The sequence below is a fragment of the Engystomops pustulosus genome, chromosome 2 (genome assembly GCF_040894005.1).
Source record: "Engystomops pustulosus chromosome 2, aEngPut4.maternal, whole genome shotgun sequence".
Lineage (NCBI taxonomy): Eukaryota > Metazoa > Chordata > Amphibia > Anura > Leptodactylidae > Engystomops > Engystomops pustulosus.
In genome coordinates this window covers 220,302,613-220,590,970 of record NC_092412.1, presented here as the reverse complement: position 1 = coordinate 220,590,970, position 288,358 = coordinate 220,302,613, and the positions used below count along the sequence as shown (strand labels likewise).

At 40.4% G+C, this 288,358-nt stretch overlaps 1 protein-coding gene across 1 annotated transcript; it reads right to left on the bottom strand.

Annotated features, from left to right (window-relative positions):
* Nucleotides 1-88,279: 88,279 nt before the first annotated feature.
* On the bottom strand, nucleotides 88,280-244,651 carry WSCD1 (WSC domain containing 1). Its single transcript, XM_072138212.1, has 9 exons — nucleotides 244,424-244,651; nucleotides 185,224-185,916; nucleotides 170,044-170,158; nucleotides 161,121-161,299; nucleotides 137,804-137,919; nucleotides 100,483-100,660; nucleotides 89,900-90,064; nucleotides 89,616-89,816; nucleotides 88,280-89,025 (listed from the first exon to the last, which is right to left on the bottom strand). Exons 2-9 carry the CDS (start codon nucleotides 185,651-185,653, stop codon nucleotides 88,673-88,675), a joined length of 1,737 nt encoding a protein of 578 aa, XP_071994313.1. The 5' UTR covers nucleotides 185,654-185,916; nucleotides 244,424-244,651; the 3' UTR covers nucleotides 88,280-88,672.
* Between the last annotated feature and the right edge of the window lie 43,707 nt (nucleotides 244,652-288,358).

Genomic DNA, 288,358 nt, shown 5'->3' with positions numbered 1-288,358 from the left:
GATGAGCGAGCACTAAAATGCTCGGGTGCTCGTTACTCGAGCCGAACATTTCCAGATGCTCGAGTGCTCGTTTCGAGTAACGAGCCCCATTGAAGTCAATGGGAGACCCGAGCATTTTTCAAAGGGACCATGGTTCGGGAATAAAATGTGTTATTTAATTGAAAAAGAATGTCTTCTGATAATTTGCAAACATCTGCGATCTATTCTTCACTGTTCCGCGCGTATATTATCTCCCGACAAGTTAGCAGATGTAAAGAACAGTGAAGAATAGAATAAAAACAGTGAACACAGTGAACACAGTGAACACAGGATCATTTAAGATAAAAACACAGTGCAGAACACAGTGCAGAATAGATTACAGATGTTCGGCACATCTGCTTACTTGTCGGGAGATACGCGCGGAACGGCGCGTACAAAATAGCATGTGAAGAACAATATATATGTGTGAAGAAGACATTGCAGATGTATGGAAACATCTGCAATGTGTTCTTTACACACATATATATTGTTCTTCACATGCTATTTTGTTCGCGCCGTTCCGCGCGTATCTCCCGACAAGTAAGCAGATGTGCCGAACATCTGTAATCTATTCTGCACTGTGTTCTGCACTGTGTTTTTATCTTAAATGATCCTGTGTTCACTGTTTTTATTCTATTCTTCATTGTTCTTCACTGTGTTTTTTTAATTAAATGCTCGATCTCGAGCAGGGGAAATACTCGTCCGAGCAACGAGCCGTCTCGAGTACCCTAATGCTCGACCGAGCATCAAGCTCGGACGAGCATGTTCGCTCATCTCTAATGATAATCTTAAAGGAAATCTACCAGTCTGCTAAAGGAATCTGCACAGACACATTTACGATGAAAAAAATGCGTGTTGGGTTTCTCAGGAGGTCTACTGAGATGGCCCTAAAATCACCTAAATGTCAATAAAGGAAAGTACAACTCCTTGGGAAGTAGTGTCAAGGATAATACTACCCCAGAGTCAGTGAGGATATAGTTAATGGTCACAGTGGGCACAGTGGTCACATGCTATATGTGTGTAGATCTGTGATGTATATATAGTGTGTATATACTGTATTTGTGTTTATAGGCTGTACATCTGTATATGGCACTGCATGTATATATATATATATATATATATATATATATATATATATATATATATCTATATCAGTGGTGGCGAACCTATGGCACTGGTGCCAGAGATGGCACTTGGAGGCCTCTCTGTGGGCACACGGGCTGTCTCCCAGGCACAGAGTTTGCCAGACATGGCATCTTCCTGCAGTCTCAGGCAGTCCAAGTAGTGGCCTGCTATTTTAAATTGACCCATCCTGTGCTGATTGGTCCTGTCCAAAGAGTGAAAAGGTGTGTACAGGGTCGGATTGGAGCTCCAAAATTCTGGTAGCAATAAGTTTGTTACTGCCTAAATTGCCGTGTTGGCACTTTGGGAAAAGCTATGTTTTTTGGGTCTCATTTTGGGCACTCGATCTCTAAAAGGTTCTCCATCACTGCTCTATATGTATGCCTATGTGTGTTTGAATGTATAAATGTGTTTGTATGAGTGAAGAACTTTATGTTTATGTATATATGTATATAAATGTGTGTGTATGTAAGAGTGCAATATGTAGATTTTAAAGTGGGAAGGGGGGCCCCATTCAGAAGTTTGCTGACAGCTTTATTAACCTCCCCCATTCATATTCAAAGCATATTATTTTAAACTAATAGATGATGAATGGAAACATTTGCCTCTATTGTAATTATGGTCTTTTAGATAATATAGCAGTGATGGCTAACCTATGGCACTGGTGCCAGAGGTGGCACTCAGAGCCCTTTCTGTGGGCACTCAGGCCATCACCAGAGATGACTCCAGGTATCTTCCTGCAGTCCCAGACAGCCCAGGACTTGCTGTGCACAGAGCTATTTTAAAGTGAGAGCTTGACCTGGGACTATGTTCTGCTTTATTGGTGTCCTCAGGGGCTGGTATCAATGAAAACTGTGACAGAGAAGGGAGTATAAATCACAAATTAAATTTCTGTGTTGGCACTTTGCGATAAATAAGTGGGTCTTTGTTGTAGTTTGGGAACTCAGCCTCTAAAAGGTTCGCCATCACTGTAATATAGTATGGTCCTCCAAGTATGTGGTGATGAGATGCTCTCTAGCTGCCTGTGTGATGATAGGCTGAGGAATCATTAGGTTGATAATAGGAAGTGTAGATAGAAGTGTAAGTGTAATAGACGTGTCTCTCTACACTTTTACTTACATTGAAATCAGGAATGGGATGCAGAGGAGGGGTACTTATTTAACATGTTTTACTTAAGGAACTGTCTTAAAGCAAATAAGGAGCAACAAAATACACAGGAGATGGTCGCCCATTAATAATGTAAATAACCAGATAAATATCTACCTTTACCTATCTTTAGTTCATCAGAATGTTACTAGACACCACTGTGCACCTGCAGACACAGATGCACTAAATCCAATACCCTCTATGATGATTATTTACTGTTCATATTTTTTTTAGTTTTTTTTAAATGAATTTATTAGCTTCTTGCTATTCTTTTCTGTAATATCCGTATAAATACAACATAGTTGCCCTTTAAAATAAGGGGAACATTCTTTATTTTAAAAATTGCAAAAAAGTAACCGTGCATATTTGGATGAGTAATAATTGTATCTATATTGCAATATATTCTTTAAATTATTCATCTCTGTGGCAAAGTGTGACTGCAGCAGGCAAGTAAATCTAACAGTTCCAGAATAACGTCCCTCCCTTATGGGAAAAACTGAAGCCTTAGTTACCAAGTCACATTGTAAATCTTATTCTTTCTATTCTACAATATGTGGGGCAGCCGGGCTGGAAATGATGAATTCAAGCCTGCGAAACATTTTGGCTCAATATGATTAATTAATGATAGATACTTCAATGAAAATGAATGTGCTGGTAGAAAACCTGCTGTAGAGCTACTGTAATTCAGTTTATTGCAGGGTTTTCCATTTGCTTCTCAATTTCTGTCCAGTTTTAGGATTTATAAAATGGATTTTTTTCAATTATTTTCTATTTTTTTCCAAATGATCAAAACTGATAGAATAAGTCATTAGCCAAATTTGTATTTTTATGGCTTATTCACACGGCAATGGAGAACGACCATTTCTATTTTTTTTTTTTTTATAATGCACCGAACAAGGCAACAATAAATGTTATAGTTTTTAATGAAAGATGCCCATTCCTTTAACCCCTTAACAACTTGTCCATTTTTCACCTTAATGACGTGGCCCCTTTTCTCGAACATTTTATGTGCTTATAACTTTAGAATAGCAAGCTGATTTTTAGATTTTTTGGATTGACACATTGGCACAGAGTTACGAAAGCTTCATGCACTAATTTTCTGTTGGACTTTGCACGTTCTTTCATGTGCAAATTGGTTGCACAGGTATTTAATATTTTGTGGTGCACGCTGCAATATACCCAATGCAACACAAAATTCTGCACTGAAGGGGGCGTTCCGGTGCTCAGGTGGACCAGATTTAACCTTCAGAATTGTGTCTTGCACATCCCATGTTAAAAGTGCAAAAAAAAAAGTGGTGCACTCTATCAAAGCAGTGCCGAGGGCACCAGATTCATGAAGAACGTGCCCCACAAATCATGAATCTGATGCCCTCTTCACCATACACATGCAAACTGCACTGTTTTTAGTAAACATGGAAAATATACTATAAGTCACTCAAAAAATTGAAAAAAACAATGTTTTGTTTTTATTCATGGAAAAAATGAAAATTTGCTTTTGTGAAAAATGTGTTTTTTACATTTTCATGAAAATCCCTAAATTTGACATTTTGAGGGAACCGCTCAGTATTCAAGTGAATTTGAGAGGACTAAATAGCAAAACCCCCCAAATTAGCCCATAATAGAATCTGCACCCCTCAACATATGTAAAAGCACCTTTAAGACATTTATGTAACCTGTAGGTGTTTCACAGATGTTAAAAGGGAGGTGCGAATAAAAAATTAAATATTTCTTCGGAAAATACATTAGTTTGGGCTCATAAATGACACATTCATAATGAATTAAATGTTGAAAAGTATGATATCTTATATCTATATGTGGTCGTAGGCTGCTGTATGAGAACACGGTTGGGTATTGAAGTGAATATTTTCAGCGTCATAACTTCTTTATTTTTTCTATTGACAGAGCTGGTTGAGAGCTTATTTTTTAGTAATCTTATTTGGGGGCAAATAATGTTTTTGATCACTTTTTAGAACATTTTTCGAGAAGGGATTTTATGAAAAATCATCTTTTTATGCAAATGTTTAGGGTATTTTTTGCAGCGTTCACCATACAGGTCCAGTAATGCTTCAGATTTATTTTACAGGTGCTGCAATACCAAATATGTGGAGTTTTTTGTATTCTTGTTTTTTTTTTCCACATTTTTCAGACTTGGGCATGAGCAAGTATGCATCTGCTCACTTGTGCATGCCACTGCACTGCAATACTATTACTACATGCTCTGGCAGTTATAGTCCTGAGAGAAGGAGCATCTGACATCTCTGGGTTGCCAAGGGAAGGATTGGATCTCCCCTGTAAGTGGCCGATCCAGGGGGTGCAGGTATATTCCACAAAAATGCCATGATCTTACATTACCACAGTGTGTGAGGGGTTAACACCCACAATCAGAGATATCTCTAGTTGTTGGTGTTAAAGGAGAGTGGCTGTTGTACTAAACAACTGACACAGAGTACTTCTGGCACCGATTCCACTCGAGAACTGATGCAAGAGGTGGCAGTGCAGTACTATTAAGTCTAGCGCTGTATACTGCGCTGTCCATTTGTGGAAAATCTAAACTTTTTTGCCTGAAAATAAACTGGATGAATATTGCTCTTATTTGTTTCTACTGTATTTACTTACAAAAACAGTAACTATACAGAAAAAAATGCACCGAAATTATGAAAATCTAAAAAGGAATATTTGCTCACTTCCTTACTACATATTCCCCTTTCCTTTGGTCCAATTTAGTCTAAAGGAATTAATAAAACTTGGGTCTCTCTCCAGTTTATTTTAATAGGAACAATTCATTATTTTTTCGGATTCAGTGCTGGTCTATGTGCAGCCATAGCCATTTAAAAGACACTAGCGACTTTGCCAGTGGCTTTTAAACAGTTAACACCCACAAGTGTTACTGGTTGGGTGTCCATGTTTGGGTACCAAACTGAAGATGGTTTTTGAATTGGGGTTCTGGAAACCTCAGCCGAACCGTAATCTAAGGGTTTTGTTAATCACCAGCATAAAACAACAATGTAATTGAGAGTAGACCTCAAAGGGAAAAACTCTTTTGGGAGCAAAATGATCAGGATGGTAAAAGTTTTAATCCAACTACTGATCCTCTTATTCAATCCCTAGATGGATTAAATAAGAATTAACCTATATGTATGACTAGACTGTGTGCTTTCCTCTTTATATACTTGGATAGTAATACTAAATATAAGTTCATTATAGTAATTGATTTCCCTATAGACATTTCTTTACCTACTCCCTTTGTAGTTTCATTTGATTAATTTTCAGTTTTTGCTACACTTCCTACTATTCAAGAGTAAGTCCCCAATTTAAAGGACTTCTACCACCAGCATGAAAGACTGTATGCAAATGAGCCTGTGGGGTCACCTATGGAGCCTGGAGCCCCTCAGATTCATTTGCATACAGTCCTTCATCTTGTGGTAGATGCCCTTTAAGGAAATGAGAATTAGAGACAACCTCTAGTTACAGACAGACCTCTCTGCTCCCTTTGACCTCTGGTGAAGCTCTCTAGTTGATTTACTGCAATGAAGCTTTATTGGTCATCCCTGTTCACATTACAGCACAAAATTTTGAACATTTAATTTTCACAGGGCCAAAAATTTTTTTTTCTGAAGTTACAATCATAAAATATATCACTTCCGAATAACATACAAATTCAACTTAAAAACGAACCTAAACTTTGGGGGATATTTATCAGCAGTATCTGAGAGCAGAACTGTTCTAGTTTTCCAACGCAGTCAATCAGAGCTCAGCTTTCATTATTCACTTTTTTTTTTAATGAACGCTGAGCTCTGATTGGTTTCCCTAGGAAACAGAACAATTTTACCTCCGGCATTTCTGATAAATCTCCCACAAAGATTTTATCTTGTATGTTACCCGACAAACATATCCAATATTCAGATGCTACTACATGGATGATGAGTAAAATATCACAAAAAGAATTTAGCATGCATTTGATAAGAATAGGTAGTATACTGAATGAAATATTTAAGTACTGCTCCAGGCAGGACAGGGAAATGTGTTATGGAATGAAACTGAGATGCTGGGCTGTTATATTGCATTATCCACAGAGGACTGCTTGTACACTACCAATCATATGATGAACTGCCAGCAAATGCAATGATTGTTCGGTAAGGAAAAGCATAATTTCCGTAGTCATCACAGCTAAACTAACTTATTGGACATTAATACAGATCTATGGCCAAGTGGCAGAACAGCAAATACCAGAACAGACTTCTAATGTGCCAATTTCTAGGCAGCAGAATAGATGTGTTTGGTGGGAATTGTGACCAAACAGAATCATGTCCTGTCTATTCATCACCTCTACATCTTATGGCATTGCTGCAGGATTTAACATAAGATTATTCACATCTTAAATGCTATTTCATATTCCCAGGAAAACTCCTTTTATGGCCCTCGATGGTCGTGTTACCCACTGTAATATTTACATGCTTTACAGCAGCAATAGAAACGTACACAGCTTTCATTTATTTCACATAGAAAGTTTAGGGGATGAAGTTTTACTGGAAGCCATTTGGTTTGTGTTCTTAGGCTGGGGAGAAATATACAGTTTTTCTTTACACATCTAAAATACAACCTTATTTGGAGACTATTTTATTCATTTTTTATCTCACTGTTTCCTTCTGCTTCCCTCTAGTCCTTCACACGAAAATATGAATTTAAAGTTAAAAATTTTCCTAGTTTGGGAATGTTTTACTTAAAGGGAACCTGTCATCAGCAATTGACCTAAAAAAAAGCCACTACCTGAATATTGTCAAGGAGCGTAACACCTTCTAGTTTTTGTTTCTTTCCTTGCCCTGTATGATGGCATCAACCTGAAAATCATCTTTGAAGGGAGATGTAAATTGGTTGAGTGATACATGTGACCAGGGGGAGGGGGCCTTATCCTACTCAAGTTCCCCACTTTCCTCCAGCTTCAGCTTAATTGCCCTAATTGAGCTAGGTTATTTATGATCACTACAGGAGGGGTAGCTTCAAAGGATCTCTGCAGCCGAATCATCTCCATGCACCCCCCCCCCCTTCATTTTCAAACAGGAGACAAAGAGCCATACAGACTTAAACCAATAGATTGAATAGGGACAGTTATTGTTCATCTCACCCCAAAGGCAGCTACATTTTTGGATTTGCTATTTTCAGGAGTTCCCAGTGGTCCAATTCCTGGGGCTCTAGCAAACTTGGGTCCAAAGATATCAATATCTCTGGATAGGACCATAGCATAATAATAATAATTCTTTATTTATATAGCGCACACAGATTACGCAGCGCTGCACAAGCATGTCAAATTGGTCCCTGTCCCCATGGGGCTCACAATCTAAACAGCCTAACAGTATGTTTTGGAGTGTGGGAGGAAACCGGAGGACCCGGAGGAAACCCACTCAGATGTTGAGCTGAGTGGGATTCGAACCCAGGACTCCAGTGTTGCAAGGCAGAAGTGCTACTCACTGAGCCACCTTGCCGCCCATGGGTCAGGTTTGGTATGAATGCGATCCAGGGATTCACCCGGATCCAATGATACCAGAACCATGACCCTTCGATTTTTCCTTGATAAGTTATGGCTTCTCCAGAGTTTTGTATATAATACAAGGTAGGAGGGACCCATGACCCCTCCTGTTGGGTGGGCAGAGATGTGTCTGCACCTGATATAATCAGGCACATTGTCATTTGTCTGGTAACCATTTTAACATCAAGAACAGAGAAGGATCTTAAGTTGTGAACTATCTGGTTCCATTAGGCCCACACATAAGGTAACTAACTTACTGAGCTGCTGATTCGTGTAGTGCTACCTTGTATTTTGCTCTCTGTGTAACTGTATATATCTCTATTGTATTTATTGTTTTGTCTAGTGTGCCCTTAAGGCAATTAAACATAAAATTTAACCTGTGTTGTTCTTTTATATCGATTCATGAATCTCACATCCAGGTTTCTCGCTTATATACATGCTACTGGGTTGGTTCCTCACCCTATGTAATCCCGTTATGGACCGGGCTCATATTAAAGGAGAACTGGTGGCAGCTCATGGGGTTCATGGTTGTGATTTATTGTTGTGCCATATCCGGAAGTTGTGTGGACAACTTTAAATCACTTCCTGCGCCTCTCAGAACCTGTGTTTTCTGAGAGTGTCTAAAAAGGATAAATAAGTGACTTTCCATACCCTTTAGCGGTCCGAAACATCACAGTTTCCTTCACTGCTTGTATAAAGAAGAAGGATAGTTTAACACTGAAGTCAAGGTGGGGAGCTCTGAATGCCTCCGTCTCTGTGATTGACATCAGTTATTGGACCTCAGGAGATCTAAATATTGATGTCTCTGGATGTAGGACCATCAGTTACAATGAAGAGGCCTTCTGAGGAAGAGTGAGCTTGATTTCAGTGTTAAAATATCCGCCTCCTTGACTTTGTACAAACAACTTACATCTCACTTTAAATTCGATTTTCTAGATTATGCCACCACACTGGGTCATAATAGAAACATGATCTGGAAGTTGTTCAACTGCTTGACAACATACTAGTAGTGGTTAATTAGGTAAATTTCTGCTGACAGGTTCCTTTCAATTTATAATTAAACTCTGAAAAAAAGAAACATTTACACTGCTGCTGCAATAAACTGATGGTGGAGCGGACAGATAATAGGAATTTGAATATAGACACAAGTCTGAGACAGGGAAAGTGGGGTCACACTGGGACACACACAGAACTGAGGGACAAATGGATATAGACAGAAAAGCAGAGTTGGACAAAAAAGGGTCAAAATCAAGATGGCGGCAAAGGTACAGAATCGTATAGCAAATAGATTGGTCATTAAGCATAGCAGAGGTCAAACACACAGAATAGAAAACAAAACAGCAATAGCACTAGATAGCAAAGAAGACTGGATAACCAGCAAGGTATTTTGGGAGTAGGCAGATATATAAGGTAGTTCCTGGACATGCCTCTAGCAGCAGCTGTCCGTCAGGGCAGTAACCCTTGCTGGACAGGACTGAACTGCAAACTGTTCAAACACAGAAACCTAAGCAACAGCTCACACACAGATAAACAGTAACAAATTAACACCACCTATTTTGCCAACTGCAGGTAGAGGAACTTTTAGGCACGGACATTACATTAGCTTTATTTTTGTTAAAAACTCCAATTTCTCAGGCATATTTTGTAAGTGTAACTGTAGACCAAAATGTTTATCTTTAATACAATTGCATTTAGAAAATTTTGGATTGTCATGGAAACAAAGATTTCCAAGACCTATATTGTAAAACCCTTACAGTTGATCATTGCAGCATATGTTAAAATTGTGGGGAAAAAAAATTAGAGGGTGGAATTTACTTAGTGAAAACTATTGAAATTGTAGCATAATTTGCACCAAAAACTAACATGCCTTGTGCAACTTCTTGAGGAAATTATAAATTAATAAATCAGCCCCAGTGAATGCAAAATCGGCTAATTATTAGAAAAACTAGAAAAAGATAGAAATAAAAGTGGTCCTAATTTGTAATGGAAAAAAAATAGAAAAAATGTTGGTGGGAGGTTATGGACATTATCGTTAATATTGTAATATCAACCTATATTTTATAAAAAATCTTTCTTCTATTAGCAAAATCCCAGCAAGCCTAGTTATAGGTTAACAAGATAAAACATTGCAGTCATACAGTATGAAGATGTTACTAGAAATTCAGCTGTTGCCCTGTAGATGCTAAGTCTACAACCCCCACACACAGTGTCTCTTAAATAATACATAATTCTCCCGAACTATTCTTCAAGGTAAATAAATAATCCTGAAAAATACAGCAGGTCAACCATCTGCATAATTATGGCTCTGTTCAGGTCTAGTTTTAATTGTCATAGTATTTCATCTGCTGGCAAAGGGAGAGAAGTATTGCATAAATCAGCGGCAGGTAGTCATCCATATATAACGACATTTACAGCACATCACAGCCGGGCAGAGCTGAAAGAGGAAAAATATCTAACGCGTAGGGGGATGTTGTACTTGATACTTGGAAGTGAAATTGTTTCAGGAACTGGATCAGGAGAGTAGATTTCATATGCTGATTGTTCTCTCCTGCTGGTGTCACTTTCCACTTTTCATTTAAATTGGTCATTATCTTTCACTGACTTTTTAAAGGTGATATTCATGTGTACGGTGTAGTCAGGATTATTTTGGATGTGTCTGAGATACACTTCTTTGATTCATGATGCACAGAGAGATAATTTGTGTTGCTGAAGGTCACAGAGAAAGTGTTCATAGGAACCCGGAGCAATGTCTTGTGACACAGAGAAATACACAGTTGTGAATGGATATGGAACCATGGACACATCTTTAAAAGCCACATTTAATCTTCACAGGTTATTGCTCGGAGAAGGTGCTATCATGTGAACGTAAGCATATTTTTCCTTTTGCATCTGTAAAATTACAAGATCAGACATGGCGTGCGTTCATCGTCTGTGTCTGATACTGTGAAACACACAAATGGTACACACTGGTAATGTGGGGTATAAATTCTCATATCCAAAGTCAACGCATCGTAAATTATAATGGTATAATGCACCACTGTACCGACTGGACTGGATTGCTGGGGTGACTTTTTTCATTTTTTGTTACTGCTTTATCATGTTTATACACCCTATAGTATTTTGCTCCCATGCTTGAGACGGGAATTGTTACCTAGGGCAGTCTTACACCTAGGTGTTGTGGGAACAGGTTTGGTGGGGCCACCTTACGCCTTTCAGCAATTGTTTGTGAACAACTTTATGGTACTTCTAAGTGTGTTTATTATGGTTTTGAGTTTATTGTGATTTATATATTTTGCATAATTCATAAAGATTAGTTATTTATATTTGGCTGTTTTTTACACTACATTCTTCTCCTTTCTGTGTATCTGTGTGAGAGTCAGTGTGAGATGGTCATGAGGTTTGTGCAATAGTTTTCCACCAAATGCTTGCAGTGATTTTTCCATGTTGCAGTATGATTTAATGGTATAAACTGTAAAGACTATAGTAACACACTTTAATACGTGTACTTTAACACATGTGTTGTCATATTCATACTTTGCAAATTCCATTCTTACGAGTTCCTAAGTATTCACTATTCATAAATATCCAAATAGGAAAGCTGGATAATAAGAACCATACAGCAACGCACATTACTCATACAGTAGGCAAATATTTATTGGTACAACTGGGTCTTCTGTAATAACTTGAACAGGAATTCAAATAAATATGTTGGGTTGCTCCCAGTTATTGGCCTACTTTTAATAATGGCCCATCTTGGGGCTATGTACACCAGAGGGCAATGGCCCTATTTCAGCTAAGTGCAAAGGAATGCAGGGATTCAGGTTTTGACTTGGAGTGGTCCCAACTACTTAGATGAATAGCTGAGTTAGGGTTAAATAAATGGCTCTTGCATTGATAAGGGGTGCAATGTAGGCAGAAAAATATTGCACCAAAATTGAGACTGTTTGACAAAGCAAGTGTTACATCTGAAATTGGTTGAATAAAGAAAATACACAAGGGTTTGAATTAATAGGAATCTTTTAACAGTGGCAGGATCTAGAAAAATGGGACTTATTTTTTCTGAGACCAGTGATTCCCACATTCAAATCTACCTGCAGCACTTTCTGATGTTCCAATCTAGGTAACATATGAATGACAACAGACCCTAGTAATTGGGACTTGATGATTAGCTCTCTTATAGATCTAAAATGAGTTGTTTTCCACTGGACCTCCGAGGATTTTTAGAGCAAAAGATGAATGTATTGAAGGATGTTGAGGTACACGTGTATCTACACTTGAATGGTTTGTCTATTAATAAAAATAAATATGTATGGTTAGGGAGCTTTAAAAACAATATACCTAATATACTCCCCTCTCTCTGACCTCCTGTTCTGCCGTGAAGCTACCATACACTGAGGCTTGTGGTTCTGTCTCAACCACAGCCATGATCCTCCTGCTGCGGGACATTCAGGCTGTAGCAGCGCACTGATGTGGTTGGTGCAGGATCGCTGAGCCAAGGGAGCAACTACAGGGGTAGCAGCCATAGGAGCTACTGAGGGGCCCGCAGTATCAGGGGGCCCCTTCATCTGGTGTATTGTCTGTGTAATAGATGTGAATATGCTTTATATATGTGTGTGTGTGTGGGGAGGGGTGTATATACTGCATTTGTATGTGTATATACTTTATATGGAATTGTATGCATGTGTGTATATGTCATGTGTATATGCTCTATATTTGTGTGCATATGTCTAGTTTATATGCTGTATGTCCATATTTTATGCATGGGTGTATATAGTACTTTATGTACGTGTATATATGTTGTATGTATGTATTTATGATGTGTGATTGTAACTCATGTATGAATATTTTTAAAGGTCAAGGGGGATCCTATTCAGAAGTCTGCCACTACTGTTTCTTTAGTGTTAAATACTAATATACAAAATCCAACAACATATATACAGACAAAGCATTTCAGGTTCTGAACCGAAGACTTTATCAGGTGTCAATGTTTCTATTACAGATAAATTCTTTTATCTCATTACTGATGTAAACTCTGTATGACATAAACCAGGGCCATTGCCAGCACTGGGCATACCTGGGCCCACATAAGGCTGTACACAGGGAAACCATGGGGGCGAGGGGGGTTGTATCTAATGAATCCATATGGTGTGAGGGGGGCTGTATATAAAATAACCATGGGGGGCTGTTTGCTATTATAAACAAGGGAATATTTTAGGGTACAAGAGACTAATTCAGTTTCCAAATTTTTAATGCTGCCATGTGAGTTCACTGCAAAGGGGCCTACAGAGCCTCTGTCGCCCAGGGGTCACTTAAACCTGGAGCCGCCCCTGACATAAACAATTTATAAAAGACTGGTAGATATACAAAAGGCATACAATTGTAAACGCCTTACATTAGTATGTGAGAAATAAATGAAAAATCCTAAGTTTATATAGTTTGTTTAATCTTATTAGACTGTTAAAAGTTGACAAGAATCTTTGATTTCATCTTCTCTGCGTGTTATCTCAAATTTATACTGCAAACTGTGAGGGGTGAACACAGCCCAGGGGGTAATGAAGATTTGTTGATGTCATGCAATCCATTTAAAGCGTATGTCCTCAGCTGTTGGTAAACATATTATATAATTGTGAAATGATATTATATCTATCATCAGATATTGTCATTTTATACAAGAATTAACACAGGAAACTCTAGAATTTACCAGAGGTTCCTTTTAATGAAGGTTAAGATCATTAAATGTCAGGGCTCAGCAGAGGACTCCAATAAGGGTAACCTTGATTTAATCACTAAGATTTTACTGGAACTAAGACCCGTATTGAAACAAGGTTACTACAAATTGTATCAGTTGGTTATAATTCATCATATATGACAAAAAAATAAGGAAAATTCCAGGATTTTACTTCTATGGTGCATTTACTGGCCTAATATATAGATCAAATTGATTTTAAATACTACAACACTAAGTAAAAAATCTAAGCATGGCGCAGAAGTATGTATAATATAGTAATTCTGTGCTCCCCATGGATTTTTTTCATAATATTTTTGCATGAATAAAAAAATAGGATTTTGAATTAGCGGTAAGAAGATTGTTTTTTCTATACATGGATATAAGTACCACGTGGTCATTTTCAATGGACTTCCTGTGTTTTACTAACTTAGGCTACATTCACGCGACGTGTGCCTGCTGTACCATAGCACGGCGGGCACACTTCGGTGCCTGGGAGAGGAGGAGGGGGTGAGTGCTGCTCACCTCCGCCCCTCTCTATAGAGATGTATGGTGCATGGCGCCATATTATGGGGAAAGATAAGACATGTCCTATCTTTCTCCCGGCTACGAACGGTATGGTGCCGTACGTGTGCTGCACCGTACCACTCCCGTATGGTGCCTTGAGCCATTGCCGTCTATGGGGGTCGTATGTACGGCATATATATGTTGGCCATATATACGCCCACATACCGCCATGTGAATGTAACCTTATGATGTAGTCTACTTGGTGAGCTCACAGTTTACAGTTCAAATAGATTGGTATCATCTTGAAAGCAGCAGCTCCCATGACCTCTGTGATAATATTACCACTCTACAATGTGTTTGTTCTATTTTTTCTTTCTTCTGTGCTGTTTCAGTATGTCCTGTTATGAGTCATAAGGATACATTTGGCCAGAACAAAAGGCTGAAGGGAAACTTTGCTTTACAACCAGCCAGGAAGAGGGTCTGGGGCAAAGAGTCTCCGAACCGCAGGGAGTTTCTTTTTGATCCGATAAACATGCTCTTCACTAAGTGGGGAAGAGTGTGGTTTAGGAAGGTGGATGACTCTGCATTTTTTTACTCCAAAACTCAGACAATGGGAAATATAATAGCTGTCCATAACTGGGGCACAATTCATAATTACGGTTCCCCAGTTAAACGGGACAGTTATGGGGTCTAGATACTCCTGGAATGAGACTCGGAAGCTGCAGAGGAAGTCAGACAATAGCAGATCACCCCTGATGGGGTGAATGGTAATAAGGTACCAGGTTGATTGGTAGCAATTGCACAATTGTGCCATCTTCCAATCAAAAGTTATGGGGTATTAATAAAACCCGAGACCCAGAAACTACCTCACTGAGGAGGATAAAAAAACTCCCCCCTCACGGTGACATCACAGCCAGGGGCGGGGGTCAAAAATCCCCTAGGTTTAAAGTAGTGAAGCAGCCACATGGCTTTGGGTTCAGTTTGGGGGCTCTATTCACTAGAAGCCTGGATCACTCTTTATGCCTTGTCCTCGGGCCAAATTTAACACATGTTTTGGACAGTTTATAGATAGTTTAAGAACTTAAGAACAAAAAGGATGACTGACCTCACAGAAACTTGGATGAACCGTAATGTAGTACACACTGGGAGTAATTTATCTTTTCACTTTTTTTCTCTTATTTTTGTGACTTTTTTTGCCACATTTGATATATTTGCGCAGAAATTTGCAACTTTTCCACTTACCTAGCAAAGTTAGCCATGCAAGAATTTTTCAGCATTTTGCCTGATGCATCTTTAAAATCCAGATTTGTAAGTAGGTAAAAGTAGTATTTTTGGCACAAATCATGGTTACAAAGTCACACATAAACTCGCCCTGACCAGGCTTAGGAAAAACTCAAAGGAAAAGCAAAGGAATCCAGCTTCAAACTAAGCCCATGTGGATATAAAACGTACAAATTTATTGGAAAAACGTCATAAAACGTCAAATCGACATGCAGAAAACCGCACGAAAAGTTTGTGTGAAGGGTAGTGAGGAGACCGTCCGTCGTCTATGCGTTTCAGAGAAACATCTCCCTTAATCATGGCTCATAGGAAAAACTCTAGAAGAAGTTGCAGAAGAGTTTAAGACTTATGTACAACTTTTTTTTATAAAAAGTCACAAAAACCCCAGAGACTCAGTTTCCTGATATATCAAACGCTATGATAAATCAAACACGTCCAAAACCCAGAAAAGACCAAACAAATGTCCTGACTAAAGATAAATGTGGCAATTTTTTATTTTTTTTTTCATTCAGCAAAAGTCTGGCACATTGTTGTGGTATGAATTACACTAACAAATAGAAGGTACAAAGAAGACCGGACGGTCTCAAACCATCACAGGATTTATTATTCAGCATCAGACACTGATACATCTGGAGCAACATCTGGCTGTCTTACTCTGCACTGTCCAATGTAAGTAAATCTGCCCCTTGATATCCATAGAACTTCATACACAAGTGGGGAAAGCAGAAAAATCTGTAAAATATACATTATTCATATACAATATAAACGTAGGGCTAAATGACAGTGTAACAAGATTTCACAACATTACTGTACAGATATGCCTGAAAGAAGAAGATGATCAAAAATAATCCAAAATTGCCTAGAGATCCAAATGGTGATTTATAAATAAGTATATTTTTTTCTCAAAATATAGACAAACCCCACCCACAGAATCTACAGAATGTCGGGGCTTTGATAACACCTCCTAGAGCCCTTCTGGCTCTTTAGCAGGATTTTAAAAGTTGATAAAATAGAAAATGTAATTCATATCAATGCAATATAATGTATGGGTTGGATTGATGGACTGATGTCTTTGTTGAATCTCTTTACTATGATACTATGAGCTAGTCGTTTCACTGTATAAGGAAGTTCTGATGCTGTACAGAGGCCACAACGCAAATGCACCATAAACCAATGTTGAGATCTTCCAGCTCTACAAGCTGGATTCCTTCCAATAGTTATATTTTATTCCAAATTTGGTCAAAACATGGACATGACCAAACACCACAGACGGCGATCAACATGTTCTGGCTCACCAGACAGGAACAAATCCAAATCCCAAGCAGCTTAAGAGATGCTGCTCTTAGCACTATTTTAAAGCCACCCTTCATTGGCTCTTTGGAATTGCAGGAGAAGTGAGAAGGTGCTGACAGAACTGCATTATCTTTGGAGGACCTTCTGCTGCACCCAACATTTTTCCTCTTCAGAGAGACCCTGCAGAGAAGCTACAATGATGTCTGAATTTTCCCTCTTTCTTTCAACTGTAATGGTGGCCTCATGGGGCCGATAGGATTTAAAGATGTGAAAGAACAGGTAGCAATAAGTTGCTGCTTGAAATGCCATGTTGGCACTTCACAGTAAATAAGTGGGTTTTGGTTGTCGCTTGGGCACTCGATCTCTAAAAGGTTCGCGATCACTGTGTTAGGGCTTTCACTCCGTTTATCCGGGGAAATAGGGCCCTTGTGTTCCAATAGAGTCCCAGTAGTTAGACCAAGTGGCCAAGATACTTTAACTTGTCATTTAACCCTCATTTAAAGAAGAAATGTGCTCTGGTCCTCAAAATGTATAAGAAGGAAACTGGAGATAACTGAGGAGCCTGAACTTCACGAAAAGTAACTTACTTCATTGTGCCTCAGCTACACGGCATCTGGCTAAGATATTAATTTAATTTATTATTCCTGACAATTGGAAATGGAAATGACACTACAAACATTCCCCATTAATGGGGAATATTAATGACATCAAATAAGACGAGTGCTCAGCTTTCTATCAAATCTATACATAGAGATTTATAAACAGCTGTGCAAAAATGAAACTTGAGCTTTGATTGGTTGCCATGGCCAAGTAGAGTAGTTCTGCTCTCAGACACTTCTGATAAATCTCCCCAGACAAAGTGACAGTCACTGAAAGAGATAGTCAGAGGCAGTCACTGAAAGAGATGGTCAGAGGCAGTCACTGAAAGAGATGGTCAGAGACAGTCACTGAAAGAGACGGTGAGAGACAGAGAAGGTCAGAGACGGTCAGAGACAGAGATGCTCAATCAAGTCTTATCTTGCTTTTTCCTATAGAGGGACATCCTGCACTGCTACCCCAGAGATAGCTAGATCTGCATTACTGTGACTGGGTTTCCAAGTTTGTCCCTGCTGCCAATCCATGCTTGTTTATATATTCAGATCTGGATCTGGATTTGATATTACTACTAGAGATGAGCGAACATGCTCGTCCGAGCTTGATGCTCGGTCGAGCATTAGGGTACTCGAAACTGCTCGTTACTCGGACGAATACTTCGCCCGCTCGAGAAAATGGCAGCTCCCGCCGTTTTGCTTTTTGGCGGCCAGAAACAGAGCCAATCACAAGCCAGGAGACTCTGCACTCCACCCAGCATGACGTGGTACCCTTACACGTCGATAGCAGTGGTTGGCTGGCCAGATCAGGTGACCCTGGGATAGACTAGCCGCTGGCCGCGCTGCTCGGATCATTCTGTCTCTGGATGCCGCTAGGGAGAGAGCTGCTGCTGGTCAGGGAAAGCGTTAGGGTGTTCTATTAGCTTACTGTTAGGCAGGAGTGATTCTCAAAGAACCCAACAGCCCTTCTTAGGGCTACAATAACGTTCTACTTTTTTTATTTTAATTTGCATCTTTTACCATTTTGTGAGGAATTAGCAGGGGGACTTGCTACCGTTGTGTTTAGCTCTTAGTGGCACACATATCCATAGCAAAGGCCGAAGTGGCAAAATTCAGTAGGGGTTGGATTTCTATTAGGCAATAACTCAGTGTCATCTCATCTGGCATAGTAGTGTGCTTCCTTTGATACTTGGCTAGAAAATAGCCATAGGAGAATACAAACAGCTTCTTGAAGCCTACAGTAGCGTTCTATATATTTGATTTCTGGTTGATCTGCTGGTGGCTGTAGTTTCTGCAGTGCATGTACTTGCCAATTCTGAGCAATTTGTAGTGAGACTTGCGACCGCTGTGTTCTGCGCTTAGTGGCGCACATATCCATAGCAAAGGCCGAAGTGGCAAAATTCAGTAGGGGTTGGATTTCTATTAGGCAATAACTCAGTGTCATCTCATCTGGCATAGTAGTGTGCTTCCTTTGATACTTGGCTAGAAAATAGCCATAGGAGAATACAAACAGCTTCTTGAAGCCTACAGTAGCGTTCTATATATTTGATTTCTGGTTGATCTGCTGGTGGCTGTAGTTTCTGCAGTGCATGTACTTGCCAATTCTGAGCAATTTGTAGTGAGACTTGCGACCGCTGTGTTCTGCGCTTAGTGGCGCACATATCCATAGCAAAGGCCGAAGTGGCAAAATTCAGTAGGGGTTGGATTTCTATTAGGCAATAACTCAGTGTCATCTCATCTGGCATAGTAGTGTGCTTCCTTTGATACTTGGCTAGAAAATAGCCATAGGAGAATACAAACAGCTTCTTGAAGCCTACAGTAGCGTTCTATATATTTGATTTCTGGTTGATCTGCTGGTGGCTGTAGTTTCTGCAGTGCATGTACTTGCCAATTCTGAGCAATTTGTAGTGAGACTTGCGACCGCTGTGTTCTGCGCTTAGTGGCGCACATATCCATAGCAAAGGCCGAAGTGGCAAAATTCAGTAGGGGTTGGATTTCTATTAGGCAATAACTCAGTGTCATCTCATCTGGCATAGTAGTGTGCTTCCTTTGATACTTGGCTAGAAAATAGCCATAGGAGAATACAAACAGCTTCTTGAAGCCTACAGTAGCGTTCTATATATTTGATTTCTGGTTGATCTGCTGGTGGCTGTAGTTTCTGCAGTGCATGTACTTGCCAATTCTGAGCAATTTGTAGTGAGACTTGCGACCGCTGTGTTCTGCGCTTAGTGGCGCACATATCCATAGCAAAGGCCGAAGTGGCAAAATTCAGTAGGGGTTGGATTTCTATTAGGCAATAACTCAGTGTCATCTCATCTGGCATAGTAGTGTGCTTCCTTTGATACTTGGCTAGAAAATAGCCATAGGAGAATACAAACAGCTTCTTGAAGCCTACAGTAGCGTTCTATATATTTGATTTCTGGTTGATCTGCTGGTGGCTGTAGTTTCTGCAGTGCATGTACTTGCCAATTCTGAGCAATTTGTAGTGAGACTTGCGACCGCTGTGTTCTGCGCTTAGTGGCGCACATATCCATAGCAAAGGCCGAAGTGGCAAAATTCAGTAGGGGTTGGATTTCTATTAGGCAATAACTCAGTGTCATCTCATCTGGCATAGTAGTGTGCTTCCTTTGATACTTGGCTAGAAAATAGCCATAGGAGAATACAAACAGCTTCTTGAAGCCTACAGTAGCGTTCTATATATTTGATTTCTGGTTGATCTGCTGGTGGCTGTAGTTTCTGCAGTGCATGTACTTGCCAATTCTGAGCAATTTGTAGTGAGACTTGCGACCGCTGTGTTCTGCGCTTAGTGGCGCACATATCCATAGCAAAGGCCGAAGTGGCAAAATTCAGTAGGGGTTGGATTTCTATTAGGCAATAACTCAGTGTCATCTCATCTGGCATAGTAGTGTGCTTCCTTTGATACTTGGCTAGAAAATAGCCATAGGAGAATACAAACAGCTTCTTGAAGCCTACAGTAGCGTTCTATATATTTGATTTCTGGTTGATCTGCTGGTGGCTGTAGTTTCTGCAGTGCATGTACTTGCCAATTATGAGCAATTTGTAGTGAGACTTGCGACCGCTGTGTTCTGCGCTTAGTGGCGCACATATCCATAGCAAAGGCCGAAGTGGCAAAATTCAGTAGGGGTTGGATTTCTATTAGGCAATAACTCAGTGTCATCTCATCTGGCATAGTAGTGTGCTTCCTTTGATACTTGGCTAGAAAATAGCCATAGGAGAATACAAACAGCTTCTTGAAGCCTACAGTAGCGTTCTATATATTTGATTTCTGGTTGATCTGCTGGTGGCTGTAGTTTCTGCAGTGCATGTACTTGCCAATTCTGAGCAATTTGTAGTGAGACTTGCGACCGCTGTGTTCTGCGCTTAGTGGCGCACATATCCATAGCAAAGGCCGAAGTGGCAAAATTCAGTAGGGGTTGGATTTCTATTAGGCAATAACTCAGTGTCATCTCATCTGGCATAGTAGTGTGCTTCCTTTGATACTTGGCTAGAAAATAGCCATAGGAGAATACAAACAGCTTCTTGAAGCCTACAGTAGCGTTCTATATATTTGATTTCTGGTTGATCTGCTGGTGGCTGTAGTTTCTGCAGTGCATGTACTTGCCAATTCTGAGCAATTTGTAGTGAGACTTGCGACCGCTGTGTTCTGCGCTTAGTGGCGCACATATCCATAGCAAAGGCCGAAGTGGCAAAATTCAGTAGGGGTTGGATTTCTATTAGGCAATAACTCAGTGTCATCTCATCTGGCATAGTAGTGTGCTTCCTTTGATACTTGGCTAGAAAATAGCCATAGGAGAATACAAACAGCTTCTTGAAGCCTACAGTAGCGTTCTATATATTTGATTTCTGGTTGATCTGCTGGTGGCTGTAGTTTCTGCAGTGCATGTACTTGCCAATTCTGAGCAATTTGTAGTGAGACTTGCGACCGCTGTGTTCTGCGCTTAGTGGCGCACATATCCATAGCAAAGGCCGAAGTGGCAAAATTCAGTAGGGGTTGGATTTCTATTAGGCAATAACTCAGTGTCATCTCATCTGGCATAGTAGTGTGCTTCCTTTGATACTTGGCTAGAAAATAGCCATAGGAGAATACAAACAGCTTCTTGAAGCCTACAGTAGCGTTCTATATATTTGATTTCTGGTTGATCTGCTGGTGGCTGTAGTTTCTGCAGTGCATGTACTTGCCAATTCTGAGCAATTTGTAGTGAGACTTGCGACCGCTGTGTTCTGCGCTTAGTGGCGCACATATCCATAGCAAAGGCCGAAGTGGCAAAATTCAGTAGGGGTTGGATTTCTATTAGGCAATAACTCAGTGTCATCTCATCTGGCATAGTAGTGTGCTTCCTTTGATACTTGGCTAGAAAATAGCCATAGCAATAGGATAGGATTGTTTGGTTTTAAAAACTCAAAAAAAAAACAAAAAACACAAAAAAAAAAAAACACAAAAAAACACCAAAAAAAACAAAAAGAAGTAAAAAAAAAAAAAAAGTTATAACTCTCATTTTAAAAATGTTTAACCCGAGGGCTAGGGGTAGAGGACGAGGGCGGGGACGTGGGCGTCCAACTACTGCAGGGGTCAGAGGCCGTGGTCCTGGGCGGGGTGAGACACCACCTGCTGATGAGGGAGCAGGGGAACGCCGCAGAGCTACACTCCCTAGGTTCATGTCTGAAGTTACTGGGACTCGTGGTAGAGCACTGTTGAGGCCAGAACAGTGCGAACAGGTGATGTCGTGGATTGCTGACAATGCTTCGAGCAATTTGTCCACCACCAGTCAGTCTTCCACGCAGTCCACCCATGTCACCGAAATCCCCACTCCTCCAGCTCCTGCACCTCAGCCTCCTCCCCCCCAGTCTGCCCCCTCCCAGGAAAATTTGGCATTTGAACCGGCATACTCTGAGGAACTGTTTTCTGGACCCTTCCCACAGTCACAAACCACTTGTCCGGTTGCTGCTGAGCAATTTTCCGATGCCCAGGTTTTCCACCAGTCACAGTCTGTGGGTGATGATGACCTTCTTGACGTAGTGGAAGTGTGTAAAGAGGTGTCCGACGATGAGGAGACACGGTTGTCAGACAGTGGGGAAGTTGTTGTCAGGGCAGGAAGTCCGAGGGGGGAGCAGACTGAGGGATCGGAGGATGATGAGGTGACAGACCCAAGCTGGGTTGAGAGGCCGGGTGAACACAGTGCTTCTGAGACGGAGGAGAGTCCTCGACCTGAACAGGTTGGAAGAGGCAGTGGTGGGGCCAGACGGAGAGGCAGGGCCAGAGCTGGTGCATCAGCGCCACTGTCAACTAGTGAAGCTCCCGTGGTGAGGGCTCTTGCGGCGAGGGCTAGATCTTCAGAAGTGTGGAGGTTCTTTAAGGAAACACCGGATGACCGACGGACTGTGGTGTGCAACATTTGCCAAACCAGGCTCAGCAGGGGTTCCACCACTACTAGCTTAACTACCACCAGTATGCGCAGGCATATGAATGCTAAGCACCCCACTCAGTGGCAACAAGCCCGTTCACCTCCGGCCGTGCACACCACTGCTCCTTCCCCTGTGTCAGCTGCTAGTCAGCCCCCTGCCCAGGACCCTGGCACAAAAACCCCATCGTCGCCTCCACGATCCTCCACAGCATCCACCAGCGTTCAGCTCTCCATACCCCAGACGCTGGAGCGGAAACGCAAATATAGTGCAACCCACCCGCACGCCCAAGCCCTTAATGTGCACATCTCCAGATTGCTTAGCCTGGAGATGCTGCCCTATAGGCTAGTAGAGACCGAGGCCTTTCGCAACCTCATGGCGGCGGCCGCCCCTCGGTATTCGGTCCCCAGCCGCCACTACTTTTCCCGATGTGCCGTCCCAGCCCTGCACCAGCACGTGTCAGACAACATCATCCGTGCCCTGACCAACGCCGTTTCTGACAAGGTCCACCTGACCACGGACACGTGGACGAGTGCTGCCGGGCAGGGCCACTATATATCGCTGACGGCACATTGGGTTAACTTGGTGGAGGCTGGGACCGAGTCTGACCCTGGGGCTGCTCATATACTGCCGACGCCGAGGATTGCGGGGCCTACCTCGGTCCAGGTGTTTCAGGCCTACTATGCCTCCTCCTCCTCCCACCCCTCCTCCACCTCCTCCTCCGAACTACCATCCGTGGGCACGGCGCCATCAGTCGGTAGCTCTAGGCACAGCAGCAGTGCCGTCGCTAAGCGACAGCAGGCGGTGCTCAAACTGCTGAGCCTAGGCGACAAAAGGCACACCGCCCAAGAGCTATTACAGGGCATCACGGCGCAGACTGATCTGTGGCTGGCACCGCTGAACCTCAAGCCGGGAATGGTTGTGTGTGACAACGGCCGTAACCTGGTGGCGGCTCTGCAACTCGGCAGACTGACACATGTGCCATGCCTGGCCCATGTGTTAAATCTGATAGTGCAGCGTTTCCTCAAGACATACCCCAATCTGTCTGATTTGCTCACGAAGGTGCGCCGCATCTGTGCGCATTTCAGGAAGTCCAGCCCAGATGCTGCCACTCTCAGGGCAGCGCAGCGCCGCCTCCAACTGCCCGCTCACCGACTGTTGTGCGACGTGCCCACGAGGTGGAATTCAACACTGACCATGTTATCCAGAGTTTACCAGCAGCGCAGAGCGATTGTAGACTGCCAGATGTCAACTTCCACCAGAACTGGTAGTCAGGTCAGTCAGCTTCCTCAAGTCTACAATGAGGAGTGGACGTGGATGTCTGATATCTGTCAGGTGCTGAGTAACTTTGAGGAGTCAACACAGATGGTCAGTGGCGATGCCGCCATCATCAGCCTCACCATCCCGCTGCTTGGCCTGTTGAAAAACTCTCTGGTCAGCATGAAGTCGGAAGCTTTGCGCTCGTCACAAGAGACGGGGGAAGAATATTCCCTTGTTGATAGCCAAAGCACCCTGAGGTCTGTTTCTCAGCGCATATCGGAGGAGGTGGAGGTGGAGGAGGATGAGGAGGAAGAGGAGGAGAATGTTGGCGAGACACAAGAGGGGACCATTGTTGAGTCCTTCACTGTTCAGCGTGTATGGGCAGAAGAAGAGGAGTTGGAGGAGTTGGAGGAGGAGGAAATGGACAGTCAGGCCAGTGAGGGGAGTGAATTCTTACGCGTTGGTACTCTGGCGCATATGGCAGATTTCATGCTAGGCTGCCTATCCCGTGACCCTCGCGTTCAAAGAATTTATTCCAGCACCGATTACTGGGTGTTCACTCTCCTGGACCCACGGTACAAGCAAAATCTTCCCACTCTCATCCCTGGAGAGGAAAGGAGTGTGAGAATGCATGAATACCAGCAGGCCCTGGTGCACAAGCTGAAACAGTATTTCCCTTCTGACAGCGCTAGCGGCAGAGTGCGTAGTTCTGCGGGACAAGTAGCGAGGGAGAGTAGGCGAGCAGGCAGCTTGTCCAGCACTGGCAAGGGTACGCTTTACAAGGCTTTTGCCAGCTTTATGTCACCCCAGCAAGACACTGTCACCTGTCCCCAGTCTCGGCAGAGTAGGGCTGATCTTTACAGAAAGATGGTGAGGGAGTACGTAGCTGACCATACCATCGTCCTAAATGATCACACAGCTCCCTACAACTACTGGGTTTCAAAGCTGGACATGTGGCACGAACTGGCGCTGTACGCCTTGGAGGTTCTTGCCTGCCCTGCCGCTAGCGTCTTGTCCGAGCGGGTTTTCAGTGCAGCTGGTGGCATCATCACCGATAAGCGTACACGCCTGTCGACTGACAGCGCTGACAGGCTGACGCTTATTAAAATGAATAAAGGCTGGATTTCTCAGAATTTCCAATCTCCACCAGGTGAAGGAAGCTCAACCTGAATAATTGATCCACTCCTCCTCCTCCTCCTCATTTTCCTCCTTCTCCTCCTCTTTGTACAGTAAAGCAGAGGAAAATGGCTATTTTTTGACAGGGCCCACTGGCTCTTGCTATAGTACTTCATGCATTTAATTTTTCTGGAGGGCCACCTACCCGGTCCTCTGTTTGAAACAATTTTTGTGAGTGCCACATACAGGCACTCAATCTATTCCATTTTTCTGGAGGGCCACCTACCCGGTCCTCTGTTTTAAAAAATTTTTGGGACTGCCACATACAGGCACTCAATCTATTCCATTTTACTGCAGGGCCACCTACCTGCTCCTCTGGTTTGAACAATTTTTGGGACTGCCACATACAGGCACTCAATCTATTCCATTTTACTGGAGGGCCACCTACCTGCTCCTCTGGTTTGAAACATTTTTGGGACTGCCACATACAGGCACTCAATCTATTCCATTTTACTGCAGGGCCACCTACCTGCTCCTCTGGTTTGAACAATTTTTGGGACTGCCACATACAGGCACTCAATCTATTCCATTTTACTGCAGGGCCACCTACCTGCTCCTCTGGTTTGAACAATTTTTGGGACTGCCACATACAGGCACTCAATCTATTCCATTTTACTGGAGGGCCACCTACCTGCTCCTCTGGTTTGAAACATTTTTGGGACTGCCACATACAGGCACTCAATCTATCCCATTTTACTGGAGGGCCACCTACCTGCTCCTCTGGTTTGAAAAATGTTTGGGACTGCCACATACAGGCACTATCCAAATTAAATTGTCTCCATAGCAGCCTCCACACGTTGTCTCCATTGCTACCTCCAAAAGTCGTTCATATAGCTGCCTCCATACATCGTCCCTTTATCAAACGAGGTGTGTCAGGCAGAAATTTGGGTTGTTTTCATGGATTCCACATCAAAGTTGTTAACTTTGTCGCCACCCTGCTGTGTTATCCACAAAATATACTGGCAAACTTTTACCATTTAGGGATATTATTTCAGCGCTTCTTGCGCATCTGTTTACATTCCCCTCACCCGCCATATCCTAAACTTATAAGAACGCTACTACACTTGATCTTATACAAAAGGTTCTTAGAAGTGCTGTTTGGGGAGTAGCCTATAGACAGGGGCTTGGATTGGCGAAAGCTCGCCTGGCAGCGGAGCGCCAGCTCCATGCCAAGATCCAACTAACATAGTTTTAACTGCAGCACCTTTAATCTACTACTAGTTCACTGCCTCCATACATGGTCCCCTTATCAAACGAGCTGTGTCAGGCAGAATTTTGGGTTGTTTTCATGGCTTCCATGTTAACTTTGTCGCCACCCTGCTGTGTAATCCACAAAATATACTGGCAAACTTTTATCATGTACCGATATTATTTGAGCGCTTCTTGCTCACCTCCTTTGGTTCCTCTCTGCCACCCATTGGTTTGAAGCCTGAGTCCATTTAGGGTATGTCGCCATGACACTCTCTAGCCTGCTGCCGCTGCCTCTGCATGCCGTCCCCTATAGTGTCAGGGTCAATTATTGGATGTTTTAGATGCTATCTAGCTTCATTCTGTCACTCTGTCATGGCCATGCTGTTGCCCATAATTTTGGCATAATGGTGCGATTATGCAGCCTCAGAGGCATCCATGCATGCTGCCCCTGCTGTTTCCTGTCCATTTCCGTGGTGTTTCCATCCTTTTCTGAGGTTCCCAGGTGTTTGGCCAAGCTTCCCTGTGCAGAGCCTTGGTCCCCTTGAAAAATGCTCGAGTCTCCCATTGACTTCAATGGGGTTCGTTATTCGAGACGAGCACTCGAGCATCGGGAAAAGTTCGTCTCGAATAACGAGTACCCGAGCATTTTAGTGTTCGCTCATCTCTAATTACTACCATAAAGAAAGTAAACCAATTGATACAAAGTTCATTAAACAATTTCTTTGTATCCACTTTTTTTCTTGCAAAGTAGGATTACCAAGGAGTAACAGAGGAGTAGTGAGACCTTTAATTTCGGCGGACATTATTAAAAGTATTTTACATTATATCATAGTTAAAATGGGATTATCTTCTAAGTGTCATTGAAGTCTACACAAAAAAACCACTTCACTGCTTTCATCTTGTATTTACTTACAGCATCTGCTCTCATCTTTGAGTATGCACCTGTGTTGTTCACATTTTGTACTACAGTAATTATATGATCTATTTGCTTATCTAATATAATTATTAGAAAGAATAATAGAACTAAATAGAACTAAAACTTCCTCTTTTATTACTTAGTTTAAAAACATTTTACAGTTACTATTGTACAGTAGCTGACGCGTTTTGGGCTAGATACAAATCAAGCGCCCTCATATAGCATATAGAACACAAAATGGGACTATATATATATATATATATATATATATATATATATATACTTATACTTATAGACTATATTTATACTGGTGGACCAGAGTAACATAAATAAATAAAAGATGTAGTTTTAGTCATGGTGCTGGATACACTTTTTACATTTTTTTTCTAACAGTGAATGATATGCTAATGTAGATGACATTGGGTTTAGCGCTTCCATTTCTGTGGAACCCAATTTAATACCAGGTTGCATAAAATATTCCCAGCCACTTAATGAGCATGTGAATGGTCAACAAAGTAATTTTTGAATAAACTTTATTGAAGCCAACGCGATACATACCATTGTAATCATACAGTTTACATATTGCATATTACAAATTAAATAGTACATGCTTTGATCTAACAAAGTAATTTTAGCAACCGTTTTATTCAGGTAAAGTGTAGGTCAGGCAAATAGGGTTTTTTTATTCCATGGGCCCTATCATTGGCAAATAGAGGGGTAACCCTTCTGAATGGGATCAGAATTCTGAGAGGTAGATATATATATGGAGCCTATACGGTTGGTTTATAATTATAGATAACTAATTGCACATGTTGTTGTTGTTTTTATGTCAAGTATTTTGTAATGTTCTGTTTATATGTGAGTGATGTGATTCTCAAATTTTCTATTTTAGGATTAATAAATTATTTTTTAAATCTTCCTAATACAATGTCAGAGAACACTAACAAAAAGGGCAGATTCCCACTTGCTGAGTTTAGTTCCTGGGCCATGGAGCCTACAGGTTACTGCTTCATGTACCAAACCCACTCTTTGGGATGCAAATAACTAATATCCTAGAAAACCTGAATTTAAGAAAGGGGCAATGATCATAAATGATCATATGAAAAAAATGAATTTACCTAAAAAAGAGATAAAATGACAAATATATACTGGGTTGGAACTTTGCGCTCCGCATGTGATCTAAGCACTTCCTCTTAGAAACGAATAGTTATGCCCCAATATATATTTGCTATTTTAAGCCCTCTGTAGTGTCCAATGTTTTGAAAGACTCGTTTGGAGTAGGATTCACCTAGTAGTTTGTTTTATTGGACCTTGTATCTATTCAAGACACCACTGTATCTATTCAAGGACCACTGCTGGTCCTAGCCACTCACACAATCAACAGTGTTGTGTCTGAGTAACTAATGAATTTAAATAATATTTTTTGTTCTATTACACCACTTACTATATAACATCCATTATGTTATTTGCTTTTTATTAAAAAAATACAATAATTTGTGACTCTTGTAACACTTGAAATAATTATTCATCTATTAACTTTGCCAGTTTCCGGTCCTTTTATTAGTGAGGTTAAAAAATAATGTATTAATATGTTCTACTTAGCAAAATGCTGAAATTAATATGAGAATCTACAATTTTAAATCAACCCTGTTAGATAATATCTCGTTTTTGCTTAATGTGCTTTGCAGATGTCTCTCCGAGGCTGTATTTCATGATAAGTGACCTAATTAGTGACCTGCACTAATTGTTAAGCTTTTGATTTATTCTTAGCCAGAAACTCTACAAGATTTTTTGAGAACCTTCATTACTAATTCTATTTTAAGGTTAAAATATTATAAACAGTATAAGGTATATATTTTGTATAGTAGTGTAACAAAATAAAAAAAAATGTGGAAAGCATTTAATAGAGTAGTAGTCACTCACCTACTGTATTTTTCAGATCGGACTATAAGACGCTTCTTACTATAGGACGCACCCCAGATGTAGGCTTCCAAAAAAAGAATACATATATTTTACACAAATTAAAACATCCCTGTTGGTCACACTAAAGCACAGCACACACAGACATACATTTACACAGACAGCTCTACATCATCCATAGTTACACACTCAGCTCTGCATCATCCATCCACATACACACACAGCTCTGCATCATCCATCCACATACACACACACAGCTCTGCATCATCCATCCACATACACACACACAGCTCTGCATCATCCATCCACATACACACACACAGCTCTGCATCATCCATCCACATACACACACAGCTTTGCATCATCCATCCACATACACACTTAGCTCTGCATCATCCATCCACATACACACTCAGCACTGCATCATCCATCCACATACACACTTATCTCTGCATCATTCATCCACATACACACTCACCACTGCATCATCCATCCACATACACACTCATCACTGCATCATCCATCCACATACACACTCAGCACTGCATCATCCATCCACATCCACATACAGCTCAGCTATACACATTCAGCTCAGCTATACACACATACACACAGAACCACACACACACAGAACCACACACACACATACTTCCCCCATTCCCCTTCTTCTTACCCTGTCCCAAGGCAGCATGGCAGTATGAGACCTGTGATGATGAAAGAAGCATGTGATCAGTCACATGATTCTGACATAACCGCAGGTCCTGTACCTGTAGGAAGAGAGCAGTACGGAGGCTCCTCTCTGGGAGACCGGGTACAGCTCCATATCAGGGCATCACCCGATCTCCCTTAACCGGTTAAGGACTGGGCCCTTTCCCGTTTTTTCATTTCCATTTTTCACTTTTATTTGAACTTTTATTTTTTTTTATTATAATTTCTTTTTTTTAACTTTTTTTTTATTTTTATTTTTACTATTTTTCAGACTCCCTAGGGTACTTTAACCCGAGGTTGTCTGATCGATCCTACCATATACTGCCATACTACAGTATGGCAGTATATGGGGATTTTACTCCTCATACATTACAATGTGCTGATAGCACATTGTAATGAATGGGTTAACCCGAAGTAGATGCGGGTCTTCGTGAGACCCGAAGCTACCATGGCGAAGGATCGCCGTTCCCCGATGACGTTACGAGGAGCGGCGATCCTCGGAAAGATGGCGGCGCCCATGCGCTTTGCCGGCGGCGGTCAGCAAGAAAACACCCGCAATCGGTGCCGGCACCGATCGCCGGTGTTACCGGTAAGCCTTTGCTGCAATATGCAGCAGAGACTTACCGGCTATGGAGAGGGCTCGGCCCGCGAGCCCTCTCCATGCATCGGAACGCGACCGCCGCCGTGAATACACGGCGGGCGGTCGCGAACCGGTTAAAGCGGTCAGGAGGGTCTGGCAGTGCTGGATCCTCCTCACCTCCGGTCTATAAGATTTTTTCTTGCTAAAAAGTGCGTCTTATAGTCCAGAAATTATTTCATCAGGAGTATAATTTGGAAAGGCTGAGGGTGAACTTCTTTATAGGCCCCATGACATATAAAAAAAAAATAAAGTGAGAAATATAAAAGGAGAGAAGGGGTGTACAGGCGGTCCCCTACTTAAGAACACTCTACTTACATACGACCCCTAGTTACAAACGGACCTCTGGATATTGGTAATTTATTGTACTTTAGCCCCAATCTACAATAATCAGCTGTAACAGTTATCAAATGTATCTGTAATGAAGCTTTAGTGATAATATTGATTCTTATGACAACCCAACATTTTTAAAATCCAATTGTCACAGAGACCAAAAAAGTTCTGGCTGGGATTACAATGATAAAATATACAGTTCCGACTTACATACAAACTCATCTTAAGAACAAACCTACAGACCCTATCTTGTATGTAACCCGGGGACTGCCTGTTATCCCCTCAGTAGGAATTGATAACCCCTTGGGGGTCATTTATCTTACCTCTGTTTTGGCTAGTTTTTACAAATGTCACAAAAATATCACGCAAATGCCTTTAGTCATTTCTTTCCATTTTCTAAGTTTTCCTTAAGTGTCGTTTAGTCTGGAGTTTTTTGCACCAAAAAATGTTTAAAATGATAGATGTCATTTGCGACATTTAGCACATCTGGAATAGAAGATAAATGTGTCTTACTGACGATAAACAAATGCACGGCGGACATTTCAAAATGTCCCCAAAAAGGCGTAAAAATTGCCATGCGCCAAAAAATTCCTCGAAAAGACAGAAAAATCTGGAAGAAAAATAAAGATAAATGACCCCCATGGAGTTGTGAGGCTTGGCACCACACCAATTCTTCATTTTTATGTGCTGTATATATTCCTTTGCAGCAACGAACAGTCCCTGGTCCTTTTCCACAGGAAGTAGGGCATCATGTATAGGAGGTTTATAGGAAGAATGGACATTCACTAAGGGCATTGGAATAATCCTCTCTTTTCTTTGTAAATACTATTTTTCTTTAATAAAACCCCATATTACTTAAAGATGGATGCATGCAAATAAAAATTGATCCGAAACAACACGTTTTGCACTTGTGCCAAGAAAAATGACTTGTACTGCAGTTACAGAATTTTACTTATTACCTGAGTAGCTGTGTTACACAGTAAAAATTATTACATTTTGCATAGCCACGTGAAATAGCATAGGAAAACACAAATTTCATACACATTTTCATTTTTGAAATGGGAAGTTAAAAGATATGGTATGTTCAGCATGTTTTAATATACATTTTGGCAAATGTTTTCCCAAAAATCTACATGGATTCTAACCCCATAAGGCTTGTAGGTGTGTGACCACTTCTGGGTTCATGTCCAATAAAGGTCAACATCTGCAAAGAGTTTGTATGTTCTCTCCGTGTTTGCGTAGGTTTTCTTCCGGGTCCTCCTGTTTCCTCCCACACTACAAAACGTACTGGTAGGTTGATTAGATTGTGAGCCCCATTCGGGGCAGGGACTGATCTGGCAAGTGCTGTGCAGCGCTGCACAATCTGTAGGCGCTATATAAATAAAGGAATTATTAGTAGTAGTTGATTCAGAACTGTTTTTGATGTTTAACTGCAAAAGGTAAATTGTTTATGTCCCTGGCTTTTAAACAATGGGACTATATGTGAGCATGTTTGTATAAGAAAGACAACTTCTGATTGGGATCACAATTCCTATTGGACACCGCAGAACCAGACTGGCTCCTGTGACATCTTAAGGGAGTGACGATCCTAGGTAAAAATGCTGGTGGCATTTCAACGCCCAGCATGTGTTACTGGCAGGGGGTTGAACCTAAACACCTGACCTAAATCTTATGGGTTGGGTCCGCTATTACTGTTGTTAATTGCAGCAATAAATCCAGAGTTTTAACTCTTACATTGACTTTCTGAACATATTATTGTTTTTTTTAGTTGCAAGGAAGCAGTGTGAGGTTACATCTCCTGACCTGTTGCTGTACTTAACAAAGACTGATAAGGAGATAGCAAACCCCCCGGCTGGAGCTGTGCTGTTTCTGAGAATGTTAACAATAAAGAGAAAGTACACAGCCCTCAACTGTGAGTTCTACTTCTTTTGTGTGTCGTGCTGTTTGGAAGATCATGTTAATTTTCCTCTAGGATTAGGTTTGTTGAGGATGCGCTGCATACACTCTGAGTAATTCTGTGCATTTCTCCAATTCTCTGCTTTCAGGCCACCCTGGCCATGTGGGCCCTGTAGCAGCCATTATGCCTGCCACAGTGGTAGGCATGCCACAATGCACCGTGTTACAGCCACTGGATACTTTGGCTCAGAGAAGCTGGAAACATAGTGATCAATTCATGAAATAAGTCTTTTTAAAAAGTTATATGGGATAAAAAACATGGCCAGTTTCTTCTAGAAACAGCATCATGACAATATGTTGTGTGGGACAATATAGTTATTGTATCTCTGGTAATGGGGGTAGAGTAAATGCTGAACTGGTTGACCAGCAGATACAATGCTCGTTGAGCTATTTCCAGTATCTATCCTCCATCCTTGAAATCAATTCCATATACTGTATTTCTCATATTTGATCTTTCCTGAAATTAAAGGCTTACAGGTTCTTTTCATCCATAAGCTGAATTCTTTTTCAACATAGCAATATAAAATTGGTGAAGTAATCCCAAGCCTTTCTAGGAGTAACACCAGCAAAGCATAGGTTTAAGTATAATTTCAGCATCTATTTCTGTTGCAGAAAAGAGCCAAGTCTGTCTTACGTTCAAGGTATATCCCAAAAAAGTAAGTCTTCTTTCCTGTTTCCTTTAATAGTGAAGAGAATCAATTTAGTATTGTAAGAAAATTACAAAATTAGAAAAAAAAGCTTAAAAAAAGCTCTAGTTGTATTTTTTTTCTATCAAAGACAACTTTAATATTTCTTTTTTTTTTTTTACAGGTGGCTATTAGAATGGCATGCCCCCAATTTGCGCCGCGTGGTAGCCAGCGCAGCTGTGCCAAAAATCAATTGCATGCACCAATATCCCGCTGCAGACACTTGCTAAATACATGTTCAAGCCATGAAATCCCGGAAAATGGTGCACAGTCCGACGAAAGTATGCTCTGCGACCCTTAGTAAATGAGCCCCTATATGATCTAATTTCCTTTTTCAAATCTCCAACAATTAATTTGCATTAACTTGCTGTGAAATAATGAAACTGCTACCCTGAGAAACATCTCCTTAATTCACTACACGGGGACCAGACAATGTCTTATCCCTAAACATCTGTAAGAATTAAGGAGAATCTATTATCTAGCACCAATATAATATCAGTAAAAGCTGAGGAGTGCCAACAACCATTAGTATTTCCAGGTCCTACAGGAGCAGGTTTGGCTTCTATTATATCTGCCTTTCTGTCTCTGAATATTAATGCAGTCCCAAACTTTACACTGAATAACTTTCTATGCTCATTGTGGTGACATTCTCCATGGACTGGTTAAGGAAACAGGAAAATTAGAAGAATAAAACGGAGAAGAGGAGTTTTCTTCCTTTATTTTGTGTGACAAAAATATCTTTACTCCATACATTTAACTTATCAGTCTTTTCTGAAATATTCCAGCAATACAGAATTCACCAGCATCAATCTATTAGACGCTAGTAACATAGCTGCTACATTCAGCCCACTCATCCACTATGTATCAATCTTACTTCTATTGTTTATTTTCTTTAAAATTTATGGTTCTCTTTTCATGTGTCATTCTCAGCTTGCTCGTCGTTTCGCTCATTTTTCATTTCTTCTTTCCTTTGTTCCATTTGTCTTTCCTCGCTGCAGGTAACAATTTTAGATTTTTACATTTATTTTCTTAGTTTAAAAACTCATGTTTAAAGGAAAATGCTGGAGAAAAACGTTGCAGAAGAGCGTGACCTTTCACAATCTGCTCATGTGATGTGTTAAATAATTTTATGTTGCTTTTAACTACAGGACACTTTGGGTGTTATTTATCATTTTGGTTTTGCATTTTGGTGTAAAAAAAAAGTCGCAAAAAGTCGCAAAGGCTTTTTGGGACTTTTCACTGCTAAAAAGTTGGACAGAACTATTTCCACCACTTCATTAATCTGAGGTAAACCTAGAAATACTGCTAGTGCAACAATGTGCAACACCATACAAAGCTAGATTTAGCACAATTGCAAAAAGTTGCATAAAAAATCCCTTCAGTCCCTTGCTGGTGTACAGTATGTGCTTAAACTTTTTATTTTGTTACTTTTTTGGGAAAAAAATCCCAGACAGCAATTAGAGCAGGAACATTTATTATGGGCCAAAGCCACTGTAATGAATCTGATGGGCAAAGAAAGATCTAGAACAGTCGCAAGGAGCTGGCCAAAAGCAAAATAACCCCTTTTGACTTGACTTATTTCAAACGAAATGAATATTGGTCTGGGAGTTTCATATTGTTTCATTAAGCTTTCTAAGACCTCCTGCATGCATATTATTTATAAATATTTATAAACATAAAATAAAGAAAGAAAATTTGTCAGTAAAAATTAAATATATTGTTCAACCAAGTTTTTTTATTTGAATAATATTAATCCTTTTTGTTACTTTTGATGTTTTGCATTAGTTTTTCTTCAGTTTTTAATAATAATAATTTTATATTAATAATAATACTTGTGTACCTTCATGTCTGACATCTAGGGTCCTGTGGTCCAGCGCGCACCCTCCCGCCTACTAAGAGGTATGTGCGCCGATTTAAAGTGGCAGCGACCGCTAATTGGCGGGGGGGATCGGGGGGCAGTGTGGCTACTGGAGGGCGGCCCACAAAGGGGCACACCAAGGCTCTGTCGCCCAGGGGGCCCACTAAAACCTAGAGCCAGCTCTGCTTCTGTTTCTGCCATCGATTCTCTGATGCCTGTTTCGACCTTCTGCTCTGTCCTCAACTCCGATACTGTGCCGCCTGTCCTGACCACCTGCCTGACCAAGACTCTGTTTCTGCCACAACACTTACCATCATTACATCACTACTGACAATAGATGATCTCACAGCTTATCTCCTCCTCCTTCCTTTACAATGACCTCTATATAGATAACACTGACCCATCATTACATCACTGCTGAAAATTGATGATGTCACAGCTTATTCCCCCCCCTACCTGCACAATGACCTCTATATAGATAACACTGATACATCATTACATCACTACTGACAATAAATGGTGTCTCAGCTTATCTCCTCCTCCCTGTACAATGACCTCTATATAGATAACACTGACCCATCATTACATCACTACTGACAATAGATGATGTCACATCTTATCTTCTCTTCCTCCCTATACAATGACCTCTATATAGATAACACTGACCCATCATTACATCACTACTGACTATAGATGATGTCACAGCTTATCTCCTCCTCCCTCTACAATGACCTCTATATAGATAACACTAACCTATCATTACATCCCTTCTGACATAGATGATGTCACAGTCCCTGTAGTATATAGCCAGACAGCCCCTCCGCTTATCCTGGAGTCGAGAAAAAATAAATAAAAAGTGTACTCACGTTCCGACCCCCCCTGGCAGGTCCTCTGTCGGAGGGGCGTCGGAAGGTGAGTACACTTTTAGTTTTTTTTCTTGACTCAAGGAAAAGCTGAGGTTAGTGTCTTTCAGCAGATTTTTTGTGCTAAAATACTTGGCTTATACTCGAGTATATACTCTATATTAAAATTACAAGTTGTACAATTCAAGTTTTGAGTGTACAAGGATGAACATGTAAATGTAGTCATTTTTCTTTAAGACGATTAGATGAAAACTTTAATTATTAAATGTCACCACAAGCATTCATGAATATGTTAGATAGCTCCACTGAAGGATTAATCTTCCCACTGCAATGTTTGCATTTGGATAATACGCGATTCTGGTCATTTTTTGTTATATACGTGCTTTAAAAAATCAATACAGCTGATAATGGCTCTAATTTGTATTACTGCTCAGTTGGACTGAATTGCAATATTTATGACCCTAGAAAAAAAAAGACCACGAGAGCAACATAACCAACCAGATATGTCATTGATAGGGAGTTGTATCGGGCTTTGTGTATCTTAGCAACTCTATAATATAATGGAAAACTGCACAGCACAGTACAATTACAATAATCGCCCACCCAGCTTCAATCTATGTCAGTCTAAGAAAAAAGGAATCTCGTCGGGAAAAAATATTATTGAATAGACACTTTCTGAACTCATTATTGGATATGATAGAACAGGTTTTTAATAGCAATTTATCTCACAGGAAGCTTTAAAGTCTCAATTTGTCTCTGTCATTGGCAATGTTTGGATTAATCTGTTGCTTTGTGGCTCCTTCACTGCAGTCATTCCCTGTGGGATAAAAGGGAATTGATATACACAGAGAACTGGATTTCAATTAATGCAAACTCTTACTAATTTCTCTCCTAGTGCATAACAGAGAAACATTTTAATTCAATACTGTTTTATCATGGTTGAGTCCTCGGGGGGATTTGTTGCTGAATATTTATTAAAACTGCTGTTACTGTTCATCTCGGCGGTAACAGGGGCTTGAAAGTGCTGTCTGATTTTTCTCACTTTCCTAAAGATAAATATTTTAATTAAGGTAACAGAGTGGATGGAATGGAAATCACCGATCTTTCCATACAGCTTCTCATCGCTTGTTTCAAATTATGGATGAAATACTATGAAAGTGTCAATGGAAGAGTACGGGGAAAGATGATTTAAGATGTAATATTTTTTTAAATTCCCTGCAGATAATAAGAAATAGGGGACAATGCTTCTCATGTATCAGCCTACTGCAATATATTAAGATATATATCAGTAAAAAAAAAGTCAAAGTCCAAAGATTCCAGAACTTCAACAAGTCATCAAGAAGTGAAGTCAAGACCAAACAGATTTTTTTTTTATGAAGATAAGGAAAATTTGTTCCCTGGGTTTCTTTTTCTGACCTTCTGACATATGCATTAAAAAATATTCACAAAGCTCTGTACAATGTTGCACCTCCCTACCTCTTCTCTCTCCCCTCAGTTTACCATTCTTCTGGTGATCTTTGATCTGCCAGTAATGTTAGATTATCCTCTTCCTTAATTCAAACCTCTCATGTCTCCAGGACTTCTCCCGAGCTTCACCAATTTTCTGGAATGCCCTACCCCAGGCTTATAATCAAGTAAACCAAAACTTCAAACGTGCTCTTAAAACCCATTTCTTTAGGCAGCCTATCAAGCTCGCTAACTGCATAAAACTTCAACACTCTCTTTACTAATCCATCCAATGCCCTCCTTCCGCCTGTAATGCGGTAAAAACAAATATAAAGATACAGGTATCCATGCAGTCTCATTGACCTTGGACACTATATTAGATAATGGCCGATGACTGGTTAAACTAGCAGCATTTTTTATTAAATTATTTTGTACTGTTCCCTTATAAAGAATGGCTGGACCATTTTACAAGCTCTTATACTACTTGTGTCACCCCCTCATCCTCATAGACTGTAAGCTCTTGTGTCACCCCTCATGCTCATAGACTGTAAGCTCTTGTGTCACCCCCTCATCCTCATAGACTGTAAGCTTTGGTGTCACCCCCACATCCTCATTGACTGCAAGCTGTGACACGGGATCAGAAAAACTCTGATCGGGGTGTTTAACCCCTTACACCACCAGGATTAAGGATTGTAAACTAAGCACACTGACATACTGGTGTGGGCCCCTTTGGCAGGATCTGCTCTTCTTTTATCTTCTTATTCCCTGGATTTAAAAAAAAAAAGCTTTTAAAATTATGCAAACAAGGCTTAGGTGCTTCATTACTTGCATTACAGTTTTTTTTCTCAAAAACCATGGAATAAGAAGATAAAAGATGAGCAGATCCTCCCGGAGAGAGAGCACACACCAGTATGTCAGTGTGCTTAGTCTGCAATCCTTCATCCTGTTGGTGGATGTCCTTTAATACCTCGGTGCAAGCCAAAGACCTCAACACTGTCCATCCAATTTTTTGTAGAAGAAATGCATCAGCCCTCTAAGGGTTTAAATGGAAAAGCAAATTAAGGTTCTTAAGTTACCATGTGTCCACAGTAATATTTCAGCTCTCAGTGGCTGGAGCCTTTTCCACACTTGATTTAAGAATCCGTTTTTTTTACAGAAAATAGAAATTGATGATAATAAAGTGGTTTTATTATAATCTTGAAACTTCTACATGAAACATATTTTTCTTATTTCAATACCCATATTTCATAGCATGGTCCAGTGGTAGAAGAGACTATATAGCTATAGTGTAGTATACTTTGCCGATATGACTGAATATGTTGGATCACATATTTATTGTGCTTTATTTTTCTTCTTACGTTTTCTTGTATCAGTACTAGTCCTTTTGGACAGATTGCCGCTTGGATGAGCAGAAGGTCTTCAGTGTTGATGTTAATACCCAGTTGATAAAATAATTGGTCCTTTGGGATCTACTTGTCGAACAAACTATTGATTTTTAAAGAATGTTTAGTATATTAAACCAATAAGTGAAGCCCATAACCAGAACATTAGACGGATGGATCTAGTAGCTGCAGCCTTCTGTGAAAACCAATAGTAGACATGGAAACATAACACTTATTAGGTGAGGACACATCAACTGAAGCGTTCATAAGATATGGTCAGAATTAGAGAAGTTACCACTGATACAGTCTGGTGACGATCACCAAGACTGAACTTCAACTTATGTTGTTAAATCCATCCTTGTTTTATGAAAGGGGCAGCGTAGCGGAAACGCAGGACCCGGCGCATATTCTGTTTGGGTCCAGGATGTTACAGTAATAAATGACCATATGTCAACAACATTCATGATCTCAAAGTAAAAATGCCATGGACAGAATCTCGAGTGTTAATTGAACAATTTTGCACTTGAGTGGGCTCAGCAAAAGCAATGTGAGATGATAAATAGGAAAGTTGGCGAAATATCTCATTTGTAATTTGGTGAATCTGGACTGAAGTGCTTTATTTTCAATGAGCATTGAATGCCTATTGCCTGCTCCTAAATGACTGCAGCTGCACATCAGAAGAGAATGGAAATCCCTCTCTGTGCTTCCAAAGGCAAGAAAATACAAGTTGGAGATTTGACGATTTAGGTTAAAAGCAAAAGGCTGCAAGACTCCACTGTAAGTTACTGCCAGAATATCACGATTGTGATCTCCAGCAGCATATGAGTATTAAATTGGGCAGTAAATCACCTGTAAAACCTCTTTAAGGGAGCTGCAGTTACTCATAGAACAAAGCAACTATGACCATGGCAATCTTCTTACATTTGTTTCCTTAATTTTAAAATCAACTTTCATAATTATTCTAATGAGCTTGAAGGGCTCTGGGGGGTGTTTCCAGAGTTCCTCAGAGCTGTAGCTTCATAGGCTATTACAATGAGCAGACCGTGGGCAATAAATTACCTGTCAGTCTAAATAATACCACCCTCTTCCCAACCTTCTCATCCCTGATGCTGTAGAACCTCTTTAAGGGAGTCATAGTTACTTATAGAACAAGGCCCATGACTGTGGATATTTTCTTATATTTGTTTCCTTACTCCTAAAATCAATTTTTAAAATTACTCTTATGACCCTGAGGGGCTCTGGGGGTGTTTCCACCCCTAATTAAGATGTGTTTTAATTTTGTAAGTTTTAGAAGTAGCTGAAGAGGTAATGGAGGTCACTTTCTGAAAAAAGGTCAGATTTAGAACTGCCCATGTAACATAGCCACGAGGTATCAGTAAGCTGTGACACAGATAGATTGAGTGACAAAATGTTCTCAAGGAATGGGAGCATTTCTGGAAATGAAATGTCCACCATACTTGAGAATTTCAGAAAGGATTTTATCCTGATACAGGATTGGGATACATTCTTTGATCCTGAAGGGTATAAATCGGTCTGATCGTGATCATTTTGATAAATTGAGAAAGAAAATTAAGGTGATGGTAGGAATTGTGAGAAAATAACTTTGTTAGATAGTAAATCCCCTGAAGCACAAGTGGTATCAGCAGTATCGACAGTTTGTAATGTATCACATGTCATATACTGTAAGTACATATCACAAATGCAACCATTCAAAGTGATGTCTCCATTTATGGTACCAGCCTTTCGAGGTCAATGATTGATATCAGAGGCCACATGCACCTATATCACTGCACAAACCAATGAAACCAATAGGAACCACACCATAGGTAGCATGGAGAAGCAGGGGATTTACCAAGTGAAGAATGTCATGCTGTATGTCATCAGACTTTCTTCTACCAACCATTTTGCTTTTGTATTCATAAAAAAATTTTTTTGTATAAAGTAAGAAAAAAAATACATTTTTTTAAGGCCAATCTTCTTTACTCATTATTACTGTTAGAATAAAATCCATTGAGATACCTAATCCTACCTAATGTACATCCAAGTTTCCAAGTCTATCTAAAATTATTGATCCTATCCAATTAGGAACTCAAGGAGGGCGTGTTAAATGTCAAGACACCAGTGTAGATCACAAATTCCCTCCTGAGGCTATTCAGCCATGGACCAGCTTGGCTCGGGACCAGCATATAATTGTAAGAGCGGCACAGAAGCCTTACCAGAAAAGATTGGAAATGAAATGGAAAGATTTTCTGCAGCACAAAACTCTTTCATTATAAGAGCGTGACCAAAACTGCGAACAGAGCTATAAATTAGAGCAACCATGACACATTTAAAGCAAAATTGTTAACAGTTTTGACCATACAAAGCTGTGAATAGTTAGATAGCACTCCTAGAGATATATGTTACCATACCAACTTGCTAGTAGCAGCAGAAGGACTTTAAAATGCATATATATTCCAGGATTGTAGCTGCACTAGGAGCACACTGCTGCATTGATTCGGGAGATCTTTCTTCAATGTACTGCTGCAAAGCCCATACTTCTAGAGTAACTGTGGTAGTATCCAAGCAAAATTCTGTCACAGCTGAGAGCTCAGTTAAGAGGTCTCACACAGCAGTGATAGTATTCCAAGTCCAGCTACAATCCTGGTATATAAATTGAATTTTTTTTCCAGTCCTACTGCTACTAAGAACACACACAAAGATATGGTTACGGATCACTCCGGAGTCTTTCTTTAACATTGTCTGCAGCTTTGTTTGGTCAAAACTGTGAGTGGATTCCTTTTAAAAGAAACAGAACACCCCAGCTCAGCACAGCAGATATTATATTTCACTAGGCAGGACATGTCATAGAAATAATATGGAAACATGCCACACCAAGGCCACAAAGTGCCTAGAAAACAGTGCAGGACAAAAATAAATATAAATTTGATAAATTAGGGGAAAAAAGTTGCACAAAAGGCAAAAAAACAAGAACGTGTAGAACTTGTAGGTTTCAATAACATGAAATCAATTTAATAATCAAAGTAAAAACTATAATCTGTGTTTTTTTAACCTTATATTTAGATTGTTAAACACATATTTCACCAACTAAGACTTAGTTGTCTAGAAAAAAACAGCATCCTGGCTGTCACCTTCTCGTTCTTCCTAGAATGGGGGAAATTCATGGGCAGCTGTTGTGTGTGCTCATTAGAGGAGCATCCAGGTGTAGCTCGCTGCTTATTGTTAATTTAACAGCTGATCAAACACTATTGTCTATGCAGTCAGCACAATGCAGGGGCGCAGGGTCTACTTCTACACAGAAATTCATTAATGCATCATTCTGGGCAAAGAAGTCAACTTTATTGTCTATTAAAATGGCAAAAAGTCTCACTTCTTTTTAGAATAATATTGACCACATGTTCAGTATTATACTCCCACATGTTCTTTATTTATCCCCTACACATCATTGTGAGCAGATACATAAGACATTCATTGTGTGTATAGCATCTATTATGGATGTTCATACGATCAGTTTTTATACAGATTGTGGACCTTATTCAGTTAGGTCCATACATAGTTGGACACAAATTTAGCATTTCTTTTACATATTCAAAATATACTTTTCTTACTTCTCTTCCTTAATTATCCGCTGCTCTAGCCTTGTCTTTCCCAGCATAAGCCGAGAATATGTAATCATTGTGTTGTCTCTGCTAGGCAGAAGAAATCAATCGCTGCATCATCCCCCAGCTGCTGTGTATGAGTCACCCAGCTCAGGTTGATTAGTCCTGTCAGTTCATACAGCTCCTATGTATGTGGAAGTAATGTGTTTATGTACGACAGCCTGCCTCAACCCAGCTTTCCCAAGGTCCTGAATTTTATAATTGTTTTTTGAGCAAAACCACTCAGTTCAGGGATTACACAAGACATGTTTCTGCAACAGTGTAGCTACAGCATTTTCAAGGTGTGTTTTGTTCACAATGTATGAAAACAGGATTTTAACAGGTTCCACTCATCATTACTTAAAGGCTGTTTCAGGGGCAGGTGTGGGTGCTTCCTTCATTGTGTCATTCTCAAGTAAAAATCTCGAGTTGATTTGAGGCGTGGTGCTTGAATTTAGAAGATTTTGCTGTTAAGAAAACTTGCAGTCAAGGAAGCACTCCATACACGTGAAACAAGCCTTCCTTAAGCTGCAAAAACAGAAGAAAAAAAACAATCGAGAAATTGATATAATATTAGGAGTGGCAAAATCTACAGTTTGGTACATCCTGAGAAAGCAAAGGTGAACTCATCAATGCAAAAATACTGTGACGCCTCCAGGTTTCAGTAGGTCCTTGGACAACAGAGCCTTAGTGGGCCCCTTTGAAGTAAACTCACATGGTGGCATCAAAAATTAAAGAATGAAAACAGTCATTAGTTTATTATACTGAACAGCCCCCTCATAGTTATTTTATATACTACCCCTCGTGGTTATTTTATATAAAGCCCCCATCTTCCCCTATGGATTCTTCATGTACAGCCTTATGTGGGCCCCACCAGAAGCCCTGGGCCCCTGCCCTTGCCTGGGTATGGCCAGTGCTGGCGCCAGCCCTGTGCCCATGAAAGACAGCAGTAGTTGATGATTGCAGAATAATTTCCAAGGTGAAGAGAAACACTTTACAACAGCAAACCAACTGAACAACTCTCTCTATAATGTAGGTGTATTAATATCCAAATCTACCATAAAGAGAAGACTGCATGAAAGTAAATACAAAGGGTTCTCTGTAAGGTGCAAGCCACTCACAACCCTGAAAAATAAAGAGGATAGAATGGACTTTCTTAAACACTTTGTTGACTCTGGTCAAATGCAACCAAACAGATTGGTCTGCATTTCATAATAGAAATGGACAATGACGGAAAAATAACGCCAAGGCAACTCAAGAGTTTTTTCAAGCAAAGATGTGGAATAATGGAGGTCATTTACTAAGGGCCCGATTCGTGTTTTCCGGAAGTGTTACCCGATAATCGGGGGCGTGGCTGAAAGAAAACCTGACGGATTTGGAAAAACCACCGCATTTAAAAAACAAAAAGTGTTGCGGAGCTTGCACTTACCTTAACCAGGAATAGGCCGGTGTACTTGAGTGCATTTCAGCGGATTTCAGCGCAGCCACCTGGTGGACGTCGGAGGAACTGCCTTAGTGAATCTTGGCCGGACCCGAATCCACCGCAGAGAACGCTCCGCTGGATCGCAAATGGACTGGGTAAGTAAATATGCCCCACTGTGTTTAAAATACTTTGTTTCCTCACATTTTTATGCAATCATTTTGGAACCACCCAGAGAATTAAAGCTGAATTTTGTAAAATTTTTAAAAATGTTGTATTTGCCAAAATATTTATGGATCTGACTGCATATTGTGCTTTGTATTTGGAAGTGAATATAGGGGATATAATCTGTTTGCTAGCTTGTAGATTCAGTACAAACTGACATTTTTCAAGCACCAAATTACATCCAAAATTTTCTTTGAAAAAGTCCTTAACCCCTTGCTGCACCATGTCTTTCCCCAACAACATGGTGCGGCAGCCGATGCATGAAGAGTGCCCATCGGCTTAGTCCTCTTCATACATCCTGAGCTTTTGCTGCATAATGCAGCAAACGCTCATCGCTAATAACTCTTGCGAGCAGGACCGCCACTCAAATGTAGTATTTTATATGTATATGTGCTCTATGATTTGTAAAGCACTATGGAATAAGATGGCGCTATATAAATAAAGATTATTATAATTGTTATTATTGGAGGTGTCAACAATTTAAATGCCTCCGGCTAAGCTGCTGAGAGCACTTAAGTGCTGGTGGCATATGGGCACCATCATCTTGGTCAGGATTGGTCGGGGGTGGTTATCCATTGCTGTTACAAACCGGGAGTCTACTTAAAGGGAACCTGTCAGCAGAAATTAACATAACTGACACCTTCCAGATCATGTTTCTTTCATAACACAGTGTGGTAGCATCATCCACAAAATCAAATTTTGGAATATTTTTACTTCATTGCCAGTGAGGATTCCTTTGGAATACAGTGTTTTTCTCTTAGGCTTACCTTGGACCTAGACCAAGCGGTGTCTCCTACATTTGTAATCCGGCACGGCTTTGTGAATAGAAACATGCAACTACACACAACAGCTCTTTTTTTTCTTTATGGACATACAGTACATACTAAAAGTCTGGACACACCTCATTCAAAAACTTTTCTGTATCTTCATGACAATAAAAATTGTAGATTCACACTGAAGGCAGTAAAACTATGAATTAACACATGTGGAATTATATACTCAGAAGACCTGGCCTCCAAAGTCATCAGACCTAAACCCAATTGAGATGGTTTAGGAAAACTGGATTGCAGAGTGAAGGCAAAAGGGCCAACACGTGGTAAGCATCTCTGGGAACTCCTTCAAGACTGTTCGAAGACCAATTCAGCTGACTACCTCCAAAGAATGCTAAGAGTGTGCAATGTAGTAATCAAAGCAAAAGATGGCTACTTTGAAGGACCTAGAATATAAGACATATTTTCAGTTGTTTCACACTTTTTTGTTATGTATATAATTCCATATGTGTTAATTCATAGTTTTGATACCTTCAGTGTGAATCTATATATTTATAGTCAAGAAAATATAGAAAAGGTGTGTCCAAACTTTGGTGTGTCCAAACTTTTGGTCTGTACTGTATGCCAAATTTATCACCCTCTAAGAAAAATCGCACGAGCGCACAAAAAAAAAAAAAAACTACCACAAATTTCTGGACTAAAGATAAATGACCCCCATTAGTTAATTTATTTTAGAAAAAAATGAAACTTTTATCTTTATCCTTATCTGTGCCCAGCTTGGAATGGCTCTACTTCCTGGTGTACCCAATTAATTTTTTTAGATGCATCTGTACGATGCACCATCCACAATTTTTTTCCCCACAAAGAAAATAGACTTGTACAAAAGAAAACATCTTCACCATCAACATGACCACACCCACTGTGCACTGAGAAGCTCATTTGCCTAAACATAGAAATTAAATGTGCTCCAAAATAAGTGATCACAGCGAAACAGTAAAGCAATATCTGTAAAGCTTATAAGATGCAAAAAAACATTGATATTTTTATAGTGGAGTGATTTGGGGGGATGGTGGACCTATAAAATGGATCTGTAGCCTGTACATTGAGAAAATAAACTTTTATACTAAAAATGGATATGTATATAGTAGATATAGTAGTGTATAGGGAGCACGGCAACAATATACAAATACTAAGTTTGCATAGAATGAAAATGCCAGGGTATCACTGGTATTAAAATGGAAATAAATAAATAAATAAATAGATAGATATTCAGCACAATCAAGGGAAGATTTTAATATATCAACAGTTTACCACTAATCATTACATACAGAATAAAAATATATATTGTGGGTTAATCATTTTTATTCTTTTTGTAATGATTAGTGATTAATTGTTGATATATTAAACGTTTTTTAATGAATCCTCCTTTGAAGTTGTGCTGAAAATCTATTTATTTATAAACTTTTATACTTACCTAGATGTGAGTCCGTTGAGTCATATGGAACTCACATAGGAAGATCCCGCTCCAGCGTCTACTCAATGCGGAAAGTGAAGCCTAAATAAAGCCCAGGCTTCATTATTCATGCACAGAACCTACATGCCAGAACGCGCATAGGCTGAGGGAATGAGGGACAAGGTAAGTATAATTTTTTTTTTTAAACCACAGCTCAAAAATACTACAGGGCGATTTGGGACACTAAACCACCGCTCCATAAGGTCGCCATATCAGGTTCCCTTTAACATTTTTCTGTATTTCTTTTCTATTATAAACATTTCAATATTGTAAGAATCATTGTGCTATAGCACAGTTTAATAGGAGGGATCTGTCCAAAAGTAGATATGTCCAAACCAACAATTTACTCCAAATCATTTCAGATTTTACAATAATTGAGAAGTTCCTGGACCCATCTCCATGTTGTTCAATTATAGAACATGGTGTTAGTATTGAAAGCTTTTATTCTTAGTTTGAAGGCTGCCATTTATATTGCACATATTCAAGTAATGAACAATTACAGACATGTAAGGTTTTATAACAGCTCAATTGCATTGCCTTTATGCTTCACTGACCTTGCTATGAAAATGCCACAGTAACTTAATCTCAGTTTTGCTGAAGTCCAATTTCATTCTAGTGTAAGCGTAATCAACAACCCTTGGTTTCCTCGGCAGGGCTTGGAAGATTCCCACTTGAACATTTCTGTTTTTATACAATAAAATTCAATGCACTGCCTATTGTCCTTCAAGGGACACCATGAAGAGGCAATGTAAAGAGGAATTCTCATCTTTATTTATTACGAGTAGCTTTGTTCTTAATGAAACAAAAATATGAAGTGTAGTTGTCTATTTCACTGCCTGCAAAGCAAAAGTGCCTCACATCAAACCATCTTCACAAAACATAATGGAAGCTGCCATTGTATCATAATGACTGGGTTGTAAATCAAAGCCCTGCAAGTATTGTATTCATAATATAAAATTACTTAACACTGAATATAGGATGAAAAAATATTGTAAAACTGGTCAAACTACAGGTCAACAACGCTATAATACGTCCAAAGTAGTACAAGTAGAAGAGTGGAGTGCAGTACAATAAGAATACTACAGGTAGATGTGTGTACAGTACATGTAATGGGTGAAGCCGTGAAGTACATGCAGAATACACAACAGTACATTAGACATATAAGAGTTACTCAGCAGTGCTCTATATATAATATACGGAGATGCTAGTAGAGTATATGTAGTACAAGTTGATAGCAGGTAAGTTCATGAAGGGTAAGCAACAGTACAGTAGACATGGTAGAGTTACTTCACAGTATATTTAGTACAAGCAGATGCTAGCACATTGCATGTAGTACATGTAGACAGTAGTGATGAGTGAACTCAAACCGCCGAAATGTAATGGGTCCACACATCCTATGTAGTGAGTCGTACAGAGGGGCATACCTAGGAGAGGCAGGACCCCATAGCAGCCTTCTGAATTGGGCCCCTCTTCCTCATTAAATAATGTACATTATAATATACATCCTCAATTCTTTAGTGTGTCAGTCTGGATGGCGGGGCCCCTGACACTGCAGGCCCCATAGCAGCTGTTATAGCTGCTACCAATGTAGTGACGCCCTTGGTCATACAGTATAATGCATGCATACTAGACAACAGTACAGTACCCATGGAAGAATTACTGAGCTCTATAGTATGTATAATAAAGTTAGATAGTGTAAATGTAGGACAGGTAAATAGCAGTACATATGAAAGAGTTATATAGAAGTATGTGTAGTACAGATGCTAGTACAGTACAGGAAATGCATGTAGACAGTCGTACCGTGTACAGTACTCATAGAGATTTGCAGTAGAACTATAGTATATAGAAGAAAAAACGTTTTTAGAGAAGATCTGAGCTAGCCAACCGTATGTACAGAAAATAATTTGTTTGGAAGAAAAACTATTGGGGGAAATCATCCGGTCCTGGGATAGGATACATCCTAATGGAAGGTATGTAGACAAATAGGTCAAAAATGGGAAGCAAGATAGACATCCTACACAACAGGTCAATACAGGATATACAACAGGATGTTGTATATCTGGACTTTTCAAAGGCATTTGATACCGTGCCACATAAAAGGTTGGTATATAAAATGAGACTGCTGGGAATCGGGGAAAATCTGTGTATTTGGGTAAGTAATTGGCTTGGTGATAGAAAACAGAGGGTGCTCATTAATGGCACATTCTCAGATTGGGTTGATGTTACCAGTGGAGTGCCATAGGGGTCAGTATTTGGGCCACTTCTTTTTAATATTTTTATTAATGACCTTGTAGTGGGTTCACACAGTCAAGTTTCAATATTTGCAGATGATACTAAGCTGTGTAAAGTAATAAATACTGAGGTCGATAGTTTAGCATTACAGAGGGATTTGTGGAAGCTTGAGGGATGGGCAGAGAAATGGTTGATGAGGTTTAATGTAGATGTAAAGTTATGCAGTTGGGCCATGGAAACAAAATGTATAATTATGTTCTAAACAGTCAATTACTTAGTAAAACTGAAGCTTAAAAGGACTTGGGGGTATTGGTGGATGGTAAACTTGATTTTAGTGACCAGAGCCAGGCGGCTGCTGCTAAAGCAAATAAAATAATGGGATGTATCAAGAGAGGAATAGATTCTCATGATAAAGACATAGTTTTGCCCTTATACAAATCCCTGGTCAGACCACACATGGAATATTGTGTACAGTTTTGGGCACCAGTGTATAAAAAGGATATAGTAGAGCTGGAACGGGTGCAGAGGAGAGCAACCAGGATTATTAGGGGAATGGGGGAACTAGAATACACTGACAGATTACAAAATTTGGGATTATTCAGTTTAGAAAAAAGACGACTGAGGGGAGACCTCATTACAATGTACAAATACCTGAACGGACAGTACAAGGATCTCTCCAAAGATCTTTTTATACCTCGGCCTGTGACCAGGACAAGGGGGCATCCTCTACGCCTAGAGGAGAGGCGATTTTACCATCACCATAGACAAAGGTTCTTTACTGTAAGAGCAGTGAGACTGTGGAACTCTCTGCCGCAGGAGGTTGTTATGGCGGACTCTATGTACATGTTCAAGAGAGGCCTGGATGACTTTCTGGAGAGAAAAAATATCACGGGTTATGGGGATAAAACATTTATTTAATTCTTAAAGGTTGGACTTGATGGACTTGCGTCTTTTTCCAGCCTTATATACTATGATACTATGATACTATGAACAAGTTGGTAAAGATAACAAAAGCGTATTATTGTTAGGGCTACACATTTCAGAGTCGAGTCGACGCTGCTGGCGGGCTTCCTTTCCCCTTTGCAGTTTCTTTTGCCTGATGAAGACGCCAATTCTGCATTGAAACACGTAACCCTAACAATAAAAAGCTTTTGTTACCTTTACCAACTTGTTGCTTAGTGTGTCTTTTTTGCTGCCCCATTTTTGACTTCTTTGGCAGAAAAACAAGTGGTTAATAGATCAGCACATATAGTACAGGTGGGCAGCATTACAGTATATGTAAGTAGACAGAAATACAGTAGTAGTATTACAGGTAGAGTTTAGTACAGTACACAAAGCATACAGTAGAGAGCATTATAAAAGCTATAGTATAGGTACATACAGCTTTAAATGTGGAAAATAGCACACTAAGCTACTATAGTATTTAGCATGTTGTTCTAATGATATACACTCACTTAAACAAGTTAAAAATACTACATTGAAAAAAAAGCTACTGTATCATGTCATGTTGGCCAAAAACACTCTTATTGAAAGGGTTTACGGTTCTTGTGCGGCACTTCTGCGAAAATGATTTAAAAAATATATTTTTATGACCTCATGGAGGACCTAGTTTGTTAATAAGTATATGGAAAGACATTGAAAGACAAAAAACGAAGAAAAAAGAAAAGTGCCCTGTCGGCATTGCCATGCGTAATCAAAGACTACGGGGCACATTTACATACCCGTCCCGTTGACGCCGCCAATCTGGAATGTCCGATGAGGATTCGAAGCTGCCGTGATTCACAAAGATCGTGCGTCCAATTTTCTGCATGTGTCTCTTCCGCGCTGAGGCCCGCCGGAGTTCACCTTCTTCTTTCTGGTGTATGTAATTGCTAATCTTGCGACACAATTTGATTTTTAAATTCCGCGGTTTGTCCGAATCAGTCGGGTTGTCCGACAGCCACGCCCCCGCCTTGTGTCGCATGAAAGCCGGCGCTGATGCGCCACAATCCGATCGCGTGCGCCAAAAACCCGGGGCAATTCATGGAAAAATGGAAAAATTGGAAAAATTTGGGAAAAATGACGGAAATGTCTCCGACGGACCCTTAGTGAATGTGCCCCTATATGTAGTGAAAAGTAAATTAGCCAATTCAAAAAAGAAGTTTTACACTTTACACTTATAATACAACTTCTAAAATATTTTTTTTGTAGAAAAACTTTAAAATATACAGACATTTCCATTATGAAACAGCACATTTTTTGGAAGCCCAAGAAATAAAGTATTCTAGGGCGATTAAACCCACAAAACACTCATATTTAGAGGGTTCATTATGTCTCATCTTTCTACGTTGGTAACCCAAAGATTATTATAGACAGTAGTGTGTAAAGATGAGTCTTAGTAGCTGTGGTAACTGATACTGTCAAGCTGACAAGTGATGACAACCCGCAAGAAATAGAGAAAACGTTTGCAATTTAAAAAATAAAATGTTACTTTTATTATACAGCTTCAACAGGCAGAATCAACAATTTGTTCAGATTATGCCTGGAGGTGCGGAGCCGAGCAAGCCTGGTGTTCTATTAACACGGCCAGCTTTTTTTTTTTCATTCAACAAAGAGAATGTTGAGACATAAAATTGAATCATCAATATCATCTGTGTAGCACTGCAGATCTCCTTTTCCTAAATTTACTAAAGAAAAATATAGAATATGGAAGGTTTATTGATAAACTCTGAAATACATTGAATAGAATACAAAGTTATTTAATGCTTTCATTTCTCATTGTATACAAAATATTTAACATATCAATTCCTAATCTTATTAGACTCTATCTGTGAATGTCTCATATGTGTCAGATGTACTAACGGTAGATGTACCTCAATATTAAAATATGTAAATGAGCCAGATGCACTATGGTTGACGTCACCAAAATGCGTTTTGGCGCCGCCGGTTCATTATGTCTGCACATCCACATTCATTACAGGCAGTCCCCGGGTTACATACAAGATAGGGTCTGGAGGTTTGTTCTTAAGTTGAATTTGTATGTAAGTCGAAACTGTATATTTTATAATGGAAGTTCTAGACATTTTTTTTTCTTTTGCCCCATTGACAATTGGAGTTTCAAAATTTTTGGTGTAATTGGACCAAGAATTATCAATAAAGCTTCATTACAGACATCTTACAGCTGATCATTGCAGTCTGGGACTATAGTAAAGCATCAAGAGAGCTTCACCAGAGGTCACAGTGGGCAGAGGGGTCTGTCTGTAACTATGGGTTGTCTGTAAGTCGGGTGTCCTTAAGTAGGGGACCGCCTGTATTCACCTCCCTTGTCCTTCCCACTAATGCTCAGACAGCCACTGATGTCACTTGGTTGTCTGCAAATCACATCATCCACCGCAACCTGGTTATGCTTACCTAGATCAGAGGAGAAGTTTGGAGGTGTGCCATCATCTCTTGGCGGGCGACCAACAGTCCCAGCTGTGGGTAACCTCGCAGTACTGGAAGTTCAGCAACAAGCCTGGAGGGACTGAGTTGGCAGTACATCATGTGCCAAAAGATCCTGAAGCTGGGGGTTATCCAAGTGCAAACAATGCTTGGCCTCACTTGTAGTATTTGCCCCAAAGAAAGACTGGGCAACCTTGTTCTGCATAGACTTCATGGGGCTCAATGCTGTCCTGGTCACCAATGTGTACAATTTGCTATGCACATTAATGCTCCTCTGCCAGACAGGTTTTACTATCAAACTGGAAATTGCCAGCTGAATAAAATCCACTACTTGGGGAAGTGGGTAGGCGGTGGGTTCTGAATGCAGAACCTGGTAAAATGTATGTTCTAGCCCACCCCCAGAACCAAAAAAGCAACTGCGAGGTGACCTTCCGAGCGCTAAAGATGGTCCTTTCCAGCTTCCTCTTGGTACAAGCAGCCAACTTTGCATGGCTGTTTATAGTACAGAGTGACCCTAGAGAGTTTGACATTTGTGCCGTGCATGGATCTATGAGTACATTCAGGGCCAATTCTAGCCTTTTTTCTGCCTGAGGTGAAAATTGAAAATGCTGCTGCCTCCTCACACACTAGAAGTCAATGACAAAGCCATTAATGACATCCAGTATTTAATACCTTACAGATGACAATCTAAACCATAAGCAGGATGACTTCTTTATGATTTCTCCAGGCCATGGATTATCTCTGCTGAATTCGCAGTGAAATGTCTTCAGCTCAATGAAACACATCTCCACACTGTGCCCATAAAAAAAACAAAGTCACTTACAGTATAATAGAGCATGTTACTAAATATATATTATCCTCACAACATGACTAAATACACCATTCCCCAGGTAGAACATCATTTATAGCATTTACGGCACAACTTATTATATATTCCAGACACCCTGAACTACAGAACTCTGCTTATTTATATATACACCTGTTTTATCTGTATATAGTTTCCCTTATTTATTTATAACAGCACCCATATACATACTCCCAAATTAAATTATATACAGTACTCCACTTCAGGCAACCCATATATACAGTTCCCCCATAAACAGTATATACAGCCACACCGCCCCCAGGTGTCAGTATATATAGCCACTCCCCCAGTAGATGAAGTAAAGTCCAAGTCAGCAAATCTTATAGACTCTTAATAAGGAGGGGTGCAGCGCCCCCAAAGGTTCTGGCTTGATCCTCTTGTAGATAAAAAAAAGTAAAAAGAGAGCAGCACTTCATGGTTCCAATTTTAAAATCAAAATGTCGCCACTTGTTCAACAAAGTTCACCTTTTATTTTGAAATTGGAAACACGGAGTGCTGCCCGCTTTTTACTTTATTTTTCACATTCTCCCCAGTAGATAGTATTAACAGCCCAAAGTGGATAGATTACACATCCCCCTCCCCAACAGTATACACAGGTCCTCTCCCCCAGTAGTATTATACATATCCCCACTCCTTCAGTAGTATTATTTACAGCTCCATTCCCCCATTATTATTATATACAGGTCTCCCCTTACCTACAAGTATTATACACAGCTCCCCCACCCTTATTCAACATTTTATACAGCCCTCCATCTGTAGTATTTTATGCAGGTCCTCCCTTATCCAGCTAGATGCCGCATCAACTGTGATGGTAGGCAGTCTAACGTACTACTGGCAATATGCCGCCCACTTCAGGGGTCCGCAATTTGGCGCCTAAGTCAGGAACTTCATCCCGCCTCATGGCAGTGAGTACAATTCCCTGGTTTATCATACTTGATTTTATTGGGAAATTTCCTTTAAGAGTGCAGTGGGTACAGAGAATGCGCTGGTATTAAATATAGCTTGTATTTGGGAGAGTGCAGAGGGTGCGGTACGGAAAACAATAGATTTTCTTGGCCCAACAGCTTCAAGTTACGCTTCTGGCTGAAAGTTAGGCTTTGGATGTTGTGTGCTAATTCTTTATAGTTAATTATTCCTAGTGCTCAAAATCAATATTTCATTCCAAAAGAAGAAAGCGGTTACAGAAGCCATCATTCTGTATTTTCTGCTCTATTTGATGCCTATGACAAGTAACAAATTAACCTGTGTATTTAACATCATGGCACTGTGTTTGTCTTCAGACTGTATTCCACATTAATAGGGCAAGATGATAATATAAGGAAACATTTTAATTAGTGTACAGTTTTTTTTTCTTCAGAATAATTATGAAACAGTAGACTTCTAAATGTCTTTTCTCAGACTCAGTATCACAATGAAAGAATTTTTAAACACTACTTAAAGGGTTTGATTTCATGTTAATCCCTATTCACAAGATAAGGGATAATAATTGAATGTCTGACTGTGGGGGCCCCACTGATCACAAAATGGGATCCCCAGCAATCTGGACAATGGGGATACAATATTTTTCTCATTGATGGAGTGGAATGCTTTATTCAACATTATGGAAGTGTCAGACATTGTCAAGTTTATTGCTTGGATTTTTTAGGCACTCCCAACCTCTGTAAGTGTCATAAACAGCATTCTGCAATCTCCGACAATCCCATAATAATAGAGTGAATAGAGTGGCATGATGCAGATTCGACTTGCCACTCCACCTATTAGTAAAAACGAGTCCCACATTCTCCAGATTGCTGAGTATCCATTTGCGCGATAGGGGAAGGTCAGCAGTCAGGCCCTTGTTGAACAGCTTGTTATCCACTACCCTGTGGACAGGCGATAACATGAAAACTTGGTACCACCCCTTTAAATATTTTAAGTAACACTGTAGTAAAAAGGTGGCAACCAAACACACACGTTGCATATCTTATCTTATTTAACTAGCTGCCTAACTTTCCAGTTTTCACTGAATGCAAAAATGATTGTTGGGAAGAATGCAAATAAGTTTTCTAAGGTGTTAAATGGAAAACAATACCTCCTTTTGCTAAATTGAAAGGCAGTCCCCTTAACATCAAGTCTGACCTACAAGAAGTCTAAAAACATGATGTTGGACTAAGCCAAACCAGTATATCTATTCCATAAGGAACAGACTCCCAAATGTAGACAGCACTGTTTCGACCTGGTTTGGCCTCCGCAGTACAGCGTAGGGAACTGATTTGGCTATTTGAGAGGCTATTTACTAGGGTCAGACAGTAGGTGTTCTCCTTAAGGAGACATTGCCAATTAAGGCCACCTTAAAGGCATGTGGAGACTTAAAGCCATAGATGCTCCACTAGGGAATTCTGGGAAGAATGCAAATAAGTTTTCCAAGGTGTTAAATGGAAAACAATACCTCCTTTTGCTGCCTTGAAAGGCAGCCCCCTTAACATCAAGTATGACCTACAAGAAGTCTAAAAACATGATGTGGGATTAAGCCAAACCAGTATATCTATTCCATAAGGAACAGACTCCCAACAGGACTGTTTCAACCTGGTAGGTCTCCTCAGTACAGCGTAGGGAACTGATATGGCTATTTGAGTGGCTATTGACTTGTCAGACAGTAGGTGTTCTCCTTAAGGAGACATTGCCAATTAAGGCCACATTAAAATGATTGTTGCAAAGTCTCATTCCAAAGTGACTGAAACCCTCCGGCAGCAGGTTGTCCAGATAAAGACCAAAGGCGGCAAGAGAAGGTCATTCCAAGTCTGTGATTTCTAGAATATTGGATCTTTGCAACAACACAAACTTATTAAAGTACCCCAAGAAGGCAGGTCGCCCTCTAAAGATAAATGCAAGGGGTGGACACAATAATGCAAAGAATCTGCATGAGTAATTGTTTCAACACTGCAGCTGGAACTGCTCCCTAGTTCAGCACTGAAAAGGGAAAAGATCTCATCATACAGTCTTATGATAATGAGCATTTTGACTGAAATCCCACTCTGTAGTGAACAAACCTTTTATTAGTAGAAAGAATCAAAAGGCTAGACTCACCTTTGCTAATGAGCATACTGTATGGATAGAGAAGAAGTGATCCACAGTTAATTTTAGTGATGAATGCAAGTTTAAGTTATTTGGATCTGATGGGAAACATTGGCCCTGATTTACTATTAGTGAGGCAAACTTCACTATGTGCAGAGTGTGCCAAATTAATGACGACCAGCGCAAGGTGTTCATGAAACTGGCGCTCCCAGAATGCACTGATAGTGCATAAACTGAGTGCAACAGTTTTTTTCTGGTGCACTCAGTTTAATGGGCGTGCGCCAAAATTATGTTAGACTTCCAAACATAAAGGTGGTGGCCAAAGCCAATGCACACCTGAACGCCCCAATAAGTGCACGGTATTATGTTGCAACCCCCACAGTGCAGCCGTGACACAATACTGGTGGAAACACTACATAAATACATGTGCAAGCAGTTTGCACATGTATTTATGTGCAAACTACACCAGAATTCTGGCTCAAGAAGAATAATAAATCTGCGTCATTATGCTTGTCAAGTGACAGAGTGAATGCAAGTGTGTATCAGAACCTTTCTCAGTAACACTTGGTTCCTCCCAGGCATTCATCACTCATTCAACCAGAAAATTTCACGCAGGACAATGCCCCTTGTCACACAACAGGTAAAGAAGTTCCTTGAAACAGAATACATTGAAACACTGAAATGACCAGCACCCTGATCTAAACCTGATAGAAAATCTCCGGAAAAATCTCGGTGACAAAGTTATGGACAAAAAACCCACATCGTTGTGACCTCTGAAAATTTTATTATAATTAGGCATGAGCGGACCTAATGGCATTTGCTTTTTACTAATCTGATAAAGCTGACTTTGCGTAATTTGAGATATGGATTTGTGCTTCTTATTCCTGGCTTATTCTTTGTAGATTCATGGGCGAGGGGGATTTATCAGCACTGGCCAGGAATTGTGACTATACTCCTCCTGACAACATGTTTACGTCAAGAGATCATGGAGGGACATAAGAGGGCCTGTGGCCAGAAGTGGAGTGGACCAGTACATAACTTTCTCCAGGCCCCGGCACGTGCTGGGTGCATGTTCTATGCCAGATGGAGATTCTAAATATTTCCGGAGGATTAACATTACGTACTGGCACACAACGTAATGTTGCAACTGGACAATGAGCGCCTGTGCATATCCTTCACAATGGTCCTTCTTGATCAGCTTCTTTTACACCACACTCTCCTATGTTGGAACATTTGCATACTCCACTTTTCCCTGGCCCATAGTCACATGGAAAAAGACTCCAAACCAAGATATTTACATAGGATGTGCTCACATGAGGGAGAAATTTCAGGCTTATTCACATTTATGAAATCATGCATAGCAGAATTCTGGAACCAAAAAGTCTCAAAATAGAATGTTGTTTCTTTTCTATCTTAGTTTCTGATACTTTATGTTTCTTCTAAAAAATGTCTCACCTGTTAGTGACTTAGCAAAAACTTCCTCAGGCTATAAGTATACAGGCGGTCCCCTACTTAAGAACACCTGACTTAGAGACGACCCCTAGTTACAAACGGACCTCTGGATATTGGTAATTTACTGTACTTTAGCCCTGGGCTACACTAAACAGCTTTAACAGTTATCAATGGTGTCTGCAATGAAGCTTTATTGTTACTCCTGGTTCTTATGAGAATCCAACATTTTTAAAATCCAATTGTCACAGAGGCCAAATAAGTTTTGACTGGGGTTACAATAATAAAGTATATGGTTCCAACTTACATACAAACTCAACTTAAGAACAAACCTACAGAACCTATCTTGTATGTAACCCGGGGACTGCCTGTAATGAATAAAAAACATGGAGTAAAATCTTAGGACATAAGTGAGTGAACATATCCCTTCTTTACCCCAATACTATACACCAATTTTGTCCAATTTTTTTTTTATCAGAAATAACCTTGCTGGGTGATGTCTCAGCCCCATTACTGTCAAACGCCACTTTCATAAACTAGTTCCTGATCTTTCTCTACCAGTAGTTTACATAGAACAAAGTTTTAATGAGAATGTCACGCACGGCAGCCTGGGGGTTGTCTGCTACTTTCTATCACATCATGCACAGCTATTTTAGATCTTTGCTCACAATCCTACTCCTATAGAAATCTGTGCATCCAGATGACATTTGAAGCTAACAAACATTGATAGAAAAGAAAATGTCTGCAAAAATCTGAAACCAATTATCTTCCATTCCATTGTCTTCCTAATTTTTAGTTTTTGGGTGTTAAATATTCTCTGTAATCATACAAATCTCATATCACAATATATAGCTAAGGTCACTGATATGAAAGAAAATCTCTTACCTTTCTAAATATACTGTACATATGGAGAGTAGAGAGGGCTTAGAAATTGAATTTTGTTTTCATTACAAAAACATCTTTTCATTTTCTCTAATCTTAATAGAATAATTTTGCTGATAGATATGGTCATAAAACACTTGGAATGGTTGTATGTTGCTCATGCATTTTGAACATATTTATAATGTTTTTAGTGTTTTCACATGGTGTTATACAGTTCTGTGTTGAAATGTCGGTGCCTAAAAGCATTTGTAACACCTTAATGCTGTACTGCTAGAGCCTAGGAATATCTATAATGAGGGATCTGTACTTTTACACAAATGTATGGGGGATGTATATACGGGTTCAAATTTGCAACTGGATATACGTCTCCCATAGTCATCTAAGGCGTCCGGGCTCGTTACGGTGAGCACAACATGTGCTCACCTTACCGTGCCGTGGCTGCAAAAAATATCTTTGGCCGTAAGAACAGCCGTACACCTCTATGTTCTATGGAGAGGTGAGAGGTGAGGGGTGAGTAACGTTCACCTCTCCTCCGCTCCAATGTGCCTGATGTGTGCCTGATGTAGTACACCTGCAAGAGAGACATATAGCAAAGGAACCCCATATTATCTGTGTGCAGATTACAAGAATTTAGAGAAAAAAATCCCAATGGAGCTATGGCCAAACATTGCCACCTTCATTGGTTTGGAACTTTGGCTAGTTCCCTCTTAAAAGCAATCTTAACAGGGTTATAATATAGCATAGAAAAATATAGAGGGGACAGACAAATGAATCTCTGAGTAATAGAGTGTCTGTGTTAGACAACTCAAAGCTGTCAGGTACAGCACCTGAAAAGAATGGTGCTGTACCTGACTTTAAGATAAAGGTTTGACGCGTTGAAACGTGGATTCTGTGTCAGCTAGGCAACTGAATTATTGGGTTGTTTCTCTTCTCTTCTTGGGTTGGTTCTGACAAAATCCATTTAATCCATAATAATTATTCAACATGATTGTGAGCTGTAAACTCATATGTACTATACAAAACTTGTTGTATACACTATCAAAAATTATTTGCGATAAGCTACACACAAATTCCTAATTAGTGCTGGATGACAAACTGTAATAATAATAATAATTCCTATAGTTATATAGCACACATAGATTATGCAGCGCTTCGCAGATCTTGTCAAATCAAACCCTGTCCCCATGGGGCTCACAATCTAATCAACCTACAGTATGTTTTGGGAGTGTGAGGAAACTGGAAGACCCCCACGGAGAACATGCAAACTCATTGTAGATGTTGACCTGGATGGGACTTGAACCACTGAATGGCTGTGTTGCCAACCACTGAGCCATCGTGCTGAAGTGCATCTTGGCAATATAATCATAATGGAAGCGGTTGCTATAGAGAAGGTACACAAACCAAATTTTACATGGGTTAGATAATGAACTCATTTTACTACAGGTTTTTATAATTTGATATTGGCTGAGAGCTGAAAATTGACACGTTGACTATAGTAACATTACAAAATATTGCCATATGTTATTGTTTGTAGTTCACCGCTCTTTCCCAAATTCCATTCCTAATTTGCAAATCCTAAATTACATTTTTAGGTAAAGGCTGCCATAAAATCTCTTAAGGTTTTTTGCAACCAACCTCAGTTCAAAAAAGTCATGTTACATCCTGTAAAGAGATGGCTTGGCTCTCATTCTGGACAAATGGAGAAGGCTCCTTAGTATGCAAGGTACTCAGTTGATTGAAGGCAATTACATTTTCCTGTCAAAATGTATGAAGTTTTGTAAACAATACTTACAAAAAGGCACTTCTCCGAGAGGAGGGATCAGCAACTCAGCAACGTTAACATACAAACAGCCCCTGTCAGTGACATCACACGCCAGGGGGTGGAAGTGAAAACCACTGGGAATAAATAAGTGGGCAGAACACACCACTCTAGCTTGTCTTTGGGGGAATTCATTATCAAATGTAAAGGCTGTTGTGATCATTTTTCATCAGTACTTTTATTCATTTTTACCCTATGTGTAATAATTGTTTTTTATCTTCTTATTTCACAACTGTGTTTTTTATGTCTGCACTGCACATATGTGTATTGAATTTCTACCTTTTACCTTAAAGAACTTAACTTTCCAAAGATATAACATTACTACTTATTATTGTTTTCAAAGAATCTTATAACTAATTGTATTAAAGGTTATTTGGGTTATCAAATTGTTTAGGAATATATGTAGATAGCCCCTTATTGCCTTCTTAGTAAACAGGTTAAGTATAGGTAGAGACAGTGCTATTTTTATATGTATAATAGGTGGCCGGGATTTTATGTGATGAATTGTGAGGCTCCCTAATGTAAGTGCAATCTGAGTGTGGGGGTTCATCACATTCACTATATTCTGAGAATATTCTTCCAATAATGCACTTCAGAGTTTTATTTCCTATCACTAAACAGACCCAGGAAAGATACATTATGGGGCCCTGTGGATTGCATTTTCGTCCTGATGATTTCCATTTTGCGCCGCTGGGACAGGGATTTAAAAGAGGTTTTTGCGCACGTGATCGGATTTTGGTGCAATCGCAATGGCTTTCATGCATCACAAATCAGGGCGGGCCATCAGACGATCCAACAGATTCAGACATACCGCGGGATTTAACTTAAAAATTGTGTCGGAAGCCATTACTTACATACACCAAGAAGAAGAAGGTGAACTTCTGCGGACCTGATCGGGGAAGCGACACATGCAGGATATCGGGCGCAGGATATTCATGAATCATGACAGAGTTCATCCTCGTCGGAAAGTCCTGATCGTGGATCATGCTTGGACCAGGGAAGTAAATGTGCCACTATGTCTATTTAGTAAAGGGTACCATTTGAATAAGGTCTACTTGACCTGACAGATGGACTATCAACAACACTTCATTATTAATATATGCACTATATTTAATCAAACTAAGTCTGTACATGTTAATATTCTCTAACAGTAAACATTTTTGAAAATCTTGGGGAACTGAAGACAGGGTGTAGACACAATTGGGGGGGCGTATCATTGTAACTATGCCAGATTCCTGAAGTTTGATTGTTATACAATTGGCCCTTTATTACCATAGTGCCTAGATCTGCAAAAATTCAGAAACAGCATTGACATTAAATATAATATGTATAATTTTTTAAATTAAAAGCTAACAAAGAGGAATTTTGCAGCACGCTATGCTATGCTGTAAACAGACCCTAATGAAGACTGATGCAATAATAAACTTTGGCATTAATTCAAGTCTTTCAGAAATTAATATCTGCCTTCCAATCCATCATGATCATTGTTTAAGAGTAAAAAATATAGCAAAAAGTTGAAAGTTATAAATATTACATTTATATGTATTTTTTTACAAAAAAAAATCATGTATAGTAATTGTGTCATTTTTAGTTGTTTATGAAATATTTATGACCATTTTCCATTAAATTAATACTATGAAAAAATAAGTAGCATTTCATCGGAAATTTGATACTTTGTTATTAACGACCTTGAGCTTGTCCGGCCGCATCCTTATTAAAACGGGATCACTTTGTGGATTCTGCCAGTACTTACCATAAATGTGTCTTATTTTTGAGGCTTCATTATTACGCTGAATTATGAATGGAATAATTTCCTCTCGCTCTTACATTCCTTCCTGAAAATTAAATTGTAATACACCATCTTGTTAACTTTTGCAAAAGCATTTTCCACTACATGTATTTCACACATTCAACTGTCTGCAGAGTCAAAAAGGCTTTCTATATGCAACCAGAAATGTGACTCTTGATACAAAAAAACAGAAAATGGTATTTCCAGAATCTCTGAATTAAAACAAAGGGATTTTTATCAAAAATGTGTCTGTATCAGTCAGTAAGTATAATCATATTCCATCGGGTGGAAGAAAGGGAAAGAATAATGTATAGGTTCTGAATATACGGATATCTAAAAGATAGATATTTATGATAATTTTTATAATTTTAATAGAGAAATCTTATTTGACCAGATGTGAAATAACAAATTATTTCTCCGTTGATTGAATTGTAAATTTATTCATAAATTTTCCACTTGCTTCACAATTTTGTAGACTTTTATAATTCCTGCTTTCTGTCTTTTAAAATATTCAGAGAACATTTCAAACAACAATTTCCTATGCCCTTCATAGAGGGGCCACTAACCCTTGGGAATTATTTGTCTCTCCTTGAAGCTTATTCCACAGGGGTTTCATTTGATGTATGAAATGACCTTCACTTCCCAAAGCAACAATGGACTGACCTGTTTTCAAGATGCCTTTTTTATAAAGAATAATTTAACAATTAATTAGCATTTTGTAATGTTTTCTCAAATAAGCTGAATAAAAATATTTGTTTTTCTCAAAGATGGTGACTCAATTACCGGTTGTGCAGCTCCAACACAAGACCTACTGTTTGTTAAAAAACAATCTGTTAAAATCTTATTTTTTAACTTTTCTAAGTTTTTAAAATGTGCTGGCAATTGGAAGGATAGACGTGTTCTGAAGCAGTTCCCTGTTCTCCATTCATTCTAACTCCACTCAACTTGATTTCCTGATCTCTTCTTTTCCAAAAACAGCACAAATTTATCAATCAGGCCCTGATCGCAGTGTAGGTGTTGTTACCAAATCTCTAGAAACTATCCAAGAAACATAGCGATGTGGGAGTAACATCTTAACCATAGCTGGTGAAGGATCTTATCTGAGCCCTAGTGGATTTTTCATCTAGAATGCAGAAGAGCTATAGAGGGCTATTTTAGGGAAGCAGGTAGGGACACAGAGGATCTTGGAGGGTCCACAATCTGTGGGAGTATAGAAAGCAGAATTGCTGGGATGACAAGTTTAGGTCAAGAGATGCAGGTCTAGAATTCTAGCACATAGGGGGTCATTTATCACAGCTTCATCACAAGTTTCATACAAGATTAAAAAACCCCCAATGCTCAAAATTTAGATTATTTCCCCCTTTGCTTGCCAAACGAAGAAGCAGCCTCTAAGCACCAATATCTCAACTATTATTTGTTTTATCACATGATCACCTGGTCCAATAGAGGTAGTGGACCTTAAGCACTGCTTGTGAGAAAAGTGAGAAGACAGAAGTGGTTAATACAACTCCTGTCTTCTCTACAGGATTCCCTACAACTGCTAACAGTAGAGGGCCTGACATTCGGCTAAATGATCCGTAAGGCTCCTATAGCCAACACCAAAAATGTGCCATGGTGCAGGCTTTAGGGACCCGGATCACATGCAGTAATTCTTGTCTTTAACAATTATGTCTTTAACAATTTTTACTTCTCTTTATGGTCACGCTAACCAACCCAATTAAATGGAAGGTCAGAATTGGGTGTGATAGGAAGCTGATTGGTGGATTATTCATCAGTGGTCTACAATTTGTGTGTTAGATATTGCATACATGTTTGGTAGCTTTTGATTATATGCTCACACGTGTTTTCAATGCAGTTTTGTTTCTAATGTCAAAGGAAAAGAATGAAGATTTCCACTTGCACATTTGAAAAACAGTCATTCTACTACTTCAACTCCGTTCTGGTGTGTGTTAGCCTGTGCACAACTTTTATGGAAATTTTTCTTTCATTTGCGAGAATTAATTAATTAATTCACAATATTTTGTCACACACTGTAGCTGGGCCTTCAGCAGCTAAGGTTCAGACAAGGCCCTCATCACCATTTTTATCTGCTTGTGTTGTTGTTGCAAAATTTATACAGATTATTTTTAGAATGTCTAAGAGAAAAACAGTTATTAGTATTAGTTATTAGTAAATTGTATGGGGGACACTTACCAGTGCTTCACCAGAAAACTGACATAGAAGTCCTGAAATAATCGCAAGACTAGCTAAACACCAGTAATTGTGATTATTTTCCCCTTCAGGCTATTTCTATGGGTGTAGAGAGGGCGCCAAGGGTCACGGGCGAACTTTGAATGTTTGCATGTTTTTTGTGCAAAACTACGTGATCTAGTAGCTTCCTGTGCAGGAACATCGGCGTTATAACTCATCCCCAATTATTTTTTGTAATTCAAGTTTAAAATAAATTAATAGATTACATGAATACATAACATTCTGTAATATTGTTGTAATGTAATAATCAGAGCAGAATGGCTTCTTCTCTTTGTACATTGGCTCTAATCATTCTCCTGCCTTTCTTATTTCACCCTGAATTTTATGTGGAATTTTATCTTCCTAGATACCATGACAGACAAAAGCCCATTGAGGTGTTAGATTACATAGAAAATCTTTGAAGGAAGGAGTCCGGTCTACAAAAACCAGCTGAAAGTGGACTAGAAAATAAAGATTACACAATGTCCAGATATTGTACTATTTGTGCCGGCATCATTCTTAGTTAACAAGGAGTGACTAGACTGTGGTCTGCTGTCTAGTTTATACTTGACAAAGCTTGCATTAATTATGTTTACTTATGTGTGGTATCTTCTGACCCCTTGGCTTGACTTCCTTGTTATCCAAATTGTCTATTGATTTAGTACTTTGTTATCCTCTATGTCACTGACTCAGTTTTGGTGACTTTTCTTATTTGTTTGGTTGTCTTGTCCTTGTCTGTTGTCATCACTCATATGCAAATATAGTTTCCAGAATGGGATAAGGAAAACCACACCTCTTTAAGCTACCTTGTAAGGAAGCTCCCTTGACATCAACCATGACCATCAGCAAGCCATGATGCGGGATTAAAACCAAAGGAGTATATCTATTCAGATTCCCAGCTGTAAACAGCACTGTTTCAACCTAGTTGGTTCTCTCCAGTACAGTGCAGGGAACTGGTTTGGCTGTGTGAGAGGCTTTTGACTAGGGTCGGGAAGTAAGAGTTCTCCTTCTGAAGACTGCCAATTGAGGCTGCCTTGTAGGCGTGTGGAGACTTATAGCCATTGGCGCTCCAATAGAGGATTCTGAGAAAATATGTCTCTTTTAGCTACCTTGTAAGGCAGCTCCCTTGACATCAATCATGATCTTCAGCAAGTCTAGTGACATGAAGCAGGAATATCAGTTATAGTAAAGCAGGCACTGTCGCCCAGTTACTGGCCACTGCCTAGCATGGTTATGAGTAAGTAGGTAGGGACAAGCTGGTGGGTTCTGTTTTAGGACTCACAGTTTGTGTCCATCTTTCTTTTTCTGTCTGCCCCATTACAGAAATTGTATTATTTCTCATGTAGATGTGCTGGACTACTGATTCATGAAATGTTTATAACAGTGATGGAAGAGGTCAATGCTTCTCATGCTGTCACCGTTTGGCAGAAGGGTGTGGCCAGCAACTTGAATCAATGAGGACTGCTGGTTATGATCAGAGTTCTAGGCCTTTTTTATCTCACACAAATTTCTCACCAGAAACTTTTTCCTCTTAAAAAATGTTCTGTTCTAGGGATGTGCTTCCATATTGTATGGCTTATCAATAGAACTCATTCCATCAACTAGCAAGAGCGGGCTGTACCCCATAATACAACCTACTTGTTCATGGAAGACTATACCGTGTAAACAATAAAATCTCAGGAATTTTCATAAATTATACTCAAATGCAATATCTCTATTTGTGGCACAGCATCTCTTAGGGTCACTTTATATACAGGACATGAATTCCCCTGTCTTCCATATCGATCAATAGATAAGCAAATTTTTACTAAATGCTACTGATCTACTTCCGTAAGGAAAGCCATTAAGAAATTAGATTTGTAGAAAATCAATATATGTAAGTATATAAAATTCTTAACTTACACACAGACACATATTGTTTGAAACATGGCTGAATTAAATGCATTCTTCATAACTGTTTAGAGTCATATTCTAAATACTTTCATCATTTAGAGTGGATATGATTATAGTATGTATTATAATATACAGGGTATACTGATTTACAATTCCACACATTATACACAGAGTAGAGCTATGCTTTTATCATTTTACTAAACTCATCCTAGTACAAGATAGTACACCTACTTCTGAAGAAACATTGTGGAGTCTCATGCTGTACATGTGTCCTACAGGACCATAGTATCTAACAGGTATATTTCTAAATACAGAATGGTATGCTTGTTAAGGTTTCCCCCCAAAAAACAACATATTCTGAAAACTAATCCCGAATCTATGTGCAGGAATCACATCGACTCCCAATGTCTCCATGCCTCTGCTGCCTCCATACTTTCCAGTATTAGAGACAAAAACTTTTTTCAAGTAAATGTGGGTCTTAATCATAGGCATTTCTGAATGGAAAGAGATACCTTATGAGCTCAATAAGACTTCTAGGCCTGGTGCATCTTCTGCACCTTCTCCAGTTACATATGTGGTGTCTGTTTCGCCCAGAAATAGTTTGTTTGATTTAACATGCTATAATTTTCTTCCACATATTGTACCTTAAAGGGAACCTGTCAGCAGAAATTGACCTAATAAACCCATACCAGTATGTTACCAAGTAGCTGAACACCTTCCAGATCTTGTTTTATTCATGTGGTGGCATCATCTAGGAAATCCACTTTGAAGTGAGATGTAAATTGGTTGTATAAAGTCAAGGAGGTGGAAATTTTAACACTGAAGTGAAGCACTTTCTCTTCCTCAGAAAGCTCCCTTTACTGTAATTGATGGGCCTGCATCCACAGACATCACTAACTAGATCTCCTGAAGTCTGATGCATGAAGTCAATCACAGAGGAGGAGACATTCAGAGCGCCTTATGACTTCAGTGTCAAAGTCTCCACCTTCTTGACACTCTATACTAGCTATTACACTCTATACTAGTAGTGGATTCTTAGGATAATTAGTGATGGCAGGTTCCCTTTAAAGGAAAACTCCAGCCAAAGCTGATTCATTGAATTATAGCTTGTGCTGGATTATTCAATGAACTAGCTTTGACTTGAGTGTTCCTTTAACAGAAAACCATAATATGTGAGAAAGCGCTGAAGCTCTTTCATAAACTTCCAGCAATCTCTATGATAACACTACACCTGATTGCTTAGCCACCAACATCCGTGAACCCCATCCGAGGGGTGTCCTCATCTCTTTTGAGGACTTGTGATGGTAATAGTTGATTCCTCCCATATTTTTAAATCTTTCACATAAAAAGTGTATGCTAATCCATATTTCCTAAAAGAGAGGGGGGATGATGTAGGAGAGCCAAGTTGACTAGTCTGAAGAGAAAGCAGACCATCATCAATCAGGAAGCTGGAGGTAGAAGAACCTGTATATGTATAGATAGTCAGTCAACTTTACAATCTTTTCAGGCATGGGGAGAAAAAATATAGGGATAGTTGTACTATTGTATAATACCAGTTTTCAAAGAAATGTCAACAGACATAGGTGGGACCCACACAGCTATTTCAAGAAAGGGGACATGTTGACCCTCCCGTCCCATGGCCTGTTGCATTTGCGGTTAGTCTCTATTCAGATCTATGGAAACAAAGAAAAAAGCGAGTGTATAAACTCCCATAGAACTAAAAGGCGGGTGGTCATGCAAGTGGGTAGGTGGGAGCCTCAACTATCATGTATTTATGACCCATCTTGTGCACATAATAACAAGTCGGGAATACTCAGGAAACTGAATAACTTGATTCTCTTTACGCCATGTTAACCAGTGCTACATCTATATTATTTAGTGTTGCCTCAATTGTCCACATCTAAGTAACACAATATGATATATGTTGTAATGTACATAGTAACTTATAAATTCCTATTCTCCTTTATTGAACCTACGGTAAAGAATATGGTGACAAAATCTACCTATTCTATTTCCATCCTTGTACTCAGAACAGACATCATTGGATTTTAGACTGCAGGTCCACTAGTAAGTGATGAGGTATATCAGTAATCCTCCCGCATCTGCTACACATTTCCATCTCCAGCTCATTTGCATTAGCTGGCACTCTCCCTGTGTTGATAAAGTGATATTTAGTAAGCTACAATAACCATTAGCCAATGTTCAATTGCTTATTCATCACTTAAATGTCTGTAAGCTACAGCAGATGCTATTGCGCTGAAATTTTAGCAAAGAACCATTGTGCGAAATATCAATATATGACTTTCCCTGTATTTCTGACTCTAATGGGTTTCCATAAAGGACAAGAGGAACACAGCTGAAATTGACGGGAAAGCAAATAAGGAAACATTTTGAAGATGCACGGTGTTTAGATGCTCCTCCATAAATAGCAATGCTACAATGAATCCATTGTACGTGGCGTTATTACACCTCGGTATCAATATGAGAGCTCCTCCTAAATATATGCTGTTATTTGTAACTCCAAAGATGGAAACCCAACCAGATGTAGCATATGCCCATCAGACGAAATGTGCCCGAGACATCGGTGATCTGTCCGTCTCCAACTGATCAAGACCAGGGCTAAATAATTGAAAGGCAGATTGCACTAACACCATGAATGTCGCTTCGTGATCTCGGCACCTCTAGAGGCAAAGATCCCAAGTGCTGGAATATGTATTCTAACACCTGTCTCACTCCAAGTTGTCTGATCGCATTAGCGTCTGTCTGATGAAGCGTGATGAACCGCTGCAGTGGAAAAGTGTTACCTGCTGAAAATAAAATTACCGCTCAGCTGTTTCACTTGTTAACACTTTGCAGGTCGCACCTCGGAAAGGAAACAGTAGATAAGTTTATGTATATTGTCTAGTTCATAAATATTTGAGTAAACAGATAATGTATTACACCTTTAGAGTATTTTTTGGTTTGTTATACAGTAGTACCCAATGAATGATTACTATAACCAAGTACTTATCAACATAATTCGGAAAATAAATTCAGGGTTATTAAGTTTGCTTGGCTTTTTGGCATAAAAAAAGGTTGCATTGAGTTTTTTTCATGACTCTTCTGCTAAAAAGTTGCACAAGACTTTTTCCACCATTTCCACCATGGGAGCTTGATTTCAATGTTTAACTCTTTGCCTCTGCCTTTATATATTTGACATATATCTTACTTCAAAGTTGATTTTGTGGATGTTGCCACCACACTATGTCATGAAAGAAATATGATCTAGAAGCTGTTCAACTGTTTGACAACATACTGGTATTGGTTTATTAGGTCAATTTCTAACAACAGGTTTAAGTAATTTCGGTTATTTAATCCCATTGTTCCCATTGTATCAAATGTTATAATGTATTGCGTAGAACGATTGTGAATTCCATTGGCCGGGTAAGTAAATGTGCCCCAATGTTTCTCGAGTGCCTATTTTGACAACATGTGCAGGTAGCCTAAAAAAATGAGTTTCAACTTAAACTTAAATTATGCAAATGAGTGCGCTTCCCCACTACCTCTGCCTTATGTTATTTCACACAATTGGAGAGGGAAGGTGCTCCTGCACAGTGTAACAGCCAAACTGCAGAACTGAAGGCTCTGGTAACACCCTAGAGCCCTTCTGGCTCATTAACATAATTGTAGAAGTTGATTTTAGAATGAAGGAGGCCATGCATCACAAATATATACGAAGGTTACCACAGTCTTAGTGACTGGAGTAAGTGTCCCTGGTCCATTATTTTCATGGTAGATTTACTTTAACCCCTTCCTGACATGGATGCAGTAATACATCACAGACGGCAAGGACTTCTTCGCAATGTACTAATATGTATCACTTTTGGCATCGGTGCCAGAAACTGGAGGTGTTAGCTGTATATTACATCACTTCTAACACCCACGATCAGTGATTCCTCCGATCTCAGGTGTCATGCATGACCACGGCATGTAAGGGACTTCTACAGTAGATCTGACCCCTCCTCCGCGTGTTGCTTATCAGGGGGTCCGTGGCTCCAATAGCAGTTGAAAAGTGAAAAGTGTCTTTGGTGGTAAGGGGTTAATATTCTTTAGAAATTCTTACCAATTTCAAGATATCAAAAAGCATTCATCACATTTTGAAAAACTGTTTTTGATCTTGGCTGCGTGGTGCTATAGATGGACGGCCTGCTGGAATATTTTACTTCACACCATTCTTCCAATTTTCTCTTAGTATTGCGTGAAGTATTAGCGTCCTAAGCCACATAGACATGATCACAAGTCTTGCAGTTACTAATAGTCTTAATAGTATTCAGGTCATCTGGATTACTGCCTCATCCCAGATTCTAAAGACAAGTGCAAACACTGCTGGTCTGAATCTTTTATATCACACGAAGCTCACTTCAAGACATCCCATTAGCATGGGAGTTAATCATCCACCATCGACATACTCATTTCAAGGCCTGATATCATGTTTGAAGATCTTTTTCCCCCGTGGTGGGGAATGGGTTAAAGTTTATTCATAGCTACAGTACACTTGAAAATTATTCCATTCAAAACAGGGGAAAAAAATTACTTTTTCTCTACTGGGAAAGGTGTTTCACATTAACCTTCCGTAAACTATATTTACATGTTTTAGTATAATGAATAATGGATCAGGCCGAGACTATAAGGTTATTTGGAAAGTTTCGCTGGGAGAGGAGTTGCAGTAAACTCTAAATTTATGCTTCCCCTGAGTGCCTGTAATGTGTAGCATTAATCTTTTGAGAGATAGATGGGGACAAGAGCACTTGGAATAGTCAGAGACTTGAAATTGGTATAAAATTGCACAGTCCTTAATTCAATACACTGTTCTCCTACATGCGGGAAGGAGTAGCAAAGTGTATGGTGATGTTAATACTCATCCAAATAGTTCTAGCTTAACAGTGTGAATTACTCTTAAGGATGTGTGAATTACAAGGCTTGCCACTACTTGTGTCTATAGCATATGATACTTGAGCATTTCATACCAGGATAAATCATACTGTATAAAGAAAATCCCTGTTTTTACAAATCAACCCCTGGCAATGAATGTCACCTTCGCTACCAGTAGAGAAAACACAGGACAAGCTACAGTAGCTGACCTCCGTATACTAAAAACAAGCCGTTTGTCATATGACACAAAAAAGTCAGCTGCCTTAGAGTAATCTTTGACTCTGCCCAGCCCTTGAGGGTGCATCCACAAGTTCAGTTTTTCAGATGCAGTTTTTGATGCCCAAACCAGGAGTGGAGTGAAAATAGAGGAGGAGTAACTCTTCTCATTGATAGTCCTCCCTCATTATGATCCACACCTCATCGTTTTCAAAAACTGCAACTGAAAAACTGAATGTGTGGATGCACCCTTAAGTTCCACATCCTGATCCTTACTACCCTTACTTGTTGCATCAAGAACTTCTCTCAAATCTGATCCTTCCACAGCTTAGAATGTACAACGTTGGCAATCCATGCCCTCATCATCTCCTGCTTGGACTACTACAACATTCTTCTCTATGGCCTCCCAGCTAACTCTCTAATGACCCTCCAAAACTTAACTCTGCTGCTCCGCTTATCCATCTATCTCATCACGTCTCCTCTGCCTCTCCTCTCTGCCAGTCTCTGGTGACCCATTGCACAACAAATTCAGTTTAAGATTTTAACTGTGACTTTCAAAGCTGTTCAGCATGAGTCCCCTTCATGTATATATCTGGTGTCCAATCATCACAAGACCCTTTGCTCTTCTCAAAGCCGTCTCTAGGGTTATTGCTTTGCATTCCCCATACTTGGGAGCTAGCTAAAAAAACATGTCAGGCTGTCAGCCGCCTCACGACGTGTCTTCAGCTACTGTCCCATATAAGGTAGATTAAAGGGGTGTTCTCATTACAGCAAATTAATGTTATTATTTGTAATTTAAAAAGTTATACAGTTATTACACTATATCATACTTGTGTTCTCTTTAACCATAACAGGTGTCATGTTGTATATTCTGTCAATGGCCTCAAGTATGAGTCAATGGGGCAGATTTACTTACCCGGTCCTGTCGCAATCCCTGAGGTGCGTTGTCCGACGAGGATGAAGTCCGGCGCGATTCACTGAGATCATGCACCCGAGATCCTGCATGTGTCGCTTCCCCGCTGAGGTCCGCCGGAGTTTACTTTCTTCTTCCCGGTGTATGAGAGTGCATTGTCTTTGAATTGTAAATCCTGCACTTAGTCCGAATCAGTCGGGTTGTTCGTCAGCCACGCCCCCCGATTTGTGTCGCTTGCAAGTTGGGGCGATTGTGGCAAAATCCGATAGTGTGCGCCAAAAATGTGCCAAATGTGCCCCAATATGAGGTGTTGGGTAACACAAGTTTTATCAGTAACCAGAATATAGAAAGATGAATCCAGCACTTTGCAAGGTAAGAGCAATTCTTCAGTAAAGTTTATTCCATAAAATCACAATATAGATCCATACACATAAGGTGGACATCAGCGATCTACGTGTTACTCATGATCATGAAATCATGCTATAACCTTGCAAAGTGCTGGATTCATCTTTCTGTATTTTGGTTCCTGATAGGCCTCAGAATTGTTTGGGCACTCACTGGAGCAGTCAGAAGGGTGAACACATGATCCTTTACCTATAACACAAGTTTGTTAGAAATTCTATAATTGGAAAAATTATTTAAAGGAAATCTACCATCAAATTGAAGCATTATATACCCGCGACACTTACTCATAGATGCAGGCACTGTGACTGAAAATATTCTTATATTTGTTATCCATGGCCTCCATTCCTCTAAAAAAATAAAAATAAAATTATGCTAATAGAAGTGTTACCAGAGTCAGTCAGAGCTGCGGGTTTACAGGCTATTAAAATGCACAGAAGATGTCTTAGCCAACCCCCCTTTGCAGCAGGAAATGCGTGGCAACCTGCGTTGTTCATTGTAACAGCCTGTGAAGCTACAGCAGTGAGGGGCTCTGAAAAACACCCCCAAGAGACCTTTAAGCTCATTAGCATGATTATAAAAGTTGATTTTAGAAGGGAGGAGGCCATGGATAACAAATATGGATAACAAATATAAGAAGTTAAAACAGTCATGATGCCTGAATCTATGACTAAGTGCCCCTGGTTTATCATGCTTGAATTTGATGGTGGATTCCTTAAGATAATTATGGCCTATTTATTAGCATTGATAGATATTGGTGTTTTCAACTGTCTAGAAATTTAACAAAGACCAAAGAAATATTATTTTCCACAAATAACATTTTGGCAGAGTTGACCGCACCATTACCATTGTAGAACAGACTCTGCTTAATTCCAATTGTCTTCAGCAAATAGCAGAGAAAAGCTCAGATTCCCAGTAATTCTTTGCACAGCTCTACTCCTCGCCTTCACGAATCCCAGATGAGTTTAGATTATTTATCCATAAGTAGCAATACATAATTCTGTACAGTACATTTCTTTATACTCATGCATTTCCATATCTAATTTGAGCTAGCTAGGGACTTCATTAGGATCTAGATATAATTATGGAGCTTTTCAACACCATTGTTTTTGTATCTCATTTATACACCACTAAACGCTGCTCCCCCAATCTAATTACACAGGAAGAATTCTGCAAATTGATCCACACATGTTTTTCCGGAGATTCTGCCATAATTATAATTATGCAGAAACTTTGTTGTGCCGAGGGGCTCGGTGGGGGTATCTCATGCATCGTACAGCCTTCCGAATAAGTTAATATCATTGAATGTTTACTTTTACGTAAGTAAATCAAATCCAACCGAAAATCACATTCTGGAATAACTTTTCTGTGTTCCCTTAGTATTTTAATCTGGTGTTTTCTTAAAGGGGTGTTCTAGGAATCAGCATAATTAATATACAAATATGTCATTAAAATCTAAGCTAATATGTAATTAGTTGTCATTTAAAATTTTGCTCCCCTTAGCAGATGATGCTGTGAACATACACTGTAATGAAGAATTAAAATGTTACAGGCCTTTTAATCAGTCACATGTCCACATCACATGTGCAGCACCTGCCTGGGCAGGTCATGTGATCACCACTATGTTTGGCAATAGTCGGTTGGTGCCAATGCAATTGCGACACCCCTGCCAATGTATAGGCAGAGGGGTATTGCAAATGAGGCCCTCCATCTGTATCTCCCCAGCAGGTGAGCCTGAGCAACTTGCCTCAGGGAGAATACAGTCATGGTTAGGCAACAGCAGCTGTTGATACTGCCTGAGCAGGCAAGGGTTAAGTATTGTAAGATTGTCATCCAATGATATTCCTTTATGTGAACTGGAGTGTGATTGGAGAATGAGCCACCACCTCACCAGGGCTTTAAAAAACCCCTGGACAGGAAGGGGCAAGTCATCTTAGGCCCCAGCTTCTGATAGAGGAACAGTTCCTACGCCTGAGCTCTCACCATAGGAGAAGCTCTTGGAATCTAGCTCCTGTGTAGTTTTTACCACCAGCTCTCCCTAGAGAGTAAAGATCTATCAGTGACCAAAGAGACAGTGTGTAGAGCACCTTCAGTGCTACACATAGAACTACCACCCAGGACAAGCATCTACTACCAGGCTGGTGAACCAACTCCTGAGGATCACTCTCCATGACCACTCCAGTAATCCGGAATCACCCTGTAATCCGGAAACTGTAACAAGATCATTTGGCTTCAATTGTTCTGCAGTTGTTCTAATAAAGAACCATGAATTATTTTGCACAACATTGCCTCCATCTGATCCGTGGAAACAGCTGTATCACCACCACGGGCTACCAATCCATTATCCAGGGACATATATTACAGACACTAAGAGGTTGTCCCGGGGAGAACAATTACCTCAGCCTCTCCCTCCATCTTTCTTGCACCACCTGTTGGAGACCTGCCAGGCTGTAGGACAGCCCTCTGGTCCCCAAACCAAGCACCATGACATCAGCGTGCCTAGGCCACAACTGCCAGCCACGCCGGTATTCTGGTATTCAAGAAAAGGCTAGGCACCGGTGGGGGATGTTGCACATCCAGTATGGCCAGTGATGTGGTGAGACGTTCTCTCAGTGAGGCAATGTGCAGTGAAGGCAGTTACACATCTTTACTTTGGTAACAGAGCAGTCTGCTATATCATCACTGGTAGCAGAGCATAAGAGGAAGGAGGAGTTACTGAAAACTAAAGGATCATGTGAGTTGTAGTTTCAGTGACTAATGACATTGAGTTTTGTGATATTCATTTATTTATAGCATCAAGTTTTTGTATCAGACGTTCATAATTCTGGAATATCCCTTTAAGGAAATCTGTCATCAAAATAAAGTGTGATAAACACTCATAGATCCAGGCACTGTGACAGTGGTAATCTTCTTATATTTGTTATCCGCTGCCTCCTTCCTTCTAAAATCAACTTTTAAAATAATGATAATAAGCCAGAAGGGCTATGGACGGGTGTTACCAAAGCCCCTTCATGTCTTAGCTTCACAAGCTAATACACTCTTCCCCCCCAGCTCCCTGAGCATCCCTCTCCCTGCTGTGATCTCACCACAGCAGAGGAAATTTGAGAACAAAATTTATATTAAAGGAAGGAGTCCATGGATATGGATATAAGTAAGTGTTCCTAGTTTATCATGCTTGATTTTAATGGTAGCTTTCCTTTAAATAACAACTTCCTTGTTTTTAATAACAACCAGATACAATAAAGGAGCAAAATCAAAGCTGGATCACTAGATTCATTGAGGGAGATTTAGCAGAAGCGTTTGAGGTACAACTGTTCTTGTTGCCCATGGAAACCAATTAGAACTCAGCTTTAATTTTACAAACACCTCTGGGAAAATGAAAGCTGAGCTCTGATTGGCTGCCATGGGCTGCCAACTATAACAGTTCTGCTCTTATACACTTCTGATAAATCTCCCCCAACTGTACCCAACTGTTTTGGTACGTTGGTAGCAGAAAGCAACAGAAAAAATCTTTGTAGTTTAGTTCTCTAGGCTGTTGACTACACCTACGTTAATGCTCTGTGGAAAGTAGTCTGAATGATACTAATAGTGTGGGGGGGGGGGTCACAGGTTCCATTCCTTCTGCCTTATGATTATGTACCTGACTTTGCCTGGATGTCTGTCTTACTTGTCTGTCTTACTGTTCTGTGCACGTACATTGGGAATGGAGCGCCGCCCAGTTGCTGCCCATAATTTAGCAGGGACAGGACCTGTGGTAAGTCCCGGGCTTGCACTACTTCCCTGTCCTGACACCCAGGTTTTTATACCACTTGTTACGCGTAAAAAATGTCTTATCCCTGGCAGGATTTTTTTTACCATTAACATCTAAAAAAAAATGTTGTAACACGAGCTAAAGCTATTCCCAATCATTTCTAAAAGCAACAGGGAAATTTATAAAAGTCTGTGGCTATTAAGTAAAAATATTTGAAAATAGTTTTTGATTTAATATTTGTTAGTTTAAAAGAATTACAAATGTTTAGAATCAATTCAGGAAATTCAATATCATAGCAAAAATTCATTAGACTTGAAGAGTTTTTCTGTCAATGGAAAGTTACCTGGAGATGGACTGACTATAAAATGTCCTAATATCTTGTAGATCACTCAAGGACAAGAATACAATTTTTCAGAAGCCTACTGTGATTCAACTCAGGATAAAGCTTTGACATTAGAATTACTTTGCTCTTGTTACAAGGAAATAATCCATAGTACAAAGGAGACTCTAGTCTGAACCTCAGTGACCCATAATCACAAGTATGTGTCATACTGACAGAATGATGTCACCAACCTGGGCCAGGGCTCTTACATAGGTTATTATGTGTATTGGATCTTAGGAGAATACCATACACCAGAAGCAGACTGGAAATTAATAATCTAACATTATGTCACAACAATCTGCTACTCTCTACAGACCGAAAACATTGGAAGGCTAAAAACTAAAAGTAATAATACACTTACTATTATAACTTTAAGTGACATGTTTTATAGTAGCCTCATGTGAAGAGGGGGTAGATAAGATGTGACATAATCTATTGTCAGTAGTGATGTAGTGATGGGTCAGTGTTATCTATATAGAGGTCATTGTACAGGGAGGAGGAGATAAGCTGTGACATCATCTATTGTCAGTAGTCATGTAATGATGGGTCAGTGTTATCTATATAGCGGTCATTGTACAGGGAGGAGGAGGAGATAAGCTGTGACATCATCTATAGTCAGTAGTGATGTAATGATGGGTCAGTGTTATCTATATAGAGGTCATTGTACAGGGAGGAGGAGGAGATAAGCTGTGACATCATCTATTGTCTGCAGCGATGTAATGATGGGTTAATGTTATCTATATAGAGGGCATTGTACAGGGAGGAGGGGGAGATAAGCTGTGACATCATCTATTGTCAGTAATGATGTAATGATGGGCCAGTGTTATCTATATGGAGGTCATTATACAGGGAGGAGGAGATAAGCTGTGACATCACCTATTGTCAGTAGTGATGTAATGATGGGTCAGTGTTATCTATATAGAGGTCATTGCACAGGGAGGGGAGGAGATAAGCTGTGACATCATCTATTGTCAGTAGTGATGTAATGATGGGTCATTTTTATCTATATAGAGGTCATTGTACAGGGAGGGAGTAGATAAGCTGTGACATCATATATTGTCAGGAGTGATGTAATGATGGGTAGTGTTTTCTATATAGTAGTCATTGTACAGGGAGGAGGAGATAAGCTGTGACATCCTCTATTGTCAGTAGTTATGTAATGATGGGTCAGTGTTATCTATATAGAGGTCATTGTAAAGGAAGAAGGAGGAGATAAGAAAGATATAGAGGCTCATTTACTAAGGGTCCGAAACGTGCACTTTTGTTGGGTTTCCCGTCGTTTTCCGATTTGCGCCAACTTGTCCCAGGATTTTGGCGCACGCGATCAGATTGTGGCGCATCGCCGCCGACTTTCACGTGACAGAATTCGGGGGGCGTGGCCCTCGAACAACCCAACAGATCCGGAAAAAACGCGGAATTTAAAAAAGAATTTGTGTCACAAGATCAGCACTTACATGCACCGGGACGAAGAAGGTGAACTCCGGCGGACCTCGGCGCAGCAGCAACACCTGCTGGATATCGGGCGCACGACTTTAGTGAATGCCGGCAGACCCAAATCCTCTTCGGAGAACATGCCGCAGGATCGCGACTGGACCGGGTAAATGTGCCCCATTGAAAGAAAATAAACATAGCATAGGATGGTGTCTCAAGTAATAAAGAAAGGCCAAGCGGCCAAACTTGACCCCAATGTGGATTCTCATTTGGACTCCATTTGGTTATTATGTATCAAACTCCAATAGGGGTAGTCAGTGTCCACAATTGTTCTGCAATATGTTCACAAAGATGGTCTACTTGCAGGACAGGGACAGTCTGCACCCGACCTTGGCCAAAAATCTGGATTATAATATATGGATATCATTAAAGGTATCCAAAGGTAAAGGTAAAAGCAAATGGCACAAAGTGCATTGTTGCCTTCCAGATGAAAAGTATAAATTAATGGAAAGTGTCTAAATCAGCAGGAAAAATCGCATTCCACTATCTTTATCTATTAAGAAATCAATTTTATTCAAAATAACTAGCAATTATAAAAGCAAACACACCGTAAGTATTATTGCCAATGTATATATTTGGTCCCAAATGACGTGTTTGAACTGGCATCCCAGTCCTTATTTTTGAAAAAGGGTTAAGTTACCTGAAACACGTCATTTGGGACCAAATATATACACTCACCGGCCACTTTATTAGGTACACCATGATAGTAACGGGTTGGACCCCCTTTTGCCTTCAGAACTGCCTCAATTCTTTGTGGCATAGATTCAACAAGGTGCTGGAAGCATTCCTCAGAGATTTTGGTCCATATTGACATGATGGTATCACACAGTTGCCACAGATTTGTCGGCTGCACATCCATGATGCGAATCTCCCGTTCCACCACATCCCAAAGATGCTCTATTGGATTGAGATCTGGTGACTGTGGAGGCCATTTGAGTACAGTGAACTCATTGTCATGTTCAAGAAACCAGTCTAAGATGATTCCAGCTTTATGACATGGCGCATTATCCTGCTGAAAGTAGCCATCAGATGTTGGGTACATTGTGGTCATAAAGGGATGGACATGGTCAGCAACAATACTCAGGTAGGCTGTGGTGTTGCAACGATGCTCAATTGGTACCAAGGGGCCCAAAGAGTGCCAAGAAAATATTCCCCACACCATGACACCACCACCACCAGCCTGAACTGTTGATACAAGGCAGGATGGATCCATGCTTTCATGTTGTTGACGGCAAATTCTGACCCTACCATCCGAATGTCGCAGCAGAAATCGAGACTCATCAGACCAGGCAACGTTTTTCCAATCTTCTACTGTCCAATTTCGATGAGCTTGTGCAAATTGTAGCCTCAGTTTCCTGTTCCTAGCTGAAAGGAGTGGCACCCGGTGTGGTCTTCTGCTGCTGTAGCCCATCTGCCTCAAAGTTCGACGTACTGTGCGTTCAGAGATGCTCTTCTGCCTACCTTGGTTGTAACGGGTGGCGATTTGAGTCACTGTTGCTTTTCTATCAGCTCGAACCAGTCTGCCCATTCTCCTCTGACCTCTGGCATCAACAAGGCATTTCCGCCCACAGAACTGCCCCTAACTGGATGTTTTTTCTTTTTCAGACCATTCTCTGTAAACCCTAGAGATGGTTGTGCGTGAAAATCCCAGTAGATCAGCAGTTTCTGAAATACTCAGACCAGCCCTTCTGGCACCAACAACCATGCCACGTTCAAAGGCACTCAAATCACCTTTCTTCCCCATACTGATGCTCGGTTTGAAGATTGCAGGAGATTGTCTTGACCATGTCTACATGCCTAAATGCACTGAGTTGCCACTATCTGATTGGCTGATTAGAAATTAAGTGTAACCGAGCAGTTAGACAGGTGTACCTAATAAAGTGGCCGGTGAGTGTACATTGGCAATAATACTTACGGTATGTTTGCTTTTATAATTGCTAGTTACACATCATTTGTGACCATATATGTACATGGGGCCATATATATATATATATACATGGTATCTACATACATTGGAGATCAAAATTAGAGAACACTGTATGATTGCTCTGTTCAGAAATAACACAGGCCCATTTAGATAACCTTGCTACATAATCCAATAGGTGCAAAAATTGCAAAAAAAAAAAGTGACGCTTGGGAACTATTTTCCGTTACAGTGTTGATGCCAGGAATAATATTATATATTTTTGGATAGAATGGGCATTTTGGGAAGTGGTGATACCTAACATGTTTATGATTTTTACTATTTAGTTATTTTCATATGTGTTTTAAGGAAATGGGGACCATCATCAACATTTTGGGGATCGGTAACCATGTCAAGCCTACCAGACCCCATGAGACTGTAGGTTTCCATAGTAACTCATCGGAAATGACGTCACTGGGGCTCCGAACGGCCATCCAAGATAGTGGCACCCACCAAAAGGTCAACTGCAATGATCGGTACCAGCGCTGACCACGGCAGTTACAGGCTGATGTCAACTGTGTAATACAGCTAAAACCTGCCATTTATGGAAAGAGCTCAGCCCAAGAGCACTCTCCCTAACCCCTTGCAGCACCCTGTCTCTTACTTTGTCTTTCAGATTGATATGGAAAGAGGGAATGAGCACAGATTGATAAAATCTTCTAGAAAATAGTGCTCATAGAATGCTACAGCCAGGGAGTGAGCAGAAAGCGTTAACACTCATAGCTCATAGTTGTATAAAAAATCAGAGAATCAGCCTCTATAGCCCCATATACACAAACTATACAGGCAGGGGGGAACCAAGCCTTTTTTGCTGCCTGAGGCGAGCCATAAAGAGACGCCCCCCCCCCTCATATTTGTAATAAATAAGGGATTGTTAGGACCAGATCCATCATATCAGTTTGGTGTGAAAAAAAAGCAATGCAAAATGCATATAGCATACCGCCATGTAGTATGAAAATGCATACAGCGTACCTCCATGTAGTATAAAATGCATATAGTGTACAGCCATGTAGTACAAAATACATACAGCGTACCACCATGTACTATAAAATGCATATAGTGTACTGCCATGAGGGAGTTTGGATGTGGGGTTATGCAGGGTGGGATCCCAGAACGGATAATTGGGGCTGCACTTTGGGCAGGGGGATGTGCCGGCCGGTGGGAAAAAGGATGTGCCAGCCTGGGCAGCAGCATGGGCGGTTTGGCCGACAGCAGCATGGCAGCATGGGCATACGGTAGCGCGGACTGGTGGGCCAGCGGCAGCATGGGCGGACTGGCAAGCTGCAGCATGGACGGACGGGCGCACAACGCAGCCCCTTGTCCAGCAGGTGGCACGCCGTCTGAGGCGAGATTCTCGACTCACCTCATGGCAGGTGATCCCCTGTATATAGACATGATTACAGATCTCTACAGAGAGATAAATGCTATTAACAATGGGGGACTCTACAGTCTTTTTACTAGGCAAGAAGGATTTCTTCAAAGGGTATATGAGAAAAGTGTTTATAATACCCCTTGACACAATGGGGAAGATTTATTAATCTTTCTATGACAGAATTCTGTCGTAATTGGCACCAAAAAAGCTGTCTGCAACACATTTCTCAAGGCAGCATAAGACTAGTCTAACTCTGCACTTCTTACCTTATGAAACTTTTTTGATAAATCTCCCCTAATATGACAAAATGTATGCTTTGACAATGGAGATGAGAGATGATTTTACTCAACTTTTTCTTTAGGATTGGGATAGATAGGGATGACATTGAATGTATCACAATTTTCCCAAAAATCTGTTAGATCATGGAATAAAATTGGGAAGGCTCACTGGCTGTGTAATGTGTAGCATTCTGTGTGTGTACTATTTTGGTCTGCCATGTGCAAGCCTTTATAGTAGACATATTATGTATTATAAAAGGAAACAATGATGTAAGAGGTGAGGTCTGCTCCCTAAAAATAAAATGTATCCAACTGTTATCAAGTATACTATCAATACTTCATTATACCATTACATGAGTACAGAATACACTTCTTCAGAGAAGGCAAAGTATTTTTTTAGATATCTGTCCAGCAAACAGAGTAACTGCAACCAGACTTGGCGGGAACCTGTCAGACAGGGTAATAGGTTGTGAATGCAGCCTACGATGTCCGTGCAGGCTAACAAACTGCCTAAAGCAGATAAGTCACCCTAATAATGAGGAACCTGCAATCCGGAACCTAATAATGAACCCTGCCAGGGGACAGGCAAAACTTACTCTGTCTGGCAGCTGCTGTATGGGGGAGCAGACAGGCAACAAGAAGTCAGAGATAGACCATTATTCACACTAGGACACAGGGACAGAAACAACAGATACAGACAAAAAAAGCAGAGTCTGACAGAACCAGGAAAAAGCCAAGATGACAGCAAAGGTACAGAAATGTAACACTAGATAGAGGTTGAAAAAATGTAGCAGAGGTCGGTTACACAGAATAGCAAGCAATAGCACAACATCACAGGGACAGGTATTAGAAGAATAGTAGAACTAACAAGGAGTAATGAGACTAGGCAGATATATAAAGGAGTTCCTGGACACCGCCCATAGCAGTTGACTGTATCTATGATATGTAAAGTGCTACAGAATTTGATGCCGCTATATAAATGAATTTTATTATTATTATTACTGGATCAGCCTTCCATCACTCTAGCAACTCTTGCTAGACAGGGCTGGGCTGCAGGGAGCTGGGTGTGGCTCAATCAATCCCAACACTGCAGCAAACTAAGCCACAGTTCACACACACAAAACACAGAAGAGAATTACCGCCTTCTCAGCCGCCTTCTGTCGACAGAAGGAGATGATGGTATAGATGTTACATATTTTTGCAATATATAGTGTCTCATGTTTGTCACTTTCTTCGCTATGTACAGTCCATGCTGCACGCGGAGCTCAGGGAGGATGACCACCAGGTATGTATTACAAATTCTTTGTGCTACAAAGATGGTTGATAGTTTAATTGAATTTAATTGAATCCACTACCTCATATATTAATAGAAAAATTAAAAAGATTAGGATGGATGATAAAAAAATAAAATGTATAAAAATGAACCTTGGTTGTATTCATCCTTTTTTAGTCCTTTGTTGAACTATAGGTTCCATTTGCCTTCAAATATCTTCATATTTCTCACATGATTCCTGAGGAAGGAGATGACAAATGGAGCTAGGTTTATTTTGAACGGTCACAGGCTATAGCCCACTCTGCCGCTGGCCCTGCCCACTTTATGCCTACTTGGCTTGGAGGTGACATAAAGGGGAAAGTAAACACAATTCCTAGTGGATTAAAGGAGTTGCATTTATTTCAGGGCCTGTACGCCGGAAAACCACCCTGATAAATCTCCACCAATGATTTTTTTGTGTGATAACGTGGCACAGCATGTTACCAGATTGAAGCCAGGAAAGTCCGACCTGTTCAGATGTGGCAATGTGAACCTTGATTTTTAAGAATAAAATAACAAGCTATTGGTAGACTCAAAAGTGTCACATTAAACTTTGCTGTATTCGCCCATTATATTCTTCATACAATATCGTCTTGAAGATTCTCCTTTGTGTATAATATTTCCTTCCATTGCAAAACATTTATTCCCACAAGGAACAGAAGATCCGTAATTAAGGCTGCAGCAATATCTAATAAAATGAAGTGTAGCAATAAATTGTAGAAACTGAAAGTAATTAGACATCCACAATACTATCACTTTCACAATATTTTTGCATGAATTGTTTATTACGCCCTTGTGCTGTGCTTTACTCTAAGAAGTATCTTTACCCAGGTGGATTTCTATAGAATAATATGGAGATCTGTAATTTAATTGTCACAGGCACTTAGGTGACACACAATGGTTATCAATGATTATGAAGTAGTCTGTGAGAGGTCAGAGTGAAACGGCGTCACACTATACGGCAGCATGTAACACTACATACATCTCAAGTACTTACTGTCAAATAAAGATAAGTGAGCTTTTAGAAGCGAGCAATTGTGAAGAACTTCACATCCACTGCATTAACCTCATAACCTGCATCATGATGTTGTCATGTTTCCATTAATGAATAAATTTGCATATATTTAAATAGATTAAATTGTGATTAAACAATTGGTATACAGCATTACTCTTGGGGAATAATAGTGCTTACATGGCACAGAATGTATTAGGAACGATTTCCAAGATGTAGAACAAACATATTGAGCTCTAGGACATGGTACATCCCAGCTTCCTATAGTCCTGCCAGCGTATGAAAGAGGCTAGCCTCCCCCCCCCCCCACCCCCGTGTCCGGCCAGATAAGCTTCTTGGTTTATCCACAGGTTGGCACAGCCACCAGGCAAAACTACGCCAGGTCTGTTTTTTGAAAGGTTTTTCAAAATTGCCCTCTGCGCCCCTCCAGGCCCATATGGTGTGAAGGTGGTATAGTCACCGCGAGGATAGCAAATTCTACTTCTATCCCAGAAAGCTGGTGTAGAAGCAGTGATAAATCTCCCCCACCCTGTGTAATATTAAGGAATTTAGAAGATTACCCAGTGGGGCAGGCTGTATGATAGTAGAGATATGTCCAATTATGTGTGTCACAAGAGATTTCTTTTTAAGATAACATGTTTTTAAGAAATCCTGCCATAAAGTGAGATATGTTATGCATGCCTACTTCCAAGTACACATAGACAAAGTAGAAAATATGCATATCATGATATTATATTGGTTTTTCAAAAATACAGAATTCCTACAGGGGAACCAAGGTAGTTGTTAGAAAAAAAAAAACACATACTTAGCCCACTTTGGACCAAATACATCACTTCCGTATTCTGGGGGTGATATTTCCTTTGTTGTGCCCTGGACTAAAGAGGCTACTCCTTGGCTACTCATTGGTCCGCAAACCAACAGAAATTCCAGCTGGCCTCAAGAAAATAACAGTAGCCTAGAAATGTGGGAATGCGGAGCTGGAGCAAGGTAAGTATTTGTTATTTCATTTTCCCACCCTGGCCCACCGCCTCTAGGGGTTTTCCATATTTCTTGATAAACGTTTTAACCTAGGCTAAGAGTATGGTTAAGGAAGGACAAAGTTTATGGCACCTGCAAGGATCCTATTTTAACATATTCTTTACAGATGTCAATTGTAATAGGCTCAATACCTGTAATGCCCCTAAGTTTCTTTCTAGGTCAAAGTGAAACTTTTCGTAGCCGAGTTGATCCCACATTACAAATGGTTTCACTGGACATTTTTTTCAATCAGGGGGGCCTGAGAAGTTGCTGCATTTTCTACTGTAGAATTATATTTGAGTCAAATAGTTTTCCCAATTTTTGGGGTATTGAGTATATATACGGTGATAAATACAGTACACAATTGAGAGGTTTCCTGAAAATCATGCTTGATGTTAAAGGGGCTGCCTTTCAAGGTAGCTATATTTCCCACAATTATTTGTATTTCACATAAAATCTTGTGTCTAAAGTGAACATTTATCAATATGTGTAGAACATCTGTACACAATATTTTAAAAAAGTCTAAAAGCAGAACTTATTTAATTTATTTTTTTTCACAAATAAATAACTTGTAGGATGTAGAACTGCGTGGCCTATTATCTTGATGACCTATGTCCAGCAGTTTCTTTCCTATCCTTCCCAGCTTGCCTACTTTTTATGCTATTATTGGATTTCATCTTTGTACCAGTATGGATTAAATAAACGATCCAATATTTTTTACCATATTTTTTATGTGCTGTACGAGTAACTTTCTTGGTTCATATTCACATCAATGGCCGATGCGATTTCATCCCTACCTCTCCCTTCCTCCGTGCTCTGGTGTGAAGGACTTCTCATGTGGTTGTTAGTGAAATCACAAGGTGAGATGATCATATTTGTATTGTTTTCAGTGTGAATACGAGCAATTTTTTGTTTGCACCTACCCACTTAATCCTGGCTCTACACTAGAATTGTTTCCTGGCTGTGCTGATTTTGCTTATGATCTGTAGAGTTGTTTAAAGATACCAACTGAAAGAGGGGAAGGCCTACTGCTCTCTGCACACAGAGAAGGAAAGAGAAGGAAGTCATGTGACTGTGCTCTATGTGTGTAGCTGAGATGAGTAGTTGCTCTGTGGATACAGATGGAAGTATCATAACAACTGTAAGACAGTTGACTGTCTAATCATCACCAGCAACTGTTTCCCCTTAAGAAGAGCCCACGTGGCATAGTCGATGAATGTTTAATTACTCTTTAAGAGATTGTGACTGTGAGATTGTGAGAGAACAAAATTAAAATTCTCAGTGGGAAACCAAGAGATCACAAAACCTGTCTAAGAAGTATCCAGTGTTGTACTGGCCCTCCAAAGCACCATAGGATCCTCTAGTGGACCCTGGCTTGTATCCAACACTGGATCCCTGAAGATCAGGAGAACCTCACTTGGAGACTACTTAGGTCACTTCACTAGGGAGTGATGAACAGTGGGTCTGAAGTACAATATTAGATGGTGGGGCCAAAGACTCCAGTCCAAAGCTGGAATGATCCCATGAACTTTCCCAGAGAAAAAGGTAATACTTGCTGAATAATGTATATCATAATGGAAATAGTAAATGCATCATGAAAAAAAAAAAATTGAACAAGCCACTAATTATGAAAGGGGTATTCCAGGAATCGGCATAATTCTTGTACAAATATGTCCTTAAAATATAAGCTACTATGTAATTTGTTGCTATTTTGCTGCTGACATAGACTGTAATGAAGAATTAAAATGCTACTGGCTCTTTAATCAGTCCGTAGATTTCCTCCGCGCAGAGCAGACACAGGACAGAAGATGGCCGCTGGTCACATGTCCACATCACATGTCCTGCACCTGCCTGGGCAGGTCATGTGATCACCTCTACGTTTGGCTGTAGTGGGTTGGTTGTAGTGCATCCAGTATGGCCACTGTTGTGGTGATGTGCAGGGATGGCAGTTACACATGGTAACAGAGCAGGAAAGTAAATGTGATTTATTCCACCTTCATGATGCGACATTTCGTCCATTCAATCAAGACATTTTCAAGCATGCTTAAAAATGTCTTGATTGAATGGACGAAACGTCGCATCATGAAGGTGGAATAAATCAGAGTGCTGCTTCAGTATCTTTTTGTTCTTGGATGTATGGGCCATCACTGGACCCTATTGTGAAGACCTGCACCCGAGCTTTTCTCCTTTAAATGCGGTGCTGCTCCTCAATCTCCCTCTGACAGAGCAGGAAAGTCTGTTACATCATCACTGGGACCAGAGCATAAGAGGGGGGAGGAGTTACAGAGAACTAAAGGATCAAGGGACTTGTAGTTTCCAGTGGCAGCCATCTTGGTGATAACTCTGGCAATTTCAGAGAGGCAATAACATTTTGTAAATTATAAAATCAAACTATTTAAGCTCCATTTTGTGACTAATGATTTCCAGTTTTGTTATAGCCATTTATCTATAGAATAACGTGATTTTGTATCAGATGTTCATATTCCCGGAATACCCCTTTATGTGCTGCTTTCCATAAAAAATGTTTTATATTTTTAATAAATTTTGTCTCTCAGTTGTATACTACTGGTTGAAACCAGCTGATGGGCATAGATGCCAGGTTACTCCTTTTCCAATCATCCGCTAAAGACCTTTCTGTAGGTTGCAAATTCCCTTTCAATGATAAGGACAATTTTAATAAACTAGTGTGTAACATGAAAAACAAACTTCTCTTTTTTATCCTTTATTTTCTATGTATTGTACTTCTTGGATGTTTATTCCATATTAGCAGTCTTCTTCCTTCTGCTTCTTTATCCCCCGATTCTTCTTTATAATTCCTTTTCCACAGTCTACAACATTGCCTTCTTAGTTCTGCATACAATCTATCTCTTGCTATGCCCTTTTATTTGTGGGCTTGTGTAAATAATTTATAGTTATGGCTTCTCGTTTTCTAGTCTTTTCAGTCTTTGTATTGTTTGTTCACTTCTTCCTTACACTGCGAAAAAACATATATATCAGCTTAACTCTCTGCTGATCAGGAAAATATAGAATGCTGCTCAACCTCTCAACTGTGACCCCCCAACTCAATTTTCTGTGCCTTGGAAAAACTACACGTAAGCCATGTTTTAATGAAAATATGCCCTTTTCTGCTCCCAACCTTTATTCATTTTTTTGTACAGAAGGAAATTCTGACACATTGCAGGTTCTGGCTCTGCAACATTGGAAACTACTCCTGAAAGGTATTGCTAAAAGGCAGCACACATCAACAAAGGAACCAGGTCCAGAAACACAGTGTACAAGTGTACATCTCCCAGCCATCATTACAGTGGAGGAACATACATAGAAAGATGCTAATAGCTTCAGCCTTTGTTTGAGGCCAGCTCTCTACCATTCTTCACTCTGTTTCTATTTCAACATTGAGTTTTCTTAGAAGCACACAGAACAGTGGAGAGATTTTGCAGCTGTCAGTAGTGTGTAAAGTCTTACAAATACGAGAGAATGCTTGTTTTCCAGATATCATCTTGGCATATATTCCTCTGGTAAGCCTGTTAAGTTTCTGGCCCTAAGTGCTTTATCTACCGTCCTGATATATCCATCAATTGTATTCTTCATGTCTTGAGTAAATGGATCCATGACTGTCTGGCTCGAGCCTACTCGCTTAAAATTCCCATCTTTGTTGTTCTCCACACAAAGGAGACGATCCTCATTCACTGGCGCATTAAGAAAGGACACCATTTCTCTCAGCTTTCCAATAAGGTCCTTTTTTAAGTCTTCATAATGAACCACGAGAAGTTTCTTGCCATACTGCAGCCAATCTAGGGCATGGGAAGCCCACCATGATGCATAGCTGTTTACAAATTCTGGCCATTCTAAGTGGGAAAAAAAGTTTAGATTTAGATACTGTATTTGCATTGTTAATATTTTTTTTATCACTACTTAAGGACACCCAACTTACAGACGACGCCTAGTTAAAGACGGACCCCTCTGCCCACTGTGACCTCTGGTTAAGCTCTCTGGATGCTTTACTATAGCCCCTGACAGCAATAAAAATTTTGATACTGATTGTCACTGGGGCAAATTTTTTTTTTGTCTGGATCTACAAATATAAAATATACAGTTTCGACTTGCATACAAATTCAACTTAAGAACAAACCTATAGACCCTATCTTATATGTAACCCGAGGACTGCTTGTAATTTATTTATTTTATTAAAGTAGAGATCTGCAGTCAGACCCAGTTGATTAGTTTGATTTCCTAATGTACATTCAATGGTAAGAAAGGTGAGAATGGAAGATAAAAAGTATGCAAGACCAGACTACGCTGAGTTTCTGTGTAGTCTGTCACCATGGGGACAAAAAAGACTAAATAGGGACTAAGGGCACAACATAATATGAAAGTTTTAATTTAGATCCAAAACAATCAATAATAAACTTTGTCTCTAATTATATCTGTATCTCACCTTTACTTTTCCAGTGTCTCTCTGTTGCGTATCCTAGATGTCCTGCACACTTTCTGTTGAATTCGGCCATTAACGCCTTGTAAGGGTTCCGAATTAGTAGAATGGATGAATCATACATTTCAATCTCCCTTTTGCCACTTTCATGAGTCTTTACACATATTGTTCTTCCACTCCTCCAGTGATCTTTTTCCCCTTTAAAGCCTGAGAACACAAATAGAGCTTGTCAACGACAACAAAAAAGACAGCATTACCTACAAATCTATAGAAGAAGCTCCAGCATCTACCTTTATTGAACAAGGTTCCATCAAAGTAGTAGCTTCCAGTGTAGTATCCTGTGGCATGCTCTATAAGATGCCTCACCCATGTATTGCCTGCTCCGGGAAAGCTTGACAAAGCTACAAACACTCTGGACTTTGCAGGTAAGAACCTTCTTGTAGTACAACGAGTATCTTAGAAAGAATGAGAAGAAAAGAAAAATCTAATAAAAAACAGGCATTTTTTTTATGGTGTGTGCACTTTGTTAATGTACATCAAAAACAGTCCCTTTATTATAAAAGGGATTGTGTCATTAACTATATGTATTCACTATCAACAGGGTTGGAGATTGGCCGGCTAGGTTGTGGAGGGGGGCGTGCTTGGCTGTTGGACCTCCCACACTCGGCAGAATGTGGCATCATAAGTTCCCCTTTTTTGCTCCATATAGAGCACCGTTTTATGTTCGGTCTCTGTTTTGCCTATTGTGGGGAGGTCTAATAAACAAGACACCCTACAATTGCATATTGCATTGGGGATAATTATAGTTGATGACAAAACACCTTTAACATTGTTTAGCATTAAAGATTTGTCTTTAAGCGACTCAACACTGGAGGGCTGTAATAAAGTTACAGGGGTGTAACAAGTGACTGTGGGCTCCAGGTAACATGACACTTTCCCAACTACAGTAAATTTAAAAAGGTTTAGATAATGATGTAACAGCATATGGATAATATACACAGTGATGTCATTATACAGGAATAAAACACAAAGTAATGTCACATTACAGAGATCAGCATTGTGATGGTGTCACACTAATAACAGTGATGTCACAGTACAGGAAATGTCATAGTGATGTTACAGTAGAGGAGCAATGCACACAGTCATGCTGGGGCACAGTACAGAGGTTATAAACTATGATGTAACAGTATAGGTATAATAAAGATTCTGACATCAAAAGTACAGGAATAATGCACACAGTTATATCATATGTTAAATATATAAATGTCACAATAAATTGATAATCTGCTAAGAAATGTTTAGTACCAACAGCTACACTACAGGTATAATGCACACCATGACACTATACAGTAGTTTAAGAATAATGCAAAAAGTCCTTGCACAAGCTAAATGAAACGTTGCAGGCTGCTATGTCTGCTTCACTGGTAGTTGTGTCCGTGCTAAAATATCAATAAATAGTTCAAATTGTGGGGAAAAAGCATTTCCAGGCAATACTCTTTTGTAAAGCTGTGTAATATGGATATTTCCTATATGTATATAGTTAGTATCATGGAGATTTCCACAAAAAAAATCTAGTGCTCTAAACCATCAATAAATCATTAAATGCCATTCCAAAGAAAAATCTCACCAGCCACTTTAGATTGAGAATGGAAGATTCCACGATGATCTTTTATTTCTCCATCTGATTGTGTAACATGGATATTTCCCATATGTATATATATATATATATATATATATATATATATATATATATATATATACACACAGACAGTCCCCGGGTTACGTACACAATAGTTTCTGTAGGTTTGTTTTTAAGTTGAATTTGTATGTAAGTTGGAACTGTATATTTTATAATTGTAACCCCAGACAGATTTTTTTTGGTCTCTATTGGATTGTAAAGAGTTGGGTTGTCATAAGAATCAGGATTAACAATAAAGCTTGATTGCAGACACGTTTGATAAGTGTTACAGCTGTTTATTGTAGTCTCATGCTAAAGTAGAGTAAATTACCAACATCCAGGGGCCGTTTGTAACTAGGGGTCGTCTGTAAGTCTGGTGTTCTTAAGTAGGGGACCGCCTGTATATATATATAGTTGTGTAACATGGATATTTCCTACCTTGCCCTTAATATAGACAACCAGTACTCTACTCTTCACAGAGGAGGATGCAGTACCCCAAAATAGTTGTCTGCAGATAGTCGACTGGATTTCATAGTATTTTAGTTTATAAGGTTGAAAAAAGACGCATGTCCATCAGTTCAACCAAGGAAGGGAAGGGATTGGATGAGGAAGGGATTTAGGGGAAACAATTCTATATAATATAACCATCAATGTTATTTAGGTGTAAAAAGGCATCTGGACCCTTCTTGAAGCTCTCTGCTGTCCCTGCTGTGACCAGCGCCTGAGGCAGGCTATTCCCCAGATTGACACAGTTGTAAATCTGGTGATAGGTCCATATACTGGACAGCATCTGTAATCCTGATAATAATGTAGTAGGGTAATGGTGACTATGGTGCATCCAGAATACCTATATAAGTGATCTTGTGAACATACTCTTTTCCATCCATCAATGTTCTGATAAAAATGAAACAGAATAATGCAGATGGTGAAAAACAAACTCAATCCTGAATTCTGTGCGTCATTTTTCAGTGTTTGCTGTGGGTTATGCACACAGCTGACATCCTCTTTCAGCCTTCTATAAATAAGAAGCAGCATATATATTCATGTTTATGTAGTTTCATATCACAATTAGGCTCTAATTCTTCAGGCATAGGATTCAGGAGAGCCAGGGCGATCACTGTAGGCCATGAACATGGCTTTACAACTTTACCGTATTTTTTGCCCTATAGGGCGCACCGGACTATAAGGCGCATTAGTCCGATGCGCCTTATATATGTAATAATTACATATATAAGGCGCATCGGACTATAAGGCGCGGGGTCCGGCGGCCGGGGGCGTGGCGGAGGTCCGGGGGCGTGGCGGAGACCCGACGTGACGCGGCGACGAGACGCGACGGGGAACGCGGGGAAGGTGAGCGGGGAAGGTGAGGGGGAGGTGGAGGAGGGCAGCGGACCATACTTACATAGGTCCCCGCTACCGGAGACAGCAGCTCTCCCGCTGGAGATCTCCGGTAGCGGGGACCTATGTAAGTATGGTCCGCTGCCCTGTGCCCAGCGCCATACATAGGGCGCACCGGACTATAAGGCGCACTTTGGATTTCCACGGAAATCCAATGCTTTTAAGTGCGCCTTATAGTCCGGAAAATACGGTACTTTGATTTTACTACATTACCTAAATGCTAATAATTAGCCGTTTAATTTAAAAACAACTTATCAGTTTTTGATCAAAAATTAGTAAGCAAAGACACAAAGGGGAAAAGAATCAGCATTCATATACTTTATAAATAGGTCAAGAGTTGAATTGTTATATTACAAGGTGGATTTGGCTGATTCAGAGTTCTCTAGATTGTAGTTGCCTATAGGTGGCAGTAGAGGTGCATTTTCCTTTGCCTGGGTAAGATCCCTTTTGAAACTAACATATGTAATGGAGTCTTTTAGCAGAAACATTGTTCATGGAGGTATCAGATTATAGAAAATTAATTTTTGTGCCAAACAAAGGAAGCAAGCTGATGCTCAACTACAATCCCTGCCCAGGTCTTCTTCTAAGATCATGGCAGGTTTAGCAGCTTCACTAAGAATAAAATAATGTCTAAGTCCCAAAGAAATTAGAGTGGGACAGGAGGAATTACTGCTGAAAATGGTAGGGCACTTTCTAGGCTTTGCAGAACCTGCAGACAGTTGTCAGTATGGTGCAAGAATGGATTCAAAGTTGAATTTCTACTGAATGTCATGTAACTTAACTCCTTCCAGATCATGTATTTTTCATGGAAGCATCATCCAGAAAATCAACTTTGAAGTGACTACAACTTTAGCAGTATTAAGTCACAGTGGTTGAGAATTTTCTTATGAAGTCAAGCACTCACGACCTCAGAATGCCTCCTTTACTATATTTTATGCTATCATCACTAAGCAGCTCTCCTGGCTATATACTGGGGGGAGGCTGGCTATATATCGGCGGGCAAGCTGCCTGGCTATATACTGAGGGCAGGTTGGCTATATATTTGGTGGCAGGGGGCTGGCCATACACTGGGGGCAATGCACTAGCTGACTTTAAACTGGAGGCAGAGGGCTGAATAGCTATAAACTTGGGGGAGGCTGTGATCAATGCTTTTCCCACCTTAGGCCTATACTCAAGTCAATAGGTTTTCCCAGTCGTTGTGGTAAAATTAGGAGCCTTGGCTTATATTAGGGTCAGCTTATACTCAAAAATATATGGTAAGTTAATGTTTTCGTTATTTGAAAGGAAAATTGGACAGAAAATGCAGCACTATTTTTCCCATCTCAAATAATGGAAACCTCACCGTGGCACAGTCAGACACTAACAAAAGTCATTAAAAATATGGACCTAGAAATTTTAAGTCCATTAGACTTTGTTTTTAGTGACAGAAGATAATAATGGTGGTCCCTACATACATACATACAGAAGACAGCAGTAGCCAAGGTCAAAGAGAGACTGATGGTTGTGGAGGGTGCCTGCAGTCTGTCAGCCCCGATCAGGGGTTCTTTATGGATCCAATAATAGCAAAGAAGACCGCAACACAGCACGAGGACTGAAATAGAGTGCTTTATTCCAATCAATCAACGCTTCGATCGCATTGCGATCTTTGTCAAGCATGGTGGTCCATACTTAGTTGCCAACTGGGCCAGAAAAAACTGTTTTACTAGCTTGGTAGACTTCATTATTCTAAAGACATTTTCTTTAACTTTAATAGCACCAGACAAGTTTTACAGAAATATCATGTATAAACTGACACTGAAAGAATCTGGAATAAGGATTAAATAATATGCCAGAAACTTTACGTTGATTTTATTTCATTTGTCTTTTTAGTTTCCTTTTCCCTTTCCCTGGAGCAAGACAGCAGAACTATAACATTTTGAGGTTGACAGACTTTTGCATTTCCTTCAACCTTGTTACAATCTGGATTTAATCGACTGGATATTATTATAGCGAGCAAGCAAATAAGTTCAAGTGGTGACCCATGGAATGGCAAAGTGTCTGTTCAAGTCTAAATGTCCTTCTTGTTCGTAGAAGGGATGAACAGTGGGGTCTCATCTACAGTAACAGTCAAAGGTCTATATACCTGGGTCACCTATTCTTGGAATGGAGATTCCCTGCCCTGGTAGGTAAACCTTCTCCAAATTATCATTTGGGGAGGATGAACTAAACCTGCCATTACTCCTGCATATAAATTATACAGGAACAGTACCAATGCTAATGTAAAAGTGACCCCCTACAGCAAATCTCTGCTTTACTTCTCCAACCCCTAGAGAGGAAGCTGTGGTGGCAGATTCCTCATAATGTCCATAGGCTTCCATGCAACTTAAGCGGTAAGGTAAGTATGAGGTAAGTATCTCTATGGCTGTTGTGGAGGCGTTCAGCCAACTACTTCTGACTCTATTATCTGTGTTATGCTGGGCCAAACTGTTTATTGGTGTGTCGTTCGGTGTCTACCCTCCTCAGATGTTTAAAAATAATATATATTATAATATGTAATTAATATAACATCTTTAAATTACATTTATTTGGCAAGAATCTACAATGACCCACATATATTTTTCTTTATTGTAGAACTCAGAAGACTTTTGTTGAGAAAAACTTGTTTGGTTTATGGATGTTGCAAGCTATAGTAACTTGCCATAAGGTTGTCAAAACCTGATGACTAGTGATGAGCAGACCCAATGGCATTTGGGTCCGGTGGGTTTGGCTGAACCTTGACTAAAAGTCTGTATTCGTTTTTCCTTTAAAAAAACTGAATAACGGATGGTAACCTATTAAATGCCGCCGGTGAACTTGCCAGTGGCTACTCATTATCACCACTGGTGCTAGGACCAATGTCGAGGGTAAAGACACCGGCATCACACTGAATATTGCGGATTGAGGCAAGTCTGTGTTCAAGTTTGGGGTTCGGTCGACCGCTCATTGGTAACAGCAATGATCATTTCTGGCACCTTATTCACTGAGTGTTGACCTTTTACAACACAGATTAATGGATGTTGACCCATTTAAATGGATATCCTGATTAAAAATTGCTATCGGTGATGTCACCAATCCCAGGTAGTATCACTTACATGCGGGCAAAGATGTCAGTATCGTGGTGCTATTGATTAGCATTCAGCCGAACACTAAACTCGAACAAACCCAGGAACCCGAATTGGGTGCAATCATCATTACTGATGACAGGTTCCCTTTAAGAAATGTTAAAATGAAATATAATAGCTTATATAACATTCATTTTATTTGTATTTAACATGTTAAGTGCCAAGTTAATATTAGACACTACAAAACATGAAAACATTTAGGAACTCTGTGGGTCTTGCACACGGATCACTGCAGTTGGATTAAAGGGAAGAGGAGCACATTCAGGAGCACTCATCTAGTTACTTAACTGCATAATGATAAATCACATTATTGATCCGACCAAGAGTCCGCATCTCCATTTGCGCTGTCTTTTCAGACTTTAATATTTGTTCATTGATATTTTTGGGCATATGTACTTTTTTTCATCCTTGAATGGAAAACAAATTAAATATTTGCTTTCAATTATGACTTCCATCTAGTTAGCCATCCGCGTGACAGAAGTGTTCAGACAGAGCAGGAATTACAAGCTCCTGTTATATGTGCACTAGATATTTTTTCATCATTTTGTCATCTATGGAGAGGAATAAATTCAGGGGATGGACTGCTTCATCAGGGTCATCAACACATCATTTCCAAACACGAAGCACATTTTTATGTTTCATCATGTTATAATAACAAGAGACCTGTGACCCATTCCGATTGTTTATTAGCAAATTCATTCTTTTCCCCACAGGAACAGAAATCCAGCTCCGGCTCAACTGAACTCATATGATAATTCAGAGAACAAGCAGCCATGCCTAAGGATGCATGAATTATTAAATACTGTAGCTTCACAGGGGAGGCTCTGACTTGTGTCAGTGCATGAGTATTTCATCTGCAGGAAACATGGAGGAGATAATGTGTCATCTAGCCATTATTTAACAAATCAATACTTTTGATGTGAGGATGAAAGCATAGCTGTGTTCCAAAGTCCATGGAGCAAGCTTAATATGGAGTAACCGTAGTCATTTTCAACCTCAAAGTAGAACAAGGTCATGATGGCATAACATAGACCACCTATTCACAACTCTTGATGCCACTAATCTGAAGCCCCTTTTTCACTGCATAGGACCAGGTCACATGAGTTTGGTTTGGAGCGGTTTGACTCAGATCAGGTTACTTTTCCACTGTAGAAAGTAGCTTCTTATAAATTCCTTGTACAGAGCGGTATGGGGGCTTGTTTTCTGTGTAACAAATTGTACTTTCCATTGACGCTATTTAATATTACTGGGAAGCAGGAAAAAATTCTAAATGTTGAAAAATGGTCATTTTCACCATTTTTTTGTGGGCTCTGTATTTTTGCCTTTAGCTTTTAATTCTAAATGACACCTCCTCTTTATTGCTTAGGTTGGTACAATTAGGGGTATACCAAATTTATATCGGTATTATAATGTTTTAATAGAGTTTACAAAATAAAAACCTTTTGTACAAAAAAAAATGTCTTCATTTCGCCATGTTCTCATGCCAATAAATTTTTCATACTACAGCGTATACATCTATGTATGGTCTCATTTTTGTGGGATGAGATGAGATTATGTTTTCAGTGATCCCATTTTTAATATTACTGGGAAGCAGGGAAAATGTCTAAATGTGGAAAAATGGGCATTTGCACCATTTGCTTGTGGGCTCTGTATTTATGCCTTTAGCTTTTAATTCTAAATGACACCTCCTCTTTATTCCTTGGGTTGGTACAATCAGGGCTATACCAAATTTATACAGGTATTAATATGTTTTAATAGAATTTACACAATGATTTCTTTTTATTTTTTTACCATTTCTCTTAAGGTACCCTTGGGGGTCTGATAGCTTCTACCATATACTGTAATACTGCAGTTATGGCAGTTACTAGTGAATACCAACAATAATTATTCTTTAATTTTTCATGAGTGGTTTTTTTGCAGGACAACTTGTATTTTAATGGCACACATTTTGAACACATTTGGATTACAAATGTTGTATTAAATACGAGTGATAAAAAAATTATTGGTTAAGTTGATGGGGAGTTTTTTTTTTGTGGACTACTTTAACTTAACCTTGGTAACTGGGATAGGTGCTACAGTATTTTTCGGACTATAAGGCGCACCGGAGTATAAGGCGCACCATCAATAAATGCCTGCTAAAATGTCTAGGTTCATATATAAGGCGCACTGGACTATAAGGCGCACCTGATTATAAGGATGAATGACCAGCAGGTGACAGACATGTGAACCGTTCAAGGCAGCTGTTGTCTGTAAGTACGATGCATATATAAGGCGCACTGGACTATAAGGCGCACCTTTGATTTCTGAGAAAATCAAAGGATTTTTTGTGCGCCTTATAGTCCAAAAAATACAGTACTTTCTGTTAACTTTTTAATACAATAAGGTAAGAGAAAGTTAACAAAAAACATCAAGGAAATTCTGTTTTTTCCGTTGGTATTCAATTAATTACATAAATAACATATATTAATGTACCATTGCATCAACCTCAATGAAAAAGTATGAGCAGTGCAATAAAGCATTTCTCAATAGCGGAAAGGGGTTTTTGTATTTTTTTCCTTTTCTTAATATTTTAAAATGTTTATCATGTATTTTTTTTTTACCTTTTTCAGTGAACCTGAACCAAGCGATATCATGATTTTTTTTAAATATACTACACTGCAATACCTCCACATTGCGTGACATTATGACTGTCAAGGTAAAACTGACAGACATCCTATTAGCCTCTTCCTCTGTCTAATAGGTGCCCAGAAACTGTAATTCTGGACGTGACTGCTTCATTAGATCCTCAGCTGCCATGGAAACTCGTTTGTACCTCTGAGTTACCGAATCTCTTGTTCAAAGTGTCAGGTGCAATATGACACCTACTCTGCGGACCCCATACACACATGGTGCGTAACGTTTTATACATAGTAGGTAGTAAATACTGTAAATGTATGGCAGAAGTCACCAAGGGATTAAAGTTGCCAAAATAACATATCAATTGACTAAATATTAATTAAATATAAAATTACCTTAATCCTTTTTAATTCATCTCATAATATTTCTCTTTTAATAAACACATCTTGTATGTCAGTAAATGAAGCTTTCTGACACTACTGTTATCTGTGGACATTATAAATTCCTGTGGTTGCCAATTCATCACCAGCTATAGCTGTCAGCAGCTGTTTACTGTACTCCATAGGCAACCAATAAGCTCTGTGTCTAGACTGCTGTAAAACTGTCAGCGTCCTTGGTCTTATAAAATGGACAACAGCAGGAATCTAAAATTACAATGTCTTTTAGCTGCATCCTAAAAATTAGATAAAATAGCAGCTCTATGTTGGTAGGAAGATATACAAAGTTTAGCCACACACGTTCATGGTATATGATTAAACGGTATTGTCTTGAAAAATTTGTATAGACGTATCCAGCCAAGATGATAGGCTTATGTCAGTAAACATTAGTAGGGGCCCAGCACCCCAAAAGATGAGGTATTTAACACAGAATGAGTTGATGGCAGATAGCTCTGTGATCTGACTAGCGGCTGAACCAAGTCACGGCAGCTTAGCTTACATTGATCTTCAGTATCATGGTTTGATCACTGAACTATCTGCTCCCTCTGTTATTCTCTCTTCATAAAGAGCAGTTTATATGTGGGGGGGTTTAAGTTAATATACTCCAACCATTCTGATATTGAGGACCTTTTCTATGGACATGCTCAGTCAAAAAAATTATATCAAAGTACCCTCAAAGCCATGATCATACACTGCAGTGCACCTGGGACACTGTGGCAGGTACCTCGGAGATACTGGCACCCTATTTTGAATGACAATGGCCCACATTTATCAAAATGAGTCCAGTTGGCCTGTGGAGTGTACATCAAAACTCTTGCACGGTCTTCATGAATCAAGTGCCCCCTATGCTGCTTGGGAAGTGTGCACCTTTTTTTTTTTGGTGCTCTTTGTTCATGCTGCAGAATTGTGGAGCACGTCAGTAATAAATGTGGTGCAATCTCTGACTAAGGTGTACCACCCCCCTTTAGTTGCACACTTTTTCTGTCCTGTTGGACACAGTGCAGCTGCGACACAAAACTGGCCCAGACACTTTAAAAATACATGTACAAGCAGTTCGCATTTTCTTTCTAGTGCAAAGTCAGTCAGAAAACCGGTGCAAATGTGAGCCGAGGGGTCTGTAAGTGCCAACACAAAATTCTCAACTACCGTGAGAAATAATCGGTTGAGAATAAAAATATTTTATAATATAAAAATAACCCAATATTTTGTAATAGCAAAATATAAAAATGGACACCAATTTCAGCTGTCACTGAACACATTTTTATTCATAATGAGGCCATTGGAACATCAGCTTTTCCTATGCAAGGTCGGAAGGAGATACTAAATTTAGTTACAAGAGACTAGTGAAAATAAATCAAATGTTCAATTATTATCCTTCAGCCGTGTCATCTTTATTACTAGATTTTATGGCAAAGTTGAAGTTTTATGATTAACTTAATGTTTGCATTAACCTTTTGGTCAGAATTTCTAAACATTTCCAAGCCAAAGCACACTGAGGCTCCTCTCATAAAACAAGTCACCTTATATTATTCCAATGTTTGCTTCTGCTACAATGATTGGCACTGGCCTGGAAAGACTAAAGACCTACATTTTTGCATCCTTACCTTGCATGGGAGTTTGGTAGACTGAATAGTAATTCTCCTCCCGCAGGACTTCTGATCCACTACTGTCATTCAAGGATCCAGAACAAAGAGAGTCATCCAGGCGATCATAAAGGTTAAACTGAACTGTAGGGTAGCCACAGAAGCATTCCGGCCATTGGGTAATTGCTAATGGGTATTCCTATAAGGAGACAGAATAATTAGACATGATTAAATAAGAAATGTTTAAATTAAACCCAATGAACAGGTACCCAGGTATGTCTTACAATGTCCACATGATAGAAGGTTTGATTGATGTTGGAGGAAATGTGCATAATTTATCGATGGCAAGGGGTTAAGCCTCACTCCATGAGCTATGCCTTGCCTCCTTAGTTCATCTTTAACCTCAATTTATCCTCATGCATATGACCGTTATGGAGGTCCATGGCACCCATTGTTGGTGTGATGAGCAATCACTGCATTGTGACCTAGCCAGACGGTTGTGCAAAATATGGGACATATCCTAGATTTTTCCATTTCAGAGCGGTGGCCACTTGGCTTCTATGGAAAGCGGAGGGTTGAGGATCACTCACCTCTCAGCTCACCTGCACCCAGGAGCATGCTCGCCTGGTTACGGCGAGGGTGACCACACATTTGTGTGCCTTTAGCCTTAGAATGTCAGCTCTGTACAGGATTTATGCATTGGGGGAATCAACTGTGCCAGATTTGCACCAAAAAACTGTCTAAAATGCTCTCCGACACATTGCGAATAGTCAAAAAATGGGGACGTGGTCTCGGGAAAACTGGGGGTGGTCAGAGAGAAAATAGTCTATACACCAAAAAAAACAAGGCGAGAGTGCCCCATTGTATCATACTGCTTACACCAGCTAAAAGCAGGTCTAAATATAGAACCTGACAGTCTTAAGCTGCAACAGATTGATCATCACAATGGTGAATCTGGCACAGCACTAGTGTTGTTGAGCTCTGCACTGTTGAAACCTGCAAAACATTTATGTATTCCCCCTTTATTTGAGAATCCTTCAGAAATGCTGCAGACTTACAAACAGTATGGCCAACAATATTTCTTATAGCATTCATTTCTAGGTTTAGATCTTCTGTAATAAATAATGTAATGTTTATATAAAGTCACATAGAAGAATCAGATGAGCCATTTTCCCATATTTACTTTATTTACAACACCAGCAAGGGGTAAGACAAATATAGGACTGGGGAGATGCAGGACATTGAGAATATATTTGTAAGTCTGTTCAAATCTGTGCAAAGAATTGGTGAGAGATCCTACAGAGCGAGATGACGGATCTCCATAACTTGTACATCTTTCATACAATCACACTGAGCTGTTAATAGGCAGAGCATTGTTTGCTGCACATTAATATGCAGAAATGTCTTGCTCTATGTCTCCGTAGAATCCCATTTTAATAGTGTGACCTTCTCTTACTTAAATTTCACAGTCAGAATGTAGAGGTGTGTAAATGATTCTTTGGAGAGTAAGATCTGAGCAAGTTCAGACCTGTTTCCAACTAGATTGAAATAAGACATTTTACTTCCGATAGAATGTGACAAGAAGCAGAATTTATTCCTTATATACCCTTATAAAAGCATTTATCATTTCACGGGGATGTATCCTGTGATATATGTCGACATATGTAATTGATGCAAATGAAGAAATCTCTTTCCAATCACCAGCAGCTGGTATCAAGCCTGAGAGTTATGATCTTATCAAATCAATCAAAGAAGCACCCAAAATAAGGGTAATGGTGGCCATTAATATCATTTTAAAGGGAGGCCAAAGTTAGAAAGAAAAAAACTTACTCTGCTCTGACTCCTGGTTCCTGCATTGCTCTGGTACTTACGGTTTTGAGCATGAGGTCATAGGGCCAGCTTCATCTAATGGATGACCTCCTGGTACACTAAACATCACGTCCATTTTGCAGGGGACTTCACTTTATTGCCCCTGGTCAAAGGAGGCCTCTAGCTGGATAAAGTGGGTCCCATGATCATCCTGAAACCTCTAGTTGTACAGTTGCTTAAAACCGGAGAGTGGCGTGGTAACCTGGAGCCTAGTTGGGGTAAGTATGTGTTCTTGGTTGTTTTTACCCTGTCCAATCCCCTTGCAGGCTGTCCATATTCAAGGGAAACCCCATTTAAGGTTGAATTAGAAAATGAAATGCTTTAAATGATGTGTTCTAGATCTTTTTAATACCCTCTAACCTCTGACTCTTTAGTTCAATCACGGTTTAATCATATACATTTACAGTGTTGTGCTTCTGTAAAACTTACAGTTTACTTTGAGATCAAAAAAGAAAGAAAAAAAGTTTACAGAGCACACAAAAATCATGTTTAGATTGATTGTCATTATCACCTTAGATTTATACAGGTAAAAGCCACAATGTAAGTATATAAAAGTGTGACACTGCATGTTCATTTTGTTGAAGATTTGGAGAGGATTTCACATATTTCACCCCTTTTATGTACAGCATTGTAGTAATGGATAAATCTGTGATTACACCTTAGAATCCCAGGTAACAAACTTTCATAAGGAGAATACAGTGGTGTAATTTGAAGCTGATGCGCCCCAGTGTAAAGTCTGTGCCACGCCTCCAATTATAATGTATGGTTTATAGTAATAGTCTTCTCATATGGGAAATTGACACCTTATGGGCCCCCCTAAGCCCCATGGGTGTGACCACACCCTCTGCACCCTAGTCAAGTTATACCCCTGGAGGATGCCCACAAAATGTGCCCCCCCATACTCCTCAACCCAGCCCCTTTCTCCCCAGACAATTTTATAAAAATGTATTTGTGGTAAATTGCTTTAAAGCGATCCGACCTCTTACTAAATAAGAGGTAGGATTTTCCTGTCTTGTGCCCTGGCCGGCCGACACACCCCCTCCACGCCCCCTGTCTGCGGAGACCTGTAGGAGAAGCCGGCAGCATCGCATGTATTGCGTAGTCGCTGCCGGCTCTACGAGATGCGGCCGCACCGCACTTACAGCGTCTGCGGCCACAGACTTTCTCCTATTCATTCCTGGGGTGACCACGCTGCACTAACAGCAGCTGCGGCCGCACCAGGCTTATATGCAATGCCGAATCTCGGAGAGCCGGCAGCCATTACGCAATACATGTGATGCTGCCAGCTTCTCCTACTGGTCTCCGCAGACAGGGGAAGTGGAGGGGGTGTGTTGGCCGGCCCCCTAATGAATAAGGCCCGGGCACAAGATAGGAGAATCCGACCTCTTATTTAGTAAGAGGTTGGATCGCTTTTAAGCAATTTACCACAAATAAATTTTTTTAAAAACTGTCTGGGGAGAAAGGGGCTGGGGAGTATGGGGGGCACATTTTGTGGGTTTGACAGGGTGACAGGTCCTCTTTAAAAAAGGGAAACATTTAATTGGTTGCCTAAGTTTTATTCTTATAAAAATTACCTATATTTAGGTCTCCTGAAACCAAGACTCTTTTACATCCCTCCATGTTCTGTGAAGAGCATCCCTGTATAAAGACAAGTCAGATCCCTAAAGACATCTAAAGACTAGACAGTCTTTCTAAACTCACATTTACAGTATGAAAAGTACATGATTCAAATAAAGACTAAATAATATATAGACAGGCAGTCCCAGCGTTACAAGATAAGTGAGCTTAACTTGAATTTGTATGCGAGAAGGAACAGGTATATTCTATAATTGTAAATCAAAACTAAATTTATTTTGTGATAATTGGATTTTCAAAATTTTGTGCTGTTATTGGAACAAGGATTATCAATAAAGCTTCATTGCAGACAATTTACAGACTAAAGTAATACATCCAGAGAGCTTCACCAGAGGTCACATGGGACAGAGAGGTCTGTCTGTAACTAGGGGTCATTATATATATATGGGCCGGATTAAGGTAGTTGGAGGCCCCTAGGTGCAACATCTGGTGGGAGACGCCACAGATGGAGCCCAGACACCTCGAAATGTTCTCCTACTTACATGCATGGCTGGTACACTGGCAGTGCTGTTAGCCTGGCACAGTGGCAGTAGTTCTGACTACTAGTCCTAGTCACCACACCAGTCTCAAGCTCTACTGTTTCCCAGAGAGTTCTCTCCGCCTCTTACCGATTAGGCAGAGTGAGATGCAAGGAAATAAATGCAGCACTGATTGGCTAAGACTTGGCTGGAAATCAGTTCAGCCAATCGGGTGTTCCTCTGCATGGAGTACAACTCCTGAAAAGCATGATGCATGCAGAAAATGATTGATTACGGCTCAATGGGCACGTTCTCACTTTAAGGTAGGTGCACATGCGGCGCTGTGGCATAATTCCCAGAGTCAGTTAGCTCACAGCTGTGAGCTGACTGTCAGACTTTGCAGGTGGGGCCCCCTATTAATTAAAGTGGCGGGGGCCCTTGGGCACGGGCCTCTAGAGCTTACCCCTATAATCCGGCTCTGTATATATACAAAGTTTCTGCAAGCAACAGGCTGATGTTCACTATAATCAGTATCTGCCACACAGCAGTTCGGGAAAGCAGTCTGAGAAATTTAATGGCAATCAGTATATATTCATTAAGTGTCTGTAATTTATATTCCTAATTGTCTAAAAAAGGAACAATAGATAAAAAGACTGCAAGCTTAATTACCAAAAATCCCACAAGAGAAACATTACAATGTTTCACATCACCTAGTTTCACACTGATAACTTCTTTTCCTTGAAGTAGGCATTAGAGAATATCAGCTATTGCAGTGCGGAGAGAAAGAAAACATTGTGTAATTTGATTTTAACAAGGTATAAATACAATGCGGAATACACAACAGAAGGTCTGTGACCACTGTCCTGCCTTACAGTCATTTTGAAAAATTATTTTAATAACATTTTTGATCCATGAAGCTTTTCTTGGCCAAGACAAAGATTGTGCTTGCACTTGGTTTCTGGGGAAATATTGGGAGTAAAGAATAATACAGCTTATGTCTAATAACTAACATAGAGTGGCCTTCCTCTTTCACCAGTAGAATCAACCAGCACAATTAGTGCATAGGGGATTTTGCATCTTTGGGACTGGGTTATGCATTGGCCTTGGATTACACAGAATTGTTTATTAAAGGGATAGCAATCTTTGTTGTTTGTGTATTATTGGTGATTACATTAAATAAAGCAAAAATTAGTCTCTTTCATCATTTAAGAGAAAAATGTTATGCCACAGTTTTTTTTACTTGCCCCCTTTGTAAACACAAACCTAAATTAGCGGTCCTCTCTTTACTTGCTCTATACTAGCTACTAAACATAAATTTAATGAAATAATGAAGAAATGTGTCCAATGGTAAAAAAATATTGCACTACAGATGTGAATGAATGGAACGAGCCAAACAAGTACTCCCACATGCGTACCAGACAGAAAAATCTCGGCGGACGTGTAGAGGGGAAAGAGACCAATCCTGAAAGAAAACAACAGAGCCATCCACAGGGTGCATTATTGTTATTATGTATCTAATATTGTTTGCCCTATATTTGTCCTATTTCAACATAGATTGCTACTAGTATAATATCTGACCATAGATATATATATATTACAGAAAACTGTATCTAAATCCATGCTCATATCCGAAACCATGAGTCATTATTGTAAAATTATTAATGGCAGCACACCTTTTTGAAAGGGATACTCATGTGTAGTGTAAAGTAAATATATCTAGTATATGTTGTGTGCATTGTAAAAAATGTACAGAAACTACACATATTATCAATAGGGCTCTAAAGCTTTATGAATAATGGAACATTAAGTTGTTCCTTAAGTCATGCCAACGGGGGTTCTTGAATTTAACTTCAAGATCCAAAAAGCCTCCCAATTCTGAAGGATTGTGGACCTATCACCTGCTCTTATAAGTGGATGAATCTGTTCAATGGCTAAATCCTCTATCGAACCAATGTTACCCTGATGGCATTCTATAAAATATCAAGTGGCTCCTGACAGAGATTTCCTTTTTGTATTGCTGTTGTAAAACACTCATTTACACCAATTCTGTATATCTCAAATATTTTCCAAAAACCATTGTTTGAATTTTGTAACTGTACATCCTACATAGATTTTGCAGTAGGAGCATCTAAAAATATAGACAACGTAATCACTGTTACAGTTATTGAAACTCTTGATGTCAAACAATTGTTCTCTGAGTTGGAAAAATTCTTAGCTGGTTTTACAAAGCCAACGTCTTGCATGGATATGTACCGCATAGAAAAAACCTTTATGGTGTAACCAGGTACGTCCTACCTTATCTCTAGACTTAAATAGACTTGGAGATATAGGATTGCCTATAGTTGGTTTTTAGCAATAATTTTACAACCTCCTGATGAAATCTGGACTAAAACACTCATCTTCCATGGAAATTGGTTAACACTTGTAAATGATTTGTTTGATGTTTTTAAACTGTTTGGAAAACTGTAACACTACACATGGTGTATCATCTCACTCTCTATTCCTACAGATTAGTTTCTTTCTTCTTCTAAGCATATATTTCTATGATCTTTCAGAGATACTACATGTTCTGCTCTTTTTAACATCTATTGTGGATATCTTCTTTTATATAGTCTTCTTTCAATGTCTAGGCATGCAAAATGGTATTCCCAGCAGTCTCCTTTTTATGGGTGCAGGTAGAAACAATCCCCTTAATGGTTACATTCAATTTGAGGTCTAAGAACACCATACTGCATGAATCTGAGGATATAGTAATCTGTAGATCCAGCAGTGATTAATATATTCCAGGAATACTGGTACAGCAGACACTATGGGGGTAATTTACTAAGGGCCTGATTCGCGTTTTCCCGACGTGTTACCCGAATATTTCCGTTTTGCGCCGATTGTACCTGAATTGCCCCGGGATTTTGGCGCACGCGATCGGAATGTGGCGCATCGGCGCCGGCATGCGCGCAACGGAAATCGGGGGGCGTGGCCGAGCGAAAACCCGATGTATTCGGAAAAACTGCCGCATTTAAAAACCGAAAATGTGTTGCGAAAATTGCACTTACCTTCACTTGGTCCAGCTCGGTGTATTCCGGTGCGTTCAGATGATTTTCAGCGCAGCGCACCTGGTGGACGGCGGAGGAACTACCTTGATGAATCCCGGCCGGACCCGAATCCAGCGCAGAGAACGCGCCGCTGGATCGCGAATGGGCCGGGTAAGTAAATCTGCCCCATTGCCTCTCCACACCATCAATATATCATCAATGTATCTGCAATACCAGTGCACCACATCTGGGCAGAAGAAAAAGCTTGGTTTATTGTAATATTAATTTGTAGTGTGGCAATGATTCCAGATTAGTTTTAAGAATTCTTCTCCATCTCTAAATATTAATGTAGATTTTTGGATTTTTTGTGCTACAATTTAGAATTCCGAACATACAGAAAAAAGTTAGAAGATTTATTTTAGATTTATATTGCTAATGTTTTAGCCAGAGAGAACAGTTAATGGGGGATTATCATGGCTTTTACACCTGAATACCAGCATACAAGAAGTGACTTAGTTGTAATTCTCAACTCTGCAATTGGAATTGTGACTAATTCCCCCTCTACCCCATTTGAGCGTGGAGTGGAGTGCGTGAAGCGGGGACACCCTCTGCCTGTGCACTAGCTGTATCCTGCGGGAGATCAAGACGCACGCTATAGAAAAATTTTACACCAGGACTGCAGCCTCTTGTTATGTCTGCCACATGGAGCACCAGCACTTGATAAATCTGCCCCAATGCGTGCTTAGCTGAGGAGATTACAAATATCTAGAGTTAGCCATAGCTGAAAGGAAATTTTGAGTATCTTGCAAATACGCACTGTCAACGTAAAATCTCCAAATGTATCCTGGATGTAGAGTAGTCAGTGTAATTACTTTGCAGAACTACAGGTTTTGGGGTAGGACTTGCCCCTTTATCAGGTTTACACACCACTGTTTTATTTATTTTTTTAATCTGTAAATGTGTATGATAAAATATGGCCTTGTTATAACTACTGACTGATGCTGCTAAGAAGGAGACCTCATATAGCAAATCAAAGGAATCAGTAGCTATCACAGTATGTATGAGTCCTGTTTATGGGAAGGGATTAATGTAAACTCAAAACCTTTTTCTTCATTCTTCATAACATTTTTTCGACAATATATGGATGAACCAGACCACTGCACTGCAGCATTTATGTTTTTTTTTTTTAGTTTTACATTGATCAAGGGCTCCCAGCAAACATCATAACTCCTACACTGAACTGTGTGAAGATATTGATAATTTTTTTCCCGAATAAGAATGGAAATAGTCCTGGGGCGGACATCTTTAAACCAGCTTGACTGTTTGCCCTGCTCATATTAAGTTTATCATTATTCATAGGCATGGGCACCAGGTAATCTGACTTTCATGTTCCCGAGTGCTGTGATCAAATGTGCACCACGGAAATCCCACTGACACACGAATCAGACTGATCCGCCGAGGATAAACTGGATAATTCTCACATCTCTGGTGACAACCTTGAGATTTCAATTAGACTTTCAAGATTTGCTGGTGTATCTTAAAAATGAGATAGGAACCCTGTCGGAAACCTTTATGCATGAGGCATATCAAATGTATATCTCTCAAAATTTTCTATTTCTAATAATTATAGAGTACAGTTCTGAACAACAGTTCTTCAGTCACAGTTCACTTTCACTATGTGGGAACTTCATTTTCCTAAATTCCATGTAATATTATTTAGTGTGCCAGTAGTATCCTTGGGATTAATACTTTTCAAAGCTTAGTTTTGGAGGATTTTTGGGGGGGTTTGAGCACATTTTGACTACACAAAAATAAGTCAGTTATTCGGTTTCTAAAGCTTTGTTAAAGGATCATGAAAATGTACTATTTCCCCAGAAATATTTAAAATAACTTGGAAAAAGAAAAAGAAAAACATATGTAACAAAAACTTAGATTGATTTAATTACACTTCTAGAGTATGCCATTAATTTTATGCTCCACTATCTTCATTGTCCTTTAGATTGAGCAGAAACAAGCATGTATGACCACCACTTTTTTTCCCACATCCTACCAACTGGATTCCTGCAATAAGCGGAAATGGTAGGTTCAGGAACCTTATGTTAGTGATTGGTAGGTTTTCAGTAGAGAATCCCAGTAGAAGTGGAAACATTTTTACAGTGTAATTGTTTTAAGCTCTAGATTTGGGATATTGCTACTACACCTTGATCAGAGAGTACAATTGACACTACTAGCTTCAAGATTCCCTAATTTTGAAGGTACTTCTCAGGTACTTCTCATTGATATAGACATTTTAAAATATTTGTCACTTTAGATCCTGATAATAGTGTTTTGCCTTATATTACGTAAACTTAAAAAACTAATATTTTAAGGTCCACAACCTCGAGTATGGTTTTAATCTCTTCATAAGAGCTCTTCGTGAAAGTTTTCAAAGGTTTCAAAACTATCCAAACTATCTACAATGTTGAATGAAGTCTTAAAGGGATTATCTAATTAAATCAGTATTTACTATTGTGGGACAAACCCTTTGGAGGTAAGTGATAGGATCAAGCTCAAAAATTCTTGGGCTACCCTTTAATGTTTCATTCTTTTTGTCGCAGGTGCTCCCACGACCCACATCTCGGGTCGCGGGTTCACCCGTGATCCTCGGTGTGCCCCAGTGCCTCTCCACTCTGTCTTACCTCTCCTCATTCCTCATTCCCGTGCGGTGGCCATGCACAGGCTAATTGGTGCTGGCCCTTTTCAGGAAATGGATAAAACCCGGTGTCTCCCAGCATTCCCTGACGAATCTCTGTGCTATATGCCGTAGAGAAAGCTTTGTCCTGTGCCTAGTGCTTGTGATTGGACTCCCCGTTGTGAACCGAGACCTGTTCCCGTTTACTCTCCTCCACTGCCTGCCCTGACCTCCTGCTCCATCCCAGACCCTGAACCGTTGCCGCCTGCCTTAACCATCTGCCTGTCCCCGACCACGAGATTGCTTGCTGATTTTGTACCACAACCTTGGCTGCCACCGCAGTCAAGTCGCACCTGTGGAACGACATGGTGGTACCATGCTGCAGCAAGATCAGCCCGGTAAAAACCAGGTGCCACTTAGACTTCAGTCCCAGGTATCTGTATGTGTCATTGTCCGCGGTGGTCCAGGGGGTTGACTGCCCAAGAATCCTGACACTTTTATTCACAAAAAATTCTGCTGTTGAGATTTGATAAGCTGGATATAAAAAAAAAATCTATCTAAAATAAACATGGGGCAATGTATTAAAGCAAACACTTTGTGCAGAGCTGAAATTAATGCTAGTTCTCGGCTGATGTAGATTTCAACTACAATTTGAACTAGTTTTCTTGTAGAGGTTATATAAAATCCAGTTGGCCAATACTGGCCAGAGGCATGCAAGGTGGAAAAGGATAAAAAAGTAGCAGATTCCATGTCATGCCCCCTTGCATGGCATCCAATGCATGAAACGTTGGCCCCAATCTGAATCCTACCAAAAGATTTCTAAAAAGTGGCATCAGGTCAAAGATTCAACAGAAAATCATGGACACAAAATTGCTTCATCCAGAACTGTTTTGGTCTCTAAAATGAAGCACTCAGGAATGAAAGTCCTCTGACCCAACTATGGGCTCTATTGTTGACCATCATAGCTATAATTTAATGCTCCGTTTTATCTATTTTGTTCTCTTTGGAACAGAACGACTGAAGCTCCACCCCAGATGACACCATCGCCTATTAGACAATTATTATGCAACTATTTCAACATGTAAGAAATATACTAATCGGTCTATTATTTGATAAGTGATAAGCTACCTTGAGCAGGAAAAACTTGCTACTTGCTACATCATCATGTCTAGCTGCAAAGTAAGCCACACAAACTCCCAGCATTATTTTTGGTGAAACCTCTCATTTTATTTACATTACCATTTTGACTCAACAACTTCTCATGCAATCAAACAGCAAGAGACTCATTTTGCCCTAACCTTACACAGTGGAAGCAATGAAACACAGAGACGGCATACATAAGATATAGTCTGGCTCTGCCTATAGAATTTTCTATGTACAGATGTATCTATGGCAACACGGTTGTCAATCATGCCCTTAATTTTAGGGTAATAAATGCCTGTTTCTACACATCTGAGGTTCTGTACTTAGGAAACATCCTGGTATTTTGCAGTGTGTTTTTAGGAGCTGGGAAAAATCTGTCATTTTAGATGGGGAACATTTTCTTGGTTGAGATTCTTGTATCGTCTATCAAAAGCTTCTGCTTTCCTACCCTTACCGATAGACTTATAAAAACAGTAGCTGCACAGAGTTCCGATTTTTTTCTCCCCCATCTGTTTTTAGAAGCTTGACAGCCACGTACAGTTTCCAGCAAGGCCTGTAAACAAGTAAAAACTGTCAAGGTAGTCAATTACCATAAATCAAAAACTACTCCCCCAACAACAAAGGCTGTCAGCCTCCTTACTGACATTGAGGACTTGCTTTAGTTCTTAATTTAGAAACACAGTATGATGCATGTATCATTCCAAGTGTCAGTTCCGTCTACCTTTCACGAGGTGAAAGAGTGAGGTGTTTTTTTTTTTTTTACTCCTTTCGGTCTGGAGCACTATTCTATCTCCTATAACAACACTCTAGAAATTTTCTAACAAGATGCTTCTCTCAAGAACGGACATGGTTATTATACCATAGCTTATGACAAAATGGCATCATACCTAAACTCATACCATCAATGTCATCCTCCAACTCATATGACGTTTACAAGTGGGACAAATAAAGATTTTTTTCTTTTAATAAAATGAGCTTTTCAATAGACTTTCATGTATTCTGCAGCGAGCACTTGAAAGCAATTGTTGGAGTGCATTGATTTTAGTGTACAGCAAAATGCTGGATTTAACAGGAAATATATTTATGATGTTTTCAACCACGGCCTTAAAATGTCACATCTGGGAAGCGTCACATCAGGTTTCCATCACAATTGTTGATACTTTTTAATCCATTTTGTCTTTATACTATTACAATTTGTATATTTGTACGAACATGTAGTCAGATTCTTTAAAGAATTCTTCTCTGGTGCAGGATACAATTTTATGTTGGACAGAGAATGGAAGCCCCAATCCTTCTTTCATTCTATTACATCGACATTGTAGGGGATATTTATCAGGGCCTCTGCACCATGTCAGTAGCATAGAAGCCCTGAAATAATTGCAAATGCTAGCTTTTTGCTAACACTTACAATTATTTTCCCCGATCCGCCACCTTCACGCCAGTGGGGTGTGAAGGGGCATGAAGGGGAAGGGCAGGTTGCCGGCTGAGTGGAGGGCCAACAGTGGGCCTTCATGGGGAGTTACTGTTTCCACGCTTGCGCACTCGCTGCAGCTGGAAAATTTGCACATGAGAAAATTTGCCGGTTGCGATTATTTCTACGTTGATTTCTGCGCAGGACCCTGTCGGCTCCAGCCTCTTGATATATGCGAGGGTCCTCCTTTCACTTTTTTCTAGCTCAGTTTAGATTTTTATCTGTCTACTTTCATTTGTTTTTGTCTTAACTGAATGTACGTGAACCCCTCATTGATTATTTTGGAAATCTTAATAGTCTTTGAAGAAAGTCATTTAAGGCAGACATGTAATAATGAAAATTACGATAGAATGTAATTCTAGCAAAAATGTCCATAGAATGAGAAAAGCAGCAGTATTTCTTTGGTTGCAGTGAAAAAAAGTGGTGTCCTTTATTAAAAAATGTGATGTTTTTCATAGAAGTCCTTTCAAGTATGTTTTCTTGGAATTTAGATAACTGAAAGTGGTTTTCTATTTTAAAAGCCAGTCCTAAAATACCCAATATGGAAATTCTGATAAGAAGGATGTACTCCCTAAAATTTTATGAGAAGAAGTAAATGGCAGTTGCAAAGAATGTCATTTTCTGTTTGCAGGGTGTGACTGCGACTGGGCCCGGCTCTAGTAAGGGCCAGCAGATGTGGGCCCAGGAGAAGGCAACATTGAGACATGCATAGAATTGATTCAACGACACAGGCAAAGACACATCCTAACACTCTGCCTGTGTTCACTATATGACACAGCCGGAATGACATTATCACACTGCCATGTCATACATTGTGTAAAGGCATAAATTGAGGACATGTCTCTACCTGCTGCTTCGGTGAAGAGGAGGCCAAGCAATGGAGCACTGCCGGAGGTGGGAGGTAAGGTAAGTAAATGGCTGCTGGCTAGTGTATTATAAGGGGGTGGAAAGGCATACCTGGGCAGAATATTATTAGGGGGATGGAAAGGCACTACAGCATACTATTAAAGGAGGTGAAGGGGGAATGGCACTTATGGACATTATATTATTGGGGGGGAAGGCACTCCTGGGCAGTATATTATTAGAGGGAGGGGAGTGGAAAGGTACTCCTGGCCACTATATTATTAAAGGGGTATTCTCGCCTGGGCATTCACATTCAGTTTAACTAATCTTCCATTTATAAACATTTCTTCAATTGGATGTTATTAAAAAAAATGTTCCTGTGTGAAGATAATTTCTCATAAATGTAGTCATTCTGTCCCTTAGAAACGAGATGGCTTCCTCGGATACGACCACGTCACACTCTGGCAGCAGTGGCCATACATGAGCTATTGAGTCCTGTCTGACCTCCTGGATTCAACAATCATTGCCACAGGATGGCTGTTGGACATGCAGTAACTCCCGGACATTTCATATACAAAAACCTTTTGTTTCTTTGTGCAATCCCTCCAGCAGATGTGGCCGTATCCGAGGAAGCCATCTCGTTTCTAAGGGAAAAATGACTACATTTATGAGAAATTATCTTCACACAGGAACATTTTTTTTTAATAACATCTAATTGAAGAAATGTTTATATATGGCAGATTTATCAAACTGAATGTGAATGCCGAGAAGAGAATACCCCTTTGAGGTTGCAGGGTGGTAATGGCACTCTTAGACAGTATATTAGGTGGGGAAGGCAGTGAGGGGCAGTATATTATTAGGTGGGAAAGGCACTCCTGGGCAGTTACAAGCAAGCTACCATGCCTGATGAAGGTACTATATATGTCCTGAAAGCTCGATTGTAACATCTTATATTTGAATTAGCCAATAAAAGGAATCACAACCTCAAGAAGGTGACTTTATGTGACCTATCAAAAGCAAGAGGAATTTCTTCAACTGGCTAACAGTTCTGCAGTAGATCAGCTTAGTTTTTGAGGACCCTTCTAATAGAAGGGGTAAACCTAAGTCTTAGTGTATTTATTCAGGGATTTTTCTCTCAATGTATTTACCTTTCCTCATCTGCAATTTTCTCTCTACACAATGACAAAATCATCTGAACTTTGCAAAGCTATTATGTAAAATTGTGTATTTTCTCTAGGTTATTTTAGGTTCGGTACATAAGTGCACATTATTGTGCTTAAAAGTAATCAGCAAAATGATTTTTCACTGGACTTTGGAACAATTTATGCCTATGCATAGTGTTCTATATTTTTTATCTTTCAAAACTGTTCATATTTTTTCACTACATATGGAATATATGTTCACATTCTAATGCCCAAAAGGCTGTCTAAGTGACCTACTAGAAGGAGGTCACTATCTAGGTGATATCACTAACTAGCTTGTTTCCCCTTCCTGGTTGCTCAATTGGTCTGAGGGACCAAGAAGTTGTACTTTTACACTGCCTTGCAATGATCCTATGACTCAGGGTCACACAGTTTCACTCTCTTGGTAGTCACCCTTTTTTTTTTTTTTTTTTTTTTTTTACAGTATGTTGTTCTATTTTAGCCCTTACAAAAATGGAGACTCAGCAACGGGAGCCTATTGAGGTGAACTAATTTCAATAAGAAATTTACTGCATGCAAGAGACCTATGACAGTCTTTTTTTTTTCATCTGACATATCAAACTAATGTACACTGTGTGCTGATGTAAATTTAGCCTAAGACAAGTACCGTATTTTTTGGACTAGAAGGCGCACCATCAATAAATGCCTGCTTAAATATCTAGATTCATATATAAGGCGCACCGGGTTATAAGGCGCATCTGAATATAAGACTGAATGACCAGCAGGTGGCAGACCTGTGCACAGTTCAAGGCAGCTGTTGCCTGTAAATACGATTCATATATAAGTCGCACTGGACTATAAGGCGCACCTTTCATTTTTGAGAAAATCAAAGAATTTTTGTGTGCCTTATAGTACAAAAAATATGGTTGTATTACAAACAGATCTGCAAATGCTATTTAATTTATTGAAGGAAAAAAGATATCTTACACACTTGGCCAACGAGAAAAGAAGACCCTAGCTTTATATAGGTGTGCCCCAGCATTGAAAGTGCTACTTGGCTGTGACTCTTGAAGGGTGTTGTCCATACGTTGGATGTTACTTTTGCTGTGCCATGCATGACTGAAATTACATCTGTTGTATTGCCGACAGCTTTTCTGTGGTGCCCTAGGGTGTTCTGTATCTTTCAAATGTGACATTTCAAATGATGTAACAAGAACCTTAGTAAAAAAAAGCCCCATCTTCACCTGCCCTAAGAAACCAACATTTTCCCAATATCTTTTCATGTCCCATAAATTTGCCCAACTAGCATGACAATGTCTAAAAATTATGCAAGGCAGAGAAAGCCTTAAAGGGGTTATTGAGGGCATGTAAAATATATGCTATTAGCTATCTTGCTTTCCCACTATCTATTGGTTAGTTTTTTTTAAATTAATGGGAGGGACCAGAAAGCAGTGTCTTTGTACCACCATGAAATGACAACCTGGATCGGGGTCACATGGATTCACCCTCTTGAGCATGTCATTGCATCGTGTGACTGGGGTCTGGATTCATGAAGACATCCAACCCCCTCGGTCCCAGCTGCTTGTAGTGAGTTGTCAAATTTTGGAAACTAGTATGACTAAGGGGGCTGGATGTCTTGAGTTCATGAGCATGAATCCAGTCCCATGTTACATGATAAAATGATGCGAACTCTCAGGAGTGTGGGAGGCCATGTGCTGCTTTGTTTTTATAGTCCTTGAATATACCCACTGGTTAGATTGTATTTTGTACCATATTCTTCTTTATAAATGTTGCACTAATTTGACACCAATTCCAAAATATTGCACAAATGAACTAATTATTCTTAAAGAATGTCTAGGTCAGTGATGGCAAACCTTTTTGAGTCCAATTGCCCAAACAAAAACCAAAAACCAACTTATTTATCCCAATTTGCCAAATTGGCATTATCTTATTGCTAACTTCTCTGCCACATCTTTAAATTGTATTGGAATCCTGAGTATGTCATTACCATTGAAGCAGGAGAGAAAATTTGGATTATCATTGTAGCATCCCCTTATGATTCCCCTAAACAGGAAGAATTGTGTTCCTCAGAGAGCAATCTCCAATGCACATCCTGGGCTGCCTGAGTCCTTTCCAGGGAAATCTGTGCTGGGGTGATGGCCTGGGTGCCAAAAGAGAGGGCTTCTCTAAAACTTGTGCCATAGGTTCACCACCACTGGTCTAGGGGATGTTGTATATATATGCCATACTTGTATGAATAACAATTATGTAATACATGTTATAATAGAAATCGGGTTGTGACGCCCACTGTACATTTAACCAAGTCACTGAATCGTTGGGCCACAAAAGTGCTACTGAGCAGTAAGTATACATAGTCTTTTCTAACTCAGAACCATACTCAGTGGCTTTTCTTCTGTGGGAGTTCAATTTTTATGCCTTTTCCTGCTGGTTCAGTGTCTGTAGTATGTATCTCTTATAACTCACTTTCTTTAAACAGCAGGCTGGTGGCGGTGACTGTGAAATGCGGATGTGCTATCTACAATTGTCATACTTTTAATACTCTGTGCACTCTGCTTCATCTATTCTTAAAAATGTTTACAAAGCATAGAAGACCTTGAGACCTTGAAGATATGCCAAGAAGGTTAAGCCATGGATCTTGAAAAACAACTTATGCAACTCTTAGGCACAAAATATTTTCTTCGGAAATGTACTCAATATGTTTGAACTTGATAAACCCCTCCGATGTATAGAAGGAGAAATTCTCCCATTAACTCCATAGACAAAGCTTTGCTTACAGGTAAAATAAAATCCATTGAGAGTAAGTAGCTCAATTCAAACAACCTTGAAGTACTTTAGTCACACCTCTTCACTGTAGATCAAATGTATTCAATATGTTGTACAATACATAAAATGGGGTTTCTAATTTATAATTTTTAAGTTGCCTTTCACTGGGAGGACAACTTTGACATCATTGGATACATTTTGGAAGAATATTCAACACATATACTTTTAGTTTTTCAATCAGATGTATTTCACAAGATATTCTACTGTATTGACTTTTTTTTTTTTTACACCCAGTATACTATTGGCTTAAAGTTGTTCTATCTTACATCACGTCACATTGCAAGGAAACACTTTCCATCTGGAAAAAAACTGGTATAATCTCCAGAGGTGACAAGGATTATTTTCCATAAGAACTGGAATAGCCGAACTCAGGAACAGAGCAAAGCAGAGACAGTTGTGGTCCCTTACATCCCTTCCCATGTGGCGCTCGGCGATCTCCATCAGTTCCATTGAGATGTATGGAACAGAACGGTCATGCATGGCCTTATGCCCCCATTACTCTCCGGGAGCCACGAGAGGTCCAACTGAGGTAACTGGGACCCCATCGGTCTCATCATTGAGGCTCCCACCGATCAGCAAGGTAGGCCCTATCCTGTGGATATCACAATTTTTTATAAAAAGTTACATTTCATAGTTTCATAGTTTATACAGTTGAAAAAAGACATGTCCATTTGTTATAACTCATTACAAAGTGCTCCTCCATGGGAATGTAACAAGATATGTGGGCTAAGAGAAGCTTTTAGCTTTGCTATATTATCATGTGCTGTAACAATATAAAGACAGAGATTTTGGGGATCTCAAAACAAATGCATGCCCCAGGCATCTAGACAGGCTGCTCGCCGAAAAAATCCATATCTAAAAGGGCGGCATGTGAAATTCCTAGCGGCTAATAATTGTTGTTCACTTCATCAGAGCTATCTCAATGACACACACTATCAAACTGGCTGAATGTACGACAAAAATGGAAAACTAATTATGTTACTTCAGCAATCACTTCATTCAATCACGTATAATGATAGCACAGAGGATATAAATCTGCATACATCAAAGACACACAAAAGCCATTTACAGGAGAAATGTAAAAGCACTACGTTATAGCTCTCTTTTAATGTATACATAGAAAAGTTGCATGTCAATCCATTAAAAACACATCTCTGTGGGTAAAAAAAAAACTGTTTACATACAACATCTCAAAATAGCTACTGCATCCATTTTTCAGAATAGGTTATTTTATGATATATTCAAACATGTAAAAATAATGCTAGACCAAACTGAGAAACCATTTGTGGCGACATCTAAATGCCTCTCATGTCTAGAACTATTTTTTCAACTAAACTTGTTTCTAGTACTATATATACTGGAGTATGAGCCAAGTTTTTCAGCACAAAATTTGTGCTAAAAAACCCCTAACTTGGCTTATACTGGAGTACAGGCAGTCACCTACTTAGGAACACCTGACTTACATACGACCCCTAGTTACAAACGGATCACATGCAGGACATGTGATGTGGACATGTGACCAGCAGCCATCTTCTGTCCTGCAACGGACCGTGTGGAGGAAATTAACGGACTGATTAAAGGGCCAGTAGCATTTTAATTCTTCATCACAGTCTATGTCATCAGCATTTTCTGCTAAGGGAAGCAACATTTTAAATAACAACTAATTACACATTAGCTTATATTTTGAGTGCCCACTTGTATATAAATTATGCTGATTCCCGGAATACCCCTTTAAGAACAAACCTACAGAACCTATCTTGTACGTAACCCGGGACTGCCTGTATATTAACACCCACCAATGCCCCACATAAGTCCTCTTCTAGCTTCTGATGCTCCAGTGGTCCGTCGGTCCTCTTCAGGTCCTTCTGCTCCTCTTGAAATCCTCTTCGGATTGTTCTGTTCCTCTTCGGGTCCCCTCATGATCACAAACAATGTTGGCAAGGGGCTGATGTCATTGTGTGTGTCGGCAAAGCGGGAAGACCCAAAGAGAGCCGAACGGCCCGTAGAGGAGCTGAGGAAGACCAAAGAGGATTCGGAATGGAGCTCCCTCTAGCCCAACTGCAAAGCAGCAAAAAGATACCATAAATTGGTTTTGGAGGTACTAAGTCCTTCTGAGAAGGTTTGCAAGCAGCTTGCCTATTTTGCAGTTAGTATCAAGAAGTGATTTAAGACAGTATGATTCTAATTTGTGTTATTCTTACAAATTAGAGTGATACAGACCTCATAAAATGACAATGTGAATTTCCCAAATATGTGTGCTGTTTTCCCAGCTTGTTTTCCCATATAAGATGTCTCCTAACTCTATAACCTCCTAACCTCAAATGGAAACCCATGCCCGGTGAAAAATTTCCCTCACAGGACTGCAACTCATTCTGGATTTTTTAAAATAATAATAGGCGTATAAAGATGGTTCCCATAGTCTTTGAATAACCTATTAAATTTAATTTTATGTAGATATTCATACCATGAGACCTTTAATTACCTTGAATACAGATTTTGAAAAATATTTCTAAAATTCCCCCAAAATCTACTTTTCTTATGATACCACATCCTCCAAGTTGTTTTTAAAACCAGATATCACTTGTATTTTCTTCTTCTTGGTCTACTCCACTCACAAAATGACTGCCCCCCCCCCAAAAAAAAATATTTTGTGCCTATTCTTGTGTTGTATTCACACTGAAGTTTTTTAAATTTCTGTTCTACCTCTGTTGTCTTTGAGTTAATTAACTCCCCCGCTAATTGTTCTGATTTTTATTTAGCATAAAACTGTTAATTTCTTACTTTTTTATCTACATTTAGCAAGAAGGTCAATCCGTGAGGGTTCAATTTCCAATGGGAGATATTTTCCTGTCATGCCTAGTTGCTACATTTAAAGTCATTGGTTAGGGATCCAAAATAGATCTATTCCTGTAATGTCATCTAGTAATGTAATGAAAAAACATTAAAGTGGTTTGCCACTTTTCAATAAACATCTTCATGAGACATGTTTCTGCATGTATATGTATCAGTGTCTTTGCCTCCTGTTAGAGCTTCAGCCTTTCCATGCTGCTCTATGCACAAATACGCAACTTCCTTTTATCACTCCTTAAGTTCGTCCTGATGGCAACCTCCAGTGTGTTTTTTTTCTTCCAGTCCATCTCACTGACATATATAGGGAGTTGGGAGATTTTTTTTTCTGATCTCAGACATGTGAACAAAAATCCCACAAAGGGCACAGACAGTCTGCAATAAAGGAAGCATCAGAGATGCTGAATCGATTGGTGAACACGGAATATTATTAAAGGGAACTTGTCACAGCATTTTTCACAAATACAGGTAATGACAGATTACCATAGAGCCCTAGTAAATAACTGGCACCTTTCTTTTAGCTAACATGATTCCCATGAGATTCACATATATTCAACTTATAGTTTTAGCTGTTATCTAAGCATGGCTACAGTGAGTCTAGATGGACGTGGCCTCCTTGGGCTAAATCAAGCAGCTACTCTCCATCCTATCTCTGTATGCAGTTGTAATGTCATATGACCAGGGTGACCACATTGCAGGTCCTCTAGATTTTTAGCTTTAGAAAACTGTACACCAATCATATATCACATGAAATCACAGCATATTGTATCACATAAAAATACAGCAGCCTGCATGGAGAGAATCAGAAGTCCATGCAGGCTACTGTGATTGTTTTATGTGGTCAGATATGTACATAGGGTACAGTTTGCTCATGTTAAGTGCCTAAAGGACCTTTGATGATGTCACCCTGATGAAGTTACTAGGACTCCAGAGGAACCTGCCACTACCTGTATTTGTGAAAAATGTGGTGATAGGTTCCCTTTAAGTCAGTAAAGGCACATGAGCAATTTATGTTAAAGAGTGGCTAACCCCTTTTACCAAGACCATATTGATCCATGATCTTGATTTGTAGGTAGCATGAAAAATAGTAAAGATAGATTACAGGTGTGGTCCAGTGAGTAATGCATGCACATGGACTTACTATTAGAGATGTGAGCCATTGCTTTTTGTTTATCATGAATGAATTAAGATATTATCAGACCCACCAAACAAAGCAGAGTGCAACGAGGTTTACTTAATTTAGAAATGTATTCAAGGACATTGTAATCAATGCTCCGCAGGCTCACCTTAGACTAATTTGCTAGGACTAATTAATAAAATGGGCAAGAAATATATAAGAGCTCATTAAATATTGGGCTGTGCGGAATTAATCACTAAGCATTCTCACACATTGGTTTGACGGCATAGGGGTCTTGTAATAAATGTCCGTGTTTAGAAGCTGCAGCTGCTTGGTGGAGTTACTGAGCTCATTAAAAGTTAGACCGTACTTGATGTCAACTAACTGGGCATCCTAATGAGCAATGCATGGCAACGTGTGTGAAAGGTAAGATACACAAGCGGATCTGCATTTGCAATTACTGTGGCTGGTTTGGTCCTTGGAAATTAGTGGAAAGAAAAGCACAGACAAAACAACTGTAAATGTAGATCCATAATTCCAAAAATATCCGAACCGTCTCCTAAAGCGCCTGCACTGCATATTCAGGATGTGCACACAAACTAGATACAAGTACATCTTTAGGCTATATATCTATAATTAACTGTAGTATACAGGTGAGTAACTGGATTATTTACTAAGAAAACACAGTGAAAAAACTCGCAATTTACCATTGAGGAAGCCCCAGGTCAGGTGGTGATATTCGTGGGGAAGCCAGCCTCCCCATTTACTACAGCTGAAATAGACTTTGGGGATTGGTGAATGGTAAACTTAATTTTAGTGACCAGAGCCAGGCAGATGCTGCTAAAGAAAATACAATTATGGAGGAATAGATTCTCATGATAAAGACATAGTTTTGCCCTTATACAAATCACTGGTCAGACCACACATGGAATATTGTGTACAGTTTTGGGCTCCAGTGTACAAAAAAAGGACATAGTAGAACTGGAAGGGGTACAGAGGAAAGCAACCAAGATTATAAGGGGAATGGGGAGACTAGAATACAATGACAGATTACAAAATTTGGGATTATTCAGATTAGAAAAAAGGTGGCTGAGGGGAGACCTCATTACAATGTACAAATACCTGAAGGGCAGTACAAGGATCTCTCCAAAGATCTTATTATACCTCGGCCTGTGACCAGGACAAGGGGGCATCCTCTACGCCTGGAGGAGAGGCTGTTCTACCATCACCATAGAAAGGGGGCATCCTCTATGCCTAGAGGAGAGGTGGTTCTACCATCGCTATAGACTGGGGACATCCTCTGCGCCTAGAGGAGAGGCAGTTCTACCATCGCCATAGACAGGGGGCATCCTCTATGCCTAGAGGAGAGGCTGTTCTACCATCACCATAGACAGGAGGCATCCTCTACATCTAGAGGAGAGGCGTTTTTACCATCACCATAGACAGGGGGCATCCTCTACGCCTAGAGGAGAGGTGGTTCTACCATCCCCATAGACAGGGAGCATCCTCTATGCATAGAGAAGAGGTGGCGCTACCGTCGCCATAGACAGGGGGCATCCTCTACGCCTAGAGAAGAGGCAGTTCTACCATCACCATAGACAGGGGGTATCCTCTATGCCTAGAGGAGAGGTGGTTCTACCATCACTATAGACTGGGGACATCCTCTGCGCCTAGAGGAGAGGCAGTTCTACCATCGCCATAGACAGGGGGCATCCTCTACGCCTAGAGGAGAGGCTGTTCTACCATCACCATAGACGGGGCATCCTCTACACCTAGAGAAGAGGCAGTTCTACCATAGCCATAGACAGGGGGCATCCTCTGCACGTAGAGGAGAGGTGGTTTTACCATCACCATAGACAGGGGGCATTTTCTACGCCTAGAGAAGAGGCAGTTCTATCATCGCCATAGACAGGGGGCATCCTGTATGCCTAGAGGAGAGGTGGTTCTACCATCACCATAGACAAAGGTTCTTTACTGTGCAACCAGTGAGACTATGGATCTCTGTGCCACAGGAGGTTGTCATGGCTGACTCTATGTACATGTTCAAGAGAGGCCTGGATGACTTTCTGGAGAGAAAAAATATCAATGGTTATGGGGAAAACGATTTAAACTATTGAAGAAAGTTTTTTCCATTTAATTTCTTATTACTATAACTACACTTTTGTGAGACTGAAGCTCACGGAGCACAAGATAGAGCTGAACATCACCCTTGTGTCTGGATCACAGCATCTACAGCGTTCAATTAATAAGAGTGTCCTTCGCTGTCACTGTAATGTATTATGAAGAGTTAAAAAGGCATTCACACTGAGCTTTTCTGAGTGCCTGTCTTCTGAATTTTACAGCTTGCAGAATTGTGGGAGAGAAGTGTAGTGCACTTTGGTGCTAAGGAACGGGTTGGCTGTGATCCTAAGATGTGATTAAAGAAATCAGAGCGACTTCCTTGGATGAGATAACGTATAGGGTATTAATAGAAAACTTTTGTTAATGCAAGATTTACACTATAATTACTACTGTAAGTCCTCTCAGGCAGAAATTAAAGGCTACAAATCAAAGGAATACAGTCGTTTTATTAAATGTCTTGTGCAGACCTGTCCAGATGCTATAACTGTACAGGAGATATAGACCTACAGACCTGTCTAAGTTTTCCTGTGAAATTTGTTAAGAGAAGGTTTCATGTGTCATAGAAACAATTTCTGACTTTGCACAATTTTTTAGGTGAAAACGGCTTGCACAGGTATTTAAGAAGTATCCGCGCCACTATTGTGTCACACATGACCCTTTTGTGGTGCAGCTGCGCTAATTCACATGCAACACAAATTAGGGGGCTTTTCGGGGCTCAATTGAACCATGCACCAGATTTAACATGCAAAGTCTGTTGCACGTCCTATGGTAAAGGTGCACCACAAAACAGTTGGTGAACTCTGTGGGGCCAGTGCAGGGAAGAGACAGATTCAGGATTTCTGGCGCACATTCTTAATAAATCTGTCGCACCCTGCATTTTACACTGGCAGAGCGCTTTTAGTGCAGTTTCCCACATTCTTAGTAAATTAGCCCCAAAATGTTTTAAAGAGAACACTAACCCACCCACAATTTGGAACACTAACCCACCCACAGGTCCTTAGGGACTGGGGGAATCCCTGCATGGGCGCTATGAAAAAACTCTTATACCTACCTAGAGATGGGAGGTGCAGTGAAGCCGGATAACAGTAGGCTGGCTTCACTATGCGCCGGCCCAGGTGCGGGGAACACGGGAACAAGGTAAGAATAAGTGGGGTTTTTTTAATTTAAATAGCGCCCACATAGGGACTTGATAAAATGCCATAAAGGACTTGTAGGCGGTTTAGTGTCCCAAATCACCCTGCTTGTGTTTTAGCTATGGGGAAATTTCCGAACACTTGAGGTGAGCTCAAAATTTTCTACTTTTTAGATGTAGTCAGACCATAGAGCAGTAACTTGAGTTGATAAAGCACTCTAACAGAACAAATATCTACAAAGTTTTAAAATTAATGATATGCCTTGCCAACAAATGAGGAAATAAACACTTACAGTATTTCCAAATATTTTTTGCACTGCGATGAAAACCTCGGATATTAAAGGATTTTTTCCTCACAAGGATATAAGTAGATTTGTTGGGGGGTTCAGCTGCAGGACCCTCAGCCTATAAGACAGCCCAGGGCCACTCACTGGACACAAGATAACGTAATTAGAACAGCAACTAACAGCACTGATTGATAGACAGTGGTGGGTACTAGACAAGTTGTGCTAGAATGAGTGGAGACAGAGTTGATGGCAAATAGTACTTTTAAAGGAGCTAACTTACGGAGTTAATATAATAGCGCATAACATCCATTTATATCTAATAAACAGTTACTTTTTAAGGACAAATTGCTGGAACTTTTTGTAAGAATTCTCTAGTTCTACACTGAGATTATACACAGTTATGGTTTTCAGCCACCACATTACCATATTAACAGCATACATGACACTTTTATAATTATTATATGTAAAATATGCAAACTACAAACCATATTGGATCTTTTTTTGTGCATTAATTAATGCAAATCCTGTGATGAAAGATGTTATCACCAAGTTTAGAGAAAGTTTTTATTTTCTCTTCTACACCGCTTATCTTTATTAGAATTATGGATAAATTATATAAAGTATTCATTGTAAAACAATTCAGAAGATTTTTCTTTAGATATCATCCCATTATATGCTGAAGAATCTGTCTATATAGTTTTTCACATAGTTTATGAAATCCCATTTTTTACCAGGGCATTCGGCTGTGTGACCAAAACAAACACAATTAGGGTATAATTTAAAATTAGATAAACTGTATGAACTATTTTATTATTAATATTATCATTAATATTTATGTAAGTTTGACTATTAATTTTATTATTCTGACATTCTCTCCATTTGTTATGTTTATTTCACATTTCACTACATTTTATAATATTCAGCCGCCCAGGAAATGGTCCCATATGCTGTCCAGGTCTAGAACTTGTGTCACTACAAATGACCTGAGCTGAATACAAATGAGCAGAAACTGCAATTGTAATACAAGAAGATTATTTTAAAGGTAGGTTATATACTCATTGTGGAATCACTTCCTACATGGTAATGGAATTAGCTTCTTGGAGAATGGAGGATGCGTCCCTTCTGCATGCTTTCAACCTGCATTTTCAGGACCTTTGGAGGACCTTTAAATGTTCTGAAATGGCTCATGTGTACATGTGTATTGAGAGCAGGAACAGATGTCCGAGCATTTCATGGGTAAATACCCTTCTCAGTATAAAATTTGATGGGTGGTTTGGGTGGCCCAGGGCCCTCTATAAGGCTTGGCCCAGGGCTACTGTCCAAACTGCCTATATTATAAACCGCTACTGTATTGTTTAAAGTTTGATCCTTTAATTCTTAGTAACTCCTCCACCTCTCATGCTCTGCTCCCAGTGAGGATCTAACAGACTTGTTTTGCTCTGTTACCATTGTAATAATGATGTATAACTGCCATAATCCTAGAGATGGCTTTCAACACAATGCTGGTCATACTGGATGCACTGCAACACACCGACTGCAGTCAATCATAGTGGTGAATACATGACCTACTCAGGCAGGTGCCTGTCCTGTGTCTGCTCTGTGCAGAGAAAATCAACGGACTGATTAAAGGACCAGTAGCATTTTAATTCTTCATTACACTGTATGTCAGCAGCATTTTTCTGCTAAGAATACCGCTTTAACTACTTCAGAGTAGTTGTGGGTAGCAATTCTTGGGATTGCTTGGGATTCTGTTCACACACTTGCTATTCTTGTATTCTAAGAATAGGATATGAGTTTTAATGATAAAAGTCCTTTTACAAAGTTCCTAGGTAAAAGACAGAATTCATAAAGATTCATCTAAAAGTACCCAGTGCCCTGAATAAATCAGCATAAGTAGCTGATACTGTAAATAATACTACATTTGTCAAACAAAATTTATGCCAGCAATATCAGTTGATCACCAAAAATATATTATCAACTGATTGTTGGCACAACTTGTTCTTACTTGGAAGTAATTATATTATAAGTTAATAATTCAAAATGGAAGGTACTGGGGTAAGGGGAATTGCTAGTCCTGGTTATAACAAGAAAAACCTAAAAATATCAGCAAAGCAATATACATTTACGTAATCTTTTTGTCTTGCATGGCTTTAGTATTTAGCATTGCACCTACACAACTACAATCATTCACCTGTAATGAAGACATAAGGAAGACATCATCATGGACTGTTGGGGGGTACATGAAGGAATTAAATAACAATGCCCTGCATCCTCCTCTGAAACCTAGAGGGCTTAATATGTAAAATATTACTTGCTGAGTTCTAAAAAAGAGCTAATTATTCAGATTTTCTATTTCTGTATGATTACAGGGAAATATATTCACACTTGACTTTTTCTCCGATTTTTTTCCTTAATCAAAAACTTAGTTTGCTGAGACTAGTTATGACAATAGTAGAAAGGCCCAAATTTAAATTAGAACAACAAAGGGAAGAAAATATAGATTTTTCAAAGATGAAGGTAAATAGGTCACTAGATCTTGCATGATCTGAGATAGTCGCTTCATATTAATTAGCATTTTCAGCTTTCATCCATCAGAACACGGAAACAGAGTATGTATGCTGATTCAAATTACAGAGTGGGGAACAAAACAACACAAAAAAAACAACTTTTTTTGCAATTTTTGTAGTAAGAAGTTCTCTTTTACAATGCAAATTAAAAACTAAATTAAACTGTTCCAGTTGACAATGGAAACAAATGAGATATCAGCTGTGCGAAAAGGAAACTTGAGCTCTGATTGGTTGCCATGGGCAACTAAAGCAGTTCTGCTCTCAGACACTTCTAATAAATCTCCCCATAGACAAAATGACAGATACAGTCACTGGAATGAGAGTGCCGGTGACAGACAGTCACCTAAAGAGACTGCCAGCGACCGACAGTCACTGAAAGAGACTGCTGTCAACAAAAAGTCACTGAAGGAGACTATCGGTGGCAGACAGTTACTAGAATGAGAGTGGCGGCGATAGACAATTTCTAGAATGAGAGTGGCAGTGAGAGACAGTCCCTGAAAGAGACTGCCAGCAGCAAACAGTTACTGAAAGAGACTGAAAGAGTCCCCAAATCAGCCCAATTACATATAAAATCCAAATAAAGTATATAAAACACAAAAACAGTACATCTTTAGTATCACCACGCCCGTATTAATCTGTACAATAAATCTAAAACAATATTGAACCTGCTTGGTGAACGATGAAAAAAAACCAAACAATTTGTTCTAAAATGTGATAAAAAAAATGATGTGCCCTTATATGATACAACTGAAAAGAACAACTCTTTCCACAAAAAATAGCAAGGAGCAGCACCCCATGTCTAGTTTCTCAGAGATCTCAGAGATAATCTTCAGCACAGAGGAGAAAAATGCTGCGACGGGCTAAACTGAAGAGAATGGTAAGAGCCATTGATTTGAGAGGACTAAAAACTTTAAGATAGACCATTAATAGATGATAGATACATAACAGGTGGTGGGCACAACACTGGTGTCGATTCTCTGTTTGACACAGTGGATGGAGCTTTAAGGTCTATAAGTAAAGCAGCTGGGCCTCCCACTGCAGTGGAGCTGCATGGTCACTACACTGCGTGTGGAGCTATCTGCTTCCAATTCCATCTGTAGTGTTAAACTGCTGATCGGTAGGGGTGCTAAGTGGCACACCAATATCTTTTACCTATTAATGAATTATCCTGGAAAAAAAACATAAAATCTATTAGAGCTCTGCTTGTCCATATACAGTATGAAGAAGCAAAAAAAAAAGTGTTATATATTATTGAGATGCAGGGAGAATCATGGATTTGTTTACCCAAGGAAAAATATCAATCTTAACAGCAAATTGCATTTTGAACAATTTCCATCCCCCCAAAGGCATACACAGGGAAAATATCACTATGATACATCTAATGCAATGTATACGCAAGGAAATGGATTGCCTCTAGCACAGAGTTAATCTGTCTTCATTTTTTATTAGTCTGACTTCATTTTAAGCAAATTCATGGACTTCAACACAATGTTCAGGATGAGAGACAATAGAGCTATAATCACACCAGCAATTCAGCTTCATAGCCTGTTAAATAATTGATATCAAAACTTATGTTGTGAGTATTTCACATCTCTCCAGGTGAGAAAACTACTTTACAGCTTTCATTTTGCTACGCTGTTTGAATCTATGTCCCTGTGCTGGATCGCCACTGACCTACTCAAGAGACTTCCCTGGTTCAGGAAATATCACTTTTTAAATTTCCTGTAATCCAGCTGATATACGCTCGGAGCTGCTAAAATGTCTGCCTGTTGCTGGATGATACAATTTCTCATTTCAAATTTCCTGTGTCTTAGAAATGCCAGTGGAATGATTGGCAGAACGTTATTGTGGCAGAACATTATTGTGTAAAGTATGCAGTTTCTTGCTTGAAAAAAATATCCAAAAATATTTAAGTGAAGGAAAAGAAATAACAAAAAAATAAGCAGTGAATGGAAGTGAAACATAGTTTTCTAATACTGTTATATATTCAACTTAAATAATACATAATTTCTAAACAAACCTATAAGAAAACAGTAGTCCAGTGTGTGTACAATCTCTGTTTGTGAACTGGTGTTCCTCTTTGTGCTGGTGAGTAAAGACCTAGCTGCTCTGACTCATGCCTCCTCTTCCATCTGGAAAGATCTTCTATGTAATATGATGCCTGAAGGAGCCTATGTCAATTTTGCTAGCAAATAGAAATGCAGCAGAAATTTCAGAGTGATAAGCTGATACGAAAGAAAAGAGAGATTTATTTCTGTGGTTGCTGGCCCTACACTGTACTGAAGAGATGCCACCACATCAAAACAGTGCTGTCCACAGTTGGGAATCTATTCATTTTAGAATAGATGTACTGGTTTGGTTCTATCCCGTATCAGGCCATAAGGCTTCCTCAAAGTCATGCCTGGTATTAAGGTGTATTACCATACAAGGTAGCAAAAGAGGCATGGTTTTCCTCATCTCATCCCGGAAAATTTGTTTGCATATTTTCCCACAATTCCCCACTAATGGCATAACATGCCTACACATAGCCTTAATTGGCAAAGTCTCTGTAAGAAGAACTCTTACTCCCTAATCCTAGTCAATAGACTTTCACTAACCCAAACCCATTCCCTACACTGTACTTTAGAGATGTAAATACACAGAAACAGAACTGTCTACAGTTAGGTATCTATTCCTTCTCAAATAGATATACTGGTTTGGTTTAAATCCCAAATTATGTCATTAGGCTTCCTGAAAGGCATGCTTGGTGAGATCTTACTTCACGAACCGTGTGGCCGTTGGTCCACATGGTCAGCAAATGTTCAATCACCAAGATGTTACCCATTCCACAGTATAAAAGTTAACTTTCTCAGAATCCCCTAGTCAATGGCATCACATACCTACACATAGCCTTAATTCGCAAAGTCTCTGTAAGGAGAACTCTTACTCCCTAACCCTAGTCAATAAACTCTCACTCAGCCAAACCTCTTCCCTACATTGTACTGAAGAGATGCAACTACATTGAAACAGTGCTGTCTACAGTTGGGTATCTGTTCCTTCTCAAATAGATAGACTGGTTTGGTTTAACTCCTGCATCATGTCATTAGGCTTCCTGAAAGGCATGCTTGGTGAGCTCTTACTTCACGATCCCTGTGGCCGCTGGTCCACATGATCAATCACCAAGATGCCACCCGTTCCACAGTATAACAGTTAACTTGCTGTCTGAATACTACAGTACTTCAACCATTGTCCATCTTTAAAAGGGAAAGGAGCATCTCCAGAGACATGTAGCTGACCTCCCCTTGAATTACACAAAATTTCTGTACATTTTATAGTTTATTTAGAGTTAGATTGGTTTCCACGTTTCAGATCTTGATGACCTATCTGTAGAGTAGGTGATCAGTATGAGACTGCTGGAGCTCGAGCTGCTGATGATCAACTGCTTCTTCATTCAATGTGTTAGGGAAAGTTTTTGCTGAGGGAAATTTAGGTAATCTCCTGCAACCTGATGCTCAAGGATAACTTTATTCTGATATCCAGTAGTCTCAAATCGTGGTAGCCTGGCATTTATTTTCAGCACAGAAATTTGTTTAATTTCAAGAATCGTGCTATAAGACAGCAGCTAGCCAGCTTTATTAACAGCAGATTAAAGGAACTGCCCAGTAAACGGGCCCAAGTCGACTGTTACATGACTACTTCTTTGATGTCTAAAAGCTATCTACTAACTAGGGTCTAAACTTAGCTGGAAAGATTGACGTATTTCCTATACCTTCATATGTCATAGCTTCTTTTTCACAGAAGGATGCACAGAACTGCTGCCCCCATGAGCTATTAGACAAGCCTATAAATCTAGAAATGTCAATCATTATTACACTGAAGCATAAGGGAATCATTTATAATAATATTTCACCAAAAAGAAGAAAATCATAATTTTCCTGCTCAGTTTGACTATTTTTGTGATTTGAGTTAGTTTTTTCTTTCTTTATAGAAGCAGGTTCTTATGTTGAATTTGTATGTAAGGCGAAACTGTATTTTATCATTGTAGATCCAGACAAAATTTTTTTTTTGCCCCACTGACAATTGAAATTTCACATTTTTTTTTTGCTGCAATGGGACCAAGGATTATCAATACAGCTTCATTACAGATACTTTACAGCTGATTATTGTAGCTTGGGACTATAGTAAGGCATTCAGAGAGCTTCACAAAAGGTCACAGGGGGCAAAGGGATCTGTCTTTAACTAGGGGTTGTCTGTAAGTCGGGTGTCCTTAAGTAGGGGACCGCCTGTAGTTGTATATTAAGTATAGTTAAATGTTCCCCTTCTTTGCAGTTGCTGATTCCACTATGACACCAAGTGTATTTATAAAAGGTGTTAGTGAAAAGAAAGGCAAACTCACAAACTGATTGTGCATTTAGATACCTATAAAAGTTTTACAATTTTTAAAACTTACAAAGTTTACAACTTTACAAAGTTTGCCTCTTGTTAAAATACTGTCTCCATTTCCACAAAGTTAAGGAATCTTAAGAAGGATGGTGTAAGGAAATCCAGTACGTAACAGAGGACATGCAGGCTTCCTACTTCACACACGAGCTTCCTACTGTAAAGTTTGTATAAGCACAGTAAGTTAGGAGTCAATCTTCCAAGGAAAAGGAAATATTTCTGTAAATCTGGAGGCTGTTTTATAAAAACAATGAATAACACAGAAAAAACACCAGTCAACAACATTGGGAAGACAAACAAGGATGACTGTACTGCTGAGCCTCCTGGGAAAATGACAAAACGAAAAAAAAAGTTCAGAAAATAGCAAAGTACAATAATATAGAAGTTTATTTATTTTGTGCTTAAAACAGATGTGTCCTTCCTTGCTATCATCTTGGCTGAACTTGTCCGGATATATGTATGATTTTATAAAATGAAAAAAAAAAATAATAATACAACCTACCGTAATTTTTTTCATGTTATAACAATGATATGTTAACTTCCCTGATGCTATTGGCAGCTCAACGAGGCACTAGGATTTGAATGCATGGATATTTTTGTAGCACTTGACCTAGGCTCTGTTATTGCGCCCCTAGCATATTGGTTAATGCTGTTTTGAGAACCACAGTGGAAGAAATACAGTGAAGTTTTCTAAAAGTTAAATAAGACAGTCTCATACTACACAGAATTGTGTAATGCTGTCGGAGATTAGGACTGGCTAGTATTACCGTAAATTACATTTCCTTTTTGGCTTAGATTTTACCTCGCACATGACCCCTCCCATGAAGCCATGCCTCTTCCTCAAAACACACCTATTACCATAACAGATACTAAAATGTGCTTAACATGCTTTGTATCAAATTTTCTAACAATCTAGACACTTATGTGACCCAAATATTTACAGAATTCCATTGTCTTTATGTCCAATTCTATAAAATAATTCCTACAAAAGTAAAGACATATGGGTTATTACCATTCTCCTTGGTATTTGGCTCTACATAGTCTGTACAGGAGTGGATTTTGCATTTCTGGAGCCCAGAGCCGACATGTGATGTCAAGGAACCACTCTTGGGGTGTACTGTGCCATGTACCTCTCAAACTGGAGCTGGGGCCCTCCTAACTCAGGGACCCACCAAGGCATTCTCATATGTGTCGGTATGAGCTTGCCGTGGACCCAAAGTTTGTCCTCCTAATGCACAAAACTGATTTGTCTTTTGGTCCCCGATCTAAAATATAGTAGTAACTCCTCAAACCAATAGTTTTATAACCCCTGGTCCCCGAGAATCAGATGCATCCCACCACACCATGGTCCTCCCTTGATCACTGGGTCAACAAGCATTGGCATAACTTGCATTATGGGTAAATTTGTCAAGTAGGTTGAATTTTGCTGCTTATTTCCACTGTAGCGACCAATGAAAACAAACCGTCCTGCTGTAATATACAACAAAATGCTTTTTAGTAATAAATAAAGATCAAGGATCCTTGTGCTAGGTCCTCATTCTGTATGTGAACAACCATAACTATTCCCAAATTTTGCATCGAAGATGAAATGTCCCCGCCACTCACTGAATAAATTTTACACCTGTATAATATGTGCCAGAATTTATTTTTCTATTACTTGTGCTGCCTTTTCCAGTCCTCCATATATTTACACTTTAAGCAACCAGTGCAAATATAGTTTGCATATTAATATTTTTTTTCTTTTTTTTTTTAATGTAAAAATACGCTATGCAAATAGATAGGAAATGAAATGCAAAAATATACTTTGATATGCAGCTCCATCACCAGAGAATGCTGCATGATTAGCAGATGGTGATATGCATCTTAATAGGAAAGCCACTGAGTGCATCAAACGCCTGGGAAAAAACTTGTTAGAAAAGTGGTTACATGAACATATCGGGACCTGGTGGGGAAAAAATAGTCTACTTTGCATGAAATCACTTAAAATGTACTGCTCTCACTGAGGATCCTACAGAACGTGGCGTAAAGCAGAAGGCTTCTGGTATCAAGATTTTTTTTTTCTATTTTTTATGGACTGTGCAACTAATTATTAATGAAGAGCAGAGCGTGCCACAGTCAGACACACTCCATATGTATAAACCGCAATTCCCTCGAAATGATAAGATTGCTCTGATAATAACATGCAGGACTACTGGGGATTTCACATTCTCTGCCGCTGCCCTGCAAATATATCATCGAACTGTTGATGGGGGTGACAGGGAAACCACATGGAATGTAAATCAGATCTGTCATCGGAATATGCAGCTATCTTGTTATAATAACAGACATCACTAGTTATTATTGCAGATGCCATAAAATATTGCGCTAGTTCAATAACCCCTAAAGAGAAAGGCTCATAGTCCTCTTTATACAAGATGCCGCTCATACAAAAACCTTCCCCCCTATCTAACCAATACGGCCCTCCATTAATGTAAATGCTAGAACAAATGTACAGTAAAGTAGTATGATTATGCACAATAGTGAAAGCAATAAGTGGTAAGGGGGTCGGAAGGGAATGGAAACATGTTAGCAGGGTCAGCTTCAGGTTTCAGTAGGCCCCCAGGCGACAGAGCCTCAGTGGGTCCCTTTGTAGTGAACACACGTGGCGGCATTAAAAATTAAGAAACTAAAACTCCTGTTCCCTAAAATATTTGTTTGTTTATCATCCTAAAGAGCTCCCTCTCACCCGCTATGAATTAATTATGTACAGTCTTATGTGGGCCCCTAGGGGTACCAGGCCCCAGCACTTGCCCTGGTAGGTCCAGTGCTGACGCCGGCGCTGCATACATTCCACTGCATTACTTGATAACACTTTTTATTACATATGGTAAAAGGAATAGCCAGAATTATGATTATAATAGGCCGTCTTTAAAATACTCTTTACCTCCACCAACACCAAAAGTCTACATTGTTTAATAGACCTCAATATGGTGCAAAATAATTACCCTCTTGGGTGCTTAAACTAACAGAAATGATTGTATGGGAATGGTGGAGTTGGAGTAAAAAACCTAAACTGTTCAAGTAGAACTCAGTAGAGTGGAACATAACATATTAAAGAAAGCAAAGAGTTACAGTTGGTGAAGGTGACGTCATTTGGGTGTATCCTTACACTATTTGACAATGTGATTGGATAAAGTGGTCAGATTAGACCTCATAAAAGGGATCTACCAATTTTTTAAGTTTTCAAGATAAGATAACAAGCTGATTAGTGAGGGTCCAACTGCTGGGATCATGAGAATGGGACCCTAAGCAATCTGGAGAAAAGAGCTCTTGTTCTCTCTAATGGAGGGAACTGTTAAGACTGGCGTTTTATAACACTAGTCTTAATATCCCCCCACCTGCTGGCACACATTGTGCTGGATGTACTAAGAGGCTTGGGCCTCTTAGTAGACGCGGACTGCACGCCAGAATCAATCTCCACCAGGTCTGATTTAGTGGAGATTTCAACTATCGTCTACGTCAGTTTTTCAGTGATGGGCTGGGGGAGTCACACCCCGCTCCCACTCCATGACACCGAAAGTGGGATGTGGGGTGGAAAAGCATTATTAAAGCAGAGATGGGTCTTTAAACATGCCTTTTAAGGCATAGTATATCTTCCCCAATATGTCCTGCTACTCCATTGTCAAACACAGCACTTGGCTATCTCCTGGAGACCTGTTCACTTTCTATGTAAATGCAGGACATAGGCAAATGCTGGACTTGGCAATTTCTAACAATAACTTTCAAATGAAAGTAGCAGGACACATGCTTGTCCTGCTGCTCCAACCATTTAAGAGAACAGGACCAGCAACATGTGCATGTGGGCCATCACTTCATTTCCCACGTGGGACTGGTGTAATGGTGTACTCACATGCTTCATTCACACAAGTGACTTTTGGATCACCATTCTTATGAGAATGTGAGGAGTTGGACTTCAGAGAACATGAATTTATGGTGAACCCGTTTTTGTTTATTTATTTATTTATTTTTTGGTGGGGGCTTTTAAATATGTGAAAACTAGACTAAAAAGGTTTATTGGGAAATTGTGTATGTCATTATAAGTATATAAGATTTATTAGCAAAACTGTAATATCCCTTTAAGTCTAACTTAGCGGCACTACATGCTTCATAATTAGATCATTTATTTCAGTCCATCTGATTAACTGATATTTTGTTCCTTGGGTTCAGGGGCATGCAATTAAAAAGAGATCTCTTATCTGTATTCTAATTACGTATAGGAGGAAGCATGGCACTACTGATAATGCTGGAAAGAACTCGCTAAATTACTGCCCTTCTTTCCTAGAAAAACATTTGTTATATTAGCGAAACGGTTTTAAACTGTAAATCTGTATATTGTACAACATTCATATTCACATAACAGCGTCACTGGGTGACCTGTATAAGGATAATATTTGCTTCCCAGTTGACAGAATGGATGAGCTATATTGTCTGTAGCAGGTAAATTGCCTCAGTCAGCGGACAACACTAATTAACACATGTCGCATTTACAGTACAAGACGGAGACTTATGGATGCTGATATCATTAACTGTATGCTATAAATATTCTACACAGCAAAGATCATTCTTCAATCCAAGGAAATAGCAGCATAATCGGTGAAGTGAAACTCAATAGCGATAGTAGTAGTAACCAATAGATAGAGAATGTGTTCTCCATTGACTGGATTTCACGTGACAACACAATGCACTAATATCAGGTACACTCAGACATAGAGTAGATTCCTGAGAGCAATACTGTGATATTCAATGTGCCACCAACAATTTAGATCACAACTGTGATTAGCATAATAGGAGTAAACACAACTGACCACAGAAGCTATAAGGTGAACAACCGTGATTGGGTAAAATCTATAGTAATATTACCTAATGATTGGTATAATAATATAATATACCCTTATAAGTGTTCCTTAATTTAAAATTTTTGGCAGATGGTTTGGGCCTATTTGGAAAGATGTTTTCCTTGTCTTTAAACTAAAGATGAAGGCTGAAATTGAGGGAACCAATCCAACCTACTTACATCTGATTTAAATCTGTTAAAGGGAACCTGTCACCACATTTTTTACAAATACATATAGTGGCAGGTTCCCATAGAGCCCTAGTAACTATCGAATACCCATCTTTTAGCTAAAATTCGTTCCCCTCAGATTCCCAAATAGTCAATTTTATAATTTTACTTGGTATCCAAGGATGTCTATAGCGAGTCAAGGTGGTGTGGCCTCCTCGGGCTGAATCGAGCAGCTCATCCCCTTGCTTTCTCTGCAGTAGCAATGTCGTGTGACCAAGGTGACATCATCCCAGTTCATTTGGTCTCCTAACATTAGAAAACTGTACACCAAGCATATATCTCATGAAATCACAGCATATCATATCACATGAAATCACAACAGCCTGCATGGAGAGGAGTAGCAGTCCATGAAGGCATGTTGTGATTTTATGTGGTGAAATATGTGCATGGGGTACAGTTTGTTAATGTTAAGAGGCTAAAGGACCTGTGGTGATGTCACCCTAGTCACATGACATTGGACTGGCTCTATAGTCCCCCAATACAAGCAAGTTTTTAACTCTGTTTTTATGGGGATATGAGGGAAACACTTTTTGGCTAAAAGAAGGGTGTCATATAGTTACTAGGGCTCTACGGGAAACTTCCACTGGATGCATGTGCGAAAATTTGGTGAGTATCAAATACTTATGTAGATGAAAAGTTCACTTACTTTAGAGGAGCAGAAATCTAAGCATGTATCTGTAGTGAGGTTGGAGAATGATGCAGGAAATACATGCGTCCCATTTTCTGGAGCCCTATAACATCCTCTGTAGGTTGAATTCCTCCCTGCAAAAGAAATGAAATAAAAAGTTGATGAAACTATCTCAAAGTGTTAAGCCTGGTTAAAGTGGATATTACCCCAAATTATGCTACAATATTTAATATACAGTCACTGTAGGCATGTGGGGAGCAATGTCCTGCCTTTTTACCACTCCCTTTTACTACTGTCAGAGCGACTTCCCACAATCAACATTTATTTGATAGGCAATAAATATCTTATTGTGAAGGGTCAATTACCATCACCCCAATGCAACTGAAAGAACTTAGCTGTCCTTTCCTTAGGGGCGAAAAGTTCATGCCAGAAGTTGGCAATGCAAAGCAGCTTTTTGATCTTACCAATTGGCTGCAATGAATCAAAGAGTAAAAAATATAAAAGGGTCTGAATATCCACAGCATGAGAGATCAAAATTTATTATGTTAGAGACAAAATAATATAAACAACACAAAAAAACCTGACTAAAACACACATTTTGTACCTCCACACCAGTACCACCCTAGACTGAACTAGATTAATTTTTATCCATTATGACAAAAATCTACAGGTCACAAAAAACCCTCAAACAGCCAAACTGACAAAACATTTCAAATGTTATTGGGTTTGAAAGGTGGCGATGCAAAAATGTTATTTTCCTAAAATGTATATTATTATGCAAAGGAAGGTAATTTTACATAACAAAACTATACATTTCATTTCTCTGTTTTAAAGGCAAAAGGAAATAAAGTCTTTCTTTCAGCTCACCGACATGTAGGAGGCCATATGAGGATCGGGCGCACGGAGCAAAGAAGTCGGGCCGCTCCGAGACAATGTGGAAGAACAAACGAAGGTAAGCTCCAGCGAGGATCCAAAAATGTGGGAAGTCAAGAAAAAATATATGAAAAAATCAAAAAAATGGAAGCATAAAAACTAACTTTTAATTCATAAGGTTAAAAAACCATGTGCACATGGGAAAGAAAAAAGCCATGACGCGTTTCGGAAGTCAATCCTTAGTCAATCCTTAGTCATACTGGCGGTATCCAGTATCCACCGGAGCAGCGCTGCATTCAACTTCCGACCGGACCCGACAACCTTCCGGCCCCCATACACAATGCTGTGTATAGGGACGGATAGGCGTACCCGGCCACGGCCGGCCGGAAGCTGAATGCAGCGCTGCTCCGGCGGCCATGTTTGTTTACATGGTGCCCGGACCGGAGCGACAGCAGCGCTGGATACCGGAGGGCACCGGAAAGGTAAGTACAGCTTTATTGTTTTAGGCAGCCCGCTCCCGGCCACATATATATATTTTTTAAAACTCGGACAACCCCTTTATCCCAGAGAAATAAATTTGCGTTCTTTTTTAAATATTATGTTTTTATGTTAAATCTTTAAAAATCTACATTAAAATGGGATTTTAAACTAAGCCATCCCTTTAATGGACCCCAAGCACTGTACACTTTTATGAGTTTGTTTTTTATACTTATTTAGTACGTTGCCAAATTCAATTTTTTTATGTAATATGCGACATTTGCCTACAAGATCTCTGATGGTGACACTTGTAATGAGGGTCCGCGTTTCTGAAGTAAATAATGTTAACTCATGTGTTGTAAAAAATCATGGATCTGTGTCATACAACAACAGGAAGAAGCCGGAGAGAGATCTAGGAGCTTCCTACGTGTTTTCATCCTGGTAACAATGTCCTTAGGGAAACATGCAATTTAAGTTTTTTGTAGTCGCCGTTCAGAGGCGATCTAGTTGGCATTTGTTTTTCTCTCAGGTGAAGGGCCAGTCTGATTAGCAATTACAACAAGCCTTATATTGTGATATTTCATTACAGGTTCAAATGTCATATGCTGACAAAATAAGCAGAAAAATAAATGCTGATTCCCTTCATTCTGCCATTTCTATTGATTTTTTCTTCTGATCTGCATTGAAGCAGAAAAATTGGTATGTGGAGGAAAATATTAACCATTTCAGTCACCAGGCTTTGTTCTGGCAAGTGTTCAAATAATGTACTATATAGAGAAAAACAATATGTAAATGGCAATGACAAGACTAATCGTCCATATGAGCCTGATAGATAGTGTTTAGAAGCACAACAGATGCTATAAAAGTAGCGGAGTGCATTTATAGTCAGTCCTAACATAATAATACTGTAATAGTAATGTTAATATGGCGCTAACATGTTCCTCGGAGCTTTATACATAGCAGATAAACAGTATACAAATAAAATAAGACAAAACAAACACAGTCATACGGAACAATAGAATTGAGGGCTCTGCTCGCAAGAGCTTACAGTCTATGAGGATGAGGGGGTGACACAAGAGCTTACAGTCTATGAGGATGAGGGGGTGACACAAGAGCTTACATTCTATGAGGGTGAGGGGGTGACAAAGAAGCTTACAGTCTATGAGGATGAGGGGGTGACACAAGAGCTTACAGTCTATGAGGATGAGGGGGTGACACAAGAGCTTACAGTCTTTGAGGATGAGGGGGAGACACAAGAGCTTACAGTCTGAGGATGGAGGGGGTGACACAAGAGCTTACAGTCTATGAGGATGAGGGGGTGACACAAGAGCTTACATTCTATGAGGGTGAGGGGGTGACACAAGAGCTTACAGTCTATGAGGATGAGGGGGTGACACAAGAGCATTGTGCAGTGCTTTGTGGATGAGGGTGATTATTTTAAACTGTATTCGGAAGGAGGCGGTTTAGGGGGTTTTCAGTCCTCGTGGTGTGTATGGGCATCAACCACCTAGTATTACAATGCCTCGCCATGCCAACAGTTCAGAGTCGCATGTTTTTTTTTTACATTACTTGACTACCTGCACACACTATAAAATAACTACAGCAATCAGTAGCAAAACTTCAAGCAGATAATTCAATGCTGAGAGAGAAAAGTGACACTATCCAGATATTTCGTTGTAAGTGCTGTGCTCACACAAAGAAATTTTGTCTAGTTTGTGATATGGTTTTATGCCACATTTTAGATGTTGCAGGGTGGCAGAAGTGGTTGTTCTATATCAAAATTCTCAGCAAAAAAAAAACAAATTATGTTCCTGATATAAATTTTAGACACTACACTAATACACTACAGTATTACGCGTGAGATTTTCCATGCTAGGGTCGGAACAGATTAAGGTCCAATCCATGCCTGCAACAATGGCTAGCACATAAAAAATGTTCATGTGCACATAGCCTTCCATTTCCTACCATTCTCCAAAGGCTTCAATGCATGCAAAGAAAAACATTTTTAAAAATGAATGCTTGATGCTTTTATTATGTCTCTGATATATTTAATAACAGAAATGGGATGTGGACCTGCTCAACGCAGGTGTGAATTTATCCTAACACTGCTGCATCTTTCTTTTAGAAGATCTCAACTCTAACCCTTACTTTTATTGTTTGAACTATATTTTGTGCTGGGGAAAATGTGGCTGATTTATAAGTAAAGCTTTGTCCATTTGGGCTTTTGGAGAGCAAAACAATTGCACTGATTCATTACTGCCTGCAAGTTTCTTTTGTAGAATATTAACATTGTTTGAGGAAAGATGCTTAAAGGGGTGTTCCCATCAGGGCATTTACATTTAATAAAATTCATTTGCCATATGTAAACATTTCTTCAATTGGATGTTATTAAAAAAATGTTCCTGTGTGAAGATAATTTCTCATAAATGTAGTTATTCTGTCCCTTAGAAACGAGATACTTTCCTCAGATACGACCACGTCATATTCTGGCAGCGGTGGCCAGACTTGCGCTATAGAGTCCTGCCAAACCACCAGGATTCAGCGATCATTGCCACAGGACGGCTGTGCGACATGTAGTAACTCATAGACATTTTATATACAATAACCTTTTGTTTCTTTGTGCACTCAATCTATCAGACGTTGCCGTATCCGAGGTAGCTATCTCGTTTCTAAGGGACAACATGGTTACATTTAAGAGAAATTATCTTCACACAGGAACATTTTTTTTAATAACATCCAATTGAAGAAATGTTTATATATGGCAGATTAATGAAACTGAATGTAAATGCCAAGATGAGAATACCCCTTTAAGCAGAAGGACATATTGCACACTCGCTCTCAGTAATATACATGCAGTTAAGGGATAATGTAGAAAGAGGTAGACCAGCTTTCATAGATAAATGGGGAAGAGACTTGGGGATGGATATATCAGAACAACAGGAAAAATATATCTATCAACTTGTACATGGATCCTCGATAGCCAACAATATTCATGAATTAGGGTTAAAATTATTAACATGGTGGTACAGAGTCCCTGTTGTATTGAACCCCATGATTTGTAAAGCTTTACAGAATTTGATGGCGCTATATATATAAAGATTATTATTATAACAAAATGTATTCATCTGTTTCACCAAATTGTTGGAGATTTGTGGGCTCCTTGTTACACATTTTTTGGGATTGTCCAAAAATGTGTCTATTTTGGAACTCCGTGGGACAAGTCGTGAGTCAAATGTGTGAGCATGAAATAGAATTAGACTCACTGCTCTGTTTACTTCATATTTCCAAGATCCTTATAGAGAGGTATAAGACCTCAATTTTAGGCCCCTTAATTATTCAGCCAGAGGATGCATTTCTTCAAAGTGGATGAATATATGTGCTCCTACTTGTAAAGATTGGTTTCCAAGAATTGAGAAGATAAGGAAAATGGAAGGATTGACAGCCTACATGAGAGGAGTATATGAGAAGTATCAGGGGACATGGGGAAGTTGGAAAAAGTTTCAATCTTCTACAGAATATAAGAAACTATTTGCTGGCTAACAGCCCCTTGAGGAAGCGACGGCGAAACGTACGTCGGTGTGCTGCAGTGGTGGTCTGGGAGCTTCTTTATTGTTGGTAGGCACCTATGTATATAACGCGTTTTTGGGCAATGATACTGTTTGGTTCCTGTATACAGGGCCGGATCATAGGGGGGGCTCCCTGGGCTAGAGCCCCGGGGCCCCCACCACTTTGCCCTTAAAGGGGCCCCCACCAAATGTGGGCGATTCGAGCGGTCGCATGACCACCCGATTCGCCCACTATGTATTTGGGTCCGGGCTGACCGCCGTAAGTAGCGCACATGGGGCTTAGAAATGCTTAATGCTATGGCAGAGCCAGGGAACAATAAGCTCCCTGCTCTGCCATTTGATGATCCGTGGAAACCAAGATGGCGGCGCCCTGTGTTCACGGCGCCGACGCCGTGTGTGACGTCACGGCGCCGGCGCCGCGTGTGATGTCACTGCGCTGGCTGCTAGCAGGGCGCCGCCATCTTGGTACACCTCCGAAGATAACCGCGCGGTAAGAACTCAAGGACGGCGCGCATCGGGGGAACGGAGGAAGGTGATGTACAATTTTATTTATAAAATAAACTGGATATAACTGTATATAGTTATTATTGGTGGGGTATATAGTTAGTTATTATTAGAGCTGTTGTGTATATAGTTATAATAGGGGGGTGCATATAGTTATTATGGGGGCTATATACTTAGTTATTATAGGAGGTGTTGTGTAATTAGTTATAATAGGAGAACTGTATATAGTTAGTTATTATAGGGGGTGTATATAGTTATTATAGGAGGTATATAGTTAGTTATTATAGAGTGGTGTATATAGTTATTATAGGGGGTATATAGTTAGTTATTATAGAGTGGTGTATATCGTTATTATAGGGGGTATATAGTTAGTTATTATAGAGTGGTGTATATAGTTATTATAGGGGGTATATAGTTAGTTATTATAGAGTGGTGTATATAGTTATTATAGGAGGTCTATAGTTAGTTATTATAGGGGGTGTATATAGTTATTATAGGGGGTAGATAGTTATTTTGGGGGTATATAGTTAGTTATTAAACGGTGGTGTATACAGTTATTATAGGGGGTATATAGTTATTAAAGAGTGGTGAATATAGTTATTATAGGAGGTGTTGTGTATATAGTTATAATAGGGGAACTGTATATAGTTAGTTATTATAGGGGGGTGTATATAGTTATTATGGGGGGTATATAGTTATAATAGGGAACTGTATATAGTTATTATAGGAGGTGTTTATAGTTATTATGGGGTCTGTATATAGTTGTTATAGGGGGACTTTATATAAATAATGCTGGGGGTTCGAATAGTGATTACTAGGGGACTGTATATAGTTATTGTTAGGGTATTGTATATAGTGGTTGCTGGAGGAGCTGTATATAGTGATTGCTGGGGGAGCTGTATATAGTGATTGCTGGGGGAGCTGTATATAGTGATTGCTGGGGGAGCTGTATACAGTGATTGCAGGGGGAGCTGTATATAGTGATTGTTAGAGGGTTGCATATCGTGATTGCTGGGGGAGCTGTATATAGTGATTGCTGGGGGGAGCTGTATATAGTGATTGCTGGGGAGCTGTATATAGTGATTGCTGGGGAGCTGTATATAGTGATTGCTGGGGGTGCTGTATATAGTGATTGCTGGGGGTGCTGTATATAGTGATTACTGGGGGGAGCTGTATATAGTGATTGCTGGGGGTGCTGTATATAGTGATTGCTGGGGGAGCTGTATATCGTGATTGCTGGGGGGAGCTGTATATAGTGATTGCTGGTGGAGCAGTATATAGTGATTGCTGGGGGAGCTGTATACAGTAGTTGCTGGGGGAGCTGTATATAGTGATTGCTAGGGAGCTGTATATAGTGATTGCTGGGGGAGCTGTATATAGTGATTGCTGGGGGAGCTGTATATAGTGAATGCTGGGGGAGCTGTATATAGTGATTGCTGGGGGAGCTGTATACAGTGATTGTCGGGAGATGTATATAGTGATTGCTGGGGGAGCTGTATATAGTGATTGCTGGGGGAGATGTATACAGTGATTATTGGGGGAGCTGTATACAGTGATTGCTGGGGGGGCTGTATATAGTGATTGCTGGGGGGGCTGTATATAGTGATTGCTGGTGGAGCAGTATATAGTGATTGCTGGGGGAGCTGTATACAGTAGTTGCTGGGGGAGCTGTATATAGTGATTGCTGGGGGAGCTGTATATAGTGGTTGCTGGGGGAGCTGTATATAGTGATTGCTGGGGGAGCTGTATATAGTGATTGCTGGGGGAGCTGTATATAGTGATTGCTGGGAGCTGTATATAGTGATTGCTGGGGGAGCTGTATATAGTGATTGCTGGGGGAGCTGTATATAGTGATTGCAGGGGGAGCTGTATATAGTGATTGCAGGGGGAGCTGTATATAGTTATTGTTAGAGGGTTGTATATAGTGATTGCTGGGGGAGCTGTATATAGTGATTGCTGGGGGAGCTGTATACAGTAGTTGCTGGGGGAGCTGTATATAGTGATTGCTGGGGGAGCTGTATATAGTGGTTGCTGGGGGAGCTGTATATGGTGATTGCTGGGGGAGCTGTATATAGTGATTGCTGGGGGAGCTGTATATAGTGATTGCTGGGGGAGCTGTATACAGTGGTTGCTGGGGGAGCTGTATACAGTGATTGCTGGGGGAGCTGTATATAGTGATTGCTGGGGGAGCTGTATATAGCGATTGCTGGGGGAGCTGCATATAGTGATTGCTGAGGGAGCTGTATACAGTGGTTGCAGGGGGAGCTGTATATAGTGATTGCTGGAGGAGCTGTATATAGTGATTGCTGGGGGAGCTGTATATAGTGATTGCTGGGGGAGCTGTATATAGTGATTGCTGGGGGAGCTGTATACAGTGATTGCTGGGGGGGCTGTATATATTGATTGCTGGGGAGCTGTATATAGTGATTGCTGGGGGGGCTGTATATATTGATTGCTGGGGAGCTGTATATAGTGATTACTGGGGGAGCTGTATATAGTGATTGCTGGGGGAGCTGTATATAGTGATTACTGGGGGAGCTGTATACAGTGATTGCTGGGGGAGCTGTATATAGTGATTGCTGAGGAGCTGTATATAGTGATTGCTGGGGGAGCTGTATATAGTGGTTGCTGGGGGAGCTGTATATAGTGATTACTGGGGGAGCTGTATATAGTGGTTGCTGGGGGAGCTGTATATAGTGATTGCTGGGGAGCTGTATATAGTGATTGCTGGGGAGCTGTATATAGTGATTGCTGGGGGAGCTGTATATAGTAATTGCTGGGGGAGCTGTATATAGTGATTGCTGGGGGAGCTGTATATAGTAATTGCTGGGGGAGCTGTATATAGTGGTTGCTGGGGGAGCTGTATATAGTGATTGCTGGAGGAGCTGTATATAGTGATTGCTGGGGGAGCTGTATATAGTGATTGCTGGGGGAGCTGTATATAGTGATTGCTGGGGGAGCTGTATACAGTGATTGCTGGGGGACTGTATATAGTGAGTGCTGGAGGAGCTGTATATAGTGATTGCTGGGGGGGCTGTATATAGTGACTGCTGGGGGAGCTGTATATAGTGATTGCTGAGGACTGTATATAGTGATTGCTGGGGGAGCTGTATATAGTGGTTGCTGGGGGAGCTGTATACAGTGGTTGCTGGGGGAGCTGTATATAGTGATTGCTGGGGAGCTGTGTACAGTGATTGCTGGGAGAGCTGTATATAGTGATTGCTGGGGGAGCTGTATATAGTGATTGCTGGGGGAGCTGTATATAGTGGTTACTGGGGGAGCTGTATATAGTGATTGCTGGGGGAGCTGTATATAGTGATTGCTGGGGGAGCTGTATATAGTGATTGCTGGGGAGCTGTGTACAGTGATTGCTGGGAGAGCTGTATATAGTGATTGCTGGGGGAGCTGTATATAGTGATTGCTGGGGAGCTGTATATAGTGATTGCTGGGGAGCTGTATACAGTGATTGCTGAGGACTGTATATAGTGATTGCTGGGGGAGCTGTATATAGTGATTGCTGGGGGAGCTGTATATAGTGATTGCTGAGGACTGTATATAGTGATTGCTGGGGAGCTGTATACAGTGATTGCTGGGGGAGCTGTATATAGTGATTGCTGGGGAGCTGTATACAGTGATTGCTGAGGACTGTATATAGTGATTGCTGGGGGAGCTGTATATAGTGATTGCTGGGGGAGCTGTATATAGTGATTGCTGGGGAGCTGTATATAGTGATTGCTGAGGACTGTATATAGTGATTGCTGGGGAGCTGTATACAGTGATTGCTGGTGGAGCTGTATATAGTGATTGCTGGGGAGCTGTATACAGTGATTGCTGGGGGGCTGTATTCAGTGATTGCTGGGGGAGCTGTATATAGTGATTGCTGGGGAGCTGTGTACAGTGATTGCTGGGAGAGCTGTATATAGTGGTTACTGGGGGAGCTGTATATAGTGATTACTGGGGGAGCTGTATATAGTGATTGCTGGGGAGCTGTGTACAGTGATTGCTGGGGGAGCTGTATATAGTGATTGCTGGGGGAGCTGTATATAGTGATTGCTGGGGGAGCTGTATATACTGATTGCTGGGGGAGCTGTATATAGTGATTGCTGGGGGAGCTGTATATAATGATTGCTGGGGAGCTGTATATAGTGATTGCTGGGGGAGCTGTATATAGTGATTGCTGGGGGAGCTGTATATAGTGGTTGCTGGGGAGCTGTATACAGTGATTGCTGGGGGAGCTGTATATAGTGGTTGCTGGGGAGCTGTATATAGTGATTGCTGGGGAGCTGTATATAGTGATTGCTGGGGGAGCTGTATATAGTGGTTGCTGGGGAGCTGTATACAGTGATTGCTGGGAGAGCTGTATATAGTGATTGTTGGGGGAGCTGTATATAGTAATTGCTGGGGGAGCTGTATATAGTGGTTGCTGGGGAGCTGTATATAGTGATTGCTGGGGAGCTGTATATAGTGATTGTTGGGGGAGCTGTATATAGTAATTGCTGGGGGAGCTGTATATAGAGATTGCTGGGGGAGCTGTATATAGTGATTGCTGGGGGAGCTGTATACAGTGATTGCTGAGGACTGTATATAGTGATTGCTGAGGACTGTATATAGTGATTGCTGGGGGAGCTGTATATAGTGATTGCTGGGGGAGCTGTATACAGTGATTGCTGGGGGAGCTGTATACAGTGATTGCTGGGGGAGCTGTATATAGTGATTGCTGGGGGAGCTGTATACAGTGATTGCTGGGGGAGCTGTATATAGTGATTGCTGGGGGAGCTGTATATAGTGATTGCTGGGGGAGCTGTATATAGTGATTGCTGGGGGAGCTGTATATAGTGATTGCTGAGGACTGTATATAGTGATTGCTGGGGGCCTTTGTATAGCGATATCTGTTCCCTGTCTGGACTACATTTAATGGGGGCCCCACCATATTTTGCGCCCAGGGGCCCCCACCAACCTTAATCCGGCCCTGCCTGTATATATATATATATATACACATTAGGGCAGATTTACTTACCCGATCCATTCGCGATCCAGCGGCGCATTCTCTGATGAGGATTCGGGTAGTTCCCCCAATGTCCACCAGGTGCTGCTGTGCTGAAGTCCGTCGGAGTGCACTGAAGTTCACCGTCCTCCGCTGGGTGCAGGTAAGCGCGTGTCAAGAGTGTAATTTTTTTTTAATGCGGCAGTTTTTCCAAATCCGTCTGGGTTTTTTATGTCTACGCCCCCCCCCCCCCCATTTCCGTCGCTTGCATGCCGGCACCGATGCCGGCACAATCCGATCGCGTGCACCAAAATCCCAGGGCAATTCAGGGAAAATCAGCGCAAATTGGAAATAATCGGATAACCCGTCGGAAAAACACGATTCGGGTCCTTAGTAAATTACCCCCACTGTGTTCTCTCAGAATCTGCTTACATGTCTATTGGGACGGTTGATTGTACTATTAACTAAGCACTATCGCTTTTGTGTGTTTGAGTATTTTCTGTGATGATTTTAACATTTTTTGTCTTTTCGATGGCCATGTTGAAATAAAGATTGAAGGTTTTTTCATTGTATTGGCTATTGTGCTTTGACTTCTATATTGTGGTCTTATATACTGCTATTGGTATTCATTTTGTGGATAGTATAGAGACTAGAGATGAGCGAGCACTAAAATGCTCGGGTGCTCGTTATTCGAGACGAACTTTTCCCGATGCTCGAGTGCTCGTCTCGAATAACGAGCCCCATTGACGTCAATGGGAGACTCAAGCATTTTTCAAAGGGGACCAAGGCTCTGCACAGGGAAGCTTGGTCAAACACCTGGGAACCTCAGAAAAGGATGGAAACACCACGGAAATGGACAGGAAACCACAGGGGCAGCGTGCATTGATGCCTCTGAGGCTGCTTAATCGCACCATTATGCCAAAATTATGGGCAACAGTATGGCCATGACAGAGTAATCGAATTAGGCTAGATAGCATCTAAAACATGCAATAATTGACCCTGACACTATAGGGGACGGCATGCAGAGGCAGCAGCAGCAGTGGCAGGCTAGAGAGTGTCATGGCGACATACCCTAAATGGACTCAGGCTTCACCAAAGGAGGTGAGCAAGAAGCGCTGAAATGATTTCCTATGTGAACAAAAAGTTGACGGTATATTTAGTCGATAACACAGCATGGTGGCGACGTAGTGACCAAGTTCCATAACGTATCTGGTGAAACACCCGAAAAATTAGCCTGACACAGCTCTTTTGATAAGGGGACGACATGTGGAGGCAGCCATGGAGACAACTTCCATGATTAAGAGCGACAGTATGGGGCATTCATATTGTGCTGCTATGATTGCAACTTCAGGTCTCCAGCATGGCGGCGACAGATGGGCCAAGTTCCACTATGTATCTGGTGAAACACCTGAAAATTCTGCCTGACACAGCTCGTTTGATAAGGGGATGATGTGCTGCATATCCTCTCGTGCTCCAGCGTCTGGGGTATAGAGAGTTGAAAGTTGCGCATGGAGACATTGGTGGATGCTGTGGAGCATCGTGGAGGCAAAATGTACAGGAAACAGCAGGGGCAGCATGCATGGATGCCTCTGGGGCTGACTAATCTTGGGATGGAGCTTGCGGTCCGCTGCCAGGCGAGTCTTCGCCTGTCCAAGCCCCTGTCTCTCGGCTCCTCCCCACCCAAAATGGGCCTGGGGGCCAGAAGCGTTTACTTTGAAAAAATTATAATTTTCAAAGCAGGCCGGGTCGTTTGAATATTTCACCTAGGAATAATGGAATAGCATAGTGGTTCTATTTTTAATTGTTTTTTCGGAAATGGTTCCATGATTAAGAAAAAACAGTATGGGGCATCCATATTACGCTGCTATGATTGCAACTTCAGGTCTCCAGCATGGCGGCGACAGATGGGCCGAGTTCCACTATGTATCTGGTGAAACACCTGAAAATTCTGCCTGACACAGCTCGTTTGATAAGGGGACGATGTATGGAGGCAGTGATCTAGTAGTATATTAAAGGTGCTGCAGTTAAAACTATGTTAGTTGGATCTTGGGATGGAGCTGGCGTTCAGCTGTCAGGCGAGCGTTCGCCAATACAAGCCCCTGTCTCTCGGCTACTCCCCAAACAGCACTTCTAAGAACCTTTTGTATAAGATCAAGTGTAGTAGTGTTCTTATAAGTTTGGGTTATGGCGGGTGAGGGGTATATAAACAAATGCGCAAGAAGCGCTGAAATAATATCGGTAAATTATGAAAGATTGCCAGTATATTTTGTGGATTACACAGCAGGGTGGCGACAAAGTTAACAAGTTTGATGTGGAAGCCATGAAAACAACACAAAATTCTGCCTGACACAGCTCGTTTGATAAGGGGACCATGTATGGAGGCAGCTATATGGACGACTTTTGGAGGCAGCTATGGCGATGACGTGTGGAGGTAGCAATGGAGACAACGTGTGGAGGCAGCTAAAAAGACGACGTGTGGAGGCTGCTATGGAGACAATTTAATTTGGATAGTGCCTGTATGTGGCAGTCCAAGAAAGTTTTTAAACCAGAGAAGCAGGTAGATGGTCCTCCAGAAAAATTAAATAGATTGAGTGCCTGTATGTGGCACTCCCAAAAATTTTTTCAAACAGTGGACCAGGTAGGTGGCCCTCCAGAAAAATTAAATACATAGAGTACTATAGCTAGATCCAGTTGGCCCTGGCAAAAAATAGCCAGTTTCCTCTGCTTTAGTGTACAAAGAGGAGGAGAAGGAGGACAATGAGGAGGAGGAGTGCATACATTATTCAGGTTGAGCTTCTTTCACCTGGTGGAGAATGAAAATCCGGAGAAATCCAGGCTTTATTCATCTTGATAAGCGTCAGCCTGTCAGCATTGTCAGTCGACAGGCATGTACGCTTATCGGTGATGATGCCACCAGCTGCACTGAAAACCCGCTCGGACAACACGCTAGCGGCAGGGCAGGCAAGAACCTCCAAGGCGTACAGCGCCAGTTCGTGCCACATGTCCAGCTTTGAAACCCAGTAGTTGTAGGGAGCTGTGTGATCATTTAGGGCAATGGTATGGTCAGCTACGTACTCCCTCACCATCTTTCTGTAAAGATCAGCCCTACTCTGCCGAGACTGGGGTGTCTTGCTGGGGTGACATAAAACTGGCAAAGGCCTTGTACCCCTGCCAGTGCTGGACAAGCTGCCTGCTCGTCTACTCTCCCTCGCTACTTGTCCCGCAGAAGTACGCCCTCTGCCGCTAGCGCTGTCAGAAGGGAAATACTGTTTCAGCTTGTGCACCAGGGCCTGCTGGTATTCATGCATTCTCACACTCCTTTCCTCTCCAGGGATGAGAGTGGAAAGATTTTGCTTGTACAGTGGGTCCAGGAGAGTGAATACCCAGTAATCAGGCTGGAATAAATTCTTTGAACGCGAGGGTCACGGGATAGGCAGCCTAGCATGAAATCTGCCATAAGTGCCAACGCGCAAGAATTCAATCCCCTCACTGGCCTGACTGTCCATTTACTCCTCCTCCAACTCCTCTTCTTCTGCCCATACACGCTGAACAGTGAAGGACTGAACAATGGTCCCCTCTTCTGTCTCGCCAACATTCTCCTCCTCTTCCTCCTCATCCTCCTCCAATATGCGATGAGAAACAGACCTAAGGGTGCTTTGGCTATCAACAAGGGAATCTTCTTCCCCCGTTTCTTGTGACGAGCGCAAAGCTTCCGACTTCATGCTGACCAGAGAGTTTTTCAACAGGCCAAGCAGCAGGATGGTGAGGCTGATGATGGCGGCATCGCCACTGACCTTCTGTGTTGACTCCTCAAAGTTACTCAGCACCTGACAGATATCAGACGTCCACTCCTCATTGTAGACTTGAGGAAGCTGACTGACCTGACTACCAGTTCTGGTGGAAGTTGACATCTAGCAGTCTACAATCGCTCTGCGCTGCTGGTAAACTCTGGATAACATGGTTAATGTTGAATTCCACCTCGTGGGCACGTCGCACAATAGTCGGTGAGCGAGCAGTTGGAGGCGGCGCTGCGCTGCCCTGAGAGTGGCAGCATCTGTGCTGGACTTCCTGAAATGCGCACAGATGCGGCGCACCTTCTGTGTTCACCCGGCCTATCAACCCAGCTTGGGTCTGTCACCTCATCATCCTCCGATCCCTCAGTCTGTTCCCGCCTCGGACTTCCTGCCCTGACAACAACTTCACCACTGTCTGACAACCATGTCTCCTCATCGTCTGACACCTATTTACACACCTCTTCCACCACGTCAATAATGTCATCATCACCCACAGACTGCGACCGGTGGAAAACCTGGGCATCGGAAAATAGCTCAGCAGCAACCGGACAAGTGGTTTGTGGGAAGGGTCCAGAAAACAGTTCCTCAGAGTATGCCGGTTCAAATGCCAAATTTTGCTGGGAGGGGGCAGACTGGGGGGAAGGAGGCTGAGGTGGAGGAGCTGGAGGAGTGCTGATTTCGGTGACATGGGTGGACTGCGTGAAAGACTGACTAGTGGACAAATGGTTTTTTTTTTTTTTTTTTTTTAAACAAAACGATGCTATCCTATTGCTATGGCTAGTTTCTAACCTACACTGAAAGCACACAACTGGATTTTGTGCTGTGCCTGATTACTTTGAGTTATAAAAAGAAATAAACATAAAAAAAAATAAATCAGCAGACTGTGCCTAATTCAAATCAAACCCCTAATAAATTGTCCCACTTAGGTGTTTGAGATGGATATGTGTGTCACTAAGAGCTAAACACAACGGTTGCACGAGCATCAAGCTCGGACGAGTGTGTTCGCTCATCTCTAATAGGGACCTATTATTTTCTTTTCTATTGTAGTGGTTATCTCTATTGGTATTCATTATTTGATGGTTAATACTGTTTAACAGAAGGGTTCTGGAAAGATCAGGAGGTTAGGTGATTGGGGGGGGGAGAGGGTCTCTTATTTAAATTTTTTTTATTTTTATTTTGTGGGACTCTAGGGGGATAAGTGTATTATGTACATATGGATTGGGTTTGTGTTGTCCAAGCATATGTTATGTAAATATATTAAAAATGTGTAAAATAAAGAATTCATAAGTAAAGCTTTGTAATAACATTACGTATCATATAAAAAACAAAAATGCTGATGTGTAGTTACACTATACGAATTTATCAGAACAAGTCCTATACTCAGCATAGATAGGTAAGGAATGCATGGAAGCAAATGGCCTGTATATGACTTCCTTCCCTGAATACATCAGTCTTTTCCTCTTGACTTGCTCCTCTGTTTATCTATTTGGAGACTTGCTGACTTGCCCTCCGAGCCTTGCCTGATGTTTTCTTATCTATTGGACTCATTACCGGCAAGAGTAGAGAAAGCGCTTATTTTCCTAAATGAATAGGCAGATTACTGACACACAGATGAGCTATCATTGTAATTAACGTCTGAAAACATAAAATAATGCCGCACGTGTCAGATAGATAATATAAAGCATTTCATGCACCTAATCCCTTGTGTTACTGCAGTACTATTAACACAATGGCTTTTATGAATATATTAAATATGGAAATGCAGCAGATTTGTTAGATCAAACAAGAGCAGGTTGCAGGATATTATACAGAAATAGTTTGTAAAAATCAGTTGCAACAGCAAACAGCAGATGGGTTATTCATTCTGAAATGCTTCCTCACATGGCATTAAAGGGGTATTCCCACAAACACAAGTTTCTTATATGTACTCAGGATAACAATATACACATTCTCTAATTCACTGTTATTAACAAAAATGCAGCAATTCACAGGTATAAGTCCAACCTGTCTCTATCAGTCCTGGTGTACACAATTTCAGTTGCCCCTAGACACGACCCTGTAACTTCTGACTTAGGTTCGGGTGGCTGCCATTTTGGATTTCTGTGCGACAGCATGGGGCTGAGATTTATGTGTCTTTCTGTGCTGAGCTTGTAGTCAAGCCCCCTGCACGTAGCTCAGGGACGCTTGCTGATCACATGCTGCCAGGACATCCTGAGCAGAGAGAGAGGCTTCAAACTACAGGGAGATAAGTGATCTGGGGGAAGGGGGAAGCAGGCACGTATCTGTGAGATGTAGCAGAGCTAAAAGTACACTTATATGCACACATTATAAACTGACATATACACTTATGAACATACACAGATCTATCCCATTAGCTGCTGACCACATGGGGGAAGTATACGGCAGGAAGAAAAGATGAGAGATCTCTAGTCATGTAATTCTTCTGTCCCCTCCTTCTCCCCTGACATTTCTTATCTGAGCTGCTCATTCATGCTGTGTACTGTGGAAGATGTGAACTGTTATATACATATTATGCTCTACAATGCGCGGCTTAATATGTATATAATGATCAAGATAATAAAATGTACCTTTAGTCTGGACACTGGTGTGGGTTTTTTCTTCTTTTTGCCGACTTTTGGACTTGTTTGATTTATCTTAGAGGTTGATATATCAGGCGGCTGTATATATGGGGTTTTGCAATTTTTTTATTAAAAAAGTCTCACAAAAGTCAGAAATGTTTCTTCAGTTTCTTTTAGGAGGTCATATCTTTAGTCGGGACATTTGTGTGTGTCCTTGCTTGTTTTTTCAGACTTTTGGACCTGTTTGATTTATCTTAGAGGTTGATATATCAGGCAGCTGTGTCTATAGGGTTTTTTTTTACTTTTTTTATTAAAAAGTTGCACAAAAATCTCAAACTCTTTTTCAACTACTTTTAAAGTTTTTTTTCTCCTATGCCTGGTTAGGACTGGTATTTATTTGCAACTTGATTTGCGCCGAAATTGCAACTTTTTTATACATTCACATCTGGATTGTAAAGATATATCAGGCGCAACACTGAAAAGTTCTTGTGTGGCTAGATTTAATGGCAAGCGCAAAAGTCACAAATTTAGGCGCAAATCAAATGTGCCCAAAAAATTGCAAACAGAAATAAAGATAAATGACCCCCAAGGAGTCCATTCTTTCCCATGTACTATAATCATGATGACATTGGGGAAGAAGGAGTTCCTTATATGATATATCACTACGAAGCAAGAAGTCCCACCCTCTGCACTGTGGCCAGTTCATGAAATTAAGTCAACTTACGGTCAGCTTTTCACAGATCTTAATATTCACAGCATCACAGCACTGATGGCGAACCTTTTAGAGCCTGAGTGCCCAAACTTCAACCAAAAGCCACTTATTTATAGCAGAGTGCCAGCACAGCAATATAAGCAGTAATTTATTTCTCCTTGTTCTTTGACAACTTTCAATCGTTCAGCAAATTCACCTATCATTGTAGGAAGATTCCATAGGAAGATTCTTTGAGTCCTGTCTGGTGAACTTCATGCTGGGACGATGGCCTGGGTGCCCACAGAGAGGGCCCAGAGTGCCGCCTCTGGCACCAGTGCCATAGGTTTGCTACCCCCGCACTACAGTATATCTTTTGTTTATAGCATGACCAAGGGCGTTGCTAGGGTGGTAAAAGATCCGGGGCACAGGCCCCAATGCATGTGTATCGGACTGTCAGTAATACCCCCTCCTGTACATAGCCCTCTCACATTTGGTAGTGCCAATAACAACTTTACTGAAGGTTTATACAGCTACAGAAACGCAGGAGAAATCCCTACTTGTTACATCCAGTGACTGCAGGTGATATGTCGACTTCACAAGTCCATCTCCCTCTCACCTCACACATGCAGCTCTGTGCACTGCTTCCCCCTGCAGGTCATGTGATCGTGACATCATCACAGGTCCTGCAGAGGAAGGAGTGTACACTGCGTTCTGTGCACTGTGCAGCTTCTCATCATGATCTATTTCTGGAGGACATGGATTGTGATGAGAGAGGGGAGGATGCCCGGGCAGCGGGACAAATGTCCTGCTGACCCAGGGAGATCCGGGGCACTGGCCAATAGATCCGGGGCACAAGCCTAGCGACACCCCTGAGTATGACATTTGTGAAAGTCTACACATGGCTTCTGTTGTTGCAGTTTTAAAGGGTATTACTACATGCTGCTATAATATGAATAAAAAGCTCCACATATGAGAAAACATTTCCCTTGAAGAATCACAAATAATTCTGGTGAATGCCAGAGTGATTTTACTTCAGCAATCTTCTATCACTCTCTGCTGCGAATGATTTAGCCCAGTGGGTTGGAAACCATGAAAAATACAGTAAATGGAGTAAACAGTATCTGACAACTACCTGAAATACCTAACATTATAGCACCTTAAAGAGAGAATTTCCAAAAAATGATTTTGGTCTCTCTGTACAAAGAACTACAAAATATGATTTTATTTTCTAATGGACCTCAAAAGGACATGAAAAGATGCCCATTAGGCTTAGTTTTCCTTAGTGTAAAAATATGCATTAATAAGAAAATGTGCAGGATCATTTCATATTGAAAAAGAAAACTGTGCTGAAGTATAGTGGAAGATAAAATACTGCCACTATGAAGTACAATGTGTTACAGAGAAAATAAGCCCACATACAACTCTGTACATGGAAAAATTATGAATTGAAGGTGCAGGGCGATAAACAGAAACGTAAAATACAAAAAGTCCATTGGCAGTCAAGGGTTTACCTAAGGTTTATTGGCCAGATTAAAAATTTCAGCCTATAATTTTCTGTAGTACAGACTGAATATACTCGATTATAAGCAGAGTTTTTCAACACACAAAAAACCCCAAACTTGGCTTACGGAATGATGATTTATTAATGTTATTATTTTATGAATTGGGCAAACTGGGGCTGGTTGTATACTGGGGACAAACTGAGGCTTGCTATAAATTGGGGGCAAACTGGGACTGGCTGTATACTGGGGGAAAACTGGGACTGGCTGTATACTGGGGGCAAACTGAGGCAATCTGTATTCTGGGGGCAAATTGAGGCAAGCTGTATTCTGGGGGCAAACTGAGGCTGGCTGTATACTGGGATCAAACTGAGAGGCTGGCTGTATATTGGGGGCGATCTGAGGCTGGTTGTATCCTGGGGGCAAACTGTGGCTGTCTGTATACTGGGGGCAAACTGTGGCTGCCTGTATACTGGGGGCAAACTGTGGCTGCCTGTATACTGGGGGCAAACTGTGGCTGCCTGTATACTGGGGGCAAACTGTGGCTGCCTGTATACTGGGGGCAAACTGTGGCTGCCTGTATACTGGGGGCAAACTGTGGCTGCCTGTATACTGGGGGCAAACTGTGGCTGCCTGTATACTGGGGGCAAACTGTGGCTGCCTGTATACTGGGGGCAAACTGTGGCTGCCTGTATACTGGGGGCAAACTGTGGCTGCCTGTATACTGGGGGCAAACTGAGGCTGGCTGTGTACTGGGGGCAAACTGGGGACACCTGTATACTGGGAGAAAACTGGGGCTGGCTATATACTGTGGGCAAACTGGGGATGGCTGTATACTGAGGGCAAACTGGGGATGGCTGTATACTGAGGGCAAACTGGGGATGGCTGTATACTGGGGGCAAACTGGGGATGGCTGTATACTCGGGGCAGAGTGGGGATGGCTGTGAACTGGGGCTGGCTGTATACTGGGGGCAAACTGGGACTGGTTGTATACTGGGGCCATGCTGACTGGCTGTATACTGGAGCAAACTGGGGTTGGCTGTATACTGGGGGCAAACTGGGGCTGACTGGCTGTATACTAGGGGCAAACTGGGGCTGACTGGCTGTATACTAGGGGCAAGGGAATGAATAGATATATACTGGGGGAAGGCTGTGACCAATGCATTTCTCACCCTAGCCCTGGTTTATAATCGGGTCTGCTTATATTCGAGTATATAAGGTATACAGTAGATAGTATGGAAAGATTTTTGTACACATCATAATTGCTAAAAAAAATCTCTTTAACATAAAAACTTGGTTTACAAAATCGGTAATATTCTGCTGATGCATTCCCTTTCATCATACTTCCATCCTTCTGATACATTTACGGCTACAACTACCATAAGAGTCAATAATAAAATCTTAGTAGAATGAGAAAACTAATAATGTGACTTCTGGTATAGTTGTGGGGAGCCAGTATGTGTAGTAATCTCCCAACATTTATGACGGCTCAATATTACTGGCTATGTGATTAAATTACAGGGGTTTGCTTTTCATTTCGAAAATTTTATATGGCACTTGAGCCATTTCCACACATATAAGAATTGCAGTAATTTACTTGCATGTCAGTGGGGAGTATGGGAAATAAATTGTCAAAAAAGTGCTACGGCTTCCATCACAGAGAAGGGAACCTCTAATCAGGTAAGAATTTATTGGAAGCAGAAATATCCTCTGGAAATACTTTATAGCTATGGAAATAACCGTAAAGAAGAAATCTGCAATAAATAATAAAATGTCCATCAAAATAGGATGCAGTGATGACAACATTACTGAATATCACATAACGAACATATGGGTAAAGGGAATCTCCTTAAAAATATTAATATGGTTAAAATATTAGCATAAAATAGTAACAAAAAGAACATTTTTAACACCCCCTTCCATCCTAAGTCCTCTGGCAACTGCCGCTGCAACTCTACAGCTTCTGTGGAGTACCGGGCACTGTCTGTGGGCAGGTCCCTGCTCGACCAATCACGGGCCTCACTGACATGCTGTTACTGATATTTCTTAAAGTATTAATATACTATGTCTAAATTTATATACTGTAGAACTTCCCATTGCCCACCCTGACCATGTATAGCCACATGCTGAAGACAAAAAAGCGGTTTCTTGTTACTTTTCCTCTGGGACACCTCATTCTCTACAGCCCAAAACTTTAACCTTAGTAGTCTATTTTTTTATGTATTTATTACTAGAGATGAGCGAGTATACTCGTCCGAGCTTGATGCTCGTTCGAGTATTAAGGTACTCGAAACGGCTCGTTGCTCGGACAAGTATTTCCCCTGCTCGAGATCGAGCATTTAATTAAAAAAACACAGTGAAGAACAATGAAGAATAGAATAAAAACAGTGAACACAGTGAACACAGGATCATTTAAGTGAAAAAGACAGTGAAGAACACAGTGAAGAATAGATTACAGATGTTCGGTACATCTGCTTACTTGTCGGAAGATACGCGCGGAACGGCAGCAGGGAGACATCGGGCAGCGCGGGGGAGACATCGGGCAGCGCGGGGGAGACATCGGGCAGCGCGGGGGAGACATCGGGCAGCGCGGGGGAGACATCGGGCAGCGCGGGGGAGACTTCAGTGGAAGAAGAGGAGCGGATCCCGGGACAGCGTATCACCCCGACAAGTAAGCAGATGTGCCGAACATCTGTAACCTATTCTTCACTGTGTTTTTCACTGCGTTTTTCACTTAAATGATCCTGTGTTCACTGTGTTCACTGTTTTTATTCTATTCTTCACTGTTCTTCACATCTGTTAACTTGTCGGGAGATAATATACGCGCGGAACAGTGAAGAATAGATTGCAGATGTTTGCATACATCTGCTAACTTATCAGAAGACATTCTTTTTCAATTAAATAACACATTTTATTCCTGAACCATGGTCCCTTTGAAAAATGCTCGGGTCTCCCATTGACTTCAATGGGGCTCGTTATTCGAGACGAGCACTCGAGCATCTGGAAAAGTTTGTCTCGAATAACGAGCACCCGAGCATTTTAGTGCTCGCTCATCTCTATTTATTACCATATGGAATAATAAAACTGTCTTCAAGATTTGGGGCTAAATCTTTAAAGAAAAATAAATAAATAATAAATTATATTTGCAAATTATATTCTCGAGTTACTTATTAAAGAACTGTATTAGTTCCATACGAAAAAAAAAAAAAAAAAAGAAAAAAAACTTAAATGGGGATCTAAACCGGCAACTTTACTTAATTATAATTTTGAAGAGAAACCAGGAAAAATGTATTTACAGTCTGTAAAATTGTAGCACTTGTTAACATGACCTTGTATATATTACAGTATTAATTTAGCTCACCAAAGAGGCTATCCCCTGTATTGGTCAATACTATCTGCTCAGCTCATCCTGCTCTATAACATTCTGTCTGCACTAGGAAGAAGTCCAGCAGTATGATACAAGTATCTATAAAATTGTTGACTAAGGCTCTCTCCAGCTATGCTAAAACTATTTTTGACCAGGTAACTTCAGAGTTAAGCCGTAATAATTTACCTTTTGTACCTTTAAAGGAATCTTACAATATGATTTCTCCCTTCACCTAACAGGCAATGCTATAGAGTTCATGGGGCATATTTATCAGTATCTCTGCGCCACGGCTAGCTTATTGATAGCACTTGCAATTATTTAGCCCAATCCACCTTTACGCCAGGAGGCCGTGAAGGGGGGCGCATCCGGGCGAGCGGAGGGCGCAGCCGGCTGGGAGTGGGAAGGTGCGGGGCGTTACTGCCCCCACGCCTGTGCACTTGCTGCAGCCGGCGACTTTTCACATGTGATAACGCTGCACAGGACCCTGCCGGAAACATCAAGAGGCTGAAGCACGAGCGCCGGCGTATGATAAATGTCCCCCATGTGTTATACTTATCAGAGTCAAGAAAAAGTTGAGTCCAGAAAGAGAGGGAACATTAATATTTAACCATCTGTACATTCACTATAAAATTAATGAAACAAGTAGCCATTGTTGACAGCGGATTTTAGAGTAAGTTAAACCTAATACTTTTGGGGAAAAAGTGCATTTCGGTGTGAATTTTCTCTTTTTGGTTCCAATCTTTTAGTATTCAACTAAATCTGTAATAAAAATCAGTGTAAGTTTTAAAAGGCAGAATGGCCTACGGCAGTGAAAGGCTCCGGACAAACAGACATATCAGCTGTAACACGTAGACTAATCTGAGACTGAGAACATTTAGCCTTCTTAAATGGTACATTTTCCCGTTAACGGTAATTGAAACGGATTCATCTCTTAAGTGTAATGCTGAGAAGTGGTTCATGGGTAGGTCAGCAAACTCATACTGCATCTATTCACAACTTACTCTGCTTGACCACAGGCTTCTCTAGCTGGAAGACCGAGAGACGGTTTACACCTCCACAGACGGAACCTTTCTCCCCTTTGCACTCATTGTTGCAGTCTTCTTCTTTGGCTCGGTTTGGGGGCAGACTGTTGCCACAGTAACATTCAGATCCATAGGAAAGACCTGCATAAATATATGTTCTAAAACAGAATAAAAAGTGAAAATTCAATTTATATTGGAAAAATGTTTTTTTTAATGTTTTTTTTTTTTTTTAAATAACTGTCTGGTCTTTAAGATACCGTATATACTCGAGTATAAGCCGACCCAAGTATAAGCCAAGGCCCCTAATTTTACCACAAAAACCTGGTAAAACCAATATTTTTTTTACTCAAGTATAAGCCGAGTTAGGGTTTTCAGCACATTTTTTGTGCTCAAAACCTAGGCTTATACTCGAGTATATATGGTAATTTGTTACCAGAGACAGAAATGCATCATATTCCAGTTTGTTATGAAACTTTGCACAGAATAATGCATATTTGTTTGATTATTTTGTCCTACAGGAGGAACTAATCCATCGTAGACTGAGACCCTAAATACTCTCTGTAAATGAAGGACAGCTGTTTGCACATGACTGGAAATCCATTTACTTCTATGAGACTGGAGGACACTCATTGCCATTCAACTTTTGCAATGCAATAATTAACCCCTTGAATGCTTTTTCATTTCCAATTTTCAAAAATCCATAACTTTGACATTTTTCTGTGCATACAGCTGCATCATATTCCATCATGTGTACTGGGAAGTTGCTAATAAATTCCAGATGTGGTGAGATTGATGGAGTAAATGCATTTCTACCATTTTCTTGTGGGCACCAACCATTTTTACGGTGTATTCCAGGGGACACATCCCCTTTGGGTGCGTTCAATTATGGGGATACGAAATTTATATAGGTTTTACTATGTTTTAACCCCTTCCCGCCAATGCCCTTCTTCGTTTTTGCGCTTTAATTTTTCACTCCCACCTTCAACAAGCTATTACTTTTTTATTTTTCCATGTACAGAGCTGTGTTATGGCTTTTTTTCTGCGTAACAAATTACACTTCAAAATGGTGGTATTTATTATTCCATGTCATGAACTGGGAAAAAAAATCCAAATGCAGTGAAATTGGTAAAAAACGCATTTGCGCCATATTCTGGTGGGCTTGGATTTTATGGATTTCACTGTACGCCCCAAATCACATGTCTAATTTATTCTTTGGGTCAGTATGATTACAGGGATACCAAATTTGTTTAGGTTTTATAATGTTTTCATACATTTACAAAAAGATTTTGCCATCTTCTGGCGCTAGCACTTTTTTATACTTTGGTATACAGAGCATTGGTATTGTTTTTTTTTGCGACTTTTGATGATGTTTTCAATGTTATCATTTTTAGGACTGTACCACCTTTTTGATCATTTTTTATAGAATTAAAAATTTTTTTTAAATGGCAAAAAATGGCGCTATTTTCCGTTACGGGGGTTAAACGCAGTGAAAAACCTTTATTATATTTTGATAGATCGGGCATTTTCGGACACGTCACTACCTAATGTGTTTATGATGATTTTTACTGTTTATTTATATTTATTTAATTTTTTTAATTCTTTTTATTAAAACTTTATCATTACATTTATACATAAAGCAGTACATCATAGCACATAGAGTTACATCAAAATGTGTTTCTATATCATAAATATATTTGGTACTGTTACATGATGCAACTACTTTACAGACATAAAGATGTCTAATACCTATAAAGGCATGAGATTTTAATCTCATATAACTCGTAGGCACTTGTGAGAAAACAAAAGAAAAAAAAAAAAAGAAAAAGCAAAAGGAAAAAAAAAAGAAACAAGAATAAAAGCCAATTATGCAGTTAGCTTTTATAAGAATATATCATTGTTTGATGCATATAGTTGTTATTAAGGTTCCTTTCTCATGCAAAATTTTCTCATATTGGTAAATTCTAGCATAATGCTATAATTTTTTTTGCTTCTGCTAGCATTCTAGCTACAGGCCATCTAAATTCTGGCGGGATTATCTCCATATTTAAATTCAGAAGAGCAAGTTCCGGATTTAGCTCAATTAGTTTGCCCCAGATATGTTAAATTAGATTCTGGACTTCCTCCCAGAAAATTTTGATACTGCTACAATTCCCCCAAAGAGTCTCAATGTGGTTTGTACAATAATATATTTTATATGGTTGTGACGCAGCTAGTTGCCTCTGGCTTAGTGAGAATGAGTTCCCCAAATCCTTCTCCCGTTTATCGTATAGCCCATTTTTTTTGGGCAATCAGAACTTTGCAGATCTTTATAAACCATAGAGATTCCTCCCTTCAATATATGCAGTGAGTTTCTCTGATATGGGTTTCTATTGGATATCCCCAATTCGATCAAAGAAAGTTTGGCGCGGTCCATTCCGTTAGTATTTTTTATTATATATAAAATCAAAATATAATAAAAACATAAAAAGCAAAACGCGTTTCGAACCCGTAACGGGTTCTTCGTCAGTTGCATTACTCCCTTCAATATATCCCATATAGGAATTTATTAAACTTGGAGCATTCCGATTAGTTTTCACTTACCCTCTTCAATAGAGTGTTTTTGATGACCCAGCTCTTTAGACCTAGATATTGCAAAAACTGTCTATTAAATAACAGCTCATCTTAACATAATGTGGAAAAAGGGATCAACGCCCCATTGACAATTAAATTCTCTAATGTCCTGATTCCTAATTTTTCCCACAAGTGTATATAAAGGTTTAAGCCTATCTCCTTAAAAAAATCCAGTTTATTTTTATTTATATTAGTTCTAGGGAAAGGGGGGGTGATTTTAATTTTTTACTCTAACCCTAGGTTGTCTGATTGATCCTACCATATACTGCCATACTCCTAGTGGCTGTCATGGCAACGGATCGCTGCTCCCTGATGAAGTCACGGGGAGTGATGATCCTGTGCAAAATGGCAGCGCCCATGCACCGCCATCTTTTTGAAGCCGCCGCTGCTTCGCTGGCGGTGAACATGGGAAAACACCCGCGATCAGTGCTGGCAATATGCAGCAGAGACTTATCGGCTATGGAGAGGGCTCAGCCCGTGAGTCCTCTCCTTGCACCTGCACCTGGCATGTGACGTAGTATTATGTCACATGTCGGTAAGAGGTTAATACAGTTCAAGGAAATCTACCATCAAAATAAAGCACTTACTCAAAGGTCTCATCACCATGGGATTTTTTCTTCTAAAATCAACCTTTAAAATAATGCTGAGCATGAAGGGCTCCTGGGGGTGTTACTAGAGCCGTCCAGGCTACAGCTACACAGGTTGCACAGGCAGCTACACTTTCTCCTCCCATGTGTTCCCTCTGCATTCTCCCCTTCCTCTGCCTCATGTAATATCACACAGTGAAACAGAAAAGTGTAACAGCCCATTAAGCTTGCATTAAACAGCACAGCAAAGGCTTGCAGTGTGAGCAGTAAGGTGTCTTTATTCACCCAAACACAGCATTTTGATGCTTGAAAAAGACCGCTAAGTGGTTGAAACATTGTGAATAAAGACAATTTACTAAGGAATTTGCACCAGTTTTCTGTCGGACTTTGCACATTCTTTTTAGTGTAAACAGCTTGCACATGTATTTAAAAAGTGTCCGCGTAATTATTGTTTCGCACACAACCCTTTTTGGTGCAGCTGTGCTAGGCATCATGCAACATAAATTATGCAGTGTTCTGGTGCTCAGTTGGACCGTGCAGATTTAACATGTAAAGTCTGTTGCACACCCTTTGTTAAAAGTGCACCATAAAAAAGTTGGTGACCTCTGTCGGGCCAGTGCCGGCCAGAGACAAATTTGTGATTTCTGGCGAACTTTCTTAATGAATCGGTCGCACCCAGCATTATACACGGGCAGAGAACTTTTAGTGCAGTTTCCCATATTCCTGCTCTACATATACTATACAAGATGTTGGCTGTGCTGTCATTTTTTTTCTTTTTCGGAGCCTGTGAAAATTCAGCACAGAGGGGCTCTGGCAATGTGCTCTTGAGCCCTTCTGCCTTATTAGCATAATAACATAATAAATAGCATAATTACATTTTATAAGTTGATTTTAGAAGGAGACCATGGACAACAAACATAAGAAGACAACCACAGTCACCGTGCCTGGATCTTTGAGTAAGTGTTCCTGGTTTGTCATGTTTTATTTTGATGGTACATTTCCTTAAAAAAAAAATCAATAAGTAATAAAAGTAAATCTTTAGTACAAAAAAATCTTTTCACTTTGCCATATTCTGACACCAATGTTTTTTTCATTCTTATTTAAAGCTGTATAAGGTGTCACTTTTTTGTGGGACAAGCTGTCGTTTTCATTTCAACCATTTTGGTTATTATTCAAAATTATTAACATTTTTATTTGTTGTGAAATTGCAAAAAAAAGTGGTGATTGGGACAATTAAGCACTATTTTGCGTTACAGGGTTCGCTCCTGGGAATAATTTTTTTATTTTTAATTTTTCAAGTCCCCTAGGCTCGTGAAAACTGAGAATATTATTCCGCAGACAAGCAAATGGATGTAAGAAAAGAAGAAAACATTTTTCAATCAAGATGCCTTATGATAAGCAGAGGGCAGGGCTGCTGTGAAAATCTGCTCCTCCTGTGGACCCAGGTAGTACATGCATTTATTTTATTAGGAACTTTTCAAGCTGCCATTACCACCAGTATTGGTTGATTAATAGGGTCTCTAGCTAAATGTAAATTTCTAACAGAACATAATATATTACGATTAGAGATGAGCGGGCACTAAAATGCTCGGGTGCTCGTTATTCGATACGAGCTTTTCCCGATGCTCGGGTGCTCGTATCGAATAACGAACCCCATTAAAGTCAATGGGAGACCCGAGCATTTTTTTAGTAAAAGAGAACATTAAGAACAGTGCATAATAAAATATCCCAGATGTTTACTGATGTTTTACTTGTAAGAAAAAATTGAAATAACACTATTCTTCACTTTCCAGGTGTTCGCGCGTATCTCCCGCTAAGTTAGGAGATGTTCAGAACATCTGGAATGTGAAGAATAGTGTTCTTTCAATGTGTTCTGCACTTAAATGGTCCTGTATTCACAGTTTTTAATGTTTTAATTCTATTCTTCACTTTGCAGATGTTAGCGCGTGTCTTCCGATAATGTCGGAGATGTGCGCGCACATCAGCAATGTGAAGAATAGTGTTATTTAAATGTGTTCTGCACTTAAATGTTCGTGTTTTCACTGTTTTTAATGTTTTAATTCTATTCTTCACATTGCAGGTGTGCGCGCGTGTCTCCCGATAGATTCGGAGATACGCGCGCACAGCTGCAAAGTGAAGAATAGAATTAAAACATTAAAAACAGTGAAAACACGAACATTTAAGTGCAGGACACATTGAAAGAACAATATTCTTCACATTCCAGATGTTCCGAACATCTCCTAACTTAGCGGGAGACACGCGCGAACACCTGGAAAATGAAGAATAGTGTTATTTCAATGTGTTCTTACAAGCAAAACATCAGGAAACATCTGGGTTATTTTATTATGTAATAAAAATACTGTTCTTCACTTAATTTAATGCTCGATCTCGAGCCGGCGAGATACTCGTCCGAGTAACGAGCCGGTCCGAGTATGCTAATACTCGACCGAGCAGTATACTCGGACGAGTATACTCGCTTATCTCTAATTACGATAAAAAAATTTTTTAAAAACTTTATTTTGTTCTCTGACTCTACAATCTAGTAACAATTTTTAATTATCTAAATGAATCAATATTTGGTGTGACCACCCTGGAAGAGCTCATATTGCCCTAACAGACCTCTGATCTTAAAATCTTCTTAGGATTGCATGAAGATAGAAAAAGGTTTTGAAAACTTCACTCCCTTCAAAAAACTTTTTGCAGATGTACCTAGCAGATGTTGCTTGCTAGGCAAAGGGATGGTCAATAGTGATGAGTGGACCCGGACATTGCGGGTTCATCTCTGCAGAACACAAACGCTCTTTTGGACTTCAAACCCATTAAAAAGGTTAACACCCACAATGCTTTTGCTGGATTTGGTGCTTTTGTTTGTATTCGAGTCCAGGTCCACGAACCCGCCGGACCCGTAAACTGATGGTATGCTCATCACTAATGGTCACACCAAATATTCATACAATTTAATACAATATTCAATACAGGTTTTCTTGTTTATCATTGGCAATTCATTCTAAGTGATCAAAATAAATTAGTACAAAGTCTATTGTTAAAAAACATTCTCGCTTTGCAGCAATGAACATATTCAAAGAAACACAATTTTACCAAAGAAATCAGATCTTATTGTTATCGGTTTAAAAAACGACTATTTTCTGAAATAAAAGGGAACCTGTCACCAGGGTTTACCCACTAAGCTGCTATTCCCCTCAGGTAAGAGAGAATTCTAGAAAGGACATTTTATCTCCTATCAATTTACCTATAAAAGAAATCATGCAAAGTCAGGCAAATTTGACTTTTCTCACATTTTCACATGACAGTGGTTGCAGGGGTAGTGTCACCTCAGAAGCCCCTAGCTTCTGTTCCATAGCACCTAGAAATCTGCATATTAGAGATTAATATCTCACTTTTCAGATCTCATTAAGTTTATGGTTGAGTGGGCTACAAAACCAGAGATACAGGCAGTTAAAATTAGGCAGAAAATGGATCAGTTCTGTAGCTCACTGTGACATATCTTTAATATGACAGAAAAAGCATGTTTCTAGGTACTATAGAACAGAAGACAGGGTCTTCTGAAGTGACACTACCCCCGAAACCACTAAACTTGACTTATCTCATGTCTCCTTTCAAAAATAGGTGAGAAGAGTCATATTTGCCTCAGTTCAGAAGAGATTATTTTGTAAGTCTATGTGGGGACTAGTAGTTTAGTTGGGTATAACCTGGTGACAGGTTGTCTTGAAGTATTCATAAATTTATATTATTATCTGTATTTATTATATCAAACCCAACGTGAGGGCTTAAAACACAATGGGCTCTTTTACTAAGGGTTGCGCTGTGCACTTTTGTCGGACTGTGCACCTTCTCCTAGGCTAAAATGGCTTGCACAGGTATTTTAGACGTGTCTGCGCTGGGTTTAGGGCGTGTGCCGTCGGACGCGTCATGCCGTATTTAACTTTCAAATTGTGTCGCATACTGTATGTTAAGTATGCACCACAAAAAAGATGATGAACTCTGTCGGAAAGCGACAGATTCATGATTTCAGGCTCCCGATCTTAGTGAATTGCCGTACGCAGCATTATACACGGGTGATGCACTTTCAGTGAACTCCAGTGACCAGGTAAGTAAATGTGCAAACTAACGATAGGAAGTGTGATATCTAAGGATGTGCTGACAAACATAACATCTTATGCTCTTCAGATGACCTGGAAACAAAGCCCAAGGTTAATGTATAACCTGGAAATATGACATATTCCCAGCTACTGTTTATAGCATTGCCAAGCATTAAAATAAGATGAGAATAATTCAGCTTATATTCACTAAATATTACAATGAGTATTATTATCTTACAGAACCATTATTTCCAGTGTGCTTTATATGACACAGCACCGTAAAACATGAAAGAGGATGAACAGGACATATAATCTACAAAGAAGGTAAAAAGCAACTTCCATACTTGATAGGGCAAAATTTGAAAGCATCCTAATGTCAGGCGGCATGCCATAAAGCTAGTCTAGATGCCCAATTTACGGCCCCAGCCTTTCTGACACCATGGCACTTCCCAAAACAGGGAGCAAACAATGTATTTGTAGGGTCAATAGTGACCGGTACATGGGCAAGATTTCTGTGGGCATCTTAACTTCAGAAATACTAGTCTTGTCAACCAGTGGTCTGAGGAAGACATCCATTAGGAAGCACATGTCATGAATGGAACCACATTACAGTAAGCACATGCCATATAAAAAAGGATAATGTTGAAAAACATAAATATTGCTGACTAGATACATGAGCCTCTATGTCCGTTTTCCCATGTAGAAGCACTAAAATAATCCTAATTTCTTGCACAGTGCCACCTCCACGTCATGTAGGCATGGAGGGGGTGTGAAGAGGAACAGCAGCAGGTGGATTAGGCCGGCACACTTTCTAAAAGCCTGTAAAAATTTCCCACTGAATGTGGGATGGACCTGACATATTTTTGTCCGCCAGTGCAGCATGGCCGGGAACTGTGCACCATTTTTTTTTGGTGCCCTTTGTTCATGCTGCAGAATTGTGGTGCAGACAGAATGGTAATAAATGTGGCGCAAACTCTGACTAAGCAGTAACTCACCCCATTAGGTGCATATTTTTTCTATCTTGTCGGGCACAGTGCAGCCGTGACACAAAACGACGCAGACACTTTATAAATACATGTACAAGCAGTTTGCTCATTCCTTCTATTGCAAAAGCAGACAGAAAAATGGTGCAAACGTTTTAATAAAAGGGGCCCAAAGTGTAAATCTATAATTGGGGGCACTACAAAAAAATGTTTCAGTAGGTTCTCATTCATGTCTCATCTGATGTCCACAAAGTTTAACTTTCTTTCGAGGAACCATTCAAACAAAAAGGTATTGCCCGATCTCTCTAAAGACCGTTTACACTAGAATCGGCACTAATTGTACTCTATGGGAGATTTAATGACTTGGAAATATTCTTACACTCAGTCCCTAATTGCTACTTTCCAATACATTTTCACAGTATGTTCTTTTGCATTCATGGTGTCTTTTTATGAATCGTAGTACAGCCGAGTCCTGCTATGTGCCCTAGATAGTAATAGAGTGAAGGTTTCGGAAACACTTTGCAGTTTTTCCTATCATCCGAACACTACAGTTCATTAGTGTACAATGCTCAGTTTAGTGTGAAATTTAGTCGATGGCCCAGTCTGTTAGGAGATCCATTACCTTTCCGCACAGGCACTCTGACAATGACTTATAGTCATCTTCCTCAGATCGTAGAATACTGTAGCCTTCAGAGTCCTATCTTCCACATTTTCCACGAAGCATCCAATGTAGGTACCTAATAAAAAAAGATGAAAGCTGAGATGAATACACCATATGTCATAGTCACCACCTGTGTACTCTAGGATAATGAATTGATAATGATGATGAATATACTCAGCCTTGGTAATTTACACCTGGACCTCACATATGTCTTTAATAATCAATAGCGAGAAATCTCATAAAAAAACGATTAATTACACATTTATCTCCGCTGTCTGGAGGTGAAGAGTATTCAAGAGAAAAATAAGAGATTAAAATCCTCTGCAATATCATATTTTATGGATCTTATACACACATCATTGTGCACTTATTTGTGCGACATTTCTGTACATAGAAATGAGTAAATCTTTTCATAAATTTGTTATGAAATTGGTGATTTTCAGGCACCAAATTAAATCTGTATTTTTTCTGATTCACAACCGCAGAATCTTATTTATACAAACAATCCATAAAAATATCCAATATTTTCAAAGGACATCAATAAGGCAATATGAGCTGAAAATTTGTAATACATTAACAAAACAAAATAGGACCCTTTTATATAAAGGCCCCGTGACTAGAGAGAGCTATATACCAATTTCTGAGACAATCATCAGCAACATCAGTCTGGACGCAAATTGAAAGTTATTAAACATTCTTTAAAGTTAGGTGATCAATAAAAGAATTCCTGGCAGACACTTTTAAAATTGGTGACACACTAGGTGTATTGGCAGCCACTAACGCAACCTCTACACCAGAATATTATCCCTTACACCAGTGATACATGCTGGTTAATGGTTAAAAATCATCCTCATAAAACCTAAAAGTGTCTGCCACTGAGGCACTGTACATTATTTACAGACATTTTTCTGATATGAAAATTAGTATAGATAAGTCATATTCTGAATAGAAGAGTCATGTTTTCTCCAAGATGGCAGTAAACCACATCTAGCTCTTTTGATTGACAGTATAGCATCTCTTCAAATTTCGATCTGAGCAGACAGGAAGTCCTCTCCCTGTCCTTACTAGAATGTTGTCCCTCTCACTGCATGGTGAATTTAGGAGTGAGCACTGTGTGGGAAACTGCAGATCTTCTCACCATTTTTTGTAGCAACCATGGGTGGAGCCAAGTAGGGATGGATGGAGCCACATGCCGAAAACGTTTGGGAAATTATTTTACTGTTGGGTGAACACAAATTTAAGCTGAGATTCCTACACTGCACTTCTCAACAAACGCACAGTAGGGAAGAGGGACTAACGTTTTTATGTACCTGTTCCCTTTAAGAACATTTTTAAGAGATATATATATGCACCGAGTTTCCCTATACTGGAGCACACAACTTCAATACATTATAAAAATCCTAAAAAAGATGTGTGCTGTAGTACATGTTTTTATGTGTAGTCCTAGCTTATTGCATAGTCTGCAGTTTTCAGTATAAACCTTGAAATAGTTTGGCCTGAAAATACTGTAAATGTGTTTTCAGTTATAAATGGCAATTGATTTCTCTGGTTACATAAACATTAGACACAGTGCAGATTTTCAATGCATACACAGTGGGAATGGTAAGTATTTAGACCCCTTCTAATTTTTCTACTACGTCTTGGTAGAAAGAAACAAACGTAGATATTTTGGCTTATTTATTAAACAAGAAAAACTGAAATATCACATGGTCTTAAGTTTTCAGCCCCTTTACTCAGTATTGAGAAGAAGCACCTTTTGAGCAAGTACAGTAGTGATTCTTCTTGTGAATGATGCAACAAGTTTTTCACACCTGGATTTGGAGATCCTCGGCCTCGTACTTGCAGATCCTCTCCAGTTCTCTCAGGTTGGATGGTGAACGTTGGTGGATGCCATTTTTAAGTCTCTCCAGAGATGCTCAAATGGGTTTAGGTCCGGGCTCTGGCTGGGCCAGTCAGGAGTGGTCACAGAGATGTTCTGAAGCCATTGCTTTGTTATTTTAGCAGTGTTCTTAGGGTCATTGTCTTGTTGGGAGGTGCAGCTTGAGCCCAGTCTGAGGTCCAGAGCACTCTGGAAGAGGTTTTCATCCAGAATGTCTCTGTAATTGGCCACATTCATCTTTTATTCAATTGCAATCAGTCATCCCTATCCCTGTACCTAAAAAAGCACCACATAGCATGATTCTGCCAACACCATGTGTCACTGTTAGGATTGTATTGGGCAGGTGATGAGCCTTGCCGGGTTTGACTTTGTGGAGCTCAGCTACAGTGATCTTGGGGTTCTTCTCTACCTTTCTTAGCAAGGCTCATCTTCCACAATTAATTATTGTGGCTGGATGGCCTTTTCTAGGAATAGATGTGGTTGTCACAACCTTCTTCCATTTAAGGTTCATGGAGGCCACTGTGCTCTTAGGAACATTGAGAGCAACAGAAATTCTTTTGTAACCTTGGCCACATGTGTGTCTCGCCACAATCCTGTCTCTGAGCTCCTTGGGCAGTTCCTTAGACCTCATGATTCTGTTGTGCTTCAACATGCACTGTGAGCTGTGAGGTCTTATATTGACAGGTGTGTGCCTTTCTTAATCATATCCAATTAGTTTAATTAAATACAACTGAACTCCAATGAAGGAGTGGAACCATCTCAAGTAGAATCCGAAGGAAATGGACAGCATGTGGGTTAAATACGAGTGTCACAGCAAACTGATATTTCAGTTTTTCTAGTTTAATAAATAAGCAAAAATATCTAAATTTCAGTTTTTTCTTTGTCAAGATGGGGTGCAGATTACAAAAGTAACTTTTTACATCTTTTGTAATCTTACCAATTGGCTGCAATGAAACAAAGTATGAAAAATTAAAATGGGTCTGAATACTTCCTGTACCCACTGTAAATAAGCTTTGCCACAACTATGTGTGCAATGCCAATCAAACTGATATGTAAAAATAGGAATACTGCTAGAAAATAGGTTTCCCGTTACAGACCAGAGAATAGAGACCAGACCAGAGTAACATACAAAACAATCAGCACATTTGGAAAGTACTTGTTTCCTCTACAAAACCAAGCCTGTAAAACCCATTTAAACACCCAGATTGTCAAAGAGAAGGATGGGTGGCCTCCTACTGCCTTATGCTATTCTAGATATTTGCAATAAGTGTAATGAGAACCTACAGTACATGGTTGTAGTAGGAACAGAAGATCCCAGAAGCTCCTACTAATCTGATCATAGAAAGCAGTTACAAAATAAGTCAACACTGCCTTTTCCTAAAAATGATTTTGCATGAAACAGTTAAGTAATGAAGCCTCAGCACATAAAAAAAAAATCAACATGAATCTTCATGCAGCAGATACATGTACAGAACATTCTTTACTGAGCAACACAAGGTAATGACTTCTATTGTGATGAACCAGTAGATCCTAATCACGGAAGTTAAGCACAAAAGATGTTCATCTCTATCATTCTGTTTAGCTCGATTGCTGTAGAAACTACAATGTGCTGAAAGGTCTTGCAAGTGATCTTATTGGATAAAAAGAAACATCCACATTTACCCAATAAACATAAAGAATTGTGGCTCAGTGCAGTTTATAGCAGTTTCATGCAAGCAAAAACAAATAAAATATATCAAAATTCTTTACCATCCATTTGTCATGCAAGAGTCCAATGTGAGATTGTTCAGTACTCCATGGGCATTGTAATGACAAAATAAGTGATCTGAGAACTGGCTGCAACCCATCATTGAGCCACTATTTCTAATAGGAATATCCTGCTTTCCTTTTATATGCTTGAAATATATCTGAAGGTTGTTGGAAACCTTATATGTGTAAATGTAGTGATATGGAACGTATGTAACGGAGACTTTCAGAACTCTAGGAGGTTGCATTATTTTTTTTGGACCACCTTTAACCCGGAAAAGGCTGAGATATTTTATGATATACATACAGTTTATCTAGATCCCACACACTTGTAGGGTGACGTGTTGACATGTCAGCCAGTCCCAAAATGCTCAAATCAGACAACTTGGCAGACGAAGGGAGCATTGCCATCTGGCAGAGAAATTCCTGGGGAACCCTTGTTGTACAGCAGCCACTTGTGTGGCATCAAGGAGAACTCTGAAAAGTCCAGCGGCTTCTGGAACAATTACTTTATCAGTGTTATTTTAAAGTGATTTTCCGGTATGAAAAATCTTTATATATTGGGTCTGAGGGTTAAGAAAATAATAAAGTCATGATACTCATGATTCTCAAAGAGGGTTATTTATCAAACGCCAGCACATGATTATGATATCCCTGCCACTGTTCAGCTGGATACATCAAGAGGCTCTGGCTTCTTTATATATCTGGCTGGGAGCTGAGCAGCATCTACCTCTATGCCAGGTAGCTGCAGCTAGTGCCCCAACCCAGCTGGCTCCCCCTTCAGACCCCTCCACGCTCCCCTGGCTTGAAGGTGGCGGAAAATAATCGCAAGTGCTAGCTACAAGCACTTCTTTCTGACGTGGCGCAGAAGCCCTAATAAATATTCCCCAAAGTCTATATAAGAGTCTTCTTACTTTCCTGACCTAACATCTCACTCAGCTAAACCAGTTCTCTACACGGTACTGAAAAGATGAGATCAAAATCAACCATCAAAATCTATCACAATAAGCCATAGACACTTACTCCTAGATCCAGGCACAGTGACTGTGGTAATCTTCTTATATTTGTTATCCATGTCCTCATTTCTTCTAAAATGAAATCAGAATTATTCTAATGAGCCTGAGAGGCTCTGGAGGGTGTTTCCAGAGCCCCTCAGTGATGTTTTGTTACTGGTTGCTATAATGAGCAGAACATCCCTCTCCTCCTCTCCCTGCTCTCTCCCTTCTCCCGCAGCCTCTGTAGTCTAGAAGCAGCAAGAAGTGAAGGGGGAGGGGAGACCTTCTCTGCTCATTGTACCAGCTTGTGAACAGACATCACTTAGGGACTCTGGAAACACAAACCAGTGCTCCTCAGAGTCATTAGCATAATTTAAAAGGAAGCAGGCCATGGATAACAAATATAAAAAGATTACCACAGTCACAGTGCCTGGATCTAGGAGTAAGTGTCCCTGATTTATCATGATGGGTTTTGATGATAGATTTTCTTTAAAGGGATATTCCAGGAATAAGCATAATTCATATACAAATGGGCACTCAAAATATAAGCTAATGTGTAATTAGTTGTTATTTAAAATGTTGCTCCCCTTAGCAGAAAATTAGAATTAGCAGAAGAATTAAAATTCTCCTGGCCCTTTAATCCGTCCGTTAATTTCCCCCGCGCGGTCCATTGCGGATCAGACACAGGACAGAAGATGGCTGCTGGTCACATGTCCACATCACATGTCCTGCAGCTGCCTGGGCAGGTCAGATGATCACCACTATGTTTGGCTGTAGTTGGTTGGTTGATGTGCATCCAGTATGGCCGTGTTGTGGTAATGTGGTTATATATCATTTCTATGGTAACAGAGCAGTACAGTCTGTTACATCATCACTGGGAGAAGAGCATAAGAGGTAGGAGGAGTTACTGAGAACTAAAGGATCTTTGGACTTGTAGTTTCCAGTGGCGTCCATCTTGGTGATAACTCCACCTACTTTAGAGAGGCCATAAATTTTGTAAATCATAAAATCAAACTGTTTAAGCTCCATTTTGTTACTAATGACATTGAGTATTGCTGTACTCATTTATTTATATCATCATGGGTTTTTGTGTCAGATGTTCATATTCCTGGAATACCCCTTTAAGACAATGTTTCCCATACCCTTTCCTAAAAAACCAGGTCCCAGAGTCCTGCAGAGGAGGCCTTAAATGGCAGTGTCTCTGGTCTCTCACTCAGCTAAGCCAGTTCTCTACACTGTACAGGGCAGATGCAACCACATTTAAGCAGCGCTCCCTACACTTGGCAGTCTGTTTTTTATGGAGTAGATATACTGGTTTGATGTTAAGGGGGCTGCCTTACAAAAGAGCAAAAAAGCTTGTTTCCTTCATTCAACCCTGATAAAACATATCCCCCCCCCCCCCGGCCTCCCAGTGGAGTATTAATGGCTATAGGTCAATAAAGTGGCCTTTAATAAAAAGTTACATGAAGTTACTTCCCCCTCTGAAAGGATCTAGTCTTCAGTTAGTTTATTATAGCTTTATATTATACCACACAGCTGCATGTAAGTGTGCTAAGTTCATAATCCTTCATCCTTGAGGGATAACAACATAAGTAAGGGGAATATATTAGTTGTGTCATAGGATACTACTGCGGTGTTTCAGCTTCTACACTGTAATAGATTATAGTGGTGCACATGTATAATTTATTTAGTACTAGATATGCACCAAAATAATGAAATTATTATTTTTGGTGCACAGCTATAATAAGAAAGAATTATTGGTGTTAATGTCAAAATTGGGTCGGTAAGTCATATTAAATTCCCCTCAATGTTTTGGTGTGGCCACCACAAAACCCTGATCACAATGGGCAAAACTGAAAATGCAGGGACGGGCAAGGAAACAAACATGGCTCAGTAACACAAATTATGTAAGGAGGAAAGGGCCCAAATTCTTACCAGCTATTGTGAGAACCTTGTGGAACGATATCCAAAATGTTTGGCCCAAGTCGTACAGATTAAAGACAATGGTACCAAATACTTATGAAATGTGTGTAAAATTTTGACTTGGCATTTGGCAGATATAAATCATTTTGGGACTTTTAATTTACCTAAAATGGGAAAAGGTTTATTCTGATTTCATGTCAGAAAGTGAGGAAAGTTTATGTAAATTTATGGTATTATCTGTATTTCCCTAAATAATTTCATTATCTGAGGAGATTAGACTATCCAGGGAGTGTCTATAAAGGGTTAAGTTATTAGACACTTTATCAGGTTCCTTTATCTCTCGGCTGTTGGTGGATACAGGAGAGAAAGCCAATTTATACAAACGGCTTAAATAAGGAAGAAAGGCAGAGGAAAAAGAAGGGCACAAGAGTAGCTCTTTAAGAAAAGTACATTACAAAGTAATCACCTGCACTATTCATTCATAAAATGTTCTTAAAAGTTCAGTTACGTTTAGTTCTGCTGAGATGCTACTGATTCGTATATTTTACAGTTTACACCTTAATGTATTTTTAAACATTTCTTAAAAGAAGATATATTAATTGCCTTAAACATTCATACTTGGTTTGACAAGAGATGAAATATTTTCTTTTGACATTTTGACCATTACAAATGGAACTATGTGCAATATTAATTACATCAAATATGCTAATTGCCATCTTTACAAAGGGATTTGCTGTAAATTACATTTTGATAGAAGAAATACAGTAGGACCGGTCTGAAATTTTAAGCACTTGTAATGTAATAGATTGATCCATTCTGCAGAATGAGAAGTTACATTTCAATTCACATTCATGTAAATTGCAATATTCCGGATGTGAAAACTACAAGATGTTGTTGACTAAATCCGAGATGCTGCACTGTGTGGCTATGCCCTATTGCAGCCCACTAAAGGGAATCTATCAGAAGTGTTGACTATACAAAGCTGCAGACAATGTTTGTTATTGTCCCTGGACATCTGTAACCATACATTTATGTGTGTTGTTAACATGTGTGTGCAGCAGGACTCAGCTGTCCGGCAGTACAACCGACCATCTGTCCACTTCCTTGCATGTACACCATGTGTGTATATACTGTATGTATGTGCTGTATGTGTATGCAGAATGTGTGTATATGATGTGCTTATCTCTAAGTGTATATATGGTGAATGTATACTGTATGTCTAAGTATATGATGTATAGACACTCACCGGCCACTTTATCAGGTACACCTGTCCAACTGCTTGTTAATACTTAATTTCTAATCAGCCAATCACATGGCGGCAACTCAGTGCATTTAGGCATGTAGACATGGTCAAGACAATCTCCTGCAGCTCAAATCGAGCATCAGTATGGGGAAGAAAGGTGATTTGAGTGCCTTTGAACGTGGTATGGTTGTTGGTGCCAGAAGGGCTGGTCTGAGTATTTCAGAAACTGCTGATCTACTGGGATTTTCACACACAACCATCTCTAGGGTTTACAGAGGATGGTCCAAAAAAGAAAAAACATCCAGTGAGCGGCAGTTCTGTGGGCGGAAATGCCATGTTGATGCCAGAGGTCAGAGGAGAATGGGCAGACTGGTTCGAGCTGATAGAAAGGCAACAGTGACTCAAATCGCCACCCGTTACAACCAAGGTAGGCAGAAGAGCATCTCTGAATGCACAGTACGTCGAAATTTGAGGCAGATGGGCTACAGCAGCAGAAGACCACACCAGGTGCCACTCCTTTCAGCTAAGAACAGGAAACTGAGGCTACAATTTGCACAAGCTCATCGAAATTGGACAGTAGAAGATTGGAAAAACATTGCCGGGTCTGATGAGTCCCGATTTCTGCTGCGACATTCGGATGTTAGGGTCAGAATTTGGCGTCAACAACATGAAAGCATGGATTCATCCTGCCTTGTATCACCGGTTCAGGCTGGTGGTGGTGGTGTCATGGTTTGGGGAATATTTTCTTGGCACTCTCTGGGCCCCTTGGTACCAATTGAGCATTGTTGCATTGCCACAGCTGGTACCATTTGAGCATCGTTGCAACACCACAGCCTACCTTAGTATTGTTGCTGACCATGTCCATCCCTTTATGACCACAATGTACCCAACATCTGATGGCTACTTTCAGCAGGATAATGGATAATGCGCCATATCATAAAGCTGGAATCATCTCAGACTGGTTTCTTGAACATGACAATGAGTTCACTGTACTCAAATTGCCTCCATAGTCACCAGATCTCAATCCAATAGAGCATCTTTGGGATGTGGTAGAACGGGAGATTCGCATCATGGATGTGCAGCCGACAAATCTGCGGCAACTGTGTGATGCCATCATGTCAATATGGACCAAAATCTCTGAGGAATGCTTCCAGCACCTTGTTGAATCTATGCCACGAAGAATTGAGGCAGTTCTGAAGGCAAAAGGGGGTCCAACCCGTTACTAGCATGGTGTACCTAATAAAGTGGCCGTTGAGTGTATATAGGTATGTATATAATGGGGCTCATTTACTAAGGGCCCGAATCGTGCAATTCCGTCGGTATCCCGACGATTTCGGATTTGCACCGAATTCCGCCGGGATTTTGGCGCACACGATCAGATTTAAGTGCAATCGCGCAGAGTTGCATGCAACGGAAATGGGGGGGGCGTGGCCATCTGAAACCCGACGGATTCAGAAAAACCACTGTATTTTTTTTTTTTAAAGTGTCGCTTGACACGCACTTACCTGCACCAAGAAATAGAAGGTGAACTCCGGCGGACCTTGGCGCAGCAGCGACACCTAGTGGATATCGGCTCACGGACCTTAATGAATCCCGGACGGACCCAAATCAGTGTCAGAGAACCCGCCGCTGGATCGCAACTGGACCGTGTAAGTAAATCTGCCGTACTGTATATACTATACAGTATGTGTGTATAAATGTATGGATGGATGTGTACAGAATGTGTGTGTATATACTGTATGAGATTGTAAATACTGTATGTATTAGTATACAAATGTATATTTAAGTACACAAATGTGTGTGTATGAGTGTATACATGTATGTATGTGTACACGAGTGTATGAGTGTAGAACTTTGTGTAAATAAGTACATAAATGTGTGTATATATTAGTGTATAAACATGTCCATATGAGTGTATACATGTGCAACATCCCCCACCGGGGCCTAGCCCTTGAGGTGAGGCCTGGAGACAGCCGGGGCCCGCGGTACCGGAGTGGCTGGCGGTTGCGGCCTAAGCACGCTATTGTCACGGTGCTTGGTACGGGGTAACCGGAGGGCTGTCCTACAGCCTGGCAGGTCTCCAGCAGGGTGGTGTTGGCAAGAAAAGATGAGGGAGAGGCTGCTATAGCGGATCTCCCTGGGGCAACCCCTTAATGTCCCGAGTGTGAGTCTCTGGGTGATGGACAGGGTGCCGGTGATGAAGGCAGCCGTATTAGCAGGGACCAGACGGAGACAGAAGTTGAAGAAAACAACTTACAGTTCTTTATTTGAACCGCAGGAACCGCAGCAAACGTGCCTTTAACAGGTAGGTAGGGTGCTGAGATGTGAGTTGGAGGGAGCCTCAGGAGATAGTTCACCAGCCTGGAAGTAGAGGGCAGGCTGGGAGGCAGCTGTGTCCTGGTAGGAAGCTTCAGCTTGTCCTGTAGGGCTTCAGGTATCACCTTCAAAGGTAAGATGATACCCCTTTTCCTCACTACACTAACTCTAGTCTAATGCTCCACTCTTCAGAGGCAGGGGCTAGGCTCTTCCTGCTCTGGTATGGGCTAGACAGAGATTACTCACTCACTCACTGATTCTCCTACACTTGAATCTCTCTGAAAAGATCTCTGGAAAGACCCAGAACATTCCTGGCCAGGGAGTTTTATTACCTCCCTTTGGTCAGGTGGTGGCTGCTCCTCCAATCACATCTCAGCTTACAGAGCACAGGATGTAACACATATCATTGGATAACAGCATCTGGCATTATACAAAATACTTAACTCCTGCCTTGCCAGGCAGGATTCACCACTGCAATACCGCTATGTCCTATCAGGACCATGTAGTGTAAGGTGATTACATGCAGGTGGGACGTATTCGCAAACCCTACCTCGCCATTGCATCGGCGAGGGTGTTGCATATGTACACATGAACAAAAAGGCAAAATAAGTTCCCTTACATCTCTTGGGCTGCTTTATCATGGCACTGTTCACATTTAAACGTATATATTTGGTTGTGTACACAATGGGGATCATTTACTAAGGGTCCGCAGCCTGCGAATCCGTCGGGTTTTTCCCGAATATTTCCGCTTTGCGCTGTATTTCACGGGATTGTGGCGCACGCGATCGATTTTTGGCGCAATTGTGAATTTCATGCGACAGAAATCGGGGGGCGTGGCCACCGGACAACCCGAAGGATTCGGAAAAAATGCGGAATTTAAAAAGCCATTTGTGTCGCAAGATCAAGCACTCACATACACCAGAAAAAAGCAGGTGAACTCCGGCGGACCTCGGCGCAGCAGCGACACCTGGTGAATATCGGCGCACGGACCTTAGTGAATCCCGGCAGAACCCGAATCAGCGCCGGAGAACCCGCCGCTGGATCGCGACTGGACCAGGTAAGTAAATGTGCCCCAATGTTTTACTCTCAGTGAGTTAATAAAATATGGATACACCTTGTCAAAAAGCAACAACAAAAAATTAGCTTGAAATAACTTAGCAAGAAACAGCAAGTCTCAGAGAGTGATCGAACATCTACAAAAATCACACATGGCAACAAAATCAATTCCCATAGTAGAAAAGAACAATTTATCTAACAATATACTCAGCAGAGCAGTGAAACACCACTTTAACAAACTGAATATTGCATAAATGTCGTTTTAACAAATATATCAAATGGACCATAGCAGCAATGCTTTAAAAAATAAATGGTGCTTAAATTGATATAAACTGATAACTGTTTTACAACCCGCCTTTCTATTACACCCAGTGGTTCACATAAAACTCTTACTGGTTGTGGATTTTGTGTATGAAGGAAAAACAGAAGGTGCTGTAGAATAAACCAGATTTATTTCAATACAGGAACAGGGATCCGGGCTTTGAATCAAATATTCTAAACTTTTCTAAAAATGTAACGATCCCAAAAGATTGTACATTTCCCAAAAAACTGAAAAGGAAAATAACAATTATGCTTTAACTATGCAATAGGTTACGTTAAAAGGATTGGCCACTAATAAAAACTTTAACTATTAGGGTCTTGTATTTAAAGAGAACCTGTCACCCATAAAAAGGCAACTAAAGTAAGCAGCTCCTAGTGCTACAACAGTTGCAGCAGTGTTACACTTCTAGCTTTATTGGAAACCTCCGATAACGCGAACAAACACTGTCACGCTGTACAATAGGAATGCTGCTTCTCCCCCGTACTGCCCCTCCCACTCCATAGGCCGGTGGTGACTGCCAGGCTTCATTCAACAGTCACGCCTCCCAGTCCCACCCCTTCATGAATACGCCCGACCACTTTGTACAGCTCAACAGTGTCTGCCAGCATTATAGGAGGGTTCCAATAAAGCTAGTAGCGCTAGGAGCTGCTTCCTTTAATAAGCAGCTCTCAGTGCCTATTTATGGGTAACAGGTCCTCTTTAACCCGGTAAAGCTTGCCTATAGTCAGTGGGAGGAGTAGAGCACATCATCCGCTGGCAGCAGGACTCAGGACTTCTTGTGGTTTCTCTTGTCCTGTGGATTTACGGCGAATGGAAAGGGCAATTCAATCATTACTGAATGCAACCCCCCCCATGACAACCTCCCCAATATCAGTGATTAGAGGGGCATGCCAAGGACATCTGCACGCCCTTACAACCACTAATAGGGAGTGGTGATCATGGAGGGGGGAAGCATAAAGTAATGACTGCACTGTCCTCTCCATCCACCGGAAGCTAACAGGAAACTGGACGTCACAGGAATTCTCAAGTCCTGCTGACGGCAGATCATGTTACCCACTCTTATGGTGGACTACTGACAGTACAATATGGATGACCCTATAAACGTCTTGTACTAGTAAAGTTTGCTATTAGTTCTAAATTTATTTTCCTCTACTTTTATAATAGAAAGGTGGGCCAGATGTGAAAACGATAAAATATTCTATTTACCATAATCGGCTGCATTGGGTTATTTCTCAGGTGTCTATTATTTTGCCAGAACGTTACACGTGGTCTCCAATGTAGATGAAAACACAACATTACTATGCTTACTCTTCTCATAGGTTGTGGGGCAAAAAAATTAGCACCATAAAAATATTATATAATGCATCTTACCACATTTATCAAGACCTTTGAACAGTTTGCACAACATAAAAAAGTGGCCTAAGTGCACCAAATGGCTTTTGGAACATTTTTTACTTAAAGTAGGGCAAATATTATGAGGTCCAATGTCTAAGTAAATAGTCATAAGCCAAAGCAGATTCATTGTTAAGAATTACCGTATATACTCGAGTATAAGCCGACCCAAGTATAAGCCGAGACCCCTAATTTTACCACAAAAGCCTGGTAAAACCTATTTATTTTTTACTCGAATATAAGCCGAGTTTGGGTTTTCAATACATTTTTTGTGCTGAAAAACTAGGCTTATACTCGAGTATATATGGTAAACTCTTTGACACATCTGACTCATTTGAAGTCTGTTTTGTCTAAAGTCTGCGATGTATAACTTTATGACGCTTTTAGGAAATATGTATCTGTCAGAGAATATATTAAAAATGTATTATGAGAATTTGGTATTCTTCATAAAAAGTATGGGTAGGCACTTGTATCTAAATATATATCCAGAGAACAATAGAGTAACTTCAAAAACTGCTATGACCTCTGGCATCTAAATTGACTTGGGATTGTTGGAATATTCTAAATGGAGCTATTACAATACACATTTAGGTCTTTCTCCAAGTACCTTTCATAATTTATATAATTGATTCAACTTGCACTTTTCCCATTGAATACAATAGAAAAAATGATTTTGTTCTTGGACAAAATGTTTCAAAAAAACATAATTGAAAGTGTTCTGAATTAAACTTTATTAACAGGCATTCCACTGCTAGTGAATGATAATACTAAAGTAACAAAGATAACTTCTACTTCGGGTGGATTGGTCTCTTGTCAGGGGAATATAAAAACTGAACTACATTAGAGAAATCATTTGACTGTTGTTATCCTTTATAGATCACAAACAGCGCCATAGCTATAGGGAGCACAGCGGATTCAGTAGTGACTTGCCCATCAGCCAAGGGGCTTCTCTCCAACACTTTGATCTCTTTGATGTCTTGCAGTTTTAAGTATTCTAAACTTAACCTGTTCTTTGCACAGAGGCTTATCACACACAAGCTTCCAGAAATGTCTTCCTCCCTTATTACCCTTATAATGCCAAACTTAGCAGTAGGTCACAAAATAGTCAAGTAAAAATCCACAGAGAAAAATGCACCTGGAAAGGTTACATTGTACTCATAAAACATGTCTGTATGGAAAAGACTGCAATGCAGAAGAATTTACTAGGTACCAAGAACTACTGTCTTCAAGGTACTGAGTTGTCCATAAATATTTGGACACTGACACAAATTTAGGTTATTATTTTTATCTGTTTACTATAACCCATTCAAGTTATAGTTATATAATTGGTCTGAACATGCTGAACATTCAGCTTTCATTGGAGGATATCTCCATTAAAATTGGACGAAGGGTTTAGGAGTTTCATCTCCTTATCATGTGACACCTTATTTTCAAGTTTTTCTAAAATAGGTGGACAACATATATCTGTTTTACAAGCTGATTTTTTTTTTTGTGGATCCATGAACCTTTAGCTACAGTACACCTCTGATTACATACATGGCCATGAAATGAGTTATCCAGGAATGCATGATTGGTATCAATAAAAAGTTCATAACATTTTAGGGTGGAAAGACAAAAGTAAACCAATGAACTATAATTATTGAAATAAGTTATCTCCCATCCCATTTACAGCATATGGGTGTAGGGTAGAACAATGCATATCTGCTCCCACTGGTTGAAGGTTGGCTCAACCAGCTACTCTTTCCATACAATCCATACATTAATTAAAATATCACACAAAACATTGTTGTAAAAAACTAAATATTTGTCTACCTATTTAAAATGAAGAGGTTGTCAAAGTTAATGAAGAATTTTAAAAAGTCAGTCATTATTATAAAATAAAAATTCACCACAGCTCTGCCAGCTCTTCCTCCCTCCTGCTCCTCCCCACCCCTCCATCATGCAGACTTGAGCTAAGCTTGTGCTGCAAGCTATAGTCAGCTCACAGTTGCATGAGGGAGGGGAGGAGGGAGGAGGAAGTAGAGCTGGCAGAGCCAAGATGACACAAGATTATAACAGACACCTCCATGACTCAATCCTCTTTACTAGCAGGTATACTGTTATATACTTTTAAAACTGAGTGTAAGCAAGAATAATAATTATAAAAGAAGATTGGTAATCCGTATTAAAGAACCTGTCATTAGGACAAAATGTGAAATCCAGATGACAGGTTTCCTTTAAGCATCAATGTCAAATTAGAAATAACCCACAAAAGTGAAGTGAGACTTACCTTTATTTACAATTGTGTGCTTCTGTAGCTTTGATGTTGCACTCTGACCAGGTTCTCGATCACTCACAAAATTATGAAACCATCTTCTTCTCAGATGCCTCAACTCTGAATTCCGTGATATCAGCCATAGTGGCTGGTCAAGTAAAATATTTGTTTCTGTTTTCCCTTGAATATTTCCACCAGCCAATCCTTTTGTATTCCAGTATGAAGGCCGAAACATCCTTTGTTCCAGATATCTATCAAGAGGCATCAATCCATCAATGACAGAGCCCTGAACATTAGAAGTTCCTCGGTTATTTTGCTGGATTACCAAGTAAGACCTTTGCAAAAGCAGTAGACTTCCAGCCATTAAGTAGGCAATAGTAAGAAAGAAGAGAAAAAACTGAGCCCGCCTTAGAAACTTCTGTAGACTAAAAAAAGGTTTGGCCATGCCCTCATCAAAAGAAAAAAAAGGTATAAAAAAAATAAACAAAAAAATAATAAACAAAAAACAGGGGGATGTATTCCCCCCAATTGTATGAATTAATTTTATTAAAAAATATCCTTCAGAAAATTCAACTCATGTCCATTCACAGTTCTCAGGAAACATGGCAACATTCTAGCTATGGATGGCAACACTTCTGCACATTCTTTTCGATGGTTGCGAAGGTCTGCTCCATAATCCTGGATTCTTTAAATGCTTATAGTTTTTGTCTGAAAAAAAAATGCAGATAAAATTAGCATTTTAAGTATGCACACTCTCATTGGCTTAATGCTGAATATTAATATACCAATAAAGTAACAGTTGTATGTATTTATAAGATAACACTTAGGCCCCATGTACATGAACTTGTGCTTCGGCTGTGAACTAGCCACACATTCTGCAGCTTACTCACAGCCTCATTGCCTTCTATAGGGCATGTTCACAGTGCGGTGCAAGCAACATGAGGCATTGAGCTTGCACCTCGAAATATAGGGCAGGTCCGACGGCCCTCTTTAGATATTGGCAGGGTGACGACACGGTAAGCACTACACATCTTCATGTGCACGAGGCTTTAAAACAGGGGTCCCCAAACTACGGCCCGCGGGCCACATGCGGCCCGCGGACCGTTTGTATGCGGCCCCCGTCGCATCGGACCGCAAACTTCGGCAGTCGGGCAGGAGCCTCCGTCCGTCCGGACAGGAAGCTCCTGCCAGTCACAACATAGTGCTCGATGCGGTCGGAATCGGCCGCTCGAGCACTATTACTGCAGGTGGAGCGATGTGGCCGGAAGACAACCCCGGCGCACATCGCTCTTTGAACCTGCATGCGCGGCCGCGTGATGACGTCATCACGCGGCCGCGCACCTTTTCCTGTCCGGCAGGCACAAGAAGAAAGAAGACGCAGGAGCCAGAGGTAAGTATAGGATTTTTTAATTTTTTTAAACAGCAGTTAAAACATTGTGCCGGCTGGGGGGCCCTAATAATGAAACAATTCATGGTCGGTGGGTGGTGGGAGCATATAAAAGAACTAATGGTGGTGGGGGGGGAGGGCACATAAAATAACTAGTGGTGGGGGCATATAAAATAACTAATGGTGGGGGGGGGGCATATAAAATAACTAATGGTGGGGGGGGGCATATAAAATAACTAATGGTGGGTGGTGGGGGCACATAAAATAACTAATGGTGGGGGGCACATAAAATAACTAATGGTGGGGGGGCACATAAAATAACTAATGGTGGGGGGGCATATAAAATAACTAATGGTGGGTGGGGGGGCATATAAAATAACTAATGGTGGGTGGGGGGCACATAAAATAACTAATGGTGGGGGGGCATATAAAATAACTAATGGTGGGTGGTGGGGGCACATAAAATAACTAATGGTGGGGGGCACATAAAATAACTAATGGTGGGTGGGGGGCACATAAAATAACTAATGGTGGGGGGGCATATAAAATAACTAATGGTGGGTGGGGGGGCATATAAAATAACTAATGGTGGGTGGGGGGCACATAAAAGAACTAATGGTGGGTGGAGGGCATATAAAATAACTAATGGTGGGTGGGGGGCACATAAAAGAACTAATGGTGGGTGGGGGGGCACATAAAATAACTAATGGTGGGTGGGGGGGCACATAAAATAACTAATGGTGAAGGGGCAGCATAGGAAATAATTAATTTTAAGGGCCAGTCTAGTAATTAATAGGGGGGGCAGCATATTTAATAATTAATTGACCCAATTAATTAATTCATTGGGCCAATATATAAAATAGTTCACAAGGGGGTGCAGTATATTAAATAATTAATCGGGGGGGGGGGCAGTGTATTACAGATGTGGTCACATGTACCGCTTTTTATCCGGCCCTCCAATGGTCTGAGAGAGACAATGAACGGCCCCCTATGTAAAAAGTTTGGGGACCCCTGCTTTAAAACTTCAAAGTATTAGGATGCAACAACGTGGGCCACATACTGGGATGCTTTTTCTATAATATAGATTGAGAAGTGCAGTAACTATGTATGCCTGGAATTGGCCATGGCCAATATATATGGACCTATCTGAACCATTTAGCACAGCTTTCACTTTTATGTCCCCATCCATTTTCTATTCTTTCTAGAAAAGCACTTAAACCATTGTCTCATCCCATTCTGTAGGAGGATTTTTTCAAGTTCATATAGATTTAGTAATATATCACATTTAGAGGCAATGACAACTCTTTCCTTACAATTATAGGTAGTATGATATGTATAACTCACTGAATGGTAATTATCTAATTAGGTGATTGAACAAAAAGTGTAGGTTACAACTATTTCATGTAAATGAAACAGAAATACATGGAAATAAATGGAAACTTTGAATACTATGAAACATATTATGAAATTATAAAAAATATTATGAAAGCTGATCAAAATAAATGAGTATGTTCCCAATTTCCTTTCATCAGTTAAAAAGTTTAGAGAGGATTCATTTATAATTTGCATACATGCCAAAGGATTCAATGTAGACTCTATAGGGGGGGGATTTATTGGTCTTATGTGCCAAACCTGAAGGAGACATCATTCTGATATTGAAATGTGTTACTGTATATTGATCTTAACAAAACAAAACAACTGAGACAATTTATGGCATCGTCATCATTCTTGTACATGAATGCTCAGCCACTATGATAATCCACATTTCCTATATTTTCTATAATTGAATGATTCAGCCCATAGTGGAACTATTGAAGGGTGCTGCACCACCCTAGAATCCAGTACACAACACAATTCATGAGCTTCTACTTGAGTTGTTTTTTAACTTACACAGCCCAATACAAAGGAAAGGAGTGACATTTACCTTCTGTATCTCACATGCACAATCTCTTTATCCTTTTTAATGACTATTATGAATTTCACCATATTCATAGTTGACTTCAGACGGCCAAGGAGTAGTACAGCAGAACCAGTCAATATAGAGGGCAAGTTGGTAAGGCAAGTAGATAAGTATAAGAGTCTATATTGATAGGAAGTTAGACTGGTGGAAGCATATAGCCAAACACATACTGGATAAAAAAATAAAGTAGGCTTTATTTTTTCAGGTCATTTGATGCTAGATACAGGCTATTGAAGGGTTTTTACCAAACAGTGGTGGAGAGTGCCTTATTTTATGTGGCAGCGACGTAAGGTCGATTTTATCAAGTTAAGGGTCAAAATGAAGAGCCAATTCAATAGACTTATTATTATTATTCCATTGTTCAGATCATACCCATTCAACATCAAATGAATTAACACTTCCTCTACTAAAACTCTCAAAGATCCCTTTGCACATTCAACTAGGAAAGGAAAGTCATGTTCGTCTCTAAACTATAAACCTTGTTTATGCATTGGTGGTGTTCGTGGGAAGAGCTCTTAAAATTTTCTTCAATCTTCCATTAGGAACATTAACAGTAAGACAAAGTCTTAAAAGCCTTTCATTTTGTAACCTGCATTAGATTTAAGGACATGCCCTTCATTACAGTTGTCACAGAAAGGACCCTACCCTATTTAATTTACTTTTTAACGTTTGTATTTTAATTGAAAAGTAGTCTATTTTTCATGGAGATATTGTTAATTAAATTTTCCCAAAAATTATACAAAAGTTATTGGTAATAGGAAATAAGAAAAAGTGATACATTTGTTTGCCATTCCATTTTATCAACCTATTTCTTTCTTACAACTATACTAACTTGATAAAAAAGCTATTGATAAAATATATTTGTGCCAAGAACGTGTTATGAAATTAATTTCATGTTGTTTTTTTAAAGAATTCAGGATGTCCATGTGACCATCACCCTCTCTTTTTCTTTCCATCCACACTAAAAGAGACATGGAGAGAAAGGGGGTAGGGAGCAGCATAAGTCATAACTCTCCTGCTGCAGCTTCACCTATTCAGCAGAGCTCAGAGATATAAAGAAATAAGCACAGTGAGTCGGCACACAGTACAAAAATAAGTAGCCAGACTGTTTCATAATTTAATGAACATTCAGGAATTATCTATAAGGCAGTAAAGGCACATGGGCAACATAAGTAAAAGAGAGGCCAACCTCTTTAATAGAAAGTGAAAACTATGGGGCACATTTACTTACCCGGTCCTGTCGCGATCCGGACGGTCCAACGAAGATGAAGTCCGGCACGATTCACCAACATCATGCACCCGAGATCCTGCATGTGTTGCTTTCCTAATGAGGTATGCCGGAGTTCACCTTCTTCTTCCCAGTGTATGTGACTGTGTGCCAAAAACCCCAGTTAAATGCGGCGCACATCGGAAATCATCAGGAAGCCCGAAGAAAATGCAGTCCGCGGACCCTTAGTAAATGAGCCCCTATAAGTTGTGTAATGACCAGAAACAATGTGACTGCTTATGTAAACACTATATACTGGGTTACTTATAACTGCAAAGTTTGTCAAAAGGGAGGTACTCTTCAAGTGCAGGTTGGGTTAGACTTCTACTATGCATGTCATTCCAACCATCTTATACCCTTTGAAAAAAGGACTCACAAACATTTCTACACAAGTAGTCAGCACACCACAAAGCTTTCCTTCCTGTGGTTAATCGTTATAAGTGTATTAACAGAAGCTAAGCTACTGAATTCTAAAGAAGTCTTCTTTCAATCATGTAATGGAAATCTCTAGCTACATTAGGTGAAGAAAACACAGCTGTAAACATTGATGTTTTAAAACGAGAGGAAAATTTCGATTAATCAGCTCTGGATGTGTACGCATCTGTCTTCATCTCTAAATCTAAAGCTTATTTTAAATGATTTGGACTGGCTAATGTTTTCTTTTCAAGTTTGCTTTGCTGAGACTGTTAGCATATCTGTTCCTCACAGGGATAGAATTGTCCAAGCAAAAAAGAGCTCCTTTGTGCTGAAGGGGCCCTTTCACCTCTTGTTGCAAATAAAAGCCGGCATCATGCCCGGGGTGACTGGGTCCCCTCCCTACGTCCAACTCAATTCCCTTTCTGTGAAACTGTGAAAGCTTAGAGGGAGATTTTTCAACATAAATGCAGTGGAGAAAATGGTTCCAGCTTTTGTGTAGCTCATAGAAGGCTCCTGTGTCTGTAGGCTGCACAGAGGCTATTCATTTCATCCAGAACAAGAGCATCACAGATAACGAAAGGCAGCTTTTTGGGGCTTTAAAGCAAGGTGTATTTGTTCATGTTACGCGATAGGATATTTAATGCGGTATATCGCCAACCTCTCGCAGCTGTAACATTGTATAAAAGAACTGGAAAAAAATCGAAGACTGTCTGTATGGGAGGACAGTAAATGATAGCTATGTTTATACAGAGAAAAGCTATGCTGACAAACGTAATAATATACTGTACAAAAGGTAACATAACATATAATAATAAGAGATGGAATTTATTTTGAATCCCCCCCCCCTAGAATTAGTAACATCTCCCCCTGGTATTACAACACATACCATACCAACCTTACAACAATAATCCTTGGTCCAATCACAGCAAAAATTTTGAAACTCCAATTGTCACTGGGGCAAAAGAAAAAAATTTGTCTAGAACTTCAATTATAAAATATACAGTTTCGACTTACATACAAATTCAACTTGTGTGTAACCCAGGTACTGCCTGTATATGATAAAAGTGATCAGACCTCCAAGTCTTGAAGGAAACTTACCAGCACAGATCTACCTATTAAGGTAAATCTGTTGGCAGGTTCCTCTAATGAAGAGTCGTTTAGCCCTTTTCAGGGCTAATTCTTTAGTGGCCCAAAACATTTATAAATTTTAATTCCCTTAATATGCAAATTTCCTAAAGAGGCTCGCACAGTAGCTCTGGCTTTGGACCCGAGACTGCGCAGCCTGCTATCTGTGCATGCGCAGAACCCGGCTTAGCAGCCGAATGCGTGCAGCTCCTCATAGCTGTGGGCTAAAGATAAATTGGTAGTCGGAATTCAAGAGGCTACTGGGGCATGGAGTAGCCGCGCAGTGTAGCCTCAGGTCCGGCTATTCTACACCCAGAAGCCTCTTTAGGAAAGTTGCATATTTATGGAATTAAAATTTATAAAATTTTTCGCTATACTACTATACATTAGAGGAACCTCTCACCAAATATACCTAAATAGGTAGATCCATTGAGGTAGGATTCCTTTAAGTACTCTTAGAGGTCTAAAAAATAGTAAAAGAAAAAGTTTAATAGATAGATAACTAAAAAGTTTAATAATCCCAAAAGGGAAATAGTTTTTTGCCACACCAGTGCATTAAATACAACAAAAGAAAACATATATACACACATAAAAGAGAATTACATTACATTACAAGTAAAATCATAAACATGATAGGTGTCCCAAAAGTCCTGATCTATTAAAATATAAAAAACTGTTATTCCCGACTGTGAACCCTTTAAAGGAAAATAGACCCCACTTATTATTCCATTTTGCAACTTATTAAAGCTTGAATAAAACAGGATGAGAAGGTTCCGCATTACACAAAATGGCAGAAATGAAAACTTCATCTCATTCTGCAAAAAATTTAATGATACACAGTTCTGTATGCTGTAGTATGAAAAAGTTATTGGCGTCAGGACATAGAAAAATTAAGAATTTTTTCCATACAAAATGTTTTCATTTTTATATATATTAAAAAATAATAATGCCTATATAAATTTGGTATTCCGGTGAGCATACCAACCAAAAGAATAAAGGAGGAGTTGTCATTTGGAATGAAAAAAGAAATGCATAAATACAGAGCCCACAAGAAAATGGCGCAAAAGTATTTTTCCCCAATTTCACCACAATTGGAATTTTTCCTGCTTCCCAGTACACTGCATGTAATATTAAATATCGTCTCTGTAAAGATACATTTGTTACACAGAGAACAAAACACATAGTACAGCTCTGTACATGGAAAAATAAAAAACTTGCAGACTTTTGAATGGTGGGAATTAAAAATTGAAACACAAAAATGAAAAAGGTCCAAGTTGTTCAGGGGTTAACATAGGTAGGCAGTTCTGTTGTTCTGTAGCAAGTGTTTCTTTAAATATTTAACCCACTTCATGTAATAAACTTAAAAAAAAATTCCAAGGGAAAATAAATGCTGTGTTTATATTCAGCAAATAATTTATATTGATTATGTAGTAAGAAGTTACACAGTTTTCCAATATACTTTCTGTATCAATTCATCATGTTTTTCTAGATCTTTGCTTGCTGTCCTTCTATTGAAAGCCATTTTGCTTACTTCCTATGGATACCTGTCCATGGTCATGTGATGGACACGCATGTGCATGAGCAATTAGTATCGCAGAGTAATCAGAGCCTTGTGATATAACGAGTCATGCACCTGTGTGTCCATTAGCATTGACAGATTTCTATCCAGTGGATGTAAATATATATACAGGACAACAAGTAGAGTTTAGGAATTGATACAGAAAGTATATTAGACAATGGTATAAATCTCAATACACAATGGCCAGGACGGTGGCTCAGTGGTTAGCACTACAGATTTGCAGCCCTGGATTCAAGTCCCAGGATCAATGCTTGCAAAGAGTTTGTATGTTCTCTCTGTGTTTGCGTGGGTTTCCTCCAGTTTTCTCCAAAACATACTGGTAGGTTGATTAGATTGTGAGCCCCATAGGGAGAGGGACTGATCTGTGCAGCGCTGTGAAATCTGTGTGCACTATATAAAGAAATGATTCATTATCAATATCAATTAATTGTTGAAAGTGAACAACCCCTTTAAAATACATGCAACAAGGTCTTTAACTATACAGTATAACCCAAATTTATTGTGTCCCTACTGGTATCCCAAAGTCGGGATGGCTTCCCCCAAACCATATATTAAACACCCTACGAAGAAGTGGAACTCATCAACTACATAATAAAAACGTAATATTTTTTATTTCATCAATTTAAAAAACAATAAACACACTTTCTAATGATCTTTACAAAAGTTTAAAAACTGATCCCAAGTATAGATGGAGCAAGACAACCAATAACAACAGTCCGGTATTGCACTTTATCAAGTAATAGTCCTATATTCCTGATCTTAATTCATACTGACATCTCTGTCATGTTTGTCCACTATTAGGTCCTTATCTTAGATGAATGTTGAATTGATTATTACCTTACTGCTGCGGCAGTGGCAATGGGTTCTGAGCATGTGATTACTAATACTGGTGTGATTGGTCCACGTATGTGTTATTCATCGTGCTTTGTGGATTCAAAGTTAACTCACCTGTTTGCACGGCGCATGCCCCTCTGTTATATCTGTTATACCAATAGCCGGAAGAGGGACGTCGCCATATTGGTACAGGCGGATATAACAGAGGGGCATGCGCCGTTAACTTTGCATCCACAAAGCAGGATGAGTGACACATACATGGACCAATCACACCAGTATTAGTAATCACATGCTCAGAACCCATTGCCTTAAATAACCGGACATTTCCCTTAGTTAGACACGCCTCCTGAGGAAGCAGTAGGGGAAATGCGCATCGGGGTGAGGGGCAGATGGCAGCCGCAGCAGTAAGGTAATAATCAGTTCAACACTCATCTAAGATAAGGACCTAATAGTGGACAAACATGTCAGTATGAATTAAGATCAGGAATATAAGACTATTACTTGATAAAGTGCAATACCGGACTGTTGTTGTTGGTTGTCTTGCTCCATCTATACTTGGGATCGGTTTTTAAACTTTTGTAAAGATCATTAGAAAGTGTGTTATTTTTATTTCATCAATTAAAAAACAAATATTAAGTTTTTATTATGTAGTTGATGAGTTCCCCTTCTTCGTAGGGTGTTTAATATAAGTTCTTTAACTAGTAGATTGAGTACCGATCTATTCAGAAATTCCTAGGTCGCTTTAAAGAGTCTCGTAACCCCTTTGCATGTGGTTGAGACAAGGTGATTCTCTTATAAATTATTACATATTACAACTAGGTTATCAGGGATAAAATGTTATCTGAGGCTGAGGAACAAATACATATTAAACAGTCTCTCCATTAACTCCTTCCTATTACATAAGAGACTGGAACACTCTATATGTACCAGCAACCCTCGACACTTGAGATAGCTGGTTGAGCATCATGAGTGATTTAGTTCAGCAACGGCTGAAGCCCTAAATATTACCGCCTCTGCTCTAGAGTAAAGGATAAACTTTGAACATCAATGATGATAACATTTTTTTTTCTAAGTCATTGCTCACAAATAGGCTAGCGCAGCCAGCAGGAGATCTTGGGAGATTTGATTTACACTCCTAAAACTCATTGTAGCTGACAGAAACAAGCCACATTTCTGATGGGCCACAAGGAACAAGAAAATAACATTTGGCAGCCGCATCACTGAGCTGAACAGAGGGAAAAAAAGTGGAGATTTCTTTTCCTCTCGGTTGAAACCTTACTTGCGAAACCTCCGGCTATAACATTAATGTTGCTTTTGAAGGCTTAAGAGATAAATAAAAAGACAGATAGAGAACGCAACGCTTTGATTGACAGAGCCATATTCCTTACACTTACTGGACACCTCATGATAGGCTTCTTGCCACAACGTTTGATTAAGATGTTCTATATTGCTACCTCTGACAAGTGGCCGTCATGATTTAATGATCACGTTCTTTCATCGGTCAGGATATTTGGGTTCTCCCTAACCATACAGTTTTACAGACTCTATAGCCAGTGCCAGAAGTGACACGACTAAACTGCTATTAAAAAGCACTTTAGGAAGCATTTCGAGATTTCCAGGCTAGGTAAAATTTCTTTTTTTATAAAAAAAAAAAAACCTAGAAAATAGCTAATGGAACTTAGAGCGTATAATTTAACTCAGGCCATAAAGTGAACAATTTTTCCATGACTTGAATACTAAAGACCAAAATTAGTGACCAGTTAAGGTCCCATTCTTGTCTTATCTATATCTAATGTGCTCAATCATATTTGTTTGGACTGAGATGTTGACTGAGTTAATTGTGTACGGGAATTGGTGATCACCGACTCATAAAGATCTTAGTATTCAACTGATCATCAGTAATGTCAAGAGCCAAAGTCCAATAGATCACATCCCTTACTACATTTATATTACAGATTCATTAAAATCCATGGAAACTTTAAAAAAAAAAATGAAACATGATAGACAACATATTAGTGTAAAGTAATCTGCATCACAAATTAAGTAATAGATTTACAAAGAATTTAGGCTCCCACATTTTTTCTATATTTTTACAGATCATGGATTCATTTCCTTCCATTTTTTTCCATAGAATTATATTCTCAGATCAAACAAAGACCTACAGTATTATATGAAGAGTTGCACAAGGCCCGGAGAATTAGTGTCTCATAAGGTGACTTTTCCCCTAATAATATCAATATTATTACAAATAATAATAATTACAAATATCTAATAATTATAGATACATTAAAGTGTAGGAATGGTACAAAATTTGGCAGTAAAGACCACCTCTCTAGGTGAGCATGGCAGTTCTTATCGATTCTTACAAAATCTTTTCTGAGGTTGCAAAAACACAGGTCTAAAAAGTGTAACCCATATTCCTTTCATGTGGTACCAAAGAAAGCTTTAATCCCATGCTATGGATGGCAATATCACCATATTAGAAGGAAAAATCCTCCCCTACTCCAAGTACTGAAAACAGAATAAAACGTTGGAACAGCATTCCTTCTTCAGAAATCGATTACCAATAACATGCATTGATTTGTTCAAAACCAATGCCTCTGACAGCCAGCATAAGTCTATGTATACGATGAGGATTCCGTATTTTTTGGACTATAAGATGCACCGGATTATAAGGTGCACCATCAATAAATACCTGCCAAAACATCTAGGTTCATAAATAAGGCGCACTGGATTATAAGGTGCACCTGATTATAAGGATGAATGACCAGCAGGTGGCAGAATTGTGCACAGTTCAAGGCAGCTGTTGTCTGTCAGTACGGTTCATATATAAGGCACACTGGACTATAAGGCGCACCTTTGATTTATGAGAAAATCAAAATACGGTATATGTCAGGGGCTTTCTTGGTGTACAAGCTCAATGTATACTGTATATAAAAAGTGGTGCCATACATATATTATGGAATGTTATCATAGGAAAGAGTACAGTGGAAGAACAATAAAAGTTTAGCAGAAACTGATACAATTAAGTACTGATCCACAATGGAGCTCTCAATACCTTATAATGTCTCTGTTTCATTGTCTTAGTAAGATAATAGAATCAGAAAAAAAATAACTGAAGAAATCCTACACATAACTGCCAGGAAAGTTTGTTTTTTGTTCATCCTGCCTCAGCAAAAAACTAAGAAAAAAATAAAGTGATAAAAGTTCAATATATAGCGAAATAGTACAAATAAAAACAATAGGTGATCCTACAAGCTTCTTTTATTCCTATATCACACCTTCAAAAACAGAATAGCTCTTAGAATATGGCAATATGAAAATATATACTGTATGTGTATATAAATCTTTTTGACCACCAAATGAGTGAGAGCAATGAAAAATAAAATCAACTATGGAACTCCAGGGTTTTTTTCCATCACCCACCGCAAAAAATGTTTTATGTATTTCTATTGTCCCTTGTTTTAAGTAATGATGCCCCGACCACATTTACTGAGACATTTGTAAAGAAAAAACCCTCTGAAGTGGCATTGTTTATCTACCCTGTCGATACAGGACAGAACCGGAGTGATGAAGAAATTGAATTGCTTGGCTATTAATGTTGAGTATTGATAAAAGCGTACAGCAGATGAATCAAATACTTTGTAATCTTTTGTCCAATTTTCCCATTCAGGCTGATAATAAATAAGCTGCAGGTTGGCGTATATAAATCTATATCACCAGCATCTGTCATACATACTCCCATCTACAAGAATCTCTCTTACAAATATTTTGTCGCTACTTGAACCCAGAAACCTAAATCATTATCAGATTTTAACTTTCAAAACAATATCTTGAGAAATGTGTCCAGCCTCACATCGCTGAACTGTGCTCGGTTCTTACTCTCCACAAAGCCAGTGGGGTCTATTCATCAAAGTCATGAATGCATCAGAGGAAATTTGCATAATCATTTTCATTCCACTCACATTCAGGGGCTCTTAGCGAACTTCTTTTTACTTTGAAGAGTACTGAGAACATGTGAATATACAGCGATGGAAGAAAACTCTTGTGTAAGTACTTGTCCCAATGTTCTTGATGGAGAAAGGAGCATCCAATAAAAACTGAAAGGAATGGTAAGAGGTTTCAGCAGTTTTGGAGATTTGAAACATAAAGAAATTATACAATCACTAAATGTTACGCTATAGGAAATATATCAAAATGTATATCATCTAAAATAAAATGTTATGATAATGTGAAAAGGTGGTGTCTAGAGATGAGCGAGCATACTCGTCCGAGCTTGATGCTCTTTCGGGTATTAGCGTACTCGAAACGGCTCATTGCTCGGACGAGTATTTCGCCTGCTCGAGAATGAGCTTTCACTTAAGGATCATTTAAGTGAAGAACACAGTGAAGAACACAGGATCATTTAAGGATCATTTAAGTGAAGAACACAGTGAACACAGAAGAACACATTGTAGATGTTTCCATACATCTGCTAACTTATCAGAAGACATGAGTACAGAAAGGTGTTCTTCACAATAGCATGTGAAGAAAAATATGTGTGAAGAACAAATTGCAGATGTTTAACACGGGCCATTCTCCTTCTTGAAGTTCCACGAATATTCCATTGAATAACAAAAACGAAGAAACAAGACTGACTTCCTTATTTCTCAATAAAATGACACATTTTATTGGTCCCCTTGAAAAATGCTTGAGTCTCCCATTGACTTCAATGGGGTTCGTTATTCAAAACGAGCACTGAAGCATCAGAAAAAGTTTGACTCCAGTAACGAGCACTCGAGCATTTTAGTGCTCGCTCATCTCTAGTGGTGTCAAGTCCACGTTCTCGGAAGTGGTGTTTCTACCAGATCATTCCAACTCAGGCAAAGAGCTTTCTCCGCCTCTCTATGTCAGTGACTTGGGTCTTGGGTAGTGTTGAGTGAGTCAGAATTGCAAATTGGTGTCTGTAGGGAACACAGACATAAACTTCAGTCAGTTTGTGTCTGGGTCTGAATCAACACTACCTATCTGTCACCTATTCAGTAGTCTATTGCGATTGATTTAAATACGGCTGGCATGCGCCATCACTTACCAGCTACAACACCATCACCATACTGGATGAGGCTTGGCGCTCCACCTAGGATGTCACTGGAAGCACTGAAGCTCACCAAAAACATTGGACGCATTTGCTACTGCTTGTTAAAGCTGACATGCATGCTCCAAATTAAATTTCCACATTCATATCTTTTTTTATGATAAAAAGTCAAGTGACTAGCAGCGCTTTCTGTATACAACCTGACATATGGAGAGCTGTCAGTCATTGAGAGAAACTCCACTGTCACATATCAGCTCAGAAAGAGAAGACTTATAGTTTCAAATATTAGTGAGGTCTCATGCACACAACATATTTTTCCTGTATTTTGGCTGTAAATATAGGACGTTTTTCACCCGTATGAACACATATTGCACCATATCTGTATAAAATACAGAGAGCTGGCAAATGATGGCTGGCTGACTATTGGCTGGCTGATAGAATGCACCTCCCAATGGTTCTAGTCTTCACGTATACCACACGTATATATGGCAGTGTGCGGTGCACAACTGTATGCATCACCTATGCAACCCGTATTTTATACTATGGGTACGGACCAGAAATACATGAGAAAATTGGATATGCTCTATATATATTTTAAATCTTTCTTAGGTACAATATGCTAAAGTGGGCAATAGGGCCATGTAAATGCATGGACATATTTCCCACTAAAATGAATGAGCAACATTTGTGTGCATTCAGACTTCCATTACGGAAGCCGTGATCAGATTGCATTTGTGACCAGATCATGACCCCCACTTCTGTGTCTTCCGGTCACTGTGCAGCAAACAAATAGTATGTCACTGCACAATCACCCTGCTGGGCAGCCACAGCAAAATATAGGACGTATAGTATATTTTTTCAGCTATACGTAACGTGGTCACTCTTCTGCCTATGGATGGAAGAGGGGTGAAGAGTGCTCCCCCTCCCGCCCTATGCTCGGCAGGATCTGGTCTGGATGAGCACATGGCCATCTGCATGAGGCCTTATACCTTTTCTCACAAACTATTAATCAATGTGCTCAGCTGACTCTGCACTAGGACATTATCTAGATGAGGCACTATGTACAATCTGTTTAGCTTTACAAAAAGGGTCTGGTAAGTGGTGGTGTGTAAGAGCCATTGACCCAAAATTAAACTACATGGACACTACCATTGTTGTGGATCGGGCGCTATGCCTTGAAACAATGGCCCAAGTTCATTTAAGCCCATACGCCAGTGTTCTGTTTGACTTTGCATATTCTTTTCAGTGCAAACTACTTGCACATGTATTTAAGATGTGTCCATGACTCATGGCACATATATTTGTTCATGAATTTTGGCACATAAAAGCGCATTTCGGTGCACAATTGGACCGTGCGACACATTTATCAAGCAATGTCCGACAGAATTGTGTTGTACGTAGAGATGAGCGAACATGCTCGTCCGAGCTTGATGCTCGGTCGAGCATTAGGGTACTCGAAACTGCTCGTTACTCGGACGAATACTTCGCCCGCTCGAGAAAATGGCAGCTCCCGCCGTTTTGCTTTTTGGCGGCCAGAAACAGAGCCAATCACAAGCCAGGAGACTCTGCACTCCACCCAGCATGACGTGGTACCCTTACACGTCGATAGCAGTGGTTGGCTGGCCAGATCAGGTGACCCTGGGATAGACTAGCCGCTGGCCGCGCTGCTCGGATCATTCTGTCTCTGGATGCCGCTAGGGAGAGAGCTGCTGCTGGTCAGGGAAAGCGTTAGGGTGTTCTATTAGCTTACTGTTAGGCAGGAGTGATTCTCAAAGAACCCAACAGCCCTTCTTAGGGCTACAATAACGTTCTACTTTTTTTATTTTAATTTGCATCTTTTACCATTTTGTGAGGAATTAGCAGGGGGACTTGCTACCGTTGTGTTTAGCTCTTAGTGGCACACATATCCATAGCAAAGACCGAAGTGGGAAAATTCAGTAGGGGTTGGATTTCTATTAGGCAATAACTCAGTGTCATCTCATCTGGCATAGTAGTGTGCTTCCTTTGATACTTGGCTAGAAAATAGCCATAGGAGAATACAAACAGCTTCTTGAAGCCTACAGTAGCGTTCTATATATTTGATTTCTGGTTGATCTGCTGGTGGCTGTAGTTTCTGCAGTGCATGTACTTGCCAATTCTGAGCAATTTGTAGTGAGACTTGCGACCGCTGTGTTCTGCGCTTAGTGGCGCACATATCCATAGCAAAGGTCGAAGTGGCAAAATTCAGTAGGGGTTGGATTTCTATTAGGCAATAACTCAGTGTCATCTCATCTGGCATAGTACTGTGCTTCCTTTGATACTTGGCTAGAAAATAGCCATAGGAGAATACAAACAGCTTCTTGAAGCCTACAGTAGCGTTCTATATATTTGATTTCTGGTTGATCTGCTGGTGGCTGTAGTTTCTGCAGTGCATGTACTTGCCAATTCTGAGCAATTTGTAGTGAGACTTGCGACCGCTGTGTTCTGCGCTTAGTGGCGCACATATCCATAGCAAAGGCCGAAGTGGCAAAATTCAGTAGGGGTTGGATTTCTATTAGGCAATAACTCAGTGTCATCTCATCTGGCATAGTACTGTGCTTCCTTTGATACTTGGCTAGAAAATAGCCATAGGAGAATACAAACAGCTTCTTGAAGCCTACAGTAGCGTTCTATATATTTGATTTCTGGTTGATCTGCTGGTGGCTGTAGTTTCTGCAGTGCATGTACTTGCCAATTCTGAGCAATTTGTAGTGAGACTTGCGACCGCTGTGTTCTGCGCTTAGTGGCGCACATATCCATAGCAAAGGCCGAAGTGGCAAAATTCAGTAGGGGTTGGATTTCTATTAGCCAATAACTCAGTGTCATCTCATCTGGCATAGTACTGTGCTTCCTTTGATACTTGGCTAGAAAATAGCCATAGGAGAATACAAACAGCTTCTTGAAGCCTACAGTAGCGTTCTATATATTTGATTTCTGGTTGATCTGCTGGTGGCTGTAGTTTCTGCAGTGCATGTACTTGCCAATTCTGAGCAATTTGTAGTGAGACTTGCGACCGCTGTGTTCTGCGCTTAGTGGCGCACATATCCATAGCAAAGGCCAAAGTGGCAAAATTCAGTAGGGGTTGGATTTCTATTAGGCAATAACTCAGTGTCATCTCATCTGGCATAGTACTGTGCTTCCTTTGATACTTGGCTAGAAAATAGCCATAGGAGAATACAAACAGCTTCTTGAAGCCTACAGTAGCGTTCTATATATTTGATTTCTGGTTGATCTGCTGGTGGCTGTAGTTTCTGCAGTGCATGTACTTGCCAATTCTGAGCAATTTGTAGTGAGACTTGCGACCGCTGTGTTCTGCGCTTAGTGACGCACATATCCATAGCAAAGGCCGAAGTGGCAAAATTCAGTAGGGGTTGGATTTCTATTAGCCAATAACTCAGTGTCATCTCATCTGGCATAGTAGTGTGCTTTGATACTTGGCTAGAAAATAGCCATAGCAATAGGATAGCATTGTTTGGTTTTAAAAACTCAAAAAAAAAAAAAAAAACACAAAAAAAAACAAAAAAAAGTAAAAAAAAAAAAATAAAGTTATAACTCTCATTTTAAAAATGTTTAACCCGAGGGCTAGGGGTAGAGGACGAGGGCGGGGACGTGGGCGTCCAACTACTGCAGGGGTCAAAGGCCGTGGTCCTGGGCGGGGTGAGACACCACCTGCTGATGAGGGAGCAGGGGAACGCCGCAGAGCTACACTCCCTAGGTTCATGTCTGAAGTTACTGGGACTCGTGGTAGAGCACTGTTGAGGCCAGAACAGTGCGAACAGGTGATGTCGTGGATTGCTGACAATGCTTCGAGCAATTTGTCCACCACCAGTCAGTCTTCCACGCAGTCCACCCATGTCACCGAAATCGCCACTCCTCCAGCTCCTGCACCTCAGCCTCCTCCCCCCCAGTCTGCCCCCTCCCAGGAAAATTTGGCATTTGAACCGGCATACTCTGAGGAACTGTTTTCTGGACCCTTCCCACAGTCACAAACCACTTGTCCGGTTGCTGCTGAGCAATTTTCCGATGCCCAGGTTTTCCACCAGTCACAGTCTGTGGGTGATGATGACCTTCTTGACGTAGTGGAAGTGTGTAAAGAGGTGTCCGACGATGAGGAGACACAGTTGTCAGACAGTGGGGAAGTTGTTGTCAGGGCAGGAAGTCCGAGGGGGGAGCAGACTGAGGGATCGGAGGATGATGAGGTGACAGACCCAAGCTGGGTTGAGAGGCCGGGTGAACACAGTGCTTCTGAGACGGAGGAGAGTCCTCGACCTGAACAGGTTGGAAGAGGCAGTGGTGGGGCCAGACGGAGAGGCAGGGCCAGAGCTGGTGCATCAGCGCCACTGTCAACTAGTGAAGCTCCCGTGGTGAGGGCTCTTGCGGCGAGGGCTAGATCTTCAGAAGTGTGGAGGTTCTTTAAGGAAACACCGGATGACCGACGGACTGTGGTGTGCAACATTTGCCAAACCAGGCTCAGCAGGGGTTCCACCACTACTAGCTTAACTACCACCAGTATGCGCAGGCATATGAATGCTAAGCACCCCACTCAGTGGCAACAAGCCCGTTCACCTCCGGCCGTGCACACCACTGCTCCTTCCCCTGTGTCAGCTGCTAGTCAGCCCCCTGCCCAGGACCCTGGCACAAAAACCCCATCGTCGCCTCCACGATCCTCCACAGCATCCACCAGCGTTCAGCTCTCCATACCCCAGACGCTGGAGCGGAAACGCAAATATAGTGCAACCCACCCGCACGCCCAAGCCCTTAATGTGCACATCTCCAGATTGCTTAGCCTGGAGATGCTGCCCTATAGGCTAGTAGAGACCGAGGCCTTTCGCAACCTCATGGCGGCGGCCGCCCCTCGGTATTCGGTCCCCAGCCGCCACTACTTTTCCCGATGTGCCGTCCCAGCCCTGCACCAGCACGTGTCAGACAACATCATCCGTGCCCTGACCAACGCCGTTTCTGACAAGGTCCACCTGACCACGGACACGTGGACGAGTGCTGCCGGGCAGGGCCACTATATATCGCTGACGGCACATTGGGTTAACTTGGTGGAGGCTGGGACCGAGTCTGACCCTGGGGCTGCTCATATACTGCCGACGCCGAGGATTGCGGGGCCTACCTCGGTCCAGGTGTTTCAGGCCTACTATGCCTCCTCCTCCTCCCACCCCTCCTCCACCTCCTCCTCCGAACTACCATCCGTGGGCACGGCGCCATCAGTCGGTAGCTCTAGGCACAGCAGCAGTGCCGTCGCTAAGCGACAGCAGGCGGTGCTCAAACTGCTGAGCCTAGGCGACAAAAGGCACACCGCCCAAGAGCTATTACAGGGCATCACGGCGCAGACTGATCTGTGGCTGGCACCGCTGAACCTCAAGCCGGGAATGGTTGTGTGTGACAACGGCCGTAACCTGGTGGCGGCTCTGCAACTCGGCAGACTGACACATGTGCCATGCCTGGCCCATGTGTTAAATCTGATAGTGCAGCGTTTCCTCAAGACATACCCCAATCTGTCTGATTTGCTCACGAAGGTGCGCCGCATCTGTGCACATTTCAGGAAGTCCAGCCCAGATGCTGCCACTCTCAGGGCAGCGCAGCGCCGCCTCCAACTGCCCGCTCACCGACTGTTGTGCGACGTGCCCACGAGGTGGAATTCAACACTGACCATGTTATCCAGAGTTTACCAGCAGCGCAGAGCGATTGTAGACTGCCAGATGTCAACTTCCACCAGAACTGGTAGTCAGGTCAGTCAGCTTCCTCAAGTCTACAATGAGGAGTGGACGTGGATGTCTGATATCTGTCAGGTGCTGAGTAACTTTGAGGAGTCAACACAGATGGTCAGTGGCGATGCCGCCATCATCAGCCTCACCATCCCGCTGCTTGGCCTGTTGAAAAACTCTCTGGTCAGCATGAAGTCGGAAGCTTTGCGCTCGTCACAAGAGACGGGGGAAGAATATTCCCTTGTTGATAGCCAAAGCACCCTGAGGTCTGTTTCTCAGCGCATATCGGAGGAGGTGGAGGTGGAGGAGGATGAGGAGGAAGAGGAGGAGAATGTTGGCGAGACACAAGAGGGGACCATTGTTGAGTCCTTCACTGTTCAGCGTGTATGGGCAGAAGAAGAGGAGTTGGAGGAGTTGGAGGAGGAGGAAATGGACAGTCAGGCCAGTGAGGGGAGTGAATTCTTACGCGTTGGTACTCTGGCGCATATGGCAGATTTCATGCTAGGCTGCCTATCCCGTGACCCTCGCGTTCAAAGAATTTATTCCAGCACCGATTACTGGGTGTTCACTCTCCTGGACCCACGGTACAAGCAAAATCTTCCCACTCTCATCCCTGGAGAGGAAAGGAGTGTGAGAATGCATGAATACCAGCAGGCCCTGGTGCACAAGCTGAAACAGTATTTCCCTTCTGACAGCGCTAGCGGCAGAGTGCGTAGTTCTGCGGGACAAGTAGCGAGGGAGAGTAGGTGAGCAGGCAGCTTGTCCAGCACTGGCAAGGGTACGCTTTACAAGGCTTTTGCCAGCTTTATGTCACCCCAGCAAGACACTGTCACCTGTCCCCAGTCTCGGCAGAGTAGGGCTGATCTTTACAGAAAGATGGTGAGGGAGTACGTAGCTGACCATACCATCGTCCTAAATGATCACACAGCTCCCTACAACTACTGGGTTTCAAAGCTGGACATGTGGCACGAACTGGCGCTCTACGCCTTGGAGGTTCTTGCCTGCCCTGCCGCTAGCGTCTTGTCCGAGCGGGTTTTCAGTGCAGCTGGTGGCATCATCACCGATAAGCGTACACGCCTGTCGACTGACAGCGCTGACAGGCTGACGCTTATTAAAATGAATAAAGGCTGGATTTCTCAGAATTTCCAATCTCCACCAGGTGAAGGAAGCTCAACCTGAATAATTGATCCACTCCTCCTCCTCCTCCTCATTTTCCTCCTTCTCCTCCTCTTTGTACAGTAAAGCAGAGGAAACTGGCTATTTTTTGACAGGGCCCACTGGCTCTTGCTATAGTACTTCATGCATTTAATTTTTCTGGAGGGCCACCTACCCGGTCCTCTGTTTGAAACAATTTTTGTGAGTGCCACATACAGGCACTCAATCTATTCCATTTTACTGCAGGGCCACCTACCTGCTCCTCTGGTTTGAAACATTTTTGGGACTGCCACATACAGGCACTCAATCTATTCCATTTTACTGCAGGGCCACCTACCTGCTCCTCTGGTTTGAACAATTTTTGGGACTGCCACATACAGGCACTCAATCTATTCCATTTTACTGCAGGGCCACCTACCTGCTCCTCTGGTTTGAACAATTTTTGGGACTGCCACATACAGGCACTCAATCTATTCCATTTTACTGCAGGGCCACCTACCTGCTCCTCTGGTTTGAACAATTTTTGGGACTGCCACATACAGGCACTCAATCTATTCCATTTTACTGGAGGGCCACCTACCTGCTCCTCTGGTTTGAAACATTTTTGGGACTGCCACATACAGGCACTCAATCTATTCCATTTTACTGCAGGGCCACCTACCTGCTCCTCTGGTTTGAACAATTTTTGGGACTGCCACATACAGGCACTCAATCTATTCCATTTTACTGCAGGGCCACCTACCTGCTCCTCTGGTTTGAAACATTTTTGGGACTGCCACATACAGGCACTCAATCTATTCCATTTTACTGCAGGGCCACCTACCTGCTCCTCTGGTTTGAACAATTTTTGGGACTGCCACATACAGGCACTCAATCTATTCCATTTTACTGCAGGGCCACCTACCTGCTCCTCTGGTTTGAACAATTTTTGGGACTGCCACATACAGGCACTCAATCTATTCCATTTTACTGGAGGGCCACCTACCTGCTCCTCTGGTTTGAAACATTTTTGGGACTGCCACATACAGGCACTCAATCTATCCCATTTTACTGGAGGGCCACCTACCTGCTCCTCTGGTTTGAAACATTTTTGGGACTGCCACATACAGGCACTCAATCTATTCCATTTTACTGCAGGGCCACCTACCTGCTCCTCTGGTTTGAACAATTTTTGGGACTGCCACATACAGGCACTCAATCTATTCCATTTTACTGCAGGGCCACCTACCTGCTCCTCTGGTTTGAACAATTTTTGGGACTGCCACATACAGGCACTCAATCTATTCCATTTTACTGGAGGGCCACCTACCTGCTCCTCTGGTTTGAAACATTTTTGGGACTGCCACATACAGGCACTCAATCTATCCCATTTTACTGGAGGGCCACCTACCTGCTCCTCTGGTTTGAAAAATGTTTGGGACTGCCACATACAGGCACTATCCAAATTAAATTGTCTCCATAGCAGCCTCCACACGTTGTCTCCATTGCTACCTCCAAAAGTCGTCCATATAGCTGCCTCCATACATCGTCCCTTTATCAAACGAGGTGTGTCAGGCAGAAATTTGGGTTGTTTTCATGGATTCCACATCAAAGTTGTTAACTTTGTCGCCACCCTGCTGTGTTATCCACAAAATATACTGGCAAACTTTTACCATTTAGGGATATTATTTCAGCGCTTCTTGCGCATCTGTTTACATTCCCCTCACCCGGCATATCCTAAACTTATAAGAACGCTACTACACTTGATCTTATACAAAAGGTTCTTAGAAGTGCTGTTTGGGGAGTAGCCTAGAGACAGGGGCTTGGATTGGCGAAAGCTCGCCTGGCAGCGGAACGCCAGCTCCATGCGCATCATGCGCTTCTTGCGCATCTGTTTACATTCCCCTCACCCGCCATATCCCAAACTTATGAGAACGCTACTACACTTAACTTGGTGCAGGCTGGGACCGAGTCTGACCCTGGGGCTGGTCATATACTGCCGACGCAGAGAATTGCGGGGCCTACCTCGGTCCAGGTCTCAAAGGCCTACTATACCTCCTCCCACCCCTCCTCCACCTCCTCCTCCTCCGAATTACCATCCGTGGGCATGGCGCCATCAGTCGGTAGCTCTAGGCACAGCAGCAGTGCCGTCGCTAAGCGACAGCAGGCGGTGCTGAAACTGCTGAGCCTAGGCGATAAAAGGCACACCGCCCAAGAGCTATTACAGGGCATTCCACATCAAAGTTGTTAACTTTGTCGCCACCCTGCTGTGTAATCCCCAAAATATACTTGCAAACTTTTACCATTTAGGGATATTATTTCAGCGCTTCTTGCGCATCTGTTTACATTCCCCTCACCCGCCATATCCTAAACTTATAAGAACGCTACTACACTTGATCTTATACAAAAGGTTCTTAGAAGTGCTGTTTGGGGAGTAGCCTATAGACAGGGGCTTGGATTGGCGAAAGCTCGCCTGGCAGCGGAGCGCCAGCTCCATGCCAAGATCCAACTAACATAGTTTTAACTGCAGCACCTTTAATCTACTACTAGTTCACTGCCTCCATACATCGTCCCCTTATCAAACGAGCTGTGTCAGGCAGAATTTTGGGTTGTTTTCATGGCTTCCATGTTAACTTTGTCGCCACCCTGCTGTGTAATCCACAAAATATACTGGCAAACTTTTATCATGTACCGATATTATTTGAGCGCTTCTTGCTCACCTCCTTTGGTTCCTCTCTGCCACCCATTGGTTTGAAGCCTGAGTCCATTTAGGGTATGTCGCCATGACACTCTCTAGCCTGCTGCCGCTGCCTCTGCATGCCGTCCCCTATAGTGTCAGGGTCAATTATTGGATGTTTTAGATGCTATCTAGCTTCATTCTGTCACTCTGTCATGGCCATGCTGTTGCCCATAATTTTGGCATAATGGTGCGATTATGCAGCCTCAGAGGCATCCATGCATGCTGCCCCTGCTGTTTCCTGTCCATTTCCGTGGTGTTTCCATCCTTTTCTGAGGTTCCCAGGTGTTTGGCCAAGCTTCCCTGTGCAGAGCCTTGGTCCCCTTGAAAAATGCTCGAGTCTCCCATTGACTTCAATGGGGTTCGTTATTCGAGACGAGCACTCGAGCATCGGGAAAAGTTCGTCTCGAATAACGAGTACCCGAGCATTTTAGTGTTCGCTCATCTCTAGTTGTACGCCCTATATTAAGGATCCACAAAAGAACAGTTGGTGCACTCTGTCGGAAAAGTGCAGAGTTCGCTAGATTCATTAAGAATGTGCATAATCTGGAGCATATTTTTTGTTTTTGATAAGGTTGTGGTTTCTGTGACTAGTGATAAGCAGACCCAAACTGCAATGATAGTGTCCATGATTTGTTCAGTTAGAAGTTTTGGTCCTGGTTTGGTTCTGCTCACCTGCAACGTCCAACCAACGTTTGGTTAATGGATGGGTGCTAACCGTTGAAATGGTGCCGATACATGCAGCATTCATTTTTATGACGTTATGATGGGGGTTTAGGATCCATACAGATTTTTCAAGTTCTGATTCACCTGAACTTTAACAAAGTCTGCTCATGACCACCAACGACCAGGGAGCAAATTTTGGAGTAGGTCCTTTTCCTGCCTGTGTTTTTGGTTTGGGCAATCTTCTTCTATTGTTATCATTGGGGAACTGGACCTCATATGCTGATGACATATGTGATGAAAATAATGCCCCATGAGATGAACGTGCCCATTTGTAGGTAGCCTGACTTACAGAGAATCTTCCCCATGTATGCATTTTCTTAGCAACACTTTCTTCGGTTCACTAGAAGGCCCTAAACACATTAGATAGCTTTCAGAAAACTGTTCCATCTCTCCATAAAATCAATTTGCCATCTCTTCAACTTGTTATGATTTTTTTTTTTTTAACACTGCATTATAACCTGTGAAGAGCCTGGAATGTGCATTTGTTGGTTCTTTGATTTTGTCTTTTTCCTTCCTACTGATGGTTACAAATATCAGGTAGGGCCTTTTCACCTCCATCCATGCTTTACATTTGTTTTTTTAACTAGTTTTAAGTGTCCTTTAGTGTGTAAACCTTTGTATTAATGAATAAAGTTCTGATTAGTTCTGATTTGGTTATGCAGTCTATTATGTATATATCATTCATTTCCTTCTGTTCTCTATATTCTACATATACACCATGTGCTGAGTGGCACTTCATTGTTACAACCCACCAGTTTCTTTTGTATCTCCACTTCACAGGTTGCCACGAAAAGGCCCTCTAGCGCAACACCGTCACACCACCTTTACCTAGAAACGTGTCTTACATATAATTACCTTTCCCATTGTAGAAATACATTTCATGCAAAATTTCAAAGGCCCAAAAAACGACATAAAATCAAAGGCTGTCAAGATTTTTTTTAAAGAATATTCACAGTAGAGGTGTGTTGCTTGTGTATTATTATCTTTGCCAGAGAAAAATGTGCATTGTAAACCGGCGTGATTAAATCTGTGACATAGAGAGAACAAAGCCTGCAATTTGTATTACATTCCTTACAAAATGGTAGTGATGAAGAAGCCATCTTTCAGATGGTGCTGTCACTTGCTGATATTAGTATGTATAATTTTCCTAGATTTTCCAATGATTGGTAGTGATTACTCATTTCTACAAAACTTCAAGTTAAAAAGATTGTTTGTGAAATTTTTTAATTAGAATATAATGTTTGATTTGTGCACAATTTATGGATTTCTGGCATTATAATAATCAGCTGGAAGGGTCATCAGTTTCCGATTGTAGAGGGTCTGTCTATCAGTCTCTACACCAATCATATGTCTCCATTCCATTCTTGGAACCTATAACGTGGCATGGGTCCAGAATAACCTTGTTTCACTAAGTGGTGGGGCTAGAGAAAGTTCCCTATTTTCACTGTATCAATTTGGTGTCCACATATAGCTGTGTAGATTATATTACATTTTGCTACAATAATGCAATAAATTAGTGTTTTTGACAGGGTTTTGCTCGGTCAGAGTGTGGGAAAGGTAAAAACTCACCTTGTTCCGGTGACCCGATCCCACAACTCAGCCCTCAAAGCAGGGCCATCACCAGCACTCGGTAAACTTGGGCAAGTGCCAGGGCCTAGAGCTGCTGGGGGGACCTACATAAGGCTGTATGTAAGGAATCCATGGGGGTGAGGAGGGCTGTATCTATCGAACACATAGGGTGTGAGGGGGGGGGGGCTTATATAAAATAACCATGATAGGGCTGTGTATAAATTAACCATGAGGGGACTGTTGGTCGGATAAACTTGGGAATATTTTAGCAGCACAGTGGCTTAGTGGTTAGCACTACAGCCTTGCAGAGCTGGGGTCCTGGGTTCAGGTCTCTTCCAGGTCAACAGCTGTAAAGAGTTTGAATGTTCTGTGTTTGCTTGGGTTTCCTCAGGGTCCTCCGGTTTCCTCCCACACTCCAAAACATACTGGTAGGTTGATTAACTTGTGAGCCCCCAGGTACTGATTTTGAAAACTGTGCAGTGCTGCATAATCTGTATGCTCTATATAAATAAAAAATAATTATTTCAGAATTTTAAAGCTGCCACTGAGGCTCTGTGATCCAGGCACCTACTGTAACCTGGAGCTGACCCTGCCTCCAAGTACAGTGGAGAACATGTCACAGAAACCAGACCAAGCGAGTAAAATTAAATTTTCATGTTCCTGCTCAGTTGCACATTGAGTCATTAAAATCTCTTGAAACATATATCTAGATATGTCCATTTAAGATAAAAGGTAAGGAAGGATAAACCTACATGGTCACTATAAATGTGTGGTAAGCCTATAATAATTTGGTAATACTCCCTATGTTTCCACAGTGTAGATGCAAGAATATAAATTCTACATATTACGTTTGGCATTATTACTGTAAAATTTGCATAATTTCCCATTTCATTGTTCCGTAACTTCTTAAAGCAACTAAAATAATTTTCTCTCATTCACGATACAAAGACAGCATCAGAGGAAACTTAACCCACTGAAAACTGATGCTTTTATTTCTAAGCAATTTCACCGGAATTAAACTAATTGCAAAAAAAACTTAGACAAATAGATGTGTCTACCATTCACTCTGCATGTGAAAATTAATTATGGCTCAATAGCTGCCATTGTTAGAGCTCATTACATTGGCGTAATGCCGCATTTTCAGACCATTTAAAACAAGTCTGTCACTCATCCAGTTTTGTGTGATTATAAAGGCGAACAATTCCTAGCTACTAACCAAAAAATTTAAAGGGATGATCAGTTCATTAGAGTCTATCCAGGAAGTGACAGGTTATGTGGGTCACTCTGATCGATATTTAATATTTTATGCCATGAGTCTCTCGATTTCAGTTTATTTTAGTAAGACAGGCTCACACAATGTTTTTAGCCATCTGTTGTAAGGATATGTTGGATGTATTCCTGATGTGCACTTTAAATGGAGCGCCAGGATACATCTTACTGTATGCACCTCCTTCCTCCTGAAAGCAAGAAAAGGAGAGAACATTGGCAGCAGGCAGTGATTAGCAGTCACCAATATTCATGGTGTTTCCCCCAGTGATGTCAATTTCCTTGTATGGACAGAGACATCACTGGGTACTTCTCTAAGTATACGCTAAGTGAAGGCCAGGATGCAATGCTTCCTCTATCCCCCATTGCCCCTGGTGGCCTCTAAAAAATTTATATATTTCTCATCAGGATGGATAAGAATGGAAAGATGTAGCTTACTGTGTCTTTCCATGCTGTGTCTTCCACAGTATAAAATGTATACTATGTATACTTCACCGTTAAAAGGTAGGCCCATTGTATTAGGGATTAATTCTCTCTGCCATAATGTGGAAACTTACATAGATACCATTTTCTGCCCCTTTGTGGAATCACTTCTCTCTTACCTGAGAGACACAACACACATGCTACAACAACTAGAGGACATCATATGGCTAACCAGTATTAATGTAATGGCCCTCTACTCTTCAATCCTGCATGTGAAGGGCTTGGAGGCAGTATACTACTTTTTATCCATGATGGGGTACAGTACAGGTGTCATAATCAATTCATCCTAGATCTAATAAACTTCTTCTTAACACATAATTACTTTCTGTTTGATGGGAAGACCTACCACCAGCTCATGGAAACTGCGGGGAGTCCTTTGCACTCCCACAGACGTTAATTTGCTCCTGGGCTGGTGGAATACACAATCCAACGACAAAACCAAAATCGATTTTGTCTTAAGATACATAGATGATATCTTTGTACTATTGCGGGAAGAGAAAGAGGACTTCAAGTTATTTGTAGCACAGTTGAATTACAGCCCGGTAGGGCTGCAGTTTACATTGAGATCCAGGAAAAGATTTTACCCCTTCCTAGATGTTTTAATAACAAAGAGGTACATTAAAGGCCTCTGTCTATCGAAAAACCAATGGCCACAAACTCTTTACTAAGGTGCTAGATTTATCACCCATATTCCCTCACACAGGGAACACAGAAAGGCCAATATCTCTGGATTAGGAGAAATTGTAGCACAGAAAAATAGTTTCTGACTCAAGCAGTTTTGAGATCACGGTTTAGAGAGTCTCGGGATCCAGACGCAATCATAAGATGGGCTTTTCAAAGTTCTCTTCAACTACAGAGAAGCGATCTATTTAAGGGGAACACCAAACAGTACAAGTACACATCATAGCTACCTTTGATAGTGGAGCAGAACACGCAAGAGAAGTTAGAGAAATACTGGGGGATCTTACAAATGCATGATGACATAAAAGACATGATAGGATCTGGGTGCCTGCCTGGCGTAGAAATAAATCAGCTGGCGAATTTTCACATATGAAAATTCCCCAACTGCAGCTGCGCCCTGCAGTAACGCCCTGCGTTAAGGTGGCAGATTAAGGAAAATAATCGCAAGCGCTAGCAATAATCCAGCATTTGCGATTATTTCAGATCTTCTACTTCACTGATACAAGAAACAGATGAAGATGTTCATCCGCCATCAGTCAGACAATTATCTCAAGATAAAGCATAACTGGTGCTTAACAACAGAGCCTGCAAGAGGTTCAAGGTTCAGATCCTGATGTCCATTATTGGTTATGGTAGCGACAAGAAGACCAAAAACATGCTGTCCAGTGGATTCTGCAAGCTTCTGGTCCACAACATCTAGTACATAGAGGGTCTGATGATTAGCAACCGGTCCTTCCATGAAGAAATAGCACACAATGGCCCAGATATATTAATTTAATATTATCGTGTATGCACCAGTTTTTTTTTCCTGTGTTTGCACTTAAAAGAAAGTCTTTGGAGCTTGCACATGTATTTGTGCTACTTTTATGCCACAGTTGCACTTTGTCCTTTAAAAAACTGTGCACCTAAAGAGGCGCGCTACTGCTAAGTCAGAGTTTGGACTACATTTATTACTGTACAAAATGTCCAGAAAAGTTTTTTTATGTAGACCACAATGTGACTGGGTTTAAGTCGATTATAAACCAAAGAAAATTTGTCCAATTGGGACACATGAACCCATTGGTCACTAAAAAATAACTTTTATTAATATTTATTAAAAGATGGATCTAACTTCATCCAATATTGTGTGTTAAAATTTTTTAGAGTGCAGGGGGCAGCAGCTTTCACCATAACAGGGTGATCAGTATTGTTAGGTCGGGCACGTCGTATCAAAAGTAGATATCGGAAACTGGCAGTGCGTCCAATCGCTGCATATGGGGTTACGCTACTGTAGCTGTATTTTATATTGTGTAGGGATCCATATTTCTTTATTGGGTTAAATTCCTAGCCACCTGAGGAAATTTTGAACATTTTTTGAATATAAATATTAAATCACTTAACTGAAAGCTACCGTCAAAATCAAGCACGATCCACATACCATGACTGTGGTAATCTTCACATATCTGTTATCCATCACCTACTTCCTTTTAAAATCAACTTTTAACATTATACTAATAAGCAAAAATGGTTCTGGGGGGGCCTTCCCAGTACCCATTTGTGCTGCTGCATCACAGTTATAATGTGTAAAGAGAACTTCCCCCTCTTGTTTGCATAATTTTAAAACTTGATTTTGGTAGGAGGTCATAGATAACAAAATATAAGAAATACAAGAAGATCACCCGTGTCATGGTGCCTGGAGTAAGTGGTTTATCATGGTTGATTTTGACGGTAGATTTCCTTTAAATATTACATAGTATCAATTAATCCCACCCAATGTATCTTTCAACATAATACTACATTCCATAAATGTACTTTAAATTATTCTGTATAATAAATAATATATATAGTGATGCTAACTAAGAAATTCCCTTATAGGGAAGAAAAGCCTTCAGATTAGACTCTGCCGTACGCTCCACACGGAAATGACAAGATTATGGAATGTAATAGTTAACTGAGATCAGCAACATATGGATGGAGAGGAACTGTAATGTAAATACTTTCAATTTCCAGGAATAAGTCAAAGATTACAAGCTGTCAACACAGGATCCCTTTCATCGGGATACACTGACACAGGTTTAATATGATAACCATGAAGTATTTGTGTAACCACTAAGATTGTCAGGTAAATTATAACCTGAGTAGGGAAAATGTGTTATTGAAATACAAAAAGGTAACAGTGAATCATGAAAATACCAAGGTGACAAATACTGTGATTCCCTTCTTCAAATTACAGAATCATGTGTACTGTTCAGCAAGATGGAAAAAAGAACAGACCTGGAACGGCACAATGGAGAATCTGGGAACCTGCTATCTATACCATATTGCTGCAATTTCTTAGATCATCAGAAGCTCCCCTGGGTGTGAGAAGAAATTTCATTGATGCGGCAGGTTCAAAACACAGCAGGGCCCGGAGATTCTATAAGAAGCTTTACAATGTTGGAATAAGTAGTTTCTATATAAGGAGGACTTTTTAGCTTTTATCCCCACTATTAAGGAGAGGTAAAGCTTATCTACTTCAACACAAGGGATTATTTTTAAACTTTTAGGATCATTTCCACCAGAAATCCTACAAAATAATTGAATTCTTATTGCTTGTTTTCTGGGTGCCAATTAAAAGGAAAAGAGATGAAAAAGAGAGAAAAAAGAAAAAAACATACTGACAAGAGTAAAAAGTAACCTCCTCTATCCACTGCCGATTCCTGTTCCATTGCCTCACAGGTTCCTCCACAAGTTTCCACTTCCTGGTTCCTCATGATACACCGAAATAAAAAAAATAATGAAATTCAGAGCCACTACTAATGCAGCTTGCACTTTGTAGGTTGGTCTTTCCTGTATGTAGAGGAGGACCAAGTGATGCAAACAAGTGGAGACCTGGGAAGCTACAGAAGGTGGTAAGAAGGAACTTCGAAGTTGAAAAAAATAAAACACTTTCATTTTTTTAACTGGATCAAATGTCATAAAAAAACCCTGTAAACATTATAAGCACCCAATTTTTTATTTTTTTTTAATTATCGGTGGCATAGAATCCTGGTTGAGAGGTGGTACACACCGATGTGGGAGTGTCCACTCTATAACCAGGTTAATCGTCACATGATAACTCAATATAACTCAACAACACACAGTAATCATAAAACACTCCATCAAAGCAGATAACCCAAAATATACTTATTACATATTACATTACACATGCTTAAAAAAGGGGTTGTCCACCAAAATATTTCTTTGGCAAAGCTCATTCCTCTCCATCAGCATCTCTAAACTTACGCTGCTTCTAATTGTATTGATAGATCCTTGAAAGCTATAACTGTATTTCTAAACAAACATTCTTATGTTTCCTCTTTACTTGATACACAGCAAAGTTATGAGTTTGCTTGTATTGAATTTTTGGGTGGAGTGGTTGACCCTTAACTTAATGTGTGTAAAGTTTAAAAAAGCTTGAAGAATCATATGTAACAAGGTACAGGTTTGAAAGACCAAATAGGATTCCCCTCAAAGTAGAATAGGAACGTAGGGTATAACAGGCAAAAAGTCATCAAAACCGAGAAGCTAAAAATTTAGAGAGTCTCATATAAACATGTTCCCTTTGAACATTCAGAGATTGGAGTAAAACATCATAGAAGGAGCCCATATATGTTTCAGACCACAGAAAGAGCTATGGATCCAAGGTGCAAGTCCCAACAATCGTCCCAACATGCTAATGTCCACAAAAGAAGATCCAAGCTGCTACTTCCAAAGGATCCATTGCTCACCAATGTTGCTTCTATGTTGAGTAAAAATTCTGTTAAAATTGCTGACTGTGCCCCGGAAGAAGTCTAGCAAAAACAGGGTTGGGTAACATGCTCTCTGGCACTTTACTGATTTTATGTGATATACTTGTGTGATCTGAGCTATAGATATACCGTATATACTCGAGTATAAGCCGAGGCCCCTAATTTTACCACAAAAACCTGGTAAAACCTATTTTTTTTCTTACTTGAGTATAGGCCGAGTTTGGGTTTTCAGCAAATTTGTGTGTGCTGAAAAACTAGGCTTATACTCGAGTATATATGGTAAGTCTACCTTGCTACCTTGTGGGGATTAACACATGTGCCCAGTGGAGAAAGTGGAGAAAAATATGGTCCTTGCAGCTCTTTTTACTGACGATTACAATATAAGATGTTTTATGAAATTTGTTAGCACTTTATCCACTGACAGTAGTGAAAATTGGAGAAAGTCTAACTCTAACAATGATGATGCAATATTTCAAGGTAAGCAATGAATTCCATATTCTAGGCAGATGGTTATTGGGTTGTGGTTTGGAGACTTCTTTTCTTGGTCCCTAAAAACCAAGTGAACCACAGGAGCAGTGCTCCCCCCCCCCTCCACGATGGACCAAGCAGCAGGTCCTAGCAACATAGTGACAAGCACAAATAAAACAACACCCCCCCCCCCAGGGGCACCCGCAGTCTTTAGTTTCATGCCATCTCATGTCATTTCATGTACTATTCTGTACAATTTTTCCACCTCTTGTACCAGAGAATGTACCATGATTAACGATATTCGCACATCAGCTCTGCTTCCAGCAAAATACTGAATGTTTAAGTTTTTCTTTTCCTGTTATATATTGAAAAACCAAATAAAATGTTTAAAAAAAACAAAAAAAAGTCAACTTTAATGTCCCTTTAAATGTTATAACCATGTTTTTTTCATCATGTTTCTGTCCCGATGACAATACCTGATTTTGTCTTCAAACGATTCCTTAGCGAATAATAACACATATTGTAAACAAAAAATCTTCAGCTCATCTAAAAACTTAACAGGGAATCCGTATACCCCTATGGATTACAGAGTCAAATGGACTCTTCCAGTACTGCCTCTTTTGGATAATATTTTAGGCTTTCCACAAAATTATATATTTTAAACTTTCATTTTTAGATTTTCCACAATAATAACTGACAAATGTACCAAAACAGCATGACACTGTTCCATGAACAATCTCCTAGGGATCTTCCAGTGTCTTATTGAATTAACGCTATAAGGCTGCTTCAAGGGGGACCCAAACTAATAAGTAAGTGGCTTTTCAGTGTAAAGTGGCTGGGAAATCGCCTGCCAGTGCAGAAAATAACATATCTTAACGGATCTAATTCTAGGAACATAAATCAATGTTCTTATGACCACAGCAACAGCGAATTCTTTTATATTAAAAACAATCTACAACAAATTTGCTTATATATACAAATTAAGTCATTACCCCTTAACCCGTTACCTTTGTTTTTTTGTGGATTTTTATTCAAGAGAATGTACCATACGGAATTCAATACAACTCCAATCAGGTCCTATTCAGCAACTTCAGTACATGGTGCTATGTTATAAGAGAATCAACAAACTGTGTTACATTATTGCAGTGGGTGGCCACTTCAACCCAACCTACAGAGCTCACGCTATTCTTAGATGGGAAGCACAAAGCATGATATTTGGAACATGTAGTTGTCTGGTAACTGGTAAGAAACATCTTTCAAACTTTAGAAACAGGGTAAATTTGCCTACCGTATTCTGAATAAATCTCCCGATATTACAAGTACCGGTAACTATACTAACATAATGTCACAGATCTAACTGACTTAAGAAGTCCCCTCATTAGGTGAACTAACACCAAACTGCATTAATGGTGTATACAATTATTGGACAAATTGTTTCATAGACACCAAAAATGTAGACCAGCTAGTCAGAAGCCAAACAAAATGTAAATAGTGAAATAGATAAATGATGTCTTCCAGTTTGGGGTTAATAAATTCCCTGGGCTTATGTCTAATTCTGTTTATAAAAAACAATATCTGTAGTCTGCACTAAAAAAAACTGTCTAAAACACCTTCTACCGCCATTTTCAAAGGCTTCAGGCTATAGGGTATCACGTTCCTATATATGTCACATCCTAGGATCATTTGCAGCACATCAAGGGAACTCCATCTGAATACAATCTGTGTCTCATTAAGACGTTTGGGTTTTTAACAAAATTATTTTATTCAAATCTATCAAGATGGTTGGATTCTTGATATTGGATGTTTGTTAGATTGGACCCTGTCCAAGCACCTTGCCAATTATCCTGGAGTGCTGTGAGATCCTCTATTGAATGACATGCAAACAGTAGTGGATTATATAGGCAATATAGGCCTTCTATGGCCCATGGCCAACAAAACCATAAACCAACATTTATACCGGGAAGGGCCTTCCTTGTACATCGGTTGAGGCTCTCAGTATACAAGACCCGTTTCTGGACCTTTTATGGTCCTCTAAAGGTTTTGAAACAGTAGATTGAAATCCGGGGTGCTTCCTCCCTTCATCAAGAAGCTTAGTACTAGTACCATATACAGGAAGTGATTCCAGACTTGTAGGGGCTATAATATTCACACAGCCCAGGGCAGTCTTCATCTACCCCGGCATGCAAATGAGATCAAGCATGAGTTGCAACAAAAACTATAAGTAACAGGTTAAACTAAACCAACAAAAAGTAGGTTCATAGTTAGACTAGACAGTCTTTAACTAATATTAATCTGCATGGGACAGGTTTTCTTAAATTCCATTTTGTCCCTGCATGTTTTATTATCATAGTTCTGTATTTTACACCTTTATCATTGACATATATGTCTTTGAGTTTGTCATATATAATCTCACGTTCACAGTGGAAGATACAGTATAAACGTTTCCTGGGTCTTTCGTTAAAGACATTGCTGGCTTTCCTATAAAACCGGAGGTGGAATTATTACTATGACCTTAGGATCTTTTATAAAGGATCAGGTGAAGGTTGGGAAGACCCAAGAATTGGCATTGATGAACATACCAGTAATCCATTTTAGGTAACACCACCCTGCATCATTAGTGGGGGTGAATCTTGCGATTCTTATTCCAATCCTTGGAGAATATGAAAAGAGATAAAAGTCTATACTTTATTATGCATTTGAAGTGTGCCTCTCTTGGATGTGTAGACTTTGTAGTACTAATGCCTCAGGATATGAAGACCTTTAGCTGGTAAAGTAAATGACTTCTGTCAGTTTTCCTGTTTCTTTTTTGTAATAAAGCCTGGCTCGGTATTTTATACAATGAAGTGCGTGTATAGAAAGTGCCTTTGTGCAGACAGCGATAAAAATTGCAGAATACACTTAAGTAGGTGTACACCAAATTCATTTTAGTACTTTTGCTAAAACACGGTCTACCATGCCATGAATAGCCCAAAAAGTAGAAGATCATAGTGAAGTGCCCTTTATATGCTTTTCTGATAAAGATTTCCTATTTCCCAAGAATCTGTCATTTAAAAAAATTAAATCATGTTTTATCTTCATGCAAATGAGATTTCTAGTTGTACCTGTCGCAGGGTTGTGCCGGCTAGTGTTCCATTATTTTGAAGATGCAAAGCTCCATCCGTTTATAGAACAATCTGTAGAACCCAGAGGAAAAGGTGTAAAAAGACTAAGAAAAGGGGTGCACCAGCAAGTGTGGTCATGCCTTTTGTAGAGAATCTGCATAAAGCTATAAACCATATTTTCTCTAAAATTACAGATGGGAAACAGGAAATGTATGTCTGAAAAGCTTATAAAATGCCCTATACTGTGATATTTTTAGTATTTGGATTATAGTAGACTCCTCTCTCCTAAGTGTTGAAGATGCCCCCATGTATACAAATATCTTTGGAGAAATCCCTGTACTGCTCATTCAGGTTTTTATAAAAAAAAAAACAATACTTTTAGGATTTAGGTGATAGCAGACTCCTTTTACCCCCTTCACTGCCGGTTACAGGTCGTGAATGCATTTACGGAGCAGACACCTGATCGCAGCAGTTAACCTATTAGGTGCTACTGTAGAGCTTGGCCATTGCAAGAAAATGGGTTCTGCCATATTAGTCATCTCATAGTTTCATATGATCATAGTAGATACGATTAAAAAAAGACACAGGTCCATCTAAGGCCAACCTATAGGATTAAACACATTTTTTCGAATAGCATATGAGATATTTGTTCTCAAGAAGGACATTCAGACCCCAATTGAACATATACAAAGAGAGTTCCAATCGTCTTAAAGTAAAGGATCCGTGTCTATGGTGATGCTAAAACCTCTAACAGTCTAACAGTGGCCTTGTCTTTGCCACAGGCCTAACTATAAAAATATCTTTGGAGAGATCCCTGTACTTCCCATTCAGCTATTTATAACAAAAACAAAACTACAGTTGATAGCGGTACTCCCCTTCTCCCAATTCTCCTCAACTTAGTTCCAAAGTATGCTCTCGATCCGATGATAACGTTTATCCATAAATAGCAACAAAAAAGAAAATTAAGAAGGAATGGTTATTTACTATCACAAGTAGTAATGCATCATACCTGATCAGGTAAGACGTTTCTTGCAACTGCACCTTGTCGGAAGGGAAAGGTAAGTTTACCATTCTTAATGGTAAAAGAGAGAAGTTGTGATAGGCAGTGTACACAATTGGATAGAATGCTTTGCGTGACGGTTAATTTTACCTATCAGAGCCTGTCTTTCGTAGTGCTAGATCCCCCTCTTTCACTTAAATAGAACTTGATAGTAAGGTCACACAGAGGCTGGAAGAAATGTAATGGAATGAAGAAAGAACATATTTTTGAACAGTGGTGAGTGTTGTCCATTCCTTCTTCATTTTCCTTTTTTGTTGCCCTTCAGGTATTTTTACATTGTAATGAGGTCTCCCTTAAGTCATCTTTTTTCTAAGCTGAAAAAGCCCAAATAGTAATCTATCATTGTATTCTAGTCACCCATCCCCATAATATACTTGGTTGCTCTGCCATAGTCCTACTATGTCCTTTTTATACACTGGTGTCCAAAAACTGTACAAATTATTCCACGTGTGGTCAAAGCAGTGATTTGTGCAAAGCTATGTCCTTATCATGAGAATCTATGCCTCTTTTGATACATTGCTTAATTCTATTTGCCAGCAACTGTCTGACTAAAATTAAGTTTACCATACACCAATACCACATACTTTTCTGCTGCAGTTGTACCAAGTAATTGACTTTTTACAGCATATTTGTACTTTGTGTTTTCATTGCTCAAGTTCATACATTTATCTACAATAAACTTCATCAGCCATTTCTATGACTATTCCTACAGTTTCCACAAATCCTTCTGTAATGTTATACTATCTGCCTCTGTATTGATTACTTTACAGAGCTTAGTTGTAAATATTGAAACTCTACATTGTAAACCTTAACATATCACAAAAGAGTACACTTTGCCCAGCAGAATACACCAAGAATATGGTGACACAATTTTTTTTTATACAAAGTTTTTGAATTTTTAAAAGTTGTTAACCTCTGTACAACCGCTATGTGAATAGTACATTGTTAAGGGGTTGTTAAAATCTTTAGTGAGACTAAATATATCATGGGTGGTGCTGGCAACATGCAGAAACATGGCAATCAGACCCACCAGAGATTTGCTTATTCCCTCCGTAGGCTAATAAAAATATGAATAGTGAGATTATAGGGAATGCAATATGAAAAATATAACTAAAAAATATTTATTTTCTTTCTATTTATGCCAAATTGGTAATATCACCATTGCCTGTTATTATTGCCCTATCCAGCTGAGGAAATAATTCTGGGTTTTGACATGAAAGAAGTAAATATATAATTGTTATAAAATTATACATTTTGCTATCATCACTACAAAGTTACAATATGACAAGCACACATTCTATATTTGTAAAAACTCATCAGAAACAAAGTGATCATTGTACACTTTCAACAACATAGTTATCCTTCCCACTGCCCTGACATCCACACTGTAAATAGAACTTAGCAATTTCTAATATTGAAATGTGAACTTAAAATCCCAGAGGAATAAAGACGAGAAGTGACAAACTATAATCTTTAAGGGAAAGTTTTACGTGACCTAACATTGAATAAGCACAGCATAACACAGACCTGAGTGAAGGTATCCTTCTAAAAAAAGGAGGCTCTCACCTGAAAAACATTCATCACCTTCATCTTGAAGTCAACTACATCAATTACATAGTACAAAGCACTGCCCATTGTATGTCATATAATGTATTACACTCCCAAACTAGGGTTACGACTCTCCTAACCCATGAGTCTCCTCCCTCTAAAATCGATTTTGGCCAGTAATGCAAGGACTAAGGAACTGCTCTACCTTACACTGGACACCTGTGCCAAGCCTCTAAAGCAGCGTATTGAAAGTTAAATGGGAGATTTCAGGATTCTAAATGACTAGTGATGATTAGATCTGAATCAAAATATTTAGGTCAGTGCCAAATTTTGCATGTTTGGGTCCCAAGCAAAAAGTCGGTGTTTGAGTTCATAGTTTGGCGAATGCTCGTCAGTGACCAGCACTGATACCGGGTGCTATCCCTTACATACCACGGGCAAAGCCACCAGTAGCTACATGCCACTATTGTCTACATTACATCACAGGGAGCGACAAGATCACAGGAAAAATGGTGACAGTCGGCAATTACTTCCTTTTGTGACTTTGACAGTGGCTTATAAGAGATAACATCCACACCTATAGCAGTTGTTAATGAGTTGACCCACTATAAAAGTAACCGGCGGGTTTACTGGCAGCATTATCACCCTCACTTTTGATCTAGGTGCGGCCAAATCCGCTGGACCAAAATCACCCAGGGTCTGCTCATCACTGTGAGTGACCCATAAATTTGAATAGAGAGTGGTTGTGCATGAACTCGGATCAGCCATACGCATGTGAAGTGTGTCCCAGAGGTGGGATCATATTTATCATTTTTCATTTTTCCTGTGGGTATGTCAGATACATTATAAACAAAATGGGAAAACCCCGTACCAGGGACCTCATTACAACTGCGTTGCAAAGATGTATTTCCACCTTCTTTAAACATTTGTATTACTATATAATTGTGTGTTTTAACTTACCTGGCTTCTTGACGGAATCATCCGACAAGTCCCATGGCTTGTGTACAACTCCTTCCTGCTCCTTCACTTACAATGGACCAAAGCTATTAGCATGATGAGCTGCCATCAGTGGAGGAGTTGTACACAAGGAGAAAGGTAAGATTAGGTAAATCATACAATTATATTGTAATGCAAATGCACAGAAATGGCAGGAAGACATCTTTGCAATGCAGGTGTAATGGGCTTCTGCAACCTGTCTTTAGTTAAAATGACGTTCCTTGTGACATGTCCCTTTAAATTATCGGATCTCTTTGGGTCCAACAGCCTACACCCTGCACTGATCAGTTGGTGGCAAAAATCATAGCAAGAATGCAGCCAGATGCATTGCTCTATTTTCCATATACTGCCTGAATAAAGCTACTGTAGCTCAGCCAGTCATCGACCACGTAGAAATGTAGCTAGACTTTCCTTCTCTGAGTTGCCTGCATCGTCAGTGAGATTTAACAGTATTGGACCTCCACAGAACCGATCTAACAGCCAGTTAAAACCAACATCCAATCAAGGCAATAATGATATTTAAATATTTCTCCTATTTACATTCCAAAACTTTTTTAAAAAGTCAAAGATTTCATGACTATAAAATGATTTTGTTTTCATCCAAATTTCAGTTTTTTTACATTTTCTGATAGAGTAATATTAATGGGATTAATATTAAATCTACCAGAGCATAATGAGAAAATCTACAGGAAAATAAATTCCAGCATGTTAGAACCATTACTGGATAAAAATTTTTTTAAAAAATATAATACTTTGGAGAGGAAACTACAAGTTCCCTGCTGGTTTCCTCTCTGCTGTCTACTACTCCAGCATGGAGGACATGATACCAGCCCCTCTCTCGTATTGAAGGTGACAGAACTAGATCTCCACAGGAGTAAGGACCTACAGAACAGCAGCTGTACCAGCCCCCTGCTGTGTGTGTAGCTAAGCAACAACCCAAGCATTTTTAGGCTACTGCTAAGCAAGAAACGTCAGTAAAAGTTATTTATTTGGGAATCTGAGGGAAGTCCTAGCAAATAATTAACATGGGAAACAAACATTTCTGGAAAATATTTCCTCTTATATACCAAACTTATACAAGTGCACATCATATTACATAATTAATGTTAACAGAAAAGCAGCCATTTGGAATTTATATTTATTAAATAAATGTAGCAGTCCCACAAAAAATAAATAAATAAATAAATAATTGCTGGCTCGGTAGAATTAATTCATTTATATAATAACATTTGTACAGTGGCTGAATGCATCAGGTGAATGTTCTCAGATGGGAGTAATGATCTCCAGGAGGTGCCGGGTATATATAGACACAGGAGCATTTTTTGCATATACCAACTTGCCCCTGCTATTTGTTCTGAAAAAAAAAAATCAGTTCTTATAAAAGCAGATGATGATTTCATCCCACTCCTTTTCTATTTTGGAAGACAAATAGAAGGTATAAGTGTTTTTTGGTTGAATAAAATTTTATAATAAATTGCTTGTAAACAATCAGTGGCTGCAGTGATTGGATGTTGATGTATTATCAAGCATTAAATGAGAAGAGAAAAGGAAAATGTTGTCAGAGAAAACCCAACAAGCATTCTAACAGCAGCTGAAGGGCATCGGGAAGGGGAGTGATATTTATTTTTTTTCATTTTTTTTACCCATTTTGTCCCTTTGCTTTAAAACATCTAGATAGAACAGTATGTGCAATCTACTCAACTATTCTTGCTCTCTTACATGCTACCTACAGATAAGATACTACTGTTGCTCCCCTCCTCTTGCTCTATCACATTATGCTTAGAGGTAGGAGAGGCAGTACAATCTGTTCAGCTTTCCCTTGTGATGTATAACATGCTGCCTGCAGATAGGACACTGTAAACCAGTGATGGCGAACCTTTTGGAAACAGAGTGCCCAAACTGCAAGCTCAATCCACTTATTTACCGTGAAGTGCCAACATGGCTTTTTAAGAAGTACCTTACTGCTACCTGTTCTTCCACATCTTTCAATCATATAGGCCGTCTGAGGCCACCAATACAGTTGAAAGAAGGAGGGCAAATTTATACTCTCATTGTAGCTTCTCTCCAGGGTCTCTCTGTACAGGAAGCACGGTGGTCCAGCAGGATGAGCTCCAAAGATATTGAAGTTCTGTCAATGTCAACAGACAATGAAGTGTCGCTTTAAAATAGCACTGAAAGCAGCATCTCCTAAGTTGTCTAGAACTGCAGGAAGGTTTGGTGGACTTGGTAATATTTGGTGAACTCTGTCCTGGGGCGATGGTCTGAGTGCCCACAGAAATGGCTCCGAGTGCCACTTCTGGCACCTGTGCCATAGGTTCGCTGCCACTGCCATAAACAATCTGCTCAGCTACTTATTCTCTATAACATGCCACCTGCGGATAGGACATGTTGTAAAATCTTTATGCTCTTTATAGTAAACCATAAGTGCAAACACTAAGCTGTTTATAATGCCCTACAATATGCTATAGATATATAGATCTTTTAATATACTACTAAAAATGGTTAACTTCTAATAGCAGTCAATGGGTGGATGCACCCAAAATATTGGAACATGATGCTGCCATCCCATAAAGATGGATTATCGTGTAACAGAATACAGTATTTGTTTTTAAAAAAAAAAGCATAAAAAAGCATAATTGAGCAATGCGAAATCACCTTTATTTCAAGCCAATTGGCTCTATAATAGAACCACACTAGATGGAGGTCACCACCAGTCAATAACAGTAACAAATTACACAGAAAGAGTACGTGAAGACATGATGGGGCGTTCCAAAAACAATTCACAAAACACCCCGTGTTTTGCCTATAGCAGCTTGACCTTGAGGCATTTTTTTGTATCTATAGCAGATTCTGTATCCTGTTACTGGAGAATCCAACTCTTTTTGGGGCGGCAGCACACTGTCCCAATGTTTTCAGTGATTCTATCCTTGTTACCTCCTTTTGTTGAGTTGGGTTTGCTGGGTTTTTAGGTGTGTCCCCATTGTAATGTATCATACTGTGCCTTGTATATTGCATGATCATAATAAAGATCATTATATTTCGATTGATCACCGGATAAAAAACAATTCTTTTCACTGAGCACTTTTAATCCTACAACACACAGGAAAAAAAAAAATCATCAATATACAAGTACATGTGGTCCCCGACTTAAAGACACCCGACTTACAGGTGACCCCTAGTTACAGAGAGACCCCTCTGCCCACTGTGACCTCTGGATGTTACCATAGTCCCAGGCTGCAATGATCGGCTGTAAGGTGTCTGTAATGAAGATTTATTTATAATCCTTTCTCCCATCACATCACAGAATTTTGAAAATCCAATTGTCAAAGGGACAAAAAATAAATAAATTATAAAATACACCAGTTACAACTTACATACAAATTCAACTGAAGAACAAACTAAAAAAAAAAACACTATCATGTACATACCCTAGGACTAACCGTATCAATAAAATGATAACACTGTGACAACCATCTAGATTTACAATTACATATAAAGACATCTGACAACCCTGTCACTTATCAATAAACCTTGATCATTCCTTCTTATTCCCACACAGGGAATCAGAGGGAGGGATTCGCCTTCCTTTGTGTTTCCGTCCCATTAGGACACAATGGAACTCATTTCAAATAATGTTTCCATGGTATTTCTCATCTTTTATTTAACACATTTTCCCACCTCTTTTCCTCAGTACATTCAATTTAACACACTAATCACAATCAGTTTCCAATTTAATGTGTGAGCCATCCGACTGTGTGGAAATTCCGGGTAGCCTGGGTGTCACAATAATATATTGTTGATTATTGGACATAGTCATTTTTATGCAGGTTGTAAACACTTCATGTTACTATTGTGTATTTATATATCCATTACATTTTACTTGTTGCTTTTATGCCTCATGGAAAGGATGAAGAAAATACAAGAGGATTATAAAAGACACATTTCAGATGAGGATATTTCTGTAATTTACTAAGGAAGCAATGAAGATAGGCATCACATAATGAACTGCCACAAGTAGGGGCCATCATTATGTACTTCAGTCTATGCAAATCAGTCACCAGAGAAGAAGAGGTTCACAAGGTTCACACACCATCCCCCATTTATCACATTGATATCCCAATGGTTCCTCCAAGGAGCAGATGAAGGGGTGATGAACGATGGGGCATATTTACTTAGAAATTCGGAAAATGTACTAAAAGTGCTATTTTCCCTGTATAAATCTGTGTGCGGCGATTCACCAAGATTGTGCGCTAAAAATCATGAAGCCGTTGCTTCCCCACACTGGCCCGACAGAGTTCACCATCTTTTTTGTGATGCACGTTTAACATAGAGCGTGAATCAGTCAGACCGACGACACATCCCCGAATTTGTGTCTCATAGAGGCCAGTGCAGTCATGCCATAAAAGGGTTGCGTGCGACACAATAGTTGTGTAGACACTTCTTAAATACCAAAGTATAATACTTTGGAATCATCACGTGTAAGTGTTTATAGGAAGAAAGAATGGGGCACATTTACTTTCCCGGTCCCTGTGCGATTCCTGAGCCTGATCCCTGCGGAATATCCCGATGAGGATGAAGTTTGTCTGGATTCACTGCCAGCGTGCGCCCGATATCCTGCATCAGTCACTTTTCCGTTCAGGTCTGCCGGAGTTCACCTTCTTCTTCCCGGTGCATGTAAGTGCTCGGCTTGCTACACAATTTTAAATGTTAAATCCCGTGCATAGTCCGAATCCGTCGGATCGTCCTTCGGCCCGCCCACAGATTTGTGTTGCATAAAAGCCGGCGCTATTGCAACACAATCCGATTGCGTGCGACGCAATCCCCGGCACCAACCCCGAAAACGCCGGGAAACCCAACAGAAATGCGGCCACGGGACCTTCATAAGCCCAATGTCTATAGGTTCAATTGTAAAATACCATAGCAGAAGTTGGAAAGCTCTTTCCCCTGTAAGGCAACTAGTAACAACTGAGGACTGGCTTGTCCCACAAAAATACCAATGTTATCATAAAAATGATATCTCTAGGGTCAGTTTCATGGAACCATACAAATTCTCTGGACTACAGCTTCTACAACTTCCGTAGAAATGAGCTGGACTCATGGAAAAAGAAAACAATAAATCCTTTAGAGCAAACAATTGATGTGTGTAGTACCTGGATTTGTAGATTACCTGGAGTGTATGAGTACTGAGTGCTGAGTACAAGGACACTGGACTTTTTTGAACTATGGTTTGCATTGAATTCCACTGACTACTAGATTATTTATCTTATTTTGGAAAAATTGTGAAGGAACCTATAGGTAATGTTGTTCTATGTTTATGTGAAGAAGGGGTCATTTTTTTTTTCTTTAATGCTCTTTGCCATGTGCTGCCCAGGCTCTCCAATGATTATAAAATATATTTTCATGTTAGTTAGTGTTCCTTCATTTGGCAAAATGGCTATAGGTTTGTAAAGATGGCATAAAAAAAATTAAGTTATTAGGTGGAATATGAAGTGTCCTATGTGTAGATCGGGATTGTAGCTGGACTTTTAGCAGTGGGGTAAACAAAGCCCCTCCCATATGCTATATGGGAGGGTACTAGGGCTAGTACCAATCACTGTTAGCAGTTTACCATGTTCAAAACTGATGACAGGCTCCCTTTAAGATCCAGAGATGATCGTACAATATCAGGTATTACGCTTATGCAGAGAGTGACATCTTTTTAAACCTGAACCCATCCTGTACAAAGCTGTGGAGTTGATTTAGGGGCTCTTTATATATTGATAAGTTTCACTTAAGAATCCAGCAATGATAAAAGAATTTGAGATGTGACTGGGGTCTAACACTGCAGTGCATACTGGCAGACATGGTACAACATTCTCTTCTGTATTGTAACATGATAATACTGTCTGCAGCGGAATCACAAAGATTAACATAAACCATAACAAACTATGCAGTCTGGACAGCGATGTATTTTGACAAGCCGACATGATGTTATTGGAGCTGTAACGGAGCAGATACATTTTTTGGTGGTGAATAATTTAAATACCAGTCAACATAAATCACTTGCAACCTGCATCAAGTTCTCCACTAAACAACTTTATCTTCCTCGCAATAGCAACACAGCAGTCGATGCCATAATGACATTTACTATAGAGATCCAAGATAACACGGCTTAAATCACTGCAATGAAACCTGCTAAAATACTCTAACCTTCCAGTCCACCTCCCTTCCAGTGCTGGGTGCAGCATATGTTGCCATGTCTATTTGGGATCTTTCGTAGACATTGACAAAGAACTAGTTAAACAAAGACGTGTCTAGACTTGGGATGTGAAATCTCTGGAAAATAACTCAATTTCAGCTCAAAGTAGATTTTGTAAGCAATTGTTTTTCCGTGAAGGTCTTAATTTAATTTGTGTAATTTGTTTGGGCATTCTGAAAGGCAAATCAATTACAATTGGTTTGTCCTTTGGTAGATGTGCCAGCCATAACCACATCTGTGCATTCAAACAGCAGGAAAAACAAGAGAACAAGAAGAAGAAGCTTAAAGAGAGACACTAGCAGAGGAGTTAGCTTCTGTTGTGTAGATGGCTCTTTTGTATCCCTTCATTTTTTTGTTCTAAACTAGAATCTCTTTGATTTGTAAAGTACTGCGGAATTTGATGGCGCTATATAAATGAAGATTATTATTATTATAAACATACACTCAGGGGCATAAGTGCAGGGGAAGCAGCTGCTATGGGGCCCGCATTGCCTGGGGGCTTCGGCATCTGACACACAAAAGAATAGAGGATATGCACCATTAGATACATATCAGGTTGCACATTGTAAAGCATAAGATGTATTTAACAGGTCACATTTTCCACATTACAAAGCTGAGTCAGCAACTCATATAAGAAATGCTAGGGAGAGGGTCAGCAGGATGGCAGGACTAGGAGTCTCTACTCCTTTCCATCCAATTCCTCCATGGGTTTAGCAGCTACTGGGAAAGAGCTGTGCAACATCCCCCACCGGGGCCTGGTCTTTCTTCGGTGGTTGCAGACAGCCGGGGCCCAGAATACTGGAGTTGCTGGCTTGTGTTGCCTTGGGCATGCTATGGTCACGGTGATTGGTATTGGGAGCGGAGGACGGTCCTACAGCCTGGCAGGTCTCCACCGGGTGGTATGTGCAAAAAGAGTAGAGGGAGAGGCTGATGAAGGAAGTTTCTCCCTGGGGCAATCCCTAAGATATATATGGGAATTCCTGGATAAATGGAGGATGGGGAGCCGTGATGGTGAAGCAGCCTGATCCAGGGATCATACGTTGGCACGTTGTGCAAATCAACTCACGGTTCTTTATTTGAACTGCAGGCAATGGCCTAACAACAACAGGTTCAGCAGGCTGGAAAGCTGGTAGGAGATAGCTGGTCCGCAGGAAGGTTGCTCACAGCTTCAGGCTGGGCTGGTAGATGGAGCCGATTCCGGACAGTGGACCTCTGCTCTTGGGCTTAGTCTCCTAACTTGCCCATGGTGTCAGGTGAAACACCTTTGCTTCCTGGTAGTGTGCCTGGGTGGCAGCTCTTCAGTAGCTTCTCACTCTGCTTCTGCTTAGACTTCAGACTATGTGCTCCCACCCACAAGAGGTTTCTATAATCCCCTAGTGTCCAGCAAACTTCCAGCTTGCTTTACAATAGTACAAAGAATATCATTGGTCAATAGCATTCCGCATGTTAACTCTAGCTTTACCAGGCAGTGGTTTCCAGCTGCAATTACTAAGTTCTCCAGTTTCGGAGATCTCCTAAAGAGATGGCCAGTCTCCCTTGGCACCTTCTAACATGGAGAGGGAGCTATTTGCAACAACTACCTACCCTATGCATCGGCAGGGTTGTTGCAACTGTATAGTATTGTAAGCATATAAATCATTCCCTTTCAGGAATCTGCTACAGGGTTTAGCCTTTCCTATTTACACCCCTGCATACACTTTATGCTAAATGCAGTGTATTTTTAAAAGCCATAAAAATTTCTAGATGTTAAAGGAAATCTGGCCCGAAAGATCACTTTAAAGAACACTCCTTTAAACACCTCTCATATGGAGAAATTACAAATACATGCAGCAATGAGTTGACTAACTTCAAAAAGTTTTATTTCATGTATTTTTATGGGCCAAAGAGTAAAATAAAAATTGAGGAGTGCCACTTTGACTTGTTAGTGCACCCAAACATGTCAGGGTGCCAATATATATTGGTGATTCTAAAGGATAACAGTAGAAGCATAGCACTTACTGACAATGGGGCTTCTTCTGTGACGGCCTTAAAGGATTCCTAAAACCAAAAGTGCTGGCAGGTAAGCTGGGGGGAAAAAAAGCAAGCATGGTTCTGTCTCAGATGGAACAAAATGCCTGATGCCATTTAAAGTTGAGATTCTTAAATTTAATATGATATCACAGGAATTATTCTATGGATTGTAGAATCCAAGAAATTAACGTCTAAGTTTATACTCCTACTGCAGCCTCTAATAGTGACTAATCTCAAGCAAAAAGTGACTCTACGTGGTAAGCTTATTGGAGTAAATTCTAAAAAGGAAATTTTATTCCCTACCGAAGGTTACTGGTTTAGTTTTGTAATAGCTGGTGACAGAGGACCATTAAGATCTTACCAAAAATGGACTTACCTATAACATTCAAAACTGTATTACAATTCAGTGTCTAGTATTTGAATAAACAATAGCAATTGCAGAGGATATTTTCATGAAATTTTATCCATGGGCTTATTGTTTAGGAAATATTATTCAAGTGACAAGACAAGATTGGCGATGTCCACCTACTAACAAAATGTTGTTAACCAAATGAACAATAGTCAGTGCTAAAGAACAATCAAGTGAAAAACGACACAAGATAGCGGCAAAAAGGAACAAAAAAAGTGTTTACAAATAAGGGCTAACGAAAAAAAGCCACAAACATAAATACATGTCACTGAAAGCCCGAGATGACAGGGACACATTGATCTCATCTTCTGATTGATCTACATAAGAGTTAATTATGAGGAAATGTCAATCCACTCTGCATGTCTGCTTACAGATTTCACTAGCTCCTTCTGTCTGTAATAGCATCTCATGCTCTGAAGCCCAGACTTATTACTGTATTATTCAAATATTTTTTTTAACCCTTAACTACCTGGCCTTTTTTTAGGAGGGTCCTGGCTATCATAGCAAACGTTCGCAACCCCCCTACTCCTCCATATGGTCTCATTTAACTATGGAACTTAAATTCTATGTTCTTCTATCTCAGCCAAACCTCCAGATTCCTGATTGACAAGGAGCCTGCTTTCTCTTAAAGGGGTTTGCTCATGAAAGAAAGTTTTCAAATTTAATCCCCTAGTGATGTTTCCACAATAAAGATCATTTTTAACACCCAAACTGTACAATTTTTCTCAGCTTTATTGCTGTTTTAGCTTACTCAGTGTAAGATTGTGGTCGGTGACTCTCTAAGCAGACACTCCATGATTCCTCTGTGCTATGAGACGCAGTGTGCTGACAATGTGCTTAGATTATCAGGGTAAAGGTTTATCTACACTTCTATTTAGCTTCTGAATATTCTACTAGCATCTGACAAATAGAAAAATAGAATTGAGACAGATCAGAGATGAGACATGACGAGATCCAGGAGATGGATAGAAAACACAATGACACTCTCTGCTCTGCTAACTCAACAATAACACACAAAGAGCCAGCCATGCTATATGCATCCCTCCTGGATAAAGACCTTATCTGTCTGTAGCTAGTAGAGTAAGTATCCGGTAGGAAGTGCCTGTGTCTGAGCTGGTCTTGTAATGCAGGATTGAGGGGCAGGAGGCAGAGAACACTGCAGTGTGCAGACAAGAAAAGCTATTCATAAGAAGAATCTGACTATAGTCAGATCATTTACGGCCGGATCTAGGAGTAACCAAAGTTCTTTACACCAGGACCGATAGAGACAGTTTGGAATTCTGTGAAATTCTGTATTTTTGTTAATAACTTCGAATTAGAGAATGTGCTATTTTGTTATCCTGAGTATATTTAAGAATCTTGTCTTCGTGGGAATAACCCTTTAAGCTGAGCCAACTCTTAAGGGAAAGATAAATGGGGGTTGAGGAAGACACAAGCTGTATGTGAGTAGCTGAAGAAAAATAAACTCTCCCCTCCCTCAGGAATTCTCTTCAGTAATTGGAACTGGAGGCGTGGCAGAGGATCATAGTATCATAGTATATAAGGCTGGAAGTAGACGCAAGTCCATCAAATCCTACCTTATAGAATTAAATAAATGTTTTATCCCCATAACCCGTGATATTTTTTCTCTCCAGAAAGGCATCCAGGCCTCTCTTGAACATGTACATAGAGTCCGCCATAACAACCTCCTGCGGCAGAGAGTTCCACAGTCTCACTGCTCTTACAGTAAAGAACCTTTGTCTATGTTGATGGTAGAATCACCTCTCTTCTAGGCGTAGAGGATGCCCCCTTGTCCTGGTCACAGGCCGAGGTATAAAAAGATCTTTGGAGAGATCCTTGTACTGTCCGTTCAGGTATTTGTACATTGTAATGAAGTCTCCCCTCAGTCGTCTTTTTTCTAAACTGAATAATCCCAAATTTTTTAATCTGTCAGTGTATTCTAGTTCCCCCATTCCCCTAATAATCCTGGTTGCTCTAAGAACATATACCAGCCACAACTCAGAAAATGGGGTAGATTTACTTACCCGGTCCATTCGAGATCCAGCGGCGCGTTCTCTATGGTGGATTCGGGTCCGGCCGGGATTCATTAAGGCAGTTCCTCCGACGCCCACCAGGTGGCGCTGCTGCGCTGAAGTTCCCCGGAACGCACAGGAATATACCGAGCCGGGCTGAGTGAAGGTAATTGCAAGTTCCGCGACACATTTTTCTTTTTAAATGCGGCGGTTTTTCCGAATCCGTCGGGTTTTCGTTTGGCCACGCCCCCGATTTCCGTCGCGTGCATGCCAGCGCCGATGCGCCACAATCCGATCGCGTGCGCCAAAATCCCGGGGCAATTCAGGGGAAACCGACGCAAATCGGATATATTCGGGTAACACGTCGGGAAAACGCGAATCAGGCCCTTAGTAAATCACCCCCAATATATGATAATCAGACTCACATGGGATCATTTAATTAGATGTTGATTGAACTTTACAAATGGACTGTGTGATTAGCAATAGTTGTATTGCTGTATAATAGCAGTTTTCAAAGATCTGTTTAGTTACTATAGATTAGTCTGAGTAACAGGTTCCCTTTAAATCTAATTTATTTACAGCATTGTCCAGTCCATTTAATACTTAGGTCACCTTCCTTTAAACCTAGTCAATCTTTACTGACCCGTTCTTATTTCTTGGAACACAAACAATAAGGCTATATTCACACTGCCGTTGCCCGCCCGTACCGTACCGTAGCGGGCAACGGCAGTGCACCGGGAGAGGAGGAGGAGGTGAGCGCAGCTCACCCCCGGCCTTCTCCATAGGAAGTAATGGCGCATGGCGCCGTATTACGGCAAAAGATAGGACAGGTCCTATCTTTTTCCGGGTACGGAGCCGTGCGCCCATTGACGTCTATGGAGGACGTATATCGGCCGTATATACGTCACCCGTATATACGTCCTCCATACGTTAGTGTGAATGTAGCCTAAGGGTCACACATGGCGTTTGTATTGCGTTTACAAATCCAAAACAAACACCTGGGCGCGGGGCTCGGACTGATCACATATGCTTTTCCATTTCTATCAGTAACCAGAACCCGGTGTCTTGCATTTAAACCACTACAATTCCTACGATTCATAAAAGTGTCTAAAATGATATTTTGCAATTTGTAAGTATGATGCAGTTCTGTCGCACTTTGTACTAGAATTACAGCAATTGTTGCTTAGTAAATGACCTTATTATCCCTTTTGGTTCTGATGTTAGAACTGTGGATGTTTCCCACAAGATTGTTAGAAGAACGTTGTTTATGTATCCATGACTTTCTTTATCATGTCTTAGGTGTGATCCATGAATGTGGAAGAAAACAGGAAGAATGAAACCGTTTCTATGACAACAGAATATTTATCCTGAGTAGATCTTTAACAGATGATGAAAACTTTTTCACACCCTACAACTTCTGTACTTTATAGGAAATGTTTACTCTAGTGTTTATTTTATGATTTAGGTCTAGTAATTCAAACAAAAAATTTACCTTTAAATTACTAAAGTTTAAATTCAACTACTGGGGTAAATTATTAGAGTGCAGCGCTCATCCCTCCTCCTCTTCAGCGTGCTGACATATGCTGGCCCGGCCAAGTGTATCCTTATTCGTACTAAAGATCATTAATAGTAATGAGCGGACCCATAAAAATTAGTTTTCGGCCGAGTTTACCCTGTTTGGGTACTAAACCTGGGCCTCCTAAGGTCCACTGCACTTCCTGGCAGTAACATGCTGGTAGTGCTGCACGCCTGCCATTTTGGGGAGAATCGTCACTCCTGATGACGTCTTGCTAGTGCCGGCAAGCATGGTTTATCCATTTAAATTCAGCTGACGACTTTACGGTTTGAGTCCGATTAAAAATTAAAGGAAACCTACCACTTAAAAGTGGTAGGTTTATACACATATACATGGCACCAGCTCAGTGTGAGCTGGTGCCAGAGCATATTTTTGTTAAGGGAACAAAGCCCCTATGTTAGAATTGTAAGTTATTTTAACTTATAACTCGGCGCACCGCACTTGGGCTCGGCGCACCATGTGCGTGCCCGTGCGTGCGCCGGATTGTGAAGTGCAGGAGAGCCGGTGACGTCACCGAGCTCTCCGGCACACGCGAGCCTGCGCAACTTAGCACGGGGAAACAGGCCGTGCTAAGTTGCGCAGGCGCGCGTGTGCCGGAGAGCTCGGTGACGTCACCGGCTCTCCTGCACTTCACAATCCGTCGCACGCACGGGCGCGCGCATGGTGCACCGAGCCCAAGTGCGGTGCGCCGAGTTATAAGTTAAAATAACTTACAATTCTAACATAGGGGCTTTGTTCCCTTAACAAAAATATGCTCTGGCACCAGCTCACACTGAGCTGGTGCCATGTATATGTGTATAAACCTACCACTTTTAAGTGGTAGGTTTCCTTTAAGTAAAAAAGTGATGTCAGTTAATACACATAAAATGAAAAAGAAGGTAGACAGCTCTGTTTAGTGGCCAAACTGATCGAGTCACGACACCTCTAGATGATGCCACATCAATGCTGCAACAGATTCGGACATGAAGTGTTGTGCTGTGCCAGAAGTAAGGACCTTTGGGAGTAAAAAATTCTTCATTATTGGTACACCAGCTAGGCCAATATTAAAACAGTTCACAATCCAAACAACCCCTTTAAGGTCTCATTTTATGTCCCTTTAATATACGATAAATTTAAAGTATTGGATACAAAGAGAATGTTTGCTCTATTAAAGTATAACTCATACTTCACAACGATTTTTAACAAATATTGCATTTTTTTGTTCAGAAATTACTTTGCAGAGATCAGCAGCAGTGAAATGGGTGGAGACTAACCTCTTCCTGTCTTTACACTAAAGCTATAAGATGCCCTCACTTTCCATAAAGTTTTGTGTTCCCTCATGAAGTAAATTGTAAGCAAATTCAGTGAGATTCTACAAGTAAATCCACTGAGCACTGCACAGTACGTAAATCCATAATCTTTATAGTAACTAGCCTAGCAGCTTCCATCACATGGAGCATGGAATAAGTAGAAGAACCAGCAGTGAAATAGATACATGAAGTGTATAGTCTGCGCCATGTTAACGCTAAGAATTAACAACTATATTATTATTATTATTATTATTATTATAACAGCTTCCCTGCTGTGTAAATAGTGTCTGGAAAGCAAAGGGTTGCTGCAGAGGAAAGCAAGACACAACTTCAGATGCAGCAGGAAACATAGAAGATAATGAAGAATCACAGACTGGGAGTAAGGGGCTGGTTGGGAACTCACTATTCCTAGCTACAAAGACAGAGCATCATATCCAAAGTGAGAAGGGAGCAAAAGCCCCTCCACTCAGCAGTTAAACTCTGTCTAGTTTCTTGTGTAAACACTTTAGTCTAACCATGGTAAACAGCAGTGAGAGAGAAGACAGCTACTGCAGGGACAGGGTAAAGAGAAGGATATTAAAGAAACGGCTGAATATAGGTAATGAAAGTAACAGGCAAAGTTGTCCTACATACCAAGAACTATTGACTTCTGTCAGGCTCCAGGGGCAGTGACCCCACTAGACCACCACAGACGATGATGAAAGCCGATACCTGGGACAGGAGTCTAAGTGACAACCAGTTTTCACCAGAACCTGACACAAAGCGGGTTGGACTTGCTGCAGCGTGGGACCACCAGGTCGTTCCACAGGTGCGACTTTGTCCGCAGTGGCAGCCAAGGCGAGGTACAGAAATGGCAGGCAGGTTCGTGGCAGAAGGTCAGAACAGGTGGCACAGGGTCAACGTCAGAGGCTAAGCAGAAGGTCAGGGCTGGCAGCGGAGGAGCGTAAATGGGAACAGGTCCAGGGTCACAACGGGAAATCAAAACACAAGCACAGGGCAACAATACACAGGGATGCATGTGCACGGCCAAGGACCTGGAAGCAGGGGCGAGGATGGGTAAGTAGTTGTTGAGTGGAGCTGGGAGGGGTGCTAGTGAGCCTGTGAAACAAGTCATGGGTCGCAGGGCCACCCGTGACAACTAGTGGAAAAAAAATTATTGGAATTGCACTTTAAGGGTACCTTACCCTACAATGATTACAAAAGGTTACATCTGCTGAACGGTTTATGTAGCAGAAGTGATTTTCCTCTCATTTTCAGCGACATTTACATACATGTCCTTGCACTTTTGTTGCTTAGTGCTACACTAAGGACATTACAAAAAATTAACCAGGATCAGAAAAGAGCAATTGCCCTGGGGACATCCACATCATAATAATATCAATATAGCACATAGAAATGAAGTAATGTGTAACTTCACACTTAGGTGGTTAAAGGCATTATCAAGATTCATCAATTTTTTTATGCTTTAACAGAGCACACCCACTACAACCCAAGGTCATTGTGGAGCCTGCGGAAATAGGCCCAAATGTTAGCCTGATCCCCTGGACTGAACATCTTGTACAGATCGGGAGTCCTTGTATCATAGAGAAAAATGATGCATGAACTTCTTGTCTAATGGCCAAACTGCAGCGCCGTTACTGTGAGAACTGTAACAATTGTATTAGCCTTAGTCTTATATAGGCCACACCCAGAGCGCTCTCTTAACGTACCGTCACCTGGTGTGTACCAATCCTCTATTCCAACAGTGACCAGTGGTTACCGGAGGCGTCATGTAGAGCCAGAGGTAAGTATAAGTTGTTTGTTATTTCATACTACCTGGGGTTAATTGTAAAAAAATGTATAAACACGGACAAACCTGTCTCAATTTAAGTTTGGAGGCAAAGGGTATTTGACCAGTCAAGTGTCGGCTTCACTTTGCTACATCTATATACAACTATTCTTCTAGAATTACTTAGACATATTATTTAGACAGATCTCACTGTAGAGCACTTTTTGATATGTACTATATGGCAGTATCATATGGTTAATGTATGATAGTATGGCTTGTTGTGGTGATATTTTGAAGCTAAAATGTAGGTGTTGCCATGTAAATATTACAACTCACCCACCCCCCACCCTCCTCCAACCCCCGTGTGCTTGCCATGAGACTCCAAAGACCTTGATGCTGATGACAAGTAAGATCTTGCCAACTTTCAATTTATTTCAATGGCTTTCAATTCAATTCAATTTACTTCCATTGCTCCATTATGGGAAATAAAATTTAGAATCACACAATGGGGGACCTTTCCGCTCTGCCAGACTGTGCCCATTCATGGATTACACGGCATGCATTCCCATACATACATGGCCATATGAAGAGTTAGCAACCTAACAATGGATAAGATACGAATGTGCAGCAACAATTGTTCCATAAGGCAGATGTCTATAAAGAAGGGGTTACGTGCCTTCCTTTTCTGATGATTAGTACAGCACCAGTCCATCTAGTCCTATGGTGCTCTCCCAGGAGCACAAAAGGAAATAAACTGGAGGATGTTTTCCTGCTATTATATATGTATCCAGTGTATAGACACGTACCATTCTCTTCAATGCACAGCCTTGTCCTTGGTTTTTTTTACTCTGAATGCCAAAGTATTCTTAAAGACATTTACTAAAATGGGCACCAATAAGACAAAAGTGACAGGTCCTCTTTAAGCACTCCAGCAGCGCGCTAGATTCTGCATTCATATTCTGAGAAAGGAATTCTTTAGGATGTGTGAACAGCGGCCTCTCTTCATCAATCAGCGGAATCCATAGAAACTATTTCAAAGCACAGCAGAAAAAAAATCAATTTGCTAAGAAAATAGGGAAATCAGATGTGGAATGTAAACCTTGTTCTAAACAATGTAACCAATACGATTCTATTGCTATAACGTAGAGTAATGTAAAGTGACTACACTAAACGGATGGCTGCATGAATGTCTTCACCAGCTCATGCGCTGCCATCTACCCCTGGACTGAGGGTGTTACACGGAGCTTCTGATTGATCTTCCCAGACAATGAGCCTACTATGAACGACTCGTAGGGAAACTTAGAGCAAAACAAAGCAATGAAAAGATTGGGAATACTGCTCGGAAGAGGATCCCAGGAACTGGAGGAGACAATTGGAAGCTTGACTCTAGAGACTGGAAGAAGACCACGACACTACGTTGGCAAAATAACTTAGTACCTAGGTGAAGCCTTAAAGAGAACTTGTCACAAGTCCGGATAAGTCTGTTTTGGGAAATACTTACATTTTCCACGAATTAACCATAATGGAGAAACTTTCCTTAGACTTATGTATGCTGCAGAAATCATATTTCGTCTGATATAAAGTTATAATATGACAGGAATGTTAGAAGAGGTAACAGGTCCTCTTTAAAGGGGAAGTCAGACATAAAGACGATTACAAATATGACTAATTCTATGCAAAACACTAAAATTAACAAGACTATGTGAACTGTTTGCTTAACTAAGCAACATTTGCAACTTTAAAGGGGTTGTCCGGAGAATGAAAAACATGGCTGCTTTCTGCCAAAAACAGCACCACATCTCACCATGGGTAATACATTGGGGATCATTTACTAAGGGTCCGACGGACAAATTTTTGTCAGGTTTCCCGATGATTTCCGTTTTGCGCCAAAATGCCCCAGTATTTTGGCCACGCGATCAGATTTTGGCGCATGGGCGCCGGCTTGCGCGCAACAGAAATCAGGAGGGGGGGGGGAGGGCCTGGCTGTCGGACAACCCGACGGATTCGGACAACGTGCAGGATTTAACATTTAGAATTGTGTTGCAAGACATGCATCAGGAAGAAGAAGGTGAACTCCAGCGGACCTCGGCGAGGAAGCGATGGATGTAGGAACTCGGGCGCACAAGCTTAGTGAATCGTGGCAGACCTGAATCCTCATCGGACAACGCACCACGGGATCGCGACAGGACCGGGTGAGTAAATCTTCCCCAATGCATTGTAACTAAGCTTCATTCAGTTCTTTTTAGCTGTACACAAACCTAGTGTGGAACTGTTTTCAGAAGAAAGCAGCTATGTTTTTGAAATAATGGACAACCCTTCTCACCGGTAATGTCACCTGTGACAGGTTCCAGTAGCCTATACCATGCTTATTTAAAAAAAAAATCTACCAGCATTTTAAATCATTGCAGTACTTTACAATTGTTTATTTCACATCACCTGGGTCATTGCCAGCAGCATTGGAGGAGTCCCAGGGGAAAGGGCAGCTGCAGCAGTCTATGTTTGTGTGCCTAAGTCTCCTGCTTTCTTTCTCTACTCAACAACATCCTCCTCTCTCCCCTGCCTGCACAATCCACACCATTTTTGGGGGAGAACTGCATGAGTGCGGAGGAGAGGAGAAGGACACAGGCACACAAAGGCTGCAGCTCCTTCCCTATCCCCAAAGACTCAGCTAACGCTGCTGGTAGGTAATGTGAAATAAAGTTTTATACGGTACCAAAATGATTTAGAATGCTGTTGAAGACATTTTTAAAATCAGCATAGCATAGGCCAGTGATGGCCTTTCTGTGGGCACTCAGGCCATCCCCAGAGATGACTCCAGGTATCTTCCTGCAGTCCCAGACAGCCCAGGACTTGCTGTGCACAGAGCTATTTTAAAGTGACAGCTCTACCTGGGACTATTTTCTGCTTTATTGGTGTCCTCAGGTGCTGGTATCAATGTAAACTGTGACAGAGAAGGGAGTATAAATCACAAATAAAATTTCTGTGTTGGCACTTTGCGATAAATAAGCGGGTCTTTGTTGTAGTTTGGGCACTCGGCCTCTAAAAGGTTCGCCATCACTGGCATAGGCTATTGGAACCTGTCACCAGCTAAAAGTAACATTGCTGGTGACATGTTCACTTTTAAGTGCATTTCCCATCTTAGCCGCTGAGATGGGAACATTCCTTTCTCTGCTTCCCTGAAATGGTTGGGACTTAATAGATGAACACGGCTTTTTTTTCATAGTTTCTATATCTCTTATAAATATTAGTAGTAGTTACAGAAACAGCATAGCTCACTCTACCACACTACTTCTGTAACTCCTATTTACTTCTAGGAGACTTACGGAAAAAGCGTAGAACGTTCATGACTCAACCATGTGTTCAGAAGAAGCAGATACTTACCTCCATGTCAACCATGTTTGGTCGAGGTGGGATTATCTCTATACGGTTGTATTTAGGAGAACTAAAGTTTGTGATTTAACTCTTTGTGACTTAGGGTATAGAATGTAATTGCAGTTCTATGTAGAGTCACATATATAACACATTGCCTCTACTACATCTTTAATATATCTATTATATGCAAAACTTCTCCGAGGATCAAAACCTCCACAGCAATAAACAATTATATCATGTCAAAAGAATAAGTTTATGCAGGGGGGGGAATCAGTTTCCCAGAATTCTAGTCATGTTCTTTGTCACTGTCACACCATAATATTCTGTTTTCTCAGGGCAAGAAGCAAATTAATGCATATTATTATCATTTCTCATTTTAGAACTTTCCGTAAGGCAATTTCACACTGGCACTTTGAGCTCATTATATATTGGTAATATTTTTTTTTTTTGTGCTATAATTCACATTGCCGGATCATTTTTTCTTTAACATATACAGTTTGAGAAGGTTAATTTACAGTCTTGCCCAGAAACACTAAATCAAAAATCTACACCTAATGGAGGGATTAAATATGATTTAGAACAATGACTTAATGGATGCCCTCAATGTTTTTTTAAGCAATTTTATAGGTTATGGATTTTCCGATGCTTGTCGAGCAAAGACGTCTACTTGGGTGTGGATGATATACTGCATTGTCTTGATTATGTGGCGTTGACTTAAAGCTTTAGTGGAATGAAGAAAAACTTTAGGTCCTCTGGTAATAACGGTGGGCATCTCCCTCTGGCACACAATGGGTTAAAGAACCATTCAGAACGTGTTACACTCACGCGCATTATTGTAATGCAGCTCCTTAAAGAAACAGAACTCCCCGAATGCAAGTGTTAAGAAGCCAAAAGAAGACAAATTGTCCCCCCCCCCCCTCCCCCAGCGAAGCGTAAAAATAACTGCATTTAACCAATTTCTATTCCCAAGCCGCAGTTATATTCCTGGAGCTCTCATGATCCACAATTATCATTTGCATTCTATTTATATAGTGTCAGCCGTGTACATATATATATATATAGCCTTTTACATAATCAACAGTCACACAGTGGGAACCTGGGAAGGTAATGAGTGCAATGGATGAGAAGGGCACACGCTGCCCCCTCTATGACGGGCATGAGTTTCTCCAATGTGCCATAAGCTGATTCCACAGGAACAGGTAGAGCGTCAAGTGACCATCTGTACTGTGATGGGCAGATCCCAAACTTCAATAACAGCTCAATACAATATAGAAAATATAGTAGAATGATATAAATTTACCAAATCTGCCTAAGTAACCCCATTCTGTAGAGAAAGGGGAGTCTTGTAGTCTTTAGCCATGGAGTATACACTGGCATCCTGACACTTTTAAGATCTTGTTTGGGACACTTTTGGCTAAACTATACAAAGAGAAATATACATAAAACTATTCTTTGTTGCAGTTTTCAAGTATGTAAAAGTATTATAAAATGACATAGTATCCACAAAATGTGGGAAGGTTTTAAATATTCTCATGAATATAATGGAATATTCTTCCCATACAAGGAATCTGTAGGATGCAGGAGCAGGGAGATGTAGGGATCCTATCATATGCCATAGACATGACAGGAGAGACAGGGGTGAACTTACCTGTGACATCCAGGAGGAGGAAAAAGTAACACTCCAGCAGGCTATGCAGAATGAGAGGATAGATCCAGCTCCCTGTGGCATGCCATGCCAGCCTCCGGTGCCCGGGCACAGGGTGGCGCTCACACCGGGCTCAGTGCCTGCATGTAGTCTGTGTGCTCCGCTACCTCCAGCTGTTTATATCAGTAACTAACCGAGCAGCAAGCTAGACGCCTGAGCCCGCGCATGCCCAGTGCTGCCCCTCACTGCTGCTGCCTCTACTGCTCGCAGACATCTGCGGGGTCCTAGCGACCACTGCTGACCACAGCGCGCGCCGTGCACGAGGGGGACGCAGGACTCCCGCACAGCTGTGCTCCAGCTGCCACCCCGACTGCACCTGCCTCTGCCTGACACCAGGTCATGTACAGATAGTACCACAGCACCAGGGGGCTGCATACTACATACTGAGGGGTAGGGGGCTGTAATACACACCGGAAAGTACAGGGAATAAATAGCATCTCTAGTTTTATTTTACTCATCATTTCAATTATCATTATTATTATTTTTACTTCAAATAGCAACAGCAACAATGACAACAATAATCGTAACAATATTATTATTATTATTATTATTACTACTTCTACAACAGCAGCTATAACAAGAATAATTGTACGGATATTATTATTATTATTATTATTATTATTATTATTATTATTATTATTACTATTACTACTTCTACAACAGCAGCAATAACAACAGTAATAGTAATGTTATTATTATTATTATTACTATTTCTACAACAGCAGCAATAACAACAGTAATAGTAATGCTATTATTATTATTGAAATAATAATAATATTAATTTAGTGACGCGGCCTGAAAAGGCTCTAGTGACGGGGCATTTTTAGCGAATTTTTCTAAGCGCCGGTTTAAAGGGCCATAACTTTTTTTTTTTTTTGCATGCTACCTTAAATTTTATTGCAGTGGTTTTTTCAGGGGAAAAAAGGTAAATAGGTAATAAAAGTTTGAACATTCTTTTCACTTTTATTTTTATTTCTGGTTAAAAGTGCAAAGAAGTTTAAAGACGTCGCTGCAGACTCCGGACCTGCGCCCTCTGACGTCCAAAGTCGACGGGCGGTCGAAAAAGTTACTTACAATTATTCTATTATTATTATTTTACTTCATTATAATTTTTGTTATACTCATTATTATTAGTAGTATTAGTATCACTACAGTTTTTTTTATTATTTTAATAATTAATTTTATTACCAGTATTTATATTATTAACCCCTCAATGACAAGTCCTTAAAAGGATTTAATGACCGGGGCATTTCGACAAATTTTTGTATGTATCGGTCTTAAGGGCCATTTGTTCCTGTGTTTTTTTTCTTTTTTCAGGTCACATAGGGCTAGTCAAAAGTTAACAAATGTTATAGGATTTTCTTTTTCTCATTTTTAGTTTCTTTGGTTAAAGTTACAAAACTTTAACAAAAACTTTTACAAAACATTTTTTTTTAGTAATGTATAGTACATTTCTTTTAAATGCAAAAATGAACTAAAATAACCATTATAAATAAATTCTCTATTGTGTGACATACATTTTGATATATAATAAGAGCAATTTTATTTTATTGGGAATTATTTATATATATATATATATATATATATATATATATATATATATATATATATATATATATATGAATGATTTTTTTAAATAAAATTTTTCTTTTCTTTCAGTTTTTTGACTGTAACTGGGGCATCAACAACTGACGTCTTTTGTCATTGGGCGGTTAGCATCGATTTAACGTAGTTTGATCACTCATTGATCAATAAACATTTTTGCAGTATTGTGAATATGCTGCTTTTGTAATGCTCTCTGTAACAGCAGACTCTAACAGAACATGTATAGTGACTGGCCTAGAAGCAATTTAAGGGCAGCTCCTCAGTGCATCAGCCAATATAGCTGCTGCTATTACCAGTTGTAACAGTTAACGTCAGGTATCTGCTATAAAATACTTCCTTCATATAGCCTAAAAGGAGTTGTAACACCTTCTATTATTATCTCCTATCCATAGGAAATGGGATAAGACTCTTATCAGTGGGAGACCAACTACCAACCCCATGCTCATGAGAATGGACCCCCTTAATTTAATGGGGGCTTAGTCATGCATCCTGCCAATGCATTAAATACTATAGCAGTGCCTGAAATTCCAAGTCACGGTGCACAGTTATCTCCAGGCACAATCACTGTCTATTGGAGACAGCCAAGAGCTGTGCTCAGCAATTTCGAGCACTCTCATACTAATGAATGGAGTGACAGAAGGCAGGCTTGACCTGCTGCTTCATCAATTTGAGAAAACAGGACCCCCATTCCCATGAACTATGGGGGTCCTTTGTCATGATCGGTAGATAGGAAGCAACTATTAGAGGTAGGACGACCCTTTAAACGACAACATGATGTATTGTGCCATGAGTAATTAAGGGGATTACTGTGCTTCCTCACTGCTCTTCATAGCTAATGTTGGGTTGTGTACCTCTTGGTGTGTGATTGAAAATTGCTAAACATTTGTCCATAAAGCACTGAAAGACATTTAGCCCAGTTATCAAACTTTAAAGGGGGACATCATTGGGCTGAGAGGACAACGACAGAAATGATTCTGGTAGGGATCTCCAGAAATGGATGGCAGCTTCATGACACACCCATGTCTCTGTTGACCATTTCCAGATACTTAGCAAAAGAAAATTGGAGTTACCACACCCCACACCCATGCCTGCCTTTGACAGCCACCAATCTATGCCTTATGCAGTAATATGGAGACTACAACCGTATCATCATTAGCAAGTAATTGGTTTTGGATTCGGTCACCATTGGTTTAGATTATGGAGCACTTTAACTCTGCCGTTGCTATAGAGCAGTGATGGCAAACCTTTTAGACACCAAGTGCCCAAACTACAACCGAAACCCATGTATTTTTCGCAAAGTGCCAATGCGACAATTTAAGCATTTACTTATTACTCCCTGCTCTGTCACAGGTTTGAATTGTATAGGCACCTGAGGACACCAATACAGTAAAGAAGGAGAAGAAGTTTGAATTATCATTGTGGCTTCCTTCTAGGGTCCTGGGCTGCAAGAGTCTTTAAGTCCTGTCTGACGAACACTGCCCTGGGGTGATGGCAAGGGTGCCCATAGAAATGGCTCTGAGTGCCACCTCTGGCACCCGTGCCATAGGTTCGCCACCACTGCTATAGAGCAACAAACCGCCCCAACTGCTGGTGTGATGATCTGGGGAGCCATTGCATGTGACAGTCAGACACCCCTATGAGCTACACAGATCAGTATTATGTGTAGGAAATCCTGCAGCCACGTTTGTAATCCCTAATGACAACCGGAATTTTATTTTTGTAGGATGAAGTTCCAACACACAAAATGGTTTCCCAGAAATGTCTCCTCCAGATTATATCACTCCATTCGTCTTCCTGGTCATGAGATTTATTGATTGTTGGGCATTTATGACCCAGCTAGGATGCTGTGTTTGGAGATACAGAAGTCCGGAGACAACTTCTGCAGGTAAATGTGCCACAGGATATGACTTAGATGCCCTTTTCCCTACCGTATAACATCTTGTATCCAGGCTTGAAGGAGCTCTACAGGGCACTAGTGCTAGTTGTTGTTAAATTTTCCTAAATAAACGTAACCTTTTACTCTTTTTTATACAGCCGTGTACTACCCGTACTGTTTGAATACGGGTTGCAAATTCTCTTCAATTGGCAATGTATTTGATGGCTGTATTGCCCGCCGTATCAATTCAGACCTGTTGGCTTCTTCTTTACTAGAGGGGAGTGGTGAGAAGTGCTTACCTTCCCTCTCTCTCTTGCACCCGGCCGTATGCTACATCTAGGTACAGCACGGGAGAGCACACGCCCATTTGCAAGGGGCCTAATGTTGTAATTTATAAATGTCATCATTACAACATAACAAATTTTCGTTGTATTGTTTTTCTTCAATTTAAGTGTTCATATAACAATCTTGGATCATTAATGATACTCATCCGGTGGTTATTAAGTGGAGTTTTCTGGTAGTGTTTTTGTGCAAGAAAATTTCCCAACTTTCATTAACCTCCTCAGGACCATATTTTTTTTTTTCATATTTTGCATTTCTGTTTCCAATCCACTCCTTTTACAAGCTATATGTTTTAGATTTTTCCTTTTACAAACCCATATGAGGGCTTATAATCTGTGAAACAAATTGTACTTTCTAGGGGCACCATGTTACATTCTGTGCCATGTACTGGAAAGCTGGAAAAAATATTCCAAATGGAATTCCATACTGTATTCAAATTCCCATTCCCATTCATATTGGGGAGAAACCAAATTTATATACCGTAGTTTGGTTATGTTCTAATTTAGGTTGAGTTTGAGAGTCCTTGAACCAGGATTTCAGCCAGCAAGAAAAGCCGATAAGCTACTGAGCAGCCCATTAGCCAGCTTTTTACCTTAACAATACATGCGCGCTGTGTCGCTCTCCATGACATATTCAGGGACAGATGACCCATTCTAATGACAGCCTGGATCCTGTATAAGAATTCAGGCCTTTTTGTGCAATGTGTAAAGCTGTAGTAGTACGGTATGTGGTAAGAGTGAATATACCCCTGGGTTTGGGTTCCTAAACCAAACTTTTGTTCAAAGTTTGGCTGAACTCGGTGAACCTGAAAGGCTGAATTTGTCTGCTCATCACTAATCTTAATACCTTTAAGAGAACCTTTCATCAGAAATTGGCCTAATACCTCTAGCATTATGTTGTCAAGCAGATGAGCAGCTTCCAGATTATGTTTCTTTCATGGCCAGGAGTGGTGTAATCATCCAGAAAAATCAACTTTGAAATAAGATGAAAATTGGTTTTATATAGTCAAGGAGGCAGAGAGTTTGACACTGAAGTCAAGATTATAAGGCCCCCTTCACTGTAATTATGTTCCTGCTTCCAGGGACATCATTGACCAGATCTTCTGAAGTCCGACGCATAATGTCAATCACATGGGAGGAAGTGTTCAGAGGCAGGGAGAGCTTGACTTTAATGTTAAACTCTCCACCTCCCTGACTTTATACATCTTACATACATCTAACTTCAAAATTGATTTTCTGGAATATCCCACCACTGGGGAAAGGGTGGGGGGGGGGTGATATTTTATTTTCTTTTACATTTATATAAGACAACCTAAAATACTAGAACCCTTCGTAGTTTGAACAGTAATACAATATAGTCACTAATACAATGTAGGCTCCCACCTATCAAGGCAACCAATTAGTGCCCTCTGCAGGGGTCACTAGGGGTGCCCATCGGTCATCCAAGATAGTAGTGCCCATGTGCAGTACTGTTAGGTGCAGCTAGGTTAGATTGAGAACCCAACAACTTAACTATCAGAAATCTAGGATAGCAGCCATCCAAAAACTAACAAAAGCAACATGAATGCTATGTTAACATAGGGCAGTTTATGCAATTTTTGATGTTATTTTTTTTTTTTTGAAGCAGTAAGCAGTTTTGAACCCTCAAAACTGGTGGCTATAAAGGGGAGAACTGTATAAACATACCTACCTTCTCAATCATGAAAGAAACAAGACCATACTCATAGTACATAGAAAGCAAGTTAAATTGCTCTCCGTGTCAACCATTAGCCATGTCAGTTGCATTTAGGGGTCAAAATTGATGGCAAACTCCCTTTAATTGATGAAAAATCAAGATAAAAATATCTTGACAATGTCATAACTTACTTCTACTTGACAAAACTGTTTTCAAACTTCATATTCAGCCAAGAATGACTGGACAATTTGCTTGCCAGTCCATCAAGGACAGTACTTTGGCTCCCTGCTTCTTGGTGATAGCTTTTTGCATAGCTTATAAGTATGTTTCGGATCATTATCCTTCTGCAAGTGAGTGGTAAACTTTCTGATTCATTATTCCTTGCATCCCCATACTATTAGAATTCCTTTGCTATGCTTGACAGAAGGCATCAAGTTCTCCTCCAGCATCTCTTCTTTTTATCTACTTCTTACATATTCTACTGTGGATCCAAACATCTAAAACTTGGCCTCATACCTTCATAGTACTTTTATCAGTTATTCGCTGCCCTACGTCTGTGTTATTTTATCCATTTAACTTTTAACTTTTTACTACTAGTTTCAAATATATTTTTCTATGCTACTCAAGCTTTAAAGCCAGTCTCCCACAGTCATCTTTTACTCTTATTGATCAACCAGTAACCATTTAAAGGGGCTGTCTGGTTTTTGCCATCCATTTGAAATACTAGTGAATTCTAAAGAATAAAGGGGAATTACATTTTCAGGACCTTCATTATAAAGGTCAGCTTTCCCTCTAGAGGGTTCTTCAATAAAATCCACAGCCCATTGAATAAAATAAGAAGTTATCAGGAAACTTCATCAGTTCATAGACAATTGCTTTGTTGAATCCCAGTGGTTGAGTTATCAGTAATCAACTACTACCTCCTAAAACACTATATAGGTATCCAATATTATGGTTTTAAGTCCCTTTTAGGGTCTTAAAAAAAGGAAAATAAGTAATGAAATAAATACATTTTTTTATTTTGTGGAAAGGACAGTTCTATAAAATAGTAAGGTAGTTTTTTTTTCAGATTTGTATTTTTATGTTTTATAGATAGGGTAAGTAATAACACACAATCCCTTTTCACTTACTGTTTTTTTTGCTCACCACACCATAGGTAAACAATTAATTGAATGCCACATCTGGGGATCTGTATCCTGTTTTTGTAGCTAGGATATGGCTAGCAAGATTGGTGGTATGCTTCAATGCACACTCTGTCATATGTATTCATTCCTGGAGAAGGAGTTCCAGGGTAAATATCACTGCAACAGATATACCCATGTTTTTCATCTGGAAACTCATGTTAGGGATCCAAAGGTACATATTGCATGTCCGCGAGCAATCAAGTATACTGCTCTCTGACCAAGAAATAAGCGGTATAGAGGAGGTTGATGTAGAACATCAGGAGAACCTGTTAGGAAGCGGATTTACAGGTTATAACAGTGTCCAAGAAAAGTAAGGCCAAATCTGCTTTTGAACACCCAAAAAAAATTGAAGAATTGTGTGATGATGCAAGAATGTTAGTGTCACAGCGGATCCTGCTCTCCCTAACACCCGGGGGAGCAGCCTAACTAGTAGTAGGGGGTATAGGAGTATAGGTAAGCCAAAACAATTAATGGTTAGTGGTCTTACCATAAGGGAAGGTCCTCCAAGGTAGTATTCTCTGGAATACTATCAGTTCCATTTACTACACATGGAAGAGCTCTGGAAATTAAACAAATTGCTCAGATCTTGGTGTAGAGCAGACAGATTTAGGTTCATAGAGCACTGGACTGCCTTATAAGGTAGCCAAAATAGGCAAAGTTTTCCTTACCCCATACTTATTTGCATACTTTCCAGAATTTTCCAGTGGAGCATCAATGGCTGTAAGTTTCCAAATGCCTTCAAGGACACCTTAATTGACAAAGTCTCCATAAGGAGAACTCATACTTTTCAACCATAGTATAATAAGTGATAGCCAAAATGGGTTTACTAAGGATCAAATTTGTCAGACTAAGCTGATCTGCTTTTATGAAGAGGTGAGCAGAGACCTGAACAAAGGAGCTGCTGAGGATATTGTGTTATTGGACTTAGTAAAGGCATTTGACACTGTCCCTCATAGACGCCTAATGAGTAAAATAAGATCTATTGGTTTTGCCACAACATACAACATGTATATAGCCTTGTTACCCCTATCTATAGCCTCGTTACCCCTTATGACTCCTCAAAATGGGCTATACTTGGCATGGAAGTGGGGGGAAGGTTGCTAGAAGTCTAGTGCTTTTAAATTAATATCTAATCTGGGAGTGCCTCAAGAGTTGGGTCTACTTCAGATACCCATCTATTATAGAGAGATTGACCAGCATATCAGCATATTAGCACAGTTGTCCGATAAAAGAACCACTTTTACAGAGATAGTGACAGCTCTAGTCTTTTATAAGTAACACAAACCCAGGTGTCATCAGAGACAATCTGTCACGGGTGCTCCCGCGATCCATGTCACAGATCTCCGTGGTGCTGCACCCCCGGCCCCCACTGATTGGCGCAGGCACTTCCAGGTTTCCCATAAAGACCAGCGTCTCCCATCACTCCCCGACGGATCTTTGCGCTCTTTAGCCTTAGAGAAAGCTTCCCAGTGTTGTTCCTGTGACCTTCTTTGGTCCTATTTCCTGCCTCTGTGTTGATCTCCCATTGTGACCCCCAACCTGACCTATGATCCTCTGCTGCCTGCCCTGATTGCCTGCCCTCGAGCCTGGATGCTGATTCTGTACCTCAATCTTGGCTGCCACGCAGGATAGTCGCACCTGTGGAACGACCTGTTGGTACCCTGCCGCAGCAAGACCATCCCGCTTTGCGGCAAGCTCTGGTGAAGACCAGGTGCCACTTAGATTCCGGACTCCCGTGGTGGTCCAGGTTGTCCACTGAACCTGAGTCCTGAAAGTAAGACCCTGCCAAGGTGCCGCTTCTGATTCTGGCTAATCTTAGCAGCATTGTCGCCCAGCAGTCCCAGCAGATTGCTTCACAAGGAGAGCTGCTTGGCCAAGTCACTGCAACACTGCAACTGATGGTCGCCACTCAGCATCTGCATCAAGCTCCAGCGACTACTCCAGCGTCAGTTCCTGCGACTTCTCCAGTCACACCGGCTTGTCTTCCTGCAGCAGAACCAAGGTTCAGACTCTTTATGCCTGACAAGTATGATGGGGATCCTAAGCTGTGCAGGGGCTTTATCCCCATTGTTCCTTGCACAAAGAACTTATGCATTCCTAGTTTGTCTCCGAATGCTCCAAGATGGCATTCATTGTCATCTCTCTGGGAAACCCCTGGCCTGGGCTACCCCTCCATTAGACAAAGGCAATCCAGTCACGGGTATCCACACTGCATTCCTAACTGAATTCCACAACATTTAAAGGACTGTCATCTCAGGTCAAATACACTTTGGCCGCCTATGACCTGCCGGCTACTGTGAGTGGTTTTATCACCCTGGCCACTCGGATAGATGTGCGGTTCATGGAGCGTGCTGAAGAATTGCGTCACGAGCAACCACAGGCCTGGCTTCCATGTCTACCTTGCTTGGCTACGGTTTTCCAAAGGCCTCTCCAGTCTCCGGCCCCACAGTGTGCAGCAAGACTATGCAAGTGAACAAGGTCTGTCTCTCTGCCAAGGAATGTTCCAGACATTGCCTGGAGAATCTGTTCCAGTACTGCGCCAGTCCTAAGCACTTCATTGGGGCTTGTCCTGTCCACCCCCAGCGTCTGAAAAATGCCAGCACCTAGGTTGAAATAGGAGTTCTTCACAAGGAAAAACTGACTTTCTATGTGTTGTCTCGCTCCACTTCATCTGTCCTCCTGGGTCTTTCATGGCTGCAACTCCATGCTCTGGTCCTCAACTGGAAGACTGGGTACATCTTGTTGTCAAAGTCCTGTTGGACGAAACACGTGTCGGGGAGGTGCTGGGCAGCGTCTCCCTCTATGTGCCTTATTAAACCCTACTTATCAGATATATTCTGTTACTTTACATCCTGTGTGCGCTCTATATGTTTAATTATTTGTTTGTTACTGTAAACGCCTATGATGTATTGCACTTTTGGCTATGCACCAAGCACTTTATATTTCCTACGCATTGTAAGCCTTTGTGTGCTCGCTGCCCGGCACCTATATATAACAACCCTGGTTGTTTTAATGTTGTATTTTTAAAATAACTTCAATAAATTTAGCATTTTTAGTATTATATTGCTCAATTTTTTCTTTATTGGTACTGTTTGATCTCTGCGCTTACTCTATACTGTTTGTGCCCTTCTTTATACAAGCATTATGTACATTTGTATTTGTATATATCCTCTGATCCATTGGACTAAATATGTTTTGTGTACTACTGGTGGCCATGCCTGGTCAAAAATGTTCGGGGCCCCTAACAAGACCTCTTGTTTCAAACCGGCTGGACTGTTACTTCCGTTGCCGATACCCAGTTGCCTGTGGTCTCACATGGCTATGGACTTTGTCACCGATCTTCCTCTCTCTTTGGGTGGTGATGGACTGGTTTTCCAAGATGTCCCATTTTGTTCCTCTTCCAGGTCTTTCGTCTTCACCACGGCTTGCCAGTTTGTTCTTACAGCATATCTTCCGGCTGCATGGACTTCCGCTGCACATTGGATCTGACCGTGGGGTCCAGTTTGTGTCCAAGTTCTGGCGTAACAGCTTCAAGTTAATCTTGACTTTTCTTCTGCATACCACCCTCAGTCAAATGGTCAAGTAGAAAGAGTGAATCAGACTTTGGGCTGTTACCTCCGCCACTTCGTCTCAGCCCGTCAAGATAACTGGGCTGATCTGCTACCATGGGCTGAGTTTTCCTATAACTCCCTGGAGTATGGGTCTACCGGGGCAGCTCCTTTCTTTGTGGTCTCTGGACGAATCCCTCATCCTCCTCTTCTGCTGCCCACTTCCTCCGATGTCCCTGCAATAGAGGCTCTGTTGCAGGACCTCAACTCCATTTGAGAACAAACCGCCATTCTCTACTGCGAGCCACTGATCGCACTAAGACTCTTGTCTTCTCTTCAGGTGACAAGGTGTGGTTATCTTCCAGATACGTCCAGCTGAAGATACCTTGCTACAAGCTTGGTACTCGCTTCCTTGGTCCTTTTGAAGTAATCAAGCGCATCAAACCAGTGGCCTACAAACTCCACCTTCCTCCATCTATGTGCACCTCAAACTCCTTCCATGTCTCCCTCTTGAAGCCTGTCATCTTGAACCGCTTCTTGAACCACTTCTCTCAACATTCTGCCCTCACTGCCTGCCTGTACCTGACCTTGAGCCTGGATGCTGATTCTGTACCTCGATCTTGGCTGTCACCAAAGGCTAGTCGCACCTGTGGAACGACCTGGTGGCACCTTGCCGCAGCAAGACCATCCCGCTTTGAGGCAGACTCTGGTAAAGACCTGGTGGCACTTAGATTCTGGTCCCAGGTGTCCACTAGTACCATCTCCCGTGGTGGTCCCGGAGGTCCACTGACTCCGAGTCCTGACACTATCCTATCCATTAATTTGGTAAAAACCACCATTTTAGATACTTATTTAAATATGAAGTTTCAAGAGAATAGCAAGTGAATTGTAGCACTGTATGGAAACTATTACACTTTTTGATTGATTGATATTGTTTGATATTGTTCCACATTTATCATAATTGGCACAATAAATGTGTGCCATTGTGTTATTTTGTCTGCTGACAATAGGTTGTGAATAGTTAATGGGCATATTTTTGCTGACAGTGTCTATGATTTGAGACAATTCTAATTAGGGATTTCTAACCATTCAAATGTCATGGTCAAATGTGACTTTCATTCTCAATGTCATGCGGAGATTGTTGTTCAGTTACCATGGCAAGAGGAGGCTTACCAATCTTAGGTTAGTGATACGCCCTTTATATGTCAAGACTTAATAGTTACATTTTACCACGGATACAGCTTATTATAAAATGTGATTAAAAGAAAAGATATTTCGTTTTTTGGGGGGATACTAAAAAAGCAATATAAGGCTCATTTCACGACACCGTTCCTTCCCTCCATTCTTTTCCTCTGTCAAAAAGTAAAGAACAGATGTTTAACACAGCTTTAACTTATAAATTAAACATCCCATTAAGACCAATGTAACTTTTATGTCATCCGTTATGTTCCGTTTAGGTAGGTATCGGCTGTCCATGCGTTTTTGTACGGAAAAAATGACGGAGGCTGCAATACTTTTCCTCAGTTTGAAAAGAATGCAGGGAAAATGGATATCTGCCAAACTGACCATAACAGATGACATAAAATTTACATCGATGTCAATATGATTTTTAATATATTTAATATATTAAACTTCCGTTAATGGAGGTAAGAAATGGGGGTAAGGAACGGTAGTGTGAAATGAGGCTTAGAGATTTCTAACATTTCAAAAACATATAAAACAACCAAATAAAAATTTGGTCCACACTTTCTGGACTGTGACTCTAGTATATCTTAAGAGGACTGTCTGCCCCCTTCCCAGTGCTTGATATATGAAGCTTGTTAGCAGTTCTTGATTTTTTATTGAGCATGTATTTTATCTTTTGACCCTTGTTTGTCTTCTCACTACCCTTTGTCTCTTGATTCTGTACTGCATCGTCCTCTCAGTTTTGACCCATATATGTACAGCCATTCTTCTGTATTTGTTCGTCCTGATTTTCCTACCATCTAGGGTTGCATAGGCAAGTAGATATGGACAGCATAGACAAGTCTAGCTTAGGGCTCACTGTCAGTGTCTGTACTTTCCTTTTCCGAACAGCAGCGTTACAGCTAGCTGGAAAAACACTGAATTAATCAAAACATCAGGCTTTCCCCTAAATGGTATAGATAAAAACAGCTTGCACCACAAACATACATCCCCATGGACATTTTAATAAGTCATAGGCATAATGTAATATAAGCTTTTAGATATTTAAAGGTCTTAAAATACAACAGAATTTTATAAATGAGGTCTCACTGTAAATAAAATGACCCAAAATATCCAAAAATAAATGGTGCTACTGGGTTTTCTCCCATTTTGAATATTTTCCTAGCTTCTCATTACATCCTTTGTATTAATAAATTTGGAATCTAATGTTGTTTTACAAAGAATAAAGGCTATCGTAAAATATAGGACTTTTGAAGAAAAATTAAAAATATAAAATCGGGAAAGGACTGGAAGGGGAAAGGGTTAAGTTATTTGCTATTCCGTTGTTTCTGTAGGACATGCTAAGCTTTCCTGGTAATGAATCCTGATGCTTCAGATGTGTCTGCTCCCTTAATAATGTGAAATACATAGAGTGAAGTGAGAGCATTAATATGGGAATGACTGTGCTTTCATGATGCATACTAACCATTAAAATCCAGCAGGTCCATGTGAGATATTAGATATTATAGCTCCCAGAATGTGTTTCATTATATTGGATATATGTAGGTAAAATACATTTTAAAACATGAGGTATTTGGTTGTATTATGGCCTGTAATACCTTTCAGCGGATAAACATAATAGTTCATTATAAATGAAATCCTGAAAGTGTTGTATAAAAAACCAATCCACTGTGTTTGATGAGAAAATATGTTTTCCCCTTTACTGTTACGGAGACCATCTGTTGCTGTCTCTATTGGTGCGGCTCCTTTCAAATTGCCTTTTTATTTTGGATTTTAAATGTGCAATCCTTTTACAAAACCTTATCTTTTCAATGTCACCATACTCTCTGACTTCAGATGCATTTTTTAAAAACCGCTATGCAATTCTTTATTAAAACCAGTCTGAAGCGACGCTGCCACTCAAATGCTGGGACGGTACATTGTATTAAGAGCCGGGCTTAAGGAATAAAAGTGATCGTAAAGAATAGTAACATCGAAGAAAGAATTCTTTTCTAACAACAACATGGATTTAACCCTAGGCATGTGGTTCTAGTGGACTGAAATGGCTTGTATTGTGGTATTATTCAGTGCAGTGTGTCTTTATATATCTTACTAAATTTTCTTTATGTTAGTATTCATAAGGTATTGGTAAGTCTTTTTACACTTGACTAATGGTCAAGTATGTCATATACAATGAGAATATATATTCATGGGAAAGGTAAAAAAAGTTGTGCAAGTTGTAGTTAAAGTAAGAAAAACTAAATCACAACAATACAATGCCCTACATATGGAGATGTTATAGAAGAATGAACAATTATTGTTTCTAGTATAGGGTCAATATAACCTTTTTGCTAACCCTTCTTATGAAACATTACTTCTTATTGGGGATTTACTTGCTCCTCTCCTGAAAAATGGATTCCCTTGTAATAGAACATGATTTCTGGCAAGCTTGGCATGGCTCATGAGGCCGGTTAACCACACCATTCCACATTAACTACCCCTCTTTATAAAAGAGATACGCCTACAATGTAGGTCATCTTTGGTGCTGATGAAAATAGTTACAATAGTTTACAATATTTTACAGCACTAGACCCATTTGGTACAGTTACAATAATTCATAAGGGTGCCGGTTGGTGCCTAAACACATAGTGACCAACATTTGTCATTAAACTTCACCAATTTGGTCCTTGTAACTACTTCCATCAGAGCCTGAGATGCTCTGCTAATCTTAAGAAAAGGACCCCTTTGAGAAGAGAGATCAATAGTCCACACCACGAACCACTAAAAAAATCATTAGTACAGTATACACCTTATTGCTCATTTTGAAATATCCCATAGGACAAGTATTAATATTAAGGCCTCATTCAAACGGACACAATGGGGGCCTTTGATCTGCCTGCATGATTTGCGACCAAATTACGGCCCCCATAGATTTCAATAGCTCCCGGTCATGACGTGGTGAGCATCTGCATCACCGCACCGTGTTGGCCACTCTTCTGCCTGTGGAGGGAGGCAGGGTGACGAGCGCTCACCATCCTCTTCCTCCCGGCCCCGTGCTCGCCTGGGATCCAGGTAAGCACATGGCCATGTAAATGAGGCCTTAGGCAAACTCCACTAAGTGATCTCAGGCTTCATGAACGTGGTGGGCACTGCACGTGCTGGATGTGCAGGAACTGTGTGCACCAAATTTTTTCAAGGGTCGTGCGCCACATTTCTAACTGACTTGCCGACATAAATGTGGCGGGCGGTGAAAATACACACTGGAAAGCCGCTTTCTGTGCAGCCGTGGCACAGTACTGTAGAAGACACTTCATAAATACATGTGCAACTGTATTTATGTGCATTCTAAGGAAGAATTTTGAATAATTATTTTGTTCTAAGCTGCTTATCTTGCACTTGGGGGATATAGGAATAACTTGAAACAGCTACAAAATGTAAGTACTTTTCTTTTCACTGTGCCAAATTTGCACAGTAAACACAATGTGAATTCACTCTTTCCAGTGACTGCTGAATGCTTTATTTCTGGCTTTCTAGACTTTCAATAATGTACTGTAAGTGCACAATAGACAACTATATTAGTATCATTCAAACCTATACAAATTACACCATAGCTGATCCACCCATTAACACTGCTATTCTTTGTAGGATATTTAGTGCAATAATTTCCGCATGAACATGTCAAAGAAGTGAGTGATTTTTCAATTCTAGTTCTATTACCAAAAAGCCTCCTGGGTTTCAGTGGGATTTCATCATGTCTAAAATAGTCTTTCCCTAATGGATAGAGTCTAAACCTGCCACTCCTTTCATCATTCTCATGGGAGTTCGCTACTCTTTAATTTGGCAGAAGCAGTTCTCACTACCCTTCTGATACTAATATGCTATTACACTGAAAAGGTAACAATCAATAAGTGGACCTGACAGAGAAATAAGTCTGATAAAATGCTAGGTGATGGAAAGTAAAAATCAAATAGAGTGTTTGGAAAGATGGTTGAAGGGGCTGGAAAAAAATCTATAATGGACTTGAAGTGGTGACTTCTATTACTTAGTGGGAGCTTATGCACATTTATAATATTTTTATAACACAGTGCTATTATCTTTTGAAAAATTAGATGTCATTTGCAAGGACCAGAGCATTACAACCTAACACCAAAAATAGGCATTGATGTGTAGACTGACTTAACCGTATTCTTGGTAAATGTAACAAAAGTTAACAAAATAAAGTTCTGCAATGATTTTGATCAAATAATCCATAAAGTTAATTTTAAATAACAACAATATTCAATTGAAGCCCATTTAGATGGCTTATCTGTTATACACAGAAACTTTTAGTCATATTCTATAAGCTGTGACTAAAGGCTTCTCAGGACATGTTCAGGAACACAAAACCGGTAGAAGCGTGGACAGTGCGAAACGGCCTCCTCTGGTATGTAACACTAGACAATGAAGGACATTTATTTACCCAATCCACAGAGTTCACCGAAAGTTCATTGCGCTGTGCCGCTATTCACTAAGATCGTGCGCCCGATATCCTGCTCAGGTCCACCGGAGTTCACCTTCTTCTTCATGGTGCGTTTAAGTGCATTGTCTTGCAACACAATTTGAAAGTTAAATCCCGCGCTCAGTCCGAATCAGTCGGATCATCTGACCACACGCCGCCCAATCTTTATCGCATGAAAGCCAGCGATAAATCTTGGAGCAGACACCTGTTAAATACCTGTCAAAACTGTGCAAATCCCAAAAACATCGGAAAGTCTGACGAAAGTGCCCCCATGTACCCTTAGTAAATAAGCCCCAATGAGACTGAAGAAAACTATGACGGCAATTTGGTGAGTGCCCTCCTAATCCTTTCCCACTGTATACCTAATAGTTGTTTACTTTGGGGATTGAGCACCCATGTGCCGTGCCTACAGTGTATAACCACATTGCCTCATTGTGCAGCCTTGGTCAAAATACAAGAGACTTACAGACATAGTTTTTTTTTTAAAAAAAGGGGGTAGTTGCCATCATTTTTTCTATAAAAGGACGCTTCTTTTTTCTAAAACATGTATGCCATCTGCATGGGCTTGGGTTGGTCAGGGAAGTAAGCGAGTAAAGGCTGTCTCTGCAGTCGTGTGGAGACTTGCCTTCCATTGATTATTTACTGGATTCTGGGAAATATGCAGATATGTAAGACATGAAAAGAGTAGAAGTAATAGAATCCAGCAAATGGCCAAATCAATGGAAACCAAAAAATAAAAATAAAAACACTTTATTCTAACTTTAAAAACCTCATGCCGCTATGAAGAACAAGAAATGGACAGATTTCAAATTGGAGATTTTTAAACGTCTAAATTGTTTTAATGGAGTGTGTGGTAAACGCCATTAGAATAATCCATACTATGACTAAGAACCGCCCAAGATTTGAACCAGGTCAGTTTCTTGTTCTCAATGACACCATGATGTTTTTAAGATGTTAGGAGCGCGTTTTTATTTTTATTTCTCCTTTTTACAGACCTGGACGATTTGTCTCTTTTCACGTGAATTATTTTTATATGTGCATTGATATCGTAAGGCATTTAGGAAGGTGAGCTGAATAGCTATATCTTTTTTTTAATGCCTTGTAAAGTTCCCCCTTTAAAATAAATAATTTTTTCTGGGGTCCACATCCAGTTGGGCGTAGCCTGACTTGCTCTTACTGTGTCCTCACAGATAAGACATAGACTGCTACTTAGGCACTGCAGCGTCGTCGTCGTCGCCACCGCTCGGTAAACCTAGCAGAGGGGGGGGGGGCTTCCACAGTGGAGCTTCTCCTTCTTGTCTCACTGTCTTCCTGCTAGTAAATAATCCAGCAGGCTGTTGAGGACAAGTCTGTAGCAGTCTGGTGTCGTCAAAGCTGTCTTGTGTCAAGTGAGGAGTCTCCTGGCGTACCAGATGGCGTCTTTATAGCAGTTTATAAGGAGCCAGGCGTCCTGGATATCCTCTATGGCATGAGTGCCCTGGAACAGCCCATAAAGCACCGCGTGGTGCATTATGGAGCTCCTGGGCACAGAGTCTTGGAAATGGGGCTCCAGGGCGTCCAACAGGCTCTGGGCAAAGGGGCACCGCCAGAACAGGTGCAGAGGGGTCTCCTCCGTTCAGGGACACCTGGGGCAGTAGGGGTTGTTGCTCAGTCTTCGGGCATACGTGAAGGCCCGCAGGGGCAGCCCCCTTGGATGGCCATCCACGATATGTCCTTGTGCCTGTTAAGCAGTCTGCTCCAAGACACGTTGGCCCAGACAGTCTTGACCGTGTCCTGGGTGACTCCTGAGACATATTCCAACAAGTCTTTGGCTCGGATGAGCTTGTGCACAGTCTTTGGTTTCAACAGGTCGGGCTTGAGTCCCTCCAGTTGGTGCTCCCTCACAAAGCGGATGGCCTGGCTGTAGTATCAGGGCACGTCCCAGTTGTAAGAGATGGAGTTGTCCCACTTGTCCCAGCCGAGCCTCCTCCAGAGAGGCAGGAGGAAAAAGCGGGACATGGACTTTCCCGCAGATCTTGCACAGTTCCCTTAGGGTCCTGAGTACACAGTCGCAAACAAAGATGATCCAGAGAAAAGTGGAGATGTCCGGGACACCTTTGCCCCCCTTGCTTGGCTCCTTGAACATGACTGTTTTTTTGACCCGGTCCATCTTTGAGCCCCAAACAAAATTAAAAAACGGTCCTGGCAATGGCCTTGCAGATGGGGGCCAGGGGCGGCCACGCCTGAGCCGCGTACTGGTGTACTGGCAGGACGAGTGTTTTCCCCTCCAAGAAGAGCTGTCTGAAGCTCCACAGGGTGACTCTGGTGTTGATTTTGGCCAAGCTTTCTTGCCAGGTTTTCAGGGCTACGCTTTCCTTCCAAAACCAATCTCCCAGAACCTTCATGAAGTTCTGCTGAATGGTGAAGAGGAAGGGGACAGAAGAAGCAAGCTGCCAGTCTCCGAAAAGCATGGCCTCAGACTTCTTGCAGTTGACTTTTGCCCCCAAAGCCTGTCTGAACTCCTCGCAGGTGTGGACGAGTGCCGTCACCAAACTCCGGTCAGAGCAGAAGACTGCCACATCGTCCATGTACAGCGAGCACTTGACCTTTGTTCTGCCAGATAGACTCTGTGAACAGCTCTATAACACAAACAAAAAGAAGGGGTGAGAGAGAACAGCCTTGCCTGACCCCTGAAAGCACTGGGAAGGGGTCAGTCTTCTAGCTGTTCACCAACACGAGCTGTGGATGTCAAGGTACATTAGGTCAATGAACGAGCAGAACGTCTTACCCAACCCGAATCTCCGCAGGACCTGGCTCATGAAGCGGTGAGAGACACGGTCAAAAGCCACGCGGATGCGGCGGCTTCCGATGTAATGCAGGTTGTCCACGATCCTGCGCCCCGCGACGCCGCAGGACTGGTCCGGATGGACGATCTCACCGATGACTCCCTTCAGCCTGTTGGTGAGCACCTTGGCCAGGATTTTGCAGTCCATGTTGAGCAGAGAGATGGGACGCCAGTTCTTCATGTCGCATCTCTCTCCCTTGTGCTTGTACAAGACCGTGATCAGTCCCTGCCTCAGCGACGGCGGCATCCTGCCTTCCACCGCCATTTCCTGCCGGGTCTGAAGGATTTAGCAGCAGAGAGCAGCTCGGCCATCATCAGAGGGGCCTCCGTGGCCTCGGTACCTGCAGGATCCAGGGTGTTAGTGATACCTGACAGGAACCTCTTAGCGGCTTCGTCGTCCGTGGGTCCCCGGGAGTAGAAGTCGCCATAGAAGTCGCTGACGACTCCCATGACAGCACTCTTCCCCCTCTGCTTGCATCCGCTTTCATCTCGCAATTCATTCAGGGGTACGTGGCCGGCGTGGACTTTCCTGAAAAAGAAAGAGTTACACTTCTTACCCTTCTCCAAGTGCCTCTTAAGGCCCTTCTTGGTGTCCAGCTCCAGCTCCTCTCTGACGTCCCAGCCGCAGTGCTGGAGGTCCTGCAGAGATCTTGACCGCGGCCGCCTGCCGTCTGCCTTTGTCCTGAAAGAAAGAACGGATTTCAACTTTAAATCATGACTTAAAATCATGACATAAAACAAATCATGACTTTTATAGAAAGCCTAATAACATGATGCAGGATAACTGGATTAACCAAGTGAAAGGCTGGAGACTAGGTCATATAGGTAAGACAACTCCTCATGGAGACTTTGCCATTAATGACCGCCGTTGCAGCGGAATGGAGACTTACAGCCAATGATGCTCCACTGGGGAATCTGGAAAATATGCAAATATAAAATATATTTTGCAGTATAGGATAAACAAAATATTCCCCTTTAATCAATCATGACTTTTTCACAAATCCTAATGACATGATGTGAGATTATAGGAAAACCAGTTGTTCTGTTCCGTATGATGGACATTCATGTAATGGATTTACAATAAACATTATGGATTTTCAGTCTAGGGGCAGCATTGTGGCTTAGTGGTTAGCATTCAAGTCCCAAGGTCAACATCTACAAAGAGTTTGTATGTTCTCTCTGTGTTTGATTGGGTTTCCTCCGGGTACTCCGGTTTCCTCCCACACTCCAAAACATACTGGTAGGTTGAATAGATTGTGAGGCCCCATTGAGGACAAGGACTGATTTAGCAAGCTCTGTGCGGCACTGCGTAATCTGTGTGCGCTGTATAAATAAAGAATTATTATTATTAACTGCCTTAGTGAATCGCCGGAAGACCCGAATCCACCGCAGAGAACGCGCCGCTGGATCGCGAATGGACCGGGTAAGTAAATCTGCCCCATAGTGTTGATACTTCGCTGCAGTGAGAACTGGTCTGGCTTTGGCCAAAGAGAACTAGATGAAAGTTGTAAATTGTATTAATAATATATTTTAGTTTTATCTCATTTCTTTCTGTTATAGTAATTATTGAGGCTTCCATTCCACAGTCATCTCTGAAAATAAATATTAATAACTATTATTACATGCTGTTCGATGTACATGTTATACCATATTGATTAAATATCGAACAATAGTTTCTGAGGAGGCAAAACTCTAAACAGAAGCAGTTCATTTATTTCTTATCAGATGCTGAAGGCAGAGCTGTGCTGCATATGGACAGATACAACATCCATATCTCCTTCTATTTCTTGCACCAGTGGACAAGGTGGCATAACTTGTCTTATTCCTCCTGTCGGCTGCCATGTCACAGTATGTACACGCACTGGTGCAAATCAAGAGATCACAGACCACCACAGAGCTCTGTCATTGTATGTCTGCATTCTTAAGCAGGTTGGAAAGCTGCCATGCTACTAGCTAGGGCTTCATTCCAACATATGCCAACTTTTTTTAAGTAATACTTTCTTCCGTAGCAGGCAGGTAGATGAACGATTATGAACATGTTCACTTTAGAAAGTGCATAGTTCAATGTCTTTTCCATCATGAAATACCTGATTAACTTAATACTAAGCTATTTTTGTGTCTGCATGTGTAGGATATAAATGTTGCAGATTATATTCAGAATATAAGTTTTTTTCCTAAACATTCAGTCTTCTATGTCTTAAAATCTGCCTTGGGGGAAATTTGGAAGGCATCTTATGCAGTAGATGGTTGGGTGATTAAGCTGAAACCAAGAGTTCTGACCAACCTTAAAAAAAATGAGACACTTACTCATAGATCCAGGCACCATGACTGTTTAATCTTTCTATGTTTGCTATCCCTGGCATCTGTCCTTCTCAAATCAACTTTCAAAATTATGAGGGTGGTTCCAAGAGCCCTTGCAGATTCACAGACTGTTACACTGTCTCCCTGTCCCTCTCTGCTCCTGCTCAGCACTCACATCTCCCTGTGCCTTATGTAACCTCACTGCAGTACATAATATTTTAGCATACAGTGGGAGGCGGGAGTGCTCCTGCACACTGTGTAGTCTGCTGCTGATTCCCCTTGGATTAAACTGGGGTTGGCAGCCCAATGCAGACTGGATGAGAAGACTGGAGAAGAGAAAGCTGAGGAGGAGGAGCAACCAGGGGCAAGGAGTGGTGTCCAACAATTCTTAGTAGTGAAAGTGCTCCACAGTGATTCTCGCCTAGGGTCAAGCCACTTCTACATTAACCCATTGAGCAGGTATAGAGATGAAACATCCCTGCCCATGATTACTTGTACACATATTAGTTGTTCAGTGCAACTTGCGACTTATGGCATTGCACAGTGAACACCTTATTTTCTCCACAAGCATGGTACAAGGCGAGTTTAACTTGCCTAGAAAAATAGTGGTGGCTGGGAATGATGTACTGTGGGACAGCCACCACCATAGGATTTAAAAGCTTTCTGAAATGGTAGCTTTTCAAAGGCAAGCAATTTTGAAACTTTCTCTGTAAAGTCTAGGACACGTGGGTGAGATTACTCCAATGTTTGATGGGATAGAAAGCTGAACGCTTCCCTGGGATGGCACAGACAGGCTTGATGATGGTTGTTGTGGTAGTGTCACATCCTCCCTTTGTGGGGAGACAGATGGCCTTGTCAATTGGCAGGTGCTGGTAGAGGAGTGGACAACCAAAGCAGAGGAGGGAGCCTTAGTGGGAGGCAGCTCATGATTTGTTTGCCGTGGGCCTGGTTAGAAATGTGGTGCTTAGATTGTTGTTCTCTTCTGGTACAGCACATTATTTGTTTTATGAAAATTTCGTGAAAGAATGCCACTCCAGGTAGATCCCCTGGGTAGAACTTTGTGTACAGAGCCCTGGGCACGGTGCACGGTAGCAGGTGATATTGTGGCTATGGGGTGCCTGACATTCTTTTCCAACCTTCAACATCTTCTGCTGGCTACCTAGGGCTTTGTGACCTCTTCCACTGAACTATCATTGCCTATGATCCATCATCATCACACCTCAAATCTTCTTCCACCAAGCCCTCACTGCTACCCTCCTTGTCAGTCTCTACATTGCAAAAAGCCATAGAAATTGGCGCTTTGGTCTCATTATCAAGGTAGATGTCCAGCGATGGGCTGCTATCCACATTCTCATCATGTAGCATAAGTTGTTGGGAACTTTATGACTGGAACTAGGGCAGCAGCCAGTGGATGGCTCACAGAATTCGAGCTAGGAGAGTTATCATAGAGTGTTACTGACTTCTCCTTGATCTGTGACTGAGGCATCTTTGCTGTTTTGAACATGGGTTAGTTAGAGGGCTACTCACAAAGGAGGTGGAGCCAATCCATTTGAACGTGAGGCATTCTTTGTAATTGACTGATGCCTCAACTTCATCATCTGGATTCTCCATTCTGGGAATACACACATAGTACTTCACACTGCCTTGAAATGTTCAATTATTTAAAGTTTCCAGCTACCCCTCCCACAGGCAACATCTTTTTGAAGGGCATAGAAGTTCAACCAAGCAGCAAAAGGTCAAAAGCCTGCATGATCTAAAATGATCTAAAATTTTTAATCTGGTAGATTAATTACAAAGTATGTCTTTTACTCTTTTCACCTGATTTTTGTATTTTTGGGACAATATTCAAACTCTAGTGAGATCAAAATCTAACCGGATATCATTAGGTATTTTGTTGTATCTTTCAGATTCCATTTTGTGCTTTTTAACTTTCTTTCAGTTCTCAGAACACAAGCTTTACCCTGCACATACATTTCCAGTGGGAGTGAGCGGCTGACACATTTCGACTTTACACAAACTAATGTGCAAGAGCAATTTTTTAACCTACATTCGTTTGGAAATCATCAGCAATGAGACATGACTGTATAGGGAGCCAGGCTTTTTTCACCCTTCTGGGAAATCTCTCTCGGAGTGCTAAAGTTAGGTTTGCGCTTATTCAAACTCCCATTGCAGTTGGATGTAGTGCTTAGAGATCTTAAAAGCTAACCTAGAATAACATGCCTGTGTTGGGACTTATGTAAGGATACCTATTTTGTCCTAGTTTCCAAAAGAGTCATTGATAAATATTTTCCTACAGGAGATTCTCATTAAATTTCCTGGGAGGCAAAAGAGAAAATCAAAAACTCAAAATGTAATTGGTCCCAAAGGTTCCTCCTATTTTTGTTTTATTCCAAAGGAATTTGACGGCATTGTTTGTATGGAAAAGGCCTATTTAAGTCATAGATAAAATTTCAAAGTGCAGCACAAATCACCATCAAGAAATCTATCTATCTATCTATCTATCTATCTATCTATCTATCTATCTATTTATCTATTTATCTATTTATCTATGAGTCACCTTTTTTATCTACCGGTATTAAAATAGTTATCATTTACAGTATATTCTTGTGGAAAAGACTAGGAAAAGCAGCATTCACGCATCACCCAGCTTTTTTGACAAATTCCAATGGTTCCATCCATTGCGTAGAAGTGATTCAGTGACTCTTTTTAATTTAAATGGGAGACATATCTGACCATATATGGTGGCCGTGAACTAGCCGCACAAATTGTGCTCAAGTTACAGCCGCCATTGTGTATTATGCATGGTCACAGCGCGGTAAGACGCCCACCGCAACTTATAGAGCTGGTCCAATTCCTATATATGTTGCAGCACAGCTGATCAGCTCTTATGGGCCCCTGTTTGTGGCCCATTTCAGCACATGGTCAAGCGATTGGGTCAATGACAATGTTGCTTTCTTCCTGGGATTCAGCTGATCGGTGGACATATTTTCAGGCAGAATATTTGTTACCAAGAGTTCTGCAAGTTCTAAATCTATTTCATACATGTGCATCCGAGTACCCCATATTAACTTTGATGTTTAAGACCCCTAGACCTCCCACTACACCCTTCCAGACAATTAACATAGGAAGATGAAAGTAAATGAATAATATATTGTAGAATAGAAATATTGAACAAGTAAGGCCTTCTTCTTAGTAGTCCTCTCAAAGGGGAGAGGGAGTTAGAAAAAATATTTTTTCCAAAACTAAACCCAAGTTTAGAAAGTTTGAAGTACCACCCTCTTACCATTTAACATAAAAATATGAATACATAATATAACAATCAAAACTATTAAAACATAATTATTATGGTATCCATAAAATGCCACAACACCAGAATTTTTTTGTTTTGGTGATACCCCCTCCCACTCACACATGCAAAAACCTTTTTTCTTGTACCTCCCACTAAGAAATTAAAAATTCTAAAGGCTGATCAAAACTACAGTGTATCCTGAACAATTATTTAGAAAGAAAAACGTATAAAAAATCCCCTGAGAATGTGGATACCTCACCGCATATTTTTTAACCCAAAGGGTCTAAACATAACTTAAGGATATGTGAATGTACTATTTCCATAATCTTTCTTACACTCTTTATAGATAACTATTTAACCTTCCCAATGAACAGTTACTTTTCCATTTTTGATCTATTAAATAGAACATTAAATGATGCAATTAGAAAATGCAACTCGGCCTACAAAAATGTCATTGAAAAGTCATTAAAAGCCATTGAAAAAATTTCAAGTGAAACTTTTATGCTAATGTGTTGTGTCAAATGAAAGTTCTTTACAGCAGTAAATTACAGCAGGAACTGAGTATTCCCGCTGTAGACACTACTGATTTCAGCTGTCCTTCCATAACTGGTCTCAGAGGTAGGCCTGTGTGGCTATCTTGATGTCCAATAAAGGAAGTCTACCATAAAAATTAGGCAGGATAAACCAGAGGTACTTATAGGTCCAGGCACAATGACTGTGATTATACTCTCAATTTGGTTATTCTCCTCCTTTCTTCTACAATCTCTTTTTAAAATTATGCTAATGAGTCCAAGGGGCTCTTGGGGCAGCCCCTCCATGCTGAGGATTTATAATTAAGTGTTATATTATTTTAGTATATTAAGGTGTTGAAGGGGGTTAAGAAAATCACATTGAAATCAGTCATCTGTGTCTGAAAGAAAATTTTGATTTGCATTTTTTCTGGCCGCCGTCCAGAGCTGAAAAATGTAGCACGACCATGAAAATGTTAAGAATAAATGTTTATTAAAAGGTGCACAGTTTTCAAGGCCATGTGTATTGTAGGATACACAGTGCCAGAGCACGGAATTAGGCAGTAATTGTTTTGTAGGAGTGTTCCTGTGGTTATCTCCTTTTATGTTTTCTACCTTGCCTTATAAGCTTTGTGAAATAAGGTGCAGGGATTGTGTGTTTTGCAGTCAAGGTTACTGTATCAGGTTTCTGTTATACTCACTCCCTCCCAGGATTGCCGAAAAAAAGGTTAAAAAAGAAAATATTTATGAAGCTTTCCAACGCTCAAAAATAACTAGAATATATGTCTTACTTATTATTGGAAAAGGTGCTGTTGATGTAATGTCACAGCTGAGCTTCTGTAACAGGTGGTGCCGTTCTGGACTGGACGTGGAACCAAGGTAAAAATGTTGTTTGCTAATTTTATTCTAGTTAGGACCCAGGCCAACTACCTGTTTGGCCTCTTATTCCAACTTTTAAGCCAACATGTGATTGCATATATTTGGTGAGCTATAACAATGTCACAGGTCCTCCTGCGATCCATGTTCCGGGTCGCAGGTGCAAATATTCACCTCTCCGTGTGGCTGGAGTCTGGCAGGAGCTCTTACCTTCCCTCGATCTTGCAGCGGTCCCCTTGCTCCGGTGCGCACGTCCCAGCATGGGCCAGCACGTCGATGATTGCTGCTGGGCAGCCGACTTCCCTGTTAAATTCCCCGCCCCTTTCTGTGTCCCCTGCCAGATCTCTGTTTCTGATTGTTTATTCCAGCTTCCTAATAGTGATTCCCCATTGTGGAAGTTCCTGACTTTGATTCTGTGCCACCTGTCCTGACCTTATGCTTATTTCCCAACTCCAATCCTGTGCCACCTATCCTGACCTTCAGCCTGTCCACGACTCTGTCTCAGGCTTATTATTCTGTACCTCGCTTTGGCCACCAGCGCAAACAGTCGCGTCTGTGGAGCGACCTGGTGGTATCCTGCCACAGCAAGTACAACCTACCCCTGATCCTGATATTCAAGATACCAAATCCAATCCATTAATATGCAGGGGGCACGTGGGAGGCACCAAACCCTGGACCCGAACTTAAAAAGCAATCCTGCTCATCTCTAGTAATCACCTCTATGATTGAGATCCATATTCAGGTCATGTTGAGGGTAGAGGTTGGTTGGGGGGTTTTCACTTCAAACACCCTAACTTAGGTGATTTACAACTGAGCAACATGGTTTTTGTGTAATTTTAAAAATGAGAATCCAGATTGTGTTTCTGTGTGGTATAATTAGCAATAGTTCCTAGTCCAGATATGATCACTGGATTAGAGGGGGCTACATATACAAATAAAAAATGAAAGGACACTAATTAAAGAATGCAGCAATAGGTGTGTGAATGAATGGATGTAGCAGAGCTGTGTGTCAGAAAGTAGATGTAGCAAAGCTGTGTGTGTGTGTGAGTGAATGAATGTAGAAAAGCTGTGTGTGTGTTTGTGTGTGTTCAAAAGTAGCAGAGCTGTGAATGAGTGAGTGCATGTAGCAGAGTTGTATGTGCTGATTGGTGTCATTTTTCCTTTATTTGCATGACTAAATCTTGGGTGAATAAAAAATATGTACAGTTTATTTTATTTGTTTTGCTTTTTGTTACCCCTAGGGTGAACTAAGTTTCAGTTTTCTTAACATTAAACTATAGGTGCAATTTTGCAGCCAAACTCTAACATAATTAAATTCTCCTTACAAGGCTATTTGTTTGCCGGAAAGCCCTCACACTGTGTAAAGACCTACACTTTGCTCTATTAATTGCAACAGAAGCCAGACAGAGGGGAGGTTTTATGATAGCAGCCTATTTTCATAATGGAACCAGACATTTATTATTGATGCTCTATAGTGGAAGCAAGTGCTGGAACCGTGGAGTGGAGAAAAGATAACCCTTACTGTGCTGGATTCTCAAATGTTTTCAGCCTTTGTATTCGGAATAAAAAGGAACATTATGGAAACAGATAATTTTTCAGTTTTAAAACCACAAATTGGGACAAAGGTGCACATACTAAATGTGTATGCTACTGAATCCCATCAAACACCGCAAAGAACCTTAATAATTGTAACAACAATAATATTAATGTCAGTAGTAATGTGCCCTTCTTTTTCTAATCAAATATTCCCATTTATGGGTTGGCAACTTTGGTGCTCATATACACAGATGTTGTATATGTCCGCGTATGATCCATTGATTCAACTCCTAGCATATGGATAAATTTATATCTATGGCCTCATAGACATGGCTGTGATTCCCATAGCCCCCAGGTATGAGCCGACTGCCCAAGCCCCAAAACTCTGAGAAGGTCATTTTCCTGTCAATGTTTATGGCCATGGCAGTCTGTTCAACAGTCATCAGCGTGTGAGCGGACTCCACATAGCGACTCTACACCAGCCACTGCGGGTCTGTTAGTATGCAGGTAGGGTAAGAACCTATGGTTCACAAAGGTTTTGGACTGGAATGTGGGTCATAAGGGGCAAGAACACAAAATGAAATGGAACTTCTGTTTGATGTTTGGGCTGTATTTTCAATGTAAAAGGTTGAGGCTTGAGAATCAGCTCATTGTTAATGTTGAAGAGATTAAGGATAGGAACCTGTAGCAGTTATATTTTTTAATCAATTCAGTTTTAAATAGAGTGCACTGCAAAACGGTAATAAGTAAAAACAACTAAATTCTGTGGTAGAATGGAAACAAATTTTTGATTACACTTTATATTACTTTTAAAGAGAACCTGTCATGCAAATTAACCCAACCAAAATAAAAGCTTAATTAAAAACTATGACTATCCCTAAATGCTTACTTTCCATGAAAGCAATGTTATAAAGCTGAGTTTTTAAACTTATATGAGACTTACCTGATGTGAATCCAGCACACTGTCATACATAGTAAATTGTACTTGCATTGCTCTTCCTTCTTGTTCTTGATTGACAGGGTATGATATTCTGCTGTATGGGGAGCTATGTTACATCATTGTTCACTTAAAGTCATGTGATCAGGATGACATCATAACAGGTCCTGTTATATCTGCAACGTTTTACCCATGTATTTTCTAATCATATGACATCAGGTCAGTCTCCATGGAGGATGGGGAAAAGTAGAAGTCCATGGATAATGAGGAAGAGTAGAAGTCCATGGATGCTGCTGCGATTTCATGTGATCAGATATATGCATGGTGTATAACTTGCTAATTTTAGGAGGCTAAGGGACCTGTGACAATGTCCCTTTGGTCACATGACATGTTGAGAAGAGCTATCAGAGGAATAGATAGAAGTTGCTAGTGGAGCAGGACTTTCCTTCTCTGCTGCCAGGGAATATAAGATAAAGTTAATTTATTGGGATTTAAAGGAAACAATTGTTAGCTAAAAGAGGGGTATTACTTACTTAATTGGGCTGTATAGTAACCTGTCACTAGCTGTATATGTTAAAGTATGGTGACAGGCTACCTTTAACTATACAGTATAACTATATGTGATAAAGCAATGACTTAAAAATAATTAAACAAAGCTGAAGAAAAAAATTGCTTAACATTGCCATTTTCCGACACCCATAATTTTTTAAGTGTTTCATTTATTGACCTGTCTACCTTTTTTTTTTTTTTTTTTTTTGCAAAAGGAGCTGTAGATTTTACTGTTGCCATAATGGGGTATATGTGACTTTTTCACTAGATATCCTATATGTTGTGGGGATTTGGGAGTTTGGTGTTCTTTCTGTTGCACAGTTGACTATGTTTCAATAAATACTTGGGTCAGGGAGTAAGAATTCTCCTTACTTAGACTTTGCCAATTAAGACAGCCTTGTAGTTGTGTGTAGCCATTGATGGTCACTAGGGGATTTTTTGTGATAATTGGATTTTCAAAATTTTTTGCTGTCATGGGAATAAGGTAAATCAGTAAAGCTTCATTACAGGCACCTTACAGCTAATCAGTGCAGCCTGGGACTAAAACAAAGCACCCAGAGAGCATCATCAGAGTTCAAGGAGGAATGAGAAGTCCGCCTGTAAGTTGGGTGTCCTTAAGTCGGGGACTGCATTTATATCTATTCCGGAAGGAACAGATTCCCAACTATTTTATAATAAATGCTTGTCAGCACATATTGCCAGCTGCTGATTTATTTAATGAATATTTAACAAGTTTCTTTTTATTCAGTGTTGTTTTATTATTCATTTTTGTTATTTCAGCCTTCCTGTTCATTTTTTTCCACCTTTTGTTTTATTTTTCTCAATCAAAAGACATATTGTTATAGGCCTATCCTGTGGTCCAGATCAACCAGGTACAGGTACCTGGCAGTACTGAAAATAAAGTGGCAGTCTATCCTGTAGATAGATGACTTGACAGACAATCAGTGCATGTAATAGTATCCATTGGTTATCTCCATACCCACCCCATCCTGCTCCGTTCTCCACCCCATCAAGCTCAAAGTGGTGGGAAAACTGGAAGACAAATTTTCCTCAATGTATCCAGATGCAGCTGTAAATCTGAAGGGGTTTTTATTCCCGGACTACCCCTTTCGGACCATTATTTTATGCTGATAATCCATTGTGAAACTATTTTATAAATTCTTTATGTCTAATACAGGGAATCTGCTTCTGCTCAACAGATGTAATTATATATTTAATCACAAGATATAATACTTGAAAATAAAATATATTATGCCACTTATTTGAAAGCTGCTTTCATGGTAAATAAAATAGTATTATAAATAAAACATTGGGGCACATTTACTTACCCGGTCCAGTCGCGATCCAGCGGCGCGTTCTCTGCTCTGCATTCGGGTCCGGCCGGGATTTATGAATGTAGTTCTTCCGCCGTCCACCAGGTGGCGCTGCTGCGCTGAAAGTCATCTCATCGCGCCGGAATTCACCACCTCGGACCAAGTGAAGGTAAGCGCTCCCCAAGCGACACTTTTTCGGTTTTTAAATGCGGCGGTTTTTCCGAATACGTCGGGTTTTCGTTCGGCCATGCCCCCCGATTTCCGTCTCGCGCATGCCGGCGCCGATGCGCCACAATCCGATCGCGTGCGCCACAATCCCGGGGCAATTCAGGTACAATCGGCGCAAATCGGAAATATTCACGTAACACGTCGGGAAAACGCGAATCGGGCCTTTAGTAAATGACCCCCATTGTTTGCTGCTGTCTATTAGATGCAATTTTGAAGTGAATTATCATAAGAATCAGAACTTTGCCTAATATATAAAATCCTACATGGGCTATGGTCCGTTCGGAGCTGCTTTCATCTATTTTTTCTCCATCAAGTTAATATCTCCAGCAAAGGTTCACTGCAGACTAAAAAATAATAAAAGTATGTACATCTTCTAAGGAGTAAAGATTTCAAAGTGCTTGAGTTTTACCCAGTGGGCTTACTTATTCCAATAATGCACACATCAAACTTTCAACCAGTGCCGCACACTGAGCATTCCCCTTAATAGTACTTGCCATTAAGGTCAATGCATATCCAAGTTGTGACTGTACTCACTAGGTAAAAACCAAACACCTGAATAATTTACATACACTGTTATCAAAGCACATGTATTCAACTTTTGTTATTTTCAGGTTGATATTCAAGGATTACAGTATCCAAAATTTAAAATGCATTGTACAATTTTAGTAAAAGTAAAAATACAGTACATATTTAGTGTCACCTGAATGTGGCTATTTCTTTTTTACTGTGAATTGTTTTGTGGCTACATATTTTACAGTGACATCTATCATTTACATCAATATCATTTATATGCATTGAGGATTGAGAATGTGATATCCAATGAGAAGCCTGGAGAGCAGCATTGCGATGTACTAGGTTTCTTTACCAGCATCATCGCCTGTCTGTATGGAACGGCTTAAGATGTGCTGATTGCATCAATGAGGCACATTTACCTACCCGGTCACCGGAGTTCACAGTTCACTGTTGTCCATGTTTAATGCACTGTGCCACGATTCACTAAGATTGTGCGCCCAAAATCATGCATGTGTCACTTCCCCGCTCAGATCTGACTAAGTTCACCTTCTTCTTCCTGGTGCATGTAAGTGCTTTGGTGTGTGACTCAATTTGAAAGCTAAATCCCACGCTCAGTCTGAATCAGTCGGGCCGAACGATGACACATTCCCTAATTTGTGTAGCATGAAAGCCAGCGCAGCTGCGCCAAAAAAGGATTGTGTGCAACTTCTTAAAAACCTGTGCAAGCCTTTTTAGCCCCCAAAAAGATGAGCTGGCTGCCTAGATTCATTCTGCACCTTGCCGGTCAGTCTCTGGGGGTCGTGCTCTGGTTCTTCAGTAGTTAACCCGCAATGCTTGACATTGTTCGTCTCCAATCACCTTCCAGACTTGCTATAGCTCTTAATTGTAGCAAGCTCCTGGTTTCTGGGTATTGTGTATTCTCTGATCTCTGTATTCTGCTATTATAACTTTCTGGATGTATTCAGACCTTCTGTCTTGTGATTTTATACTGCGTTGCCCTCTTTGTCGTTATATAGACCAATTTGGCAAGCTCTGTGTGGAGCTGCGTAATCTGTGTGCGCTATATAAATAAAAGAATTATAATTACTATGATGATTATTATTATTATTATACGGCTGTAGTGACCATTCTTCTCTGTGTATTATGTCTTCATGTTTTGTCCTTTTACTACCAGTTGTCCCTTACTAATAGGGTTTGCGAGGCACTCGGGTAGTGAATGCTGGGAAGTGGGCTTAGCGCTAGGACCCACTGTCTTTGTCTGCTTTCTTCTTTTCTTCTCTGTTCCAAAAGCATGCCTTACAATATCATTTATTTTCCTATCCTATCCTTAAAATATTTTATTTGGAAAACCCCGATTGAAAACTCTACCAATTTGGTGTTATAAATATGTTATAGATCCATAACATAGCCGGTTGTCCTGTTGCTTCTTTCACTCTCTCCTTCTTGCTTTTGTCCTCTCTGAACTAGGAATATGTTGCTCACATGAAAAAAATATATATATAAATTATCAGTACCTTCCTGAACATTAGATTTACTGATTTTTTTTTTTAAGGCTTTGATATTATAAATATGCAAATAAGTTTTCCAGGATGTGACAATTTTGCATAAAACTCAAAGTCATTGATATGACCATTCCCCAAAGAGATTTTAAGTCCACCAGCCATCAATTTTTAATCTCATGGATCTCAAATATGTAATATATGACAACTTTGAACTTATTGGAGGTCATTTACTAAGGGCTCGATTCACGTTTTCCTGACGTGTTACTCGAATATTTCCGATCTGCGCCGGTTTTCCCTGAATTGCCCCAGGATTTTGTCGCACGCGATCGGATTGTGGCGCATCCACGCTGGTATGCGTGCAATGGAAATCGGGGGGTGTGGCCGAACGAAAACCGGACGGATTTGGAAAAAACGCCACATTTTTTTTTTAAAAAAGTGTTGCGGGACTCGCGCTTACCTTCATCGGGTATAGGATGGTGCATTCCGGCGGACCTCGGGGGAACTTCAGCGCAGCAACATCATCTGGTGGACATCGGAGGAACTGCCTTAGTGAATTGCTGGAAGACCCGAATCCATCGCGCAGAACGTGCCGCTGGATCGCGAATGGGCCGGGTAATTAATCCTGCCCCATAGTTTGCATACAGTAATTAGTAGATGGTTGTACTCTCTTTGGGTCTTCTTTGGGTTTATATTTGTCCTTTGGTATTGTTTTAAGATACACTTAAGGGGAATTATTTATTGTATATATATAAATACTGGTGTCTTCAGTGTTACTGACTCAACGATCAAATCTTCTTTATTATTTGTAAGCCATGGGGCAGTGAAGGATAACTGGACACAAAAAGATTTGCATGCACAGATTATAAAAAACTGTACTGTGAGGAAGCTCCCCCAGTGTTTCATCAAGTCCATCTACAATCCTGGACTATACATACATACTGCTTCTACTTACAACACACTTTAATATAAGGTAACACGACAGGACAAAACCTAATGCTACAAGTTTAGTGTGGTCAAAACTGCTGGTATACTTCCTTTAATTATATCACAAAACCCCAAAGCAATTTTAAAAATTATAAAATAGAACATGTTCACTCTATGTTGTTGGTCAAAGGTTGCACCCTAGGTTGACATAACACATATTGCCTATAAAAAGTGGATGCTTATAGATAAAGGCTGCATTCAATATGTTTATGATCTCAACTTCATCTTCAAATATTAAAATCCAACCCAAATCATTCCAACTCAAAGATACCTTTTTAATACCGAAGAGATTTTGCAAATATTAATGCCTCAATAAGACTTTAAAATTAGAGAGCAAGATCAACGATAAAGTTGACCTCTATTCCCTTAAGGAACATCCCAGTGCCATAAATTGGTCAAAGTTCAATCCTCTGAAGAGCTGCATAAGAAAAGGAGGTAGAGCTTGAAACAAAGTAAATGCTGCCACAGACTTCCAGAGGGCACGAGACACGAAGAATGAAATCTGGAGCTTTTTTCTTTTGTGAAATAAAGTAGGAGAATACCACAAAAGGCAAATTGAGAATTATTATCACAGAAAACTTCACATATAGAGCAGGAGATTGAAGAAGTTTGAAGAATTCTTATTCACTTTACCTGTTAAGGAACTAAATTCTTTGAATTCTTTAAATTAGTGAGAGAAATTGGGGCAAATTTACTTACCTGGTCCTGTCGTGATCCCCGATTCGGACGGTCCTACGAAGATGAAGTCTGGCGAGATTCATGTACCTCGTGCGCCTGAGTTCCTGCATCCGTCACTTCCCCGTTGAGGTCTGCTGGAGTTCACCTTCTACTTCCCGGTGCTTGTAAGTGCGTGTCTTGCGACACAATTCGAAATGTTAAATCCCGCGCGTGGTTCGAATCCGTTGAGTTGTCCAACGGCCACACCCCCCGATTTGTGCTGCGTGCAAGCCGGCGCCGATGCGCCAAAATCTGATCGCTTGCACCACAATCCCCTGTTAAATGCAGTGCAAAACAGAAATCGACGGGAAACCCGACAAAAATGCCCTCCGCAGACCCTTTGTAGACTAGCCCCTAAAACATTTAGGTTCATATATAAGGTGCACCGGATTATAAGGCACACCTGATTATAAGTATGAATGACCAGCAGGTGGCAGACTTATGCACAGTTCAAGGCAGCTGTAAGTGCGGTTCATATATAAGGCGCACTGGACTATAAGGCGCACCTTTGATTTCTGAGAAAATCAAAGGATTTTTGTTCGCCTTATAGTCTGAAAAATACGGTAGTTCTCAGGCTGCATCAAGATGCTGTAATGTCATAGGGGTCCCACAACATGATTGAGATGGTAGAGCCAAGGAAGAAAGGATAGCGGTTGAGTACTGTTGACACTGTATGATTACTCCTGGAGAAAGCTAATCTTGGTACACATCTGTAGCTGTAGGTTTCTGGACAGAACACTCTCTAAATGGTGAAGCCAAATCTGATATTTCAGTAGTTATATTTTATGACATCACATCTGTTTGTTGAATGGTGGATGACAATATTGCTAGAGGTGTATGGACTTCTAAGCACTCCTGCACATATTCTGTATGTGGCAAAAAATAAGATCCAGGCAAAGTTATAAATGACCACAGGGAAGCCAAAGCAACAATTTTGGTGCATTTGAAGGATATCAATAAAGAATTATACTATGACCCATCTTTAAATGCAAGCTCAGAATTGACTTTTCAAGAGTGGAAATCAGGGGAGCCGACGTTCCCATTTGGATTTTGAATTTGGCTGTATAACCCAGACGTATTGCTGGTTTGGTGGGAGAAAAGCCAATTTGGCAAATTGACACCCCAATCCGGTAGTACCTCTGGGTAGACTGGACAAACCTAAACCCAAAGGGTCTGCTCATCTCTATTCAAGAGTATTACAAGTCCAGAGCTTGAGAATCACTCCTACTAAAATGCTGGGCTTATTATTCTTCATTATTCTTTGGTTGCAGTTCTGGATGGAGACATCTTAAGTCACTAACACAAATCTTTGGATGGGTATGAGGCGCATTGACACCAAATGCAGTTATGGAATTTAACATTCACAAAGATTTTCTCCATTCTGTAACCAATTCTTTTAATTGTGGTTATACAACAGTAACATAAGCTGATGGAAGTCGTAAAAGTTGTAAAAGCATAACGGTTCTTAACCCCTTAAGGACGGAGGGTTTTCCGGCTCATTTCTCGCTCTCCAACTTCAAAAATCCATAACTTTTTCATTTTTCCGTGTACAGACCTGTGTGAGGGCTTATTTTGTGCGTAACAAATTTTACTTTCCCGTAATGTTATTTATTTTAACATGCCGTGTACTGCGAAGCTGAAAAAAAATTCCAAATGTGGAAAAATTGAAAAAAAACCGCACGTGCGTCACGTTCTTGTGGGCTCAGTTTTTACGACTTTCACTCTTCGCTCCAAATAATACGCCTACTTTATTCTTTGGTTCGGTGCGATCGCGGTGATACCAAATTTATATAGGTTTTATTGTGTTTTAATACATTTTAAAAAATTAAACGAATGTGTACAAAAAAGAAAAAATTTTTTTTGCCATCTTCTGACGCTAATAACTTTTTCATACTTTGGCGCACGGAGCTGGGGGAGGGGTCATTTTTTGCGAAATGAGGCGACGTTTTCATTGCTACCATTTTGAGGTCTGTGCGACATTTTGATCATTTTTTATTTCATTTTTTATGTTATGTAAAAAGGTGTAAAAGTCGCATTTCGGACATTTGGGCGCCATTTCCCGCCTCGGAGGTCACCGCCGGCCGTAACCGTTTTTATATTTTGATAGATCGGGCATTTTGGGACGCGGTGATACCTAATATGTTTGTGATTTTTACTGTTTATTATGTTTTATATCCGTTCTAGGGAAAGGGGGGTGATTTGAACTTTTAATATTTTATTAATTTTTTTTATTTTTTAAACTTTTTTTTTTATTTTTTTTTTCACTATCTTTTAGACCATCTAGGGTACATTAACCCTAGATAGTCAGATCGCTCCTACCATATACTGCAATACTTCTGTATTGCAATATATGGCATTTTTGCAGCACATTCATTACAATGAGCCACTGGCTCATTGTAACGAATCTGCAGCTGCCAGATAGCCTCGTGTCAAAAGAAGACACGAGGCTACCATAGCAACCGATCGCCGCCCCCCGATGACGTTCGGGGGCGTGGCGATCGAAAAAAAGATGGCGGCGCCCACGCGCCGCCGTCTTTTAAACGCCGCCCGCGACTTTGCGGGCGGCGTTTAGAGGGTTAATAGCCGCGATCGGTGCAAGCACCGACCGCGGTTATTAGCGGTGGGGGTTTTGTGCAATATGCAAAAACCCCCACCTCTGTATGAAGAGGACTCAGCCCGTGAGCCCTCTTCATACAGCCCTTATACCTCTGCGCCGTAGAGCTACGGCGCAGAGCGTTAAGGGGTTAAAAACCGTGTGAACCCCTAAACTAAGAATGTGAATATATTAATATTATATTTCCTTTTTTATTGTATGGTAGTGAATACAAAAATAAGAATGTACTAAAACAATAGTTTTTTTTTATATTAGTGCTAATGTACTTTGTATGATAAAGTTATTAACGGAAATGCCTGGAGAGCCGGATTGATTGAATTTAAATATATAAAATGAGACAACATAGGAAGCCTTTTCCGATATTTTATTATGTGAATATATTTTGAAAATATGTTATGTTTAGCGGTACAATTTTACCTCTTGTAAAACAAAAATAAGTCTGTAAAAATTTATTAACCCCTTAAGTACACTGCCCTTTTTGTTTTTGTGTTTCCAATTTTTACTCCCCACTTTCAAAATTCTACAACTTTTATATATTTCGATGTACAGAGCTTCACAAGGGCTTGTTTTCTGCATTACAAATTATAATTGCTAATTGTGGCATTAAGTATTCCATGCCCTGTACGGGAAAGCTGGAAAAAATTCAAATGTCATGAAATTGACAAAAAAACACAACTGTGCCCTATTCTTCTGGGTCCTGTTTTTACAGCTGTTTGTTCTAAATGACATCTCACATTTTTTTTATACCCATTCAATTATGGAAATACAAAATCTTTATAAGTATTATTATGTTTAAGTATATTTAAAAATTTAATACTTTAAATATATTTAAACATTTTAATATTTTGTACAAAAAATAATAATATTCTGAGGCCAATAAGTTCTTCATACTTCAGTGTATGGAGCTGTATAATATGTAATTTTAAGTGGGGTGAGATGAAGTTTTCATTGCTATTATTTTGGAGACTGTATGCCCTTTTGATCACTTTCTATTAAAATTTTGATGAGTTGCAAAAAAGTTGCAATTCGGACATTTGGGAGCTGTTTTCCATAATGTGGTCAACCGTTTCTGTATTTTGATGATTTCATATGTTTATAATGCAGCAAACAACCAATGTGTATGAAGGGGGCTCAACCCATTTCTATATAGAATTGTCCCTTCCCTTCCTTGGTTGAACTTGATGGAAATGTGTCTTTTTTCAACTGTATAAACTATGATGCCATGACAAGGGCAACTCCACTCGCAGGAACCTAACTAACAGACCCTAAATGACCTTGCAAGGTGACAGGGAAAACTTACTTTATCTGGAAGCCGCTGAGTGGAGGAGTGGAGATGTAAGAGGAAATCAGAGCTAGACCGGTGTACACACTAGTAAACAGAAAAGCATAAAGCCAAAAACAAACAAGTCAGAGAAAGTGGGATAAAACTGGGAGATACACAACACTTATGTACAAACAACAGATGCAGACAGACAGGCAGGGTCGCACAAAAGTGGGTCAAAACCAAGATGGCGTCAAAAGTAAAGAGTTGTATAGAGACAGAATGGTTGTTAACTCGCAGCTGAAATCAAATACACAGACTAGCAAACAAAGCAAGAGCACCAGATAGCAAAAAAAAGATTGAATAACCAGGACCCTCTGAAGGGACTGGGCAAAATATAAAGTCAGTAATGGACACTGCCCACAGCGCTAACTGGTTGAGACACCCATCACTCAAGCCACAGCTACACACAAAACAATCTCAAACTCGCACAAAGCTTTCCTTAAGGAAATATCCTGAAAGGGAGCTGTCAATCTAGGCTGTAGTTTTCAGAGGCCTGTAATATGATCCTCATTCAGACCAATTTATGAGTTCTGACATTAGATCAAAAAGTTATATTTTTGACTCATTAATGAACACTCTGAACCCCATCCTGACAGGAAAGAACAGAAGTGTAGATATTTTTGCTTACTTATTAAACAAAAAAAAATAAATATTGCATAGCCATAAGACCCTTTGCTGTGACACTCATATCTAACTCACATGCTATCCATTTCCTTCTGACCCTCCTTGAGATGGTTCTACTCCTTCATTGGAGTTCATCAGTGTTTAATTAAACTGACTGGACTTGATTAGCAAAGGCGCACACATGTTTATATAAACTTATAGCTCACAGTGCATGTCAGAGCACATAAGAATCAAGAGGTCTAAGGAACTAACCAAGGAGCTCAGAGACAGAATTGTGGCAAGGCACAGATCTGGCCAAGGTTACAAGAGAGTTTCTGCAGCACTCAAGGCTCCTAAGAGCACAGTTGCCTCCGCAATCCTTAAATGGAAGAAGTTTGGGACAACCACAACTCTTCCTCAACCTGGCCATCCAGCCAAACTAAGCAATCATGGGAGAAGAGCTTTGGTGAGAAAGGTAAAGAAGAACCCCAATATCACTGTGTCTGAGCTCCAGAGATACAGTTAGGTAAATGGGAGAAAGCTTCTCAAAGTCAACTCTCACTGCAGCCCTCCACCAGTCTGGTCTTTATGGCAAAGTGTGCCAATGGAAGCCTCTCCTCAGTGCAAGACATGTGAAAGCTGCATACAGTTTAATATAATAATATAAATGAAGGACTCCCAAACTATGAGAAATACGATTCTCTGGTCTAATGAGATCAAGAATGAACTCTTTAGTGTTTACTCAAAATAACAGAACAACACAACCACGATTAACAGTACTAACAATAACAGAGGTCACTTAAGACCTAATCATAAAGGTAACTCCACTATGCCAGAGTGGTCAGAGGTGGCCCTCACAATTATTGAATAAATACCAAAAACTAGACGAAAAGAGGGAAATCCATGCCAATAATGAACTTGTAAAATAGAGAAACTTTATTGATAACAAATTAATTCTTTAAAATGTACTAAAAAATTCCAGGAGAGACAATGCATGTAAGGGTACACAGCTATATATAGAGTAGTGCGAAGGGAGCGCTGCTCCTAATGGCAGTAATGTGTACTGCACCACATAACAAAAACTCATGCCCAAACAGAGAAGTTAAGCAGATAAATACTACAAATAAACATGCAGTTATTTGAAAAAATATCAGACCCAAACAAGGATGAAAATCTGTGAAAGGGAGATCCCATGGACCACAGTACCCTGTGTTCAGCCCCCGACGCATGTTTCAACCTGCTGGTCTTTCTCAAGGGGTCTTAATTCTAAGAGGTTTACACCCGCGATCCTTGGTACGGATTGAGGGTGTACCCGTGCCTCCTGCCGCGGTCCCCGCTCCCCCAGCCCTCACTTACCTCTCCTGGCTCCGGCCTGCACTCTGGCTCCCAGCATGTAGGCCGCATGCTTCTTCCCTGCAGTCGTGCACTCCCGCCACTAGGGGGGCGAACGCGCTGACTTCTCCCAGCCTTAAAGGGCCAACGTCCTCCTTATTGGCTCTGGCATTCCTGGCTCGGCTATATAGCCTGGCGACTCCCAGCATCCCCTGCCGGATCTTCAGGTCATTCTACTGGAGAAAAAGCCTTCCTGAGCGTTTCCAGACGCCTCTGTGTTTCCATGTTCCTATGGTGATTCCCGTGTTCCATGGTGTTCCCGTGTTCCTGGTGTCCTGTGGCGGTCCTGCCAGCCATCCCGAGGTTCTGCCTGCCATCCCGAGGTCCTGCCTGCCATCCCGAGGTCCTGCCTGCCATCCCGTGGTCCTGCCTGCCTTCCTGAGGTCCTGCTTGCCATCCCGTGGTCCTGCCTGCCTTCCCATGATCCTGCCTGCCTTCCCGTGGTCCTGCCTTCTCGTGGTCCCTGTGTCCCTACCTTGGCTGCCACCGCAGGCCTGGTCGCACCCGCGGAGCAACCTGGTGACTCCCCGCCGCAGCAAGACCATCCCGCTTTGCGGAGGGCTCTGGCGAAGACCAGGAGTTCACTTAGACTCTGCTTCCGGGTTGCGGCTAAGGTTGTTATTCCCCGCGGTGGTCCACTGTCTATTCCTCTGAGACTGTGACAGTCATCTGCCGAATCCAATTCCAACAGTGAAAAATGGTTGTGGCAGCATCATGCTATGGGGATGTTCTTTAATAGGATTAAAGATGAAGGCAGCCAAGTACAGAGATATCCTGGATGAAAACCTCCTCCCTAGTGCTTGGGACCTCAGACTGGGCCAAAGGATCATCTTTCAAGAAGATTCCCAAGAAGACTCCTTGCTGTACTAGCTTAAAAGCTGCTTCTACTCAATACTAAGAAAAGGGTCTGAATACTTTTGACCATGTGACCAAAAATATCTACATCTCAGTTTTTTTATGTCAAGATAGGATGCAGAGTGCACATTAATGAGCAGAAAAAGAACTTTTTTATTTTACCAATTAACTGAAATGGAACAAAGACTGAAACATTTCTAATTGTATTAAAACTTGAGTGACGCTCTGTTATCAACTTGTTTTCATTAAAATATTCCTGAATAATTTTGACATGGAGATGAGAGATCATCAGTAGTTCACTTAAGGAAATATGTTTGGCTTACCCTAATTTTATTTGTTATCCCTCTGCCGCCTATTAATCAGTCCACCTGTTTCAGAGAAGCCAATTTTCTTTGAGGTTGCATCTCTGTATGCTGTTTAACAATAAAAGGTTAACACCCTCTTGGCTATAATGAGCTAGTTCATATATAAACTTCTGGGGGCCATATCGTTTGGACAGGAAGACAAATTTGATTAAAACAGAACAAAAATCATATACAGGAGGTCCCCTACTTAAGAACACTCTACTTACATACGACCCCTAGTTACAAACAGACCACTGGATTTTGGTCATTTATTGTACTTTAGTCCTAGGCTACAATAAACAACTCACAGTTACCAATGTAAATAAAGAAAAAATATAAACTATATGGAACAATATAGTCTTTATTAATGCATATACAGAAATATAAAAATGGCACAACAATGAAAGAAGATTAAAAACAAGAAAGCAATGCATGTAACCATAGAATAAGTGTATAAGACAATGTAGATTAACAGTGGAGAGGTAATGAGGACATCGGCAGACAGGGAAGCAATAGTGAGTGGCACAAAGTAACTGTGCAACAATGCAAAATACAAGTCTAAGCCATAATTACCATACCAAAACTGAGAACATGCACTGCCCAACCCCGACACGTGTTTCGCATAAGGCTTTTTCAAGGGGAGTATCTGGGACTAAGGGAGATGGGTATATATGAGAAGGATCAGCCTATAAGGTGGCGTTAACTAGATGACATGGTTTAAGTGGGAGGAGTTAAAATCTGAAGATCCACTAAAAAACGTTTATTAACGTAGCACATATTAAGCAGTATCAGGACCCAGGTGTGTGGCCGGAGCATGGAGTCATCGCGTTCACAGAGCGTGACATTGCGAGATTAGATGAAATCGCGAGCTCCGGACGGGAGCTATCGCGATAGAGTGACGTCATCGGACTGAGGGCCGGCGCATGCGCCGCCCAGTCAAGGGGCCAGATAGACAGGAACAGAGGTGCGCAGGCGCACAACCACCTAGACGATGTGCAGAAGGTTTTAACTCCTTGAGGTAGGTGAACTTATACGGCGTATACAACGGAATGTATAATGTATAATGAACAAAGTGCTAGTGCTAATAGAATTGCAATATAGAAGCAATGCATAAAATAGTTAATAGTGCCAAAAAAAGTGCAAGTGCTGGAGAAAATTCAATTCATTTCAATAACCATATTAGGTACATTAATAATCATGGATATGGAGAGTGTGTTAATAAATAAATAAATAAATAAAAATAAAAATAAGGATTGATGTTGGTGTGATCAAATACATGATATTGAGTTTAAGATCATAGAAGATAAAAAGCATAACATGCAACAAATTTTATCAAAAGATGTTATAGCTAGTGAGATAACTATATATTATATACATATAAATATAATTATAGACATATAAAGGGATGTAGAAAAAACTTATAATCAAAACTATGTAGACTTATATATAAAAAAGTGAATGAAGTGCAAAAGTGCAACCCAGTGCATAAGTGAAGGAGGTGGCATGCAGTGCAGAAATATGTTTATATAACACCGAGAATCACAAAATGAAATGGTAAACGGTTGAATCCATGTCAGGTATATATGGATATAGAGAGGCTGATGAAAGAATAGAGGTGATGGTCCATGAACGATGAGCACTATCTGTTGAAAAAGAAGAAAAACCATGACAGACCCTGAATCATAAGGACAGGTTATGAAGAAATAATAATAATAAAATAATAATAACAAAAATTAATAACAAAAAAGAAAAAGTAACCACATATCAAACAAACCAGATAACATACTTTAAAAGAAACTGAGGAACACATAGATATTATAAAAAGGGTGAAAAACTAAGTTGTTCATTGAGACCTCGAGGTGAAACTGTGTCAAGTAAGTAAATCCATTTGCTTTCTTTTTGGGCCAGAACCCGTTTCCAGTTACCCCCTCTGCTATCCACCAAGACTTTGTCAATACCCCTTACCTTGAATTTGGATCCATCGCCTCCATGATATTCTCTAAAATGACGTGGGATGGTTTTGTGTTTGTACAGGTCTTTTTCGTCTTTGGCCGCCTCAATCCCAAGAACATGTTCTCGGACACGACGACGAAGTTCCCGAGTGGTAAGTCCCACATATATTAGATCACATGGGCAGGTGGCATAATATATAACGCCAGTCGTTGTACATGTGATTGTGTGCCTGATTTCATATTCTTTTTGCCTGTCAGAGTTGGAGAAAATTGTAGTTCTCTCAATATTAGGACATGCAACACAGTTACCACAGGGGCGGCTGCCCCATTTAGGACCTTTAGATCCAAAGATGTTACCTACCTCCTGTTCCTTATGAGTGCTTATCACCAGTTGGTCCCGTAGATTTTTGGAACGTCGGTATGTGATTGCTGGATGGGATGGTAAGTATTGTTGAAGGGTGTTGTCTATTCTTAGCACTTGCCAGTGTCGTAGTAGGACTTGTTTCACTTTTTCCCATTGGGAGTTGTACGTTGTAATAAATCATATTGTGTCGCTGTTATTTCTTGTCTTGGGTTTGGGCATTAGTAACTCTTCTCTTTTAGCTTTTTTAGCTCTTATGTATTCTCTTTTTATGCATTGCTCGGAGTATCCCCGTTCTTTAAATCTCTGGCGTAAGTCAAGAGCTTGCTGTTCAAAAGAGGCATCATCTGAGCAAATGCGACGTATTCTGAGGAATTGGCCTATAGGGATACCATTGATTAGTTTCTTGGGATGTGAAGATCTTGCATGTAGCTTAGTTTTGATTATAAGTTTTTTCTACATCC

What these genes read in the sequence shown, in the direction of transcription:
- WSCD1 (XM_072138212.1), bottom strand. Translation starts at nt 185,653, where the DNA reads ATGGCCAAACCTTTTTTTAGTCTACAGAAGTTTCTAAGGCGGGCTCAG. An exon ending in GAAGCCTGTGGTCAAGCAGA is followed by an intron (nt 137,920 to 161,120) that starts GTAAGTTGTGAA and finishes TTTCTTTTGCAG; the next exon opens with GGAGGAATTCAACCTACAGA. An exon ending in TGGAACCTTGTTCAATAAAG is followed by an intron (nt 89,817 to 89,899) that starts GTAGATGCTGGA and finishes TTGTGTTCTCAG; the next exon opens with GCTTTAAAGGGGAAAAAGAT.